Source organism: Phacochoerus africanus, chromosome 4, assembly GCF_016906955.1.
Source record: "Phacochoerus africanus isolate WHEZ1 chromosome 4, ROS_Pafr_v1, whole genome shotgun sequence".
In the NCBI taxonomy this organism is placed as follows: Eukaryota; Metazoa; Chordata; class Mammalia; order Artiodactyla; family Suidae; genus Phacochoerus; species Phacochoerus africanus.
Window position 1 is genome coordinate 127907583 of NC_062547.1, and position 288358 is coordinate 128195940.

Below are 288358 nucleotides of genomic sequence, written 5' to 3' on the forward strand. Positions count from 1 at the left end.
ACGCTACAGCGACAGGGCTGTCGCCAGAGCTGATACGCTGCAGCACAGGGCTGCTGGGTAGCTGCCATAACAGTTGCATGGTGGGGCCAACCAAATGTTAACCTGATCTGTCCATAAATGCCCTGAAAAACCATCCTGACATGAGTCAGGTTGGGGAATGTGCAGCATTCTTGCCCCCAGAAATTTTTGGCAGCAGCATTACAAATTTAAGAATATTTTATTTTAAAATGCACTTCCTAGAATATTAGCGAGTCACCTGTGGCCAAGACTATACCACATAATCTGCTCACCTCAAAACCCCCAGAAATTTCCCCTGACTGTGACAGTTCTGGATTGGAGCTGAATTTTCTGTTAGGCCAAGAGGATAAGAACTCAGAGACAGATTTCATTTTATTTAAGAAAGCCAATTAGCATGGCATCTCTTACACATCTCTTACCTACTAAGATAGAAATCAAACAGGGGAATATCACTGTTGTCTTTATGAGCTCTTTAGGGGAGCAGAATTTGCCACCCTAAAATGCGTCTCTTCAACATATTGATTATTTTTAAGCTGTTTTCGTTTTCTTAGAAAAAGCAGTCATAGGGAAGACTGAAAGGCAAGTAGGAGTTGCCCTTCAGTAAGAAACATTAACATTAGTAAGGGAAATCTCCATTTGTAAGGGTGTCTCCCACTCTGTACTGGGAGGAAGAGGAGGACCAGATCTCTCGAAATTTGTATCAATGGAGAAGGCAATGACTTAAATCTGCATCACAATCACCCTTATTTACTGGGCTTTTCTGGGTAACTTCCCACAACTGACTCTCCTCACCCTTTGTCTTCAGCTGAGGATGGTATTTATGGCACGGGCTTCTGTGCCGTAATAACTCACTGCGGTGAGTTCCTCAGTTTTCCTGGGTCTTTCCCATTGAATGCACGTCATTAAACTTTGATTTTTTTTTTCCTGTTAATCTATCTCATGTCAGTTTAATTCTTAGACTAGCCAGGAGAATCTAATTTTCTAGAAGAAAATTTCTTCCCTCGTAGCTCCCTTGGTCTTGCATTTCTTTAACACTTTCACATTATCAAAATAAAGTAACCGAGTCATGTGGCCGTAGGCAAAAGAACGTACCTAAACTAGACAGGGAAAGACTATGCCTGGGCTGAGATGAACTAAGATAATTTTTAAAACAAGCCTCCAAACAAGTAGTCCCTAGAGAATTGGCAATTCCAGATTAAAATGTCTATCTTTTGGAGTTCCCATTGTGGCACAGTGGAAAAGAATCTGACTAGGATACATGAGGATGCAGGTTCGATCCCTGGCCTCGCTCAATGGGTTAAGGATCCGGCCGTGAACTGCGGTGTAGTTCACAGATGTGGTTTCGATCTGGCATTGCTGTGTTTGTGGTGTAGGCCAGTGGCTACAGTTATGATTCTACCCCTAGCCTGGGAACTTACATATGCCATGGGTGTGACCCTAAAAAATAAAAATAAAATGTGTATCTTTTAAGAGGTGGGAGATTGTGGCCATCTTTGCCTTTCTCCATCAATGGTTTTCAAACTATGCCTTGGCCACCTTAGAAAGGGTGCTGAGGGGTCGAGGGGTCGGGTGGGGACCCAGAGCTTCACTCTCTTCACCCAGGCTTCTAAGTGTTACAGCCCTGCTCTCCTCAGCTGGATTCTGCCTAGGGCATGTGGTTCGTGTGGTTTCATTTGGAGAAAAGTTCTGCTTCTCAATCAGTATTATAAACCACTTTTAGAGACTAATTTTTTTTAATGTTTCTTCCCAACCCTGTTATCTCCAGTGACCCAAAGAATGACAAACCACCTCACTATGTTAGCCGGTAAAGTAGCCATGGCTTTCTTGACCTAAAAGAAGTCATTTCGGCCTAAGTCATTTTGGGATCTAAGAAGGGACCCACTGTGTGCCCTTGAACAGGCCTCAGTAAATTAATGATTTTAAGGGAACAAGGAAATTCAAGAACAAAGAAAAGACAAACAATAAAAATAAAAAGATAGTCCAACCATAAAGCAGAGTTCTAGTTCCTCCTCAAGTGATAGACATCACAATGTGATACAGTCTTTGAGTTCTGCAGGAACGAAGGCCCTCAAGAGCCCTGCCCAGGTGGAGGACAGAATCACGGTGTTGCCCCTCCTGAATTCAGTCAACTAAAGCGTAGACTCTGTCGACTGGTGCCCAAATTCTATGCTGAATTCTATGCTCCAGTCCCTTCAGGAATATGCACATACCCATAGCTTAAAAGTTCCCTAAGTTTGTTATCTGGGGAGATATTTCTTTGGGAAAGGTCCTTGGTGTTTTCCTTATTTGCTGCAAGTAATAAAGCCTTCCTTCTTCCCATCTTTGGCTTGGTTACGTCTACTGACACCCACCAAAAGAGGAACCCAGTTTTCAGGTAACAACTAGACAACCACATCTGAGTCCACCCACATAGGTGTGTCCACATCAAAAGATATTAATACTTTCAGCTAAACTCAGTTCACTTTTACTTGCTTTTATATTTAGATTTGCATTCTAGTTTCACACCCAAATGTCAAAGAGTAATAAGGGTTTCATCTAAAATGAAATACTGTTTGGTTGAAAATCCATAAGATGCTTTGATAGCAGGAAAGGGGAATGTATAATAATTTAGTGGAAATTGAATGTGTTACATACATTACTCGCTCGCATGTACATCAGTTTGGAAAAGAGGAGAATCCCATCTGCCTATAGAACAGAGATTAAAGGGGATAGATTGAAATGTGGTTTTCACTACTCTTATTTAATAAGCAAGAACAAGCCATCGGAAACATCTAAGGCACTTTTTATATTGCACAGAGGTTAAATGCTCTCTGTTTAAGCAACACTGCACTCTGCTTTCATTATGTCAAGCAACAAATTTGTTAATAAAATACAGTCATCTTCATGAAGTCTAGTACTTGTTTATGTTTTGCCAATAATTTCAGCCCCTTCTGCAAGATTTTATCCAAGCACAGGAGGAGAAAAGAGATTGTTCCGTTTATAGAAGCCTGAGCTTCCTGATTATCTCAAAGTAAGAAAGAACAAGTGCAGGGAAAGTAAGCTGCTTAGACGCTAGCACTCACCAAGCCTGAAAGGTTTGCTGGAAATTGGCTGAACCTTCTTGAACATGTCTCAGGTACCATGGGAAGGCATCATCCCCAGCCTGCATAATTCCTCGTCTATCCTCTGACCTGAAAAATGGCTCCATTGATCTCCTCATTTTATAAGCAGATAGGGTAGGGGGGTCCCTGGAGAAAGAGAACCAGGCATGGATTTCTGACATGAGGGAAGCCATTTTGGCCTAAGTCATTTTGTGTTCCAAGCCTGGCCACGATGCTTCCTCTTGAACAGGTCTCAGTAATCAGTAATCTTTGTGTGTGTGTGTGTGTGTGTGTGTGTGTGTGTTATTTCTTAGGCCGTTCCCGCGGCATATGGAGGTTCCAGGCTAGGGGTCCAATCGGAGCTGTAGCCACCGGCCTACGCCAGAGCCACAGCAATGTGGGATTCCGAGCTGCATCTCCAACCTACACCACAGCTCACGGCAACGCTGCATCGTTAACTCACTGAGCAAGGTCAGGGACCGAACCTGCAACCTCATGGTTCCTAGTCGGATTCGTTAACCACTGCGCCACGACGGGAACTCCAGTAATCAGTAATCTTAAGGGAAATGAGGGAATGAAACAACAAAGGAAAAGTAGCCAAGAAGTAAAAGTTCAGTGATAAAGCAGAGTCCTAGTTCCTCCACAATGTGACAGACTCCTTGGGTTCTGCAGGAATGAAGGCCCACACTCAAGCAGAAGACAGAATGTTGATGTTGACCCTCCTGACTACAGTCAACTAAGGCTTAGACTCTGTCCACCTTTGCCCCAATAATGTGCTGAATTCTCTCTCTAGCCCCTTCATGAATATGCATGTATCCTTAGCTTGAGACTTGCCCAATTTTTCTGTTTGGGGCGACATTGCTTTGTAAAAGATTCCTGGTGTTCACCTTACTTGCTGCAAGTAATTATACATCCTTCCTTCTCCTGATCCTTCCTTGGTTGTGTCTTTTGGCTCAATACCCACCAAGAGGTGAACCCAGTTTTCCGGTAACAATTTTTCAAGCTACAAATCTCAGCATGCGTCATATTCCTGTACTCTCTCACCACCTCCATCCAATTAATCACCATGTCCTGTTCCATTTTTTTGCCTAAATGTCTCTCCAATTATTATATCCACTCTACTTCATCCCCAGGGCCACCATGCTCACTGAGGCTTTTGTGGTATATTAAATGGATCATTGGGACAGCTCCTAATTAGTCTTCCATCTCCTCCACTCCTTTCCATTCAGAGTCCAAGTTTACCACACTGTGATCTTCCTAAATCACAAATTGGATCAAGCCTCTGCTCATCATCTTTACCTGGATTCCCACTGCCTTCAGAACAAAGGGCAAAGTCCTTATGACTGCATACAAAGTAGTCTATTGCCTACCTTGCTAATCTTCCAGTTACAATCTACCTATAACTGCCACATGTATGTTCCTTAGGGCCAGCCTGCCTCTTGGCTCCATGGTTATGCCTCAACTTGCACACCTGTGAGCAAGCTCACTTTTCCCTCCCAGGAGAAAAGTCCTTCTCTACTTTGTTCATTGGGCAAAATTTTGTCATTCTTCAAGACTCACTTCAAATGTTACCTCCCCTAAGAAATCCCTTCACATCCTAGTATGTCTCTTTTTAAACACCTGCCCCAACTCACTCTAACTGTTCATTGGTATGTCTCTCTCCCCTCTACTCTATGTTCCCTTCCAGGACTGGGACTATGATGCCATCAGTACACCCTGAAGAGTACTGTGTCTGGCATAAAACAATGACCCCTAAAATGTTGACATATTTATGACTTCATTGTCTACAGAAATTTTCACTGCACTAGGAGCCAAGGGTCCAGGCTTCTATTCTCATTATTGCAACATTCAAATCAACCTCACTGAGGCCCAGAATCTTTAAGAATAAAATAATGGGAATAAGTGGTAAGATAGGCTCTGAGTTTCTTTCAAGCATCAAAATAAAATTCTACAATGCAATGGTCATTTCTTTCTTCAAGAACACCTGACACTGTAAATACCAATCTACTACCACCTGTGGCCTCTAATTTCCTTAAAATGTCAAGTTACTTAGGCCATTTCATGCTAATGAAAATAGAATCCTTAAAAAAAAAATAATGCATGAATGAAGTATTTTTTGTATCTTCTACTTTGGTTAATAAATTTAAATCTTCACATAGCTCCCCTATTTCTAAAGCCATTTCCCCACCCCCCCCATCAAAGTAGACTGATTTAAAGGAGGAGAAGACATTGTTAATTACACACATTCATACATACTCACAGGAACAGAGCAGCAATCACATAGCAATATTGGAATTAATCCAAAGAATTCTTATTTTGACAATAGGAGAGAATTCATTTCAAAAGACTCAAAAATCAATGACATCTTCTTAATTTCACAGTTCCCATTTTACTGATATAAGGAAAACATGTCATTGGCATCACACTCTTAATGCTTAATCCTGTGTAATAGGTGACATAGGAAAGCTAAAAGAGATGCTCCATAGTAGCCACTTTCAAAGTCAAATGGCTAAGGGGAGAGCAGTGTCATAGCAGAGAAATGAATGTTAATCCAGGTAGGAGGAAATATCTCGAAGTGTAATGAAATAATACACATACATGCATCAAATTTTTTTGTGATAGCTTTAAAATGTGCACCCACACATTGCCCACTGGTTGTCATTACCACAAATACCATGGGGAGCTTGACAAGAATAAAGTGGTAGAGGCACTCAAAGCACTTTTTCCCAGGCAGACCAATACATAATTGTAGCCCTGAAAAGAATCATTTTGTAACTTTCTGTCAAGGGAAATACTGCCAAAATTAGCAGAAGGAAAAAAAAAAAAAGAGCATGCATTTGCCTCTGCTGTGACAGCCTTCCTTTCCTCTGATAAAGAGGCTGGCCTTCCTCACGCCACGACCCTGAAGCCTTGACGTGATGTTATCTTCAGTACATCATCCCCAGTGTGCTGGCATCCAGCACAGTTGCTACTGAAGACATCTCCTCTGGGCAACCAGTGAGCAACAGAAAGAAAAGCTATATACTACTGATGGGTTAATTAGCACCCTTTTTTAGTTGTAAAGGAAATAAATGCCACCTTATGCTGGCTTAAAGCCAAAGGACATTTGGTCATTCAAAGCCATCAAAAGACTTCCTGTTCACTGATTAAGTCTGCTTCCCACTCCATCAGCTTCAGTCTCCAGCGGGATCTCCTCCGTCATGGTACCGATGCCCACAAATAGCTCCAGGTTTACATGCTTTCAGCTAAACCACCCACCTACCACATCGATCTCCTATATTAACTCCAGGACAAGGTCCTAGGCAGAACTGTTACTGTTCTAACTTAGATTATTTTAACCTTCACAAACTTGTCACCAGAGCCAGCTCTGGCTGACAGGCTGGGAGTACCTGGGAGCTCCCAGAGCCCAGTGGAAGAGGGTAAATTCCCCCAAAAAAATCAGGTGTGTGGCCAGAGGAAGGAAAGGAAAGCTGAGAAAGCAAAAATAACAAATATTACCTACAAAATAGAGTCACACTTTTCCCCCCTAAGATGTGTACCTCTTTTCTACACAACTAAAAGAAAAAAGAACAATAAACAAATAAATAAATGGAAAGTCAGGAAGTGCATTGTTTTTCTCAACAAATCCAATTTCTCGGGCTCACAGCCTAACCATTCTCATCATCTCACCATAAAGCCTTGTCTTCTACAGCCCCCTAAAATCACCAAGGAAGATGGAAAAAGTCTTAACTTGCACTTGTCATGTCACCTATGTGACCCACAGGCACTACAACCTGAGCTTCTCCAAAGCTAACCTCATTTTTTTTCCTCTAGAACTCATTGCTTCTCCCAAGGTCTCTATTTCAAGGGCTACTCCAGCCATCACCACCCCTCCAGTGACCTCAAAGTCCCCAACCCCACCTACTCCACCATCCCCCACCTTCATGCCACCCACTCCACAGTGATCACCAACCCCTGTCAATTCTTCCTTTCAGATGTGATGCTTCTCAAAGGTGTCCCCTCGCTCTATCTCTGGTCCTACCATCAGGGGCCTCCTCATCTACCATGAACAGTTCCATGGCTGCTCTAAGTGGCTTTTCTGGCCCTGGGCTCCCATCTTCCCTCCTGAGCAGGTGCTTGAAGGATGGCCCCTCAAATTCAGCCTCATAGCTCCCCACTCCTCAACTTGTATGTAGTTCTCCCTCCCCGTCTCCGATGGTTGGCCAGTGGAATCTTATAGGGAAGCCCAATGCATTTATTTCCTGGGGCTGCTCTAACTAATTACCACCAACTTGGTGGCTTGAAACATAACAGATCCTCACAGTCCTGGAAGACAGAATCCAAGATCAAGGGGCTGGCAGGGTTGATTCCTAGTGGAGGATCCACTCCTGGCTTCTGCATGCTGCCCCAAACCTTGCAGTTCCCGCCGTGTGGACACAACCTCATGGAAGACCTCTGCCTTCTCTCCCTATGTTTTCCTTCAGGCTCTGTATGGCTCACATCTCCCTCTCCTTTTTCGTATATAGGCAGTAGTCATTGAACTTCAGGCCCAGCTAATCCAAGACGATGCCCTCTCCAGATTCTTAGTTATATCTGTAAAGCCCCCATTTCCAAATAAGGTCACATTCACAGATACCAGGGGATAAGATTTAGACATGTTTGGGTACACACAATTCAAACCAGTACACCCAACATATGCAATGTTGGTTACAAGATGGAATATCACCCTTTACAAGTCATGATTCGTTGATTTTCATGACTTGGGCCCTATCGCCCTTAGGTCAAGCTCTCCACCCCCACCCTTTTATGACCGACCCCCCCCCCCACCATCACTCTGCACACTGGTGGCCTCTGCTGCCTCCGCTGTCACTGGGGCCCATGCCCTCTTTGTGCTCAGGGCTCCATTCGTGCCCAAAGCTCTTGCCCCGTGGCTTGGCCGGTGTTGGTATCTCCAACTGGGATGCTCTTCCTCCCCTGCTCCTGTAATGCCTGACTATGAATAGAATAAAGCTAAGTCACCAAGGCAGAGGTCTCATGGAGAGTTACAAGTAAAATTTCACACCACAGCTTTATTTGGCTTTCACAGTGTTTAAGCAAAAATTTAACCAACTGCCAACTTTGAAAAATCAGGCAATTTAGATAGAAATCCATATATCCAGCTTCTCCTTGGCAGCACAACCTGCTTTCTGGTGTTGCAGGCTGAGACTGGAGGTGAATGGTAGCAGAGCCTGCCCTCCCTAGTCCTGCACCAGCTCTCCTACTCACTTCCAGGGTTTACTGCTGCCCCTTGATTCATTCCCTGCCTAAAGGCATAGACCCCAAACAGAGTTGCATTTCCCCAGGAAATGTCAGCCAACCCCACGTCCCATTCGTCTGCTTAGGCCCAGCCACTGCCCTGAGGAGGGGGCAACACACACACAAACACACACAACACACACACACAGAGAATCTTTGTCAGCTCAGGTTACAACAAAATACTGAAGACTGGGTGGCTTAAACACAGAAGTTTATTTCTCACAGTTCTGGAGACTGAAAGGTCCAAGATCAAGGTGCCAGCGGATTCAGTTACAGACAAGTGCCCTCTTCCTGGCTCAGAGACAGCTGCCTTCCTGCTGGGTCCTGGAGTGGCAGAGACAGGGCACTCGGCTGTCTTTTCTTCTTATAAGGACACTACGTTCTGACCACCAGCATGATCTCACCTCAACCTAATTATCTCCCAAAGGCCCCAGTCTTCAAATACCTCACATTGGGGGATAGACCTTCAATATATGAATGGAGAGGGGGGCACATTCAGTCTGTAACACACACTCACACACACACACACACATGTGCACAAACTCCCTCACTAGCCAAACTCTCCATTGTCCTCTCTCTGTCTCTCTCTTTCACAATATATTGTCAAGGCCAAATCAGGACACCATTATCCAGGCCTAAATGCCTACCTAACCATAAGCTGTATCATCTTCATGCTTATTTTCAATTTTAAGATTGTTTTAGCCCATACATTTTAACTTAGAATTACTAATATTAACATGGCATTGGTGTTGGAAAAAAATGGTGGGAAGTATCTCAGGCCATACATCCCAAGAAATTATTTTTTATGGACACATTTGAGGTTCAGGGACCCACTGACCCAAGCTTAGTTCATGAGACACATCTGCAGCATCTTACATCCACATGACTTAAATTACCAGTGAACCGTATGACTGAGGGTTTAAAGAGAAAACTGCATTAAAATGAGAACTGGTAACAGCAGCGGGCCAAGCCCAGCTTTCGCTCCAGGATAAGTCACGGAAGCTTCCTTACACTGAGATGACAGAAAGTGTAGACTTGGAATGTTGGAGCTCAGGAAAGTTACTTTATTGCCCATGGCCTTCATGTCTTCAACACTAAAGTGGGAGTGGTGGCACTACGCCCCCATGAGGTTGCCATCAGGGTTAAATAAGTTAGTATATGTGATGCAATTAGGACAAGACCTGGCACCAAGTAATATTAGCTATTTCTATTTCTAGAGGAGGAAATAGAGTCCTAAAGACGGGACTTCAGAGCTCAGATGTTGACCATCCAAAGGTTTGGAGAAAATACACACCTCATCTCAGGGGCAGCTATTGCTAACGTTCAGATACAATGAATGTTCCATGTGGTCTTATCTTCCAGGGATTCAAGAAAAATCAAGACACAGGTTTTTACATGAAATGTCTGATTTTTCCTACTGCCTATTAATTTTGGGTGGTGGGCAGTGCCCATAGCATGTGGAAATTCCCCAGCCAGGGATCAAACCCATCCCACAGCAGCAGCCCGCACTGCTATTGTAACAACACCAATCCTTAACCCATGGCACCACAAGAGAACAGTCCAATCAATTTAACTTTTAAATCATTGCATGGCTCAGTCAGAAGACAGCAGTCGACATCAGTGTACATGTTCTATCCAGAGCAGAAAGGGACATTGCCTGCTGCTAATGTGCCCTTGCATTAATTTTATACATCAGCACATCTCAGGCCTCTCCTTTCAATTCCCCATTTACTGCTTCTATATTGACTCAATTCATCTTCCAATCCACCCATTCTTCACTTTCTCCCTAAATTACAGGAAAAAGATTGAAACCAGCAACCAGCCACCAAGGCAAATTTTAATTGAAAGGGTAAATTGCTGCAATTACTCCTCAGCCTTGCAAACCTGCTCTCTGGAAGCACGAGAGAATTCCAGATCATCTGCAAGACTTCCAGCAAAGCGCAGTGCTGAACCCCATGCTGAAGGAGGCCCACCCCTCCCCACAGCATGCCCAGATCTGTCCTCTGCTTAAAAACATCCAAGTTCAATTTTGCATGACAAGGAATAAACGCTGAAATGCCATCATGGAACTATTTGTTTTTCTTTCCTAGATTCTCCGCTTGCCCTCATGTGTCATATGCCATGTTTCTAAGAACGTCATTCATTTTTCCAGAACTGAGCCTCACACATTCACAGAATCACTTAAACTTCCTGTCCCCACCAAAGTGGCCTTCACAACCAACCCACAAGAGGGAATTGTTGGAAAGCCATCTCAGGCTCAAATTTCACATCAACAAATGCCTAAAGATCAGGAAGGAAGTTAGTGTGATTTACCTATGAGACAACAGTTCCTTTTTAAAACAGTGGTGCCCAGAAAAAAAACTCCAATTCTGATCATTCTATTACTTTCCTGTTGTGCTTCTTTTTGTAAAATGACTGTATTGTGTTTTTGCACCTATATCACACTTTATTAGGCCCTGATGGTGTCATTTAAGTGTATCTTTATTCTTATTCTAGGGCATATGGTTTGCAGTTTTGTAACAATTGAAACAAGTTGGAGTTGGAGTAAAGTAATTTGAGAACAGGCCAGCCTTTGAAGCTTAGAGTTTTAAGGGCTTTGAATTAGGGGCAAAAAATAAAACATTTGTTTTACTTATTTACTGTGGTTAAAGGGACCATTACATTTGCTTGTAAATCAGTCATAATTTGAGAAAGGATGGTTTCTGTAGAGCCTCAGAAAATGGCCCACTTGCCACGGGTATATTCTCCATTTGGGCTCAGTAATAAAACAGTATTCATAAATGAAAGACATTGGATTTTGTTTAGATTTCTTTTTTGAACTTTTTATATAAAACACTTCTGTTCCATTAGGATAATCCTATTTGACTTGCTTCTCTCAGTCAAAGAAAAGGGAAAAGCTATTATGAGAGAGCCAGGAACAAAGGATTTCCCACCCCTGGTCGGGCTTTTGATCCTCACATGGTCATAACAGGCCTCCAGCAGTAGCCAATAACTTCCGGCTTCAAAGGAGGGGAAACAAGCTTAAAATGAATGCACCTCCCAGTGATGCCATGAGTTTTGGGGCCAGCAGACTGCTCTCCTGACCCCTGTGTACAATCGCTTTCTGCCCTCCAGTGATGGATACAATTACCACTGTTTTACCTACAGAGAAACCCCTACTATTATTTTATGGCCACTGAATCCGCCTGCCCGTGTCTAATACAGTCATGGTGTTAAACTCCAGCATCTCACACTACACTTGCCTTGAGATAATCAAAGAACGGGAAGCACTGAATCCCTTTTATTCTTTGTAAAAATACCAGCACAGAAACCAACAGTTTGACAAACAACCCACCACAGCAAGATCTTTATAAATGAGACTTTCTGCTGATGTAGCAAATGCTTTACATAGAAAAAAAGAAGATATAAATTCCATGTTGTCCTAGATCTATGCAAACAAGAAAAAAAAAAAAAACATTTATAATTTTGGAAATGACCTAGCTCAGCAACTCCATCAACGTTCAATTAACCTCAGAAGGCCAGGCCATTACGGCTGCCAGACTACCTCGACAACTCTCCAGGACCCGTTAATTACACCAGAGCTTTTCCATATTTATCTCTTTATTCCCTCCAGCCCATACCCTTGCTCTCTCCTCTGCTTCCTCCTCTTCTTTTCATCCTTCTCCATCAGCCACAACACAGCAGTGATGGTGTGCAGAAGTCATGGCCACCATTGTGATACCACTATTGTGATTAGCAGGAATTAAGAGCTCATCTGGGAGGTGAGACAGAGAGAGAGGCAGGCTTCGCCAACCACAGAAAAAGCAGACTGAGTCCAGGCCATCAACTCGTCACCTTTTTCACATCATCCACACTCTTCTCCTTCATGAGTCCTTTCTGTCCAATTTCCCCACAACGGATGTCTTTGCAGCCCTCTTTCCAAACCTTGGCTCCTACCACTCTCCGGTTAGAGGACAGCTTCTCTATAAATCTACTTTTTACTTAAAAATACCACTCAATTCCTGCTCATGTTCCAAGCATTCAATGGCCAAAAGAGCAGGTCATGAACTTTCCTGCCTTGAATGTATGTAGCACTCACCCTCCAGGGCAAGCGTTTTATTCAGTCAACAGAGTGCCCTTGTGTGCCCACTATATCCGTAACACAACACTAAACCCTGCCTTGCAGGATATTTTTAAAAATGAATAAAATGTACTCTAGCAAGGAAGAAAAGATGACACATGACACAAATATCTGTATGACAATGTAAAATGTGATGAGTGTCATGAAAGATACATAAACTAATTTCATAATTCAAAAGAAAGAGACAGATGACTTCTCTCTGGAGAAATTGCTTCACGGATGTGCGTGTTATGCCAGCCTAGGAGGAATGCCAAGCTCTATCTCATTAGTATTTGGGGCCCTGGAACCATCCTTCTTGCCTTCTACCACTTGTTGCCTGGCACTGTTCACTTATATTTTTGGATGCTCTGTTTCACCACCCTAACTAGATTATGAGCTTGAAATGGACTGAAATCTTGCATGATATTTTATGCAGTTCTCTCAAAACCTCATACGTGGTAGTTAGGCAGTAAATATTTGTTTCCTTACCCAACAAACTCTTACCAGTTTCCAGGTTCTGTGGCGCATGCAGGGAAGTTACCCAAAAAAATGAATATAATCATAAAATCCAGTCTCCACCTAAGCCAAGTGCACAGTCTATGACTTGAGACATTTCCGCACTACAGGGTATGGTACACCAACCTAGAGGCACCCTGAAAGTCAAAAGGATAGCAGCCAACTCTGACAGAGGAACCTGACCAGAGACTGTTTCACTAAGGAGATCGCAACTGAGCTGAGCTCTGTAGGTCAATGGAGAGTGACAAGACAGATGAGGTGAGAAGTGGTATTTCTGACACAAGAAAACATGAGCAAAGACCGGAGACACCAGAGAAATGGGAAATAGAAGGTGGGTTAGGAGAAGTCTTCATTTGCCACACTAATAACTACCCTGGTGCCTCTCAGAGTCACCAACAATGCAGAATTAACTCAACCACTCTTCTTATTTTTTATGCTACACATGATGTTTGTAAAAATGTACTATAAATTGTGAAGCCAAAAAAAATTTCTGTTTTAAGGCTGTGGTTTTCCCTGGCTCTCAGTCTGATAGGATCTCTTAAAAATCTGCATCCCCCTTAAAAAACAATGTAGACAATTAAGCCATCCTAGGATCACTACTTCTTCAGCTTGCTAAGGAGGAATTAATTTTAAGCCTAAAGAAGCACCCAAGCAAGATTCCTTCAGGACAAGCGTGTCAGCTGGCATTGGCATTTGCCAAGAGTAGACAGTCCTGGGGATCGCACCACATATTATGACTAAGTCAAGAAGCTGTTTTGGTAAGAGAGTTATCCAGTGGCCAATTCCCTGTGGCTTCTGGGATTTACCAGGCTTTGCAGCAGGAAGTCAGCAACCCCAACATATGTGAGCTGAGTAGACCCATCCAGATTGGACTCCGTCACCCCTGGCTACCCTTTCCCTAACCTCCACTCCACTGCTATCCTCCCTTGAAAATCAAAAGTAACTTTCTCACCCCAAACCCCTCTGGGGATTCCTGACCTAGGAATTACAAAAATGCATGGTGCCGGATAAGTAGGCCTTTCATTTAAACCCCGCCCATCTCTGTTTCGCTAAATGCATTATTCTGGAGATAAGTGATCCATATTTTGAACATGTTTGCATGGATCTGAACTTACTCCCCACCCCTGCCCACCAAGCTATGTAACATGTTTAAAATGTCAGTAGCCTGGAGATCCTGTGTGGTTTAGCAGGTTAAGGATCTGGCATTGTCACTGCAGCGGGTTGGGTTGCTGCTGTGGTGCATGTTTGATCCATGGTCTGGGGGTTTCCACATGCCCCTGGTGTGGCCAAAAAATTTTTAAAAACAAATAAAATATAATGTCAGTAGGCTGGATTTCAGAAGATGAAGGGGATTTGGTTCTAAAAGTTACTAAGAGAGCTGCTGGTAGGACAATTCCAAAGACAGCTCCTCAGTAGAGATTTCTATGTTCTTACTGGGTGGAAATTGGACACAGGAAAGCATTTAATTGACAAAGTGGGAGACTAAAAATAAATGTGAATTTCATGCTCAGCTAAGAAGCATACAAAACAAATTATGTGGAAGTTCAGCTAAAGAGAAGAATGGAAATTAATTTCATAATTTCAAGAGACTCTTTAAGAGACTTGAGGGTATACTGACAGCACTGAAAGGTGGGAAATAACTGCATTATGGGGCAGGATGATGGCTCCAGGAACTGTGTGGGGTCAGAGTGTACACCATAGATTTCTATGTGTCATTTCCCCAGTAGTCCCACTCTCCAATATCCTACCTAGGAAAGAGATGCTGGTCGCCGGTAGCAATGATCACATTCTCATAAATTCTAAAACAATACCATTTGATTCTGCCCTTCATGATAGGGACTGCCTATTCCTTAGTTATAGATGTTGCCCTTCTCTCCTTTCTCAGTTTTTGTACCAGGACTAAGACGATAAGACAGAATCAATTGACATCCTTCAGGCTATAGTTTCCAACAATTTTTTTTTTTTTTTTTTTATCCAGCAAAATTTAACTCTGACTTACAGCGTATCTCTTCCAAGGCAACCATTGTCATTGAGACCTACAAGAGTTCTCACTTTTCTCACTTCTTTCTTCAGGGAGCAGCCCCTCCACTCTCCCTATTCTACTTCCATGCTCTCTTACACAGCACACCAACCTGCATCTGCTCCTGACAGGGCTGTGCAGGGCATAGCCTCCTTCCCCATTCCAGCTCCCTTCCCCCATTTCACGTCTCCAAGGCATGAGCTCACGTCAGCAGTCCCTGAGCAGACACACGCCACCTGCTCTGCAGGGGTGGACCAAGCAGCAAACAATATATCCCAGGATCTACTTCAAGACGACATTTCTGTCCTGTGGGAGAGTAAACACACTGGGAAAGGGAGATAAAAGGGCTGATGGAGAGAGGTCATATCAACGAGGGGTTCGGGGGGGATGTTTTGGTGGAGTTTCAGCTTTCAACGTATAGCTCTTTCAAAGTTGGAGAATAAATTAAAATTAGAAAATCTTTATTTTTTCCAACAGCACGAGAGTAAAAAGTGGAACCAGCTTTGCCGATATGCCACGTTCAGCCAGTAGAGCGGCTTCTCTATGGCTTTGATCACAAAGAAACTGTACAGCTATGGGGTGGGTGAGACTGTGTTATGCTCAGGGCTGGAGAGCCATCCCTGGGCTGCCCTCATGGGAGTGACCTAGGATCCCACAGTGGAGACAGCAGGGCAGCCCAAAGGTTGTTTTAATTGGGGTTTTCTCCTGGGAACCGCATTGCTGAAGCATAAAGAAGGAACTTTCCTCAGCTCCCATGACACACCATTTTAGGGTGATTGGTTGGAAAAGGGACATCTCAAGCCTTCTCTTTGGGGTCCTTTAGCCCCACTCCCTCTGATTGTAGGTGAGAGGCTCTATCTAGGAAAAGGATCTAAAGACTAAGACAATAACTGGCCATCCATTCAATGCTACCTCCTCCTGTGCCTCAGATCTGTTATTGCTGCCACCACCGACACTGTTGTCTAATCCAGAAAACTCAGGTCATCCTTATCCCGTCCGTCCCTTTGATTATCATCTCCCATTCAATTTATCAAAAATCCCATCAAATACACCCCCTAAATATCTCCTCACTCTGTCCACTTCTCTCTTTACTCACATATCACCCCCTAGCTTAGTCCGTCATCATCTCCAGTCCATTCTCCACAAGCTTAGAGAAATACATTTTGAAATGTTATCCTCCCCCAGGTTAAAACCCATCAATACCACCTCACTGATTGCCCTTAGGATAAACTTCTACCTCCAACCTCATCTCCTTATCCTTTGTACTTCATCCTTCCCCATCTCAGCTTCCCCCTCTCCCGTCCCACACATCCCCGGCCACATGGAGACACATATACACACTGTGATTCAGCCACACTGAATACTCGGGTCTTTCAATGACCACACTCTCACCATTTAACTCACTGCTGTCTATCCCTAGAATATTCTTTTTCCTACTTAATCCTCAGTACGTACCTTACAAGTCAGGTCCTCTGGGAAGATTTCCCTGAACAATTTAGTTTGGGGAGTGTCGTTAATACCCAATGTTTCCTCCCTTCAATGTGCTTATTTATTTAACTATGTGCAGACCCACTCTTGACAGATGTGGGACTGAGACAAAATTACAAATTTTGTCTCCTGGACCGGACTGGTTTGCTTTCTTCTTTCCTCCTATTTGTAGTTCTATCATGACTAAGAGGAGCTACACATACGATTGGACACTGCAGGTCGTACACCCAACTCTATGCACAACTCCTGTCTAAACTACTACCCCCAGCCAATCCATGGGCCTGGCAGAGCTTATGGGGTCACTGTTGTCTGCTCGAGAGAGGTGGCTCTGAAAAGAGGCAAATGCATGCCTGGGAAGCTGTTGCAGTAGGAACACCCATCTTGGACACCCAGAGAAAGGATGGAGGTAGTGTGCTTCAGGTGCAAATTATTTCATTGGCTCCAGGGCTCCTTGCCAATGGCTAGAGCAGGAACCCATATAACACAAAAACTACTGCAGAGGCAGATCACCTGGATCAGGGAGTAGGGGTGCTGCTTGCCTCCCTCCACATGAACTTCAGCTCGAAAAAAAGACAAATCATGCCAGCTTGATGACAACGTGGTTACACAGTCCTCGCCACAGCATGTAGGAGCTGTTCAACAAATCAAGACTAAATAAATTATATCAATCCCAGAGTTTTAGGAGACAAGACTGGGATTGCATGAGGGCTAATAAAAATGCTCAGTTGAGTACAGAGTTACTGATCCCTTATGGCTGAGGCACTGAGAAAAAGTCAAAGACGAACCATTTGTGACCCCTATTCTTAATGGGTTAAAACCTAATAGGTATAACAATATGTATCTATAACTACAGTGGCAGCCAACTGGGTGGGTAACCTCATGGTAAAATATGATTATGGACATTCATTTCTTAAAAGAAAATATTGAAGACAAAAATGCTGATCAACAGAGAGTTAACGTCTCTTCATAGTTACTAGAGAATGTTGGTGTGAGATTTAATTGTGACCATTGGTTGAACCACAAATTTGACTTTCTACACATTTTAGACCCCTTTCATTTTGGTAGCACCTCTTATTTCTTTGCATTTTTACCCGACAAGCAACTGTGGAACATAAATGACTTCTGTCCTGTCCTTTATCCTCAGTATGATGTCCTCCTTAAATAATTCTACCTTCCTGGACAAGGTGGTGTCCTGCGAATGATTCCAGACCAAGCTTCTCCCAGGGAAAGGGTGGGAACTGACAGTGCATTGTGTTCTGCCACAAGGCTCATTACTCTTGCTTGTGCAAAACTTTTAATTGACTTAAACTGCAGAACAGAAAAGATGTGTATTTAGCAAATATTTACAAAAAGCAACTATTTACAAAAAGGTACGTTACAGATATTAGATCAAAACCGTACTTCTCAAAAACTGGTAGTTTTTTTCCTTATCTATTTTTTTCTTTTTTTTTTCTTAGAAGCCTATTTGGCAAATGTGGCCCCTGGCCTTGATGTCTTCTCTAGCTTGTTCCATTTGATTGCAATTGTTTATCTTCATTAGGAAACTCACTTGTAATTGAGTGTATTCACAAGAAAGCTTGGTGGGCAATTCAACACAACATACTGTTGTGTTCATGCTTCAAATCAGAGATTTAATCCTGCTGATTTTGTTCATTTCCAAGTTTTCTTTCTTTGCTTTGGCTCTTGAATAAGTTGCTAGACTTGGATCCTTAGACTAGGAGGTTAAATGGAAGTCCCTCAGCCAAGGTATTATTTGATCAATATCTTATTGCTTTAATGCTCTCCATTTATCTTCCTGCATTTGTATTATAGGTTATATCTTAACAAACTTCAAAGGCCTCCCAAGGTAGATATACTATAACTTATCATATTTCCTGAAAGAGAGGGCCCATTTGCTATGGTTTGGAAATTTTTGCTCTACAGAAACTCAAAGAAAGTATGTTAGGCTCTTTTTGGCATGTACAAAACATACATGCACTCAGGTTACTTTCGCAAGGTCATGGGATTTGTTGCACATGTTAATGAACCAGAGCTCTTTTTATCCTTTCTTCATTGTGGTACAGGCTGCCCTGCCAACCTCTCTCCTCTGCTTTATCCTCCACTTAAGCAGCTAAGCCCATGGCATTCACTGCCTCCAGGGTTGCTGCAGCAAAATGCAAAGAAAATGGAAGCTTGTGACTGGGCTAGATCTCAAAGTTCTAGTATTCCAAACCTCCAAGAATAAATAAGACTCAAAATATATAAGAAGCAAGAGAAATGAGAGCTACCGCCCATCCCCCATGCATGCCTCTTTGGCTTCCCAAGGCTTGGGGAGAGAGTTTTGGTGAGGAGAGAACCAAAGGGAGGGAACACGTGCAGGCTTATGAAGAGGAGGGGCTGGGAGTGACATCACAGTCCTGGGGCTACCTGGCCTGTTCTCCTTGAAAAGGCTGTCACCACTGTCACCAGTGGGTGTTGCGTCAGAGTTACGGCAGCCCCTGGGAACTGGGCCACCTCTGCAGACTGTCTGGTTCCCACCTTAAGCACTGCACCTTTCTGCTCCAAAGAGCTGTGCGGAGTTCCCTCCCCACTGCTCCAGCAAAGGCACTGCCAGTATAGCAGAGAGCACACCCTTGGTGACCCTCTGGGAGGACCAGAGCTCTAGACTTTTCAGATCCAATAACCTAATCCAAGTTCCAATAACTCTGAACACTCAGGAACACTTAAGAACAGGAATCTAGATTGCTGGTGGGGCACCGGGTAGGTGGCATGGAAAGAAATTCCCTGCACCAGTAAATGGATACGCCTGGGCTCAAGCTTGCCCAAGTCCCTCCCTACCCTCAGCCCCGAGCCAGGCAGTGGTAAAACACACCATTAGATAGGAATTCACTGGAAAGCAAGGCAGTCAGGAAATCATCGCAATTCAGTCCAGTCAAGTCTCACAGAGACCAGAGTATCACCCAAGACAAGGGATCAAGCCATCTTGCCCATCTCAGCAGCTGACTTCTACTGTCCCCCACTCCACGGCTCATGGAAGGAGGGGGTGTGCAGCCCTTCTCCCCGTGGCTGGGTCCCTGGTTCCCCTGCTTCTTTTTTTTATTTTATTTTTTTTAATTTTTCCTTAGAGTATAGTTGATTTGCAGTGTGGTACAATTTCTGCTCTACAGCAAAGCGACCCAGTCATATACATATACAGTCACATATACATATGTGTGTGTGTGTGTGTGTGTGTGTGTATATATATATATATATTCCCTTTTTTACAGCTCACCTGCTTCTGATGTTACCAATTAATACTGAGTATTTAGGGTTCAAGCTACTCAAGTGACAGGGCTGATTGGTCACCTTGTGTGAAGGGGCTGGGCTGAGTTCTCAGGCCACATCCCTCTGGAGCTATAGGACAGCTCATGAGTCGGCAGTCATTGGACAGGGCACCAATCACTGGCCAGATCCAGTGACACCAAACACAGAGGAGGGTCCATGAGTATGGCGGTTATTCTGAGACTTCACAGAAAAGGGCAGGGTAACTGGCAGGTGCTTTACATGCCAGGCCAAGAGAGGACATGGGGACTGAAATACTATCTTCATTTTCATTTTCTGAGAACCAAACTCCAGGGGCGAAGTCACCTGGCTGATGCCACATAACACATTAGAGGCTGAGTTGGTATAAGAATCTGGTTCTCTTCATATTGTAGAAGTCAAGATATAGAATATAAATTGAGGGGCATGTACACCACTTTCAAGTTGCCAAAAGTCCACATCTTTTTTTCTATCGTGTCCAAATAAAAAACATCAGAGCAATGACCATGCAACAGACACAGGAGAGAGAGAGAGAGAAGGGAGAGCGAGAGGGATTACTTGCATCTCAATGCAAGGAGATCATGTTGCGGAACAAAGACCAAAGCTCCCGGATTGGGAGTTTCCTAAATCATCTAAAACTCAGTCAGCAGCATGTCTCTCCCACAGGGTAGGAAGGAAAATACAGAGGCTGCCAAAATCATGTGAGTATTTGTGACAGCAGGGGCTGAATGCTGGAGACACTGACTTTGCCGAGCACTTTTTTTTTTTTTTGTCTTTGTTGTTGTTGTTGCTATTTCTTGGGCCGCTCCCGCGGCATATGGAGGTTCCCAGGCTAGGGGTCCAATCGGAGCTGTAGCCACCGGCCGACGCCAGAGCCACAGCAACGCGGGATCCGAGCCGCGTCTGCAACCTCCACCACAGCTCACGGCAACGCCGGATCGTTAACCCACTGAGCAAGGGCAGGGACCGAACCCCCAACCTCATGGTTCCTAGTCGGATTCGTTAACCACTGCGCCACGATGGGAACTCCTCCGAGCACTTCTCACAGCAATATCTCTGCACTGCTGTCCTGAGTTGTCTTTCCTATGCTGGTAAAACACTGCTTACATGTGTACCCAAGGATTGGAATCTGAACAACTTAAGATGTTTTACAGGCATTTCTATGATAGCTTCATATACACATATCCTATACTCTTGTTTTCTATAAAGCTGCATGCTAAAAATAACAAGACTTTGGGGGGGAAATAATGTTGGGGAAATTGAGCAAAAACCTATGGAACTTTGTTACTAAAAACAGAACAAAAAGAATAACAATTCTCATAAATATACCGACAGAGTTAGCTTTCCAATGGCAGTGTGACACCACAGTCAGCTGATCATTTGTTGTCTTAAACCTGAGGTCCCAACTTCATCCTTTCAGATCTAAGTCCTTGAAGGTATGTGCTTCTAAGAGAGATCAGATTCATCAAAACTGAAAATCAAATCCTTTGTTTTAATACAGGGGAAAATATATTTTTAGCCTCTTTATCTGTATTCTTGGCTTCCTCAGCTAACTTAACACATTGGAAAATATAGCCATTCTTGGAGTGACTAAACCAGCTATAACTGGCACTAAAGGAGGTCAGTTCTACAGGACGTTTGAGTTTGTTTTCTTGAAGTCTTCATATACGGCCAAAGCTTTCTCTTTAATTGTGAGGGAATTTGCTTCCAATTACTTCAAAATATTAATGTGCCCCGGAAAAGCCCATGCAAATCAACATGACTTGTGCATTATACTAACTCCACTCCCTATTTACCAATTGTGTTTCAGCCAATTTACATTAAATAAGCAGGTACTGCAAAGGAAGAAGCTGTAGTGATTTATTTGTTCTCTTTCTAGGATAGTGGAAACTATTAGAACAGCACCATTTTCCCCAACAAGTTGGCATTTCTACTATCAGTTGGAAATAGAACCACAAAGTGTAGATAATAAGCAATAGCTGAGAACACATGTAAGAAAGTCCAAGTTATCCCTTGCTTTCTATGAGTTGAGTTTGGCATTACTGAGATGAATAGTCAGCTGAAGCGCATGCCCGATGGCGGTACCAAGAATAAAGCAAGAGAATGGAAAGCATCCTTTGGTGCTTTCCATCAGGGGATGCAGTAGGTCTCTCAAATGAATACTAGAGCTGAAGTCCACCAAAGCTAGCAATGTAAACTTCAGATAAAGTAATAAATTTACCTAGAACTTTCATCTCATAAAAATAAAGAAGTCAAAGAGGAGAGGAGTGGAAGGACATGAGATGGTCTGGGTTCTAAGTAAGGAACTGAGACCAGGACTTTCAAAAAGAATAGTGTTCTCACCAAGAGTTCAGATTTACTTAGCATTGACTCTTTGTTCCTTGTAAAATACTTTCCCTGTGGTACACACAACCCAACAAACACACTTAGATCAGCAACGTGTGGAGAACACTGCCTCAGGTACTATCTCAGCACCAAGGAGAGTTCCAAGTCAATTACAAGATTAGGCCTTTCTTTCTAGACACTTCCTTTTGAGCAACTAAAGGAAGTCTGGTCCCACTGACTTCTTCATCCAATTTTTGGTATATGTGTGCTCCATGTGAAGTCCAGGTACACACTCCAATAAGTTATTTTGTTCCTCTCCCAAATCAGACAGAGACACTCCTACCTCATTTCATCAGAATCCTGTCACAGAATTTGCTCCAGTTCTAGGCCAGGGGACAAATATATAAGGATTAAATTTAGGAAACAGTTCAAGTGGGAATGTCTACCTGAAAGTGGGAGTGATAATCACCCACTAAGCCCTACATGTGACTGCATGTATCCTTGTGTATAAAGTCAGTCCTCTAATCATGAAAGCCATTCTATGAGGACAAAGCCATTACCCCTTTGTCCAAAAATTTTGAAATTCAGATACTATTAAAAATCCAGCTGGTGACTTAATTTTTTTAGTTGAGAACATGAGCAATCGAAATTATAGTACAAGCACACCCATGTTCATCTTCCTTCTTATATTGTATCTGCTGCTATCTATTTCTGCATGAGATTTGACTTTTTTTTTTCCTCCCCCCAAAAGAGGAACCTGAAATAAAATAAGGGCAGAAGAGAAAATGAGCTATGATTTAAGTTGCCTTTTTTTTTCTTCTTTTATTTGAGAAGAAGGATCTGGAACAAGGAATGCTTTTGTGAGGTAAAACAGATGATCCTCTAAGAGGACTGCACAATATGTGAGTATTATTGATTTTTCCTCCTAAGTCATTTCACCGATACAATCTTGAGCTGAGTGACCATCGATAGTAAATGATTTCCAGCCAGACACTCAATCGTCAGATCCTGCTTCTCTCAAAGGTTTAGCACTTCTGATGAAAATACATACATGGATTTTGAAGTACTGGGAGCATGTAATAGAGGATGTAAACTTCAGAGGATTTTTACTTATTATAATAACTTATTATAATTCCCTATGACTGGAATTGGAAAAGGAGCCACACTTCCTGCTATGTTTTTTTCCCAATGTTTTTATTCAAGGCTTGAGAAATTACCTTCATTAGATCTATTGCTTCCTAAGCGTTAAAGCCAAAATAGGACAACATTAAATCACCCAGGATGCAGGTTTTCTGATATCAAAGGACACATAGTAAGACAATGTTTCAAGGCCTTAAGTAGTAGCACTATTACTTTAAAAAAGTCAGTGATGTCATGATGTATGGACAATAGGGTCCAAGGAATTCTCCAGAATTCTATAAAATGCCAAAGTTTAACCACAAAATTCAAGTTTCAACGCAGTTCTTGGGATCCCAGTAACAACAAACAATAGACCTCCAATTTCAATTGATAATTTCCCAACAAAATATAGTCAACATATTTCTTTCTATGTCCCCCTCTCTCCCTCCTTCTCTCTCTCCCTTATTACCTCCATCCTTAGGGCCAACATGATTCTGGATAGGCTTGTGTACGTCCTTGGAAAACCAGCATACCATCTGGCTACTGGCTACATAGGCTACATTCTATCTGTCAGATGAAAAAGGACACTCAAGTCAGATAAAAATGTGGATACTTTAAGAAGACAACCAAAGGTTCTAGTTGGGGGTCTCCCAAAATCTTCTATGAAAAGAGTGGTATGTAAATACTTAATCAAAGCAACAGAAATTTAATGGGGAGGGGGCACAGACTCAACAGGATGCACCTTCAACGTTGTTCTCCCCCCAAAATTCCCAGAGCTAAGCTTTGTGTCACCTGCATAATAGCATCCCCACAGGTTGATGGACTCACAAATTTGGCCAACCAGGTGGCCAGGTTTTATCTTTGTTTACTGAAAGGTGAGTCCAATCACCAAGTAGGTATTCATTAGATGTGCCAATTCCAAACAACTCATCATCTGATATCTAGCTTAACAATTTAAATTACCACTAAACTTCACTGTAATTGCTTCTCTAATTATAATGATGCCGAAAGACTTCTGAAAATTGTCTTGGCTTCTTTAGTACTTGCCATAGCTTTAACCTCCCAAGTCCTACTGTGGGACTCTGCCCCCGCCAAAAAGAAGTCTTGGAGGGGGGAGGAGAAAGTGGAAGCAAAGAAATGGGATGAATTTTCTAAACCCAAGGATTTGTTTTATTTGGGAAGTCCATTTCACTCTTCATCTAAAACACAGAGGAACCAAAACCAGGCTGGCTAATTTACTGTAAAATGGAGTTGGTTTGGGGATTGACAAAGACATTGGACTGGAGTGATGGACATTTAGGGGCCCAACCAGCAGATTACCTCCTGCTCCCACTTGTGCTAATTGTCATGTAATGGTTTAAGTCTCCTCACCAGCCTTGATTGTAGGCTGGGTTCTCACCTTTGAACCAGCATCTCCTCATTTTACTTGTAAACAGTAAATTGGCTTGCAAATTCTTTCACTTTTCTTTGCCCCCTTCCTCTGAAACTGGAATCCACATCAGCAGGAAGTAGACCGGTAAGAGGGAGAGAAGCCAGGGCAGACTTTAGAAGTCACCTCGGAGGGGTACTTCAACAAAGGAAAAGGCTAGAAAACCTGGCACAGGTAAGCAGCCGTCAGTTCCCCCACCTTGGCAGCCAGATTCACAGAGACCCAGCTTCATCTCCTCCCACTCAAAGGCCTATGGTGGAAGGCAGCTATGGCCACTTAGAGAGTTAGTTTCCCAGAGTTTGTGCCAGACATTTCTTTTTAATTGTCTATGGGCCTCGAGAAATAAATGCTACACCGCCGTGGTCCTTTGACTTGCTCTAATACGAATCAGGAGCGGATCTCTCAATCCACTGGGTAACATTCCCGTTTATTCCTTTGTATGTCACTCAGGGCCATTCATCACGCTAGCAGCCGCTCCTTCTCATAGGAGATGTGGGGAAATGACAATGTTTTATGTGAGTAATTAACCTGGTGGCAGATGTGGAGTTTCCAAGACTCCTACCGTGGGCATTTTGACAGGCCTCCGAACACGGATTCTCGTATCGGTTACTAATGATTTTCATATGCTAATACTATGTTACTCATAAACAAGAAACAGCCAGGCCTTAAGTTCTATATAAGTGCTATTATTTGCAAAGGCTTTTCGGAGAGGACTAGTGATGAGGTTTTTATATTCTTAATGCTGCTGTTGAATAAACAGTGTCCAATGAACATACCAGCGGGAAGTACACCATTCCTCAGTTCTCTCTCTCCCTATAATAGTCAACATTTGTAAAGTGCCTAAAATAATTCCGAGTGAAACTTATGTTCAGTGGGGGAAAAGAGGAGGCCTGTGGTGGGATATTTTTCTAGCAATGCGGCTTTTGGTCGTGGAAATTATAACTATGCCAAATAGAGTTACACAAGAAAACGAAACAAAGATACTGGCTTCCTTTAATAATTTGAAAAGATTTCCTAAGCATGCAAAGCTGGTGTATGCACCACACTGAGAAGGCTGGGTGGCTGCTGTGTGGTTTTGTCATTGGATGGCTTGTGTTATTAGTTATTTATTCAGGGGTGACACAGTCTACAGCCTGAGATTTGCTTTATTATTTTTCCCTAGCTTAGGTAAGGTAATAATCCCTGGATAGTCACAGTACCTTCTGTCTGCCTTTCTTCTTGTGACACTTCCTCCTTAAATATGTTTTAGTACAATAAGAAATTGCTATCCATGGTAAATGTGCTTCATCATAATTTTACCTCATGCTGAGTGTGTAAAATGGTCACTGTCATTGACAGGCAGCCCGTAAAACCAACAAAAATGCCTGTGTTGCCACTGGAACTGACTCAAGGTCAAACCCTCAGGGCTGGAAAGGACAAAACACTATCTCCTGGAGAATACAGTCTCTCACTGTCTGGTGTTTTAACACGATCTCATCACGATATAGACTTTGTAACCAAAAGTTATTTTAAAACACACACACATTTTATTCAAACAATTTGTGCAATCATACACTCATAGATTGAGACAAAATGCCAAAAGTGGAGGGGCTAGGATGCATCAAGGAATAAAATGAACGGATTTCAGGCTGTTCAACAGTCTCTCATCAGCCATGCCGTCTTCTTGTTGGGCCAGCATCTACAAACAAGAGTTTCACTTTGTGAAACTTCTCTTCAGCCCAATGTACCACACCAAGAAGAGGGTTTTTTGTTTTGTTTTAGGCAGCTATATTATGTCCCCTGAATAAAATGACCTTTCAGAAATATCATGCAGACCTGTCATTTATTTTGTTTTATTTTTTTTTTTTACTGGCATTGGTCACTCATTGGACCAATCACTTTTTTTTTTTTTTAAGTATAGTTGATTTACAATGTTGTGTTACTTTCAGGCATACAGCAAAGTGATTCTTATGTGTGTGTGTGTGTGTGTGTGTTATTTTTCAGATCTTTTCCTTTATAGGTTATCACAAAATATTGAGTACACTTCCCTGTGCTATACACTGGGTCCTTGTGGGTTATCCATTTTATACATAGTAGTGTGTATGGACCCATCATTTAGATAGATTGCACAGCAATGCCTCAGGCACAATGCACATAGCCATCCCAATATTCCCCAGGGAAATAGCCAGGAGATGGTGTCACTCAGGGGACAGTATTACTTTCTGCAGTCACCTGCAAGACCCTTCCTACTCTCACCTCTACTTCCTTGGTCTTTTATTCCAAGGAAAGAGCACTAACATTTGACGAGCATCTGCGAGTATGTACCAGGTCCAAAGCACGCTCCATCCTTATTTAATGCTCAGGACACCTTTATGAGACAGAGTCATTTTCTCATTTCAGATGAGCCACTGCAAGAATAATCAAATGGTTCCTGGCCCAGAGATTCAAATCCAGTTTTGTCTGGTTCCAAACTCTGTTTTCATTATTTCTTCTCATCTTCCCAACAGCAGCCATGTTCCCTGGAAATTATTCTCAAGACTCTAGTCTGATGAAATTATCCCTCCCTTGGACAAACTCAAATTTCGGCTAACAATTTAGAAGCTTATATTATCAAAGGACAGTTTCACCTTGCAGAATATTTTCTAAAGAATCCATGTAAATAGAAAACTTCATTGGTATCCTCAAAATTTCAAAAGTGCCGCCAACGTGAAGGTTTGAATTTTCTCACTCCTGTTTTAGTAATTCTGTTCTTGAAAAGTCAGATGTCAGAATCATGAGATAAGAAGGTGCCTTCCCTATAAACAGGTGTAAATATTCTGAAAAAATTACTCAGTGTTAGTGATTTAACTGCAAGCATACCTCAAAGACTGAACTATTGCTACATGTGATGCATCTAAAAAGAAATGATATGCCTGATTCATAGTGAATTAGAATTACATTAGACCCTATACACAGTTAATTCATGCCTTTAAAAACTCTTTCCATTTCACCAGGCTCATGTAGGTGCTGTGGGCTTATATATGACCTGAAATCCCCTTCTGTTATCAGTCTACAAAAGGCAGGCATCACTGTTTTTCAATTGTCAGGGCCTTCGGAAAATGTACAATCATGATCCCAAGAGGATGTTTTCAATTCTTTCAATCATTCTCTCCGTGTCAAACTTACATTTCATAATACGCCACTTCCCTAATTCAGCAAATGATGACTTTGCACCTGCAGTGTGTTAGACGGTGATAAACAAGCTGATCAGATGCTTTACCTGCTCTTACAGAGCTTACATTCTAGATTAGGAGTCAGCGCATTTTTTCTGCAAAGGGCAAGATAGTTAGTACTTTAGGCTTGGTGGATCCTAGAGTCTCCATTCCAGCTACTCGGTTTAGCCACTGAAGGAAAACACAGCCACAGGCAATAAGTATGTTAACCAGCAAGGCTGTGTTCCAATAAAAAGTTATTTGCAAAGACAGACGGTGGGCGTCAGACTTGGCCTGCCAGGCATAGTTTACCGATTCCAGTTCTATAAGATGCCATGATGTTAACACTCTTGCTTTATATGTATTGTTCAAGTAAACCTAATATTATTTTTAATTAATACAACATGAAGTTGTAAGAAATAATACAAAGGGGTGGGAGGTAGAGCGAGTGGATGAAAATGATCAAATGTTACAAACTTCCAGTTATAAGATGAATAATCCTTGAAGGATGTAACATTCAGCATGGTGACTATTATTGTAAATTTCAAAGTTGCTCAGAGAATAAACCTTAAAAGATTTTAATACACACACACGTGTGTATGAACTATGTGAGATGATGGATGTGTGAACTAACCTGATTGTGGTAAGCTTTTAGCAATACATAAAGCATCATGCTGCAGACCTTAAACTTGCACGATGCTACGTTAAAAGATAAACTGAGGCATATTAATCTTTTAAAGTTTATTTGATCAAAACGCGATTCCAGTTGGGCAGCAACTAACCGGAAGTGGCTAGGAAGGCTCCACCAGCAGGAACAGGGGAGAGAGACTTCTAAAGAGAAGAGGTGGAAGCTAAGTAAGGAAATTACCACATTGACTACAGGCTACATGGTTGCCTTTCTTGCAAAATCCAAGATGGTTGTGTATGGTCAGTCACCTCCAGGTTTTGATTTCTTTACCTTCGGATATTACAGGCTTGGTTTCGCTTTGCTCACACAGACTACCAAGATATTAGAGCCACCTCAGGCTAATGGCCTCCTTGTTTAATTGATTTAACAGTTTCATGTCACTTATATTCTCAATAAAGCTGGATAAAATTAATTAAAGAAAGAATACAGAGAAATGCCAGGTACCCTTTAATCAATTTCCCCCATGGTAATGCTTTCAAGAACTAGAGTCCAGCATCACCACCACAACACTGGCATTGATACAGCAGAAATAGAGAATATTTCTATCACCGCAAGAATCCATCATGTTGCCCTTTTATAGTCACACCCACTTTCTGCCCCAAGCCTCCTCCTTAGCCCCTGGCAACCACTAAGCTGTTCTCCATTTCTCTAATTTCCTCCCTACCTCTGTCACTTTCAAGGGGAAGAATAAAATTTTCTCCTACTCCTGTTACCACATCTCAGAGAGTCACATCTCATGCAGTAGTTAGATTCCACAGCTAGTCATAAGCTGAAAACTGACCCCATAAAATCAAATGTATCCTTCACAATTCTTAGAAAGGCACCATTTGCAGATACACAGACCAACTCACTCTAAATATGAAAGAGCAGACACACGCTTCGGTGGTATACCAGATGGCTTTCCTAAGTCATTTATTCATATTCAGGATAGCATTTTTTCTGTAGAATTATATTCAGCACCCCAAGAAAATAGGCATGTGGAAACTGAGGTTACCAAGAAAACAACATCTCAGCTTCTGTCTCAAGTGTCTTATACAGCATGTGATTGCCTTCAAATGGTTGCCTACCTTCTCTGTCCCCCAGTATCTCCTTTTTCTTCTTTATTTCAAAGCAGAATTGCCAAGTATTAACTATATTGATTCTTCTGATCATCACTGGGGTTTTTACCATATAATTCACTGCCTTGGTAAAGCTCACCTTAACACAGTAGAAATAGCAATACTGCTGCCTGCTTCTTGCTAGTTCCATACATTGAGTTATACTTTAGCCATCTGGCTTCTTATAACTGCATCTGCTCTTTCAAAATTTAAAACACACTCTTTCCTTTAGTAGACATTAAATAGCTTTGGTTTTGTAATTTTCAGCACACCACACAAAGACTTTGTATCTAAAACTGGATGTTTGTTTTGCCCATTCCGGAGACAAATAAGTCTGATTTGGGGGTTTTGTTTGTTCTAGCTTTCATGCTATAAAGAATGCAACATCTATAGAAGGATCAATTATCTCCAATACTAAAGGCATTGTTGCCTTCTGACTTTCAAAGAATCTAGCCAACGTAAATCAAATCTTTTTGTTTTGTTTTTTTAAGGCAGGCATGACTCAAAGGAAACACGCTCATATGCCCAGTTTTCACCTAGAGGAAAATTTTACAGTCAAGTCACAACCTTCTTAAATGGGGTTATATTGGAAAGCACCAGTACACAAACAGTAGTCACATTAGACGTTCCCTCTCAGAGCAGGATAGGCATTGGCTTTTTTTTTTTTTTTTCCTGAGAAATATTTGCAATACCTAAACTCATTCCACCTTCTCTCAACCATGCACCTTCTAAATAATTTCCTAGTACAAGTGGAGGTTTGTGACAAGAAGAGCAGCATGGGCTGTCTGGAATGTTTCCTCAGATTTCTGCAGGAAGCTTGTGCCCTTCACATCTGTCACACTTAACATGAAAGAGCCTTGATTTAACTCCTGCCCAGCTGCACACCCTTGGACTGCTATAAAATGGAAGCTTATATTCAATGCATGAGCTTGATCCTGAGAGCCTTACACTTCACAGCTTTCCCCAGTGGGAGTCACGCCCTCAGTTCTCAGCCTTTGCTGTGCACCATGGTGGTGCTTCTATTTGGGCACATATTTCACACTGCCTTGAGAAATAATTTCTATATACATGTCCACTTTCCCTACCAGATTTCAAGCTCTCAAGAACAAGAATATTTTTGCTATAGCATCTAGCACAGAGCCTGGCGCATAGTGAGTGTTCAAAAGTATGTGTGAAAATAAAGATCCTGAGAGCCGTGTTTGTTGCTATAAGTTCATGAGGATGCAGATTCAATCTGGTATTGCTGTGGCTGTGGCGTAGGCCAGCAGCTGCAGCTTCAATTCGACCCCGAGCCTGGGAACTTCCATATGCCACAGGTGCAGCTCTAAAAAGAAAAAACAAAAACCAAAAATCACCAGACATGCAAGGACATAAGTGGCTGTAAGTGAATTCCGCAGAAACAAAAGTCCATAGATTGAGGGTCCTGATCACTTCAATATTAAAATACTTCCAAGATAGAGAACATACACATATGTAGGAAATATTTTTTAATAGCTAATTTTTTTTAAGTTGGCAAGCAAAAAGAGATTTTACAAAACTATCAGGAAGATTTGAAAAAGAATCAAAACAATCTTTTAGAAAAAAAATATAAGCATTTAAATATAAGCATTTAAAGAATCAAAACAATCTTTTAAAAATAAAAAATACAAGCATTTAAATTTAAAATTCAATTGAAATATTAGACAGTAGGCTACATGTAGGTGATGAAAAAATCAGAGAAATGGATGATAGATATTTAACAGTTACAGTGTAGCACGGAAAGAATGAAGCCTGGAGAATAAAATGAGAAGGTTAAGAAATCATCTAACTGTATTCTCAGAAGAAAAGAATGAAAAGAATGGAGGAGAGGCAATATTCAAGAAGAGAATAACTAATGACTTTCCGTAACTGATGAAAGGCAAAATTCTTCAGCTATACCTTGCAAAACCTTTATCAAACAGCATAAACAAAAGTGAATACACACTTAGACATATGGTAGCGAAACAGAAAAATGCGATACCAAAATAAAGGATTATAAAGTATATAAAGAAAAGCATATATCACATACTGAGAAACAATGAGGTGACAACAAGATTCTTGACAGCGGTAATGAAAGCTAAAAGATAGTGGAAGAATGTCAACAAAATGCTAAGGGATATAAACATGAAACTGAAACAAAATACTCAGCAAATTATTCTTAAAGAATGAGGATAAAATCAAGATATGTTTAGATAAACAAATACTAACAGAGTTTACTCAGCAGACTTTCACTAGTGTAAGATTTGTTTCCTTTTTTCCTGAGATAAAAAAAGAAACTGCTCAATACAGAAGATTTAAGATGCAAAAACGGGAGGAAAAAAAAAGAGAAAGAAACTGGAAAACATATATATAAATCTTTAAAAATGTGTAAAATAATAATGAAGCTCATGTCTAAAATAATGGACAAAAATAGAAGATAATTTAGAAATAAGTTATCAGGATAACAAGTATTTTTAAGGTCGTGTATTTGTTTGGAAAAGTATTTAGGTAAGAATGACTTTGGACCTTGTTAAGATAAATATAGAGAGAGAAATTGCAAGTGTCTCCCTAAAAAAATAAATATACTCTACATCTTCCAAACAAGTGGAAGGAAAAGCAGGATAAGGAAATAAAAAAATTCAACACTTGGAAAGAGAACAATATAAAAAAGGCAAGATGTAAAAAAACTACAAAGTAATATGATGGATATAAATCCAAATTTATTAGTAATAAAAAGAACTAAGTGAATTAAATTTTTCAGCCAAGGGAAAAAAAAAAAAAAAAAAGGAGTTCCCATCGTGGCTCAGTGGTTAACTAGGAATCTGACTAGGAACCATGAGGTTTCGGGTTCAAACCCTGGCCTTGCTCAGTGGATCAAGGATCCAGCGTTGCCATGAGCTGTGGTGTAGGTCACAGACATGGCTCAGATCCCATGTTGCTGTGGCTCTGGTATAGGCCGGCAGCTATGGCTCGGATTCAACCCCTAGCCTGGGAACCTCCATATGTCGAGAGAGTGGCCCAAGAAAAGGCAAAAAGACCAAAAAAAAAAAAAGTGAACACACAAATATGGCAAATAAGCACCAACAAATTTCCAAATATAACTACTATACGATCAAGTTAGAAATGAATAAATTAGGAATAAGTTAGATTTTTTTTAATCTTTTTTTTTGTCTTTTGTCTTTTTTGTTGTTGTTGTTGTTGCTCTTTCTTGGGCCGCTCCCGCGGCATATGGAGGTTCCCAGGCCAGGGGTTGAATCGGAGCTGTAGCCACCGGCCTACGCCAGAGCCACAACAACGCGGGATCCGAGCCGCGTCTGCAACCTCCACCACAGCTCTCACGGCAACGCCGGATCCTTAACCCACTGAGCAAGGCCAGGGACCGAACCCGCAACCTCATGGTTCCTAGTCGCATTCGTTAACCGCTGCGCCACGACGGGAACTCCAGGAATAAGTTAGATTTTTTTTAAGCCCAAACATAAAATAAGCATCTAAGTAACTCACAGGCTTTAAAAAAATAATAAAAAATTAAAAAAACTATAATAGAAATTTCTATATACATAAAAGCCAATGATAATTTGTGGGAGGCAAACACCAGAAGAAAAACAAAAATGTAAACTTGAAACCTAGAGAAAGATTTGCAATATATATAACCCCAAATGAATTGTTATTTGGAATGTATTACGTAGTTGCTAATTGGCAAGACAAGTACTCAAAATGGAAAAAACAGGCAAAGATACAAACAAGTGTTTTAGAGAATAAGAAACAAGAATAGCAAACATATGAAGAAGTTCAACTTTGTTTTCAGTCAGGAAAGCACTGAAACATGATGTATCATCTTGCCTCCTAGAAAGGTGAAAAATAAAAGACCTAATGCCAAATGCTGGTGAGGATATAGAAAAGAACACTGTAAACCAGCTATAATGGAAAAAATAGAAAGCATTATTTAAAACATCCACTACTCAGCTTATGAAAGTATAAATTAGAACTGCTTTGCAATAAAATTCTGCTTCTTAGGGCTGCACCTGTGGCATGTGGAAGTTCCTGGGCTAGAGCTCAAATTGGAGTTACAGGTACCAGCCTATGCCAAGCCACAGCAACACCAGATCTGAGCTGCATCTGCGACCTGCCACAGCTCATGGCAACACCAGATCCTCGACCCACTGAGCAAGGCCCAGGATAGAACCCGCATCCTCATGGATACTAGTCAGATTCATTTCCACTGCGCCACAATGGGAACTCCCTGTATTATTTTATAATGTTGAACTTACCACCAAAATGTACAGTGCCATCTAGATGCTAGAGAACCCTTTGCATATGTACACACGGAGACATGGACCAGAATCATTCAGAACGGAGGGATGTGGGCAGAAAACAATAAGTTAACCAAATTTATACGAAGGATATGGATAAATTGTGGCTTATCTAAACAGCAGAATTACATGGTTTAGAAAACGAATTAACTGTGACTATAGACAAGGACAGGATGTTTAGAAACATGATGCTGAGTTTTTCAAGAAAGAGGATATGAATATATAAAGTACAAGAAAAATGAAACTAAGTTCAAATAAAATCAAAGCTAAATGTGTGTTGTGGCAAAAGCAAGTAGTACATCTGCCCTAGAAAACCTTACACTCAACCCCCCCCCCCCAGAGCCATAGATTGTGCCTCTGGATTTCAACCAACCACGGGATTTTGCTCTATATTATCATCATAGTTCAGTGAGTCCCAGATGCAGAATTGGGGATGTGGGGGATCAGGACCTCCTGTGGGACCTGAACATCCATGGATGTTCATAACTGCGGAGGGTCCCAGAACCAACCACCTGCAGATACTATATTTTAAAAAAAAGGATTGGGGGTTGGGAGTTGGAGAGCAAAGTGTAGTAACTGCTAATGAGTACTGTGTTTCTTTCAGGGGTGATGAAAATGTTCTAAAATTGATCGTGGTGACTGCACTACTGTGAATATCCTAAAAACTTTAAATTATACACTAAAAGAATGAATGATGTGGTATATGGAACATATCTCAATAAAGCTGTTTAGAGAAAAAAGCAAAAAAAAAAAAAAGTTCAAGAGACTGGTTACCTTTGATAACTGAATGAGGGGCTCAGAGAAAAACAGGTAACTTTTTTTTTCGTTTTCGGCCATCTGCATGGCATGTAGAAATTCCCAGGCCAGGGCTTGGACCAAATCCCAATGCCAAATCCGTAACCCACTGCCCCAGACCAGGGATCAAACCATCACCTCCAAAGAGACAAGCTGGATCATTAATACACTGCACCAGAGCAGGAACTCCAAGACAGGTAAGTTCACAGGCATTTCCTATAGCTTTATTGAAGCTTCTAAATGCGCATGCATGTATGCGTGTGTGTGTGTGTGTGTGTGTGTGTGTGTTTATTTTACATATGTGTCAAATACTACCTGAATAAAAATGCTATGAATAAAACAAAGAAGTCTACATATTACCCCTAGGGAGTCCTTCCTTTGAGTTTTCAGGAATTCATATGAGAAAAGCTGTAAAACTATAGGAGTGACCTACACCAGAATTCTTATACCTAGATTAACTAACTGAATTTGTATGAACAAAGTGAAATAAATTTTAAACACAAAAAGCCTGTGGTATATAAGTTTTAATGAAAAAGTCTAAATACATTTTAAGAGTACAACAGATTACAGGATATTTATATTACTGCTTTGTCCTTGGAAGCATTTTATTTATTTGTCTTTTTTGTCTTTTCAGGGCCACACCCCCAGCATATGGAGGTTCCCAGGCTAGGGGTCAATCAGAGCTGTAGTCACCAGCCTACACCACAGTCACAGCATCGCCAGCCTTGAAAGCATTTTAAATTGAAGCTGGCACATAAAACCTCTCTATATGAATGTTTCCATTGCACTTGAAAGAATAAGTACATGCCTATAACGTTAAAGATTTTTGCAGGTGGCCTTAAGGCACAGAAAACAGGACTATACTAAATCTGGTGAGTGTTTAGCTATACATGCTAGAATCTTTGCTCCTCTCTTTTCTATTTTCACAAAGAATATTAATTATTTCACAGAAAAAAATAAAATTCAATGGTGACAATTATATCTAAATTGGAGTAGATCAAAATTAGTTTTAAGTTATGTCACACTTGGTGTCCTTTGATTTGTACATCCAGAAACAGTAAGAAATGTTTCTTCTAAAGGGTGAAATTCAGAACAGCAATGTACCTGTGGTATAGTTCTTCCAGATAGGTAGGTAGCTAGGTAGGTAGACAGACAGACAGATAGATAGATAGACAGACAGACAGACAGATAGATAGATGGTACATGCATACACACCCTGGTTACATAAACAAAATTATATATTTTTTCCACCTGTCAGTGCAGGAGGAAGAATATATGTACATATGTATGTCTTTGCCCACACAATGATCCTAGGCTTCCAAAATGAAGTAAAACACCTCCTCATCTCCAGCAATAGCAAAGGTCAAGGAATAAAGTCTCTGTGGCAAAGCATGAGGCTCCACTCATTCACTGCTCCTGCCATTCTACATTTGAGAACTTAATGATATCTGATCGCTCTTCTCCAGTAAATCATTAATGGTGTCTCACGTTCACAGAGATAAAATACAAAAGCCATTTTAAGTATCATTTACAAGCATGGTTCCCTTTGATATCTACTAGAACCTGATGAGATAGAAAGGGGAGATTTGGTTATTTCCATTTTATAGATGACACTAAGTCACAGAGTCTTGAATTAATCCACAAGGAATTAATAAAATCTTGAATTAACTCACAGGCATTTTATTAAATCTCTCTGAGCCTTGATTTCCTTATTTGAAAAATGGATATAAGAACAGTACCGATCATGGGATTGTTATGCAAATTGAATGCTAATATATGTGAATGATGCTGTCATGTAATATATGCTATATGTTAGCTATTGCTTTTGGTATGTAGATTCAAGAATCAGTGCTGTTTGCTTGTTTGTTTGTTTGTTTTATAATACCTGGTTCCTATTCCAAGCTGGCAAAAAATGTGACCCACACCTAGTTCTGAATAAGAGAATGTTAGAGCTGGGAGGAATCAGAGTTCCATATGGCCCAATCTTCCATTTTAGAGTCCTGGAACATAGAAAGATCCAAGAACACATGGCTAGGAGAAATCTCTGGTGGTCTAGTGGTTAGGGCACTTTCACTGCCATGGTCCAGGTTCAAACTCTGGTTTGGGAACTAGGATCCCACAACAAGCTACTGCACACTGTGGCCAAAAAAAAAGAACACATGGGTAATTAGCTACAGAACTAGACCTAATAACTAATTCTCCCAATTCCTGATCTTCATTCTTTCCATCCCAACTAGCAGATGAGCCTCAGTGTCTCCAAACCTTTTCCTTAGTGCTTAGATTTGCTCTTATTATTATTTGGTCTTAATATTCTTGTTGCTCTAAAATATATCCCTCCATGGAACCATTGGGTTTCCCTTGATTTAGTTGCCTGGCCTTCTGATAATCTAATCCCTTTGGCTAGTACTGGGTTTAGCAGTCCTGCACACATAAACTACTGTCCGTCTTCACCTGCGTAAATCTCTCCAGTGCACACATTTGTTTGACTACAAGGGTGTCCAGGTACAAAGCTCCACACAACAATGGCTTTTCCCATCCTTGTCAGAATTTTACCTTAAAGACCTATAAATAAGCACAGCCTTTGTAGAACACTGTCTTAGAAAGACTTGGCAACCACATTCTTTTCACATTCATGTATCTTTTATAGGTTTTTTTTGTTTGTTTTTTGGCTGAGCTTGCAACACACAAAAGGTTCCAGGCCAGAGATCAAACCTGCATCACAGCAACAAGCTGAGCCGCAGCAGTGACAATACTGGATCCTTAACCTGCTGAGCCACCAGGAAGTCCCATTCACATATTTTTGAAGTGCTGGGCCAAATATTCTTAAGTTGACTCATATTAATAAATTTCACGATGTCATTTAAGCCCCTTAAGCAAATTCTGTGAGCCCCCAATCTTCATTTCTCTCATTTGTCAAGGTGTCTTACATTTCACCCAAAAAAATTCAGCCCTTTCTTGAGGGCCGTTCTGTCTCCCAGAGTCCCTTATTAAAGTGCAAATGTGGAATTCCCATCGTGGCTCAGCAGAAACAAATCGGACTAGCATCCATGAGGACACAGGTTTGATCCCTGGCCTTGCTCAGTGGGTTAAGGATCCAGCATTGCCACGAGCTGTGGTGTAGGTCGGAGATGTGGCTTGGATCCCGTGTCACCGTGACTGTAGCATAAGCCAGCAGCTACAGCTCCGATTTGACCCCTAGCCGGGGAACCTCCATAAGCCACGGGTGCAGCTCTAAAAAGACAAAAATTAAAATTAAAAAAAATAATAAAGTGCAAATGCCCTTCAGAAAGTGACCACCTCAAGAAAGCAATTTAGCGTGATAAGCCGCGAGCTGGGCTCAAGTCCACAGGAAACTGATTCAAGGTTCAGGGCCCGTTAGTAGAGAGAAGGATGAGGGGAGACAGGTAGGTGGGTGAAGTCCCTGGAAATACAGGGGAGGTATGTATTCACTTGTAGGAGGGTCACTGAGCACACTGCGGGGGAGAAGAGAGATCAAGCAAAACCATACTGCGCCCATGTTACAATATTTTGGAGGAGTAGTCACACAAAGGAGTTAGATTTGCCAAAAGGGGCAACAGAACAAGAAAATTTTTTGACACGGGACCTAGAAACATAGTCAAGTCACCAATTCAGCTGGCGTCAGCATCATGACTGTGAAGCTCTCATCGTAAAAAAAAATCTCAAAGCGGAACAGATTCGATAGTGTCCCATATTAATGCACAGTATTTCTAGAATAATAAATGAGATACCTCTACGAGTTGAGAGAGGGAACCATACGGATGAGAAGGATTCCCCACTGATACTTGATACAGGTCTAAACTCCCTGAAGCCACTTAATGTATATCCTGACAGTCAAGCTGAGAGATGTTTTAATATTTATCTTTCCTAATTACAAGGGTAATACATTTTCATCATGGAAAATGGAGAAGTTAACAATGGCAATATAATGCCACTTCTCATTCATCAGATAGGAAAAAACTGAAAAACCCAATAACACTAAGTAATGGTCAGGATGCAGAGAACGAGACCCTTTTTTATACACTGCTTAGAACCACCACTTTTTTTTTTTTTTGTCTTTTTGCCTTTTCTTGCCGTGGCATATGGAGGTTCCCAGGCTAGGGATCTAATCGGAGCTGAAGCCGCCAGCCTACGCCAGAGCCCCAGCAATGTGGGATCGGAGCTGCGTCTGTGAACCACACCACAGCTCATGGCAACGCCAGATCCTCAACCCACTGAGCAAGGCCAGGGATAGAACCTGCAACCTCATGGTTCCTAGTCAGATTCGTTAACCACCGAGCCATGACGGGAACTCCTACAACCACCACTTTTACACGACCTAGTAAAGCTAAAGATGTACGTGGTCATACTCCATAAACTCTACCACTTGATATTTACCCTATGGAAATGCTCACACTTTTACACCACAAAACATATATAAAGATGTTTGTGGCAGTGCTTTTGGCAACAGTAAAATAGTGAAAACAGTCTCTCTGTTCCTCAATAGGGACAGAGATAAATTGAGAAGTAGTATATGGCAATAAAAATTAATGAACTGTATCTACAAACGGCAACATGGATAAATATCCCCAAAATCTTGTCAAACGTATTTTAAAAATCAAGTTACAAAAAGATATGGATAGTAGGTTATCATCGAGTTAGAATATTAACATGCAAGGTGAAAAATCAACTAGGATGCACATATTTATGATAAAAACATAAGACACACATGAGAATGATACATAGTATATTAAATGGATTTGGTTTGGCTGCTAGGAGCAAGAAATCTAAAATAATGGTGGATTAAATAAATTAAAATGTTTTGCTTTGTTTTGTCAAATTAAAGTCCAGGTAAGCTACTGGGTTGTAATGGCAGCTAGGCAAGCATGACGAAAGCAGGGTATTTCTGTCACACAACTCCACCATCCTTAACACACAGCTTCTGCCTGGCAGCCCAAGAGAGCTCTTAAGAGGAAAACCCAAGTCTGGCTAGCACGATCGAGGAAAGGGAAGGAGTTCAACCCCCAACCCCCTTCCTTTAAGGAACCTTCCAGGAAGTGGTATATATAACCTATGCTTTAAGTCCACTGGCCAGAATTTAGTCATATGGCAATACCTGGAAAATGGAGTGTTTATTCCAGGCAAACATCTATTGAACTCAAAATCAAGAGCTACTTCTGCAAAGGAGGGTGGGGCTGAAGCTGATACGCTACCCATAATGTTGAATTTTTTTGTTTGCTTTCAAGAGAGATTGGCAGCAAATACAGCACACTAACATCTGCTTAATCTTTATGATGGGTACGTAAGTTTCAGTTCTATGATTTTCTTAACTATTCTGATTCTCTGAAATTTTTTTGATTTCAAATGTTTTAAGGGAAACATAGAAAATACAGGAAAACAATAAAGTTGGCCATAGTTACTCCCACACATGGGCATACCCATACATTAAAATACATAGGAAAACATTAAAATACTAGCATTAACATTTTGATATCTGGGCTTTTAGTCTTTCTCCTATATATATTTTTACTCAATTGTGTCTTTTGACTTAAATATAAGATATGACACCATAAAACTCCTAGAAGAAAACATAGTCAAAACTTTCTGATATAAAGGTTTTCTTAGGTCAGCATCCCAAGGCAGTATAAATAAAAGGAAAAATAAACAAATGAAACCTGATTAAACATGCAAGCATTTGTACAGCAAAGGAAACCATACAAGAAATGAAAGACAACCTAAGTTCTGGGAGAAAAAATATTAGCAAATAATGCAACCAAAAAAGGGCTTAACTTCCAAAATGCATAAAGAGCTCATACAACTCAATAATGACAACAAAATAAACAAATAACCCAATCAAAAGGGGAGTAGAAGACCTATGTAGACATTTTTCCAAAGAAGACATACAGATGGTCAATAGGTACATGAAAAGATGCCCAGCATCGCTAATTATTAGAGAAATGTAAATCAAACCTGCAATGAGGTACTACTTCACACTGATCAGAATGGCCATCATTAAAAAGTCTACAAATAATAAATGCTAGAGAGAGTGTGAAGAAAAGAGCATCCTCTTACACCATTGATGGGAATGTCAGTTGGTGTAGCCACTGCAAAAAAACAGTATGGAGGTCCCTCAAAAAACTAAAAATAGAGTTGCCCTATGATCCAGCAATCTCACTTCTGGGCATATAGCCAGACAAAACTATAATCCAAAAATATACATGCATCCCTATTTTTATAGCAGCACTATTTACAATAGCCAAGATATGGAAACAATCTAAATGTCCATCAACAGAGGAAGGGATAAAGAAGATGTAGGGGATGTATGTCTCTCTATATATATATATATATATATATATACACCCACACAGAGACACACATGTATATATATAATGGAATATTACTCTTCCATAAAAAAGAATGAAATAATGCCACTTGCAGCAACATGGATAGACCTAGAGATTATCATACTAATTGAAATCAGAAAGAGAAAGATAAACACCATGTGATATCACTTACATATAGAATATAAAATATGACACAAATGAACTTATGTATGAAATAGAAATAGGTTCACTTGGATAACAGACTCGTGGTTATGGGGGGTGGATAAGGATGGAGGAGGGAGGGATTAGGAGTTTAGGGTTAGCCAATGCCACCTATTATACGTAGAATGAATAAACAACAAGTTTCTACTCTATAGCACAGGGAACTATATTCAATAATCTGTGATAAACCATGATGGAAGATAATATATGGCTGAATCACTTTTCCATATAGCAGAAAATAACACAACATTGTAAACAACTATACTTCAATAAGATAAATTTTTAAAAATTGTCTTTAGTACTTACATATTTTATAACCTTGTTTTTAATTTATTATGCATTTCCTTTATCTTTTAAATTGTTTTCAAGATTTTTATTTTTTCTATTCTAGTTGATTTACAATGTTATGTCAATTTCTGCTGTACATCAAAGTGACAGTCACACTATATATACATGCATATATATATATATATATATATATAGTGTCTTTTTCTTACGTTATCCTCCATCATCTTCCACCACAGGTGACTAGCTATAGTTCCCAGTGTTATACAGCAGGATCTCATTGCTTATCCACTCCAAATGCAATAGTTTCCATCTATTCCCAGTCCATCCCACTCCCTTCCCACTCTCCCTTAGCAACCACAAGTCTGTTCTCCAAGTCTGTGAGTTTCTTTTCTGGGGAAAGATTCATTTTGTGCCATACCTTAGATTCCAGATATGTGATATCATATGGTATTTGTCTTTCTCTTTCTGACTTACTTCACTCAGTATGAGAGTCTCTAGTTCTCCCCACATTGCTGCAAATGGCATTATTTTTTCTTTTTTATGGCTGAGTAATATTCCATTGTATATATATATATTGCATCTTCTTAATCCATTCCTCTGTCTATGGACATTTAGGTTGTTTCCATGTCTTGGCTATTGTGAATAGTGCTGTAATGAACATGGGGGTGCAAGTGTCTTTTTCAATAAAAGTTTTGTCCAGATATATGACCAGGAGCAGGATTTGCTAGGTCATATGGTAGTTCTGTATTTAATTTTCTGAGATGCGTCCATACTGTTTTCCATGGTGGTTGTACCAATTTACATTCCCACTAACAGTGTAGGAGTGTTCCCTTTTATCCACCTCCTCTCCAGCATTTGCTATTTCTTGACTTGTTAATGATGGCCATTATGACTGGTGTGATCTTTTAAATTCTGTTAAAATATAATATTTAATGACTGTACTGTAACCTATCATAAGAATGTACTAATTAAATAAGAAATTTTAGATAAATTATATATTTATATTATGGATATTTTTTTCTTTGTTGGCTGCACCATGACATATGCAGTTGCCAGGCCAGGGATCAGACCCAGGCTACAGTTGTGACCTTCCCTGGTGGTCTAGACGTTAGGATTCAGCACTCCCAAGCTACAGTTGTAACCTAAGCCATAACTGCAGCAATGTCAGATCCTTAACCCAGTGGTCCAGGCTGGGGATTGAACCTGCCTCCAGTGCTCCAAAGATGCTGCCAATCTCATTGCACCACAGAGGGAAATCCCACATTGTGGATTTTAACTGTATATATTTTATCTTCTGTTGCTTTGTCTCTAGATATTATTTATTTGAAGTTAAAAATAATTATTCGTATTCCTCATTCATCTATAGTTACAATTCATTGCAGAGGTAATTTTTTTTTTTCCTAAGAGGCTTTCGTTTCCTAGTGTTCCCATCTAGGTGGTATCTGTCTCACTCAGTCTTTAGACCGATTTCCTGAGCATCAGGTGAAATTGCTTAAGACTAAGCAGTTCTTCCTGCATGTTTTTCTGACTCTCACAGACCTTTCATTGATTTGTATGCATCTCAGAGTTCAATAGCGGCCCACAAGCATGAGAGAGAGGCACCATCAAGGGTCTTTGGCTCCTGGGAATACTGAGAGCCTGTTATGCTCTGCATGCCCATCTCTGCAAGGGATGAGCTTCCGTGTTGGACCAACCTGATCCCACAACATCACCGATGCAGATGAGAGCACCTTTGAAAGCACTATTTTGATACACTTGGTGAATGTGACCCAGGCGCTCATTTTTCTTTAATGCTAAATTCAGTTCTATGAGAAGAATGATTCTTTTATCACTCTCACTTGCTCTCTCAATCACTCTCTCATGCATCTTTAGTTTCTTTCCATTTAAACAATGCATAAAAAATACCTTCCAGAGCCCTGCTCCTGGGTCATATTTGTGATGTATGCCTCCAAATAGAGTCAGAACTTTGTCTAGATACCATCACCATGAACCAGAATTTACTGAAACATTTTCTATTCAATTCCAAAAAATGTCCTTACTACAGATTCTGAAAGAACCTCTTCATGGAAAATCTTTCCAACTACTCCAAAATTGGCAAATTCATTCATCCAACAAATACCGAATAAGAAATATGCTCTATTTATGGTGTTCCAGAAATGCCCCAATTCCAAGTTCTCACTGTGGCACAATGGGGTCAGTGGTGGGTTTCTGTGGTGCTGGGATCCAAGGGCTCTGTTGCTGGCCCAGCCCAGTGGTTAAAAGGACATGGCTTGGATCTGATCGCTGGCCTGGGAACACCATAAGTTGCAGGGTAGATAAACATGAAAAAAAATCAGAAACGTCCAGACTCAGTTGGGGAGGTAGATGTGTAAATAAACTATTAAGACAATGTAACACCTAAAGAAAGTATGTGCAGGAGCTAAGGGAGTATCAACTTTAGTGTGTGTTTGTGTGCGTTATAAAACAAAGACCAGGCCCTTTACTCTGATACCTATGTTATAAATCAGGTCCATGGAGAGAAACACATAGACTCAAGTTCTGCCTAATAGTTTCTACAGGAGCCTCCCTTCTCCTTCTAGTTTCCTTTCCAAATATTCACAACTAGCACTCCATCCTCATCATCACCTTTGCTCTGTAAGGATTCTTACTACATGTCCCTCCAATCCCATGCTCAGGGGACCATCTTCCAGGAAGACTTCTGAGTCCTCTGGGGCCCAAATCTTTGTCTTATCACTACCATACCCCCAGAAAGCACCTCAGTGCCTTCAAAAGGGCTTCTACAAGAAGAGCTACATGGATCATGCCAGAATTATACTCAGCCACATTTTTTTTTCCAAAAATGGACATTGTAAATGAAACCCACAGTAAAGATTCAATAAATATTTGTTAAGAAACATGCAGTCCAATGTTCACTGCAGCACTATTTACAATAGCCAAGACATGGAAGCAACCTAAATGTCCCTTGACAGAGGAATGGATAAAGCTGTGGTACATGGCGTTCCCATTATGGCTCAGTGGTAACAAACCCGACTAGGATCCATGAGGATGCAGGCTTGATCCCTGGCTTCACTCAGTGGGTTAAGTATCTGGCATTGCCATGAGCTGTGGTATAGGTTGCAGACATGGCTCAGATCCTGCATTGCTATGGCTGTGGCCAGCAGCTGTAGCCCCGATTTGACCCCCAGCCTGGGAACTTCCATATGCCATTCATGCTGTCCAAAAAAGCCAAAAGCAAAAAAAACTAAAAATAAAAATAAAAAATAAAAAATAAATTTTAACAAATGTGGTAAATATACACAATGGAATATTACTCGGTCAGGAAAAAAATGAAATAATGCCATTTGCAAGCAACATGGATAGACCTAAAGATCATTATACTAAGTAAGCCAGACAAAGACAAATACCATATGGTATCATTTATATGTGGGGAAGGAAGGAAGGGAAAGAAAGAAAGAGAGAGGGAGAAAGAAAAAGAAAGAAAGAAAGAAAGAAAGAAAGAAAGAAAGAAAGAAAGAAAGAAAGAAAGAAAGAAAGAAAGAAAGAAAGAAAGAGAGAAGAAAGAAAGAAATTGCTAAAATAGAAAGGGACTCACCGACATAGAAACTTTATAGTTACCAAAGGGTTAAAAGAGATGGGAGGTTGGGATTAACATGTACACACTACTATGTTTAAAATAGATAACCAACAAGGACCTACTTAGAGCACAGGGAACTCCACTCAATATTTTATAATAACCTGTAAGGAAAAAAATTCTGAAAAAGAATAGAGATGTAGATATGTAAATCATTGTGCTGTATGCCTGAAGTTAACTGGATATTGTAAACCAACTGTATTTCAATTTAAAACATTTTTAACGTTCATTTTACAAATAGGTCTTTTTGTTTGTTTTTATTTTTCTTTTTAGATCTGTATACTGGATTATTTAAGTGATTACTTTTCAACTGTGATATCCTCCATCCTATGTCTTCTTACTTCTTTCCTATTTAGAGGAGACCTTTTAGTATTTCTTTTAAAATGAGCTTCATATTGCCGTACTCTTTTAGTTTTTGTTTGTTGGAGAAATTCCTTATTTCTCCTTCTATTTTAAATGATGTTCTTACTGGGTAGAATATTCCAGTCTTCAAACTTTTTGCTTTTTATAATTAACTCTTTGTTTTTCTCTTGATGCCTTTAGAATCCTCTCTTTAATTTTTGCCATTTTTATTACAAAATGTCTTGGTGTGGGTCTCTTTGGGTTCAACTTCTTTGGGGCTCTCTGAGGTTCCTGTATCTTGATATCTGTTTCCTTTAGATTTGGAAAGTTCTCACCCATAATTTCTTCAAATATATTTTCAATCCCCTTTTCTTTTTCTTCTCCTTCAGAATGCCTATTATGCATAGATTGGTTTGCTTTATATTATCCCATAGATCTCTTACATTGCTTTCATGTTTTTTTCATTTGATTTTCTGTGCTACTGTCCTGACTGGCTGATTTTCATTACTCTATCTTCCAAGTCACTTATACTTCTCTCTCCATTATTCATTCTGCCCTTCAATGCCTTCAACTCAACTTGTGTCTCTGCAAATGAATTTTCTTGGCTCCTTATATTTTCTAGTTCCTTTCTAAAGTAATCTGCATTTTTGAAAAACTTGTTGAGAAACGAATGAATAAATCAATTATTCTATTTCTAGATTCCCCTTACCAGAGTGCTGAGCACACAGTTCTTGATAGATTGTTGATTGATTTCCTCCTGTGGTATAAAAGCATGAATTTGTCGACAGATTTTCCTAAAACTGGGCATCATTTTTATAATATTTACCTTGATTACTTTTCCTTAGTATGTATTCAGTTAGACATAGAATGTTTGGCTGTGCCTTCTTAGAACTGGTAGTCAGATCCACTTCCCAATTTTGAGATAATAGATGTATAACTTCTTTAAAAAGATGCTCTAGCCCAGCCCAAAGTTCTCAGAAGGCTCATTCAGCCTGGAGTTCAGTCCATCTGAGAAAGGCCAAATGACTCCTCAGTGTGTCACCTGATGTCACATTTCTAGGCACCGGGGTGCAGGACATTACAAGGTTCCCAGAGGATAGGATAATGTTTCCCAAACTGCATCCACAAGGAGGTCTACAATCAAATGTTCTCTTCCTTGCCTTGTGGGCTGAACTGTGTCCATTCAAATTCCTATGATAAAGTTCCAACCCCCAGTATCTGAGTGTGACTGTATCTGGAGATAAGGTCTTTAAACAGATAATTAAGTTAAAAATGAGGTCACTAGAGTGGATCCTAATCCAATATGAATGGATTCTTCTCAAAAGAAGAGATTAGGACAGATGTGTGCACACAGGGGAAGACCACGTGAACACAGGGAAGGAAACCGGCAATCTCCAATCCACAGCGGAGAGAGGCTCAGAGTGAACCGACCCTGCCGACACTTTGATCTTAGCCTTCTACCTTCCAAAACTGTAAGAATAAAAATGTCTGTTGTTTAAACCACCCAGGCTGTGGTACTGTGTTATAGCAGCTCTAGAAAATTAATCCACCTCCCAAGAAAACTCTCCATATGAACTCCACACATTCTGACTCATTATTGATATTATAATGATGAGTGGCTGGAGACTTGCCAACAGAGTTTAAAAATGAGATGACAGTGACCTAGAAATTGACATTTTCTTAATGTCACCCTAATCTGCTTAATTGGCCCCTTCTGGCAGGCAGCATCCCTGGACAGCAACCCTTACTCTCCATCACACCATGTTACCATTTGCATCCTTCACAGCGTATGTTTCCTCCTGGAATTCTCTTGCTTATTGTCTGTCTTCCTAACAAGACTGTAAGTTCCATGAAGGCAGAGAATTCTCACTGAACCCCCAGTACCTAGCACAGTGCCTGCCACAGAGGAATAGATATTTAACGTAATTTTTTATTTTCTGAACCGCCTCAGTGCATACAAGGCCCGCTTGTAACCCATTAACTCCAAAATTGCTTGGTTTGTGTGTGTGTGTGTGTGTGTGTGTGTGTGTGTGTGTGTGTGTGTGTGTGTTTTCAAGTGCTCAGCTCTGGAAAACCTGGCTGAGAAACCTGGATTTGATTTCTGAGACGGAAGCTGAAGGGAAAGCAATGGCTGGGGCCGGTGTGTAGCTGCCTGCCTGATGGCAGCAGTTCATGGTATTTTAAATGAAGGAGGCTGGGTAAGGGGATGAGCAGGATGGGAGACCCATCAGAAAAATGATAAAGCATTCAGAGGAGGGTTAAAAATGAAATATGTGTTATAAATAATAAAACACATCCAACTGTGCATATTAAGATATAATTCGATCTCTGGCTTCCTCTGACATTGATAAACCACTCAAAGCCTCCCTCTCATGGTTTCTGATGCCATGGGTTACTAACCCCTCTCAGTGGAGTTTCTACCTTCTTATTGTTATGTCCAATCTGTTCTATAGTCTTCTGCATGTGCGAAAAACAGGGATGAGAGCCACATGGAATGAAATGGATGAGGCCAGATTTTGCTTAAAATTGTGTTGAGCCAGTTATGAAGACATGAAAATGTATGTGTAAATGGCACATGATGGTGCAGTTGGGGCAGGAATAGTTTCTGTGTTTCAGGTGACATCTAGGCATGCAGTCAAATGTAAGAGAGAAGTGAAGAGCTCAAGATGTCAGAAGCCAAGTGTCCAGGTCATAGAGCTGCAGTTTTGCCCATTCAGTGCTGACTCAGAGCTGCATGCCTTCTGAAAGAAGAAGTGCCTCCCCCGGGGGTGGGGGGCTGGGGTCAGAGTTTGGGCAGTGATGCTCAGGTGTCCAGACAAGCACAGTGGCGACTCTGAATGCCACCAGTTTTCCAAACCTCAGTGTAAAATGGCCCTCACAGCAGAAATAACCCTGAATGATTCCCACTACAGGATTGAGAGAATTCGCTCCAATTCTCTTTTGAAAACTAGTCTTTTTGCTTTTTGCTCCTCTGTCATTAGGGTTTCTGCTCCATCCAAAGCCCGTGCCTGGGATCTAACTTGGGCAGGGTCATCTCCCTAGTCCTAGAGACTAAACATGAGCTCACCTTTCACCTGTTCACTAGATTCCATCTTGGCTCCCAAGTTCCATCTGGCTCCCGCGTACCTAGTTTATTCCCTTGGGGGCAATAGGACATTGGCTAAAGCATCTGTGTGTATCAGTCAGTTCTGCAGCAAAACACTTAGCTAAATCAGAGGAACAGAATCTCAGCTGCCTACAAATAGCACTGGAGCATTGATTTTCTTTGCTCCCTCCTCTCAAGACTCCTCCCCCTACCAGTCACTTTCACTTCAGAATGTTTTCCACCGAAATCAAGATGAAGGATAGTCAGGAGAAGACGGTCGGGAATTAAAGCAGGAAAGGAAGAGGGTGAGCAAAGAACGGAGACAAACAGACACAATCTGGGACACAAGCCCAGACAGGTCAAAACACACATTTCCTATCACTTGCGCCAGCTGGGACTGCTGCCCATCCCACTGTGGCTGCTGACACAAACACACACACACACACACACACATAATGTCAACTCCCTATCAACTGTGGATTCTGAGCAAGAGATTTAATCTATACCACAGACATGATAATAAAACCCAATATATCAAGTTCTTAGGAGAATTAGAGCAGATACTATAACATATTAACCCTTATAAAAATGCTTGGTACATATACTCAGTAATTAAAAGTTATCATCATGATTGTTACTATTGTCATGATTATTTTTAAAAGTTCAGAGATAAATCCTAGATAAAACAGCAACATGGCCAGCAGATGGCTAAGCCAAAACTAGAATTGAGTTCATTGTGTGCCCGCCATACTGCAAAGGGCAAAACCAGACTGTCCCTATCACCCACTCTGAGAGTTTCGGATTGGAATGGCTTGCTCTGGAATCAGCCTCAGAGAGAAAGTTCTACGAAATCTCTAGAGGTGGGTATGGGCCTGCCCAGATGCAAATAATTCCTGATCCAACCCAAAGACATTTTGGAACAAGTAACACTATTTAAAAATGCTTGAAAAAAATATATATCTGTTCCTGGCGCACAAAGCCAGAGATAGAGATTTGAAGGCAAAATAATACTGCTGTGGATGTCAGACCTAAAACTGACACCCCATTGAAGATGGTTTCAAGATTCTTTTTGGCTGCTCATGAAAAGAACCAGCAACAAAAGGAGAGTTTGAATATTCCTCCAGCCTGCGCCCTGATTTGATGTCAAAGCATTTCCAAAATGTACTAATATTTCGCTGCCTTTTAGGGTGCCCTTGTTTTTATTTTAGACAGTATGATTGATCTTTAATCCTCTTAAACCTCTTAAACATCCATTATGCCCTTTAGATTGAAGGCTAAATTCTATGTATTCCAGATTTTCTAGGTTTTTTTGGTCTAGCCAGGAACAGTCTGCAAAGAGGGTCCACACCAGTGCTGCCTGAAACCAGACAAGAGAACCAGGGGCCACAGTGGCCTTTCTGCCCATTCCCCTGATGCTCTCATTCACCGCAGCCAGTAGTGACCCCTGGTCTCTGTATGGTGACATAACAGTCTACAGAGCGCATTCTTGTACATTATTCCGCACCATTCGCTCAACAATCCAATAAAAAAAAAGAAACATTATTAGCCCCATTTTTCAGCCAAAGAAACTGGAAGCGCAGCAAATGGAGGCGATTTTTCTCGACGCCATCAGACAAGTAAGGAAAAGACAGAGCTTCAACTCCATCATTGGCACCCTTTCCACGACACCTCAAATGCAGTTTATGCCTCTCATGCCAAACAGAAGAGACTCTTCCATTTCACCTCTCCCCCCTCCCCCCAGCACCACCCTCGCCATCCCCCCATACACCCTGGCCTCCCAAACTGCTAAAGCTCAGGTAATGAGCCTCAGCAAAGTCACCCGATGCCCGCTGGAGTTCTGACAGCGTTGACAGAGTCCTCGGCGGGCCCTTCTATATTCACGATCAATGGGACTGTGCCCAGGACAAGCCTTGCTGGCGCTGAGCTCATCTCAGCCGTGAACATGCACGCACAGTGTACACATTCGTTTGTATTCCAAGCACAGAGGATGAAATAATTCTGCACCGTGTCCATTTTTGTGCTATTAGGGCATACGGCTGCTTTGCAAGCAAAACAGTAGATCTTTCATTTGCCAGTGACATTCCACAAAGTGCTTATAATTCAGTGTTAGCTTATCAGCCGTCCAATCTCCCACTCTAGGGAATGTGTCAACCATCAAAAGGAGTGGAGGAGGTGTGCTGCATCTTAATGGCTTTCATTTCATCAGACTTACTTTCTTAAGGGCATTTAATCAATGAGGACAAGTAGTAGGCAGATTTTTAAATAAATGTGTCACTTTAGGTTAATCCACAGCACAGTGGAATGTATTTGTTTATGCGACTCCCAAATATGTCTCTCTGTTGCTCAGCAGAATTGGTAATCTGTAAACCAAAACATGTTACAAGTACTTTTAAACTCTCCCCCAAGGAACAGCTCCATTTGACCTGGCAGAATGGGAGATGTCCAGAAGTTTCAGGTACAAGGGCTACTCATATCAGAGCTACTCAGAATGCTTGAGTGAAATGCTGGTTCCATTTTCAACGAAGCTTTCTATTCACTCTTCTTTCCTTGCTTTCATTAACCAGGTGAATAATGTGCTTTAAAAAAAATGTGTTTGGGATGACAAAAGAGGCTGGCAAAAGATGGTAAGCTGGGAAGCAAAAGGACTGCAGGAATTTTAATTTATTCTTGGGGCTATTATTAAATGCAGCAGCGAAGAAAAATTAAAAGTAGACTGGAATGATACTGATGGGACTTGCATCATTTTGCATTGATTATACCAAGATACTGGCTTCTGTTTATTCTGCTTTTTGCATCCTTAATGTGGCCCAGGCAAACAGAGAAGTTGTAATTGCATAAACCCAGGTCCCACATCAAAGAGAAATTGCTTTTGCCATCCGTTATCAACTATCTGAACTGTCAAAATATGATTGTCACATCTGCTGGAAGTGTATCGGCCAAGCTGTGATGTGAATGCAGTTTTGTTATTTTAGATTGATTTTCTTAATGCTGACCATAAGTGTGCCCATGTGGAAGCTCGCCGATCTTTTCAGTCCTTTTAACAAAGCTTGAACTGTGTTGACATTTGTCCCCAGGCAGCAGTGTCCATTCAGAGCAGGACCTCTGCTGAGGCTTTTGTTGGAAACACTTAAATAATCTCTTTCTTCTTTTTCTTTCTTCTTCTCTTTACAGAGGGAGTGTTTACCAAATAAGATCGAGACTGTATGATTCTTTTGACACTGCAGCTAACAAAAGTTATTAATATTCTGTGCACTTCAGAGCAAGAATGTATTTAATGGTTTCAAGAATCATTCGAATCCCAGGCACAGCCTTAACTACAGCTTTTTATAGACAGAAAAGGATATCCAGATCCGTGTGTGTGTGTGTGTGTGTGTGTGTGTGTGTGTGTGTGTGTGTGTGTGTGTGTGACATTGCAGAGGACGCTGGAGGTTGATAAAAACTCACTTTCCCCATTTCCTTACACATGGCCAAGGAGAAGCTGGCTTTCTTGGACTTAGGAAGAGTCATTAAACTGCCAGGGCTTGTGAATGAATTTCAGAAGGAAAGATGATGCTCTTCCTTTCATTTGATTTTACTGAAAATCATGACATTTAAATAGTGACATTCAATCTCTTTGTGAGCCTAGTAAGGGCTCTGTGCATTTTCTGAAAGTTGCCTCTGCTTCCACTGGGCGCCAGAACCTCAGAGTTTCTAAGAGATTCAAGGAGAGGACCCCAGGCTTAAGTGCACCTATAAACATCCATAATAGCCAATTTACCACAGAGTCGAATCAGAATGGATATTCATGTGGCAGCTTGGAGTACAATTCAGCTCTCAATTCTGAGACAAATTAAATTCATCCTTGTGCATCCTTGTAGTAATGTACAATTAGCTTTCAGAAACTGTAATATATTTTCCTATCATATAGGAGCCTTTGGAAATTTCAAGGGTAACCTCGCTAGTCCCCTTAACGGTAATCTTAAGCGTATCTCTCCATAAATCAAACCATTTGGTAAACTGTGTTGTAACCTTTTTAAACGTATCTCCCTGTTAGCTTTAACATCATTATATCCCATTGTGATGAAAATGGACTTTTCTGTATCCAGCGATAATGAAAATAGCTACTTTATGCAGTTTCTGCATGCAATTATCCAGGCTTTTCTCAGACTCTAGAGAAATCTAAGCTAATTGCTTTGGGACTTTCCTACATTTCCATAAATTCTTTGTTAATTTTTCATGAGAAACTGTTATTGCAGTCACCGTTAAAGTTGCCATTGTATTCAATCATGGAAGGAAGTCATTATGGAAATGGGGTGATTTGCTGGCGTCCCCACCAGAAATGGACACCTTTTGATCCCTGTATATTCTCAGGTGAGGTGGGTTTCTCTGCCTTTGTTTAAAACAAGCTTTTCTTCATCTAGGTTTACTCAAACCCAATCTAAAAGTGCTTCTATGTGGTGCACGACCTTGTCTTTATAGGGCACGAATTGAATTGGCTTTATCTAACAGTTGGCTCTGGAATTGCTTTTATACCTACTCATCAACCGCCAAGACAAAGAGCTCTGTTTTAAGTGATTGAGAAGGAACAGAGGAAGCTAAGTTTCCCGGGGAATGCTCTGAAACTACCTCAGATGTTACGTTTGATTTATCGATTGCTTCGAGCTCAGTCTCACGATTTCTATAGCTTCCAGTAAGCACCACCTAAGAGCCTGTCCAACACCCTGAAGAGTTTTCCAGAGATTTTTCAGGCTGATTCTCTCTTTTGAGTTCCCGTGGGTACCAGACATACGTTCTGGCACCACTAAGGGAAGACAATCTTCCGTCTCTTGTTATTAGGCAGGGTTGGATTCAATATAATCAGATCAACTAGGTACTGAAAACCCTAGCAAAATGAGAGCGCTCAAAGCAGATGCAGGGAGCGAGCGAGAAAGAAAAGTGTAGCTTTGGTTAATTTATCCAGAATTAGCAATCAGAAAGTCTACAAAGGTCTTTTAATTTCAAAATACAAGGATTGTGCCTGAGTTTTGCATTCAAAATTTATTTCAGGAGTTCACGTCGTGGCTCAGCGGAAACAAATCCGACCAGGAACCTGGAGGTTGTGGGTTCCCTCCCTGGCCTCACTCAGTGGGTTAAGGATCCGGCGTGGCCATGAGTTGTGGTGTAGGTTGCAGACACGGCTCGGATCCTGTGTTGCCGTAGCTCTGGCGTGTGCTGGCAGCTGTGGCTCCAATTTGACCCCTAGCCTGGGACCCTCCATATGCCACGGGTGCAGCCCTAAAAAGCAAAAAAAAAAAACTTCAAATTACATGCGAGATGTGTTAACAATTCAGTAACCCTTCTCAAGATGTGTATAGTCACTGTAGGTAGGCTCTACTGGATCAAAATGACCTTTAAAAAGTCTCTGTCATGCCATGGGCATTGCCAAATAATAATAATAATAATTTCTTTCAGTGGGTTAAAGATCTGGCATTGAGACTGCTGTGGCTCGGGACACAGCTCTGATGTGTGTTCAAAACCTAGCCCTGGGAATTCCACATCCCATGGACATGGCCAAAAAAGAAAATGTCACTCTAATCTTGTCATTACTTTGGGCATTGGTTTTTATGGGAAGGCAGTGAGCACTGGGGAAGATTACCACTTTCCGCCCACCTTGAGCTCTAGCTCTAGGAGACTGCGGGGTGGCTGACAGGTAAGAAAAAGTCCTCCATTCCCTGCAGGTGATAATCCACTCTTGAACAACATGAGAAAGAATTTGGCTATACTGAGGGCAAACCACCCAGTGCCTAGAACACCCCTTTTATTCAGGCACACGAGTGATGAGTTTAGCCCTAGCCTCCCACACGCAATCTTCCTGAGTGTGACGTGCGCTAACTCCTGGGAGTGGGTGGGCTCTTTGTTATCTAGGCGTCATTCTGGCGGCCCCCGTGGGAACACCGTCCCTCTGCAGACACGCACCGACCAGCAAACGACAAAGTGGATCTTCCCCAAGTACCAAAACGCACTGGAAGTCATTCAAATGGTCTCTTTCAAGGTTAAAAGAATAAACAAATGTCTGTGCAAGTGAGAACTCAACCTGTGGCCTTCCAGAGCTAAAAAGAAAAGTTCTCGCAGCCTGAGGTCTCCCAGAGGTCACCCCAGAGAGTGGGCAAGTCAATAAATAGGTGTAAATTAAATGGAAACTTAAAAAGTAGCAGTATTTAGAAGAGTCTATGTCTGTTTCCACAGTATCTAGACATTCAACATGGTCTTGAGCAGTTACCTTGATGTCTTTGATAAAGACCCTCAGGCCACTGCTGGTGCTGAAGGTGCTATGGCATTTCACGCCTTTCATGCCTTTCCAAATCACAGTCTGTGATTCCGTCCTCTTTCATCTTCCATGTACATTGGCAGGAAAGCATTCCTCCTCGTCATTTTGTAGACTTTTTTTCTAAAAATTATGGCCCTTGATGGTCTAAGTGTTCATCAGCTACACCACGTAGCAAGAAGAGCAGTACGTCGTTTGAAGATATTTCCGCAATGAGCAGATCCAGGCTCTGAAGTCACTCTTCCTCTCATTTTTCTATTTGAAAACTCAAAACTGGCTGAGTTTGGAAGTACCCCAACTCAAATATAAGGGAAGCCAGTTATCAGACAGGAAGGTTTTCTTCTTATCAATGCAATTCAAATGGAGTAGTGACTTGCACGTTAGCATTCCCTCGGGTCATGCTCCGAATGACCTGAATTGAGAAGCATGATTCCACTTTTTCTTTCAACAAGGACACAGAGATGCAGGTCTGCATGAAGACCCTGACAGGCAAGACCATCACCCTTGAGGTCAAGTCCGGTGACGCCATCAAGAAAGTCAAAGCCGGAGTTCCCATCGTGGCGCAGTGGTTAACGAATCCGACTAGGAACCATGAGGTTGCGGGTTCGGTCCCTGCCCTTGCTCAGTGGGTTAGCGATCCGGCGTTGCCGTGAGCTGTGGTGTAGGTTGCAGACACGGCTTGGATCCCGCGTTGCTGTGGCTCTGGCTTAGGCTGGTGGCTACAGCTCCAATTTGACCCCTAGCCTGGGAACCTCCATATGCCGCGGAAGCGGCCCAAGAAATAGCAAATAGACCAAAAAAAAAAAAAGAAAGAAAGAAAGTCAAAGCCAACATCCAAGACAAGGAGGACACCTCACCTGACCAGCAGCATCTGATTTTTGTGGGAAACCAGTGGGAGGATGGCAGAACTCTCAACAACAACATTCAGCAAGAGTCTACCCTGCACTTGGTGCTTTGCCTGCAGACAGCACCACTGACCTCTCTCATCACCTGCTCACCAGGAAGTAAAACGGCAACAAGATGATCAAGAGGGTGCTCGCCTACATCCCCAGCTATTTCCACTGCCTCCTCCTTCCCTTGCAGGGCAGCCTCCAACTGAACCTCAGAGCCCTGGGGCCTCAAAAAGAAGTTTCTTTTTCCTTGAAAAGATGAAGGAGGAGGAGGAAGTGTGGGGGGCGGGGAGTAAGAGAAGGGAAGAGAGAGGGAAGGGGGAGGAAGAAGGGAGGGAAGGAGATAGTGGAGGGGGGAGAGGGAAGGAGAAGCAGCAGCAGCAGCAGCGTAATTCCCATTTCACAGGTAAAGAAACTGAAACTCAGGGAGGTCAAAGAAATTGCCCAAGGTAGCACAGTAAACAACAAGAGTCAGGATCCCAATCTGCCCATCTCTAAAACTTCTTTTATTTCTCCTAAGCTGCCTTCAAGATCAGCTCATCCACACCCTTGACCTTGACCCATCCTGGGAGAACGGCACACACAGCTCTTTGGACTCCCATAATATTCTATATGAGCCTCTTGCATGGTACCAGCTTTTGTTTGTGTCTTGATAGACTGCAAGGAACCTGAAGATGGGGGTCTTGCCCTGTTCATTTTTTCATTCTTAGCACCTACCCCCATTCCTGTCACAGGTACACATTTATTGCAAGATAATACTATTGCCCAATAAACAGATATAAAGATACACAAATGCTCACATAAAGAAATGCAAATTAAAGCAAAAGTGAATTTTTTTTTTTTTTTTAATGACCAGCTTGGTTAATGTGAGAACATTTTCTAACGCTGTGATTTCTAGGATGGGAGAAAAACAAGGACTTTCATATCATGTTGGATGGTATGAAACTTAGCACAATTTTGAACAGCTTTTTGGTGATATCTACCAAAAGGTTAAGGGTACATATCTCTTCTAGATGTCTGACCTTCAGATATACCCACAAAAGGGTACAAACTTAAGTGTGTAAGAATGTGTATCATGGTATTATTTGTAATGGGAAAAAAAAATGAAAACTTTCTTAATGTCCTTAACAGAAAACTTTAAATGGTGTGATACATTCATATGCTAGAATACCATATATCTGAATAGGGGGAGTTCCCATCGTGGCTCAGGGGAAGCAAATCCGACTAGTATCCTTGAGGAGGCAGGTTTCACCCCTGGCCTCACTCAGTGGGTTAAGGATCTGGTGTTGCCGTGAGCTGTGGTGTAGGTTGCAGATGCAGCTCAAATGGATCTGGCATTGCTGTGGCTATGGTGTAGGCCAGCGGCTACAGCTCTGGGTCAAACCCCAGCCTGGGATCTTGTAGGTGGCCCTAAAAACAAAACAAAACAAAACAAAAAAGCAAGACCTTTGTGTACTAAAATGGAAAGATAGCGACGTATGGAAATACCCAAAAAGGTATACAAGAAACTGGATGCAGGGGTTGCCTCTGGGGAGTAAGGGGGACTAAGAAGGAAATTTTTTCTTTCCATATTATATTTATCAATATGCAAATGATTTTACAACAATTTATACTTTTATGATAGTTATGCAAAACTATGTGGAATTCAATAAACAGCATTTTAGAAAGTCTGTAAAGGGTCTGGCAAGGGGGAGAAGGCAGGAAAGGGATAGACTGGGAATTTGGGATGACCAGATGCAAACCATTATCTAAAGAACAGATAAACAACAGGGTCCTACTGTATAGCATAGGGAACAATGTTCAATATCCTGTAATAAGACATAATGAAAAGAATTTTAAAAACATTTAGTAAAAAAAATAATAATAATAATAATAAATAAAGTGTCCAGTTCAGGAAAAGTCTATTCCATCCCTCAGTCATCTGTAACTTTTTAAGAGGCAGTGGGTACCTCACACAGTTTTGTCATCAGATCCACTACTTAAGTGAAGTTAGGAGAATTATACCTAACCTATCAGCTCCTTATTTCATCATCTACAAAGGGAAAATTCCACCTACCTCATAGGACACTGAAGGTATCAATGAATAATAAGCATGAAATACTTAACTTAGCACCTGGCACATAGTAGGCCCCTAATAACTAAAGTAGATTCTCCATCCCTTTTCTCCCACAGACAGCCACCTCAACATTATTACTCTTCTCCCCATGGGAGGAAACTTGGAGACAAAAAGGAAAGAAAATATAACTGTTAATTTTGCTACTTGTAGTACCCTACAGAAAAGATGCAGAGCTCAATGAAGGAGGGCTAAGAAACAGGTTGTAAAGAGCTTCTGGAGGTTCTCAGTGGATTTCAGTGTTTCCGCAATGACAATGGTCCTGTTTGCCTTCCAGCTGAGAAAGTTAAGGGCAGCAAAGCACCTTCAAGTAGGATAACCAACTCTGGTTTTAGCATTGAAGTCCCATATCCCAGAAAACCCCTCAAGACCCTGGCAAACCAGGACAACTGGTCAACCAATAACTTGGCCAACTTGGCCAACCTGCCTAATTTTCCCTATGCTCCTCTCTCCCAAAACGAAGCTTCCCCTGGGCTAATTCCATCCCTTCTCCCCAGGTGCTTCTCCCAGGAGAAGGCAGGCCTGGCCCACTTAGACCCCACCCAGTCAGAGAGTCTTTCCCAGCAAACAAGGCATGCTTCTCTGAAGCCCACCCAGCAGAATGCCTGGAGCCTGATTTGCATGTCAAAGCCCTTTCAGTTTGCCTTGATTTCACTGCCAGGCTGATCCAGGAGCTCTGGGAACACACGGAAAGGTTTGTGTTCCCTGGTGAATGCATGCTATTCTCTTCGCTTTGCAATCTATCACCTCAAATGGTGAGGGTTAGACAAACAGTTCCTTGAACCTGTTAAAGGAAAACCACCCCTGCCCAAACAAGACAGATTTGGATCTTCTCATCCCAGGGATAATGATAAAGAGATTGGACCTTGGCCTGTGAATCCAAATCCAGTGTCTATTCACAGATTGAAAGTGAATTCACTTTTCCTTAAGTGGCCACCAAATTAAATGGAGAAAAGGCTTTGTGGAGGTTGAGGTTTATTTTTCAGCCCCTCACAAGCCTCGCTTTCATGCATTCTGACCGTCCAGGTCAGCGACCAGCAAGTGCCTCGCTCCACAGCTGGGCTCCGGCATTGCTCTTCTGGCTGAATGCAGGCCTGCGCCTTACCCCAATCAAACAGCAGTCAGCATTCAGAACAGACAATCGGCTCTTTGAAAATCCACTGGGAAGCTAGCATTCCTGTGTCTCCAGTGGGGAGAAGGGGGAGCAGGAGGGAAAAGAGGGCAACGTTTCAGCTATTAAAACATCCATCACACAGTCCTCTGCAATAACGGGCACCTCCCAGGAATGCGAAGCAGCCGAAGCAAAGGGTCTAAACAACTCCTGCCTGTTCAGGATCCTGCAGCATCTCTAAACACTCTTTGGCTCCTGCACGCCAAGCCCCACCCCCGCCCCCAGTTGGATGGAAACCAAGTGTCCTGTGCCTCCCCCTTCTAGACTCTCACTCTTTCCCAGTGTTGACTAGGAATGTTCTCTGCCGCCAAGCAACAATGGCGCTTGATTTAAAGATACTGCTTTACGTTAAGCAGACAGTCTGTCATTACTTAGTGGCCACAGGATACTGCGGATGCAGTCCTGTTGTTTTTATTAAAGGGGTTGTCAGGATCTATAATTCACACATCATTAACTGCTTCATTAAGACAGCAGCCTGTGGACCCTAAACTTGCAACAGTTTGAAGGCCATACGAATAAACACTCTCTCCTGGTCTGAGCAAGGGAAAAAGTCCTCTTCCCCGACCTGTGGGAGTGTCTCAAGAAGTGCTGTTTGCTAGGAAGGAAAAAAAAGAAAAGCTTTTTTCCAATTCTGGAGCATAAATGTGTAAAACATATTCACTTAAAACTGATTTAAGTTAAAAGCATTACTTTGCAATCCCACATCATCCATCAAAACTAAGCCATCGCAGGCGGCAGTGTGTAGTTACTTAAGCATTTTCATATGCCAGAGCCTTTTAACTGGAATAAAAAGCAAGACCGTGAAACACACAGAAGGGAAAACATCCAAAAATTCGTACATGGCCCGTGACATTGGTATTCCTCTAACATGGATTTCTCTAAGCATCATTTATATAAACAATGGAGCCAAATCCTGTTTTCTTTCATAACGCATGTTTTCGCAGCAGTAGGCTGCGGATCTTGAAATCCAATAGGGGGGCTCTGGTTTCCCAGAGAAATCATATGGTTGGTCTCTTTCCTCTAAACAAATGTGCCATATGGAACCAGCTGCAGACCAGTCCCAGATCAAACTGCAAAATAGCTGAAGACCTCTTTGGACCGGCCAACCCAGCCAATGTATAGACCAGGGTTTTTCAAACTCGGCCCTGATGCATTTTTTGGATCTTTCCCACATGGTTCTATAAAGTGGGCTTCTTCCTCTGCAGTTTTTATTTGAAAAAAGGATTCTGTGATAAGTTGGCAACAATGTGATGGGATTTCCTGAATGTTTTGTCCTCATCAGAACTTTCTTGTCCTTATTTCCATTTTCCTCAGAGCTCTTCTAAATAACTAGCTAACTAGCTAAGTAAACTCTAAGGCAATAGAGCTAAAACACAGTGGATAAAAACAGAATGTGTTGGGAGTTCCTGTTGTGGCTCAGCAGTAATGAACCCAACTAGTATCCATGAGGAAGCGGGTTTGATCCCTGGCCACGCTCCATGGGTCAGAGAATCCGTGTTGCTCTGGCTGTGGCTAGCAGGTACAGCTCCAACTTGACCCCTAACCTGGAAACTCCCGTATGCCACGCGTGCAGCCCTAAAAAAGACCAAAAAAAAAAAAAACAAAAAAAAAAACAGAATGCATTTATGTATTCTAAATAGCATTTGCGTTTTTACTGAAGTCCTAACCAAAAGGAGTTAAGTACGAACTTCAGGCTCTTCAGCCCCAATACTCAGCAAAATATTTTTGCCATAGGAAAGGGATATAGAAGAGGCCAGTCCAGTGTTTAAAATCATACCAACTTCGCCATTGCTTAAACAGTAATTCTCCCAGTGAGGTGCCCAGGCCAGATACATCAGCATCACTTGGGAATGTGTCAGAAATACAAATTCTGAGGCCCCACCCCAGACCCACTAAATCAGAAATTCTGAGATTGGAGCCCAGTGACCCATGTTTTAACCAGCCCTGGAGGTGATATTCAAGCATGCCCAAGTTTGAGAACCCCTGACCTAGGCTAGTGTTTTTAAGTTGGATATTTTCAAAAGCAGAGCCTGAGATGAAGAGTCTTTTGAGAGTGATATTAAGAACATAATCTGAGGAGTTCCCTTGTGGCGCAGTGGGTTAAGGACCCAGCATTGTCACTACAGCGGCTCAGATGCACAGGAAGTGGGCTCTGGAGCACAAGCCACACAGCAGTTATCACCCCTTTAGGCAAAGGGCTAACCTTTGTTATGTGCTGTCCTTAGTCACCGACTGAGGCCTCCCACCAGCTGAAGGACGTTCTCTGGGGTTAGGAGAAGCTGGTTGTCATTAGCAGCTAACAGTCGCAGTGGCTGGGGGTCGGGGCCAGGGACAGGGGTGGAGGGTCAGGTGGGAGGCGGGGCTGGGTGAGACACTGCAAGTCTACTATGACTACTGCTGTTACCTCCGCCACCACTGATGTGTAAAGGTATAAATCGGCTTCAGACAGAGACAAGCTCCATGGCTTTGACTGTGGATCCAATGAAGAACTCACTGACAGGCGCTCCATACCCAGGACAACATTAAGTATGCAAGTATGAAGCAGGAAAGATATAAAGCTGCAGCCTAACCCTGAACAGCCACCAGAACACTCATCCACCTCAGTCACCCTTGAGTAATATTAATTCCAGAATAAATTTGGTGAGAACACGAAAGCGGCAGCCTCTAGAAAATGTCAGCAAATCACTGGTTCCATACAATGTGGGTTCAGATGCCCCAAAGCTATTCCTCCTTTTGTAAGTAAGTGCACCCTGATTTCCCTAAGGGTACGTGTACCTTCCCTGCTTGGTGCTGGTCTAAGGGAAGCCGCAGAAAACTCTGCCTGACCTGCTAGACAAGTTGTGGGCACGTAGCCCAGTCTGAGCTGACAGATCAGACTGTCATGTGACTGACTGTGGTCCCAGCACATTCTTAGCAGGGACAGAGTCCTGAAGAAACCCTTCATCAGTCCCTACTAGCCTGGCTCCCTGAGGGCCTTCATGAGGGAGATTATCTGTAATTCCCTTAGATCTTTCCAGCTCCGTCTTCTCCCCAAAAATTCTTCTGCTTAAGTAAGTCAAGTGTTGGTTTTTGTCGCTTGCTCCCAAAGAACCCTGACTGATGCTTGTTCTCAAATTCCTTGAGTTTGACAGCCCGTTTTTTAAAATGCTTTGGGTTTTGTTCAGTTATCAAAGCTTGTCCCGGTTTGTCTTCCTGCATAACAAGCCATTCCAAAACTTGATGGTGTAAAAGGAAGCACTTTACTAAGGGCAAGGTCATAGAGTCTGTGGGTCAGGACATAGCAGGGATGGTTTGTCTCTGGTTCAAAATGTCTGGAACTCAGCTCAAAAGACTCAAACACCCAGGGTTGAGGGCTATCACTCAAGAGCTGGAGGCTGGAATCATCTAGAGGTATCTTATGTGTCCGGTGTCTGAACTTGCATGGCTCAGAGGCTTAATTCAATGGGGCTGTCAACTTGAGCACCTACCTATGGTATTTCCTCGCAGCCAGGGCTTCCTCACAGCATGGCGGCAGCAGGGTATTGGAACTTCTCATGCCATGGCTCATGACTCCAGAGCAAATAGTTTAGGCAACAAAACAGAAGCTGAGTGCTATTTATGACTTGGTCTTGGAAGTCACAAAACTTCAATTTTGATGCATTCTATCAACTGTAAATGCATCCCAAGTCTAGGCCAGATTCAAGGGGATAGGCTATAAGATCCCACCCCTCGATGGGACAGAGCCAAAGAATTTGTTAACACAGTTTAAAACAGGCATAAATACATATAGTAAAGAATACAAAGCCCATCGATCTTAAGTGCACAGCTGGATACAGTTTTACACACTCCATCAGAATGTTTCAAAGCACCGTAGAAGTTTGCTTATGTCCCTCTCCACAGTCCCTGGAAGGAGAAATTATTGTTCTGACTCCATGGTCATCAAATAGTTTTGTCTGTTCTTAACTACATTGAATCACATAGTATATTCTTGGCTTTTTTTCTTTCTTTCTTTCTCAATATCATCTCTGTGAAATTCATCCATGTGGTTCTATGTATCTGTAGTTTGTCTGTCTTCACTCCTGTGCACGATTCCTTTACATGGCTATACCACAATTTACGTGCACATTCTCTTGTCAATGGGCATTTGAACTATTTCCAGGTTGGGGCAGTTATGAATAAAGCTGTTATCCCTATATGTTTGAAGACCCATTTTCACTTTGTGTAATAGCTATTAATTTTAAAAGTAAATAATGCTAAAAAGCAACATTATAAACCCAGTCACATTTGTGAAGAAATTTCTATTATTTCTTTTTTCTTTTTGGCCACCCCATGGCATATAAACTTACCAGGCCAAGCATCAGATCTGAGCTGCAATTGCAACCTTCTCTGCAGCTGCAGCAACACCTTGCCAGGCAGGGGATCCAACCTTGGTCCTGGCGCTGTGAAGATGTGGCCAATCCTACCACACCACAGGGGGAACTCCACTACGATTTTGTTTTAATAGCATATATATGTATTTAAAATAATACCTATGTATGTGACAATATACTTTCTACTAATAATACTCATGGTCACGTGGATTTATGGACCCCTTTGCAATAACCTGTGGTACCCACCCTATCCCCAGGGGTATGTGGCACTCAGATCAGGAATAAATGTTATCGAGGATTCGTTTACCTTTGGAATCTTTTAAGTAAGATATGTGCTAAAATTTGGATGCCCCTTCTCATTGCTCCAATGTTACAAGCTATATAATCACACCAGAAAGCAGAGTTTGTAATCACCATTCTCCTGTTACACTTTCTTGCTTCCTACTGAAGCACAAGTTTTTATCCCAGTGGGGCACGTTAAGCTCAGGCTCTTTTCTGCCAAATAGAATCGTACACAGCAAAAATGGCTAGTTCTGTAATTACGATAATGAGATTGACTTTCGTCTTGAATGAAATTTGAATTTAATGCCTTTGAGGTGAAGGAAACCAAATCAGATAAATTAGAATCCATGTTGGAATTATTTTTTCAGAGTGACCTTCCGGCTTTCAGAAATGCTTGTGGAGTTAATCCCACCACATTTCTCTCTGCTCAATCTTCTATGGCAATGAAATTGGACTGAATTGCTGGAGCTGAGGTTGAGTTTTCTGGGTGGTTTGCTCCTTCTTGCTGACATTTTCCCACCCTTCTATGGCTCTTTGCCTTTCAGGCTTTCATCCTTGAATTGGGCTGTTTGGAGGTCACCGGCCCTTCACCCAGAGACCCAAAATAAAGCTCCCGGTCACATTTCGTCAAGTTCTGCTTTGTCACTGTTGGAGTCGCTCTAGTCTAGAAGGGAAATCTAGTTTAGTCTATAAGGAAGACTGTATAGAATGTTTTATGGGATGGCACACACAAAAAAAATGCTAAATAAAATGGATGAGGTTGTATTGTACACTTTGATATTAACCTACAAGTGCCAGGAAGAGCTTAATTGATTGATGATAGGCCCAAGATCCATTTGAATTTTGCTCAGCCCATTCATTTTAGTTTTGCTGACAATCTGAACACCATATTTGTTAGTATAAAGTCAGTCTCTGGGTAAATGGACTGTCAGCAGTGATATTGTACCATGTTTTGAGGTGAAATGCAAAAACTTTTATCGATAATTTTTAAAGTAAAAAAAAAAAAACTTTTGAAGTAAATAAATCTACGTTAAAAAAAATGTAAAGCCCTCCCCTTCGGCTCTATTGGCATGTGTAGATGACTGCTACAGCTACTTCTCTTTAATCATTTTGTGGCTGGTCGATGTTATCACAGTCTCTGGGGGAACTCTAACTCTAAATATTTCTTTTTAAGTCTAGTGATTGCTTGACAGGGTGCAGGGGAAGGCTCTAATCAGAAAAAAAAAAAAAAAAACTCTGGTAACAATAAAATGCAGAGACCTACTTCCCTTTGACTCTCTTATATATAGGTCACAAATGATGATACAGCCTAGCTATAATTCACCAAAATATGCATGCTACAAAATTCCAGGCGGTGCAAAGCTATCATTAACCTTCATTTACCAACAATGACTGTGTTCTCTTCTGCCTGAATCACCTCGAGTCATTCTATTTTATGTTCACGAGTTGGCCTTTCATCTTCCACTGATACATTTCTGTTATGCAAAGTCTGACAAGAGGAGATTACTGAAAGTCTCCTTGTTTTTCTTTTAAAGAGCCTCTTGGATGATAACTGTATTTGTTCATGAGAAAATGAACTCTGAGAACAGTCTAATATTTGCCTCTCTAAGGGCCTCATAAAGAGATTGCACTACTCTCCAAATCCTTACCTGCCCCAACCACCACCATGACAACCACACACACATCATCTTGCTGCTGTCCTCAGTCTTAACCTAGAAATATCATTCCTAGAAGGAAGAGATTTCAGCCTAGTGGCATTAGTCATGCGGCTCTTGGGCTGGGAAGATTAGCCGGGGAGCATGATAATGCCGTCTTCTGATAGAACACTGATTTATTCACGTTAAGGTTGTAAACCAAAGCTTGGACAATTTTTCATAGTGTGGTCATTTAAACTGGATACCCCTAAATATTAACTAGCATCTCTGGGCTTAACTGCTACTGCTTTGATGCTTGTAGCAAAAATTGAGTTATGTTGATTTTGAAGTATTTTTCAAGATGCACAGCAATTGCACAAAGATAACATGATGAGAAAAAGCAAGGAAGTACTCCAGAACTATACATGAGTAAAATGTACCATCTCTGCCTTATAGCAACAAAGTAGAGATTACCTTTGCACATTTCAAAGATGGATAGATCTTGATGCTTCCAAGATTTATTCTTTCGATAGGGCTATTTGTATACTTAATATAACTTTATAGAGACTATAAGACACACATATTAAATAGAAAATAGGAATACCTCTATCATTTTCCTATGTGTTAGTTTTTCCTCCCTAACAAGCAAACTCCTTGGCATCTTGAAGTTTAAATCTTAAAATATCTATTTTATGGCACATAAACTGATGAGCTCAATGTTATATTCAAAATGAGTTCTCTAGAAGTTCTTGATTGGGGTTCTGACACTTCCTTTTTTTTTTTTTTTGTCTTTCTGCCTTTTCTAGGGCTGCTCCCAAGGCATATGGAGGTTCCCAGGCTAGGGGTCTAATCGGAGCTGTTGCTGCTGGCCTACCTCAGAGCCACAGCAACGCAGGGTCTGAGCAGCATCTGCGACTTACACCACAGCTCACAAGGCTGTGGGATCCTTAACCCACTGAGCAAGGCCAGGAATCGAACCCACAACCTCATGGTTCCTAGTCAGATTCGTTAACCACTGTGCCATGACGGGAACTCCTGGTTCTGACACTTCTGAGACCAGATGACACTCAGAACTCTTCCTGCTCCCTTGCCTTCTTTGTCTAGTTATTTTCAAGTTCTTCTTCAAAACTCAGCAGGGAGCTTTTTTGTTGTGGCGGCCGACATATCATCGAGACTAAAGAAGACCTGAAAACTTAGGTGGCCACGTGAGCCAAGGCCACGGCCACATCTGGAAACACAGGAAGCACCCACGAGGCTGGGGTAATGCTGGTGGTCTGCACCAGCCCAGGATCACCTTCAACAACTATCACCCAGAATATTTTGGGAAACTTGGTATGAGGCATTACCACTTAAAGAGCAACTAGAGCTTCTGCCCAACTGTCAACCTTGATAAATTTGTGACAGCGGTCAGTGAGCAGACATGGGTAAGTGCTGCCAAGAGCAAGACTGGAGCTGCTCCTGTCATTGATGTGGTTCAATCCGGCCTCTACAAAGGCTGGGGAAGGGAAAGCTTCCCAAGCAGACCATCCTCAGAAAGGCCAAGTTCTTCGGAAGAGCAGAAGGGAAGGTTAAGGATGTGAGTGGGGCCGGGGGCCTGGTAGCATGAAGTCACATGGTGGGAAACTCATTATGTGTTCCCAAGTGAAAAACAAAACCAAAACAAGTGAACACAAAAACCTCAGCAGGGACAGCCATGTGTAGGATGTGTCCCACAGCATTTTCAACCAATGCATGCAAAGCAATTTTAACAACTTGGGGAAATGTTCATTAAATAACGTTATTCGGGATGGCACAATGGAAAATTATTCCGTGACAAATCTCTTCATTTGCAAACCAGTCTGACTTTCCACCCTGTTGTTACTGCCCCATCAAAACCCAGACAAACAGCTCAGAGCTCTGCTTGCCAAGGGATCGCCACTGATTGGCTCAAGCCTGGAATCTGATTTAAGGGTGTCCATTACATTTTCTCTCCCCCTGGAGTATTTTTTCTACTTCTCTTAAAATTGTTTGTCAAAATGTACATACTTTTTAGTACGCAAATTTACATTCTTTTTAGCGTACAATTCTATAAATTTCGACAAATGCGTAGAGCCGTGGCACTGCCAATGTAATCAGGCTACAGAACATTTTCATTGACCCCACCAACCCTGACAAAATTCTTACACGACCTCTTTTTAATCAAACAACGTCAGCCCTTACTCCTGGCAACCACGGATCCATTCTTGACTCCAGTTATCCCTTCCCCTGCTGCCTGAGTTAGCCTCAGGGGGGTTCTGATCTTTGCCAACAAATGAACTTTGACAGAAACAACCTTATACCCCATGTGATTTTAATCGGGAGTGTGTGTGCGTGTGCACGCACACGCATGAAAGTAATTTTAAACAACACGGCTTGGCTCTGTAGAGAAAATATTTCATTTCATCCTTGAGTCTATGGACGCTCTATTCTTCCTCTCTAGCACCCAGATGTCCCTGGCCGAGAACACATTAGTTACAGTAACTGTCAGATTTAACATTTAATCTGATCTTACACATTCAAGTCCTTCTTTTTTTTTTTTTTGTCTTTTTTGTTGTTGTTGTTGTTGTTGTTGTTGTTGTTGCTATTTCTTGGGCTGCTCCCGCGACATATGGAGGTTCCAGGCTAGGGGTCAAATCGGAGCTGTAGCCACTGGCCTACGCCAGAGCCACAGCAACGCGGGATCCGAGCCGCGTCTGCGACCTACACCACAGCTCACGGCAACGCCGGATCGTTAACCCACTGAGCAAGGGCAGGGACCGAACCCGCAACCTCATGGTTCCTAGTCGGATTCGTTAACCACTGCGCCACGACGGGAACTCCTCAAGTCCTTCTTAAAGGGTTATTAGATAAAATGCTCATCTTTCAAATACCCTCCTACTCCTTCTGTTCTCTGCAAAAGGTAATAGTTGTAAGGATAGGGGGACCTCAGGAGAGAAGAGATGAGTCAGATTCTTCCAGGTCCTTGGCCTTCCTTGCCTCTGGAGCAATGACCTCCCCACCCGGATGCCACTTGCCCCAGGGTCATCATAGCATTTATCCAGAGCAGGCGGAACTAGCCACCATGTCTCTCAAAGCTTAGACAAGCCTGGCAATCTAGCTCGCTCTCTCAGGTCTTTCAAGTCTCACTGAGCACCAGCTTGAGCTCTCCGCCTTACATCTTGTGTGACGGAGACATCCTGCCACCACTGTGGTAACCCCATTGGATGATCTCCACAGTCACTCTAAGCTACTTCTGGGTCCTGCTTGGCAGCATGGGAACCAAGGACAGCTTCAAGGAGATAAGCACCAGGACCCCTCTCTGCCTGAGCAGGCTCTCTGAGCACCATGTTTATGTGGCTTTGGCTTCACGTCTACTTGATCTGTGATAATCAACCTGGCAACCTCCTCCTACACCCCCAACAGACCTCAGAAGGGGAAGGTAGGCTGTCGCTGTCAGCCTCATTTCTCTAAATCATCTCTGGGCACACATCTCATCTCTCCCTTCTCTTTTTCCTTTCCCTAGACAACCTGGGGCTGCCAGAGAGTCATGGTCTGATTGTCAGGCCCTCCCTTAGCAAATTCCTTGTGATCCAGCCCTTCAAATGTGCCCTTTGAGATCCTCAAGGAGACAGACAAGGGACTTAGACACTTTTTCTCAAAGCAATATCCTGGTTTTTCAAGACTACTGACTTGCTGCAAATCCTATTTTTGAAGGTCAAAAGCTGAGTACTATCTCACCATTTCCTGTCTGCTTTCATGGCAGATGGATGGGGATGCCTCAGGCAGAGGAAAACCAAGGTCAAATGCTTAGAAAAACAAAAGAAACCACATCAGACCATTTGAAACTATTATCACCATCACATCCCTCTTTCAGGACACACACACACACACACACACACACACACACTCAGTCTGAACACACTGGCCCTCCTTGTTCCCAATTTAAAGCCCATCTTGACACAGAGTTTCATCTAAAGCCACAAAGGCCTTGAAATGTTATGTCTTTATTGACAGCATCTTGAAAAGGAGGCAAAGGCAGTTCTGATTATATTCCATGACCTATAAGAACGCATCCTGAATGTTTTCTTCATGGACTTATTTCCCACGTGTTGGCATCACTAATGCCCCCCAGGTTCCTTCTTCCTCAGGTTTCAACCATTGGTAGGTTGTCTAAGGGCTTTCTTCTCACTTTGACCCCCCCCCCCCTCACTCTCACTCTCAGACACTCCACTCTGGGTCTCACACTGTTCAGAGCATATGCATCCCAGAGGGTCCTTTCTCATGTAAATCCACACAGCCACCCTTGGCTCCTCTCCATTCTTTCTCCCACCAATACAATTAGCACACTGAGGGCCCCAAGCTAAATGAGGAGTCATCCTTGGGGAGTTGAGGAAGGACAGAAAGTTCACGTTAACAGGTTAAAATATTTACCTAGGTATGCATGCATTGTGTGCACGTGCGTGCACACACACGAACAACTAAACACATATACATAAAGACAGCAAATCAAAATGTTGACTGTGGTCCTGTTTGGATGGTAGGATTATAGCTATTTTTTTCCTTACATTTTTTGGAATTCTCATAAAATTCGATGATGTGCCTTGATTGCTTCTGTTAAAAAAAAAAAAAAAAAAGCTGAGATTTTAAAAACTTGTCTGAAGACTCACTTCCTTTAAGAAACCTGATCTACTAAACTCCTACACCTGAATCCCTAGCAGTTAATGTATTTATTAAACATTCAAGTGCTATTTATCAAGCACTAATTATATGGCAGTTTCTATGTGTCAATACAACGCCCAGAATGTCCAATACACTGAGAGAATATTCGAAACAGTACACCATCATTATGGCCAGGTAGCAACCACACAAATGGGCACAGGCTACAGGGCTGGACTGGGTCTAGAAGCCTCTACTCTGCCTCTAATTGCTGCGGGGAAAAGTTGGGACACCTCTGGGACAAAGGACACTCTGAAGTCATTTGCCAACTAGAACGGGAGTATTTTTACTATTTTATCAAGTATTTTCAGTATTTTAGCACACCTGTTCATATATCATTTAGTTCTACTCTCAAATCTCATATTATTAAAAACAAATATGCACACACATATATGTACATATTATGTATGTCTTCTCACCCTAAATATAAATGCATACCCATTTATTTATATACATCTTCTAACTCTAACTCAGATGGTTCTATTTCTATTCCTGAGAGTGCCTTGCACAAGTGATACACATGATAGATAGTCAATAAATCCATGTTGACCCTCTGAAGCTACTGCCAGCAACTAGCTGGTCCAGACAGTGGTTAGAAAACAGTGTTTCTCAGTGTGTAAGACTCAGCCCACTGGAGATGTGTAACATGAAACAATTCACAAATTCCTCATTAAATAACACTAACTCACAGAAATGATAAAAGTGATTCTACTTGCAATTCTTTCTCAACCCTTCCCACCTAAATTAAGGAAAGAATTTCTTATTTTTGCACTAGAATATCTTTCCCACCTCCCTAAAACTTACACCTTCTTTTTAAGAAAAAGGGACCAGGCTCCAACTTCAGTGCCGAATCCTAACCACTAGACCACCAGGGACCTTTTTAGCCTTGAGAGGCTAAGAACTGTTGTTTTGTCTTCACAGTTTTTGTGTTGTGTCGAACTTCTATTTTTGGCCTGTGATATCCTGTTTCCTTTTCTAACAGATTTCGTTAAATAAAAAGTCAGCTTTTTTCTTAAGACTTAGCAAATTTTGGAAAGATGGATCTCCAAGGGTGGGTATTTCTGCTCTACAAGCCACTCTAGCTAAATTCTTTCATCTCTAAAGCCTGGCGATCCTCTTTGCCGAGAGCTTTGAACACAATCAATGGCTCAAAGGTGGGCCAGTTAGCACAAGTCCTGGGAGAAGATGGGACCTGAAAGGAGATGGCCTGGACACTCAGCCTGCAGAAAAAAAACCACCTGAGTTTCAGGAACACAGTCTCTCCATGAAGCACCTTCATTACCCACGCAAGCCTCCCACACCCATGCCTCACAGCCGGCCTTTCTGCAGCTTTGCCTCACGTCATCACCTTGATTTCTCCCAAGACAAGACCCTCAGTGGAAGAGGCAGGTCATGTGGCTCATTCTAGACCCGACAGCATCCAAAGACTTGGGGGCCTCAATTTTCCTCAACATGACTCAGCATATCCAAGCTCATTATTTCTACTTATCTTTGAGCTATGTAGAAAATGGAGAAGACAACCACAATTTGCTCTTTTTTTTTTTTTTTTGTCTTTTTGCCATTTCTGGGGCTGCTCCTGCAGCATATGGAGGTTCCCAGGCTAGGGGTCTAATCGGAGCTGTAGCCACCGGCCTACACCAGAGCCACAGCAACGTGGGATCCGAGCCGCGTCTGCAACCTACACCACAGCTCACGGCAACGCCAGATCCTTAACCCACTGAGCAAGGCCAGGGATCGAACCTACAACCTCATGGTTCCTAGTCGGATTTGTTAACCACTGAGCCACGATGGGAACTCCCACAATTTGCTCTTAAATGTTAGCAGAAACTAAACTCCTGATCTTAGGGATTCCAGGAAAATTATATGACACACTGTTAGGAATGTACCGAAGAAATAGTTATATTGAAATTCCATTGTTATCAGTTAATATTAATTGCCAAGCACTCGATCAGCTTGGGGCTAAGCAAGTGATCCCAATCTTTCCATTCTTACATGCTAAGGGATAAGATTAAAAAAAAATAATAATAGATTCCTATTTGGGAGAAGCAGGCTCTTGTTTTTGTGATAAACAAAATAGTGCAAAATAGTAAGTCCTGTTCTAATTTGATAAGGATCCAGGAGAGACTGATGGTTGAGGGCAGAATTCCAGGAGATTCCCTCTAAAAAGAATTGTTAGGAGAAAAAAAAAATAGATGGAGAGTGAAAGATGGTTCCAGATGTTAGTAATGACGTCCCCAAGGGAACAGGGTGAGGTCAAGAAGTAAATGAAGAGGATTATGGCAAGACTGCTAGGAACGAAGCCATCCAGGCTGATTGTTGTCAGGTCCACATTAGAGGAGCTAAGACACAGTACCATAAATCATTTAAACAATCACACGAGAAGCTGATTATTTAATATGTTTTTGATTATCTAGTAACTACGTACAGATGTATCAAAATTGGTACAGACTTAATTCTTCAAACCGACCTCTTTACGATAGTGGAAGATGCTAGGTGGTCTCTACGAATAAGGCCCGGAGAATCCACCGGTCAGAATCCTGTCTGGTTTCCCAGAGTCCTGACAGGTAACCCCACTGACATTGGCAAACTAGCCAAAGCACAAGTGGACCAGCTGCTGGACATTTTGCATTTTATATTTTCAATAAAAACGGTGGACTCATGGCTTTTGGAAAATACACTCACATAGCACATGTGAATATGTTAGGAATAAATCAATATCTTATTTATTTAAAATAAGACAATGGAAACCTCTTTTGCTACTAATAAAGCTGCATTGCAATAAATTCTAAATTTCGATCAATTGCGCTCAAGTATCACCCATATTATAAAGCACTAATTAATAGAAATAAATATGACAGAGTTAAATTAGCAGTTGCTTATGACATAACATGTATGCCCCAAAGTCCTAAGTTTTGTACTCTATTTTGAAGTTCCTCTTCAGTAAAAAAAAAAAAAAAAAAAAATTAGAATCACACATGCCAGAGTTTCAAGCTCCAAAAGATCTGATTTAGCAAATACTCCTTAATAAGAGAGCCCTAGATATTCATAAAATTTATGATCAAAGAATTGTGCACTAATATTTATGGCAAGCTGGCAACCAGGCAACACACAAAGGTATCTATGAACACTCGTGGTTATAACCATTCAAGACTAAGTATTGCTCTCTACAGTGTATGTGTAGATATAGACATAGTTAAAGCCACATCCATGTGTTCAGATTGCACAATTGTTGATTTCACGGCCGGAAGTTACCTTGAAGATCACGTTGCCCCCAGAAAACCCAAACCCAAAGAACCTGCGTTCCAACATCCTAGCTAGTGGGTTACATGCTACCTAAATGACTTCCAGCAAAGCTCCGAGCTTTCCTGAAATCCCATAGGAAACAGTACAACTTATTGGAGCCACCTTACCGGGTTTTTCTGAGCAGAAGATGAGGAACAGGGTGTCATGCCCACAGCAGTGCCTGGCAGAGGACAGGCCCAGTAGACATGGCATCCCTCAGCGTCATCAACCACAGCTGCACGACCCTAGGAGGGTTAAATGAGGACTCGACCAACATCAAACAGCTAGTAAGTAGAGAATTAGGGCTTGAATCAGGTTTTCCCACTTTCCACTCAGTGCTATGGCCACTTAACCACAGCTGCCCCTGATGCTTCATCCAGTTTAAGATCACATTTGGAAGAGACTGATTAATTCGGTCACCCCACAGTTCTGCTCAGCTGCATTTCACCTTCTGCAGTGCAGCCACTGGCATCGCGTGTGATGGGAGACGAAATCACACTGGAACGGGGCCTTCCAGCCAGTGAGAGAAATTCCTCTTGTGTTCCATTAGTTTAATTATGACACAGTTAAACAGACCCTGAGAAATTTCAAACCTGGGAACATGTGCCCACAGAGACACCCAGGCCCTGGCAGCGGTTCTTAATCACATTCCTGAGTCAGGTGTCAGGCAGAGCTCAGGCAGCGCTCAGGCACCAGCACACAAGCAAGTTTTGTTTAGAATACCTCAAAAAGCCAGCCAAGTGGCAAATGTGGACATCTGTGCTAGACTGTGGCTGTCCTGTTTGTGCAGTCTAATCTGTCAAGATAACCATTTCCCCATTCTCTTAAACAAACACAGACTTCCTTGTTTAAACACTATAACAGTTCTAACAGAACACACAGCTTTTAATCATTCTGCGTTAAGTACACTGGCAAGAGTCTGAGAAAAGAATCAAAACATCTTAAATGTAAACGGGCTGATTTTGCTGTTTTGCAAATCCCAGGAAACGGGAGAGAGAAACCCGAAATTCCAGATAAAAGGAATATATAGCATCGCAGCAGAAACTAGCGTGCGTTTTAAAATTATCATTGAATTAGAAATGCAATGGGGAACCCAGTTCAGCTTCTAAAGAAGAAGAAAAAAAAAAAGGAAAAGAAAGTGGGTCCATTTTTTTCTTCTTTTGCAAAAAGTTTCAAGTTTAGCAAATTTAAGTTTGTTGCATCAATTGTTTTGTATTATTTATAAAGGCAACCAACAGTCATGCCTGAGCCCAAGCTGTGCTGGGGAAAGCTATTTAAATCAGGGCAAGGTTGCTTCACCACTGAGTTAACTCCCTCTTGAAAGCCCTTTAGTATAAAGCTCTGTCACAGCACGGCGCACATTCTTTTTCATTGATGAGGTGTTCTGGGTCATTTCCTAATATCCAAGAATAGACACGGAAGGCTGGGGGAAAAGACTTTCACGGTGGGACGAGCAGGAATATTGACAGTGCTGAAGTTCAGTTTGCGTTGCTTCAGCCTCACTGCTCTCGATTTCACTTGCAAAATATCCAAATGCACCCTGAAATGTGAAGACGTTAAGACTTCCATAAAACCCTGATATGTTTTCTCCTTATTGTTAAAGAGAAACATGATGGTTAAAAAATCCAAACACTCTCCATTCTTGAGCATGGTGCAAGTACAGCCTTTGAGATCTGACCACCTGGGATTCACATTCTGGTTCAACAACTCAATCATGCGACTAAACAAGCCAATACACCTTTCTAAGCCTTAGTTTCTTTATCCATAAAATGGGGATAAAAACAGCTTACAGAGTAAGCTTGTGGACAATAAAGGAGATATACTTGCAGTGGTAAGTGCTTCATAAATTATCAAATTTTTTTTTTTTTTTTTTTTACAGCTGTGCATACAGCATGTGGAAGTTCCCGGGCTAGGGGTCAAATCTGAGCTATAGCTGCCAGCCTACGCGACAGGAACTCGGGATCCAAGCTGCATCTGTGGCTTACACTGCAGCTTGCAACAATGCTGGATCCTTAACCCACTGAGGCCAAGGATGTAACCCACATCCTCACGGAGACAATGTGGGGTTCTTAACCTGCTGAGCCGAGTGGGAATTCCAACCAGCAATTATTAAGAGTCCACTAACACCTACCATAATTAGAAAATGTTCGTACACAAAATTCAAGTGAATAGAGTTTACATAGTAACATACGGATTATCAGCTTTACAAAAGGAGAAAATAAATTAACATTGAAATACCAAACCAGTTTATGAGAGATAAGGCCCTGAGTGTCAATCACCTGCATAAGTCCTCATGGAAAAAGCAGTCAGAATTTACACAGTTGTCTCAGTCACCCCAACACAGCGGGCTGGCCCACATTCCCAGGACACAGGCAGGACCCTAGTCTGTAGACTGTGGCATGTGGTCTACTCCTTGTAGACCGTGGTCCAACCCATAAAAGGCCGGAGGACACTAGTCGGTTGGGATTGGCTGGCCATTCAAGTCCTCCACTTGAATGAGAAAGTCATTCTGGATGAGAGCAGTAACGGCAAAGACCGGCAGAAGCTGACTGATCATTATTTGACCTTAATGGAAAAATTCAGGAGCTGGAGGCAACAGAGGGCTGCTCCGAGGAGACAAAAAAAAAACTAGGTCACAAAGCTGAAAATTCTCGTTTTCTAGGACCCCTGGCTGTGTGGAAAATGAGATGACTTCTGTTGGGGGTTTTATTTTTCCCTATTTTGAATGCACCCACAGCATATGAATGTTCCTGGGCCACAGATCGAACTGGAGCTGCATCTATGACTTAGGCCACAGCTGCAGCCACACTGGACCCTTAACCCACTGCGCTAGGCTGGGATCAAACCGGCAAAGCCAAAGAGACAAGCCGGATCATTAACACACTAAACCACAGTGGGAACTCCAAAATGAGAATTTTTTTTTTTTTTTTTAACTTTTAGTGCCATACCTGCGGCATGTGAAGCTTCCCAGGCTAGGGGTCAAATCAGAGCTGTAGCTGCCGGCCTACACCACTGCCACAGCAACACCAGATCCAAGCCACATCTGTAAACTACACCACAGCTCAAGGCAATACTGGTTCCTTAACCCACTGATCGAATTCAGGGATCGAAGCTCTGTCCTCACAGATGCCAGTCAGATTTTTTCCGCTGAGCCACAAAGGGAACGCGCAAAATGAGAGTATTTCTTTTTTCGTCTTTTCACGGCCTCACCCTCGGCATATGGAGGTTCCCAGGCTAAGGGTCTAATTGGAGCTGTAGCTGCCGGCCTACACCAGAGCCACAGCAACGTGGGATCCCCGCCACGTCTGCAACCTACACTACAGCTCACGGCAACGCTGGATCCCTAACCCCCTGAGCAATGCCAGGGATCGAACCCTCAACCTCATGGTTCCTAGTCAGATTCGTTAACCACTGAGCCACGACAAGAACTCCAAAATGAGAATACTTCTAATCATTCTTTATTTCCTTATGGATCCTTACAATAAATACCCTACCTGCAGTCACCTGAATATATATTGGTTACTTTTCAACCTGAAAGGGTCTATTTATCTTTGATGATTCAGGAGGACCTTAAGGGTCTCAAAACACTTGAGGGTCAGAATTATTCACATCAGTTACCACAAGAACACAGATGGCTACTACTTCCTCTTGAGACTGATGTCTGGTATTCTGATGGCTGCTCCTAAATAGTGGGTGACACTTGTGAGGGTCTCTTGAGCGCAACGTATATACTTTAACTAAACAAATATTCATTCATGCTCTATGTCATACTAGCTGTCTACTGTATACACGACACACTGCTAAGTATTATGAATAATTAACAAATGAATAAGAAGTTTTCCTCTCCTGAGAAATATTACAACTTAATGAGATGGGCCAAGTTCGCAAGTACTAAGAAGGAGAAAGAATATGATAACTGCTTTCTGAGAGAAGTAAAACTTTTACCACAGTCCAGGTACTATGTCAGGTGATGGATGTATCAGTTAGCTTCAACGTGGTAATCGTTGCACCATGTACATGAATATTGAATCTTCACATGGTGCATGTGAAATAGATGCAAGTTTTGTTTGTCAATTACACATCAATAAACGGGGGGGCTGCAAAAGTATGGGTGAAGAAAATCATTGGCCGGAATAAATTTTTTTTTTTTTTTTTGGGGTTTTTTTGCTATTTCTTGGGCCACTCCTGAGGCATATGGAGGTTCCCAGGCTAGGGGTTGAATCGGAGCCGTAGCCACCGGCCTACGCCAGAGCCACAGCAACGCAGGATCCGAGCCGCGTCTGCAACCTACACCACAGCTCACGGCAACGCCGGATCATTAATCCACTGAGCAAGGGCAGGGATCGAACCCGCAACCTCATGGTTCCTAGTCGGATATCGTTAACAACTGTGCCACGATGGGAACTCCTGGAATAAATTTTGAAAAGCAACAACAAGTTTGACCACGGTCCAGAGTTGAAAGAAATTACAGGCATTTGAGAGAAGTCTGCCCAGGAATTGGGGCCGATAGTGGGAGGGCTTGACTCAAAACATGGTGAAATCCACGTAGAATTTGGGCAGAACAGTGAAGCTGGGGAGAGTTGTGGGGGGGGGGGGCAGGACAGAGCATGAGCAATGACAGTGAAGAGTATTTGGGGACACAACATTGTAAATCAACTCTACCCCGAATAATATTCTCATGTATTTGTTTATTTATTTATTTTTAGGGTCACACCTGCAGCACATGGAAGTTCCCAGGCTAGGGGTCAAATCAGAGCTGCAGCTATTGGTCTACACTACAGCAACTAGGGATCTGAGTCACCTCTGCACCTACACTGCAACTCATGGCAACACTGGATCCCCCACCCACTGAGCAAGGCCGGGGATTGAACCCACATTCAATCCTTGGGGTTACTAGTCAGGCTCGTTACTGCTGAGCCACAACGGGAACTGCCAAGTATTTTTTAAAAAGAGTATGTGCCAAGTTCCCATATGGCTCAGCAGAAACGAATCTGACTAGCCTCTACGAGGACGTGGGTTCAATCCCTGGCCTTGCTCAGTGGATTAAGGATCCAGGATTGCCGTGAGCTGTGGTATAGGTTACAGACGGGGCTCAGATCCAGTGTTGTGGCTGTGGCATAGGCTGGCAGCTACAGCTTCAATTCGACTCCTAGTCTGGGAATCTGCATGTGCTGCGGGTGTGGCCCTAAAAAGATAAATAAATAAACAAACAAATAAAGAGTATTTGGGGAACAGCAAGTATCACTAATAGACTAGACTGAAGAGAACTTGTAGTAAAAGATAAGGATGGAAGGAAGTTTGGGGACAGAGAATGAAGGCCTTGAAATGTCATGATAAAGAACTCAGAATTTATTTTATAAGTATTGGGAGTCTAAAGAGGTTTTTCAGCAGAGAATGATATAATCAGCTGAGTCGGAGTCTGACACATGCTTCTACACTTGAATAACTCTTCTATAAAAATATGACTTTATCAAAATATTTTTATGAATAAAATAGCACACACTTATAAAATGTGAATAAGCAATAGAAACAGAGTAAAGAATAAGAATTTAAATACTGTGACATCAAGGCATAATGTGGTCTCCAATTTGCCTTATCTGTGAAAGATGTCAATTTTCTCTCCTCATAATAGCTTGAAGCTGATGCCTGCAGCCAATACTCTTTTGCTCACAGAGCAGAGAACCAGCTGGTGCTATTTGTCTGGTTCTTTCCTGAGGCTGCAGCATAGAGTAGACAAGAGTGTGAGAAAGACCACCCCCCAAACTGAAATTTCCACCCCAAATTACTACAGCATAAACTGGCACAGTTCCTTTGGAGAGCAATTTGGCATTTGTAGTAAGAGCTACAGAATTCATATCCATTAACCCAGTGTACCCCCTCTGGGTCTCTAGTCTAAGGACATATTTTTTTCTTGTCTTTTTAGGGCCTCACCCGAGGCATATGGAGGTTCCCAGACCAGGGGTCGAATTGGAGCTACAGGTGCCAGCCTGCGCCACAGTCACAGCAACACCGGATCTGAGACTGTCTTTGACTTGCACCACAGCTCATGGCAACAACGGATCCTTAACCCACTGAGTGAGGCCAGGGATAGAACCTACGTCCTCAGGGATACTAGACAGATTCGTTTCTGCTGAGTGACACTGGGAACTCCTAAAGACATTTTACAAAATAAAGAGAAAATGTTTGGAATTGATATGATTATTATAGTGTTACACATATAGGTGAAAGAAAATGAACAGAAACTCAAATTTTAAAAAATATAGGGAAATTCTTAAATGATGGACCATCTCCTCCATGAGCTATTGTACTATTGTACAGCTTCTTTTTTCTTTTTTAAATTTCTGGTTGCATCAGTGGCATATCAGAGTTTCCTGGCCAGGGACTGAATCTGACCCACAGCTGCAGTTTGCAGGATCCTGGTTTTTTGTTTGTTTGTTTGTTTTTTGTCTCTTTGCTATTTCTTTGGGCCGCTCCCGCGGCATATGGAGGTTCCCAGGCTGGGGGTCAAATTGGAGCTGTAGCCACCAGCCTACGCCAGAGCCACAGCAACGCAGGATCCGAGCCGCGTCTGCAACCTACACCACAGCTCACAGCAATGCCAGATCGTTAACCCACTGAGCAAGGGCAGGGACCGAACCCGCAACCTCATGGTTCCTAGTCGGATTCGTTAACCACTGCACCAGGACGGGAACTCCAGGATCCTGTTTTTTAACTCAGTGACTGGACTGGGGATCAAGCCTGTGCCTCCACAGCGACCCCAGCCACTGCGGTCAGATTCTTAACCCACTGTGCCACAGCAGGAACTCGTATACATGGTGAAGACTGAGAACAAGCAATAATGTTTCTATGCTAAGTGTAAAAAAATTAGACCTAATACATACACCCTAATTACAAACTATGTAAAAAAAATTCATAGAAAAGAAATTGAATGAGAATAGATTAAAAAAATGATAAACCAATTTGGATTCGGATAATTTTACTGAAGGAAAAGGGTTCTTCCTCTATTTTGTCTTCCAAAATGCTATTATGTTGTTATTTGTGTGTGTGTGTGTGTGTCTTTTGTCTTTTGAGGGCTGCACCTGTGGCATATGGAGGTTCCCAGGCTAGGGGTTCAATTGGAGCTGGAAGCTGCCAGCCTACACCACAGCCACAGCAAAGCCGGATCCTTATCCCACTGAGCAAGGCCAGGGGTGGAACCCGCGTCCTCATGGATGCTAGTCGGGTTCTCTAACCACTGAGCCACGACAGGAACTCTTATGTTGTTATCATTAACAGAAAGTAAAGGAAAAAGAGATTAGAAACAGACCCACAAGAGGTAGCTAGCAACGTCGTTAAGATAACATGTGAAGAAAGCAGCAAGTGACCCTGAGTGGTTGCTTTCCTGACAGACCCCACAGGGTTCAGGGTGCCATGGTGCAAGTTCTCTGCCAACCCAAGGCTGCCAAAGCCACATAGCAAAGACGGAAAAATGAGTTCCACCAAGATTTCGTCCTCTTTGATTCCAGTATGACGTGCAGTAAGAAGATAAATGGAAGAAGGAGGTATGTGTGACATTTCATTGAGTTGCAGTTCTCATATACAGATCATCAGACAATGCCCTCCACTTCTATGCTCAGATACTTATTATATAGTGTACGGTTTTCTTCTTTTTCCTCCCTTGGGACTAAGAAATAGGAAGTTTAGTAACAGAAGAGCCTGAATAAAATCACTGTTTACCAGCTGATCTTAGCACCATCCATTTAGAAAAAGAGCTATTTCATTCTCCTTTGAAGCAACCTAGTAACAACAAAACTTTTTCTGATCACCACTAGGATTGTGATAAAGACCTTCTTGCGGAGTTCCCGTCGTGGCGCAGTGGTTAACGAATCCGACTAGGAACCATGAGGTTGCGGGTTCGGTCCCTGCCCTTGCTCAGCGGGTTAACGATCCGGCGTTGCCGTGAGCTGTGGTGTAGGTTGCAGACGCGGCTCGGATCCTGCGTTGCTGTGGCTCTGGCGTAGGCCGGTGGCTGCAGCTCCGATTCAACCCCTAGCCTGGGAACCTCCATATGCCTCAGGAGTGGCCCAAGAAATAGCAAAAAGACCAAAAAAAAAAAAAAACAGACCTTCTTGCAAGTCTTGTGTGGCATTACAGAATGTGTATTTAATTGGTAGCTACAAAGAGTCAAAGTTTCATCTCTACATTTCTGAGAATACTCTTCTCTCTAGAATTATTCATAATTCTACAGAATGCACAGCAACGGAAAGAATTAAAAAAAAATTGAGCACCACAATATAAAATGAGGCAAATTAAATTCTTACTGCACAAGGATTTAAATATTATTCAATAATTAATGTGCTGCTTTGATGAAAACAGTTTTAAAGGGAAAGACTGCTTCAAAGGCAATTAGTACTATTAAATAAAACTTTTGCTTTTGGGGAATTTCATTATTTACAAGATATTTTTATCATTTATTTAAATCAGACAACATTTAACTAGGTTGCTGCCTTGTAGGTGGTATGAGACAGAACCCAAGATTTTTCTCCACACTTATTTTTTACATGTAACCTCTTCCCACGGGTAGGTGGCTAGTGCGATCTGGCCCTGGGTGCCGGAGTTATGCACCAACATTTTAACCCTGCTCCTCCTGACTATTGTGAGGAAGAGATACAGAAGGAATGCAGAGTCCTGGCAGTGTTTCACATTTCATTTCAAGAAGAAGGCAAAGGTTAAGAATGAGGAAAATTAAGCAGACAACCGTGTGTGGCTGAAAGAAAGGCTTGCTGTTCTGCAAAGGCGGATTCCCTGACATAAATAAAAGAAAGGCTCATGAATGAGATCGTGTCAAGTTCCTCTGCTTACATAGTGCTGCTGGCCTTCTTTCCTTTCGGAAAAACAAGTCATCCGTGCACCAGAGTTCAGGGCTGCATTGTCAAGGGTTTCCGAAGTCCCCGTGACAGCACAGGGACACAGGTCCAAGGGAAAGGACCCAGCCAGCTTTTCTGGGTCTGGTCTGAGAGCCCTGTAAGAATTCACAGAGTCCCCCCTGCATGTCGATGAAATCCAAACCTCACATTATCTAATGGTCAAGGAACTTGAGCTAAGGGAGTGGGCTTGATCTGGGAAAGGGAGCACTTTTTCAAGAATCTCAAGATGGTGTTTGGCTGGCTTTGGGCTTACGGTAACCTTTTTAAATGTTAAAAGAAAGTGACTCTGGATTTTGGCAGTACCCGGATTCAAAGCGGATGGACTCAGTCAAACCACTTCACAGATGAACTCTAAGTCAGAAAGAGTTGTCTGAATAATGTTTTAATCCACGGATTAATACACTCGATGTCTTTTATGATGTTTTTTTTCTCATAAATTATTTTTGCTCTCCAGGGAGAATATGACTCCAATTCCCAGCACATGCATTCACTCATGGTAGACTGCAAGGCTCAGGATCATAATATTTTATAAATGAACAAGAGTCCTATAATCTGAATCTGAACATTACCCAATTGTTTTATGGGCAAATCAGCCTCTAAGTTACTGAACATTAAACAACATTAAACAATATGTCGCTTTGGAAATTCTATATAAAAATCAGATGTATAGAAATGCCTTCATTTTGATTTTTTTTTTCTAGTTGTGGTTGCATATGTAAATTTTTTTAATCTCTTTGAAAACAAAACAAAACAAAACAAAACTCTGAAAAGATCCCTAGCTGGGTGGCTAATAGCCATCTCTGTCAATGGCAGAAATTATTGGCAGGTGGATAGGGTATACACCCAACAAGATTCCACCACCTCCAAGTAAGGGTTCCCATGAGGTCAGGTATCTCTGCAGACTGTTAGAAGTATTCTTTAGGATTTCAAAACAAAGGCATCTCACTCCAGGTAATCTGATAACACAGTGGATGTTCTGTTAACAGACTCCCAAATAGCAAGTCCCCCAGACTAGCTGATCTTTCCTACCCCTAATTCTTGGCACTGCTCACAGATGGCCAGCCTATCACTAATGGGCTCCTCTGTAGAGAGAACGTCAAAGAACTTCTGTTCTTTCTGTTCTTACCACTTGTACGCTTACCAGCAATGACTCGTGTTTGCTCCTCAGCCAATTGATACAAATTGTCTTTGTTATTTTGATTACATCATGGACTTACAATTTAAAACAAACTAATAAAAGTGGCCAAAGAAAGAGATTTATATTTTCCCCGAGGTGTTTTTTGTTTGTTGGTTTTCATGTCATCAAATTAGGTGTAGGTGAAAAAACTGGAAATGACTACTGGGATAACGAAAATTTAGGAGGGTTTTGTTTTTAGATTTCTTCAAAATCTTCTTTAAATTTCTCTTCCTCTTAAAACACCCACCCCCCCAAAACCAAAGAAACCACGCAGCTGAGATGCTCATGCAAAAAAGATGATGCAGAACATGAATCATTGGCCCAGAAAGTGTTGGATTAATGCATATTTATATGCCATCAGTTAAAAGAAAATGTTTAAGGTATGAGTCCATCATCACTCATGATTCCCTGTTTTAACTGTCGTTCTTAAAAACCCACCAGCTGCCAGTCCCTGATACTTTCAAATAGAAGGAGCTCTACTGTAGTCTATAGAGAATTATATTGCACTGTATAGATTTTTACTATAGTATATAGAGTGCTCTGGAGGAGAGAACCAGGAAGCAGAGACATGATTCAGGAAGTTATTTTAGTCAAAACAAGAAGCAATGAGAACCTAAACTACAGTAACAACGAAACAGTGAGAGGTTTTATAGGAGAGAAATTGCAGTCGAAGTTAACAAATTCCTGAACACGCAGGCAGCGTTAATAAAACTCTAAGTTTTGAGTGCAGATGATAGCAATCACTTGGAAAGACACCGGGGAGTTCAAAAAAGAAGCTGGTGTCATGAGAGGAAAGAGGTTTAGGGTTCTGGTTTATTAAGGTGAAGACCCCCAAAGACATCCAAGTGGAGATACCTGGAGGTCATTAGGAAGTCGTTAGAAATACAAGAGAGGGGTCACAATACAGAGGGGTTTGGGAGTGGTATGTTACAGCGGTAGAGTAGCAGTTAGAGTTCTGAGGGTAAAAGAAAGACGAGAGAGAAAAGAGGTCTGAGGAAAAAAAAAAAAATCTAAGTTTGAAGGCAAAAGGAGAGAGAAGGGCCACAGAAGAGATGGAGAGTTCAGAAAAATAAGAATTACAGTGGGACAGGTCTCAGAATCTAAGGGAGGAGAAAGTTGGGGACATTGCAGGTGCTCAAGGATAAATGCTTCAGAGAAATGTCACCGAGTCTGTCAATCACCAGCTCCACTCAAGGAAGCACTCTCAGCAGAAAGACGGGAGCTTCCACTGAAATTTCTGCACCAGGTTTCAAAACATGAAGGACTGAGTATCTGGTGAGGAAGAAGGGGCAAGGGCCCTAGAAGTGCAAGAAGTTTGCTAGTAAAGAGAAGGGAGAGAGCATCATGCTTTAGGGGGTAAATTGGCTGAGCGGTTGAGATTTTTTGGTGATCACATAAATGTGAGAGGGGAAGGAAGCATTAAAGCAGACAGAGTTGGCAAAATGAACCCCAGGGGAAGGGCCCCAAGGAGGTGGGAAAGAGGAAGGGAGCTAGAGAGCAAGAAAGGGGAAATTTGGCAAAAAGGAAAATGATCTTCTTTCTTCTACCATTTTTTTAAAATACTTGAACAAGTTTTTTTATTTTTGCAGAAGGAGAACAAAACTAACATATTTCTTCCCATGCATGATGCTATTTCTTGTAACATTAGAATGTGAAAAACCAATAGAAAGTCTCCTTTTGTGGGCAGTCAAGAATTTGATTACATGGCTACCATTAAAAAGTCTGCAAATAACAAATACTAGACAGGGTATGGAGCAAAGGGAACACTCCTACACTGTTGATGAGAATGCAAATTGGTGCAGCCACTGTGGAAAACAGTATGGAGGTTCTTCAGAAAACTAAAGATGGAATTACCATATGACCCAGCAATCCCACTCTTAGGCACATATCCAGGCAAAACCATAATGCAAAAAGATACACGCAGCCCCTACATCCATAGCAGCACTATGAAATAACCTAAATGTCCATAGACAGATGAGTAGATAAAGAAGATGTGATAAATATATACAATGGAATACTCCTCAGCCATAAAAAAGAATGAAATAATGGCATTTGCATCAGCATGGATGCAATTAGAGATTATTACACTAAGTGAAGTAAGTCAGAAAGACAAATACTATATGATATCACTTATATGTGGAATCTAAAATATGGCAAAAAATGAACCCATCTATGAAACAGAAACAGATTCAACCGACAAAGAGAACAGACTTGTGGTTGCAAAGGGAGAAGGGGTTGGGGGAGGGATGGAGTGGAAGGTTGGGATTAGCAGATGAAAGCCATTATCTACAGAATAGATAAATAAGGTCCTACTGTATAGCACAGGGAACTATATTCAATATCCTATGATAAACCATACTGGAAAAGAATATTTTTAAAAGAATGTGTATGTGTGTGTGTAGTATAACTGAATCACATTACAGCAAAAATTAACACAACATTGTAAATCAACTATAATTCAGTTTTTAAAAAAAGGAATTTCATTGTAACAAAGTGGGCTCACACGATCTTCCTCTTAACCCATTGTTTCCAGCCCTCCCCTCGCCCCCAAAAGCAAACAAACAAAACATTTCTTCAATGCTTAGATCTATTTACCTTAATTAAGTGAAAATGAACTTTTTTCTTAAAGACAGGAGTAAGGGAAGAGTAAGGTGTGAAGAGCGGAGGAAAACTAAATATTCGCCTTCACTAGATTTTCTCACTTAAATCTTCTACGCAGTGGTCAAAACATCACTGAGTGACTAAGAACATCTAAGGTCATCTGTTAAATGTCATTATTAATTAGAGAGTTGGAGACTGAAATTGATGCAAGACACGCCAGAGGCGTACGTACCAAATGAAATAGATGCTTGGTATATTCAGTGAAAGAGGACTAGCCGCAGAAAGAAACTACAACAAAAATGTCTTTGGTTAATTTTTTTTTTTTTCCAACCTGGAGAAACATCACATGGACAGTCATAGCCATCTGGTTGAACAGAGGAAAGTCTGAATTAACATTTTCTGAATTTGTCTTCATGCTCTCCAGCCATGGCTGGGCAGAACAGACACCTAAGGCCCATGTCAGGGTCTTGGCATAGGTAACAGCACAGTCTTTTTTGGGTATCCACTTTTCTGAATAATTTCTACTACCAATTCTCACAGCATCACCTTGAACCCTCAGCACACAGATTTCTTTATAGCTGTGGTTGGCATTTCTAACTGAAGCCCCATCAAGCTACATGTCTTTGCTTCTCAAAAGCAAAGTCTTAGGTTGAGGGGGATGACATTTCCCAGGTCCCCTTGTCAGAGCGTTCACCCCCTGTCCTTCCCTCCTGTTCACAGCCTCTTAAAAAGGTGCCAGATTTCAACATGAAGCCGGGGGACTGGCTTTTTCTTTTCAGAAACCTTGAGCAGTTAAGGCATGTAGATAATAACACGATAGCAATCAGCCTTTCCTGGGTTATTTCAATCTTTACACTAAAGGATTTCAATTGCATTGAGTAATCATGTAAGTGGAGAGAATCATTGTCTGTTTCCAGGGTACATGAACTTGAGTCCACACTAGTCTTATTAACAGGCAGAAGGTAAATACCTTGTCTGATCTGAAGGTGGAGGGGGAGGGTGGCTCCTAATGCCTTGCTGTCCCAAGATACCCATACCATCAGGTGTTTCAAGTCCCAAATGTCCTATTTCTGGCTGATGAGTCCACTGTCTCTGTCCAAGTTCACCTTTCGGATGAAGATAACGCCAAGAGAGGAGATAATCATTAACACTTTATAAATTGGTGTGTCAAGTGCATCAGCCTGTGCAGAACAATGAAGGACAGAAAGGCAAGGGTGACAAATGGTCTAGAACCCTAGTTGACCAAGGGGGAGGCCAGGCCTGGGAAGAAGCTACAGCAGGTGGAGGAGCCCAAGCGTCCAGCCTGGTCCTTTGGAGCAGTCACAGAAAAACATCTACACAAGACAAGTGGGGGAACACTTTCTTAACTTACAAGGGAGCCCCAAGGCTTGTAGATCGGGCCCATTCCAGAAGAAACACATTTAACAAGATCACCTGGGCCGTAGTCCCCCATCATGATCTGCAGATGAAACTCCAGTCTGGTGACAGCCTACCCCCTGACCCTGCCAGTGGTCTGCTCTCTGGGTCAGTTCAGATAGGATCAAGTTGTAAGATAAAGGGGATCAGAACAGATCCCCCAGGTGGACAGTCAGACCCTATGTTCCTTAAAATCTCTTCTGACATCAAGATTCTGTGAATCCAGAAAAGAAAATCATGGACTTGGAGAATAGACTTGGGGTTGCCAAGGGGGTGGGGGGAGGGAGTGGGGTGGTTAGGGAGCTTGGAGTTAATAGATACAAACTATTGCCTTTGGAATGAATTAGCAACGAGATCCTGCTGTGTAGCACTGGGAACTGTATGTAGTCACTTACGACGGAGCATGATAAAGTGAGAAAATAGGATGTGTACATGTATGTGTAACTGGGTCACCATGCTGTACAGTAGAAAAAAAAAATTATATTGGGGAAATAACTATTAAAAAATAGTAATTTAAAAAAATGGAAAAAAAAAAAGATTCTGTGAGTCTATATAAAACACTGCTGAAAATATGCTGTCCAAAGCTTAGAATTTCAAAGGTTTGGGGTTAGGTGAAGGCTTTCTTGCAATAAATATTTTGACTTTAGAAATAACAGTATTGGAGTTCCCATGGTGGCGCAGTGGTTGATGAATCCGACTAGGAACCATGAGGTTGCGGGTTCGATCCCTGCCCTTGCTCAGTGGGTTAAGGATCCGGCGTTGCCGTGAGCTGTGGTGTAGGTTGCAGACGCATCTCGGATCCTGCGTTGCTGTGGCTCTGGCGTAGGCCGGCAGCTACAGCTCCAATTTGACCCCTAGCCTGGGAACCTCCGTATGCCGCAAGAGCGGCTCAAGAAAGGGCAAAAAGACAAAAAGAAAAGAAAAGAAAAGAAATAACAATATTATCCCAGCTTAATTTTCTATTCATTTCTTGATAGATTTTGAGTACAGGGAAAAATCAGAAAGTTAATCAATCTATTCCATTTAGCAATTGAGGAATCCTCAATTGCACACACCTCTTGATATTACTTTGTGATGGAAAGGGAATGGCAAAGAGAAACAATGTTTTTTGTGCAACTATTATGATTTTGCAATTTATTATCTTGTTTAATTCTCTTTAATATATATCCATGTTGTTTTGTTATCCCCACCTTATAGTTGAGAGAATTGATCCCCCCTGAGGTTAAATAACTTGTCCAAGCACATAGATCAAAGGACACAGATTCACGGTGTAACTGGAGTGTTTCTAATGGCAAACCTCATGATCCTTCTACTATGCCTATGGTCTATCTCACACTTTGAGTTATACACAGATACTTTCTGATTGAGTCCACCAATCATCCATGTTCAATGGAGAAAGTCATGAGTTTTAAAGGTAGCTATAATCCAAGGATATTCTTGATCTGAGTACAACCCTTGCTAGGTAATCTTTTATCAAATAAGGACATTTTTATACCTAATTTATAGAAAGCATTTCAATTGATTGAAATGTGATTAAACCCTGACAGCATTTTAAGTACCAATCTACGGTACTGTGTGTTCTATAAGGTAAAGGAGATTTAAAAGCAAAAATACAATGGGGGTCCTTCAGAAAAGAATGTGATACTCTAAAATATGCCCAGTCTGATTATTCTTGCATGTTCGAATAGGATGCTTAAAAAATATTAACTCTGAAATAGTTACAATTCCTCTTCCCATCACCATCACAGATATCCCCCCTGCCCCGTGTTTAATTTTAATGTTTACAAATGGAATAAATAGATTCCCCTGAAATATTGTGATGGACTTGCTAGCAATTATATGATCGTATGTGGTTTTTAAAAAAAATCATGTTCTCTGATCAGAGCAAACTAAGGAGGCCATGCCTTTCCTTAGAGTCAGAGAAAAATAAAAGTAGATTTTACCCCCACATAATTTGAGATTATTTATAAGAAATCTATAGGAAAAAAATGATCTTCATGAAACTATTTGGTTATTTTCTCCATGAGGTTTGAGTCCCACAAGCATATGCTTTTCCCAGTGTATGACTTTTCCTGCAATAAGAATCAAGCAGAGCTTCCTTCTGAGTTAGGTGAGGGTTAAATGACTCGTCTGCAGGAACTGCTAAGAACAACAAGGCGCCAGCCTTTCTTTAATTCCTGGATCACATCCTGCTCTGGAACCTCAAGACCATCAGTGCCTTGGACTGTGGCTGTGGCAGTGAATGGACCATCCAAATGTATATACCAGTGGTATCTAGCTCTATCTAGCCTTTTATAAATAAGCTCAATCAATATGCCAAATTTTTCATGTAAGAAAGCAATAAAACAGAATCCATCGCCATTACCGCCTCCAAAATTTAAGGAACTGTAGTGCTTTTTATGCCAAGCTACACCACCTATTAGCAAACATATATTATTACTATAACTTAAGTCCACGGACTACATAAACATCCAGACCAGAGGAGGAGGAGAGCTTCATTCTAAGAGCTCTTGATTGTTTTTAGTTATTAATTGACCATTTCTGCAACGATAGGTGCCAGGTGGAATCCCAGAGTTGGGAAAATCATGCCAAACACTTCAAAATTCCTAACACACTTCACAGTAACTACTGCTGTCCTGTGACAATTTTTGACTTAGTATCTTGGGAAATGCTTTTCCATGGACATATATCTGATTTTATAACAGACATCAATAGGGAAATGGGATTTGCCTTGTAGAAACTCACTTTATAGCCAAACTTACCAGCCTGCATCTATTTCCTAACCTGAGAGATGAATTTATTTATGTTTATATCTATCATCTGTCTGCTTACCTCTCGGGGGGCTTCCTTCATGCAGAAGCTGACAGGGGAAAATTGAGGAAAGGAGAACCTGGTTAAGGCAACAAATGTGACAGAACTTGCTGGGGAGAGCGCAAGTGTAACATTTACAAGCACCTCCCAGAAGTGGGAGTGAAGCACTTGGTGGCCTCCCAGCTCCTACCCCTCTCCATCTAAAAAATAAAACTCCCTAATGAAGGAAGTTATTATTCTTATTGTGTAATTCTCAACCCTGTTCTACAGAGGACGCGACAATGTTCTGTGAAGTTATTGGATTTCCACACGATCCCAAAGTTAACAGACGTGGCAGTCATCTTAAGACAAAGATTCTTTCATGCCTTTTAAACCCAAATTCCATCTTTTCTTTTTCTTTCCCTAAACTGTCTTGTTTGCTCAGGCGGACAATACAGTGATCATTTTTCTTCTCTTTCTCGTGGTTCTGTTTTTTCTCTCTTCTTAGGGAATTGCTTTTCTCATGTCTCCAATCCAACTGAACAAAAACAGTTTTGTGAATGCCAAATCTTCAAAATCGAGGTACCTTTTCTATCGCTGTCTCCAAATTTCCTTATTAGCCATAGAGATGCTGGCCAAGCTTTATGTCAGGTCAGAGCGGTCTTTGAGCCAAATTGCAAAATTAAGATGCTGTGCGTGGTGGGGAGCAGAGGGAGAAATAAGGAGGGACCCTCCAGACATCCAGGTGGAACCTTTACGTCGGACTCAGAGCCACACCTCTTCCTGAGGGGCAGAAAGTAGACCCTGAGCAGCAGTCATTCATTTGAGTTTCCGATTATTCACTTTCCTAACTAATCAATAATTGTTATAATTAAAATTGATAGCTGCAAATAACATGACAGAGGGCTGCTGCCAGAATACTGATTGTGTCTTTGGCTTGGAAAGATAGGCAGCAGCGTGGAACACTTATTTTCCAATTTGCTTTTAGCTGTGTGCAAATTGCTTTCGCTGTATCCAGCTGATTTAGACCTTGCCTGGAGGTGCACTAGATTAATTGGGAGCCTCACATTCATTGCTTACAGAATGGACTCTGTAATTGGCGAGATTTGTTAGTGCCAGTTTTAAAACAACTATATAGTTCTGCTTTTAGCTGTCCTCTCCATATTCATTCTGTGGGGGTGGGGGGGGTGGGGGGAGAACAATTAGAACGCATCTGACGATTAAGATGGTGTTTTTACACAAGGACTAAAAGGCATGGATCTAGAGCCGGCATTTTCTACCAGCAAACGTTAGTGTGACTCCAACATTGATTGTTTTCAAAATCTGAAAAAGTACTTGAGCGTCTGAATGAATTTTGGTTTCCATCCTGTTGTGTCTGAACCTTAGATAAGAGAACCCACTTTGCTCAAACTCTGAGCAGATTTTTCCAAAAGTGTCTTTGTTCTCTCTTCCTAACTTCACTGAGCTCAAGAGAACAGGCACTCTTTCTTATTGCCAAGTGGAAGAAACGAGAAACATCCTGAAGTCACAGTTGGGTGCCCTCCAAGTTGTCCTGTTTCTTCTCTCCATTTTTCATCCCAGGATACCACGAGGGGATCCCCAGGAGCTTGTTCAAATATCAGACAAAGCTCAAGGCACAGGGGTGTTATTTTTGACAGGAAGGCACTTTTTTCCTTTTCTTTCTTTCTTTTTTTTCAGGAGCAAGACCGGTAGGCAAGAACAAAAAGACAAACTAGAATACATGGTAGAGAAACAAAGAGTTACTTGACTTCTTAGCTCTTCAAAAAGTATTTCATGTCAGGCTTAAGTAGGCAAAATGGTCCCTTCCGTCCCTTAAAGGACATCTGGTTTATTGCTGTGGACCCCATTCTGTATAGAGGCCAATCCCACACATACTCAGAAACCCTGTGTATCCATGGAGTAGAGATTCAGCCAAGACTCTGTCACCTGGGTAACAAAATGCCAACTCAAGCTGATGGACGTAAACAAACAGAGAGCCGGGGAGGGCGTTTACTGGTTCAGATAAATGAAGTACAGAGGAAGGCTGCTTTGGATCCTACTAGATGCAGGGGCTCGAAAAGCTATCATCGCTCTTGGCCTCCATCCCCTGGCTCACCTTTAGTTCCCATTAGCTGCACTTTCAAGAAAGCCCTCACCCCACGGAGGCCACTGTCAGACTCAGATGAATATCCTGTCTGTTACTGAAAAGAAAAGAGCTTTTTGTCCCAGGAGTTACAGCCAATTCTCAGCCCTAAATGTCACAGGTCCAATGTGGGTCACTTGCTCACTCCTCAGCTCATCACTGTGGCCAAGAGGGCAGAATATGCTGATCAACCTCATCTGAGCCCCGCGCTCCACCTGGCGAGGGAGTCCCCCGAAGGGACATTGGGGGAGAGTGACCACAGGAGGGGAAGGGGATGCCAGGCAGGAACAGCCGATGATCACAACCCTCAGAAACCAGGTGGCTGTCAAGGAGGAGTGTTTTTAGTAATGCTTCTTAAATTCTATTTATGCACGGCTTTGGGGTTTAATTAAAACGGAAGATTTTCTTCCTCTGGAGAACTGTGCACATGACCATGTCAGGCAAAATGTCGCCTGCTATTTTCGGGAGGGTTCAGGCATCCTCAGAGTCTAGCTGATCACACGGAACAAGAACTTCTTTCTGAGCCAACGGATAACTTGCAGGAGTATGTGCATCTCATAGATAAGTACAATTTTAGGTTTGCGTTTCCTTCCAAGTCTATTGTTGCTGTTGTTTCTTTCCAAGCAATTCTGTTTGTGCAGAATTCCCCTTACGCAGCTATTCGTTATCTTTGTTATGGATAAACTCTGAGAATCCGAACTGTGCCAAGTGACTATTTTGTCCAAATGATAGATTGTCAAGGACTAACCTTTCAATCAGATGACTGACATAGTGGCCACAAGAGTGATGGCAGCCCTTCTTTGTTTGGCCCAAGAAAATGAGTGTTCTCAGCTAAGGCTGTGCAGTGAGGCTAATTTAAGGATTCAGCATAAAGACGCAGACTGCCAAAAATAAAATTGTTCTTTCATCGTCCTATTTCATATAGGACTGTATGTGGCTACTCTGGTGGAAAGATTACACATAATCAGACAACTTTTCTCATAGTTATGATCAGAAAGAGAAATTGTTTAAATATTAAATGAGTGCTCAAAACAAAATATTTCATAAAGTTCACCTCAGAACTGCGAATTTAAATATTTAAATTAAAATCATTCTCACAATTACAAAAATAAAGTTAACTAGATATCGGGGAGAAAGAAGACAATTTTACCCTCTCCTCACAAAAAAAAAAAAGGTATCGTTCCAGAACAATCTTCACAGAAAGGGATCTTGCCTGGTGTTTGCAAGACAGGATCTTATAATTTGCCAGGAATGAAAAAGAAAGATGGAGAGAGAAAGAAAGGGAGATGGGAAAGGAGCATAACTTTAGTTCTTGCCTTCAGATTTTGGAAAAGATCTGTGCTTACATGAAAGCACAGATCAAAGAAATAGAAAAAAATCGCCACAATCGTCATGTCCAACTTTTACTGAACATTTTGTCCTTGAAAATGGAACAAATTTCAAGACCAATAACTCTATAACAATGTATCAGCTATGGAAACAAAACAAGTTAATGGTAGGATGAGATAAAGAAATCAGTAGGAGAAAAACATCAGGTATTGAAAAGGACAGGATTACAGATATAAATTTCAAAATACATAATATCAAATTCATACCCATACATAGAGAAATATCTAGAAGGATGTACACCAACCAATGAAAAACATTTATTCTTTAAGAGTTGAGGGGCGGTCTAAAAGAGGAAACTGTTATTTCTTTCATTCTTCTGCTTTGCTTAAATTCATTCTCAAAATACTCATCGGGTTATATATGACTTGTGCAACGAAAAAAAATATATAATAGAAATAAAAATACTTAAAATATGGGAATAAGAATTTCTGGTATAAACATAATGACAGTTTGGCTCAGGAGTTCTCTTTTCTTCCTGAAAAGTATTCTGATCAACGACTATGAAAAAAAATTTTTTTTTTCTCTTGGTAAACTTGAATACCAAGAACACTGCAAACTCTTTACTATTATTCTTAGCTGCCTCAGACAGCTGAGATCAATCAGAGACCCAAAAGAAGCTGTTCTGAAAGCAGCAGAGAGCAGCCCAGGAAGCGTTGAAGAGACCCAGGATGGTAGCAGGTCCTAACAAGCATAAGCACAGATTATCTTTAGAATGAGAGGGATCCACTAAAAGAGAAAGAAGGTGTCTCTCTGGAATGGCTGACACAGAACAGAGCTAAGATCATGCTGTTAGGTCAGAGAAGCCAAGGAAGCCTGACTGCATGGCACAGAGATACTACAGTGAAGCAGGGTCTCTTAGGCAGTAAAGGAAAGCATCTTGAGTGACAAAGCCTAGAATTTCATCTTGCCCTCCTCGCCACTCCTAATAAAACATCCTATTAAAAAAGGTGGTCTGAAAAAAATCAAACCCAATCAGTCATGCATAGCATAACTGGCATAATATTTTTTTTAAATGATTTTTGGAAAGCATCAAAACTTTGCAACAGCTAAAAAAACACTCAGAAAAATATTGCCATAAAACAGATGAATTTATAATCACCAATTTTACTGTGATACTTTAAAAACATAACAGAACAATGCTCTCTATAAAGGAAGATACAAAATAAAAATGCAAGAATGTAGGGCAGAGGAGGGAGGGTAAAACACCTGTTGGCAGAACTTAGGAAAATAATACAAGAAAAAAAAGTTACAGAAATTAATTTTGTTTTAATGGAAGGAGCAAAGGGGAAAATAGAAACTGTAGAAAACCCAAAAAGGAATATTAAGCATACAAATAAGCTAATAAAATCAGATGGAATTAAAGAAAAAAATTTTAATTAGGAAGATGATAATAATTATAAAAGAAAATTAGTCTAAGAGATACCCAAGTCAAAGGATATCCAACATATGCACCTTTGGAATCCTCCAGAAGGGAAAGCAAAACAGAAAGAATTTTTAAATTATCAATAATACAACATACCTGAAATAAAGGAAGACTTGAATTTTCACGTTCAAAAGGCATATATCATGGATCCCAGAAGGCAAAGACAGAAAGGGCCTGAGAACATATTTGAAGAGATAATAGCTAAAAACCTCCCTAACACGGGAAAGGAAAATAGTCATCCACATCCAGGAAGCCCAGAGAGTCCCCAAAGAGGAACACACCAAGACACACCGTGATCAAAATGCCAAAAGCATATCATGTACTAGGAAAAATTAAACTGGAGCAACAAACACTGAGACATACTCTCTTTAAAGCTATGGGAATTTCAAAATGAAAAAAACAAACCTCCAGGTCTTTAAGGATCCAGTCATTTATAAGTTTTGGAAGGGTGGGGAATGTTTTTAGAGAACACGTTTTTAAAAAATAATAGAAACTGGCAGAAGAAGATAGGTAGAAAATAGGTGAGGACAAAACAATGTATTTTAATATTAACAAAACAAGGGGCAGAAGTGAAAACATAAGTAGCTCTACAAAGGTGACAATACTACAGTTGAGGGAGTGAGACCATATGGAGAAAGGAGAGACTGTGAGCTAAATTTATCACTGATAACAGTTAATTGAGATTATTATGGAAAGGTAAACTTTGTACAAGGTAGCCTTTGTATGAAGTCGTCTTTGTATGTGGTAATAATGCCTTTATATAATATTATAGAGTTAGAGAAAATATTTATACACGGAGTTTCCATCATGGCTCAGTGGAAACAAATCTGATTGGTATCCATGAGGGCACAGGTTCGATCCGTGGCCTCGCCCGGTGGGTTAAGGATCCAGCATTGCCGTGAGCTGTAGTGTAAGGTCACAGATGTGGCTCAGCTCTGATGTTGCTGTGGCTGTGGCGTGGGCCAGTGGCTACAGCTCCGATTGGACCCCTAGCCCGGGAACCTCCAAATGCCGTGGGTGCAGCCCTAAAAAGACCAACAAAAATCATATAAAAATACAAAATGTTTGTCAAAAATACAAACCTTCCCAAATATCAAAAGAATTACGATGTGAAAACAAGCAAAGAGAAACATAAAGTAATATGACAGAACAGAAACAAATATATCTTCCATAGGCATAAATAAAAATGAGCTAAAGTTTACTATTAAAAGACAGAGATTTTCATAAATTGGAATTCATAGAGAAACTACGTTCTGCTCTGCATACAAGAGAGACATCTAAAACCAGTGATTCAGAAGGCTCGAAATGGAACTATGTCCAATTGCTTGTGATGGAGCATGATGAAAGATGAGACAGAGAATGTGCACAGATGTATGACTGGGACACTGTGCTGTACAGCAGAAGCTGACAGAACAATGTACCTCAACTATAATAAAATCAAGTTTTGAAAGGTAAGAAAGCTTGAGAGGATAGGCAAGGATTTTCAAGACAAATGCAACATTTTTAAAATGCAAGCTTACCGCTATTGATATAGAAATACGTATGCATATATGAGAAGGAAATATGATTGTTTTACTTTAAGAGCTATCCTAAGCCTGCTTGTAGCTTCTGGATCCATCAGTTACTACCTGTCCTAGATGCTAAACAGGGAAAAAAAAAAAAAAAAAAAAGCATCCTTTCTGTTACTCTGGACATTAAATAACCTTAACTCCTCACTAAACAGCCAAGCCGCTACCTGTCTCCAAGAGTCTAAACTACCTTTTTCAAAATGGCAGCCATAATGCAGATAAGTCCATTGCTTTTTCCTAAATGCCCTTCACAACTGAGTTTCTTGGAATTCCCGTCGTGGCGCAGCAGAAACAAATCTGGCTGGGAACCATGAGGTTGAGGGTTCAATTCCTGGCCTTACTCTGTGGGTTAAAGATCCAGCATTGCCGTGAACTATGGTGTAGGTCGCAGACACAGCTCAGAACTTGCATTGCTATGGCTGTGGTGTAGGCTGGCAGCTGTAGCTCCAATTAGACCCCTAGCCAGGGGACCTCCATATGCTGCAAGTAGAGCCCTAAAAAGCAAAACAAAACAAAACAAAAAAAAACAAAAAACAAAAAAACCCGAAAAACCCTGAGTTTCTTAAAATGATGAAACCATTATTTCAAAACAAGCTAAAACCTCTACTAAAAGAACTTTATAGACTTGGTTACGGTTGACATGTTCTATTTTTAACTCTGAAATATTAAGTACTAAAAGAGGGTACTGAACCTGACATTAATAGAGACATTTATTTGTTTGCTACTCTGTTTGAGCACTTCCTTCATTATGTAAGAGGATGCACATGATGTTATGCTGAAAGAAAATATTATCCACAAATAGCTAAGGAAAAACTTTATCTACGACATTTCCAAGCAGTTAGCATCATTGTCAAAAAGTCTATAAAGATAACTAGCTAATAAACATTCTCTCTTAATGTTTGATATGTATGTGTTATATATATATATATTAAATTAACTAAATAGAGATGCATCAAGGAAAGATAGTGAAGAGACAGTAAGATAAGTGGAGATAACATAGAGACAGAGACAGATAACCACACCATATGTTCTTGGTGAGAGAGAAACAACAGCTTAACGTTTCAAAGTGATTCATGTCCACCATTTAAAAAAAAAAAATCAGAGGTCAAAATTATATTAATTAAAAATAAAGTCCCTACCCCTTCTTGGCCACGTCTTCTCACTCCTGTTCATCACAGGTGATCACTGGGAAAAACGTGAGAAGCTTGCTTTCCAGGTTTTCTATCCAAATGCAAATAACAACTGCACAGATATGCACATACACGTACACACAAACATACAACACACACACGTATATGTACTTGCTTATTTACAGAAGAGATTGTACTCCTACACTCTATACAACGTCCAGCAAATCCATTTAACAACGCGTGCTGTGCCTATCAGAGCATGTGAATACGGAAAGACTCCACCCCTTTCAAGGTACCGTATTGTCGCTCTGCCATTTTCAGACCACACTGATGAATGGTTTCGGGTTGTTTAAAAGGATGCAGTAGACACATTTGTACAGTGTTGTCGTGCAACTGAGTAAGAGTGGCTGTAAGCTAAATTCTCCAAAAGGAATTCACTATGTGCTTGTACATTTTTGACAGAGTGCAAAATACACCCCTAACATATTTCTTCATACTGGTATCTGAAGTGGTATGACTCACACTTTCACCAGTATTTACCCCTTGCTGTACTAATAGTAAAAAAAAAAAAAAAAAAAAAAAAAATCCCTTGTCTCTATAAATGTGCTATATGACTATCTTTTCATATTTCTATTCATCACCATGGTCCATTTCCATCAACTAGTTGTTTATATTTTTTGTGTCCATCTTATCTATGAGTTTGCTGGCTCAATGCTTTTAAAAATAATCTGAGTTGGAGTTCCCATCCTGACTCAGTGGAAAGGAATTTGACTAGCATCCATGAGGTTTCGGGTTCAATCCCTGGCCTCGATCAGTGGGTTAAGGATCCGCCGCTGCCCTGAGCTGTGGTGTAGGTTGCAGACTCCCCGCTGCCCTGAGCTGTGGTGTAGGTTGCAGACGCAGCTTGGATTCAGAGTTGCTGTGGCTCTGGCGTAGGCCAGCAGCCACAGCTCCGATTAGATCCCTAGCCTGGGAACCTCCATTTGTCACAGGTGTAGCCCTAAAAAGACAAAAGACAAAAAAAATAATATACAAGTCTAATAAAAATTGGCCCTCTGCCTAAGGTATATATTACAAATATTTCTCCCAGTTTCTTGTTACTTGACTTTATTTATGATGTTATTCCCCAAATGCAACTTTAAAATTTTTAATGTAGTCAAATTATCAACCTCTCCCTTTATGGCTTCTGAATTTGATACCAGATATAGAAGCATCACTCCCACTCCAAGGGTATAAATAAGTTATCCATATTTTCTTCTAGTACCATGATACTTCCACTAAATGTTTGATCCTTCTGGAATTTTTTTGTTATAAAAAATTACGGTGTATTCCTGGCTATTTTTTTTCTGACGGTCAGCCAGTGTGTCAAGGTAGATTTAAGGCAATAACATAGCACATATGCTGATCAAGCAATGTCTGGCTACAAATAAAGATGAAATTCCTTTTATGTTTTCATGTATTCATGTAATTTTACTTTTCAAAAATATTAATAGCCTACCACAGTAATTTCATAAGTTTTATATGTTTCTACAAGAAACATATTCTGTAATCTAAATATAAACAACATCTAACTGAGCATTCTATGTTACAGGAATGTGAGCAAGGAATAACCTCTAAGTTCTTTTCGGCAGGAGAGACGCCTTAAAAAGTGAAACAAATGATAGACCACAAAAACATTTTTGTTTGTTTTCAGCTGAACCTGCAGCATATGAAAGCTTCCAGGCCAGGGGTCAAAACAGAGCTGCAACTGCTGGCCTACACCAGAGCCACAGCCACAGCAATGCCAGGTCAGAGCCACATCTGCGACCTATGCCACAGCTCGCAGCAACACCAGGTCCTTAACCCACTGAGCGAGGCCAGGGATTCAACCTACACCCTCATAGACCCTATGTCACCAAAACACTTTTAAAGGACTTTTTCATTTAAAATGGACTTTTTAGGGTTATAGACCAGTTGAAACTGCTATCCTCTTTTGCTTTATGAATAAACCCAGCAACGTTTTTATCAAATGGCAAATAGGGTAGTACTCTGCCCCAGCTAACTCAAATCACAGAAATAGTATAATTAAAATGTATAATAGCCTGCTGCCCCAAATCCATTCAAAGAAGCCGGAGGAAATACACAAGGAATAACTGGCATAAGGCATGTCAGGGAGTTAAGTCAAGCTTATGGCAAAGACTGAATGATTAATTAAAAGCAGCAGCGCCTTTCAATCCTAAATGTACTATTTTATTCCCCTCCTACCTTGCAAACTTCTCCCACTCAACTTCCATCTAGAGCTTGGCTGTATCTGTTCTCCAGGACGATTCTTGTCCACTCTGTGCCCAGGACCTCCCTTCATATCCTAGATTGGTTGTCTCATCCTGCAGGTCCTTGTCTCCTTGCCGCCAAAACAAGATTAAAAGAGCGGATAGACTGTACAGGAGAAATTGACAGAACATTGCAAATCAACTATAATAGAAAAAAATTAAAATCTTAAAAATAAATAAAAGAGCTGATAGGCAAACAAGTAAAATTAATATCTAAAAATTAAAATCTTAAAAATAAATAAAAGAGCTGATAGGCAAACAAGTAAAATTAATATCTATTATCCCCCCCATAACCTGATCTCAGCCCTTGCATACTACACTATCTAGAAAGAATCTGCTGGCAGCAGCCTCTATGTTTCCTACCTTCTCCTTTTCTTAAAAATCCTTTGATCATGTGATGAACTTGTAAGCTCATCTCAACAGACAGCTCCTCCATCTCCTTGGGAGTCAAAATCACATCCTTACCATAGCTTATAAAACCCTAAGAATAAGCCCCTCCCCACCCAAACACACACACCATCTCTTGACCTTCGTGGGATGAGCATCTGCTGCGTTGAGAATATTCAGTCTGCTAAACACAAGAAAACAAATGAGGCTGCTGCAATCATTAGATGTGTTAAGCATAGATAATTAAATTATTTACCTGGGAGATATGTTAGACAAAGCAAGTAGAGCATATATGTGTCAACCTAGATAGAAAGGACTGGAAGAACCAAGTAAATAATAAATATTCATGATATGCTAAATATACACAAAGCACAGGAAGCACTGAATATTCATGATATCCTAAACACACAGGAGCACTCCATATCTGTGAGGTCCTACTTAAGCCACTTGTTGGTGACACCTGTGCAGAGCCCCATCCGCCCTCTGTCCTCCATGTGCAAATAAAGCCCCTAGGTGCTCAGCAGGCTAATGCTACAGCTGTTGACCAGGCTCTCCAATAGAGCAAGCTGTGCCAGCTCCCAGCATCCACACCCTCACCTGTGGTCCTTGTAACCACCCCATCAGTGGGGAAGACTGATGAGGCACAGAGAGAAACAGGACCAAGGAACACAGAATTCAGGGCATGGGGCCCTCCCCTTTGCCTGTACGCCAGCCTAAATCTGTCAGTCCGCTCCATTTCCTGCCACTTGCTTCTAATTGCTTTGGTTCAAATTGCTCCAATCAACTATGTAATCCGTGTGTTTTAAACCAAGGAGCTTTCTGTCCCGTGACTATGCAATGGTTTGCTTTGCTGTGTACCTGGAGGCTGCCATTGCAAGGCTGTGACCACACACACCCAATTAACCACGCTGCTTCTCATTTGAGCACTAGTCACATTATTCTCCTGGCTTTTCCTTAAATACGCCAAGCACATTTGTACCTCAGGACCTTTGCACCTGCTCTTCTGCCTGAAACACTAGTCTAGAGACAACCTCATGACGTGGTCCTTCATTTCCTTTAGGCATCTCTTCCCTGAAACTCCTATACAAAACTATGCCATTTTCCAGCAACAACTCTCCAACACCAACTGGGTCCTACAATTCAATTCACATCTGACACTACATGGAGTTAGTGCAGATGCAAGAGGTTAAGGGTTCAGTCCCACAAAACTGCCCCAAATCAGATGCCAACTGCAAACAGGGTCCCCAGACTACCTGCATTTCTGTCCAGTCAACTACAAATGGGGGGGGGGTCTCACAACCCCCCTCCCCCACAAACAGGTTCAAAAATTTGCCGGAATGACTCACAGAACTCAGGAAAGCAGAAGACTTGTGATAACAACTTTATCATAAAGGATCCAGCATAAGGAAAGCCAAATGGAAGAGACACATGGGTGGAGATATGGGGGGACGGGCTGGTCCAGAGCTCCCATTCTCCTCCAGGCAGGCCACCTGCCCAGCACAGCCATGTGTTTACCAACTCAGAAGCTACCCGGACCTCGTGTTCAAGGGCATGATTCATCAAATCACTGGCCCCTGATGACAGACCTCAATCTCCAGTCCTTCCCCTCTAAAGTTCCAACCTTATCACGTGGTTGGTTCCTCGGCTGACCAGCCCCCATCCAGAAGTTAACCTGGGGTGTGCCCAGAGTCACCTTATTAGCATAAATTCAAGTATGGCCAAAAGGGGCTCTTTATAAATAACAAAGACACCCTTATCACTTAGGAAATTTCAAGGGTTTTAGGAGCACTGTGCCAGGAACTAGGACAAAACCAAAAACATGTATTTGTACTATACCGCAAAAAGAGAAATTTCTTCTTCTCCACAGCCTCTCTTTCTTCTCATTGCCCAACCTATTACTTACCTGCACCTGGCATGCTATACATTTGTGTATGTGCATGCGCACACACACACACACACACACACACACACACACACACACACACATATTTTGTGGGGGTGGGGGGCGGGGGGGCACAGGCACAGCATATGGAGGTTCCCAGGCAAGGGGTCAAATTGGAGCTGTAGCCACTGACCTACACCACAGCCACAGCAACGCCAGTTCCGAGCCGGGTCTGCGAGCTACACCACAGCTCACGGCAATGCCAGATCCTTAACCCACTGAGCAAAGCCAGTGATCGAACCTGCGTCCTCATGGACACTAGTCAGATTCGTTTTCACTGAGCCACGACAGGAACTCCTGTGTATGTATATATGATCAATGCACTCCCACTAAACTCCATGAGGGCAGGACCTGATCTTTTTTCTTTACTGTTCTATCTCTAGCATCCAGAACAGCTTTTAGGCTAAAACAGGCACTCGACAAATATTTGTCAAATGAGTGAGTGGGTGTCCTGTCAGGATAGAGTAGACATGCTATCCACTCGGATTCTTTCTTTGAGACTCTAAGAAAGCTGAGGACAGTCCTGGGTTCTATAGGATTTTATCCCACTTCTCCCAAGTCTGGCCAGCCACACTGGGCTATTACAGGGACAGAAATCCATTGCACGTGGCATAGGAATTTGGAGTAGGAACTAAAAAGGCTGAGTCCATTCAATGATGGTGAAAAATGGACGAGTGTGGTCCACAGCCATCCCAAATGACATTCAGTAATGGGTGCAGGGAAGCCCCAAGGAGGGAGAAAGAAGCCTTTCAACGAAAGCAGGAAATGGGACAGTTGCACCAAAAGAAGCAGGGGCAAGACATTATGTAACAGTGGAGAGAGATTTAGGGGTTTTCTAGACACCATCACCATGATCTGTCAATTCCCTTTCTAGCCTTGGGTATTATGAGACAGCTTATATGGCAGCTTTTGATAAACCCTCTGTATAAATAAGCTGGCTTGAAAGGGCTTCTGTTCTTGGCCACAGATATTCCTTGGACACAGGCCGTAGATGGCAGCGGTGCAGGGCTGGCCAGAAGAAGCCAAACCTAGGGGCCAGCTTAGCAATCTGTTCCCACTCCAGACCCCCTTAGCCTCTGCTCCCACGGCAAGGCAAGTCACGGAACCCAAGTTGGGCCACTTCGATCCTCTCTCCTGGGACTCTGAGATTAGAACGGAGCTGCCAGACAGGACTGGCAGCCAGGCAAGCCATGTGTTTGGAGAATCAGAGGAAGCCAGTGTGCGAAAAGAGAAAGAATGAGACAGGAAAAGAAAGGGCAGAGAGAAGAGTCATAATTAGAGAGAGAGAGAGACTCGGTGGCAGGGGGTGAGGGGTAACGGGGTGAGGAGAGAGAAAGGGGGAGGCTGCCCAGGTGCCCGAAGATGTCCCATGTCTCAGCGCCAGCCCCCCGACAACTTTACATCCCTCTGCCCCCGCTCTCATAAGACCTCTCTGCCCTACATTAAATTTGCCTATTTCACTTAAGTTAGGTGGAATAGGTTTCTGTTATTACAGCTTAGAAGTCCTTGACTAAGGCAAAGTGGCATTAGCAAGCAGGGCTTCCCAGGTGAGCCTGCCAAGCATTCCGAGGAAGGTTCCAAGGCCCTTGGAGCCACTTAAATGGAGTAGGACAAGCTTAGAGACACTTGGCCTTCTGGGAGGACGTCACCTTCACATCCAGCACCAGCTTATCAGTTTCCACCACCAGACAACGAAAAGGAAGTCCTTTAGCTGACCTTGGGGATGCTGCTCAGTTACATAGGTGACTTTAGCCCGCCTCCCCCACCAGAGTCAGTCACAGGAACACTCCTGGGCCCCCAAGACTGTCATATCTGGTTTCCAGAAGCTGCACGGCCACAGCGTGTGGCCTCTCAAAATAGCAACCACTACAGTCTGGCCTCTAACAGGCAGGAGGGCTCCTCTGGGCTTTGGGGGCACGTTCTGCCTCTGATTCTGCCACCCACTCACCAGACGATCAACAGAACCCAGGTGAGGGGCAGAAATAAGTCACCCAGGCTCCGCACCTCTGGGCACATGTGCCACTTCCCAGCGGCCCGTGACGGCTGTGGTCAGAGGGCCTCCTGGAGCTTCCTGTTAGGTGCGGCCCAGATGGGGAGACAGCCTGGTCCTTGAACTGCTGTCATAAAATCCATCCTTTACTGTCTGTCTCTGTGTCTTATCACGGAGGGGACTGTGGGGATTTGGGGCCGGCAGACACACGGGCACCTGGGCATTGGTGAAGGCGATCACATCACATTGGAGGGTTTATGAGCTTTGGTCGCTGAGTCCCCAGAGAGAGAGCTCGACTGTGTCTCCCATCATCTCAGTCAGCAAAAGGTCCGTAGGGGACTGCTGTGCTCAGCTCTGCAGAGACGTCTAGCTGTGCCCAGCGGGGAGGACTGTGCCAGGCTGCAGGGCTGTGCGTGCAGCATCTGAGCTTTGAGCCCCGGGGAAAAACTGGGCCCTTAGGAGGCACTCCGAAGAAGCTTCCTAAAGGAATTCTGCCTCCTGTCCTGTTCATCCACTCTCAAAATTTCTTCTTAGTCACTGTCCCGCTAGTGGAGCACTAGCCCATCCCTCACCTCGTCAGGGTGTGCCTCCTCTGAGGTAAGCAGCTTAGCCCATGCACACTGGAGCCCGGGGAGGGTTGGTGGAGGGGCAGGAAGTTGAGGCGATCCCTTTGTCTTCTTGCTTACCAAGCACTTAGCTCTCTGCCAGGGGAAAGGACGGCAGAGGCAGAGGGTCATGCGACTAACAGAGGACTAACCTTGGAATACTGGTGCCCAGCGCGTGCTCTTCCTAATGCTCCAGTGCCCTTACCATCCCGCCAGCTCCATCTCTGTTCCAGGAAGGATGGTCCCGAGCTCCTCTTTTCTCTCCAGAGTGCAGCCTGCTTGCTTGGGGGACAAGATAGCTCCTTTAAAAAAAAAAAAATTTTTTTTTTTTAATTTTTATAGGGTCACATCCATGGCATATAGAGGTTCCTAGGCTAGGGGTCGAATCAGAGCTGAAGCTGCCAGCCTACACCACAGCCACAGCCACGATGGGATCTGAGCCACGTCTGTGACCTACACCACAGTTCACAGCAATGCTGGATCCTTAACCCACGGAGTGAGGCCAGGGATTGAACCTGCATCCTCATGGATAAAAGTTGGGTTCACTACTGCTGAGCCACGACGGGAACTCCAAGGTAGTCCTTCTTCATTCTTACAGGCTCTACTTTCTAGGGAACTTCTGCAGTGGAAAAAGAGCCCATAACTCCATGGATGCTTGTGAGGGGGTGTGTGCATCTGTGTCAGGGGTGGCAGTGGAGAGAAGCTTCCTTCTTCCCACTGGTAGAACCCTACTTGGCAGGTTTCTGAATCCCTTTGGAGCCTTCTGTACGTTGAGGGTAGCCCATGGCCTGAGTACCTCCCTGCCCTAATTCCGCCCAGACACCAGACTCTCTAGGGGAGAATCTTACTACTCAGGGTGCCCCTGAGTTCTGCTGAAGTGCAAACACTGCCTGCCTCCTTTCCCACCCCTGCCTGTGTGTGCGGACCTACACCTCAAGGGAGCAGGAGAGGATGCCAGGAGAATTGACCGAATCCCACTGGCCTCAAGGAAAGCTTCATTCTCAGACAACAAAACCATCACATCCTCCTTCTCCTCGCACAGAACTCTGCTTCTAAGCCATGATCCCCCACCCTCGCCAAGCACGAGCCAGGGGACCCACTCTCACCCTTCATAGCCTGAGGAAGTCCTGACATTCTTGTCTTCTCCATGATGATTGAGGAGTGAGTATTCAATGCGTCCGAGAAAGGCGTCTTCCCCTCCTAAGAGAGATACAGACCGAGTCCCGTCCCCTGAATGTTGACATCTCTGGATGGGGCTCCTGGAACTCTTGTGGCCATGACAAAAGGATGGAGGACAAAGAGCATCCCAGAGAAGCAGAACCAGCAGCACGGAGGGCTGGGCCTGGAGCTCACCCAGCCCTCTTGCCTCATGTTATAGAGGAAAACACATTTCCTTGTGGTTTAAGGAAGTTTGAGCCATGGTTTCGGTTACGTGCAGCTGAAAGCACCCAACTGTACAACTGCCCTGCCAGAGATGCCTTCCCTTGTCACGACTGGGCGAAGAAGCCACAGCAGCTAAGCTGGGGACTGTACTCCCCCTTCCACCTGCTGAGAACCAGCTGAGAAAACCAGCTGCAAAATTCAGGATCTGATCTAGAAGGATGGGGTGGGCGCTTAGACGACCTTTTCGGGGAAGAGGGGAGATGGGCCCACTTTCTGTTTCTAATTTATTCTTTAATGATTGCAAGGAACCCAAGATGCCCTGAGTCCCTGCCACCCTTATTAGGAAGAATTTTTGAATCAAAATCCTGCTCCTAATACATACTGTCTGAAACAAAGGCCTGCTGAGGCCAAGAAAAATCTAGGCCATTTTTGCTTTGTTTTTGTTTTTTTCAGGCTGTACGCATGGCATTTGGAAGTTCCTGGGCCAGAGAATGAAGCTTCGCCACAGCCGTAACCTTCGCCACAGCTGCAGCAACTCTGGATCCTTAACCCACTGTGCCACAGCAGGAGCTCCTAGGCCACCTGTGGGGTTTTTTGTTTTTTTGGTTTTTTTTGTTGTTGTTGTTCCACTGCATTAAAATAAGCAATTCCAAGATGAGGTTACAGAAATCAGCGTATAGCTGAAATGTTTACAGCTTACAAATGTAAATAGGTTTGATGTGTTTCCTTCCCCCACATTAGAGCACGCAAGATCCACCAAAAAGGGACCCAGTTAGAGAAATGAGTTTAAAGTTGTGGTTTGAAGGTCTTCCTTTTCTAATCTCTTCAGAAGTCCTCAGGAACCTTAAGTATAACATCATTTGGAGCTGGTGAAAGGTCTGAATTTGCCATCTTTTCTCGGGGTCCATGGCTTCTTTCCAAATCACAAACCATGAACTTTCCCTGGAACCAGGCACCCAAGCACTCAAGCCCAACTCATATTCTGAGCTTCTCTTTATCAGATGGGCACATTAGAGGAGTAAAGATGGCAAAGGACTACCATGACAAGTCAGGAAAAAGGTAAAACTTGGGGCAAGTTCTGCCAGCGATGTGCAGAACCCTCCAGGCTTCCGGGATCTGGGTCTGGATTGACATTCAGCTCCAAAAAGGCTCCACGGGGGTTTGTCTCAAAGAAAACGAGAGACACAGGCTGTTTTTCCCTTGTTTGTCCCTCTGAAAGTAACACATAACCTTAGCAAAGGGCAAAGCTGGCTAGCTTCTGTTAGTTACGTAGGGAGTTCAGGATCCCTCTTCTGAAGCAGGACGGCATAGTGGCCACGAAGCCAGACCACCCCTTGTACAGCATGTGACCTCAAAGGGCGTCATCACTGTGCCTCACTTTTCTCAGCTCTAAATGGAATAGAAGTTGGGTTATGATGAGCATTAAGTGAATTGTTTTATGTGAAGTGTTTGGGGACAGTGTCTGATACACAGTAAATCCTATATAAACACTAGCTGCTATTATTGCCATATTATTACTACCCAGGCAGCCAGGGAATTGTGCTGGGGTGGGGTGTGGGCAGAACAAAGCCCCACCCCACCCCAAAAGAGGTCCACTTCCTAATCCTTAGAACTTGTGAAGATGGTGGGTTACAAGGTAAAGGGAAGCAAGACTGCAGATGGAATCAAGATTGCTAGTCCACTGACCTTGTAGGGAGGAGATTATCCTGGGTTATCTGAGTGGACCCCATTTAATCAAGGATCCTTATAAGACAGAGGCAGAGTAAGCAGGGCTGTAATGATGAGGTAAAACAACAACAAAAACAAGCAAGAAAACAACAAAAAACTAAAAGGAAGAAACAAAATTTTTTTAAAAACCTCCATAAATCAGTAGAAAGATGAGTCAAAAGATAATTTTGGTTCCCCAACTTTTCTGACTAAAGAAATAACGGTTGCTTTAAAACACTGCAGGTAAATAAAACATCTTCTAAATTTTCTAGTAATCGGAAGCATCGTACCTCAGTCAGTCTCCTGGCTTGGAAATGAGGGGGTTTTGACACCCTTAAAAGATACAAGGTCATGATTCCATCCCTCATGTCTCAGATTCTTGTAGGGATGCCAAATCGGCTTCGTTTTGTGATTCAACTTTGATCCACTTTCAGGAGCTGCATGGAGAGCTGGGCTGTGAAGGTGGTGAGGTCTCACCCACGCAGAGCTAGAGAGCCACAGCCATTACCCATCTCTGCCATGGACGCAGGTCAGATGTTTGGAGCCACCTGCACCTGCTCACAATTCTATGTAAAGTAGGGTGATCACAGATGAGCCAGGGCCATACACCTGACTATAAACCCGATCGAACCATAAACCTGGACTCTGAACTGGCCCACATTCGTGGGCATTGTCAGACTCTTGCGATGGCCTTAGAGAGCTTTATTGCCTCTCAATCTCCACATCTGTCATGTTTCCTTTCCTTTTATTTTCAAACGGTGTCTAAGAAGGAAGGAAGGGAGGGAGGGAGGAATGAAGGAAGATCTTAACTGAAATGTATGGTGCATCTCAGAAGCTCCCCAAATTTATTCCTGGACATGAACTCAACTGCACTCCCGGAAATCTGAGTTCCATCCCTATGGCTACTGAGGATGATTCCTCTTGCCAGGTTTTCTAACCAGAAAGTCTTCACTCGGGGGAAAAAATACTATGTATTTTCAGGAGCTAGTGTGAGGATTTTTAAGAGCATGTATCAAGCCTGTCTTGCTAACTGATGTCCTGCAAGTTGAATTCAGCCCTCAGCCACGGTTCTTAGATTGAATTCAATCTATAGAAACTACAATAAGCATGTTACAATCTAGCTCATCCAACTCTCTTTAAAAAACTAGAAGATCTGGGTCCAACTGTATCCATGTTGGTCAAACGAGCAACCCATTTTTTAAAAAACATTTCTTCCCTATTCTATTTTCATAGGATTACCAGGCACCATGGATGGCTTTTCCACCTTCTAAAACAATAACAAGAAGAAGACTCTGAAGTCCATCTGCAGGACAGTGGCTGGGTACAAGCTCTGAAGTTCATAGGACCAGCCGGTTGTCACATCTTGGGGTGGGGGTGAGTCAGAAGCTGCTACCAGCCTCTGGAGGGGAGAGCTTAGTTCAGCACCTTACAAGGCACAGGGCAGCCCCCTACCACCCCCCATCCCAAAATTTTCCTGTCCAGAATGTCCATAGCGCCGAGGCTGGGAACCCCTGTTTGAGAGTGATTTTGCCAAGATAAATAAGAAGCCACAATGAAGGCACTGCTAATAGTGGGCTTCGCTCTGTTTTCTCTCCTAAAGTTAACTGAAAGCAAACAACATTTATGACTCAAGCCTTTGCAGGAAGCAGCGAGGAAAGGGACGAATGTGGGTAGTGACAAAAACAGTAATAAATGGCTTTGCCTGTCTCGTCTCTTTTTCAGAGTCAGAGAGGGAATAAAATGACCAGTAATTATCATTTAAACTGCTGTTTTATCCTGTATCAATCAGAGCTATTCATTCTGGTTACTCTCAGACCCTTGGGCTGAAACCACACTAAATCAGGGTCACAGCCAGGGTGAATATATAAGACCAGCCTTTTTACTCTGTAAGTGCTCATGACCTGGGCTGAACATCAATGGCAAGTTTCCATGAAAAAGCCATCTGAGATCCCCATCTAGGAACAAACGGTTCTATATGGAGCCTGTTACCTTGTTTTTAATATTCTGTATTCGCTGGGACCACAGCTGTAAACAACTCTTCATTCTCATTTCTCCATGAAGTTAATTTGCACCGTGTCAGCACTGCAGGCTTTTTGCATATGTTCAGGACAGGCTGATAGGAGCAGGGCTGGAATGAATAATGTCGAGTAAAATCAATAAACCCTATTATTAGTCACTAAGGGGACTGATTTTATGTCTATAAAAGTAAAACAATTAGAACCGTATTAATGGCAGATTCATCATAGTAATATAATGGAGCCAAGTATGCTTGTCTTTTGGGAATCTTTAATTTACCATTCAGTCCTGACTATGTACTCAACTGGAGAAATGGCACACATAATATAAACAAGCTCTGGCCTGTGGCAATTCATGCTGTCATCAGCAGAGACAACACTGTAATAGTAAGGGGAAGAAACAAAACTTCAATTCAGTGATTAATGGAAACCAGTCATGAATAATGTTCCAGTAAAAGCCTGGAGGGGGGTGGAGAGCCTATTCAAATCACATTGTGCTTTTGGTCATATAGCTCTGTGTATTTATAAGCTCTCCTGTTCAGCACAGGAGCAGACGTAAGCATGGTCTGATGCCCATATTTATACCCTATCTATTTAGGCCCCTAACTAGGAGTGATGAAAAGCCTGCTATGGAATAAGCATATATCTAATCATTATGCAGTTCAAGCAAGATTGGCTTCCATATGATTTTTAAAAATCCTTATTTAAAAAAAACCACCTATTACTAAAGGCAGGAAAGTCATCAGGAACCCACAATATCCCCCAGCAACCACCAGGAACCTGACCGCACAGCTGGGAAAGATATGAGTTGACCTTAGTTCTGGTCCTGTGTTTAGACACTGGATTGTTCAGTCAGTTCCAGAGCTAGAGCAACACATTGGAAACCAAAAGGCATACACAATACTCTGAACTGAGGAAACACACTTGTTGAACGGGTGTGAGACAGCTCACATCAAGTCTTCAAGGATACAGTTCTTTAAAATGAAAAAAAGTTCATTTAAAAAATGATGAGGAGTTTCTGTTGTGGCTTGGCGGGTTAAGGACCTGACATTGTCTCTGGGAGGATGCAGGTTTGATCCCGGGTCTCACTCAGTGGGTTAAGAATCTGGTGTTGCCATGGCTGTGTCACAGGCCTCAGGTGCAGCTCCAATTCGACTCCTGGCCCAGGGACTCCCATATGCTGCAAGAGCGGCCTTAAAAATAGAAAAGACAAAAAATAGGTGAACTTTTTAAGAATAAACACGACAAAAAAAAAAATGTTCAATGAAATTCAAAAGAAAAGCCACGGTCAGGTGGCTTCCAAAAGGAGAGGAAACATTTTTCATTGCAGGTATCTATTCATTTGTGAAGCAAAGGGCCTCTGGGTAGAAGCAGAGCTAACCAAATTCTACCCAGACGAATTCTGTCAACTTAAAGAACTTCTTGGAAAACCAAAGGGTAGAACTGTCATTAGCAGTTATAGGAAAATCATTAAAACCTCCAGCTGGAGTGAAGCATTAAAATCAACCAGTCCAAACACATGATGAACACTCTTCTTTAGGGCTTTGCAAGCTCTGCTCATCTTGCTGCAGAGCTTTTCCCGCAGGAACACATATGACTGCTTCCTCAGCACCTCCCCTCAGCCCTCTCTTGACAGTTACAAACTCTCACATCCCCCATGACACCCCGAGACTGTATTTTTCTCCAGGGCATTTAGCAACCATTTAACATACGCTGCGTATTACTTGCATATTATATTCTGCTCATCCTACCTCGATAATGCAAACTCCATGAGGACAGGAATGTGTGTCTGCTTTGAAAACAGCTGTGTCTCAGCCCCTTACCAGGGCCTGGGATAAAGCAGGTACTCAGAGATTATTTGTTGGGAAGGAGGGAGGCAAGGGGAAGGGTAAAAAGTAGGAAAGTAGTTAATCCTATACATGTGCCATAACATATGCTAGTAAAACAATCTAATGACAAGTCAAATAAATGGGGAGCTAACAGTTCACACATTTTACCTATTGTCCACATGTTATAAAACTGACATCTGTGGAGGAGTTCCCGTCTTGGCTAATGACTCCGACTAGGAAGCATGAGGTTTCGGGTTCGAGCCCTGGCCTCGCTCAGTGGGTTAAGGATCCGGTGTTGCCGTGAGCTGTGGTGTAGGTTGCAGATACAGCTCGGATCCCGCGTTGCTGTGGCTCTGGAGTAGGCCAGTGGCTACAGCTCCGATTCGACCCCTAGCCTGGGAACCTCCATATGCCGCGGGAAGCGGCCCTAGAAAAGGCAAAAAGACCAAAACAAAAAAAACAAACAACAACAACAGGAAACCTGACATCTGTGGAATATCGTTCCCTATCATAGAAACCTCAATCGACCCACTAGGAGTGATATCATGCCCGTGTTTGGAGTAAATAGCCAATAAAGATAAACATATCCACAGAATTGAGTCCACTGTTTGGTTGGAAAACCTGGGTATCATGTAAGAAAAGTTAATGTCTGTGTACTGTATCTTGCGCCGTGGACATCCACAACATTCGAGAACTTTTCTTTGAAAATTAGTATTGCTATCAGCCAGCTAGAAATAAGAGACAGACAAGAAGCCATGATTAAAAAAAAAAAAACTTTTTAATTCTGATTGCCAAATTATTTAAGGCAGGTATAAAAAAGGAAAGCATTCAATATACATTTTACATAAAATAAACTAGATTACAGCATAAAACAAGTAACCAGGCAATGGCGTTAAAGTCTCGCTCTTCTAAAACTGGATAATTGTAAACATTAAAAAAAAAAAAAAGAAGAAAGAAAAAAGAAAGGACTGCAGGACTATTCAAGTAATAGAACAATCACAGATGTCTCTGGTATGCAGGCTATTGGGTTATTTGCCATTCCAGATTATCAAAAATGACACCTCATTATTCACAGATGCTCATTATTTCCCCATTTTCATCTTTACATTATGTACAACACAGTTTTTGTGGTACCGGCAACCCCATGCCCTCCAAAAGTATTTTTTCCCACAATACACAAGTACAAACAGTGACTACAGGAACATTTTACACTTGAAGCGTCTTAACAGGAGCCACCAAATAGACATCTAAATTGTACCAAAGTGTCATCATCACAGTTAGCCTTTCTGAGGGGCTGGCGGGAAGTATATGAAGGATATGCAAGGTTCAGGCACACGGATACATAACATTATTTATTTACAATTGAAAAGGAAAAGGAAAAGAAAGGAAGCAGCCGTTCGTGGCCAACACTCTTCAACTTGACAAATACATGTGTGATTTCCTTTGCTGAGTGGTTTGCGACTTGGCAGCAGACCCTGTGTGTGCGAGCCTGGTTACTAATACAAAAAGTAAAGAATATCTATATATATATGTATATATACATATATGTATACGTATATATATATAAAACAGAAGTTTAATTACAGCAACATTTGTTACTCTGTGATAAAATCTGTAATTTACAAAAATGAAATGACTGGTTTTTGCCTGCCATTAAGGCATTTCAAATTAACACCATGGAACTGATGTCTGTATAAAGCGCTTCCCCATGTGATCCAGTCACATGACAACGTACACATCCAATCCCGTTATTCTCTGCAAAAGAAAAGAAAACCTTAGCATCAGGGTTCTGTCCACAGTTGACCCCAAAGAGAAGAAAACCAGTTAAGACGGATAGGCTTATCTGAATTCTACTTAATTCATGGAATTCAATGCCATAGAAAGTGAGTGAACCCAAAGGTAGTGATACACATCGTGAAAAATAAATTATTTTCCTTTCTAAGACAACCTGAGAGGTAATTTTAAATATCGCAGAACAGGAGTTCCCGTCGTGGCTCAGCGGTGAACAAACCTGACTGGTATCCATGAGGACAAGGGTTCAATCCCTGGCTTCGCTCAGTGGGTTAAGGATCTGGCATTACTGTGGCTGTGGTGTAGGCGGGCAGCTGTAGCTCCAATTCGACCCCTAGCCTGGGAACCTCCCTATGCCACGGGTGTGGCCCTAAAAAGACCAAAAAAAAAAAAACAAAATCAGAGAACAAACATGACCGTTGGCATTATGAAAATAAATTCCTCCATTTGCAACTTTATTTTTAAGCATCGAAACCCAAGAGAGTCGTGGTGAATTATTATAACAAAAGCGCTGAAGACAGGCTAAGAAATTTTCAACTGTTTAAAAAACAGACTGCTTAATTTCTAATCTGCATTACAGCTACAAAAATGAGGTTCCGGAAGAGAAGCTACAGGTGAAGAAGCACAGAGGCCTAATAAAGACATTCACCACAAGAATGTCAAACCATCAGAAGCTAAGGTTTTGGTCTAAAAATCCTACACTTGCTTCTTCCCCCTGACAAAGATATCTCTATCGAGAAACCTGATCAAAATGTAGAGGACATTTACCTTCTTTGTGCAGGAAACATTCCTGATGCAGATGCCTGTGCAGCTACCTGCTGAGAGGCAACGAGGGCAGCAGAGGTCAAGCCTGATGGGGAAAAAATTCAGGGTTTCTGTGACATTCACAAAGGAAAGAGGAGACACAGGCCTAAGAGTGAAAGGCTGCAGACCCACGAGCAGCGATCTGTCCTTTCTAAACCCACACGTGCAATGTTCCATGCAGTAAGGACAGACTACAAACTGCTTGCGCTAACCAGTACCTATGCCTTCATTGAATACGCTGCCGTTTCCTTAATAGCTATTCAGAGAAAATACCGCATTCGGCCTCACTGGCTCCGCATGGTGCTAAGCGGTTTGCATGCACTCCTGAATAGGAAGCTCAGGAGAAATCACAGGTACCAGGTAACAACAGGAATCCAAAGTCACAGCAAATTACAGAAGCGACACGCTATTTGCTTAGAATACAATACTTTCATAATAACGTCTATCACTTTCACATTTTCCCCGGTGATGGAACACGACGCATGGCCGTCACAAACAGAAATCACTGAATTGAACTTAGAAATGTGAGTCTCAACTTTTACTCTGCAAGAGAAAGGTAGCGGGAGGAGAATGTAATGGTTCCAAATGGCATGAAGCTGCCTGATAGAAAATTCTTTTCAATCCTATTAAAAAAAAAATCCTGGGGGAAAGAAAAAAACCAAAGGACACAAATGCAAACATCGGGAAGATGACTGTATCCTCTATGTCCTCTACGGTCTGTACCACTATTAGATACCAAGCACAAGGGCTGAACAAATTCTCATGAGCCTTTCACATGTGAACAGCACTTCCTACTTTTGGAAGTGCCTTCGCACAAACTGTCGTGTATTCAGACGGCAGAGGCCACTTGGCAAGCACCACCCAACTGTACCCTTCCAAGGTTCCAGCAGGGAAGCCTCAACCCCCCATGTGACTGCATTTAGAGACAGGACCTATAAGGAAGTAATTAAGGTTACATGAGCTCCTAAAGGTGGGCCTTTGATCCAGAAGGAGTCATGTCCTTATTAGAAGAGACATGAGAGTGCCTCTCTCTTTCTACCTCTCCTCCTTCCCCTGCAGGTACAAAGAGGTCACAGGAGCACACGGCAGGACAGCGGCCACCTACAAGCCAGGAGGAGAGGTCCCACCAGAAACCAGCTCTGCTGGCACCCTGATCTATCAGCCTCCAGATAGATATGAGGAGATTTCTGGGGTTTAAAGCCATAAAGACGGCGGTATTTTGTCACAGCAGCCAAAGCTAAGACAGCAAGATCCTAGCAGGTGATCTGCTCATAAAGATGGTGCCACTCCCTCGCCCCTGCCGCGAGGTGACAGAGTGAAGACAAATGCTCAACTAGGAACACCATGAGTTGAAGGTTCATTGTATCCGTGCTATGGCTTTTGAAAAAGGTGTCTCCTCTGGGAGTTCCTATCACGGCTCAGTGGAAATGAATCTGACAAGTATCCATGAGGAAGAGGGTTCGATCCCTGGCCTCGTTCCGTGGGTCCGGGATCTGGCGTCGCTGTGAGCTGTGGTGTGGGTCACAGACGCGGCTCGGATCCCACATTACTATGGCTGTGGCACAGGCTAGCAGCTCTAGTTCTGATTTGACCTCTAGCCTGGGAACTTCCACATGCTGCTGCGGGTGCAGCCGTAAAAAACGAAAAAATAAAAAATAAAGATAAAAATATAAAAAATAAAAAGGTTTCTCCCCTTTATTGAACATGCCCTGGTAGTGAAGGGTTGGAAAGGGCCCTGAATTAGTTATAATGTGTTGAGCCCCATCACGTGACTCCCGTTACTTCCACGGGGAAAAAAAAGAGCAACTTGAAGGCCTGCAGAGATCAGGACAAGTCATTTCAGCAAAGCTTCCCACCATCCCTCCAGTTTTCTGCAATCTCCCAGAAGCGGCTATCTGATCTTCTGAGTGTTACATTCTGTGCCCCAGACACCGGCAGCCAAGTCTGTGAGATAACAGTAAGCCTCGGATAATATCAGCAAGTAAGGATTACGAAGTGGTAGTAGCCATTTCACATCTCAACAGGACACAAAGAAGTGGTGGGAACAGCCTCAGCTGTATCCCAAGGAAATTCCAGGAAAGACGGGTTAAACCCTTCCCCAGAGCTTATGCTAACGCAAAGCTCAACCCTTTCACGTCAAGACACAAAAGGCAGTTTTGGCAACTGTCTTCTGAAGCAGGATGAACAAAGGCACAAGGAGGACGGAGCTGCTGACCTTGGAAAGGGTCATATTGCCCAGGGATGAGTGGGTAACCCATGCCGACGTGGGTGTGGTGGTGGGTGTGCAGGTGCCGCTGGCCGAAGGGGGAGTGGCGGTCCCTTTCCGCTTCCCGCTCAGCTGTAGCCTTTTCCACAGGCTGCAACAGAAGAGAGAGAGATTGCCCCCTTAATCCCATGAATAACAATTTGTAGGAGGGGAGTCAACCACCTCCGTCCCTCAGCAATAGGTGCTGATGATTCAAAAGTAAACACACAGGAGTTCCCAGGTGGCTCCACAGGGTAAGGATCCGCTGTTGTCACTGTTGGGGTGTGGGTTCAATTCCTGGCCTGGGAACTTCTGCACAGCATAGGTGCAGCCAAAAAAAAAAATTAAATATATAGATACTTAAAATTCTCTTTTAATGGAAGAGCATTTCAAAAGACATGCATTAGTTTCAGTTGGAATTAAGCCAACACTAAAGAATCGCTCCTCGCCATGGTAACGCCAATGTTTTCCTCAAACCAGTGAAATAAGAGGATCTCTTCATACTCCCTCATAATTGCAGGTTTAAAACCGACCCAATTTCTTCCCAGAAACAACCTCCAAAGACAAGTCGTTGTTGTAGAGACTTCCTTAAGGTCAAGTCTTCTGATTACTCTTCCACTTTATTTGCATTTTGTGAGGAGAACGTATTTCATTATTGTAAACCTATCTTTATTTTGTTCCATTAAAACATACACTCTAATACTATATGCCAACTGCAAGCATAGGAAACTAGTGCCCAACGCCCCTGGAAGTAGTCCAGAATCTCTCAATCTCTGGACACTCAGGGAAGCTCCAATTCTCCCAAATCATACTTTGGTTAAGGATTGTGTGTTTCCAAGACATTTTTCCCCACTAAAACTTAACCACCCTTTCACTAAAGTGCTTCTTCTTCCTCGGGGGGGAGAAAAAAATCTTTGCTCTAGAAGGAGCACCCTGAGGAAAAGATTTATAAACCATCTTGTCCAATTTCTCGACAGTCTCAGGTAAGACACAGCCAGACACACATCACAAAGCCTGGATTTTAATTTATTCCAAACTTCTCTTTTCCAGGCAAGAACAACCACCTCCTTTGTGTTTTCTTCCCAACAGTTTCTAGAATGAGCAGGTGCCCTTTATGGGGTGGGGGTGGGGGTGGGGGGAGAGAGCCACCTTTCACAGACAGGTCTGAATCACTTCAGCAGAGTTACAGGAATGTATTCATGAGTCAAGGCCAAAGCAGAGCAGACGCAGCCAAGTGACTCACTCTGGTACACAAACACATCAAAAATAGTTCTCACCAAAGGCTGGGTCCTATGAATTTAAATGTCCAGCCAACACACATCTTGCCTGGGTAAGCAAGGGACAGACTTTCCAACAGAAAAGACTGCTTCTCCCCATAGAGGCTTCACTAACATTTTTCCCTTGTGTGTGAAAGCATCTTATTTTTGAACGCATTCTTTTTATATTAGAATAAAACAGCACCCTGAAACCACAGCTGGGTTCCAAAAGCATCTGTATTTCAAGACTGTTCTCTAGCTTGTCCCCTCTTCTCCCCTAAAACAGAGTACTTTTAAATAACAACAAAAGGAGGCTTACAGCAGGAGACTTGCTTCGGTATTGGTTGGCGTGCTGCTGGAGCAAATCCAGTGCTTTCGATTCAGAGGTTGTTTTCGTGTTGATGCTGGGGCTGGTATTGACTTTCTCTGCCTCTTCCCTCCCTGACATCTTCCCATAAACAGGATAATGAAATCCTGGAGAGAGATAGGCCCCTGCAGGTACACAACAAATGCCACATCAAGTTACAGGCAACATCTTTACAAGAAAAAGAAAAAGGAAAAGGAAAAAAAACCATGTAGATTACATAAATTTGGGATAAGAGTCAGAGATCTTCGAATAGGGAATTACATTAAGGATGGGTTACCTCATGGTTAAACTGTATCTAGGTTCTCGGATTTTCTGCTCCTAGTTAATTCGTCCTGATGAGCAGCGGTTATAAACAGAATTGAGCTTCTAGCCATTTCATACGTTTATGTGTCCGCTTAAGTGAAAGCAAGACTAACAGTAATGATTATGACAGTTAAGTGCTCGGAATATTTTCATAGGCAATAAAGTATTTGTCCGTCTAAACGCTACAGCACACCAGCAGAGCCTATGGAAACTATAGCTAAGCGCTCTTGACATTTCATCTAAAAAACAAAAACACTCTTATGAAATCCATTTAATCTTTGGGACTTTTTTTGTTTTTTGTTTTTTTTTTGTCTTTTTAGGGCCACCCCTGCAGCATATGGAGGTTCCCAGGCTAGGGGTTGAATTGGAGCTGTAGCTGCCAGCCTAGGCCACAGCCACAGCGACTAGGGATCCGAGCCACGTCTGCAACCTACACCACAGCTCGCGGCAATGCTGGATCCTCCTTAACTCACTGAGCGAGGCCAGGGATTGAATCTGCATCCTCATGGATGCTCGTCAGATTTGTTTTCGCTGAGCCACGACAAGAACACCTCTTTGGGACCTTTCTAAAGTAGCATGAAAAAAGCTAAGTACAGGTCACTCCTGAAGCATCTAATTCATTTATTCTGAGTTTTAAAATAGGTGGTATTTGAACACAGCCTCATCCATCCAATACAGTGAGTACCTATGCCACATACCAGGGTAGCTGTGCATCAGGACAGGCGAAACAGCCCGGTACGCAGGGTGGCTGGGGTCATACATCTGTGGGTAAGGATATGCGTGCAAGTACTGGATGTATGACTGATGCTGGCTCATGGGCGAAGACACAGCCACTCTCGTTCCCCGAGAGTCCTTCCAGTTCACGGGGGTCTTTCGGTCATCGTTTTTCAGCTTGCTCTCATCCAAGGACTGAGAGTCAGGACGCTTGGCCTCTTTGGGCTCCTCTTTGATGCTCGTTAAGGATACAGGCAGGCTGGGCACACCACTCTCTTTGGTGGGGGTTTTCCTGGGACTGTCCTCTTTTACTTTCTTTTCTCTCTCCAGCTCTTCGGACTTTTGCTGATCCAGGTATTTGGGCTGGTATACATAATGATGCCATGTCCTTGAATCTGGATCCTGAGGGTTTTTGTTTAAAAAAAAAAAAAAAAAAAACCAAGATTTTTTTTGGTTTTAAAATTTCAATTTTTAAGAAAAACCCGCACATCACAGCACAGCCCCATTCCTATTACCTCTAATACTAACTTAACTTTTTTTTTTAATCTGCTCCACACTGCGCCACAAGCTTTAACCCCCTCCTTGCACGAAGTAATACTGTCTGAGGTGAGCATCGTCAATTAATCCCTTTTACGGAAGACGAAACCAAAGCTTTTAAAGTTCCAGCAATAGCTGTCAACGCTGCTGCCCTAGTTTGTGAAACTGGGCTTCAAAACTCAGCTCTGCCAGCATCCAGAGCTGGGCTGTTAATGTCAATTCCTAACATGAAATAACATCCTCAGACGTATTTAATCTAACCTTCATTTTCCTTTCAGGAGCTCATGCAGGGAGGAAAAAAAAAAAAAAAGAATTCTAAAAACTCCAATTCAAGTCAATAACAGTAAATTTGAGTAAGTGTTGGATCAATTGACATCATTTAGAGGGGAAAACTCTTGGTTTCCTAATACACTTTCTTCTTCTACTGCAGCTGAGGCTTGATATTACTGGATCACGTCTCCTCATGTGCTAACATCTTCATCAGAACAAAATGAAAAATTAACAGCACGCACCATGGCTTTGCTACCAGGAAACAGTGACATCCACAACCCCCACTCTCACCCCCAAATTGTATGGTTCTAATGCAGCCCTGGGAAGCCACAGCCTGATTCAGGCATTCCAAGGATCCTTAAATGGCCCCTGTGACTCTCCCATCCCACTGATGATATAAACCCATAGGGGATTCAGGCCTCAGGCCCAACCTCGGAGGAGAAACGAGCATGAAGATAGGACTCAGTTGCTCCGATTTGGCAGGGCCACCTAAGCATGGGAGCAAAGGAGTTGGGGCTGGGCTTGCTGGGAAATACCAGAATGAATGCTTGAGGGACTGCAGGGAGCCAGGATGTCTGAATCGTGACAGAAAGTGCTAGCACACGTGTGGTTTCATGGTGACTGACTTCCAGGTGTGCGCACATTTATCCCCTGGTTGACCACAGGGCTGCAGGACAGCTGCTCGAGGCCCATCCCTGAGACCCCTCACTCAACTCGCGAGTGAGAAGTGCTGAGCCTTGCTTTGGGGCCCTTACCACAGAGCGTAAAACAGAAGTCTAGGCACTCAAGAAACCCCCAAGTTTCACTAAAGAGATGAGTGGGAGATGTGAATTGAAGGCCTCCGTCTCAATGGTCCTGGAAGACGCCAAAATAAATTTGGAAATGCAAAAGAGCACATTATTTGAGTGATCAGACTCAGAATCTCAGAGTGAGGGAGTTCCCGTCATGGCTCAGCAGAAACGAATCTGACTAGCATCCGTGAGGATACAGGTTTGATCCCTGGCCTCACTCAGTGGGTTAAGGATCTGGTGTTGCCGCGAGCTGAGATGTAGGTCGCAGACGCTGCTAGGATCTGGCATGGCTGTGGCTGTGGCGTAGGCTGTCAGCTATGCCTCCAATTTGATCCCTAGCCTGGGAACCTCCATATGCCATGGGTGCAGCCCTAAAAAGACACACACACACACACACACACACACACACACACACACACACACAAAGAATCAGAAGGGAACTCAGCCACGTAGAATTCCTTCACTCTGGAGTTCCCTGGTGGCCTAGTGGGTTAAGGATCTGACATTGTCACTGCAGCAACTCAGGTTCAATCCCTGGCCTGGGAACTTCCACATGCCGAGCGTGTGGCCAAAATAAATTGATTAATTTTTTCTTTTTTTTTTAAAGGGAATTCCCTCACTCTGGACTCAGTAAGAAATTAAGGGACCTTGTCAGATTCAGTTAGTTAATGGCACACAGCACGAGTCTAAAAAGCTCACGGCCAAGGTTCTTTTTACCACACAACATGACAAGGAAAGAGTTGAGAGACGTACATTTCAGAGGTACACAATAACTCTTTTTTTTTTTTTTCCAAGAGAAGAGGAATCAAGCCAAGGAACCCTTGGTTAATTTCCCATGAGGAAATCTAACCAGATCCAGCCCAGCCCTGAACCAGTCTCACACTGCTCTCTCCCTGCGGGGGCCACGCTCCACAATCTTACTTGTTTAAATCTCGAGGTTGGGTCTACACCTGTCTGCTTCATAGAGTCCATGACAGATTTCATTTCTACAGCCTCCTTAATAAGCTGGTGGTTTTCCATCTGCTTAGCTTTGAAGCTGTCGGCCTGAAGCTGCTGCTGGTGATTGGAGAGAAGCTGTGATTTACCTGTCTCCTCAGTTTTATTAGGCACTGACGGCCCTAGTTTAGAATGGGTTTTGTTAGGCTCCGGAGTAGAGGGAGCTTTTGAGATAGTGGCCGATGGCATGTTTTTCTGTTTACTGTCCTCCTTGCCCAGCTCTTTCAAGGGGAGCTCGTTTTTCCTTTCGCAGTCTCCTCTCCCAGTTTGGGCCATTTTCTGCTCTGCCAGCCTCTGGTCCTCATAGTACTTCTCATACTGCTGTCTATAGGCAGGGCTGGTGGCCATCAGGGACTTCTGGTCCATATAGAGCCCATAGGCGTACTGGCCATAGTACAGTGACTGCGCCAGGGCCGGGTGTCTCTGTGTGATCACAGACTGATGCTGAGGCTGTAAAGATGCAGAATTATGGTCCACTTTCTTGGCGTCAAGCTGCTCTGCCTTGTCTTTCTTTTCGGCATCTTCCTCAGACTCCTTCTTGATCTTCATTCCCTGTGTGCCCCCGCCGTTCCCAGCCACAGGAGCGCCAACCTGCCCAGGGTGCATGTAACTTGGAGAATAATAAGGATCGTAGCCATGGTAATAGGGAGAATGGGACTCTTTCATTTGAGATGATTGTGCTGTCGTTGAAGAATGCCCTTTTACACCACCGTCCTTACTAGAAAGGATATCTGATGGGGAACTGGCCTTTGACCTCATGCCCTCGGACCTGCTGTCAGAACCACCGTCATCGGCGGCATCCGATATGTCCGAGTAGGCGGGGCTGCTGGTCTTGGCAGCGGAGCTCTCGGCCCCGTTCTGGGTCAGCACGTGCAGCGGGGCCATGGGCGCCTGCCCGTTCACCAAAGTGCTACACTCCATCCTCGAGGCACTCCCAATGGAAGGGCTGGGAGCATTGTCGGTGAACGTGTAAACCTTATCCGCCTCGGCTTTGATGCTCGCCATCCGACTCTCTTGAGATTCGGAGAGTCCGTTCGCCAGCCCCTCATTCTTGCTGAGATGGTCCTTTAAAAAATGCCCGGATAAATCTTTCCCAGCCCCCTTGGCGTCCTCTAGTTTGCCCAGCTTAGCATCCATTTTCGGGCTGCCCGTCTCCTTCCCTTCTTTGTCCTTCAGCTTTCGCTTCTCCTTTTTCTTTTTGTCTTTGAGCGACACGAGAGCTGGGTTCACGGTGACGGGCTCCCCCATAATCGTGGGCTTTGGCTGAATGGGTTTTAACGGAGGACTCTTTGGTGTGGCCTGAACAACCGTGGTCGTGAGGGAGGGCAGTCCGGGTATGGTCCCCGTGGTGGTACTCGGAAAGGCTGCTGTGGGTATGGCGATCAGCTGTGGCGGGGTGGGGGCCGGGGCGGGGGCGATGGGTCGGGCGGTTTTAAGTTTCGAGAGGTTTTTGTCCATTTTGCAATTGCTGGCTTTCTTGCCCTTTTCTTTCTCTCCCAGGTTTTTCTTGTCAATTAACCCTTCCGCTTCCAGTTTGGGCATTTCGGCAGCCAAACTGCCGTCGGCTGCTGAGCAGCTGTCCAAGGTGGCCGTCATGTTGGAGATGACCGGAAGGTTGCTCAGGTCATTGTTAAGGCCCTTCTTTTTGCCAGAATTCTTCCCGGCCTTCGATCCGATAACGGCACCCGGGCCGTTGCTCAGCAGCTCTCTCTTTCCCTTGGGGGTTCCGGGGGGGTTCCCCGAGCCAGGCGATGCTGGCGTCTTCACCTGCTCATAGGTCGTTAGGCTTGTGCTTGGCTCGCTGCATTCCAGCGCCACGTGGCTCAAGGCCTCCTCGCAGTCTGAGATCTTGTCCTCGCTGTCCGGTTCGAACTCCAGCTTGTTCTCCGGGTCTAAGTGAGCGTGAGCCTGGTGGTACCGCAGGCCATTGATGTGCTTGTACTTTTTGTTACAGTTTGGGTGGGGACAGTCAATTAACACTGGAGAAGAGCAGCCCTGGTCCAAAAAAGTAGTCTCTGGTTTCCCTTGAGGGGTGGTGGGAGTGCTTCGTGAGTTTGTACGGACCCGCTTCCCAGGCTTATTGTCCTCGGAGCTGGAGTTCAAGTCCAGCTCCAACGGAGGCTTGTTTTTCCTTTTGTTGGTGGAGGAGGGGCTGGCTTTGATGTCCTCGGCAGCACAATTCGGGGGTGTCCTTCGCCCGCTGGCGTTGAGGCTGCCCCGCCTCCCTTTCCCGTTGGCCCCGCCTCTGTTCTTGTTCTGCAGGCCTCTGGACTCTGTGAAGCTGGCCTCCGAGCCTGGGGCGACTGCGGCAGACCTTGCTCTCTTCCCTCGACCCCGGCCCCCTCTCATTTCCAGATCGCTGGTCGGTGACTCACAGAACCTAGGGAAGAAAGGAACAGATGTCAAAACGAGCATCCCTGGAATTCCCACTGTGGCTCGGTGGTAACAAATCCAACTAGGATCCATGAGGATGCAGGTTCGATCCCTGGCCTCGATCATTTGGTTAAGGATCTGGCATTGTCATGAGCTGTGGTGTTGGGTGCAGACATGGCTTGGATCCCCACTGTTGCTGTGGCTGGCAGCTGCAGCTCTGATTTGACCCCCTCGCCTGGGAACTTCCATATGCCACATGTTCAGCCCTAAAAAGCAAAAAATAAAAAAATAAAAAGCATCCCCCAAAGGAGTCTGGTGAAATCACAAGGCACACAACACAGTGAAGAGCAGTTGACACCCAGGCAGCTTGAGCACTGGGCCCCGGTAAGGAAAACACACCCTATTCATCCAATGACAGTTTCAACACCTGCAAAAGCACAGACTACCAATGTCTTATGTTCTTCCTCAGAAAACCAAAGAAAACCAGCTTGAGTAGCTAAGCTTCATATCCAGTTCAAATTCTCATGTTGAGAAAAAGAACACAAAGGAGAAAGAGCAGGGGCTGGAAGTAGAGATCCCCCTACAGAAAAGAAACCCAGCACCTGCATTTTACTGTGTTCAATCCTGAACTGTTCATTGCTTTTTTGCCTGCTTTCAATTACAGACAGACTTTTATGTATTATTAATCTCTCTCGATCATTTCCTTGCAAAGAGAGGATGGGGGAGGGAGAGGGAAGAAGAAGAAAGGGAACAGGGGAGGGGAATCAAAGGCCCCCATGCCTACCTGGGAGGGGCCCAGTCGTGCTTGGTGCAGTCCAATAAGGTCCCTACGTAAGTTTTGTTCCTCCACGTGACATTGACCACTAGGACACCTGCAGGAGCGGAGAATGAAGAAGGACCAAGGTTAGCACCACTCGCCCTATTTCCAGTTCATTTATTATTACTATCCTTCTTACCAGCAAAGCTCTGTTCTCATTTGCTTTCAAAAGCTGTGGTTTGCATTCTTCCTCTTTCTGGTTTCAGTGACCTCAAGCAAAAACCCACAGGAAATCGTGCGCGCGCGCGCGTTCACGAGCATACGCGTGTGGTACAAAAGGGTAAGGATGTGTGAGAGTGTAATCAAGATACTGCTGACAGAAGGAAATGGTTTTTGCCATGTCCTGCTGTAAAACAGCAACACTCACCTCTTAATTTTTCTATTATTACACATAATTGCTTTCGTTTGGCAAGCAGCCAACAAAAACTAAGCGCCAGTTACCAGTGCTTAAACCAGAAGGTGACGGAAAGGAATCGGTTTTGTTTCCAACTCAACAATATAAAATAATGGTGATTTTTATTTAGAAATAAAATGATGTGCATGCACAAAAATAGGTCTAGAGGGAGGAAAGCTGGAGGTTGGAGTTCAGCTAGCAGACAATCAGCTGTGATTTCTTGTTTCTAATCCTCCCCTCTCTGGCTTTGTGAGACAAGAATCAGCCTTGGTATGGTATCTGTTTCACTGTTTGGTCTTGTTTCATATTAAGGACTCCTAAAATAGCCCTCTTAAGAAAATAAATGTGCACAATAGGTTTACTCTTGGGGTTATCTTTAGAATCAACTCTAGTAAGCATTTGCCACAGAGGATTAGAAAAAAAAAAAAAAATCTCAAAACCAACACACTTGTTTCCTGCAAGCCATTCTGCTTTTCCCAACTGCTTTGCAGACAGACAATTTAATTTAGCACTGCATCTGTGAATTACCAAACTTAAGTGCACTTAGTATACCAAATGTCACAGGGAAACAAAATATAACATCCTCTTTATTTCTCTAGAGGACAAGTGCCACATTTTTTTTTTAAACTCACTCTTTTAAAGCATACGTTAAAACACCTAGATTTTGAGACATACATATTTAGGGTAATGAAATAAAGTATTTAAGTCTCCCTTTGTTTCTCTAACATGCCCCTCCCCCGCTTCTTTCTTGGAAACACCAAGGGACAATACTCAAAGTCTATTCCTAGCTGATTTACCCACTAGCTCACTGCCATTTTGAATTCTGCAGAAAACCTGTACTGAATTCCTTTATGTTAAAGGATATTCACAAGGTAAGATTCATTTCCTTGGGAACGTTTTTTAACGGCAGGTAAAAACAGTTGAATAGTTGGGAAGTAGTGGAAAAGAAAACATTTCTTTCAAAAGTCCCCCAAAAGAGACTTGAAAATTGTTTCCCATATGGTCTGCGTTATTATGACTTAGGTGACAGCCGAATCTACTCACTGCATCAATGGGGGAGGGGAGGGGCGGGGCGGAGCGGGGTGGGGTGGGGTGGGGGGGTGGGGGGGCAGTTAGCAGGAAGCAAAGTAAGCATTTCCTCAAGTCACAGTTGATTCCATTCTAATTCTTTCAGGGAAAAAAAATTCAAGCCATGGAGTATAAAAATTCATATTGAGATGAGAATCAATTGTAATTAGGCATTTGGTCAAAATGTGCACAAGACAGAACAATTGGAGGAAAGGATTCTTTATGAGCACATCCCTTCAGGAAAAGGGAGGGGGTAGGAGACAAGGCGAAGGGGAAGATGGAGCTGGTTTTCTCATCATCTGCTCTCTGGGGCACTGTGTGTGGTGTCAAAGACCTTTGCAGCTGCTTAAAATTCTTTAGCATGTCAGCTATATTTACAGTGCTGGAATATATCTGTATTGCCAGAAGGTTACTGCATTTTAGTTTTAGATGCAATAGGCTGAATCACAGCATTCCAGAGTCCCTGATGTAGCACAAATGTATAATTAAAACTGCTTGAAAGGAAACATGAAAGAAACAACAAACCCTCCATTCTTACAGTAATAAAATTAAAAACAGGAAAAGTCTGCACAGACACTTAACATTTGTCTGCAGTGAAAGGCTTTTGTTATTGCTTTTCCCCTAAGGGTTTCGCGTTTCCAGCAAACGTTGCCCTCCGATTGGCCGGCGCCTGCTGGGAACGCCGGCGCCTGATTGGCTGGGCTGAGGGCGGCCACCCGGAGCAGCAGGCAGCCGCGGGGGATAAAGGAGCATCGCTAGGGGAAGAGGCGGCGGCTGCAGTGGCCGGCCGGCCGAGAGGTGGGGGCGTGTTTCCCAAGCAGGGGTTCTCTTGGGGACAGAGGGCTGCCCGGCTCGGTAAATCAACGTCCGCTGGTCTTTGTGATGAAAAGCTACTGTCCGTGTGACTGTGCTGGGTTTCCCACCATGAGCCACGCTGCGCAGTTCCACGTTGCACACCAGCCCGCCCACAAACCCTCAGCATCGAATTCCAGGTCTTGGAATAGGACAAAGGGAAACGTGGGGGCTGGCGAGAAGGGCAGGACCCCCACACGCATTTAATCATTCGTTATGTGGGGTTTACCACGTGAAACTGTCAGGTCACATAGGCAAAACATAAGTTGTAACTTCCACGCTGCAGAGCTATTCACCATCGCAGGATAGGATTTCTAGAAGCCACAAGAGCATACCTCTAATCTAAGTACAAGTGATATTATTATAATCACCATCATTGTTATTAGCACTTGGTGGGAATAAAATCCTTAAAAAAAAAAAAAGCCATTTTCAACTTATAATTTTCCTAGTATCCCTTCATATTAACAAAAACAAACAAAAAAACCCAACTCCACTCCCAGGAAGATTTTGAATAGTTTCTCTGATTAAATGTGTGTGCTTGGTCTATTTTTCTGTATATGCATAATCCACATCACAATGTCACCAAATGTTATCTGCCTAGAATTCACATGTGAATATACGCATGCACATGTTTACATGGCCAGGCCAAATCTGCTGTGTTGGAATGACGCTTAAGGAATGCTTCTCATATAAACTACAAAGTGTATTGTTTCTCCATTAGGAAGTCTATGTTGAGACAACATCCTATTGTGTGGGGCCAAGTACAAAGGTAGCAGTTAGCTCTATAAGATATAATCGGCTGATTTTGCGGCAGCCTCAACATCATGAACACTTTCTGATGCATGGCGATATAAAGCACACCATGCTTTTTTAAAGGCATTAATGCCCAACACTAAAGTTAGTCCTTTAAAAGTCTAAATTTGAAGTTCGTAAGTCTAGGCATAGTTATTTTTCTCGCTTATCATATATAAACTAAAAATAAATTACGTTTATTCCAAAAAGATTTACCTATTTCGGAGTTCCCGTAGTGGCTCAGTGGTTAACGAATCCGACTAGAAACCATGAGGTTGTGGGTTCGATCCCTGGCCTTGCTCAGTGGGTTAGGGATCCAGCATTGCTGTGAGCTGTGGTGTAGGTTGCAGATGCGACTCGGATCCTGCGTTGCTGTGGCTCTAGTGCAGGCCAGCGGCTACAGCTCTGATTCAGCCCCTAGCCTGGGAACCTCCATATGCCATGGGAGCGGCCCAAGAAATGGCAAAAAAAAAAAAAAAAGATTTACCTATTCTTTTACTTTTATTTACTTTTTCTTCACATTAATTCTTTCAAACATCTGGCCAATGAGCAAAGTACTGGGGACATTCTATAACAAGTTCTTTTCGTCTTTATCTTCTCAAGTATCCTACCAGATTTATTATCTTCCCTTTCCACCTACAGACTGGGCATAGTCTTTCTCAAAATGCTAATCATGCCTGCCCTGTCACATTTTATATTTGAAAAATATCTGAAGATTAATACCAATAAAGTAAGAATACACCCGAAGAGAGCAGTGAATGATTTGTGTGCTCACTATACAGTTTTCTTCTTTGTATTAAAGCTATGTCTTAGAAACTGATACATAATCTAAGTTGCCACCCCCACAAAGCATAATACCTTCAGGACACTTAATCCACATTCACAGCTTGCTAACTCTTATTTCCTCTTGTCAATACTTAGCAGTTAGGTGTTCCCAAAGAGGTGGTCAGGCCTGTTAAGCATTTACTATGCATCTACAGGGTATGCAACTCAAGGAACCTATTTGGTGCTACAGAATCCACCACGTTTTGCCTGTAACTCCACCCAAACTCTATACTTTTTAAGAGTCTGCAAACTTGTAATAGAAGACAGGCATACCCTGTATTCCAGAAGTGGAAGTACAGTTTGCCCATATTACCCATACCAGGGCATAGGTCCTTTCGTCCATCTCACGAAACGAGACCCAGAGGCTTTCACAGTACCTTCCCTGCCCATCACCCCTGCTCAGAGAGGCTTAGGCGACTAGGCACCTACACCAGTAAACCTAATCCTGGTCCCATCTGACTTTTCCAATGAGGGGCAACTGAAGCAGAGGTAACTAAACATAGACTTGCTTTAGGAATCTGAGCTAGTTAAGAGAGAAAGGAAAGTTAATAATTAAGAGTAGAAACCCGTAGGTCACAAGGGACCAAAGGCTGAGAGGACTACCATGGGTACAAAGATCTAAGAGCTATTAAACAGAGTCAAGGCATTGCTGCAAGGTCCACACACCCTTCTGCTTCCTCCTGATGGGGCTATGGGGGGCTCTCACCAGTACCCAGGACTGCCCTTGTTATTTGCCAGTCATCTGCTTAAAAGGTTGTTCCAGGTTCTGAACGAAAATCTGGCTGAATACCTAGGTCCTGGCTGTGCCTTCTGATACCCTGCAGATAGTTCGTGTAACAGCCTTTCCCCCAATCAAGGACAACAACCATGTCACCTCCAGGTGCCCTCCTTTGTGCCCTCCAGCATAAACAAGTTTCCACCAGCACTCTTTTTATTTTTTTTCTTTGCTTGAAGTACAGTTTATTTACAATGTTGTGTTAATTTTGGCCATACAGCAAAGTGATTCTTGAGATCACACTTTTAATTCTCCTGGAAAATAAACAAACCAAAAAACCCTTCAAGACAGCCGCATCCAAGTCCCCAAGGCAGTTAAAGACCCCTCATGAATGGGGATCAAACAAAGCCCAAGTCTCACATTATGTCTTCCATGACTCCTTTCCAGATACACGCAGCATGCACACCACCAAAAAATGGCCATTCCCTCCCGGGTTCCCCCTGTTCTCCACACATCTTCTCCCCAAGGGCTGTGCCCCAGAGTTCATGGTTTCCCTCTGAGTCCACAGCTAGACGTTTTCTCCGCTTCCCTCCCTGTCACACATGGCTGTGTCCCTCAGTTCTGGGAAAGGCCAGTGAACCGACAGGTGCCTATTCTTCTAATCTCTTCCTCTTTCTGGCTGGTTGGGATGGAGACGTCTGTGATCTAAAGCCCACAAGAAGATGGCAGAGTCGCCTTCACCTGGGACCCCATAACGAGGAGAACCCCATCTAACCAGAAGACCGAATTCAGTCTATTAGGTGAGCAGCAAATACACACTTACTGTTTGACCACTGCTGAGACTGTCTTAAAAGCACATGGTCCCTTTAACACCTTACTCCACTCACACACACACAAGAGGCTGGTCTCTTCCATTGAGATGACACTGCTTGAAAACAGGAGCAGTGTCTGCACCCACAGCACCTGTGAGCACGGCGCCCAGCACCCATGGGAGTTCACTCAACACCCAGGAGCTACTAGATGGTGCCAGAAGAGAATCAAAACTTGCATCCTCCTCATTGCCTTCTATTCACTATTACCCTACTTTTTCAGTAAGCATCATCTCCCACTAGCTTACAGACGACAGAAATTCTCCACGGAGAGATTTCGCTCCAAAGATGTTATAAATATGGTTTATGAATTACTGTTTCTGGTATTTGTGAAGATGTTTCCTCAAGAACTGGGCACATGCCTGATTTCCCAGTGGATCAGCATAACTCTGTTTATATTACAGTTTAAAGACTTCTTTCAGAGTCTTTAAAGTGCCTCATCCCTGGGACAGAAGTCTTTGCCAAGCATTGCAAATGCCGAGTTTGGAATCAGACAGAGGGTTTTTTTTCTCTTTTGCACTTTTATTCAGACTGCCACATCTGGACGGACTTGGTGAGCGCTCATGCGGAAAACAGAAACCTCCCTCTAATAACACCGAGATGGAACCCATTTATGCCACGATGCCTTTTGTCTTTTTTTCTTAAGTTTACACATTTGCCTTTTATATTTTTTTTTCTCACAGAAATATTAGGGACAATAAAAATGCCACCATATGCCGTTTCACGAGTACAGGATGAAGTTCATATATTTAGGAGATCGTATTACTCTGTATTTTTTATACAACATGACTATTGTACCAGGTATGATTTATCACCATTCCTCTGTTCTGAACTCCCTCCTATATTCTCTTGCTGTGGTTTGGTTGTTTCCAGTGCTGGTACTTTTAAAAAAGCGGAGTCCTGTATAAGAACACTTGTTCATTTTTCTGACTTCTAACCTTGAGACAGGTCTTTGTTCAAAGGACAAAACCGAGTTTGCTATTAGTCCTGGGCGGGGGGTGGATTTTAAATTCACACCTGGGTTGCCAATGAAGTTCCTGACAGCCGAAAAGCAGAAGGACTCTCTTATTACCTCTGCTGAGGCTACCCGGAACACCAAGACCAGAAAAGTGTTGTCACTTGACCAGAAGATGCAGTGGGTTTTTTGTTTCTTTTTGCTTGCTTTCTTTCTTTCTTTCTTTCTTTCTTTTTTTTTTTTTAAAGGCGCTCTACTGCTGGGCTGGATGTTTGAAGAGTCACTTCAACCACATCCTGTAATCAAACCATCTGGAACACAGGGCTGCGATTAGTCACCCTGAACACTGGGCTTTATCTGAACAAATAGTGTAGGCAGTGGAGTTGGGAGATAGGGCGGCACTAACAAGGGGAGTGTAATGAAACACTCTCGGCCCTAGTGTGCCGCCACCCCAGTCATAAACCCCAGAGACACACCACGCTGGTGTTAATGCACTGCTTTAGGGAAGCACAGGGAGCTTACAGATTAAAGGACTGAAGGGCTAAAAATTGCTGGTTTGGAGAGAGGTTCTCTGTCAGCGGCTGGAAACTGTTGGCACCACTCTATCTACGTTAATTATAATCTCTCTGATGACAGTTCAGCATTCCGGGTAGGATCTGGTGTTCTTTTTAGGACTTTTAGGAACAGGGTTCGTTTATGGGAGGATAGTTTGCTGGGGGATAATCTGGACACTGAGACATGACTCTTCGGTTCATCTCCAGCCTGTCCATAAATGACAAAAAAAAAGGTCTTAACCCAAATAAATAAATATGCTAAACCAATACCCAAAAGCAATGGGAGAATGCTGTTCTAATCTACAGGGCAAAAGACGGTACTCTTTCTTACTTGACTGTGCTTATCTCTTTCAAAAGAACATCTCCAAAATACAATCTATGGAAATCTTTTTTTTAAAAAAAGGCCTGAAAGGATTTTCCCTCCTAAATATCCTGAATAAGCCCCAAAAGGAGGCAGGGGGGAGTGGTTAAAAACCTGGCTAAAGAAAGCTTGTTTCCCCATGGGCCTTATGGTTTAATACACAAAAGAACACAGAGCTACTTCCATCACTGTCACCTCCCCCTCAGCCTTTGTTCTGAGGCCTGATGAGCTGTATTGATTTGGGAAAATCATTGAGCTTCTTGGAAAACTAGACTCTCGCTTATTCACTGCCATCTATTTCTTTCCCGTGAAGACAGGTGGTCGATATCCAGTTGACTGGGCAGCGCAAAGAAGCTCTCGCTGCTTTTCTTTTCTCGCTTCCCTAGTAACATTATCCTGCCCCGCTTCTAGAAAATACAATGGCCTGTGAAGACGTCTTGCGGGGAAAAAGAGGGAACAGGAATAAGGCTTGTATAAGGCACCTCCAGGAACACAGACATGCTGCCCCACACACGGGCAGGGGAGCCTGCACCACACACGTGGATGGGGACAGTACTGTCACTGACCAAGGATCTGACACAAGGCTCAGCATCCATGAAAAGTGTGATAGCCCAAGATACAACTTAAAAAATAAAAATAAAAAAAGGTCACTAGAACTCAAATAACACTAACGAAAAAGAGGCTTTACTTCTTTTAAATAATCAGTACTGATATTTTAGCAAGGTTCATAGTTCACGGGTATCATTATAGACATTTTGGGGTACAAATAGTATAATGGAAAAAAAAATCACATGGAGATCTTTAGGAAGTAATTTTAAACATGATCAGTAACATAAAACAAATTGCTTTTAAGTTAGGCTAGGTTTTTTTGGGGAGGTTGGGGGGAATATATATATTTATATAAATATATTTCAATAAAATACAGCAGCCCATTCACACCACAGCATGTAGCCATATTGCTTAGGCAGTGTCTCCACTCACTTCTGTGCAGAGTCCCCATCTGGGGACAGACAGCAGGACAAGTTTAAAGTGATACTGTTATTGGGGGGATGGAGGGAGAGAACGAGTCTCCTGAACCTGCCTCAACAAGGGCACGGACACTTAGCCAGGTTGCGTCAAAAGCCACCTCTGTGCACCCAAGAGGATGCTTTTCAGATTGTGATCCATTAAGACTCGGCCCAAACCTAACAGGTAAAAGTTAATGGATGAAGGAGGGGAGGAGGCAGAAAGGGAGGAAGACAGAAGAGACGCAACAGAAAACACAGTCTCAGAAACAGACATTTGGAGCAATTTAAATGCATTAACTGAACAGGAACATGTGCAGAGTACATGTTCGTAGGTACACATTTGTACAAAGAGGTTTCATTTCTTGTCTTTGATGGAATGTTTCAGGAAGGTGTGCCTTGAGGCTTGATAACACGGAGATAGGCAACGGCACCATTCTGGTTTCTGGGGCAAAGTTCTAAATTCGTATTTTCTCCTGCTCCTTCACAGGCACGCATTAGTGTACATGAAATCAGATGCACTTAGATGAATGGTTTCCAGGGCCAGCAGGTTCCTCAGGCCCTCTCTCTCTCTCTCTCTCTTTTTTTTTTTTTTTTTTGTGGCACCATTTCCTCACTAGAGTAGCAGAATGATTTCTCATCCCCTGGCCCCCTTTTCTTTTCTCCCTGGGAAGACGAGGATTCAATGCCAACAGTAACAGAATGGACTCGCCTCCCCCAGTCCAGTCTGACAAGCTTTAATTATTAGCTCGTTAGGAGATCATTTTTTTCCCCTCCCTTTAAATACAAGCATTCAAAAGTTTGAGAAAGTTATTTGATAAGCATTTACTGAAGTTAGCCTGTCAAACGCCATGATAATGACACGGTTGTTGCTTTCTTACCTCCTGATACAACGTTCCTTTAAGAGTGTTATTCTAGAAGACAGCTCTGTACCAGGGGCCCCTGGCAGCCAAGAGACAGCCAAGATCCCCCAGTAGGAGAGGAAAACCACCTCTACACGCTCCCACTTTTAGCCTCGCATGCCACTGAAGATAAGCAACTGAAAGAATGCAGGCCTTTCAAATCATCAGGTCCAGTCGTTTCCTGCACTTAATGTTAACTACAGGATCTTTTCAGCTAACCACGTCTACAGCCAGGATATCTCCACAATGCTGTTTCTTCAACTTGAAAACCAGAGAATAGTAAAACCAGACCAAAAATATCCTGAAGGCACAAAGTCCCCCCTATACCACTGCCCCTAAAAGCAAGTACCCTGGGGGGCAAAGGGGGAAAAAGGCACAGGAAGCCATGAATGTGTCAAGTCATTTAGCAGATACCCGTCTCCCACCCCGACCCCCCTCCCACACCCCACCCATTCCAAGTGAGGCAGAAGTCTGTTTCTTGCCCACTGCTCCCCCTCTGGTGGAAGCAGCGGAGGCAAAGTAACTGTAAGATGAATGAAACTGAGAGATACAAAGGAAATAAAATCTAAGACTGAAAACCCTCACAGACTTGGGGGAGGGGGTAGACTTGCGAAAGAGAAGATGAAGGTATCAGTTCACTCAACACCTCTCCTCATCTGTCTTCCTCACGAACCTCTTGGAGAGCCATCCAGGTGGGAGATGAGCTGTTTAGATTGAGATGCTAGTGCACAGCTTGTCAGAATCTGCGTAACACAACTCTAGATTTCAGGACTGCGTTTTTAAAGTCATTTCCTACCATCCTCAGTCCTTGAGCTACAAGGAGACAGTGGGAAGCAATTGACAATTATACTCACATCAAAAAGCTGCTACTGATGCATGTATCTCCCTGGGACTGAAGAGCCAGGCTTCATATAAATTATGATGCTTTATTTAAAGCCAGAGCGCTTATTTGCTTTTGTGCCAGCTCTGGGCCCCTTTCATCTGCAGCTCTACCGGGCCCAGGAGAGCACACATTCCTACAGCTCTGCTGGCCACCAGCTGTGTCCCTGTAAATCATAAAACCTCTGAACAAGCCATTCTTTACAAAGGCCAACAGCATTTACTGGAAATGATCACTCTGCTATTATTCCACTTGCTGAAATTTAAAATAGCAATTTACAACAGCAGCTGAAAAAGAGGAACTGCCTCTCAACCGTGTGTGCGCATGTGTTTGTGTGTGTCAATAGAAGGCTCTGCATGTGTAGGGCATGAATTTTGTGGGGTTTTTTTTCTTTTCCTGGCCGCACCCGTAGCATGTGGAAATTCCCGGACCAGGGATGGAACCTGTGCCACCGCTGCGACCTGTGTCCTAGCTGCAGCCATTTGGGATGCTTAACCTGCTGCAGCACAAGGGAATGTCCCAAAGGGGTGTAATTTTATGTGTCACCTAAAATTCACCATCTTTGCATATCTAGAAAGGAAACAAGGAATGCAGATCTCAGAGAAAACGAGAATCTGCACTCTCACAATGAAAGGCAATGAGATGGATGAGATTTCTGCCGTTGGGGGGACCCTCCCTCTCACCTGGGGGTGGCCATGCCCAGCAAGCAGCGTGGGAGGTAGTTCGCATCCTCTGCTTAGTGAAGCCACAGAGTTATGGCTCAGGCTCGGAACTTAATTTAAAAAAAAAAAAAAAAAAAAACGGAAGGAATTTAAGTTTAATCAAGCTCAGTCTGCAGTGGAATTTCTTCAAGGACCAGACAAGGGAAGAAAGAATAAGAGTGCCTGGGGATTGAAGAGAACAGCCTAAGCCCCTGAAGAGATGGCTCCGGAGACAGACCCACAGGGCTCAAAGCCTGCTTCTTAGCTGTTTCACCTTGAACTGCACTTTTCTGAGCTTCAGTTTCCCTATCTATTAAGTAGGGAAAATATGACTATCAAAGAAGGTGTCATTTATGGAAGCAGTTAACCTGGGTAGTATCACAAAATAGTCACTCAGCAAATGGACTTTGTCTTCCTCACCTCTTTGCCTCTCTTATGACCTGGGTCCACCAGCCGAAGGAGGCAGGGAGATGCCCAAATACTAAGAATTCCCAGTGCCACAAAACAACCAGCAGCAGGCAAGCCTTCCTTCGTGACTTCTAGGTAAAGCATCCTCAGATACGGGCACCTACACTCATCATTCTATATTCTTGGTGACCGGGCTTATTGTAATGATTCTCTTAGAGTCTCAGGAGCTACAAATTCCAACGTTAAGGACCATTATTACTTCTATACCCACCACCACCAATTTCTTCTTCTTCTTCTTTTTTTTTTCTCTTTTACTCTTTAGGGCCGCACCCACAGCCTATGGAGGTTCCCAGGCTAGGGGACGAATCAGAGCTGCAGCCACTTGCCTACACCACAGCAACACAAGCTCCGAGCCGCATCTGTGGCCTACACCACAGCTCACGGCAACGGCAACACCGGATCCCTAACCCACTGAGCGAGGCCAGGGATTGAACCCACATCCTCATGGGTACTAGTTGGATGGGTTCCTTAGCTGCTGAGCCAAGACAGGAACTCCGCCCACCACCAGTTTCAACCAATGAAAAGGCACCGTCCAAGAGAAAAGCCACTGAGGAATGCAGTTCTCAATCTCTGAGCCCTCCTCTCTGGATGTTGGGGGGTAAGGAACCCTCACGTTTCAGGAACAGCAAAATGCACAGCTGACATTGGTCTCAATGACTGAAAAGCAAAATCCAAGGTCCCCAATACCTGGACAAGAGAAATTAGAAGGCTCTTCTCTTGGCGGGCAGGCAGGGGGTTACTGGCAAACTCATCAGCTGCCCAGACCGGTTTCCCCAACAAGGATCCGAGGCCGCCTTCCCATCCTCCCCCACCCCACATTCCAAAGTTCTTACCTTTCAGGGAAGAAAACAGCCCCACAGAGTTACAAGTATTTCAATAACGTGCTTGGAGACCAGCTCTTTTCTGTAAACAAGCCTAATGAAGCGTGACTAATAGTGCTCGCGGAGCTCGCAGAGCGCAGGGAAAAGGGCCTTTGTTAGCACTTACTGGAGCAAGCCATCATTTTGCTGGAGCAGAACAAAACTTAGCTGGTTATTGATTGACCAGCCTCGGTCAGTGTGGCAGCTTGGCTGTCTATTTCTATCTACCGTGTGTATACACACATGTGTCTATGTGGACGCAGAGATGCTGCCTACACACACTCCCGCATACACAGCCCCCTCAGCGAACTCGGGGTGACATGTCCCGGCAAACCGGCTGAAGGTCTCCAGGGCTCCAACTGAAACCTAACGCCTCTCTGATAATGGGCCTCTCTTCCCATCCTTGATGGGACCTCACATTACTCTCCCTGTTCTCAGTACCACCAGCCCCAATTCCAGAGCCTGTAAACCGACACCCGCGGTGCACGCTTCATTAGTTTCCAAAGTCACTAGGGTTACATCCTAGAGGTGATTTACTTTGGGGTTTAAGACCTTCCAAACAGCTGCTGGTTCCTTGCCCCCATTCACCTATTGATTCCGGAATTCCTGCAATCTAAGCTGCAGGGGATACATGCTAAATAAAAATCCCATGTTGACTGCAATTCTCCAAGTCTGCCTCAAGTGCTACTAATACACTGATGGTAGCAGGAAGCTCTGACGTGGACCCCAACGTCTCTTTTGGACCCACAAGACTTCAAGTCAAAACTTGCCTTCCTTGTGACTCTGAGCACAAATTTCCGTATAAATTATTGACTGCACTTTGGCCTCATCTGAAACATTACCCCGCAGGCTGATAAGTTCTGACCCCAGGTGGCACATCAAGCCTCTCAGAAGAGGCTGCAGCGTCAGTGCTTTGCGCTGGGGACTAAGGCGTGAGAGCCAATCCATCAGGCGCTCTGACAGCTTTTCGGCCTCCGAGCCTTAGGCCCAAGTCAACCTCCAAGACTCTCATTGTTCTCATTATTCTCTTCTTCTCTGGTCTGATGAAGTTAGGGTTAAGTCCAAGGCTTCAGGGAGAGAGAAAGGCTATTGTTAGTAACTCAGTCTTTATTGACTCTGACCTGCAGGGCAGCCAGCTTGAAGTCTTTTCCAGAAAGTAATGCACTGTTAATTGCTGCTCATCATCGGGGGTGTGTTTTATACACCTCTTTTCAACAGAGAGAAGACCTGACTCAACATTTAACATCTTTTCAGGTTGCCTTGTAATCCTCCAAAGAGTGGAAACATACATCTGTGCACGCGCACACACACGTTACACACCCACACCCACACGCAGGACCCAAATCTGATTTGTATCCACCACAGACCCTGAATAGCGAGTTCTAATACCAACTCAAACACCGGCTGTTTGGCGGAACCACGCTAATACTTAGGAGGTGGCATATGGAACATCAAATAAATATTTTTTTCAAGGCAAATATCTGTACAGATTAGTACACGGGAAGAATGGATGGAGAAATGAGGTCGAAACATATTTTCTTCTGGTGTCCTTTGCTTAAAAAAGCTACAGATCTGTTTCAGCTGAAACTGGTAGATTTGTGAGCTGCTAGCAGCAGACCGGATGGCCTCAGGGTGAAGGTACGAAATTCCACTCCAGCTTCCTTTGAGGAATGCAGCCCTCTAAAGAGGCTGCAGAATTACTGGTCCAAAAGAAAAAAATGAGGCAAACCATGCCTTTCTTGCTCAAACAGGCCTCCTGGGGACAGAGGAGAGGAAGGTGGTGGCCAGGTCGGTCCCTCAAGTGCACTGGGTCCCTCAGGCACTCAGACCAAGCCAGCCGCACAGTAAGGCCCCACCCAAACCTGCTCAAATTGTTACCCAACAGCCTAGAGTCTGAATGCTGTCACACTGTTGACAGGGTAGAAATCAAATTTCTACCATACAGAAAAAAAAGCAAAAAAAGGCTATGGCTTGGTGTTTTACTTAGCTTTTGATTTAGAGATTCTGGGTCACAAAATTCTACCACCTTTAGCCACGGGATAGACTATGCTGTTTTATGTAGCATATCACTATATATGAATTAGTACCTAGAAATGCATGCATGTTTTTTCAAGTGAGTCAAGGGAAAGCTCTTTTTTCAGTTCAGTTCTGCTCCATTTGTGTGTTTGATGGTATACTGACCTCAAGATACGTGGATGTAATAACGAGATTTGATGAGCTTTCCCAAAAGGTAAGAGTTAAAGAGATCAAAGTCTCGTGGTGCCTCAGACTACATATTCTGGTGCCATTCGCGTTCAACTCAACTTTAAAATTAAATCAGACTTTTCTAATTCAACCAAGAATGCCTGGTCAAAGCACATTAAACTCACAAATATCACTGGCTACCGTGGCCCACAACAGTACTTTTGGGAAAGTACGCAAAACAAAACTGCGTGGGCAGCCCGTTCTCATATAAGAGGTCTTCCCTGAGTGGTCCTTTGTCTCACGGCCCAGAAATAAGTGACGAAAAGATTCAGAGAAACACCAACTAAAATATTCAAGTAGCTGCTGGATCTAAGGACAGACTACAAATTCTAAGTCTCGAGTTACGATAAAGATGAAAGCTTGTGCAAGGGACCAAATTAGTCGCTAACACGTTGAAGGCTCTGGACACACTGAGCTCCAGATTTGCTCCCGGAATCTTGGTATAGTTGAATTTGAGGTCTCCGCTGAAGCTGCAAAGACGGCAATCCGAAACTAATAAGCACTAATTTTACACAACAGGCAGTTATTAACATGTGTGTTACTGTTATAAATGTAAGAACGTTGACTGAGTGCTTTACTTAGGTGGAGGTCAGCAGGAAAAGTGTTTGTACACAGATTATCTCATTTATTTCTCAACGCCTACATGCCAGCTTTTCTAAATTATTACTATTTTACCGACGAGCACTATTAACAGTATGAAAGTTTAACGGACTGACTCGCCCTCGGTGAAAAAGTCAGATTTGACCCCAGGCAGGCTGACTTTTGACAGCACACTGCTCAAGGCACAGTAGAAGTTTACAGGAACACGACCTCACTGACAACCCAGTGTCATGACGGACCTCCACACGCATGGATGGGGAAGATCAGAGTGACTCAGGTGAGGATCAGTGGTGTGCTGGGAGTCCTGAGACCCCAGGATGGCCTGCATCTCTTCCCAGCTTCATGTCAGGCAGCACATTGAAAAAGCTTGAAATAGAGAACATGGTGAGAACATAGATACTTGATAAACCAGCTAACCCTACACTCCTTCCGCCCCAGCAACTCCCACCCCCAGAGCCGGTGGTTAACTATCCGCCAGCACATCAAGGCTGATGATTCTTGATTTGCTGACCTGTCCTTCCCTCCCACCATGTGCCTGGTCTGAGAAAAGAGTCTGGGAAAAGCGTGGAATCTGGAAACCCTTCTATATGCCAGTTACGTTTACACGGTATAAAACTAATGAAGGATGGGAGGGAGGGAGATGGATGGGGAGTTTGGGGGTAACAGGTGCAAACGCTTACATTTAAAATGGATAAACAGTAAGTTCCTACAGCACAGGGAACTATATCCAATCTCTTGTGATAGACCATAATGGAAAATATATGTGTGTGTGTGTGTGTGTGTGTATGACTGAGTCACTTTGCTGTACAGCAGAAACTGGCACAACATGGTATATCAACTATACCTTCCTTAAAAAAAAAAAAAAAAGTGCCCTTGAAGAAATCAAAAGCAAAACAACTAAGGGATGATTCTAGAACTCACTGTAGACTATAGTTCTAACTTCTTAGAACTTTAGCTCTTGTTTCAAAGGAGTCTAAATCCACACCCCCAGACTTCTGTTTAAGCATTCCCATCTAATCAGGTCATCAAGTCATGCCTATTTTGACAACTAATTCCTGACTCCATCCCCCCCTCCTCTTCGTCCATACCGCTGTCCAGTCAGGCCTTGGTGACCTTTCTACTCTCCCCTTACCTCTCCTCTGTCTCTCACCTCAACATGTCTTTAAATGTCCCTGGCCCCCAACAGGTCACTTCATGCTTTGTGCCTACCTTTTTTTGCCTGGAGAACCCGAACCTGCCTTAATTTTTGGAGCCCAAGTTCAGGTGCCTGAAGGCTAGGACACCCTGAGGCTGCTTGACTGTGGCTGTAGGTATTTCTATCAAAGAACTGACCACGACATTCAGGATGCCTGGTTTGCACCTGTTTCCCTCTCAGACAGATTAAATACAGTCTCTTTCAAAGTGCCTGGCAAAAAAATAGGTACTCGATAAGAGGGTTTTTGTTTTAGGCCAAATGAAATATTGAAATGAATAAAAGCATAAAAGAACCCCTGTATTATAATTACATACACAAATTAAAACATAAAAGTGCAAAGTGTGAAGCTGAGCACGATTCATCACCTGATTCTATTTCCTAAGTGAAGAAGTCCATATTAGTTGATTCTTTCCATTTTTAAAATAGCTCGATGATAATACATATGTAAACAACTTGGCTTTATGTGTGTTCCATTTTTCATTAGAAATTTTTGTGAACTGGAGTTCTAGTTGTGGCACAACAGAAACAAATCCAACTAGTAACCATGAGGTTGCAGGTTCCATCCCTGGCCTCCCTCAGTAGGTTAAAGATCCGGCATTGCCGTGAGCTGTTGTTTAGGTCACAGAATCGGCTTGGATCCTGCGTTGCTGTGGCTTTGGCGTAAGCCAGCAGCTATAGCTCCGATTCAACCCCTAGCCTGGAAACCTCCATATGCCAAGGGTGTGACCCTAAAAAGCAAAAACAGAGAAATTTTTGTGAATTAAGTACTCTTATGAGAAACCAAGTACTAAGTACTGTTAGGAGAAACGAAGAACTAAGTACTCTTAAATCAGGAAACTTCCCCTTTGGGATTTTAAAAGCCATCCACTTTTACTGAACTATTGCAAAAGCCACTGATGAAGTACATTTGTTGTTTACCTGACGCATATGCTCTCAACACAGACCAGAGCCCACCCAGCCCTGGCAGATGCACTGAGTGAACCGTCAGGCACAGCCGATCTCCCTGGAGCTTGCCACTGCTTCTTCTCCCAGACTCTGGGTCCCAAAGAGAGATGTGCCATTGCTTAAATGAATCTTAAGATGTAATAGATGAAGGTAATAAAGAAAACAGAGCTTTTATAAAAGAGACTCAACAGAGCAGAGAGCTCACTCTCCATAATGGGACGTATGCTGGTGCGTCCTCAGTGGCTGCGTGTATCAAAGGGAAATAGACAATGAAGCTTAGGAAGCATGAAATGACAGCCTTCTTTGCCTTTCAGGGAACGTAAATTTTATTTGCGGAATGTAAATCTTCGAGCCATGGTTTTCAATCTGCATGTGTGATCACCAGAAATTGATTTCAAGGAGATAGGCAATTACTTAACTTACTGCTCAGCAATGCAAATCCCAGGTTACACATTCATGATTATTACCAGTGGAAGATGCAGGTGATGTTTTGAGTGATGCTTTCCAGGTGCTGGAACAGGCACCGGTGGGTGGGTGTGTGGCATGCTAACTGGAAGTGGTACACGCATCACTTGTCTCCCACAAGTGGCCCGTGACTTCTAATAGGGACTTTCTTGGTGCCCACTGAAACGCGAGTTGATGATTTTCTTTTCCAGTGTGCTTTTGGAGACCTCATACACTCCCAATATAAATGTCACATCCTTAGGCCACTAGGAGTCTGTTCCTGGCTCCTCATCAAGGAAGGAGATGGAGAGGACACCAACCACTTCCACATTCTTGCCCTGACAATATAGTAAAGGCACTTCCCCCCCCCCCAGAAGATTGGTAACTCATTTTGACTAGTCACTTCATAACTCAAATGATCAAAATCCAGATTGGGTTTGCTGGGTGTGTTGTGATCTGCTCATCAAATGGTGGCATTTAATGTTTAATTCTAGCTAATGAAAGTAGCCTAATTTTATGTGAAGGCGTATTTTTAAATAGAAATCTGGTACATATATGTAAATCGCAGTGCGCAGGCCAAACATTCTGCAAAGTAGAAGAACAAAAACTAAAATGAAACCTCTCAAAATTGCTATTCTAAAATAAAACGGCCCTAACAGCAACACTATAAATGGCAGTAATTGACACAAGAGTAAATATGGTCAAGCTAAGAGCCCAGGGTGTTCTGGGGAGAGGGGATGACAGACATGTCAACTTGCGTTCACTTCATGTAAATTAGCAATTCAATGGAGAGTAAAAAGTAAAACGCCTGACCCCTGAGTGCATGAGGTATTTAGGATGAATCCTTCAAGATAATTTCCTCTTAGGGTGCATTCACAATCCCAGAGAAAAGAAACATAAAAAAAGAAATTTACTGACACGGGTTTGGAGGGATGGGAAGGGGACAATAAATATTTGCACGCGAAGCACCATCATTCCCAGGGCCATGTCTTCCACATCTTGTCCTGTCCTTTCCCTTCCCCATGACCCAGAAGAAAGCTGTGTCTGAAAAGCAGTCAAACTGGCCTCCCGGGAACAGGCATTTGTCACCACAGGTCCCAAGATTCATTCCCTGAACACAATCACCTTCCACTGGCACCCAGTGGCCACTTGGGTTGGAAGGCCTTGTGGTCAAGACACCTGCTAGCCTCACGGGGCTGTCGGAAGGGACACACAACGTTCTCCATAATTCTAAGAGCACCTACAAGGGTGAGCGTCTTCTACGTGGAACCCCTCATTTTAAGAACACGCAGGCCGGCGAAACAAGGGTGCACCTGTCTTTGCCTAGAATAAATATTGCAACACTGGGAATCGCACTTTTGTGCGTCCGTTAATTTAATATGTGCATTTTGTGATGAATGTTTCAGGCCCTGTTCGAAACGTCTTACAAGTATTCACTCATTTAATCCTTCTAACAACCCAATGTGTGGAGGGGAGAGAGCCAGATTCTATTTACTTCCATTGTACAAATGACAGACTGGGGAATAAAGCAGGCAGTAAATTCCAGCCCAAGGTCATGTAGGCAGGAAGCTCTGGAGCTGGGAACTGGAGCCCAGAAGGTCTGGCTCCAGTTGGTGACAATGACCCAGCAGCTCCATGGACACTGGGACAAAGAGGATGAACGTACACACTTGGCCCTTGATTCAGTGGGTGTGTCTCTTGCCCTCATTTGTTTCACCCAATAAGCCTCATCATACCCTGCCCTGAATTCCCATAAAATAAACGAATCCAAAAAATCCTGTCATTGTCAAGCCCCAAAGAATAGTGAAGATCCCTTATTCCAAGCTTGCTCTCTCTCTGGAGAAGGAAGCTGAGACCTAGCAGGGGTGTTAAACAGCTGGTCTCAGGGTGAAGGAGAACAGCGCCCAAACCGTCCTTCTCTCTCAGTCATCCCCTGCATCCACATGGAAGAGCCCGAGGCGAGTGGCCACCAGGACACCCGGGGACAGGTTCTCCACGCACTGCCGCTCCGGTGAGCGAGGGGTCCCTTTGGAGCCCATCACACACCCGAGAGAGTCATCATCTTGTTATAACTCCTAGAAGATGGTATATATAGGGTTTCAAGTATAATTTGTAAAAATAATGAATCGCTGTGCTGTCCACCTGAAACTAATATAATACTGTACACCAACTATACCCTCAGGCTTTTTTTTTTTTTTTTTAATAAATAAATAAATAATCAAGGTTCCAATTTTGGAGGAAATAAAGGGCAGGTTTCTGAGCCTGGGTTCCTGGTGAGACTACAGAGAAATCTCTCTCACTCTTTCGCATACACACACACACACACATCCCCTAGAAGATGGTCTATATGGGGTTTCAAACACAGGCTTATCACACTCTAATGTTTTCCCAAAACCTGCAGGATGATACAAATCCCCTCGAGTGCTTATTAAAAATACCGATCCTTAGCTCCACTCCAAGCATGTGAGGTGATTCTTATCAGAGAAACTAGGCCAACAGACTTTAAAGAAAAATGTACATCATACCAAGTAAGATATACATAAACCATGTTGAGTTTTACCAGGAAAGAAGTGGGGGAAAAGGATTTTGATTAATTACTTTCTGACATTCTGGGGTAAGGAGGTATTACGCTATTCCTTTGGGAAAAAGTCACCAAGGAGCCTGGAATGAGGCTGAGAACTTTTTATCTGCCTGAGCCCTTTGACAGGAGTATTAATACAACAGCTTAACTCGGTTTAAAGCAAGAATTATTTCACCGTCCACACTAATCTCTTCTGGCAAGAGGCAGAATTCTGCTCTGGCTACTCACAAAAGATGATGGAGCCCAGCAATCCTTTCTTCATCGAGGGGAATTTGAGGCTTTTCAAAATATTAATATAATCTCACTTATTAAGATAAAACGATGTGCGAAAGCACTGGAAATTCTCACAGTGGATCAGCTATCTATTTTCCTTTGCTTTTTTTTTTTTTTTTAATGGAAAGGATCTATAATTAGGAGTGTCCGTTTTCACATCCTAGCCTAAAATGTTAACATCTTGATATGCTATATAATCATGTGCTCTTTTACCAGAGGTCAAATAAGCAGACAGGTCACTGTACAGATAAAATAAATTGGAGCTTAGAGGCAACACTGATAGCATTGTGAGAGGCAGGATTCTTCTGCCAGGGAAGTATGCCTGAGGGTAGGTGTGCCTGAGGGCAGCTTCTGACTCCACCTACTCACCCTACCTTAAAATTACAGGTAACCAATACCCTCTTCATCAAGTTGATCAAAGCCCCCCCTCCCGCTTTTTTTTCTTTTTTAGGGCTGCACCTGTGGCATATGGAAGTTCTCAGGCTAGGGGTCAAATTGGAGCTGCAGCCGCAGTCACAGCCACAGCAAAGAGGGATCCAAGCCTCGTCTGTGACCTACACCACAGCTCACAGCAACTTGGGATCCTTAACCCACCGAGTGAGATCAGGGATTGAACCCACATCTGTGTGGATGCTACTTGGGTTCATAATCTGCTAAGCCACAACGGGAACTCCAAGCCCTTTCCTTTTAAAAGGATGAGAGAGAGAGGGAGGGAGGCAGGGAGGGAGGGGAAGAGAAAGTAAGAAAAAAGCAAACAAGCTTGCTTTTTCCATACTGCACTACCACAAAAACCTCTTGTGAGGTCTTCAAAAATAACAATTCAGCAAAAAGTAACAGCAGAGCAACCACTGAGTCAGCCCTTATAAGTCCTTTTCAAAAGCTGCTTTCAGTGAATCAGTTTTCAATGTTGTTTCAGTTCTTCTTCGACAGAAAACTTTCTACCCCCGCCCCTTCTCCTTTGGAAATTTGGTAACCATAGTTTCTGTATCCTGCTGAGACTTGATATGTAGAGCTGTATTCTACCTGCTATTAAGCTGCTGATAGCAGTGTTTCTGTTGCAATTTATGAGCAATGTCAGCTGAAGGCAGAGAGTATTGTACACACTGTATTTTCCCAGCTGGAGATCTCCGTGAATGGAAAGCACAAACATGAATACACATGCACTGTGGGCTGGAGGGAATAAAAAGGCAGGGAAAAAAGTCAGCAGGCTAAAATCAGGTGGGTGGTCCTGATTACAAACCAAGTAGATAATAAAATATTCAAAGGAAGCTCCAACTAAATGGTCAGGAAATAGAGATACACAATAGAAAGCGAAGCCCAGAGAAGTCTTTTTTCGGCCTGTGTATCTCTTGCTCCATTCTTAGACTGGTGATGGGCCAAGGCTCACCTCGCCACCTGGGGTTTTCAATAACTTGCCATAATTGAAAAGGTCGTTTGAAACCACAGAAACAAAACCCATTCCACATTAAGTTTCTAATGATGACACCAGCCCACAGTGACTCCAATGGACCCAACTTCCAACCCTGGTTTCAAAATGCCTCTGCTGACACAATACCTCAAGAGTCAAATTTATCTCTTTGCCCTTAATCAAAAAAATATTTTAGAGGAAAACGGAAATTGGGTTTTATTCTTGTGACTTCGCAACAAACACATGGTATCATCCTTCAGCGCCTTTATAGTGGAGCACGCGGAAAAGACAGCTCAACTCATAAAGGGCAAATCCTAGAGAGAAAGAACACATCAACCAGTGAGTCCAGAAATTACGCAGCAAAACTATTTAAAAAAAAAAAAAATCACAAGACTCTTTCCCTAAATACTCTGAGAAATACAACATAACCTCTTAATAATTAACACCTTGTTAAATAAACTTGATTTAATTCGTCCTCGCCTAAATAATATATGGAATGGGTTGTATCCATGGTTCCCACTAGGTTTATGGGGGGAATGTTTTTATAATAACCATACCATGCTCAGACCCCTAAATATTGTAAGTCAGTTGATCTGGGTTTCAGAACTAGCACTTTAAAAACAAAAACAACAACAAACAAAAAAACACGTGATTCTAATATCCTTCTTTCCATGAAAATAATGAATCTCAGAAGAACGTGAGAAGAATCTCAGACAAACTATGCCCTCAATAGTTCCAAGAGGCTAAACTGCCTGGGAAAACTGTCTCCAGGAGTAAAGGAAACATGCACACAAAAATATGTAACTACAAAAAGCAAAAAGGCTCATTCACTTATTTTCACTGGAATAAAGTGTAAGATTTTTCCCAAGGTAACACTGGAAGCGCTCCTCAACCTAGATGTGCAACTGTCTTCCTAATCAGAATTCAAAGTTTTCGATTCAGACACTCATCTCCTGGTACCAACAATATAAAATAAAAATACCAAGCCTGTTGAATCTATCAAGCCCAGAGCTAAATAAAGCAGGAGAAAAGTAATTACCATTTAAATAGCAACATGAAGTTCTTTGAAAGAACAGGCTTTTGATGTTAGCATCTCAAATGCTAAAAGGCAAAAATCTCAGATCATAACATTGTTCAGAGGAAACCCAGAGAAAACAAATATGTCTCCTAAAAAGTTCTTTCATCAAAAGGAAGTGTGAACCCAACTTGTTTATCATAGGCTTATAGTCAGGACATGGCAACAACAACAAAGTTCTACTAAATTAAGGTGACTAAGAAAAGACAAGGAAGGGGAGGTACAATGGACTGGCTTCTAAACTGGCAGAAAAAAAAAAAAAAATATATATATATATATATAACATGCAGTTAATAAATTTCTGGAGTCCCCAATATCCAATGACAGGGCTGTAACTGTAGTGTCTACTGGTCCCCATACACCCAACGCCACTGTCCGTGCAAGCAGAGTTTGTGCATCTTCAAGTGGATTCTGCACAAAGCTGGATGAATGCTCATCATTATTATACTCTTAACCACATGGGGCGGGATATCTTTCTCCTCCAAATGTCTGCAAATCCCTTACAAATGATTAGAAACACCAGACGGTGTGATGTATTATATATACATCTCCAGCTCTTAATTATGGGGCAACTGACTAACTAACCCGTCAGTAGATTAAACAGGCTGCGCATCATTCAGACACTGGAAAACATTCACATTTATCCTCCAACCACAAGAGGTGGTCTTCAGTGTCTCATTTCTAGAGGCTCACACAATGCTTGGCACATTATCAACTGGGAGCAATTTTACTGAAGGTTCCTGGCTTTTCACCTTTGCTTGTTTGTTTGTTTTTAATATAAAAGTGTATTTGATGACCTCCACAAGACCAAATTACGTAAATGAAACAGAGTGAAACACAAACCAGACAAGAGTCTCACGTTTTAAAAAAAGACTGCAGGGTTGGGGGCTTACACTATCCATAAGATGTTTTCATTGGTTGTGGTCTTCATTTATCCATCATATCTGTACTCATTATAATCAACATCTGACAATCTGCCATAGTCCTGTGATCAAATGTTCATCAATGAAAAGGCTTTTTATCTCACAGACTTAGGCAGTGTGTAGTTGGATTATGTAACCACGGACAGAACGCGACTGTTCAATGAAATTACAAAACTGACACATTTGGTTGCTTATGTATGTTTTCCTAAATCTGAAAGACCTGTATTTTCATCACTCAAATATACGACAGTGAGTACCTACAAAGCAGGTTTCTCTGCTCAGAGGAAAACGGAGTCAATTATAAGAAAATCCACCAACAACTCTAACGTTGGGCTGGGGCTTCCCCTCCATTCCGGGCGCAATTCTGGGCGGAGGGGCTCTTCGTTTTAGCACACATTTCACGTAAATCGTACCTTCAGGCAAAGTTGCACAGACCTCTCCTTGGATCCTGCTGCATTCAAGGAACCACATTTGAGCGCACAAGTTCCTCAACTGCTGGATATTAGCATCACCTGAGGGGTGATTTGTTTTGTTTTGTTTTTTGCTTTTTAGGGCAGCATGCATGGCATATGGAGGTTCCCAGGCTAGGGGTCCAACTGGAGCTACAATTGTTAGCCTACACCACAGTCACAGCAATACAGGATCCGAGCCACATCTGCGGCTTAAACCACAGCTCTCACAGCAACGCCGGATCCTTCACCCACTGAGCAAGGCCAGGGATCGAACCCACAACCTCATGGTTCCTAGTCGGATTTGATTCCGCTGTGCCAAAACGGGAACTCCAAGCGGTGATTTTTAAAATCCCAAGGCCCCACCCAATTTAAATGAGAACCTCTGAGAGTGGACCCCAAGTTACCAGCAAGTCCTAATTTCCCTGAGGTGACGCCGATGGACACACGTTTGTGAATTAATCTCATTTACTGGTTCTCAACTCTGAGCCCTGATCAGTATGACCTGTAGCAAGTTACAAAGAAACTAAGAAACAAAAAACCAAAGCCTAGACTCCACCTTGAACTAAATGAATCAGAGTATTTGGACCTGAGACCTGAGCCATGGCGTTTTCCCAAAGTTCCTAAGATGATTTTAGTGCACAGTCTGGGTTGAGAAAAACGGATCTGGTAGATTCTGAAGTTAATGAAAAGTATTTAAACAACAATTCAATAAGCTTTTATCCAAACACCCTTTCTCTGCCAAGTACATGACTATGTTGGTCCAACGGAATAACAAATTCCAAACAAAACAGTGTCTCCTTCTTGATGGTGCAACAAAGCTGCTCAGATAAATAATACACTAAACAAAAGAACAAGATAATATTACAAAGTATCAGTATGGGTAAAAATTATAGAGCTCTGAATCCCTAACTGTGAGAGGAAAATAAAATAAAAATAAAATGTTCTTTATAAGCGTCCCGTTCTCTTCAGTTAGGTGCACATACCATTTAAAAGCATGCACTCTTGATGGAAACTACTAAAGCTGGCTTGCAGTTTTGAGATAAACAGAGTTGTCTGAAGCTTTCCAACTTGACTGGTCCTTTTATCTTTAAAGACTGGTCTCCTATAGGAAAACTCTAAAACTTTCTCAATCCAAGTGCCCTTCAACAACCTTAAAATGGCTAGTACGCCCCTGGCAGTTTACATAACATCAACAACATATACAACAATAACGCATCTCTTCCACTTAAAAAAAAAAATGCAATTGTATTAACGTTTTTATGCTTACTACATCCACAACCCATTTCACAGATGGGGGGGGGGGGAAGGGCCTAAGGAACGACTTGCTTGAACATCTCTCATCTCAAGGTCCTGTTGTGGCGCAGCGGAAACAAATCCGACTAGGAACCATGAGGTTGCGGGTTTGATCCCTGGCCTTGCTCAGTGGGTTAAGGATCTGGCGTTGCCATGAGCTGTGGTGTAGGTCGAAGATGTGGCTCGGATCTGGCGTTGCTGTGGCCCTGGTGAAGGCTGGCAGCAACAGCTCTGATTCGACCCCTGGCCTGGGAACCTCCATATGCCATGGGTGGGGCCTTCCCCCCCAAAAACAAACAAACAAACAAACAAACAAACAAACAAACCTCATCTCTTCTAGGATACACTCCATGAGACTACAGTCATCCTTTACTCAGAAATAGTCTTCATCTACCTATTAATCAAGGAAAATTCATTTACTCAATCCATTTTTATGGCCCCTTCCGTGTGCTAGGCACACCTGGGTCCCTGGAATACCGCAGTGACCAAGACAGACTTCAGGCCCACAGACCAGGTGGGACAAGACACATAAACCAATCAAGAAGCTACAATTTCAAGGACAAAGCCCTTGAAGAAATATAGGAGTATAAGGGGTTAAGAACTGGAGCTCCCGTCCTGCCCAGTGGTTAATGAATCCTACTAGGAACCATGAGGTTGAGGGTTCGATCCCTGGCCTCGCTCAGTGGGTTAAAGGTCCGGTGTTGCCGTGAGCTGTGGTCTAAGTCGCAGACGTGGCTCGGATCCCACATTGCTATGGCTCTGGCGTAGGCCAGTGGCTACAGCTCTGATTAGACCCCTAGCCTGGGAACCTCCATATGCCACAGGTGCAGCCCTAAAAAGGACAAAAAAGACCAAAAAAAAAAAAAAAAGGTGACAGGAGAAAAGTTAGTTTGGGGGTGCAAGTCAAGGAATGTTATTCTGAGGAGGTAACATCTGAGTCCAAACCAGAAAGACACTGAGAGCTGGCCATGCTGAAGACCTGGGAGAAGAGGGCCTCGGGCAGAAGAGAAGGGTGAAGCAAAGGCACTGAGGCAGGAACACAGGCCAGAGAAGACATAGGGAGTTCTTATTCAATGTGGCTGCACCTAGAAGACATAGTTGAAACATAGAACATATTTACGGAGAAGCTAGCGTGTTCTGAACTTGATATGAAGTTAAAGAGAGGCCATCGAAGCCCCTGAGTGAGTGCCACTAGAGAAACATAACCAGAACACTTAGTGGCAAGTGCAAACAACCTAGGCCCCACAAACTCAGGAGCGAGAGGTGAAGTTAACAGCCGTAAATGAATCATGTATTTCTTGCTGGTTTTCTTTTCCTAACATTTTATCTTTTTGATCTTAAAATTCCATTTGACTCTTCGGGCTGCAGTTTTAACAAACACTGATGAAGTCCATTTTGCAGCCACAAGGACTTTTATTTGCACCACTTTTAAGACTGGAGAAATAAAGCTACTGTTCTTTTATACTGTTGTGCAAATACAGGCCTTTCTTTGAAGTGTGTAATTTTATGACCCATGATATCTGAAATATTTTGTGGCACACCCTCTTAGCAAAACAAACCTTTTTTGAAAATTAGCATACTGTTTAAAGTAGATTGGTTTGTTTAAAAATTGGCTTGGATACTAGGAGACACGTAAAGGAATGCTCATATGGAGAATGTTTGAAATGGCAAAGAACTGGCCATAATCCGGAAGTTCATGGGCACGGGAATGGATAAATAATAATGGGCTATTCAATCAACCTGATACAGCGGTAAAAATGAACTAGAACTTAATGTTGAGTAAAAAAAGTACGTTGAAAAAATATACTGTGTATGATGCCATTTATACGATGTTCAAAAACATGCAAAATGATGTATTATTTAGGACTTCAGAGGGATGCGGTAAGACATGGGCATAAAAAACAAAGTGTTCAGAAAAGTGGTTCCGTAGGAAGAAAGAGCAGCAGAGTGAGATGAAGGAAGGGCCGCCAGGGGGTTTCAAAGGTCCTAGAACTGCAATGTTCTATTTCTTCATCTTGGTGTATGGAAATCTATGCTTGCTTTCATATTGTTCTTTACAACTTACACATAGGTTTAAAATAGTATTTTCCCTATATTTAATGAAAAAAGTTTTTGAAAGTGACTGAGGAAAAAACTCTGATTGATCGTTTTTTGCCCACGTGTGGCTCTGGTGTATTTCACGTTTGCATATAAGTGCCTTGTTGGAAGTCTAAGTTGAACACACTTTCTTCAGTTATTCACAGTGTGTTGATGAACACAGCATGAAGAAAAGGAGACACCTGAAAATGCAAAGCAAAGAGTGGGTGGAAGCAGTTTTCCCTGAAAAGCCGGGACGCCAGGGCTGGCCCTCTCCTGACAACACGGGGCCAGTGTCCTGATGTGCCTGACATGAAGTGCACAGTGTCGGTGAGGCCCACCTCGGTGACAGTCATTTCCAAGGGGGGCCTGCCTGCCACAGGAAAGCAAGGATTAATTTCCCCGAGGCCCGGAGGCAAGAACTTCCAAAAAAGGGAAAAATCAAACTATTACATATCCATGCAAATCAAAATTCACAGACCGGTGGCAGGCAGCCAACCCAACTATTTCAGGTCTGCTCTCCCATCTGCTTGGCCTGTTAACTGTCGGAAAATACAAGCAAATCGCTTCTTCTGCAACTAATTCTCCATAGGGCTCCTAAAAACCAGACTCCATGATGCAACTTTAATAAGACAGAACAGCTTATTATGATCAATAAAGCAGAGCCTTCCCGCAGTTGCAGAGCCCAGAGCGGCTGGGCTGCCTCTTGGCTGGACAGAGAGCATGGATACCATCTCCCCCAGCATCAGAGAAGGCCCCGGGCCAGGAAAGGCTCCCACACCAGGAACCAGCCCTGTCCTGACTCCACTCCACACAGGAACCCAAAGGCCTTCTCTGCCTGCAGATTTTATTAGCCCCAATAACAGGGTAATTAATTTACTACAGGCTCTTAATTCATAAATGGATCAAATAAAGCCCCACATGGCTTTTGGCAGCTAACCCTTACTAAATTATGGTGACTAGAAAAGTTTGTTCGCATGAAGCCCGTAAGTCCAAGGCAGGCCCCTCGGCTTGTAAAGTTCAATTAGAGAGGTCTTAGCTCATTGTGTGCCATCAAGCTTCAAAGAAGGCATTATTCACACGCTTTCCATTGCCAAAAAAGGAAAGCCGGCAAGGAAGTGATTCCTAGAATGCTGATCCGGCCGTTACAAAGAAATTTTAAAATTCCAACTCTAAGTATCCAAACGCCTCCACTTTGGGACAAAATCTCAGTGAAGAGTGAAAGACCAAGATTCATCTAATTAACGACAGTAACCCCCATACTAATGAAAGTTCTGACCACGAGCATACAAACATCCCCACTTACTAGGAGTTTCTTTTTCTGTGGTCCCCTTAGCAGTACCAGCAGTAGATTCCTGTAAAAGGAGTCTACACTGGCCGAGCCCAGGCTTAACTGGAGGCCAGAAAGAACATCTTGGAAGTACCATTCCCACCACAATGGGCTGTGATCTCAGTTCTCTCGCCCTCGTGTCTCCAGCTGATGGGCCAAGCCAGGGTGCAACCTGGCCACATTTGAATGAAGCTGCATTTGCTGACGTCACGTGTTGGCCGCTGGATGCATTTCTTTGGTACACTGTCTACTTCAGGCAGGGTTAATAGCAGCTCTTCCCAGGTGGGGACGGGGCAGGGCGCAAGAACTTTCACTCTGATGCTTCCCTTCCCAGCAGGTACCCGACCAGATGCTAGCTGGCCTTCCCATGGGAGGGTCTGTGGTTGCCCTCAGATATGCAAATGGATTGGCGAATTTTCCCAAGAGCACACCATTAAGTCAGAAAAGTCCCAGGCAACAAGCCCCCCAAGTCTCTCTGCAAAAGAAGAATCTAGTGCTGCCAGTTCTGTAAACATCCAGCTTCTCCTACTGCTGTGCAGGAGACTTAGATAAAGGAGCAGGAAAACAATTCCATGGTGAGCTGCTACCGCCAGGGAGGCCAAGGCTCTAAATCTCCTTGAAGCTGAAAACAAATTAGCAGCTTTGCCTGCATCAAGCCGACCCTCTGAAAGGAGGCTTCTTTTCACTCCAGCATTACAAACTACGCTCTTCGAAGATAATACTTCTCAGGATATAAAAATGCAGCTTGCTGCCTGTCACCTTACTGCCTGGACTGGAAGAACCATGTGAAAGCCACAGAGACCCCTGTGAGAGCCAAGGGGGCTTGAACACCAAGAAAATGGGAACAGAGGGAGAGAGGGCGGTTTTAACGTCAGGGGCTAAGTGGACCTCCTTTCTCTTCATCATGCCGTCCCTCAAACAACCCTTCTTTATCAGCTGCTGCCCACACGCCTGGCACTAAAAACATACACATGACCCTGGAAGACAAAAGAATGCCTCAGAATAAGACATCGATGTGATATTTACAATCAACCTTTTATAGTTTTTATGCTCCACAAGGAAGATAAGTACACTTCATTACACAAAAGCAGCTGAGAGATAAAGCTCCTACCCAGGCTGGGAAGAAAAACCTGAAAATGCAAGTAACCGCGTGTGTGTTGGTTAAGCAAGCAGAGGACTTCCAGATACCCCTGCCCCGAGGGCCTGGTTCTACCCCAGGACATGGCCAGGGGATCCTGCTTTTAATGTGGTGTCTTCAACATATGTGTTCTTTAGAAAAGCAAGTGCTTATGAGACCTGTTTCCACTTCAGCATCTTAGAGGTGAAGATGTTACAGGGTTAGTGAAACCAGGGCAGTGAGAGTGTTCAGTGTTTACAAATAACTGAAGGAAATGTGTGGAACAAACAGATCCCCTAAGCCGTCAACATCTGAGGACACAAAGCCAAACCAGGGAGCTTGCTTTGGCTTTGTCTGGTGAACAACCCTTGTAGCTGAGTCAAGATAAAAAGAACAGAGCTCAAGTTGAAAATGATGATCTGGCCAGGACCCACAAAGGAGGCAGGTAGGGCTGGGGTTAGGGGAAAAGCTGTCCATTCCAAAAGATACTGAATTCCTTTTGTTTAGATAACCAACAGCCAAACAAAAAAAAGTCAGTCTGCTGTTTCATTTATATGCTACTGCTTTAAGTTCCCACACTTAGAGTCCATCTGAAAACTAAGCATAACTAAAGCTACTAAGCATAATTAAAATAATAATAATAGGGCAAGGAAGCCATAATGATAACAAACTAAATGACCTGACTTGACCTTTCTACGGAAATGATGATCAATATGATGGCACATTCCATGGAATGATCTCCGTTTATAAATGAGACAATAAACTATCTCAGTTTCTACCAAGAAAACTCAGTGAAGGAACTTAAGGCTCTTTAAGAGTTTTCTCATCTGTATAATGGAACTAATAGTATAATTACAAAAAAAAAACAAAAAAAAAACAAAGTTTAAAATTTTTATATAATAGAGAGTGAAACCTTCACTCATTTCTCCCTGAAATGGGCACCACAAAAGGCAATAGCCAAGAAATTAGAGAAGGCTTTTCTGGGGAAACTGATCAAAGCAAGAGAAAAGGCAGCTGGGGGACTCCCTAGAGAAATGGTCCACACAGACTTCGCTCTACACCTTCAAAAAGGCCCACCCAAGTATGTGGAACTTCAAACCAGCTTCTTAGAGCATTATTCGGACACCAGCAGCCAAGGGACCTCAGGTATCTCAAACACCAAAGAAAAACGCCAAAACAATCACAAACAAAAAAGGGAACTTAGGGAAATTAGAAACAATGCTAAGAGAAAGGAAAGGGGGTGGGGGAGAAGGGAAGGAAGGAGAGAGGGTACTTAGTATCTTTAGGGAAATGAGCAGAGTCTGCATTCATAAAATTAGAACAGGAGGTTTGGAAGAAAACAATTCTGGTAACAAAAAGAGCTTTCAGAAATGAAAATCCTGTGGGAACAGGGTTTTTTTTTCCCCAATGAAAAAAACTCAATGATAATGTTGAGAAAATCTCCCCCAATCAGAAAACATATTAAAACCTAGTAAGCCAGAGATCTGAAAATGGAAAGAAAAAATCAGAGTAGTAGAAAACTGATACAGGAGAATCAACTTCTAAATACAAGGAGCTCTATCCAGAAAGAACATGGAGACAGATTTTAGATCCTCTTCGTAGAAATACATCTATGAAACTTACAGCCCTACGGGGCCCAAGCCTCCAATGAAAGGACGAAGCTCAACACAACAAATTAAAGAAATATGTCACTGAGAAATGTCAGAATGTGGGGGATAAAAAAAAGATGAAGGCCTGGAAGATGGGGGGAAAAAAAGGTATCACACAGATCTCAGAACAAGATTGGTGTTGGATTGTCAAAGACAGCGCTAGTGGAGGGTGGGGGGGGGGGGGGGGGGCTCAAAGTTACACAGCCCCGGAACCCTCCTGTGGTGGAGCAGGTTAAGGATCTAGTGTGGCTCGGGGGTGCTGCTATGTTGCTGGTTCGATCCCTGCCCCGGGAATTTCCGCATGTGGTGGGCATGGCCAAAAAAACAAAACAAAAAGTTACAGAGCCTTGAGAGAAAATGATTTTAGCCAAATCCTCACTGAGCCATTATATCATTCAAGTGAGACGGTAGAAGGAAAACATGTCCAGACGTCAAGATATCAAAAATTTTACTTCTCATGAACCTCTTCTCTCTCTCTCTCTCTTTTTTTTTTTTTTTTCCGCTGCATCCATGGCACGAGGGAGGTTCCCTGGCCAGGGACAGAACCTGTACCACAGCAGTGACCAGAGTCACGGCAGTAACAGCGCCAGATCCTTAGCCTGGGGGAGCCACCAGGGAACTTTGCCATGAACCCTTTTTGGGGAGGCTACTGGAGGATGTGCTTGACCAAAATGAAGTGATGTAAACAAGACAAAAGAGTACACAGATCCAGGAAACAGGGCATCCAACATAAGAGGGAAATGGAATGAATCTTCAGGATGTACAAGAGAAAACTCTGCCATTCCTCTGTTTATGGCCTGAGCTGTCAGTCCAGATTGGAGCAGATCACAAGACTCGGAGAGACTCCTCCAAAAGATCAAATGTCTAGAAATGCTTGATGTTTTTCCACACACTGAGAAGCAGTTTATAATTCTGGCATGACAGTTTGTGGGGAATCAGTGATAGGGACATAGAACCTTAAGCAAACAAAACTAAAGACAATTCTTACCTCCAGGGAGGAAAGCCGGATGAGGAAAGAAAGGTAATAAGAGTACGAGGCTGAGCTGCGAATGATATATACTCAGCCTTGAAAACCTTAACGATGGATGCTGACCCAACCTGCAAATACTTGTGGGGGAGCAGCCTCTAAGCTGACACCTAAGGACCACTGCTTCTTCCTACCCACATCCTTGTGTGATGCCCTCCCCTGCTTGAGTTTGGGCTGGACTTCCTCACGTCTCATGAATAAAAGGCAGAAGCGAGTGGATGTCATTTCTTTTTTTTTTTCTTTTTTTTTGCTTTTCAGGGCTGCACCCGTGGCATATGGAGGTTCCCAGGCTAGAGGTCTAATCAGAGCTACTACAGTCGCCAGCCTAGACCACATCTACAGCAATGCAGGATCTGAGCCACATCTGTGACCTACACCACAGCTCATGGCAACGCCGGATCCTTAACCCACTTAGCAAAGCCAGGGATCCAACCTCATGGTTCCTAGTCAGATTCGTTTCTGCTGCACCACAATGAGAACTCCTAATGGCTGTCATTTCTAATATTAGGTTATACAATGATGTGAGCCCACCTTGGGCTATCTGACTCCTGGGTCTTGCTGGGGAAGTTGCTGCCATGCTACGGCAGCCCTACAGAGAGGCTCATGGGGCACTGCAGGGAATTAAGGCCCTAAGTTCAAGAGGCCGTGAGGAATTAAAGCCTGCCAACAAGCATATGAGCAGAGAGGTGGGTTCTGCAGCCTCAGTGTGGCCTTCAGTTTACTGCAGCCCCAGTCCCATGCACTGACCACAACCTCATGGGCCAACGAAGGCCAGAGGCACCCAGCTAACAAACTGCTCCCAGAGTCTTGGCCTGCAAAAATTACGAGACAGTAAATGGTCCTTGTCTTAAGGTACTATGTTTTGGAGTCTTTGTTACACAGCAATAGATAACTTGTAACTCGACCAGGAGGATGGGAGGCAGTAAAAGACATCTTTTGTGTTGAGAGGCAGGGGAATAAGATTGGTGAATCATCTTCTATAACAAGAAGCTAATAAAACCTAAAACTGAAAAAAATAAGTGAAGAAATAGCCACATAAATATCCACTTTCAAAAAATAGAGAAAAAATACCAATGAAGAGCTGAAAGCAATTAGTCGCCCTTGGCAAGAAGGAGCTGGGTGAGGGGAAGGTGGAACAAGAAAACTACTGGGTTTGTTCTGGGCCTCGGAGAACACTGTGGCTTTCTAAACTATATACGGGGATAGTTTGATTAAAAGGTAAAAAGATTTTCTCAGGTCAGTCTCCCAAGGCAACAGAAATACAAGCAAAAATGAACAAATGAGATCTAATTAAACTTACAAGCTTTTACACAGCCAAGGAAAGATACGCAAGACAAAAAAGACAACTCAAAGAATGGGAGAGAATCTTTGCAAAGAGACTGACAAGGGATCGATCTCCAAAACATACAAACAACTCAACCAACTCGATAACCAAAAAACAACCCAACCAAAAAACAGGCAGAAGAATCTAAACAGACATTTCTTCAAGGAAGACATACAGATGGCCAACAAGCACATGAAAAGATGCTCAACATCACTAATTATTAGAGAAATGCAGATCCCAAGACAATGAGGTACGACCTCACACCAGTCAGAATGGCCATCATCAGAAGTCTACAGGAGTTCCCGCTGTGGCACAGCAGGTTAAGAATTCAACTGCAGAGGCTCAGGTTCGATCCCTGACCTGGTGCAGTCGGTTAAAGGATCTGACATGGTTACGACTATGGCGTCGGTCACAGCTGCAGCTCAGAATCAATCCCTGGCCTGGGAACTTCCATAGGCCGTGTGTGCATAGCCATTAAAAAAAAATAACATCTATGGACAGTAAATGCTGAAGAGGGTGTAGAGAAAAGGGAACGCTCCTACAGTGCTGGTGGGAAAGTAAACTGGTGCAACTGCCATGGAGAAGCGTATGGAGGTTCCTTAAAAAACTAAATATAAAACTACCTATGGGAGTTCCCGTCGTGGCGCAGTGGTTAACGAATCCGACTAGGAACCATGAGGTTGCGGGTTCGGTCCCTGCCCTTGCTCAGTGGGTTAAGGATCCGGCATTGCCGTGAGCTGTGGTGTAGGTTGCAGACGCGGCTCGGATCCCGCGTTGCTGTGGCTCTGGCGTAGGCCGGTGGCTACAGCTCCGATTCAACCCCTAGCCTGGGAACCTCCATATGCCGCGGGAGCGGCCCAAGAAATAGCAACAACAACAACAACAACAACAAAACAAACAAACAAACAAACAAAAACTACCTATGATCCAGCAATCCCACTTCTGGTCATCTATCCAGAGAAAACCATAATATGAAAAGATACATACACCCAAATGTTCACAGCAGCATTATAGCCAAGACATAGAAGCAACCTTCAAGTCCATCGACAGAGGAATGGATAAAGAAGACGTGGTATACATATGCGATGGAATATTATTCAGCCACAACAAAGGATGACAGGATGCCATGTGCAGCTACATGAATGCAACTAGAGAGTCTCATCCTAAGTGAAATCAGACAGAGAAAGACAAGTACCACACGATATCACTTACATGTGGAATCTAAAATATGATACAAATAAACTTATTTACAAAACAGAAATAGAGTCACAGACATAGAAAACAAACGTATGGTTACTAAAGGGAAAAGGGGGAGGAGTTAAATTAGGAGTTTGGGATTAGCAGATACAAGCTACTACATATAAAAGAGATAAACAAGATAGCACTATATAGCACAGGGGACCATATTCAATACCCTATAATGAACCAGAATAGAAAAGAACATATTTATAAAACGGAATCACTTTGCTGTACATTTGAAACTAACACAACACTGTAAATCAACTATACTTCAATTTTTTTAAAACACGTTAAAAAAAAATTAAACTACGTGTTTGTGTTTACGCTCACGCATCTCACTGATTCTCTCTCATGCAGGGTCACCTGGGCATTTTAGGAAGCCTTAACCAGCTTACAGCAGCACCAGAAGTCCTTTGACCTTGAGCAGGCAAATGACCAGGGGCTCAAAACCTGCTAATGAAACTCTGTGAATTCTGCCTTTTAGGAACCTTATCAGATAACATCTTTGATGTGCTCGTCCTTCCTTGGAGCAATGCAGAGCATAAAATAAATGTCAGCCAACTCAGACCAGACGCCGCTTTATCTGCACGACAGCTAAAAGTTCCATAAATGATTTGAGTAAATAAAGAGTTCCAGGAATAGATTCATTTCTGGAGATCCAGGCCACACCTGCCCATCCAACCAAACCTGCACTCACCCAAAGGATGCGTTAAGGGTGAAGCCATCAAGGCTGCCTGCTTTAATTCCAGCAAGAACACGCTAAGATATTGACAGTGCCTTGCTCCTCAAACTTCAGGTATCTTCAAGAGATGATGTACTCCACCCCCCCCCCATTTCATACATGAACAAAGTGGGACAACAGCCCAGTTCTCTTGACACCTGGTCTAGTGCTACCTTCTAGGGTTCTGGTTTTCCCAGTAGCTGCTTGTCAAGCTTCCCCACAAGTTCAAAGGCTTTTTTTTTTTTTTTTTTGGTCTTTTTAGGGCCACACCCACAACATACGGAGGTTCACAGGCGAGGGGTCGAATAGGAGCTGTAGCTCCTAGCCTACACCACAGCAACATGGGATCCGAGACACATATGTGGCCTACACCATAGCCCCCGGCAACGCCGGATCCTTAACCCACTGATCAAGGCCAGGGATCGAACCTTCGTCCTTAAGGATGCTAGTCAGATTCATTTCCGCTGAGCCATGATAGGAACTCCTCAAAGGCATTTCTGAGCTACAACACACTATTCAGCTTACATAAAATACATTCGCTTTCACAGTGAACGAGAGCTACTTCAGCAAAAGCTCAGGAAGAAACAGGAACACTCTTAAAGAACTTCATTAGTTCGTTATTTACACACACATTTTTATAATAAATGGGGAGAGTGGGAAGTTGGACTTACCGATATTAGTTAGTCACAGAGTTTTCCTTTTCCTTTAAACTTGTCTTCAGGCAAATACAAAATACACTCTAGTTACTGCAAAGTTACAGCAATTGCACCGTTTTAAGCCATTTGCCTAGTAGCTGTCACAAACTGCAACACCAAGAACTCTTGAGGGTTCTGCAACAATACACTTTTTAAAAAATCTGCTAAATGGATAAATAATAGAACCATTTCAGCCAAAAAGATAAAGGAGAAGGCTTTAATAAAAATAATATAGGTGTTTCTTAGGAGTTCCCATCATGGCGCAGCGGAAATGAATCCAACTAGGAACCATGAGGTTGCAGGTTTGATCCTTGGCCTCTCTCAGTGGGTTAAGGATCTGGCGTTGCTGTGAGCTGTGGTGTAGGTCACAGACGTGGCTCAGATCTGGCATTGCTGTGGCTCTGGTGTAGGCCAGCAGCAACAGCTCCGATTGGACACCTAGCCTGGGAACTTTCATGCGCTGTGGGTGCAGCTCTAAAAAGAAAAACAAAAACAAAAAACAAAAACAAAAAATACAGGTGTTTCTTGATTTATGCAATTGTGCCCTTCCAGAAAATCTTACTAAACACAATTATTTTGTATGAAATGTAAAATGCTATTTTTGCTTAGTTACCATGGAGGATTATAAAGGTATATTGCTTCTCACATGCTTTTCTAGCCAGGTACTGTCACTCAAGGTACTTTTTACAATTCAAGTAACAAACAAACAAAAAAGTTCATGTGTAATAGAAGAAAGGCTTTGGCTGCCTCCTTTAAAAACTGACTCTTTGAATGTTTTCATTTGGTTCTAACTGATCATCTTATGCTTACCAAGTGGCCTGGCACACTCCTGCTATCTCGTCACTTTTCATTCACAATCAGAAGGAAATAAACACGGCAAGGACACCAAACCAGGTGAAGCTGCCAGGATTTTTGCAGCAAATGAACACCACAAATTTCGGCTCCCTGACCATTCCCTGACATTCCTCTTTAGACACCAGACTACTCTTTCTACTGTCCAGAACGCGCAAAGGTTTTTTACACAGAGTCAATGTACCCAAGTTCAGGGTGGATGCTCTTGGCAGAGGATCTGCATCCCCCTTGGATGAAAAGTAAAGCCTGACCGCACCAGTCAGGCGTGGTCAGGGTGGGAGTCAAATCTGGGGTGGGGGTGGGGGGAGGCCTATCAATGAGCCAGAACACCCAGACCCCAGGGGACCAGGGTTAGTCAGCCCTGAATGACTCCCCAGAGGAGGAGCCTGGAATGGTCCAGCCCATCTTCTTCTGAAACCTTGGGGTGAGCAAACATGGGCAAGCCTCGTTCCCAAGGCATCACGGAAGTGACGAGACCTCTGTGGCACTTGATTCTCCGTTAGACCCTGCCTCGATTTCTACCCCAGTCATAAATGCCCCGTATTCCATTTTTTTCCATTTGAGAAAACGAGGAAGGTTGTGCCAACCACAGCCTCAAATACTCACGAGTCACACTCAACATATGTCACGCTTTGTTGAAACTGCATACTTGGCAACGTGCTACTGCAGGAAAATGCAAGGCGGGCAGGTATAACTGATGATATTTATTTTAAGAAGGTACTTAATTCAAAAGCTTGTTATAAAATGAAACATGCTGGAGGGCATACACTTCACAGATTCTCACGCAGCTGAGGGTTTGAGGTTAACGGTCTCCTTCGGAATCACTGAAGAGGAACGTGCCATCAATATAATGTTAAGGAGCTCCCTGCATGCTGCTTCTTTGAAAACTGACCTTCTCTTCCCCTAATCCCCTAACTGGGTCATGTGTCCCACGATCAGCTTAGAACTTAACATCTTTTTAGAACTCCCTATGAATGTGATAATGCCTTTCAGTCACCCAACGAGCAGAGGTCTTGGAAGAGACAAGTTCAGCATGGCACTAGAGCCTTTGCCGAGAAGAATGGGCACAGCTCCGCAATTTCCGGTCTGTGGCCTCCTAACTTGTCTGCCATTGAGTGTTCAAAGATTTCTTGAACTCAAAGCGCCACTCACACGCTTGCTTACTGCAAGCACCCTGACTCTAGATGCAATGCACCTAGCCTCAATCATAGTTATTTCTGCTTTTCCTGCCTCTCCCCTCTCAATGCTAGTTTGAACTAGAAATAATGCCCCGTGTGTACACTGGAAAGTGCTGCTAAGAAGCTGTTCTCTGAGAGCACTGGCTGGAACTAGGTGGCTTTTCATTTTCGAGCACGCTCCTGGGTCTTCTCCAAAAGCTGCAGAAAGTGGTGGAACGCATCTTTGCTGGCTCTCTTTAAACAAGTCAGCCTCTGCTGCTACTCAGGCGAAAATGAGACACATCAGATGCTCTCGGTAGTCAGATCTTTCAACTTGACTTCCTTCAAAAGTTGTCTGTCAACGTGGGTATCAAGACAACACTGACATGACAACGTACAAAGCGTGCAGATGTTCGTGCAAGTCCCCAAAGGGCTGGCGGGAAGCAGCTGCCCACTGAGCCAGAAGAACATGTGGCATCGCCTCTGACGCACAGGAAGCGCTCAGCCCTTCTTTCTTTCTTAAGAAAGAGGGAGTCAAAACGAAATTTGCGGCATTTTTGTAAAAATATTTGGTGAATATTAAATTTTTTAAAAAAACATTTCCTTCTATAAGTCGAATTAAGTTCCCACATTTCCGTCAAAACCTCAAAGTGACAAGCAAATGTTTATTTGCCTTTCAGCATATTTTTGAAATAACTGGTTATATTCATAGACACGCACACACATCAACAAACACAGACTTAAAACCAGGCAAGGCTGATCATTTTAGGTACAATCTTGAAATCCAGAAAGGACACAGACTCATTTCACTTTGTCCGGACCACAGATTCTCTATAAGAGTCACAGGTCTAATGATGGGAGTTTTCCACATAAATGAGATGCTAATTACATGGTGTTGGCAGAGCAACGTAAAGTTCCCCGGGCAAAAGTGCTTAATTGTTCAGGCCTGCCAAAAGTGTCATGTGTCATGTAAAGGGAATAGCCACATTTCTTAACACCCAAGGACTGAAATGCTATGAAAGTGTCTCAAAAACGTACGTGAGTCAGCAGGCATCATCACAAAAATGAATATATATATATATATATATATATATATATATATATATACACACACACACACACACATATATATATATAGGGGTGTGGTGATATGTAATTGCACGATTTACTATTTAGTTATAGCAATTATCAAATGAGCAATAAGGGTCTTGCCTACCACACACCACTTCTTATCCACCCCCGTCTTGAGTCTCCTGCCTGCTACACCAGGCTTTGCTAGATACTCTGCAATTGTGCCCCTGAGCCTAATTCTACTCCAACTTTCTTTGCTGAGAATGGCTTTTTGCAGTCTACGCTATTCCTTCTCCCATATTACAGCTCATTTTGCTTTTGCCTGGGAAATATTAGCCCAACTTATTTGAGAACAGAAGGCCTGGGGAAGGGTACATAGGGGAATGCTTTGGTAGATATTACTTTTTAAAACTACAGTTAACAAACCCGACTAGCATCAATGAGGAGGCAGGTTCGATCCCAAGCCTCGCTCAGTGGGCTAAGGATCCGGCATCACTGTGAGCTGTGGTGTAGGTTGCAGATATGGCTCGCATCCCGAGTTGCTGTGGCTCTGGTGTAGGCCGGCGGCTACAGCTCCGATTAGACCCCCTAGTCTGGGAACCTCCATACGCCATGGGTGTGGCCTTAAAAGATGAAAAAATAAAAAAAGTAAAAACTTCCTAGATGGTTCTTCCTCCTGCTGGCATCCCCAGAGGCAGCCAAGGGAAGAGGCTGGGGTAGGGAAGGATGCTAGAAGTGGGGGGCAGGGCAGGGCTGGGGTGTGCCACAGAGCAATCTTCAAAGTGCTAAGATACAGCAAGTGACAAACCATATCTTATCAACAAACTATGCAGCGCAAAGGTTTTTCTGTAAAGATCCTGTCCTTCGTCCGTCCTTATTCTGCAGGAGCAGAACCCAAAAGAAAGACATTTGCAGAGACAGAAACAAGAGTGACTTCGATTCCTCCCCAGTTCACAATGGATGCTTGACAGACTAATTTTCTCCCCTGGGTGTTTGAATTCCTCAGATCTAAAAGTCTCTTTTAACTTCACTCACTTGGGAGGAAAAAAGCTGTAAAATGTCATTCTAGACACAAGCAGGAGTGAACGCTAAAGCTGCCTCCCATCCAGGGCACAGCCCTCCACCAGGCAACGCCCTGGCTGCACACTCTCTCTCAGGGAATATCACTGTACAGACTCACCGGCCTTCTCAGGTTGGGCCATTCTGATCTGTAAGACAAGGACAAAGTCCCACTCCCGTCCTGTCTAGGACAGGACACTGGACATGGGCACTGCAAGCTATGCCCTTGACTTACAACCTCATGCCTTTTGTCATCAAAATGTCAATGAGTCCAAAGTTGGGGAGGGTAACTGAGGGAGACCCTCCACCAGGGTGGTGCCAACTGGTACAACCTTTTGGGAAAGCAGTTCAGCGATTCATGTCCTCAAGGGCATGAAAAATGTCTGTGGCCTTTTATTCAGCAATTTTGCCTCTTGAAAACTGGCGCCAAGCATAATAATTGGAAATTCATAAAACAAAAACTTCATGCACAAAGATACACTACACAGTGCTGATGGTGATCGAAGGAGCTGAAGGCAATGTAAATATTAGAGGAATTTTAATTTTTTGCATCTATTCCACGTAATGTACCAGTGGGAAATGCATATTAGAAAGCACTTTAGTAACATCAGCAAAGCTTATCTTTGAATATTAACATTAAAGGGGAAGGAGTATTCAAAAGTGTACAACCAAATGATCTCCATTACATTTTTTAAATGCATATTTAAAAAGATAAGAAAGAAATCAACAAATTCAAGTGGTCACCTGAACGGTGAGATTACAGATAATTTTTTGTTGTTGTTGTTGTTTTTTTTCCCCCAAACTTCTTCAAATGGTCATGTATTCTTTTTATAATCAAAAATTAAAAGCATATGGAGGATATAAATGATTCAAAGGGAAAAGCACACCAAATATTTGCTTCTCCTTTTTTCGGTGGAGATTAGTCTAACAACAGCAAGGTCCTAAGTTGAAATATAATAGAATATTGTCAGATTCGATAATGACTTTAAAAAAATCCGTGACAAAGTCAATTTCCGAAGCTCTCACTTCCAGATGAGGTGGGCCAAACAATTTAAAGGTAACATATTTCTGAGAAGAAAGCTTCACTCTTCACACTTAAACAGGCATCAAGACCATATTACTTTGTTCCACAAATTTATTCAACATTAGACAAGCATATATGGCGGCACCTAGGCCGTGACAGGGACTAGGGATCCAACAGGGAACACACGCACTAAAAAAGCATCCAGCACAGGGGGGCTGAAAGGGATGGTTTGCACACAGCAACCCAGCTGAAAGCCGATCCAATTACTCTTGCTAGAACCTGAGGTTAGACCTATAAAGAATTTCCTATCATTCCACGCTTAAAAATAAAAACTCCAGGAGTTCCCGTCGTGGCGCAGTGGTTAACGAATCCGACTAGGAACCATGAGGTTGCGGGTTCAGTCCCTGCCCTTGCTCAGTGGGTTGATGATCCGGCGTTGCTGTGAGCTGTGGTGTAGGTCGCAGAAGCGGCTCGGATCCCGTGTTGCTGTGGCTCTGGCGTAGGCCGGCGGCTACAGCTCCGATTCGACCCCTAGCCTGGGAACCTCCATATGCCGCGGGAAGCGGCCCTAGAAGAGGCAAAAAGACAAAAAAAGAAAATAATTAAAAAAAAAAAAAAACTCCATTTATGACACCACATCTTACTCCAGAGCTCTCTCTCCAAAGAGCACTTTGTGAGATGTCCAGGAACTTTGGGGCAGGGATAGAAACCCACAATACCCAGGAGGAGGTGTCAAGAGCAGGGCTGTGAAAGGCCAGACGCTGTCGGTTCAGACTGCGGCACCAGGTGTGCTGCCTGGCACAGGTGAATCCTTTTCTAAGGCTCCTCCATAAGGAGTTTACTTTGGAGTTTGTCCTGAGGACTGAAGGAAATTACTTGGCAAGCTAACCCAGCATGATGTCCTGCGCAGAATAAATGCTCAACAAACAACCCTTTCTCTTGTGCATAAAATATACCTGTTTACACAGAAAAACGACAAAGAATCAGGTAAGGACAAAGATGTAAAAGTCGATGAAATGGCTTCCCGGAGTAAGTGGTAGTGATTGCTAATGAGTATAGGGTTTCTTGGAGGGTAATGAAAAATATTCTAGAATTAACTGTGATGATGGTTACACTACAGTGAATACCCTAAAAAAAACCACTAAGTTGTACACTTTAAATAGGTGGCTGGTATGTTATGCGAATTAGATCTCAGTTCCCATCGTGACTCAGCAGTTAACGAACCCGACTAGCATCCATGAGGATGCGGATTCGATCCCTGGCCTCTCTCAGTGGGTTAAGGATCCGGCGTTGCCGTGAGCTGTGGTGTAGGTCTCAGACGCGGCTCAGACCTGGCATTGCTGTGGCTGTGGTACACGCTGGCAGCTACAGCTCCAATTCGACCCTTAGCCTCGGAACCTCCATATGTAGCAGGTTCGGCCCTAAAAAGACAAAAAGGAAAAAAAAATTTGCTATAATAATTGTATTTGAAAAAAATGAATGGAATATTTTAATCCAAATTCCCAGATGGGCCAAAAGCTATTCCCAGCAACCCATGAGATTATGTGAATTTTGCAATCAGAAAATAACAACTTCAGGAGTTCTTGTTGTGGCTCAGCGGTAACAACCATGATTCATATCCATGAGGATGTGGGTTCAATCCCTGGCCTCGCTCAGTAGGTTAAAGATCTGGGGTTGCCACGAGCTGTGGTGTAGGTCTCGGACTAAGCTTAGATCCCGAGTTGCTGTGGCTGTGGTGTAGGCCAGCAGCTACAGCTTCAATTCAACCCCTAGCCTGGGAACTTCCAAATGCCTCCAGTGTGGCCCCAAAATACAAAAAAGGAAAGAAAGAAAAAGAAAAAAAAAAAAAAAAGAACACCTTCAGTTCCAAGTCATTATAATATTCCACCTCCGGTTTTCTTACCAGCTCCTTTACAGGGAAAAGATACACAAGCACCCAGAACAATACCACACACATAAATTTTTAAGACAACTTCTCACATCTTTTTTTACACACACACACACCCCTCAGTCCTAAGAAAAGTTTAAAATGTTTTGCATTCTCTATTCACATACAAGAATATATTTAGCTTCTGGATCAACCAACCAAAAGAGGAAACCAAATGCCTTTAACACAGTGAGTTTAAAACTCACTGCGTCATTCCTTAACACCTAATGTCACCACCAAAATACATACGCAAATAATGCAAAAGAACAAATGCTTGATCCAGAAACATGAAGCTGAATCCTATGAGTTAACCGCTTATTTTTCACACTGAACAAGAGGTGAAGGGGCTGCCTCTGTTACGGCTTTCCAGCAACACGCAAGCGCTCATCATATCCAGATTGTGGCCACATTTCCTCCCCAGGAAAGCATAAAAGAGGTCCAAGAAAGCATAAAGCAAAAACCAGGAAAAGGGCCCTAAAAGACCTCCCTGCTCCCTTCCTTACTCTCTCCTTTAGTCAACATAATTTGGGCATCTACCGTGTGAAAATCTCTTCTCCATTTTGCCCTTCCGTATTTTTCTCAGAAGCTGGCCACATTAGTTTCAGTAATCTTTTTTTTTTAAAAATGAGGAGTGCCCTTGGTGGCCTAGCAGTTTGGGGATCCGGTGTTGTCACTGCTGTGGCTCGGGATGCTGCCGTGGCTCAGGTTCCATCCCTGGCCCACGTACTTCTGCATGCCACGGGTGCAGCAAAAAAAAAAAAAAAAAAAGAAAGAAAGAAAGAAAAAAAAGAAAAACTTGTGATATGTTTGTAGTCGTTTATAATATATATCACTGAACCAATGTTACCTAATTAAAACATTTTTCGCCATTGCACACAGAATAATCAGAGGCAATGAAGATGGGTATGGTCCAGCAAATACACAGATCTGATTTGCTATCTGGGCTGCCTTCTGCCTGTGAAAATGGGTGGCACTTGTACACTCTGGAAGATGCCTCCTTTGAGCTGCTCCAGCAGCAATGGGGATGCGCATCAAGAAACAATCACACTTTCGCCAGCAACCATCACCACGGAACGGCCTGGTAAGGTGAGTGGGAGCCCATGTACAGAGTGGAAGTAACGAGCAGGTCTTTCAGTCTCTCAAAGCCTCTGAAGAGTTTATGCTAAGGATCCTGGCTGGACCCTTATTGTCATTAGGACGGTGATGAAACAACTACGCTCACCTACAAAACTCGCATCCAGGGGGCTGGTTTACCCACATTTGGCACAGCAGTGATAGGGAGCACGCCCATCAGCCAGGTGAACGTTCCCCACCACTGCACAGTTGTGATCGTCACTGATACAGCAGTAAGGAAATGCACAAGTGAAAGTGGCATCTTACTGCCCTTGTGAGTCAAAGCCGAATTTATACAATCACTGGGAACTATATCAACAAACAGTACTGTTCCACTTATTAAGGTACTGTGCCAACTCTGTGCTCAATTCCCGTAAATACAGAATAAGCTTGGATTAATACTCAATATCTCTTGAATCTAAACTTTAAAAGAAGGTTCTGTTTTCAAAAAGACTGGTCAATACATACTGCTGAATAGGAATAACAGTAGCAGAGTCGGCTCCATCGTCAATTAGGTAGGATCATTTATTTGCTCTTTATTTTATTTATATTTATTTATTTATTTTGCTTTTTAGGGCCACACCCGCAGCATATGGAAATTCCCAGGCTAGGGGTCGAATCAGAGGTACAGCTGCCCACCTACACCATAGCCACAGCAAGGCAGAATCCGAGCCAAGTCTGCAACCGACGTCACAGCTCACGGCAACACCAGATCCTCAATCCTCAACGCCAGATCCACTGAGTGAGGCCAGGGATCGAACCTTCATCCTCACGGATCCTAGTCGGGTTCGTTAACCGCTGAGTCACGTAGGGAACTCCTTAGTAGCTTTTTAATGAACTAGCTTGAAACCCCCTCTGCTGCACATTCTTTATGACTTTGGTGATGCAGAAAAAGTAGAATTTAAGAACATCTCAGGTGCTTTACAAGAGAACCACTTACTCATCTGATTCATTTAAAAATGAATTCCCAAGGTCCCTTTTCTTTCCTCAGAAAACACAGAACATCAGGTGAAGGACCAGACATAAACAAGCATTCCTCCTCTCACACTACGTGTTTTCTCACAAGCTCCCATTTGTATTCCCACCATCGCCTCCGGAAACTCCCAATGTTTTCTGAGCACAAACCTTTATTCACTTCTTTTATCAATTTTCCCTAATACACTGGGCTTATGAATTAGTTCAAAAATAATTCAGCAGACCACACAGAAATGAAGTCATCGTGTCTGGCTTATTGGAGAAACTAGGATAAGTGGTAGCCATTAGCTGTTCATTAAACCCCTCCACACTTGTGTGGAGTTCACATTCAGGGTCAAAGCTGGACCCTCTTTCTCATTAGTTCAGTGATTAAACAGCTATGCTCAGCGGCCTCACTACTTACAGCACCTTAGACGTTATCCTCCCAGCGAGGTAAACAGGGCAGGTGTCTCTGTCCATTTCACACCTGGGAAAACGAGGCAATGATACCACCTGACGTCCTTAAAAGGAAAAAGTCAGGCAGCTTGCAAAGGGCCAGGACATCCCCGCCTTCCCCTGAGAGAGTAGTTCTCATCCTTGTTTGCACATTAGAATCCCCCAGGGAGATCTGAAAATACACCAATGTCAGGTCACAAACTAGACCAAACTGGCAGCCCCGCCAGACCTGGGAAATGCCTGGGAGGGAGTGGTAGGTACCTGGGCATCGGCATAATTTACAAGCTGGAGAGGTGATCTACAGACACAAAGTTGAGCACCACTGATCTATAACCCAAGAGGTTTAAAAGGCCAGCACTGGCAAATACAGATTTTCTTTCTCTCACTTCCCTTTCTTTAGTGGCTCTGCTTGAGGACAGGATGGCGGAGCCCTGGTAAACAACAGTCCGAACAGTAAACAATGGACTCAGCTGAACCAAGTATGTTCTCTGGTAGGGGGAAAGAAGAAGAAGAAGAAACCAGGATTCAGTAAGAATCGAAAGGAAAATACATTCTCAAAAGCTAAAAGGCCAAGTTCAATATACAAGTGTTTATACACATTGCTGTATACACCACAGTTTTTTTTCCCTGCCCTCCCCCAAACCCCCACAAAAAGAGCACATTTTCAAACAAATAACTATACATTAGCATGTGTGTCCCAAATGTCAGGAACGAAATGCTAAGGAAATTCTTTCCAACATCTGGGAGTGATTGTGTACACTACATCACTGCTCCTATGCATTCACCTTAAAGAGGAAAGATCAGAGCAGAATAACTATACATCCAAATGCAGTAATAGTTTTTCTCTCCTATTAAGCATGATCTGAAACCCACTAATTACTTCCAGAGGGAACTTCTTTCTTCACACTTTATTCCTGACTACAATCTGGTTCTCAGGCAACCAGGACGTCATGGACTGGCAGCAACACAAGGGGGAAAGTCTGCGATTAAAAGGACCCTCCTTTTAAAGGAGGGATTGCAAGCAACGAAACAATTAGGTACTTAGTGGGGATTTCATAGTCCAGTTTTGCTCAGCCAATCACCTTCCAGTGAAATCACAAGAACACTCCATATTCCCCCCCAAAGACTATAGACAGGAGCTTTCAAAACCTCTAGGATCTTAACACACGCAGACACACAGACACACACACACTTCACACGTCCGTCAATGCACATCAACTGGATTTGCAAAAAACGCTACCAGTTAGACAAAACCCTCAAAATGAAAATACCAAGGAAGAGATTTTATTCAACTCAATCTGTAGGACATGAATCAAAGGCAAGTGACAGTTTTATACTCACTGGACTTGCAGCTCTTTGTTACTGAGACCTCGTGCTAAAAAACCACCAGGGCTTACTTTCCTTCACTTGTCCCCAAATCCATCTCACTTAGCTCTGCCAAATAACTGGCCCCAAATGTGTTTGTTCCGTTTCTCTCTCTGTCTTTTCCCAAAACAGAAAAATTAACGGTTAAGTGGGTTTAATTTTTAAATCAGTACAAGAGCTTTAAACACACTGTACTGGGGGGAAAAAATGCAAATGGAATGCTCTTGAAAATGGTCACCCACTAAACACACATCTTATGACCCAGGCCTCCACTGAGGCGAGTTCTTAAAATTCTATGGAGGTCAGACGTTTCGTTTATGCAGCAAGAATAACGCTGTTAACAGCTCCATCTCCTTCTTGTCGCCACAGTAAACATCTACACATTCCAAATCCTGGAAAATGTGAGGCAATTCAAAGAAAGCTGAAGCCACAGAGGACTCCACTACTGTGCCTGAAAAGCTTCTAGAGCCATGAGTCTGCGTGTGAATGGAAGGAGGCCATCCACAGAGATGCACGCATCCCAGCAGATCAGGGACGTGGGACTCAGGAAATGGATTCGCAGAGAAGAGGAAGGAACTGGATCCAGAGGCTTTATGTATCTCTACTACCTCACAGCGATGATGAAAGTTCTTTAAGCAAATGGAGTATCACAGTTCCTTATCAGCCCTTGTCTTGCTATAGTTTTTAAACACAGATTTTTTTTCTTTTTTCTTCTGTCTCAATAACCCCATCTTTTACTAGAAGCCAAGGTTAAAAGTCAAAACCCAGCAGGCTTCTAAGTAAAGAGGAAAATAACCCAAGCTTTATAGCTGTTCCAGAAAGCTGGTGGCTAACTTTACATCTACCCCCCGGGGACGTCACATTACAGGAACGTGTCCTATCCCCCACTGGAATACATAAAAATCATGACAAGCCATAAACGGACGGGCGCCGAGTCAGAGCTAGGAAAGGGAAGGCCGTGCTTCACCCTAAGGAGTCGATTATCTGAGTACAAGGAAATCTGACTGTCAAGTTGTTGGAAATGAACCCTTACTCTTTCCAAACCTTTTGGTTCCCGACAATCAGCACTTACACGAATCCACCTTACTAACCTTATTAAGGTCTTGCTGTCTTTTCTAGACGTTTCTCACCACAATGCCAGTCTGAGGCCCTCTTCCACCACTTGTGCTCTAGGGGAAATCTAAAGGAAGGAGCACTGTGCCCAACCCAGAGGGGCAATGACAGAGGAACTGGTCCCCAAGCAGGACCCTTTGCACTGGGGTAGGGGGTGGGGGGGCTGAACAGGCAAGCAAGACGGGAGAGGTTGAATTCCGGCTCCTCTGACACCAATCCCTCCTCCTGTGGTTGTGTAGGACTGTTTTAAATGGCTTTCCAGTTAAGAGTACAAAGTGGGAGTAGCCCCAAAACCCCCCAAAATGTCTAAAATCAAAAGTAAAATTTAACTGTCGGTTCCATTCGAGCAAAGAAGAGCACTCTCCGTATCTACTGCTTTCATTCCCTTCGCATACAAGCCCATCTGTGTTTTTCCTCACCGAGCCTATCTACAGTTCTGTATTTTTTTTTAATTTAATGATAAAATCCATCCTACAAGAAAGGAAGTTTCCCTGTGTTCTTCATATTAGTCAATGGAATATACAGACTTCTAAGGATTGTTCTTACAAGTTCTGTTTTTCTATCTTGAAATGGATTGAGCTGTTTGCTGCCTTCTCACAACCCTGCTTACCCCATCACCTGATTTTCGGTTTTCGTTTTTATTCTCTTGTAGTCCCCAGTTTGCCACTATTCTTCACTATCGTCTCATAACTACTTCTTTCCCAATTACTACCCCAATATATTCCCCCTTTCCCATCCACTCAACCTTTTTACTATATTATTTACCTCCTCCCCTCTGAGCCTCAGCCCTCAATTTCTCCCCTTGATACAGAGGAACCGAAACGATGATTCTGAGTCTCAGATGCTTCTTGCCCTTAACTCCTCCCCTGAAAGACCACGACATTGACAAGGGTCATCTCCTTATCCTTGTCCAATCTAGCTCAGAGAAAATAAGTTTCCCTGTATTCTTCATCTTCCTTCAGTCCCCTGGGGCACCCTGGACCAAGTGTCATCCTCATCTGTTCCACTTTAATCACTCCCCAAGCAGCAATGCAGCCCTCTCCTTGATTACTCTGTAATGTCTGTTGGCCTCTGCCAAGGACACAGCCCATCTGAAACATGCTACCCTTGGTGATCATGCGCTAGGAGATGGGTCCAACCACGGTCTGGATCCACCGTCTGTATGACACATGCCTGATGTGTATTTCCAGTAGCAACAAGAGGTGCACCCTGATCCCTTTTCCCTGGCACCTTCGTGCTCTTGTGACTAACGGGTGGCACTTGCCAGAAGGCCTGCTGAGTTAAGGGGCGGGGAAAGTGCTCCTTCTCTGGCCACAGAAGAGAAGTGAGTGGCTCACCTGGGGCTTAAGCCTTTGCCCTTGGCATCAGCCACAGCCACATCATGGCGATGGCCTTTGCTAGATGCAAGGACCCTGGCTCAATTCAGAAGGTACATATAAGCCTCAACAACACAAAAACAACCACATCAAGACAGATGAGCCAGGAAACCAAGAAGAAAATGACCTTGATCTCTATCTCCTGTCCTCTTTTCCATGACACCTCTTAGGGGAATGGGTAACCCTCACCCTGCTTCTCACAGTCCTTCCAAGTTAGCACTTGAAGCAGAGAACCGCTTTGAGAGACACCGGATCGATCCTGAATGTAAAAGCAGCCGTGAACAAAAAGGGGAAAACGTAGCTCTTATTTCAACAAAAATCAAGAGAGCAGAAAAACTGCTCTTCTTTCCTCTCTGAATACCACAAACCAAATCCCCTGTACAGGTGGACACAGAGACATCATCAGGAAGAGGGCATTGGGGGGAAAAAGATAAAAATAAATGGTATTTACCTTCTTCTGTTTCATGCCACACGATCCCTTCCAAATTCACACTGGTCCCGGGTTCACAGGGCCCAAGACACTCTGGCTCTGTCACTACTCCAACTTCACACGTATTGACACCCACGGAACGAGTCCGAACCAAAAGCTGTTCAACCGGTGCTGCAATATTGGATGAAGATGGGGAAAAGTAGGAGGGCAGAATCTGAGGCGTGAGACTGCTGGAAATCGGTGGCGGTGGTGCTGGCACTGTAAACAGGGGGTCAACCTGAAAGACAGACAGGCTTACTGCAGTGGTGCTGCATGCTCGGAGCTCTTTTCAATGCAATCTGTTTACATCACTTCCAGAATACATCACCATTCCAAATGCCATTTGCAATTATAATATGCTTAGAGTGTTTTAATGGTGCCAAAATACAAAGCAGAATAGAAATAAGCATTTTCGTTTTATCATGACACACAAGGTAAACAATGGAGCTCTAGCTTCCTGCTAGTTACAGGCAATGTCTTTTTAAACTCACCAAGCGACAACCTTTAGCCTCCAGAGATGTGAATGAAGATGCTTTGCAAAATGAAGACTACTTCTTACTTGTCATGAAATCTTATTTTCAAAATTACAGTATTTTTCCAAAGGAGAAACTAATAAATACCCACATATGCATCACTCGACATTTAAGCACAGGAGATGGACTAAAATTGTTTTCAAAGTACTTGATAAACCACAGTGAATTAAATCACTACTAAAATTGATTAACTTACTCTGCCAAATGTATACAATACATAAACTTGATTACACACACGGAAACACCGAAACTAGATATCATTAGCATGTATAAAGCATCAACTTTTTTTTTGTCTTTTCTATGGCCGCACTCACGGCATATGGAGGTTCCCAGGCTAGGGGGTCTCATCAGAGCTGTAGCCACCAGCCTACGCCACAGCCACAGCAACTCGGGACCCAAGCCATGTCTGTGACCTACACGACAGCTTATGGCTATGCCAGATCCTGAACCCACTGAGCAAGGCCAGGGATTGAACCCGCAACCTCATGGGTCCTGGTCGGATTCGTTAACCACTGAGCCACGACGGGAAGTCCCGCGTCAACTTTTAATTACGCATTCTACCGCAAAGTTTAACAATTCATATAAGGGGAGAAATAAATGTGTGTACTCAACACAACGTGAGGTTCTCTAACGCACAAGCCCCTTTAGTGGTGCACCTTGTAAAGATCCCTGATGAGTCTGACCGAGACTCAGCAGCCCCCTCTCCGTCCAAGAAAGAGAAATGACAGCCCAAACAAGATCCCGTGGTGCAACAGTTTCTTTGCACCCAGATTCTGAGGAGAGCAGCAACGGAGTCCTTCACGCAAAAAGTTTAGAGGTCTGGCCATGGTGAAACCAAAGGCTATGCAGGTACTGAAGAGCAAGGATGGCCAAACCCTTCCTTCCTTCCTTCCTTCCTTCCTTCATTCGGCCCATTGTTACAAATGCCACAGAATTTGGCTCTGCTGACAGGTTCTCAAATGTGAAAAAGACAGATGCAGGGCACATATGCTCCAGGATTCCAGATCACCTACGTCCCCAGGCTGCAGAGACGCGACCAACAAATAAGAGATGATACTTGGCGTGTTTTATCAGTTGGGCTAACAAATTCAGAGTGTAAAGAGGATACAGAGAAGGTTGTTCTTGTAAAACGCCATCTTGATCGGTTCATATATTCTTAGTTAATGTTTGTAGGAAATCAACATTTGGCTCCAGACATAATATTATATAGTCTTTGTTCTTTAAAAACACACATACCCCCCACACACACACACGAAAAGAGTATATTTCAAGATAAGTCAGATTAGAAAGGGTGCTCCTAGTTAACCAGCGGAAGCAGTCATCTGTGCGGGCTCCTCGTTCATATGACTGGAGGAGCTATTTCTACCGTTTGCATTTCACTAAAATGATACACTGACGTTCACTTGCCTGGGTGATCCAAGATGCAATGCAACAACCCTGCATCCCACTGCACACTAAAGAAACTTAATTTCCTGCTCTCAAAGCTGCCATAAAACTCCTTTTGCTCCATGCTTTTTATTGTTCTTCACTCTTGATCACAGAGCTCAAGAAAGAAAAGCATTTAACAGCCCCAAACCCCAGATGTGGTGATTTATGCTTTCGTGTAAATGCAGCTTAATGTGGATCAAAGTTCGCACTGATAGTTCCTATTTTTAAAACTGAGCTGACAAATGAAGAACGTTAAGGGGGGAGAGGGGAGGGATGTGGGACTGGACCCTGCAGACCTTCTCAGAGTTAAAAGGTTGTGTCAGATTGAAATCACTTTCTAGAATTAAAAAAAAAAAAAAAATAGACCAAGGAAAATTATAAACCTCTTTTTTTTTTTCCAGGGCCACACCAATGGCATGAAAATTTCCAGGCAAGGGGTTGAAGTGGTGCTGCAGCTGCCAGCTAGAGCCACAGCTACACGACATCCAAGCCTCATGTGCAACCTACACCAGAGTTCAAGGCAACACCGGATCCCTCACCCACTGAGCGAGGCCAGGGATTGAACTCGTATCCTCATGGATACTAGTCAGATTCATTTCCACTGAGCCACAACAGGAACTCCCCAATAACCTCTTAACTTGTATAGTTAGTTCCTCAAGAAATTCTTGGTCGACAACCTACATTAATTCCAAGAGAACAAATATGGCTTCAGTTAGATAAACAAGAAAAGGGAATAAAATAAAAGGGTGAGGAGTCGCAGCAGCAAATCTCTCACTTTGAAGATCAGGACACCCTGGGGCAGCATGTACAACTGAAGTTATAGGCACTGGGCACAGTGACCCCAGGACTCTGCCCCCACCTCCCACACTAACCTCTGAGGACCATCTGCCTCAACAGGAAACCGTATTCTTTGACCTTCTAAGAGTGACGATGAATCCTGTCAGTAGAGAATTTCTAGACTAAATCCCTATTTCAGTATAACTCTCCTTATGAATAGATTTGCACAGATACACACACACACACACACTCCCATACTATTTGGGATATTTATGTCATTCCAAAGATGAAACTTCTAAAGAATCTAGATGCTTGAAGGAAGAGGCCATGGTATCTTGGGCTTGCTAGCAAGTTAACTGTGTCTATTCCCATGAATACAATCCATATGTCATGAAAAGAGTTTAGTTGATAATAACATTTATAGAAGGGATTCTGAAGCCCTATCCACATACATTTTAAAATGAGAAAGCCAGAGTTCCTGTTGTGGCTCACCAGTAAGAAACTTGACTAGTATCCATGAGGATATGGGTTTGATTCCTGGCCTCGCTCAGTGGGTTAAAGGACCTGGCGTTGCCATGAGGTGTACGCCAAGCAGCTACAGCTCCAATTCGACCCCTAGCCTGGGAGCTTCCCTATGCCGAGGGTGCAGCCATAAACTGACCTCCAAAAAAACCCCATTTTTTTTAAACAAAATAAAATGAGAAAACTAAGGTTCAGTGAAGTTTGACTATTAATATGAACTTCAACATAAACAATTCCCCAATGCAATAATAGTCTAAAACTCTTAAACTCGATAGGAAAACTCAATGGGTAACACAGGTTTGGTTTGGTTTTGGTTTTTGGCTATGCCTGTGGCATGTGGAAGTTCCCGGGCCAGAGAATGAACCCAAGACATAGCAGCAACCTGAACTGCTTCAGTGACAACACCAGATCCTTAACTCATGGCACCACAAGGGAACTCGAGTAATGAAGTGGTAAAGATTCAACTCTTTGACGGACACACGTGAATTCCACTGCAGTGGCTTCCTCAATGTAGCTTCAAACTCCCATTCCCCTTAGCTACCAGCATCATCATCACGATCAGCGAGAAAAGAAAAAGGACGTTTTGTTGCCTTGGAATTTCAGGGCTGGGAATGGAGAACAGAGAACATCCATGTGATCTACTGGGGTCCCTCTTCCCCAGAGCTCACCAGCTCACCAACTGGAGGGGAGGTGGTGAATTACAGCCGCTCCCAGAGGTGTTTTATTTGGCAGGTATGCTACTTTTAAAAACATTCTCTCTTTTTTTTTTTTTTTGCCAACACACACACACACACACAAATTTGGGAGATGTCTAAATTTCTACCATCTCTTTTTTTTTTTTTTAATAGAAGTCCCCAACCTAGGGGTCGAATTGGAGCTGCAGCCACTGGGCTACACCACAGCCACAGCAATGCAGGAGCCAAGCTGTTACTGTGGCCTACACCACAGCTCACAGCAATGCTGGATCCTTTAACCCACTGAGTGAGGCCAGGGATCAAACCCGTGTCCTCATGGATACTAGCCAGGTTTGTTACAGCTAAGCCACAACAACTGGCTCAGTGAACTCCCTCCACTATTTCTTAATATAATAGTTGGATAATATGCTATTCCTCATGGCATCAACTAACAAGGGTGAGTCTCCCTCGGCCTGCAGTGACCTGCCCAGGCACAGACAGCTGAACTGCCGTTTCCCTCTTTTATGAGACAACCATTGTTCCAGCCAGAAGGTCATCTAGCTCAGCTTACTCATTCCAGAGAAAGCTGTGGTCCACACTGGTACGAGGGCAATAAGCTATCTCTAGGGTCAGCCCAGGTGAGCATTAAAAAAGTAGCTTCCGGAGTTCCCATTGTGGTGCAGTGGTTAACAAATCCGACTAGGAACCATGAGGTTGCGGGTTCGATCCCTGCCCTTGCTCAGTGGGTTAAGGATGCGGCATTGCCATGAGCTGTGGTGTAGGTTGCAGACTCGGCTCGGATCCTGCGTTGCTGTGGCTCTGGCATAGGCCAGTGGCTACAGCTCCAATTCAACCCCTAGCCTGGGAACCTCCATATGCCGTGGGAAGCGGCCCAAGAAAAGGCAAAAAGACAAAAAAAAAAAGTAGCTTCCTCCAAGTAGGACCTTTACAAAAGGGGTTTGATGTTACACCAGGAGAAAAACGAGGGGTGAAAGGGAAACAGTTCAGAGTGTGGCCATTTCCTTCTGGAAGCAATGCCCCCAACAGGAGAAGTTCTCCCCAAAAAGGTTTTGGTTCTCTAGTGTATCGCACGGGGCCTAAAACAAAGTCACGTGGCACCATATGTAACACAGGATTTTAAAAGCTCTCCAAGAGTTATTTTTGCCTTATATAAAAGGTCACCTCCACTGCACCCTGACTTCTCAGGTCACTCACTGATCATATGCTAAAATATAATTTTTTCACCCAAGGAGGCTCCTTAGGACAGAGAAGAGCAACAGTTCCAACAAGGAAGTCTGGTAAGACAGTAGCATACACTTGAACTTTGTAATGATGGACCTCCGGCGGTGCTGGGTTCAAATCCTGGCTGGCAGTACTTGCTTATAGGGCACCCTGAGCAAATCACCTGGTTACTCTAAGGCTCGGTATCTGGATCTAAGAAATGGGAGTAAAAATAACAATTACCCGCACAGGGACGCAGTGAAGACGCAGTGAGATAATTCATGCCAAGTGAAAGCTCAGCAGAGTGCTTAACTCTGTAAACAATGGCTCTGAACAAGGAAAAAAAAAAAAAAAAAGTCCCTGGTCTGATATTACAGTTCCCTAACCCTGCACACAACCTCACAAAGCTCCTTTTTATATCCTACTATGTTTAACATAAATCTATAATCCTCTCCAAATGCATGGTTAAGTGCGGTTAAAGTGTGTTAAAAGTATAAGAAAAAGGGCTTAACCCTGAGAAGCTCAGCCTGAGGAAATACTGCTCCTTTCATACACTGGCATCTGGCAGCCGTCCACCAGCTTAATCCAACCCCATTTTATAGCGTGTCCTGAAGAGTCCTCCACTTGTACAGAATCTCCTTCCACTCATCTCCAGTTGGACACCCTTTTTTTGTGCTCTGCTCTCCCCCAAAGTCTCCTTTGGTTCACCTAAATTTGATCCCATAGCCACCCAATAAATAATCACTAACACACCGGCTGTGTGCCAGGCACTGGACAGGCTTCTAGCAAAACCAGCAACTGTAGCAGTCATCAGATAATCATACAAACCCACCACAATTACAAGGGTCACTGCAGAACCTCACCCCTGGGTGTGGTGCAGGGACCAGCCTCGGGATTTGGAATCCAGCTTGACCTCTAACACCGTCACCTTAGGTAAATTCCTTGAGTCTCTCTGGGACTCAGTGGACTCATCTGTAAAATGGAAATAATACCTTGCTGCTGAGATGACTACTACCTGAGATCATTCAAAAAATATGAGCCTGGGACTTGGCGGGGAGTTGCATTCAACAGATAAAAGCTACTGCCACTGTCAATATTATTATCGATATTACAAATAGACTCAAGATTTGCACTGAAAAGAAAGCAATAGGTACTTTGCTTTGAAGCCAAATGCTAGGATTTGCTACATGCAAAGATGATTCAAGAGAGACGGTTACGAATACCTTTCTGGAGGGAAGTGCCCTAAAATAGTAATAATCAGATAGTCCAGTATGACTGGGTCACTTTGCTGTACAGCAGAAAACAACCATTGTAAATCAACTATGAAAAAAAATTTTTTATATCGGTAGAGAGGAAGTTCCCCTGTGGCACAGGAGGTTAAGGATCCGGCATTGTCATTGCAGTGGTTTGGGTGGCTGCTGTGTTGCAGGTTCCAAGCCTGCCCTGGGAACTTTCACATGCCATGAGCACAGCCAGGGGGGGAAAAAAAAAAAAAAAAGGTACGGGAGTTCCCATCGTGGCGCAGTGGTTGACGAATCCGACTAGGAACCATGAGGTTGCGGGTTCGGTCCCTGCCCTTGCTCAGTGGGTTAACGATCCGGCGTTGCCGTGAGCTGTGGTGTAGGTTGCAGACGCGGCTCGGATCCCGCGTTGCTGTGGCTCTGGCGCAGGCCGGTGGCTACAGCTCCGATTCGACCCCTAGCCTGGGAATCTCCATATGCCGCGGGAGCGGCCCAAGAAATAGCAACAACAACAACAAAAAAGACAAAAGCCAAACAAAAAATCGGTACGGATTTATTAGTCAAATAATACCGATAACTGGAATAAAAGGGAAGAGAGAAATGACCGGTTTTAGCTTTGTCAAAGCTCTTTTCTCTTATCTTGACAGGACACTGATGTAACCTACTAGATCCCCAAAGAGGAAATCAGGAAAGCAGCCATCTCCAGCGGGGTTAAAAAAAAAAAAAAAAAAGACCCATAAGTCTAACAGCTGGTGGTGGCAGCCTGTCAAACTGAGGAAAGTTAATGTCAAGAACAGACGCGCGGCAGTCTCTCACTGTTATTTTTGCATGATTATTCCCAGGTGTTGGTGCATGCTGAGCAGTAGCCTGACTATTTATCACTCGAGAGGGCCTAAGAGCATGGGAGTGGAGGGTGCAGAGAGGGGAGAGGGAGGCGGGGAGAAAAGGTTATTTACACAGATAGCGGCACTTAGGGTGTGTAATCAGAGGGCTAGGGGAGGAAAAAAAAAAAAAAAATCTGCCAAGAGACTCTGGCAATATTTCTCTGTTCACCTTATTGCAAGAACTCCCTGAGTGCTGATGAGCAAGGGAAGCTCCCAAGCTGGAAGGCTGGCGGTGGCAGCTTTGCATCACTTGAGCACTAACTGTGATGTTTTTTCCAGGACCTGGAAAACTGATGACAAATGAGGAGGGGTCGCCAGGGCAGGGCTGGGGGTGCTCCAGCAGGCACTGTCCAACAAAGGGACAGTCAGGTGGCTCTGCTGCCAGGCAAAGGAGACGCTCTCAGCCAGGAGACAGGCAAGCCTCAGTGAAAGATTCCCTCCCAGGGCTCCTAGAGGCGGGGGAGGGTCCTGAACCCCGCCTGGGAGATTGCCTGGCTTTCTTCCATCTGTTGCCACAAATCGCCATATTCATCTTGCTCTTAACCCCTCAATCCTGGGATTCTCAGGTCACCAACAACCAGAGGGGGAATGGTGTTTTATTTTGCTCAGAGTCAATATTTTTACATTCTATGAGCGCGCTGGGGCATGATTATTTAATGCTCACGTTTTCTCCATATCCTGGCATTTGGCTGTTTTATGAGATTGCCCACAGTCACCTCTTTAATTTAAAAAGCATTAGACAGAGACTGCACTTGGTGTAGGGGAAATCACAGCTCTTTAAAGGTGACCACTGCCCAAGTCCATCGCTTTGCATTTTAACTACCCTTTTCTGCCTGACATCCCTGCTTCATTAGCAAAGCAAGGAAAGCTTAAATAATGGTTTCCTTAAGCACGGACCTCTTCCCAAAAGTCAATCAAGGGTGAACTTCCATCCCTGTCAGACAAAACTGGAACAACTGCATTTCAGTCATTCCTAATTCTGCCTTTCCTCCATGTCTCCGAGACTGTGATCAAGACAATTCGTGCTCCACAGCTTCCGGCCTAACAACAGGGGCAAAGTGCTACTAAGGGCCTGTTGTGCACCCGGCCCCGTATATTTTCTACCTCCCTTGACACTCATAACATCCGCATTTTATAGAAGCAGAAACTGAAGATCTCCAAGGATGGGCAACGTACCCAAGAGTTGGAATTCCAGGCCAAAGCTCTCTGATTTCCAAGTTCATGGGCTTTCTGGTAAAACACAGTAACAACAGCAGCAGCTACCATTTAACACATATGACACAGGAGGGAGTAGACTGTGCGTCCACGCACTCAATCCTCACAAGGTTGTGAAGGAAAGTACTTTACAGATGAGCAACCGGAAACTTAAAAGGTCGCTTAGTGTCACTGGCTGAGCCAGAATCTGCACTCGTATTGATCAAACGGCAAAAGAAACGCTTTTGGATGTAAAGGAGAACACAAGACAGAAGGAAACCTTCCTCTCCTCAGGTAATTTCTGACCCTTTCCTGCATGTTAGAAGGCACACACCTGATCTCTTTTCTTGGCACACAGTTCAGAGTGGTGCATGTCCAAGCAAATACTGCAATCCTTTCAGAAACCTCAACGAAAAACCTCACTGAAACCAAAGCTCAGGTTTTGTTTTGCCCTTGTTCTTGTTTTAATTCATCCGATTCCAAAAGCAATGACTATGTACAATGACTGGGGACCATTTTATTTTTATGTTATTTTATTTACTTTTTTTAGGGCCATACTTGCAGCACATGGAGGTTCCCAGGCTAGGGACTGAATCAGAGCTGCAGCTGCCAGCCTACACCACAGCCACAGCCATACAGGATCCCAGTCTCATCTGTGACCACAGCTCACAGCAACACCGGATCCTTAACCCACTTGAGCAAGGCCAGGGATTGAACCTGCACAACCTCATGGTTACTAGTCAGGTTCATTACCACTTAGCCACAATGGGAACTCCACTTTCACTGCCAGTATTTTCATTTTTCTCATTCCCAGGTATGAAGACCAGAGACAGCCCTAAGTAAAAAGCCAAAGGTTTAGCTGCTCGAGCACTTTTACAAGCTGAGCCACTGAACAGGTAAGACTCAATCAGGGGATGAAACAGCTCTCTGGCCCCAAGGCCCGTGGGGCCAAGACAGCAGCCGGACTCCAGCCATGTGGAAATCACAGAACACCAATCCAGGGTCTCTGTGGCATGGCTTAGGGGTGGCAGCCCAGCTAACTGATAACATTATCACTCCAAAGGGACTCCACGTGTAGTCACAAGGCAGAGGCCAGCCCCATACGTAAAATAGATTTAAACAACAGTGATGGTTTTTAACTTCAATCTCTAGCCATGACAATTTTTCAAAGCAAAAGAGAAGATATTGGGTATGGAAGGATAGAATAGAATTAAACTACTCAAAATTCAACAGCTTAAGCCGTGTTGCCATTTTGAAGCTAAACCATGTTCTCCCCTAGAAGGCCCGCCCTCAGCCTGCAGAACTCCACAGGGAAGTAATGCTGGAGGAAGTAGAGGGGGACAATGGACTCAGGCTTGGGCACTTTCCACCAGATCACACCATGGCCACATACTTGGCCTCATTTGTGTTTTTCAAAAAGACAAGCAAACAAATAAACCTGTCCAATATATTTTTTTAATGGCCACACCTGCAGCACATGGAAGTTCCCAGGCTAGGGGTCCAATTGGAGCTGTCGCCACTGGCCAATGCCACAGCCACAGCAATGCAGGATCCAAGCGGTTACTGCAACCTACACCACAGCTCACAGCAACACTGGATCCTTAACCCAGTGAGCGAGGCCAGGGATCGAACCTGCATCCTCATGGATACTAGTCAGGTTCGTTACCACTGAGCCATGAGAGGAACTCCAAAACCTGTCCAAGTGTTGAGCTACGCATTCTTCATCTGTTTTACAAGTGTTGCTGACATCCCCTGCTGCTCAGAGAGCTGGGCACGCTTTAAATAGTAGTAAATGATCAGTGTCTTCCTATCTGGTTCAAAAGGGTTCTCTTATTTCCTCTAATCCTGCCTATTTCCAAAGACACTTGAAAAACAAAAACAAGCCACAAAGAAAGGAGGCAGTGGGAAAGGTACTCAAAAAGTCTGTCTTCTTGGATTAAGCCTTTTCACAACTCCCCTTCCTTTATACAAAGCCAAACTGCAAAGTTCCACACAAATCCCCTTTCTTCCAATTATATCTAGTCCCTGATCATTAAGGGTGAAACTTTTAAAAAAGGCCAGAGGTAAAACTCTGGATTTTTAACTCTGAATTTTACTTCACATGGGTGCACCTGCATAAGGAAGCAAATCAATTTGAAAAATTCTGATTACTGAGAATCTTAGTAGATTCTGGCCATCAAGGCATTAGCCATCTTTGCAAGACCCCAATTGCTCCCTGAAATTAGAGAAAAGTTGGAAGCCTCTCATCCTCAACTGTCTCTAGCCATAGACATGATTGATTTAAAGAGGGGAGAAAGAAGGGAAGAAAAGCCTGTTGGGGGCAGGGGGGAGATGTGGGGGGGGGGGGGATCACCTTATTCTTAGTCATCTCAACTAACAGTACTTCTCTTCTTTAGGTTAGGGAATCTCATCTGCAATCATCTAAAAGGAGTATTTTCAATGACTGTTTTAGACATTTAAATTATACACATAATACATGCTGGTCAAACCCAGTTAAATAACAAACAAGATGATCACTGTACAACTATAAATGTAATTGAGTAATAAAAAAAAATGCTATATTAAAAAAAAAAAAGAAGAGCCTGAGTCACATCTGATGGGAACTAAGTTGGCACCTTGGAAAGGGTCAAAGCCCCCCTTTCTGTAGCAGAGTGGGCTACCATGACTCTTATTCCTCACCCCACCCAAATGCTCTCTTAAGGAAAGCTGTGAAATGTGAATTTCATATCAAATCGAACAACTAGGGAAGCTCTCCATTGTTCATCACAGAGATGGATGGATACAAAGAGAAAGGAAATCACAAAGCTCCCCCAGCTCTCGCCACACCTGTTTTCAAGGACATCTTAGAAACATGTTCAATTCTATATTCCTTAAACTTTTAATTTTTTTTAAAGTTTATTTTTAAGTACATTCTTATTTCAGCTCAACTAAAAGGTAAGTCTGAGCTTTTTCATCTCATTTTGTAAACTAGGGAAACTGAAGTCCTAAGAGCTAAGTTACCTCTCAGGTTCAAGAGCAAAAGAAGAGGCCATAGGCGGTCCCGTGAGGGCTGCTGTGCCCTCTACGAAGCTCTGTACCATACCTCATACTTTCACAAGTGTCTCTGCGTAGAACTTCCCCCCACAAAAAAAAACCGCTCACAGGCCCAGAATTCTGTTTTCACTCCTGGGAACCAATCAGCCTTTGAAAGTCAATAGGTCATTCTCCAGGGAGACCCACTCTTCCAACAGTTTCTTATGCATCCTTCCAGAAAACTGAATCCATATAAAAACACGCAGGGTGATGGGGAGGGATTGATTTGCAGTTTACAACCTTCTGTGCTCGCATGAATTTTAACATGAACATGTAATACTTTTCATCATTTTTTAAAAACTAATTTTTAATAAAAAGATGCTAAGCCACTCCACTTTAGAATAAAAGGAAACAAACGCTAATGCAGATAGGAGGAAGCACATGATCGAGCTTATTATTTCAACCCCTTGTGCAAAGGCCCTGAAATAAACAAGCCCGAGTGGTCTGGGACCTAGTCCGTGTGACAGGGAGATGGTATACTGTGCCTTCCTCTTTACCAGGGATGCTGATTAAAGGCATCTCACCAGTGGGGAAGCTGTTCCCTCATCTTTTCCAGGGGCCAACATGTGCCAAGCATTGCTGCTGCGGAGAGCAGCAGTGACCACAGAGCAGCGTGTGGCCAGAGCTGGGGTGGTTGGTCAGGCTGGGGCATTGTGAGAGCACCAAGCAGTGGGGCAGGGAGCACGCAAGATGGATCTGAAGGAATCGCCGGAGTGAGCCTGGGGGTAGGTGGGAGATGCTGGCAGAGCTGAGTCATCCTGGACAGCACAAGCAGTGAAGGGGCTTGACTCTTACGGTGTCAGGAAGAAGATGGACCACGAAGGCTGAAGAACCAGACGACTCATAAAGAGCCTAGGTCAGGCTAAAAATGTGGGGGGAAGGAGTTCCCGTCGTGGCGCAGTGGTTAATGAATCCGACTAGGAACCATGAGGTTGCGGGTTCGGTCCCTGCCCTTGCTCAGTGGGTTAACGATCCGGCGTTGCCATGAGCTGTGGTGTAGGTTGCAGACGCGGCTCAGATTCCGCGTTGCTGTGGCTCTGGCGTAGGCCGGTGGCTACAGCTCCGATTGGACCCCTAGCCTGGGAACCTCCATATGCCGCGGGAGCGGCCCAAGAAATGGCAACAACAACAACAAAAAAAAAAATGTGGGGGGCAGTTACTGCAAAGGATTTTAAAGCAAGGGCATGGGAGATGGATGGATCATGTGGTGCAAAAGGAGCTATGAGGAGAAGAGACCTGAGGAGAAGCCGCTACAGCTGCCCATGGGAGAGAGGTGGCAGCCGTGGTAGGGGTCGGGGGAGACTCAAGGACCAGCCCCAGGTTTCTGTTTCGGTCGTGAAGGCCTCGTTCCCTGGGCTGGGGAGGATGGGCACAGGATGGTGGGGTGATGTCTATCACGCAGGGGCACAGAACTGTCTGGAGCTCAAGAGCATTATCTGGGCTAGAGGGGAGTCACTGGCAGAGAAAGTGGTGAAGCCAGCAGTGTAGACGAGATGGCTCAGGAAAAATGTGGAAAGTACAGAGACAAAGGGCTGAATCCTGCAGGCCCCAACATGGATAAGGCAGAAAGAGGGGAGGAGTGGCTGTTGAGGTCACAGCAAAGAAGGGGATAAGTGAGCGACCCAAACCAAAGGGAGAGGCTCTAAAATCACCGTTGGGGGGTCTGGTGGCCCAAAGCACAGAGCAGTCAAGTGGGGAAGACAATGCCCACCCTTGGGAGCTGGCTCAGACCCCTCCCCCGCACCTCCACCTATCAGAAGAGCAGGACTGCTAGCTTTTTAAGGGTGAGCCCTTCATTTCACCCCAGCAGCCACTGGCAGCCCCACAATGTGGCCCCAACACCTCCCTGGAACCTTCTGTTTCAATTTAGGTGAAGAAATCATGAATCAGCAGCGGGGCTGCCGCCACCTCTCTTCCATCGGATGACTTGATCTGTGAGAATCCAGACGGCACCCCTAAATGCTGGCTCCTGCCACCTTTTTGTGTGGCTGGCAGCCAAAAAGATAATGAGGCCCTCGCTTCTGGAAGGTGCATCACAAAACCAGAGAGCATCCCATGCATGCTTCTGCAGACTATCCATCCCCACCTGCTCCTGCCCCTGGGCCGATTGAAGGGTCCAAGGCACCTACCTCTCCTTGAGAATCACAGCCAGACCCTGAGCAGAGATAAACTCATTCGCCTTCCCTTCTGTCATCCTGCTCTGATACCCCTAAAACATGTGCCCTTGTTCCTGTGCCCAGTCCCCAAACCCCAAATCTCTCTCCCAGTGTGGACCCTGTGCCTTTCCAGCCTCTGGGCAATGAGCTTTTACAGAGGAAGAAAGCCAGGAGCCATTTACTCTGGGTGGGGTATCTTTAGCCCACCGTCTAGCTCAAGGGCCCAGTCCACTGCCAGCTTTTGGTACAGCCCACAAGTGAAGCATGTGTTTTTTCCAATCAAATTTTACAATCCATTTAATGAGAGCAACCACTAACTTTGAACCCATATTAAGTGAAACGCTATCACCACCCCGCCCCATAAAGAGGGAATTAGTAGACCTGCATTACAAATTGTACTCCATTACTATCATTAGATTTTAATTTTCATCAATTAAAAAAAATCGGTGGAGATTGTTTCCTCCTCTGTCATACAAGGACCTACATACCGGTCATGATTTTGCACCTGGGCCCACAACGTTGAAGTATTTACTAGGGGCCCTTTTACAGAAAAAGTTTGCAGGTCATTGGTCCTGTTAATGGGAAACGCCTGTCCTTTCAATCGCTAAGTTAGGTTCACTAGTGGACACTAAGGTATGTTACCAGGGAGGGGGAGAAAGGATGGGGTGGGGGACGTGCTGGAAGAGTGCAGGAAGGACGGGAAAATAGGAAGCAGGAAGAAGTAGAGGCTATTGTGAATAGTGCTGCAATGAACCCATCTAAAATATGGCACAAAGGAACCTATCTACAAAACAGCAACGGACTCACAGACACAGAGAACAGACGTGTGGTTGCCAAGGGGGAGGGGGAAGGCAGGGGGATGGACCGGGAGTTTGGGGTTAGTAGATGCAAACATTTCGAATGGATAAGCAATAAGGTCCTACTGTGCAACACAGGGAACCATATCCATTGAGATAAACCATAATGGAAAATAACATAAGAAAGGGAATATATATATGTGTGTGCGTATATATATATACATACATACATACACACACACATATATGACTGGGTCACTCTGCTGTATGACAGAAATTGGCACAACACTGTAAATCAACTACACCTTAATAAAAAATTTTTTCATTATGAAAAAAGTATAGGAATAAGCAGAGATAACTACATGGATTCATTTCTAAATGAGGGAATGAGAGAAAAAAAAAACAAATTTTAATGTACTGCTATGTTTAGCTCTCCCAGTAAAACTGGGACTAATGATCATGACTCTCAGGAGTCATAACCCAGAAAACAGACACAGGAGGCATACTCCTAACTTAAGCAGTCATAATTTTAAAAACTCAATAAATATGTATTATACATCTTTTTATTACTACAGCTTGGCACTAATATAACAATAACCAAGACAACCAAGATCCCTGCCTACAAAGAGCTTATATACAGGTCAAGTCTTTTTGAAATAACAACCGTGTTGATAAATTATTCCTCTTGATTCCAGTAAGAATAGAGGGAATCTTAAGCATCCTGTGTCACCGCAATGAGTTTTTGGGCCACATTTGTAATCTTGAAAGCCAGAGTATTTTATCTCAATTCCCTCCTAGGTGAACGAATGAGATGAAATTACAGGTCTCAAAATGAATCCAGCAAACTCAGAAACGTGGATGCTTTCATCCAGAAGTCCAGCCATGAATGAGACAACTAAGATCATGAGTTCCAGAGCGACTTCTCATAGGACATCGCAGCAGTCAGATCAGCACCTCATGCCAAGAGTCCCACTCCTGCTTCAGAACTAAGAGCATGGGAGTCATAAACACGTCTGTGTCTGATTCTCAGATCATCCGGATGTCTGCAATGTCCTATAATGTCATTCATTATCATAATGTCATTCTGCCAAGCCTCAGTCTCCTCACCTATAAAGTGGGGATCATCGTATATAGTGCTATGATGATGATGTAATGTGACAGACCCATGACGGGAGAGCACCAAGATAAAAGCCCCATTCCATACGGTGCTCAGACAGCATGAGTGGCCCCTGTCGTCTTCCATCTCCGCTATTTCCACCAACCTCAAAGCAATGTTTTCGGGACTCGTTCAGTGTGTCACGTGGCTAGAGCGACACGTTAAAAACCTGCTCCTACGGTCTCTGAAAACCGGAGGGTGCTTTTCCAAATGAAACAACAACTAAAAAATTTCAAAATATCTGGAGATAAATTCCTAGTCAAACATTTACAGTTACTTAGAATCAAGCTTATGATTTGATTTCATTTGGGAAGAACAATGATTTTTCTTTCCTCTTCCATAAACTGGTCCCGGGAGAATCTCAAGCCTAATAAGGAGAGGAGGATCTTCTAGTGTAAGCACCACAACATGGCATTAAGAAGGCTTCCCCAAGCTTTTGTTTGTTTGTTTAGGGCTGCACCCACGGCATATGCAAGTTGCCAGGCGAGGGGTCCAATCCGAGCTTGTAGCTGCCGGCCTACACCACAGCCACAGCAACTTGGGATCCAAGCTGCATCTTCGACCTATACCAAAGCTCACGGCAAGGTCGGATCTTTAACCTACTGAGCGAGGCCAGGGATCAAACCCGTGTCCTCATGGATACTAGTCAGGTTCATGACCGCAGAGCCACAACAGGAACTCCTCCCTTAGCTATTTCAACAGAGGTGCTTCAAGAATCAAATAAACGGTGAAAATGGTCTCAAAAGAAAGCACAAATGAAAAGAGAAAGAAGTATGGTCATCTATGTATATACAGTACCCCAGTCATTAAACCAGTTTAGTTATCCTTTAGTGTCTAGTGAGGGCTAGTGGCGGGGTGGGAGACTGGATCACACTATCTCAGCAGCCGTATTTCCAGAATATTTAATCTTACCATGTGTCTTATTTCAGAACAGATTTTAGATGGCTACAACAAATTACTGAGAATAATTTTTAGGGGCAATTTAACTTAATCTCATACCTATCAAAGCATACCTGCTCTAAATATTGTTCACAGAGACCCAAAAGAGATCAGCTCCAAAATAAACAGAGGCCACCACTGTTTCAGTAGATATGTAACCAAATCAACATGAAATTTTCGTATGAGGATGCCCCAAAACAAAATAAACGATGGAGTAAATGATATTCTATACACGAATATAAAACTATAAGCACCCTGTGGGTGATGGAGCTTGCCATACTTATACTAAAACATGTATTTCTAGTAGGCTATCCCTTCATAGTCAATTCCAGTTAGTTGCTAAACATCTGCAAAGAGAGTGAGCATTAGGCTAAGCTAAATTTAAATCTAGTTGATTTGAATTATGATTTAAGTCATTAGTCAAGAAGAACTGGTGTCTTTTTAAAATTAAAAAATGCACACTTATTTTTGCCACAATGGCAATAAGCTTCATAAAACTCATAGATAATATTCATATGATACTTTTTAAAAATTATTTAAATATGGTATAAAAAACCTTTTAAAAGATACCAATTTTTTTTTAGTATTACCATCCAGCTCTTATATATACACACATATTTTGTATAATCAAAGGCTCAATACCTCTTAATAGTTTTTCATATTTTACAGCTACATTAGAAACCCTAATATAGTTCCCTTACATATCAAAACTAAATGAAGCATCCACTCACATTGCTGAAAGACTATCTCCTCTAAATTAATCATGAAATTTTCCCACAGTGCATTAAAATCTAATAACCATAACCAAGACAACTTACATTTAAATTGTTGTGTTTAATTTTTTTTAAAAGGGCATTTCCTTCCATAACAAATCACTTTAAGATAAGCAGCTTGTTAAGTACCTTTGTTCATCAATGCTCATGCTCATCAAAAGTGAGGGCGCAACTAAAAAACAACTAGAGAAAAGTTTTATGTATGCAAGATACCAAAAAGTATATAAAAAGCACATCTATCAAGCAGTTGTTCTAAACAACAATTTCATTTATTTATTTTTTGTCTTTTTCCAGGGCCACCCCTGCAGCATATGGAGCTTCCCAGGTTAAGGGTCCAATTGGAACTGTAGCCGCCGGCCTACGCCAGAGCCACAGCAACACAGGATCCAAGCTGCGTCTGCCACCTACACCACAGCTCACGGCAACGCTGGATCGTTAACCCACTGAGCAAGGGCAGGGACCGAACCCGCAACCTCATGGTTCCTAGTCGGATTCGTTAACCACTGAGCCACAACAGGAACTCCTAAATAACAATTTTAAATTTCTTTAATAACAACTCTGAAGCACTCTGGTATCTTATGTGACTTCGGTTTTGGTTTGTTTTAGTGGGATAGGGTGGGCGGAATTTGTTTCAGGTAGCGTTGGTATTGTGTATTCTGCATTCTTATATTCTAAAACTCTGGTAATTCTTTAAACCATAATCTTTTAGCAACAAAACCTCTACTCCCAATGTTTGCCGCAAAGTTTTATTCTGAATAAAAATCGTCCAATTTGATAGAATAGTTAACCTCCGACACACCTGAAACCAATATAGAAGGTGTCTTAAAAAGTAATGCGGTTTTTAAAAAGTTTTAAACAGTCCAGTTTTTTTAATCCAGTTCTTAAAATCACAAAATAGTTATAAGTACTCCTTTGAAATCTAATATATGATCTCAAAATTTACGTGAAATAGCAAAAAAAAAAAAAAAACTTTGAGAGGCTCTGAAATAACAGCCCCCAAGGATATGCAAAACGATAGTGGAAATAAGTCTGTGTGTTGTCCCCCCCATTTTATGCATGAGGAAAGTTAGCTCAAGGACATTGGAGTTTATGGCAGAGTAAGAGCCCAAGACTCAGCAGAGCTGCCCAATTTAAGCTCCTTGTGTGTACGCAACATGCAACCTGATTTTATCTCTGCAGAGCCCAGAGTTCTGGGCAGAAAAGAGACGCAGGGGAAGGGGGGGGGGGGGTGGCCAGCAAAGTGTCCCCGTATGGGCAGTGAAAGAGGACAAGAGAAAAGATTTCTGTGGCCCTTACCTCTTCCTCTTGTAAAACTGTCTTGCTTTGGCTTGCCCTGCTATAAGGTAAAGTCATACCATGACACGTGGGCTCAGCACCTACTATGACTGAACAGTTAGAGTGCAATGTCACAGTTCTAGGTGGCTGACCCCAGCCATGTCACAATCTGAGCACAGGCCCACATTCTGAGAACTTCCTCCTGGGCAGCTTCTGCCCTTCTTTCAGAGTATCACCGCTCCAAGCAGCAAGGCCCCACTCCACTCACCTAGGCATGAGGACCAAAGGCAGAAACACCACCTGTGACTCCAACCTGTGCATTCTCGCATCGAGAGCAGGTAATTTCTCTCTGCCTATCATCCTCCGAGTGTCTTGTTAGAGGAACAACAACAACAACAAAATTCTCTTTCACATGTGTTAGAAAGTCTAATATTGTGTCAAACAGAAATGAAAAATAAACCTAATCTAAGCTGTCATAGAATCATGAGATGCCTCTGGCAGTTCTATCAAAGTATGGAGACACGCAGGGACTCTTTGAAGAAATGAAACTGCAGTTTATCAAGTGTGATTTATAAGCAACACTGATGTAGCTGGTAGATAACACTGCTGTCTAATCATTAGTAGTCAGACAACAGCCATGTGAACACATCAATTATGGGCCACTGCCAAGAGCCCTTGAGATCTTGGAGATTAACAGCCAATCCTCTGTTTTACAAGCTCACATCAAAAAGAATATTAATAAGAGGAGGGGCGATGTGAAAGCTTGTCAGAGTAATTCCACCACTAAAACAAGGCATTTTCCCCCCACTCTCCTCTCTGTTGAATTGGCCCAAGGAGGAAGCTGACATCAGCTACAAAGTGCAATGCTGCCAATTTCTTGGGAAATGTTTTTCACTAACATATGGGAACTTGCAAGGGTCTGCAAAACTGCTATTTGGTGAAGAAAGGCAGGCAAGCCTTCTTCATGTCCCTTTTTTAAATGCTGGAATGAAACAAATGGAGGCATGATTGCATTAGTGAATTATTTTGAATTAATACGCATGAGAGAAGTATCCGACCTTGCAATCAGAAATTTTGTAAAACCTCACGCTGTTCTTCCACTTCCCCCAGCCACCAACATTCAATTAACTAAGAGAAACTTCTGGTACTAACCTGCACCTGAATAAGCTTCTTCCAATCAACATGGTTCTCTCCAATGCAGAACAAAAAATAAAAATGTGCAGTCTCTAATTTTAAGTACTGAAATTCCTTCTTTCCAACTATCTCAGGAAGTCAGGTATAAAACCCAATGATATTTCTGCAGTTAGAATTAAGGTGGCTCTCATAACCCCCCCCCCCCACACACACACACAGCCACAGGCACAGCATTAATCTCAGTTCTATCAGTTTTTAATATACACACCAGCAAGGACTGCTATATTTTTGTAAATAATCAGGTTAAACCAAATAGCTGGCAACAAAGGGTCTAGTGGGGTTCCAGCAGGCTCCCTAATATACGAACATAAGCCACACTACAAAACCCATGGCCTGGGTTTCCCCTGCCACCAGGAGATCTGTTTGCATTTTTATTTGAAGAGCACTCTATATTTACAGAGCGCTTTCCTAAAATTTCATTCGCTGCTCATCATTTCAAAATCAGCATGGGGAAAAATCATTAGGGGAGAAAGAAGAAGCATGGGGTCCTGTCGCTTCTCAGTAGTCAAGCTGTTTGGCCCCTAACTAAGTCACTTACTTCCAGGGCTTGCTGACAAGGAACTGTTACATCAAAAGATTCCTTACCTGGGGTTCCAAGACTGCGGAATTTGAGAAACACTGTAATTACAAAAGAAAAGGTTTGTGTTTGCACATAGGGGCACTTCCCCCACCCCACCCCTAGGAGAGTGCATAGATGCTCAATAAAAACATGGCCTAAAAGTGCCCGCTGTGGTGCAGTGGGTTATGGATCTGCCATTGTCTCTGCAGTGGCTTGGGTCGCTGCTCAGGCATGGGTTTGATTCCCAGTCAGGCACTGCCACTGCTATGGCATAGGTCTCAGCTTCGGCTTAGATTTAATCCCTGGCCTGGGAACTTCCACATGCTGCAGGTGCAGCCAAAAATAAAAAAAAAAAAAAACAGAGTAGAGTGGACTAGAGTTGACTTAAGAAGCACAGGCCTACCTATTAGTAAAGTCGAGGGCAAGAGCCATGCTTCTTTTTCATTACAGTGCGTCCTTAATACACACTGGCTCAAGTAAAGGCACTGTAGTCACTCTGAACCCCGGTTTTTTCATCCTTAAAACCAGAGCAATAACATGTTCTCTTCTCTGATGATCTTTGAAGGCTGTCATAAGAACCTACAGGATATGGCTTTAGAAGTATGTAAACATAACTTAAGGTGTTGATGAATTCAACAAGCACTTCTTGAGCAGCTAGATGCTACGCACTGTACAAAGTACTAATGATTACTGGCTGCATTTTTTTTTTTTTCCCCAGAGCCACACCGACATATATGGAAGTTCCCTGGCTAGGGGTCAAATCCGAGCTGCAGCCACTGGCTTACAACACAGCCACCGCAATGCCAGATCTGAGCCACGTCTGTGACCCACACCACAGCTCGAGGCAAAGCCAGATCCTTAACCCAGTGAGGAGGGCCGGGGATCGACCCTGCATCCTCCTGGATCCTAGTCGGGTTCATTACTGCTAAGCCATAGCAGGAACTCCTCGACTGCATTTTTGACATTAGAAAGGAACTAGCCTTCTGAGTAAACAAAATAACTGGAAAACTTACTGGAGGGATGGATGGTGGGGGCAGCGAGGGGGGGTGGGGGGGTGCAGGGAGCTCAGAAGAAAGCTATTCCCAGGCTTTGCTGATATTACATTAGAAGTTCACTCCAAAAGATGTTAGCATTCTCATTTATGTGCATCATCATCGTATCGTTTTTACATCTGATTGTGAGATTTTTTTATTACTCAATGAATTTATTACATTTCTAGTTGTACAATGATCATCACAATCCAGTTTTATAGGATTTCCAACCCACAACCCCAGCACATCCCCCCACCCCATGATTATGAGATTTCTTTCCTCTATCATTTTTCCCGGAAAAGTTCTCTTGTTAACGTCAGAATAGCACCTTAAAAGAGCCTCTAGAAGAACCACAGCCATGCCCTGGCCACCCAACATTGAGAGAGGAGGAAAAGACTTTCGCAATAAACTGAGAGTTTCAGTTCATTAAATGTCTACTGGCAAGTGTATTTTTGGAAAAATATATTTTAATAACATGTTGGGTTTAATGGGCAACTTCAAGGTAAAAAATCAAACCACTGTTCTATTTAACAACAGTTATGACTATGAATGACATGTGATTATAATCAACGATTATACACCAAAGCTGTCAGGATGGGCTGTGCTCCAAGTTTGTAGACAAATTTCACCAAAGATAAAGGGGCCAAATTCATTCCTAAGATCTTATTACACTCCAAACTCCTGAACTGGCTCCCCTCCCCCCCCCCAATCAAATTATATTATTAACTCCACTTAACAATTTTCCCAAGGTCACGCCTAAGCTGTAAGTTATAATAAACACTTCCCTCTCAGTTGAATAATGACTCTTTTTTTAGGAGTAGCCTTCCATTTTAGCCCCAAGGGTTTTGCGGGTGACAAAGAAATCATCAGACAAAAATCTGCCAGCAAACAGGATGCCACTGCAATCTGTTATTCTGACACAGCATAACCCTTCTGGGTAAAGCATCTTTATCTTTATTCTTTAAAATTCAACAGACACGCTCTACCAGATCCAGGCAAAGCAGGTGCGATATAACCGATGACAAACAGATGATGGTGCTTTAAAGAATTAAAAATGCCACATAAATGCAAGATATACCAACTTCCAGATAATCCCCAGCAACGTTTTCATCTGTGATCTCTACAGGGAAGGAAGATACAAGACGTATACCCAGATTGTCCTCTCTCTGCAATGATACTAAGAGCGAAGCCAGTTCAGCAAATAGTTATCAAGCATCTGCTGGAATCAGCATCGTGCTAAGTGCTGAAAGGGAGCAAAGTAAGAAGGCATCAGTGCCCTCCACGGTGTCAGGCTGGCAGGAGAAGCAGGAGAGGTGCAAGTCAAATACACTTGTCTCCAGGGCAAAAACTACAAGTGAGCGGAATTACACCTCATTTTGGAACTAAAAGGACACTCGGAGTCCAAGAAGAAACCATGCCCAAGGTCACAAAAGAGGTCACAGCCAAAGCATCAAGTGGGACCCAGTCTCTCAATCCCCAGTTCAGAGCTTGGCCCCTGGATCACCTCCCAGGCAGGCACCAGAGGAAAGGGCCTGCCACACATAGGCAACGGTCGATATGAAGGCCACACGGGGGCCAGAGTCAGCAGGGCTCATGGGCTAAGCCCTGCTGATCAAGAGGGCCCTTGAGCAAACTGGCAATTTCCTGAAGCCCAGTGGACCTGGAGAGATGACCTCCCCAGATCAGCTCTACGACAGTAATACTAAAACTGCATGCTTTGTGCACTCCCCAAACGTCTCCTCCAGCCTCCGCTGCTGCAATTAACTACATGCGACCGCTAAGGCAAATGGCTAACCAAGCAAAACCGTGGCCCAACTTTACTGCTTAGGCATCATTGTACATGGATGCCTTTGCTCTAGGAGTCTAAGAAACACTAGTGAGGGTATTTACCAGCTCTAAATAGTCCTAAGGCTGGAGCTGCAAATCATTAGTCCTTCTTGCTCTACCTCCCATTTGAGCAAGTACACTAATTAACCACCTGTTAAGACACGTGATGACGCCTTCTTTAGAGCAATAAATAGGAGGGGTGGGAGTTTGGAGGTAGTAGGTGTAAACTATCACATTTCAAATGGATAAACAATAAGGTCTTACTGTATAGCACAGGGAACTATATCCAATCCCCTGGGACAGAGCGTGACGGAAAATAATATTTCAAAAAGAATGTATATATACGTATGACTGAGTCACTCTGCTGTACAGCAGAAATTGGCACAACACTGTAAGTCAATTATACTTTAATAAAAAAAAAAAAAGTAAAGCAACACTGTGGTGATTTTTCTATAAGAGGCCTTAAAACAACAGCAACAACAAAAAATTCTAATAACCATTCCTTTGGGGGGGGGGGAGACATGTCTAAAGGAGCTAGCTGAAGCTTTTATTTAATCACCCAGAGAAGCCCCCCCTAAGTGGGTAGGAAAGCTGGGACTGGGTATTTGGGGAAAGGAAAAAAAAGTAAGTAGTCTTCAGATGACTTAGAAGTACAGCTCCGATTAGGAAACAATGCTTCCAATTCAAGGGTTCAAGGATTTGGATACTAGGTCAAATATTATTTATGTTGTCATTGAACCTCTAAAGTCAGTGAGATGAAAATCATGTTTACCTTTGAGTTGAAAACTATAAAGATTGCCAACTACCATCAAAACAGTACAAGAAAAAATATTTTTAAAAGAATCCTGGAGAATCGTCTTTCTACACTAGTTCAAAACCCAAAAGCCATGAAAGGAATAATAAACTTCACTATACAATTTGAGATATTTATACAGGGGGAAAAAAAAAACTAGAATAAACAGAATCAAAAGACAAATGAAGAGATGAGTGAAAAAACTGCAAGCACATGAAAATCTGTAAAACATGAAAACTAGTTAAGCAATACACACTGAAATACTTTAAAAATCACTAAGAAATGACTAACAACTCACTAGAAAATTAGTCAGAGGTTATAAACTATCATATATAGGCGATACAATGGCCTATAAAAAGGAAAAGGGCCAATTTTTAAAATGGATTACTATCTGATTATCACAGACTAAAGCCAAAAACTTAAACTTCACAGTATTCCACTGCAGAAATACAGGCAACTTGGAATTCCCATCGTGGCTCAGCAGAAATGAATCTGACTAGCAACCACGAGGACACAGGCTCCATCCCTAGCCTCGCTCAGGGGGTTAAGGATCCGGCGTTGCCCTGGTGTAGGTCGAAGATGCAGCTCGGATCTGGCAATGCTGTGGCTGTGGTGTAGGTGGGCAGCTGCAGCTCCGATTCAACCCCTAGCCTGGGAGCCTCCAGACGCCTCAGTGCGGCTATAAAAAGACCAAAAAGAGAGAAAGAGAGGGAGGGAGGGGGGAGGCAGAAAGAAAAGAGAAGAGAAGAAAAGAAAAAAGGAAGGAAGAAAGAAAGAGAAAAGGAAAGGAAAAGAGGGAGACAGGGAGGGAGGAAGGAAGAAAGAAGGAATACAGGCATTTATTCCATGTTCCAGCGTTGATGGGAATGTAACTGACAGAATCAACTCAGGGGCCAATTATGAAATGTGTTCCAAATGACAATAACCGGAGCATTTTCTAACTGAAAAAGACCAGGAAACACCTAAACGCTATTAGCAGAGGATCCGTTAAATAAATTATGGAATCAAAGGTAAAAAGAGGAACATAAGATATCTAAGACATAAGAGTAATGTGAAAAGAGCAAGGTGCAGATCTGTTCCTTTAATATGCTCTGATCTGTATACGGAGAAGATATATAAATATACATGCTTGAACATATGGAGACTATTTCAACAAAGACGTACAAAACTGTTCCAAGTGGTTGACTCTGGGGAGCATGTCTATGGGGAAGTAAAACCTACTTTCCATTATATAATATTTGCATAGAGTTTATCAGGTTATATACTGCTTTTTAAATTTTAAGTCAAATAAAAAGTATTCAATATATGCAACTGGTTTCTCAGGGCCCTAGATCAGTCTCCAAGGCAGAAGGCATGTTAAAGCCCCAGGAGCGCCAAGGAAGTGCAAGGAAAAAAAATTAAGCATTTCTTTTTTGTTGTTGTTGTTGTTGTTGTTGTTGCTATTTCTTGGGCCGCTCCCACGGCATATGGAGGTTCCCAGGCTAGGGGTCGAATCGGAGCTGTAGCCACCGGCCTACGCCAGAGCCACAGCAACGTGGGATCCGAGCCGCGTCTGCAACCTACACCACAGCTCACGGCAACGCCGGATCGCCAACCCACTGAGCAAGGGCAGGGACCGAACCCACAACCTCATGGTTCCTAGTCGGATTCGTTAACCACTGCGCCATGACAGGAACCCCTTGTCTCTTTCTTGTTGTTGTTGTTGTTGTTGTTGTAGCATTTCTATTTATACTCTGACATCATCATTTAAAATATCTGTTATCAGTAATTTTAGCAATGATAGCCTATTTAATACTGTGTGTGTGTGTGTGTGTGTGTGTGTACATCCAGTAAACATTCACGCTGGGGAACCTTAAGTCTCTTTTTAATGCCTTCTGAGGAAAGTACCATTTTGTCTATTCTCTGCTTAAAAAAAAAAAAAAAAAAACTACACAACTTAATATTTACGATCTTGTACCTGACATCATCAGTTCCTAAGATTCATGCAAGACAGCCCCGCTCCATCTCCCTTAATCACTGAGAAACCAGAATGAAATTGGTTAAGACTGGAGGAACAGCTTAGATAGGTCCCCTCACTGAGATCCTTCTGGAACCAAAGTCACAGCCTGGCTGGCCACTGCTCAAAGTCGTACTAGGTTCTTCCTGGATCCCTGGAGCCTGGCCTCACACTCCCTCTTGAACTTCATAGCTCCTTGCCCTTGTCCGCTTTCAGCTCCAGCAAAACATACGGCTCTTCCTCACAGACTATCATGTCCTCACTCAAAGGCAGAGACTTTGCTTGTTGACCACGGTATCTCCAGGATCCAGATTGTGCTTGGCATATAACTGGTGCTTAAAAAGTATTTACTGGAGTTCCCGTCGTGGCACAGTGGTTAACGAATCCGACTAGGAACCATGAGGTTGCGGGTTCGGTCCCTGCCCTTGCTCAATGGGTTGAGGATCCGGCGTTGCCGTGAGCTGTGGTGTAAGTCACAGACGTGGCTTGGATCCCGAGTTGCTGTGGCTCTGGCGGAGGCCGGTGGCTGCAGCTCCGATTCGACCCCTGGCCTGGGAACCTCCATATGCCGTGGGAAGCGGCCCAAGAAAAGGCAAAAAGACAAAAAAAAGTATTTACTGAGTGAAGGGACAAATAAGCGAATGAATGAAAGAAGAAACTGAGACCCCTATGGACTCCTCGCCTTTTCCAGTATTTCTACTGTCAGAACACAAGAAGGTCAAAGCTTCTAAACTCTAGGTGGCAGAGAATAAAAATATGCATATTTAATGGTCGTCTATGCTATCTGTATTAAAAAGAACCCCTTAACACAGCAACAACATACTGCACACGATCAAAATGAAAATTTGCTAATTTGTCCACCACAAAACCTATCAACTCCCCCGACCCACCCACCCACACACACACAGATCTGTTCTTATTTTCTGACTTTGCTCTTATTACAATGGAGGAGCTACCCCAGCTCCAGAGGCTCACAGATGCACCCCGGTCCCAGATCCCCAACCCCAACCCCAGGCCTACTCCAGGGTACCTTATTCCCTCTGAGGAATGATCCGCTTTTCCCTGCCTCCTGTATCATTTCCATCAGCATATCCAAACTGTGTTCTACTTTTAAAAAGAGGACAAATATACATATTCCTTGACCTCATCATGTCCCTTATATAAAAAGGGAACTCACGGTGATCTGTTCTCCTCCATCTTCCACGGGAAATCCAAGTGCTCCTCTCAGACGTTCAGTCCCCCGATCCCTTACCCCCTCCCTCCAGGACCATTTGTGTTAAGATCACCGATAACAGACAGCCTTCCAAAGTCAAGAGTCAGTTCTGAGCCTCACCTTAACCTGACTTCTTGGCATCACTGGACACATTCCATTTTGCTCTTGCTAGAATTTCTTCGCTTGCTTTCCAGAAACACCAGACTGGCTTGGTTTTCTTCCTCCTCAATGGACGCAGTGCTGGCTCCCCCCGTGCTCCATGGCTCAGCTCCGAGCCCCTGGCTTCTCCAACTATACTCTCCAGGTAACCTCTCCCTGTCGCACTGGGTAGAGCAAAAGTGTGTCCCAACTCTTGACTGCGCCTACCCCCAAATCCTTAACTCTCTTCCTCTCACCACTCCACAACCAAATCCTTTCCTCATTACCTGGCACAATGTGGGCACTTCCCACCACCTCCACGACTACTGAAGGAGTCTATCCTCTCTTGCAAGAATGAGTGAAAAAGTCTTGTTGACTCATTTCTCTCTGGAGTCATTTCTCTACACAGCAGTCAAGGGCACGTTTTCAAAAACAAAGCAAATTTTGTCACTTCCTGGCTCAAAATTCCATAAAGGCTTCTCATCGTATTCAAACGAAAAACTAACCTCTTTACCACGGCCTGCAAGGCCTTCCAGGATCCGACCTGCACCTCACTCCCAACCCAGTACAGACATGGTCTGCCCAGGACACAGTCCATGTGTATCATCTGCGTGGATTTAGCAGCGTGTGTGGTTGGCCAAGAGAGCGACTAGGAAGTATGTCCAGACAGTACGAATATCCAGTTAGGAGGACAGGCAGTGATTCCCCACAAGTCAGCATAATTCTTTTTTTTTTTGTCTTTTTGCCTTTTCTGGGGCCGCTCCCTCGGCATATGGAGATTCCCAAGCTAGGGCTCGAACAGAGCTGTAGCTGCCAGCCTACGCCAGAGCCACAGCAATGTGGGATCCAAGCCGCGTCCGCAACCTACACCACAGCTCATAGCAACACCAGATCGTTAACCCACTGAGCAAGGGCAGGGATCGAACCTGCAACCTCATGGCTCCTAGTAGGATTCGTTAGCCACTGCACAATGACGGGAACTCCTACATAATTCTTTCTCTCCCTTCTAAAGTTCATGCTTGCCACAGCTCTCAACCCTCTACCTGGGCTTCAAAACCACACCTCCAGCAGCCCCTGCTTCATATTCATCTCTTGCACATAACTCCTCATGTCAAAGGTCTAAAAGAAAAGTCAAGAGTGGAGGATCCCAACAAGTAGGCAAGACTTCTACTCTGTTTTTTCAACAACTCTTCTCCCCTGTGTCCTAAGACGTGACAGGGTTTCCAACAGAAAAAAAATAGGCAACCAAGGTTTCAGAGGAATTTAAAGGTACCACTGCTTGCACAAACTGTGGGGATCTCTGGTCTGCGGTGATGTGACAGGTACACGGGTGAGTTTATCATCTATTATCTTCCTGACCTGTGTCCTTAGATGTCCAGGAGCCTTAACCCTGGACAGCTGCCCTCACAGATCTTGTTCAGTTATAGACGTTATTTCCACTATTTTCATTTCTCAAATCAAATACATCAGGTATTGCAGAAATGTGCCAAGAAAACACAACTTACATGAAGGTACAAATACATAAAATTTTAGTGACAGAGACAAAGAAAAAATTATGACATTCATACTATCAAGTCTGACATACCCCATGTATCAATGCTCAGGGTCTCATTTGCCTATCACGTCCCTATTTGAACCCTACTCCTTCCATTAGCTATCAAAGTCCCTTACAATATCCACCATGAGATCAGGACAAAGGAAAAAAAAAAAAAAAAAAAGCCATGTTGGACTCTGCTTCGACCTCATTATTTACACCTTGATATCAGATTCAAATGCTGAGAGACATCTATAGAGAGGTTCTCTCCAAAATCAGCTTTACAAAACATTAGCTTTGGGAGCAGAAAAGATGACTGCCCCAAAGCGGTGATAAGGACACCAGGGAAGCTCCCTACCTCTCCTCCTACCAGAAAGTCCCCACATGTGAACTCCATCCTTTAAAAGTCTACTCATAGTAAGACAGTGGCACCATCTTAAAATCACCACTTATTCACTTATTCAATGGATTGCTCATAGGGCAAAGCTCCTTGATAAATGAAGAAAAATAAGGCTCTGAGCAGGTGGGGAGACACCAGAGAGCCAAAGAAAGACTTTTTTTTTTTTTTTTTTGCTTTTTTAGGGCCACACCCTCGTCCTATGGAAGTTCCCAGACTAGGGGATGAATCCGAAGCTACAGTTGCTGGCCCACACCACAGTCACAGCAACGCAGGATCCAAGCTGTGTCTGTGACCTAGACCACAGCTCACGGCAATGCCAGATCCTAACCCACGGAGCGAGGCCTGGGATCGAACCTGCACCCTCATGGATCCTAGTCAGGTTCGTTAACCACTGGGCCATGAAGGGAACTCTCCCAAAGAAAGGTATTTTTAAAAGGAAGGTAGCCAAGGGGATCAAAACAAAGACCAGCTCTGCTTTGGCACGGCTGACCTTGCATTATCTTGCTCTCCCATGTCACCGATGATAACAGGCTCCAAAATCTACACTTCTCCTCAAGAAGTGCCTTCTCTTAGCGGGTGTTACACGTTTTCCATAATCTGAAAATCACCAGCCCCATAGGGCTGGCTTTCTACTTTTCTTCATTACCTTGAAAGACAAACTCAAGCTTGTGTTCCTTAGTTCCTTATGCCGTTTTCTTTCTTTTTTTTTTTTGTCTTTTTTGCCTTTTCTAGGGCCATTCCTGCGGCATATGGAGGTTCCCAGGCTAGGGGTCGAATCGGAGCTGCAGCCACCGGCCTCCGCCAGAGCCACAGCAACTCGGGATCCAAGCCACGTCTGTGACTTACACCACAGCTCACGGCAACACCGGATCCTTAACCCACTGAGCAAGGCCAGGGATCAAACCCACAACCTCATGGTTCCTAGTCGGTTTCGTTACTGCGCCACGAAGGGAACTCCTCCTCATGACATTTTAAAAGGCTGAGGGCTTAATAATCAGATGTTAAAGCACCGGATGTAGGGTAAATGTAACACATATAAATTTAACTGATTTTGGAGTTGCCTTGTGGCACAGCAGGTTAAGGATCTGGCATTGTCACTGCAGCAGCCTAGGTCACTGCTGTGGCATGGGATCGATCCCTGGTCTGGGAACTTCCACATGCCATGGGTAGAGCCAAGAAAAAAAAAGAAAAAGAAAATTTTAACGCATTTTCTGTAAGTTTTCTGAGTATTATACAATGTGTATATATATTTGAGCATGTTTCTAGTGGCTTGCCTTGTGGACCACTATGACATGAACCATAAGTCATTCTACCTGAACCAAGCAGATCTTACCAACAGGCCCACGGACTAACCCTCTCTCCAGCCCCCTCTCACTCTTTATAATTCCAGGTACTTGAAACCAAGTACACTCTAAAGCCCTATTAGCCCACCAACTTCAAAGCCAATTTATCCGTCCAAGGTTTTAAGTCAGAGGTGTCCCAGCTACAGCAGAGCAGGGCACAGTTTCCATCCTTGAAGCTCTTGAAGACCTGCATAGGAAGCAGCCAATAGTAGTAGCTGGAGTAGCTTTAAAAGCATCAGCTCGGATGACTGTGCTCATTCTAGGACAAGAGCTGTTTGGAATAAATGATGCTTTGAAAAGGAGGCTGGTCCCTCCACGGCGATAGTCACCACCTAGCCACCCCTTTCTGCAAGCTCACGCCCTTGTTGAACTTCACAGCTGCTGTGTCAGAAGAACCGGCTGGCCCAGGCCTCGGAGAGCACCAAAGCCAGGGGACATCTGCCAAGGCCTGGGCAAGAGTGGCATTTCCCAAAAACTTGATGAGGTAATGGGCAATGCTCTCCAACCAAGAATAGAGGGTGACAGGAAGGGGGTGTCTTCTTAACACACTTGAGGGGAAACCTATTTTGGGCCCAGAAAGGCCAAATACACAGTAGGAAACCCTTTAAAGAGAACCCACTAAATCTTAAAACATTAAAAATCACTTTTCTTTTTTTTTTTTTGTCTTTTTGCTATTTCTTTGGGCCGCTCCCACGGCATATGGAGATTCCCAGGCTAGAGGTCGAATCAGAACTGTAGCCCCTGGCCCACGCCAGAGCCACAGCAACGCAGGATCCGAGCCGCGTCTGCAACCTACACCACAGCTCACGGCAACACCAGATCCTTAACCCACTGAGCAAGGGCAGGGACCGAACCCGCAACCTCATGGTTCCTAGTCGGATTTGTTAACCACTGCACCACGACGGGAACTCCCCCACTTTTCTTCTTGATCGGAGCTGTTCTGACTGGTATAATAACTTCTTCAAGCTTTTCCTTGACTGTGCATGCAGAAATATATATGCATGTATATGCAGACTGCATATATATATATATATATATATATATATGTATGTATATACATATAGTGTGTGTGTGTTTATAAATGTGTAATCTCCAAATATGCTATATTTAGGGACTTACAGTTACTTCTCATTCTCTTTTGTTGTTTAGTTGTTGTTTCCCGCACTCCCCAAAGGGTACTTTGAAATCGTTCCAGTTTTTACAATTAAACCTAACCATCTGGACTAAAATCTTCACATTCACTAAATTAGTCACAGATTTTGTGGGTAAGCTGAGAAAGTAAATGCTATGCTCAGTGCTAGGATTTAAACCACATCCACCACAGCAAAACACTCTCTCTCCAATAATCTCTCCAATTATGCACGCACATCCAGGCTCAAATAACGTGGAGGCGACTAGACCTCGTCACACAGAATATTTGCACAGTGAGTATTCCTCTTTAGAGCCCAGGGTGAGTTACAAAAGAGGCAGAATGAGCGTCTTCCAAAACCCTGCAGAATTTCTTTTACAGACACAAAGATAAAACGGTACCTGTTTTTCCTCCACCATTTAACTTCCTCCTACTACTGGTGTGTGCTGACAAGCTGCCCACCAAATTTAGAGACGTGAACAGATCTTTATGTGTTGAACACCCGTAAAAATGTGATTTGAATACACTGGGCATCTTCTAGATTTTTTCCAGTACAAAAGTCTACAAATCTCTTCAGATGTCACTGTAAGTGTCAGAAAGGGAAAATTCAATGTGTTCAAGTTTTCAGCTGAAATTCAACAAAGGCAAGTGATTTCGTGTCAGGAGCCATAAAGAGCTGTAGATGGTACAAACCTCCCATCAATCTGAGACTGGACGGGAGGATCTGCGGGAAGTAACTCTGCAGCTGTACCAACTGCGGGTAAATGGAAAACACTGGTTTTTACAAGGAAATAATGTACATGAATTTACAGCAGGCTTACAGATGCCTCTGCTAGCCTTTCAAAGGAGACTTTAACTAAGCCTTTAATATGAGCTCAAATAGAACGTACTCATCTGGGGTAAGCAGGCTTAGAAAAATCATTTTCAAAGCATCTTAGGAAGGTTAACATTTTTTCCTTTCACATTTTACACAGGCAACAAAAAGCGTCCACTTAAAACAGTATACACAGCAAGTTAGGAGGAACCAGACACCCTTGTGTATAAGGCAGAAGCTCTGCACAGATTCCCTGTTCTCTATGAACATGTGAAAAGACTAAACTCACTGAAATGCTATGTTTAAGTGCTTTTTTAAAGAAGGAGTCACACAGCAGAGGCACTAACAATTTGAGAGGGTGGAGATCAGGGGGCCGGCGAGAGAGGGGGGCGCTTTCCTTCCAAGAGGAATTAGAACTGCAAAGAGATTTCAATCTTGCAAAGCAGGAGCTGTGTGTCTTATCTTTGCACTTCTGCTTTACTTTGCAAAGTAAACCTAGGTTGAGCACAGATTAACAGTCAAACTACTCACAAAGAAATCAAATTTAGGTGAGCATTTGCTGGGATTTATCTCTTTGGTAGAAAGAACCTGATTGGGGAGGGGGGCATGAATGTTTAAAAACATATTTACCTAAATTCAGTCTCAGTGACTACAACAGGGCTAAATTTTAAGAGACTTCAAAGCCTGAAGTTTTAAAATTATGTTGGATGTCCACAGAAGTAAAATCCAGTCTCTTTCTTCACTAATATAACAACTGTTAATAGAAAAGCATCCAGAATGAACAGTGGAACATTTTAAAAGGTCACTGGTCTGACAAGGCTGAAGCCATTTAGATCTAATCTTCATACCCTCCCTCCTCTCATGCCTATAATCCTCCTGTTGCTCATTACCCTCCAAAAGAAAGACGTGTAAAATGAAGCTACCAGCCATGATTTAAACTGAAAACCAAGCCATTTCAAGAGGATCATACCAAAATATCGGTACCAGAGCTTTTAGGAGCAAAACAAAACAAGATCATGTTAAGCCAGTAAGTTCAATTTATCAAATATGCATCAAGTAACAAGCAATTTTAATGTTACCGAAGGAATGGGCTTTTTCATGGCCAAACAACATACAAAGACATTACGTAGAAACAATACTTGTAAGTAACCCTTAGGGTGACAGTTTACACACAAAAGAACACTGTGAGATAAAGGGTTACACTCCCAAGAAGATTAATGTAAAAATAGAAAACAGGGAACTGGGGCGTGTTCAAAATGATACTTCTAGAAAACAGCACTTTACTTAGTGAGCTCCTTAAACCCACTGTTCATAAACAGAGGAGAAGAACCACAACCACAGCGGGAACAAATGCCATGATTTTCTGGTCTTCTACTGTTAGAATCTAGCCAAAAAAGAAAGAAAAGGAAGAGAAGAGAAAAAAGGAAAAGAAGAGAAAAGAAAAGAATTAAGAAAAGACAACCTAAAATTCTGGCTGCCAGGCAACAGCTCTTCCCCTCCCAAAACTGCTATACCACTTCACTGCCATGGCTGCAGTTTCCCTCTATTCAGTACCATGGCCACTAACTAATGCAATACTGGGGAATTTCTGCAGAGGGTCTCAATTATGCATTAGGGCCATTCTAACAAAGGCTCCCCACCAACCACCCCATTTCTCACACCACCACCCCACACCCCTTCGTCCCACTTTTTACTGCCTACCTCTTCCACCACCATCACCAGTCCACGTCATTTGAACAAGAAAATTCAGCAACAGCCTGGGTCCCCCTCCTCAGTTGGAAGAACTTTTTTTCAGCTTCCTGAGCAGGCAGCAAAGAAATGACAACCTGCCTGCCCTCCCCCTGCCCCCCTCTCTCTTTACAGCTTAAAAAGTACACTTAGCCATGCAGTTCTCACCATTCAACAATTCCTTCTTCTTTTGTGAGAAACAAGGGTAAAAGCAGCTAAGCATGGTCACAAAAACATAACATGGGGCATTCAATTCCTATACCTCACGGACTCATTCTTCCACCTCCTGGTCCATAGGATTTGGTGACTGAATAACTCTTAATCTGTAAACAAATGGTTGGCTCTACAATTAAACCATTCATTCTTTTTTTAAAAAAACTGCCAACCCAAAGACTTCTAGGTTCTTCCATTATTTAGTGCTCCCAATGGTTAAAAGGCAATAAGCTCATTTGGAGTTTATAAAACTATGCACCATCAACAAAAGCACATAATGTTTCCAAGACTCACGATGGCTTCTATACACACAATGGGGAGCTGTGTGTAGTCTCCCCCAAAACAAAAATGCCCAGCCCCAATTAGGCGCCTTGGGGGCCTTCAAAGGAGTTATGCTAAGTTGCAAATACAGCAAGGTCCACTTGAACTCCAACTGTCTTGCGTGCTTTTCCTCCCAAGGTAGGGGGAAAGCTGGGGCAGACCGACCTCATTAAAGGGTAATTAGTGAACCCCAGGACTTGAGGGGCTAGCACAATCATGCCCATTGTGAGCAGTTCACTATGGGGCCACTCTTTTCTCTCTCTCTTTTTTTAACCCAGGAGGTCTCTAGAAAGGCCCACATTTAAATTTTTATGGATTTCAATCTGGCTATTTTTTCTACTACCAGTCACAGACCAAGAAGCAAGCAAACAATACAAAGAGCGCTTCTACTCCTTTGGTGAGAATTTCAGCATGGCTAAAAGTTTTTAAAGAAAATAAATGAAATCATCTCTATCCTATATGCAATAAATAATTTTAAGTAAGTCTTTAAATCGAGTGAAATAAGTGCCCCACCTCCTAGTTACAGAGACTGAAAACAGCACATAAAAAAGGACATTATAAATCAATCAATATAGGGCTTTTATGATTACACGTGATGATGCTTGCCACGATGCCTGCCATAGGGGGGAAAAAAATCCATAGGAAAAAAATCGATCTATTTACATGTAAAGGTGTTATTTAAAAACTAATACAAAGTAATGTGATCAACATAACCACTTCACCATCAATAAAATTCTTCACACCTCTTTAAAGGCCATTACTACTGTTGATATCAATCTGCCAAGATGCTGAGGATTGAACACCACTATAAAACACATCAGTAAACTTGGCTGTTTACATTCTCTAAGAGTACCACCTCTCTGCAAATACGACACCCAAGACTGCCTCGTACTTAAATTCGCAGTCATGAAAAAATACTTTTTTAAACTTAAAGCTAAATTTGACTTGCTCAGCAACTAAGACGTCAACAACTCTAACATTTACATATAATGAGATGGACCAGTAACTCCGTTAAAAAAAAAAAAAAAAAGTTCCCTCAAAGTAGAACCACCCCCAAAACCCAGAGTCCAGAGAATTCTCCTAACAGTGGGTTATGTAGGAAAGGGGGTACTGGAGTCACAGGAAGCCATCGACTACACCTACTGCAGTCCAGAATTTCCAACAGCTTCCAGAAGGTGTGCTCAGGAGAGTGTGCTCAGGATGGAGACACAAACTTGTCGGGTAACAGTACCCATAATTACATCTTTACCGCTGCCCTTGTTATTCGTTAAGCCAATTAATGACCTGATTTATTTTTTGAGTAGCAAATGAAAGAATTTAAAAGTGCGTCCCAAGTCCTTTGTGTTTTGACCAAATACACTTAAGCTGTATGTGGCAGCGAATTTGAGTCTCTTTGTGTTCCATTAAAACACAGCACCAGGAAGACCCTCTCCATTAAACTTGGGTAAACATCCTTGTTTTATTTTAGAAATACTACGAAATTTATTTGCTTTTTTTGTTTGTCTTTTTGCTATTTCTTTGGGCCGCGTTCCCAGGCTAGGGGTCGAATCGGAGCTGTAGCCACCGGCCTACGCCAGAGCCACAGCAACGCGGGATCCGAGCCGCGTCTGCAACCTACACCACAGCTCAGGGCAACGCCGGATCCTTAACCCACTGAGCAAGGGCAGGGACCGAACCCGCAACCTCATGGCTCCTAGTCGGATTCGCCAACCACTGCACCACGACGGGAACTCTTAAATTTATTTGTATACCTTAAACATACATAATACATTTGGAGAAATCTTGAAAAGATGGAAAAGACTTATTAAGAGATGGGGGGGACACACTGTAGTTGTGTTTTTCTTTAAAAAAAAAAAAAAAAACTGAGGGTATTATAAGGGAGGGGGAGGCAAATCCTGGAAGTCATTCCAAACAGTTGGAAACTCTTCCTCTTAAAGTAAATCCAAAGACTCAAAAAATAAATATTCAAGAGCATTAATTTGTTTCTAGATGTGTGCGTGCAAGTAAAACAGCAGTCATAACGTGGAAATTTCAGTCACATTTTGCAACTAATTGGAAGCAGATTAGAATTCCGCCTCAGGGGAACGTTGTCAAACTAGAAGCCGGAGCAAATGAAGAAAGAGGTGAAGGCGTTGTGAAGAGCTGACAGATTTACAGCGCTCAGGGCTATAAACGGGTCCGGGGAGGGAAGGAGGGCGCGCCCCGGCTGCGCGCGCCCCCGCCTCGGGCCCCCACCATCGGGAGCGCGCCGCCGGGCCACGCCCCCGGGAGCCCAGGGCCCTCCATCTGCTCCCCCGCCGCAAACAATAACCTGGGCCTTCCCAAGAAATCCGTGGTCCTGATAAGATAGAAAACCTGCTGGCTGATAAACCCCCGAGCAGGGAAACGTCAGAGGGAAAGAAGGTTTCTTTCTTTTTTTTCAGGTGGGGGAGGGGAGCGAAAAGGCAAGCAGATTGCGGAGGATAATGCAGCAATGGAGTAATGGAAACAGCTGCTCGCTTTCTACTTCAGTGTCTGGCATCTGCTGCGGCATCATGGGAAAGGCTGGTGAAGGATTTGGGCAAGGAATGTAAATGGAGACAATTGGCCAAATGGAGTTTGATGCGGAAAGGCTCAATTGCTCTGTTCTAAAATCATGTTGTTCCCTTTGGGGAGCAGAAGCCAACAATATTACTGAACTCAAATTCCACCTTCAAAGCAGTTGAAAGGTTTGGGAATGTGAACTGCTTTGCAATCAGTTCAGATGTGAGAGAATATAAAGGGAGAAAGCCTCGTTGTTGGAACAGCCTCCATTTGTCCAAGTGTTCGGCTCATCTTCCACAGATCTTTGTGGAAAAGTTAAATCGAGAGTCCTTTTTTTTTTTTTTTTCCTATGGAATTCATTTACTCTGAGAAAAAAATGTTTCTTAAATCACCACTGCTTACTTCTGAACTGGCTCAAGGGACAATTTCTATTTGTTGTGCCTATTTTCCCCTTGGCTGCAAAGATTTGGTTCTAATTTCATTTCCATCACAAAAGAGCTGGCAAAGAACTAAAAGGCAGAAACACATAACTGAAGTGCTGCTGTGCTAGTCATAAGCCTATAATAAAGCACAGATTTGATAGCATTATCCATGTACTGTGGTGAACCACACACAAATAAACAGTTCTCCATGAAGAATGAAAACCCAAGGCTTCAACCCTTCCAATTCAAACATTATTGTTGCTTTTAACATGAGCCATCCATAAATCAGCCAAGGAGGTGACAGGAAATCCAAAAGTAATCTGGTCTGGCTATGCACACTTTGTTAAAAAAAAAAAAGTTAAAAGAGATGCTTTCCAGCTCATCCTGATGATGTTCTATGTGAAAAATGGGTAAAACTGTAAAACTCAGGCACAGAAACAAATGGTACTTTTATGTCAAGTAAATTCCAACATGTGGTGCGTGTAGCAACCAAAAAAAAAAAAAAAAAAGGACGGCCCTCAAGGATGGGGAAAGCTTGCTAACCTAACAAGGAACAACTTAGAGAGGACCTTTGAACCTTCAGTGACTAATTCGAAAAGACAAAAAGAAGGACCTAAAGCTGCCAGGGAACCAGATGTGCTTTCCTGAGAAACCAAACCAGGAGTTTTCTTTAATCAAAAGGACGAACAGGGACTTCTAGGAGTTTATGAAAGTGTGACCAATTGGAACTTTGTCGTCTGTTGCTAATTGAAGCATATAAAAGAGTCCATTTCTTAAAACATACTACCAACACTTTTTTTTTTTTTAATTCACTGCCACATGACAAAAACCAGAATCAAGTTGACTAGTAGAAGATCAGTGCAACCAAAGACCGAGCTATTATTTCAAACTGTCAGGGGAAAGGCAGTAAAATTGCTACCAGGTCTCCTTAAGTTACCCTTCAATAAAAAGAAGCCATCAGGGAAATAAGAGGAAAAGAAAACACATCAAAACCTTAAAAGTCCCTTTAAGTAAAATTATACGTCTATGGCTCCATGCCATCTGCTCTGTGGTTAACATAATAAGCCAATTCCACAACCTAAATATCTGCTTTCTAAAATCTTTAAGGATAACGTGAAATATAATCAATATATTTTTAAACTCTGAAAACTTCATTCACATGGCATGATTGGAATATGCCTAGATGTCCCTGTGGGCACATTTCTCCTAAGGTGCTAGTTGAGAATGAGGATTCTTAGGAGCTGCAAAAAGCTCAGTAGTTGTGCTAGAAGAGTCACAATGAATAATAAACTGCGCTGGGAGGTGGGGATGAGAAAGAAGAAAGAGTAGCTTTGAAAAACCAGCAGTCGTATTTATTCATTACTTCAAACCCATTTGTTTTAACAGAAACACCCTTCCCCCTTTGAGTTCTCTATTACAACCAAAATACATATTTTTAAAATTCTCATTTAGCTTCATAGGGCTGTACTTCTGGGTGCTAGAGGAGATCCACGCAGTTCAAGAGCCACTGACTTATCAAAATATAATATCTGCTTGGTAATCTCTTTAATTCTTCAGGCAAAACCTCGTCATCTATTTTAATACATTCCCAAAGGTATTTCTAACCAAAATTAAGCAGATATGCAAAACTTAGCTTTAGGAGCAAAGTACCAATCTCCCCTTCTGGATGCCCTTAGAGCACTCAAAATAACATTACAAACAGCCTGATGATCAATCCACTACGAATTGTTTAACAGCCTTTCATTCAGTTGCAAGGGCTTTGTTCCAACTGCCAAAACCTTTCGCTTAAATTAAAAAGAAAGTACAGCCAAGAGCAAGAAGTCACTAAAGAAACTTCAGCCAGGAGAGAGCACTGCACAGACAAAGAGGGGCTAATTACCTTGCAGCAGAGTGGAACAGAAAATCAACTGTGACTTTTTTAAAAGAACAAAGCCCATGCTAACTAAATGCTCCCAATCCACTCCCAACCCAACATCCACACATGCAATTATAACATGTATATACTCACACCTATGAAATAAATAACAGGCACCAAATACCAGTAAGATCCCTGCATGAGCCTGTAAGGATGACTTAAGTCATTCTTGGGACAGAATTTCACTTGTTCACTTTCCCTGTAACCTTAAATGTACAGATGAAGAGGGTATTATTATTATATGACAATAGTCCCAGTGGAGAAGCATTATTTCCACTCTGATGTTGCTAAGGATAGCCCAGAATTCCCTTAGCTTTCATGTTCTACAAGAATACTACCCAAGTAACTTAGGAATAAACTGTTTAGTATTCAAGCAAAACCCTTGATGTTCAGATCACTGGCAAGTTCAGAGCGCTGGCAATCAAAACTATGTTGTGCTACAGTAATTACTATGAAAAACTTCCAGTGCTTAATATTAAAGAATAGAATAACATGATCCTTCCACCTCTTCTACACCTCTAGAGTGTGTTCAACATGGCAATTATCTCCGTTCAAGAAGCAGAGAGTTTAAACTGCATTGAAACTCAATTATACCCATGACTTTTTAAACATACACTTCAAAAGGCAGGTTTCATCACATTCAAATCGCTGCACGAAATCTTTTCCCCAACTTATAAAATATAGATTTTTATCCCTCTCCCGCGAGACCTCTTCCAGCATAAAAGTGATTTCTCTTTAGTTGTTGGACCCCCTTCTTTGTGTATTAAAGTAGAGGGACGACTGAGCTGGGGGCGAAAGACAAAAGAGAGATCCCATCTGATAAAGGAACAGTGGGATGTGTAGCCCTCCCAAACGTCACTGCCACACCGCCTGGCACTGCCACCCTTTTAAAAAAGCCAGATCACACACTTGTTAACAAAAAACACATGACTTGGCTACTTTTAAGAATGCAAAGGAACTAGGAGGAGTAGATTTATGATTTAAGTGCTTGTGGCTAAAATAGCTTTCCAATTATCAAGGGCCTCTTAGGAAGAGCAAGAATGCATTATGTGTTAATGACCACAACCAGGGGTCCCTTCTCCACTCTTTTGTCAGAACCGGGGCAGATCCTCCCCGCAGCTTCACCATTAACATGTCTGTTTCCTGTCAGCCCACTCAGAGATAATGTCATTTATCTCCGAGAGGCACAAGCCCAGTCATTAGCTTCTATAAAAGACCTCAAACAAAGGCCGGGGATAATGTTTTACCCTGGGCTCTTACTAAAACCAGAACCCAGAAGCTTAGCATCTAAAAGTCAAGGGCTCCAAAGTTATCATCCTTCAAAGAATATTTCCCTCATTATCAACAATCTGAGACTCACAGCTCTGAACCAGAGCACGTCTGTGTAGAGCCAACATCAGCCCAGGATGCTACCACCTACAATTAGATTAACCAATAAAGGCTGACCAGAGTTAGCCTGGGAGAGCCTCTGCCTCCCCCCTCCCTTGCCTCCAGGGGGAAAATTGACAGAATAATTCAGGTGCGGACTAAACAGTCAGATCTTTGAAGAACTGACCCCTCATTGGGATTGCCTGCAGGAACCGAATAACCATTATAAAGTGTTCAATGGCTGGGCTTCTGGAAATCTTTTAAATAAAAGTGGAACTGGTTAAAATAAATGTCGGAACATGTGTTTTCACAGTGTTGCTCATATTACTGCAATTTCGAGTTCCTGTGAAGTACCAGGTGAACTTTTTTAAATTAAAAAAAAAAAAAAAACACGCACACACAGTCAAAATTGGAGCAAATCTCAGCCATTCAATCCGTGTTTTTCATGCTGAAAACGAAGAACAGATGGTTCTTTCCATGTAGTTTGAACCTGGTTATTGAACACCTCTGTGGTTAGGGAGATTTCTGCTTAGCACTTTCGGCATACATTTCATTTACTAACTATAAAATGCTGCTTAGGAAAAATAAGTCTTTATAACACTCTAATTAAAACCATCTTGCGGCCAAGCAATTTCACTGGAAGAGCATTCTTAACCTCATTGACATTTGGACGGTCAATCCCTGCCCCCCGCCTCTTTTTTTAACAGACTATCTGCAAAGTTATTAAAAGTTGCTAAACATTATTTTTATCTCAGCACAATCTTGATCAGTTGCATTTTTAAAAAAAACGAAAAAAGAAACACAGCAGATCTCAAATACTCTGCTCAGAACCCAGCGATGTGCCTGGTCACCCAATAGCCAAGCCTCCGCGGGTTCTCACAGAAAACTTCCTTGGGGAACGGGCAGCCCCCTGGGTACCCATCTGAAAAGCCCTGTCCCCCTCCAAGGAAGCCTACAGAAAAGAAAGCAGCTGCATCAATGCTGACTGAGAGCCACCCTTAGTTACCAACATTTTTAACAGCTAAATCCCTTATGTAGCTTTCAAAACAGTTTGCTGTCCAACAACAATGGACTTTGTTTTTTAATTATAGCAAGTGACCTTTCTGCCCTTTTATTTCACAGTAGATAAACTGCACTCTCTAAGCAGAATTTGTCAGGGGCACTGTATTTGGAGGACGGGGGAGAGCATATCATCCACAAAACTCATTAATCAAAATATGTTCTTCAGCTGCTCACACTCACTTAGAAAATGTGCCAGCATTCCCTAGGGAAGTGTAAAAAGGCTTCTACAGGAGAATAAAATAAAATGAATGATATCCTTCATGGACAGGTCCATTTGTAGACACCACATTTAGACTGCTAAGGACCAGCTTAATGAAAGCAGCATGATATTAGAGAAATCATTCTCTTTTCTGAAAGTGTACTGAAAAGTCAGAACCCTAAGACCCAACTCTTAAGATCTCCTGGGCCTTTCGTGTGTATTTGAAGTCTCAGCTATTTTTAAGATTTCTGCCATGCATTTTTCAAATCCACAGCCATCCAAAAAACCCGTACACTGTATTTACCTATTTAGCCCAGCTGAATGCCTGCAACTGATAACCTCAAAACTGTAAGACTGAGGCTAAAGAGGATACATGCAGAAGAGCCTCAAAACAGGCTATTATGCTTCAAAAGAAAGGCGGGGGTAGGCAGGTGGAGAAGCAGGTTTTAACAACCAAAAGCCAACCCGTCAAATCTACTTATTCAGACATGTCACTGGTGGCTTAACCACAAAATGGCTATAGAAATATAGCTCAAACATCTTAGAATTATGGCATGTTTTGATTTTGTTCACGTATTAAGGGAGTGGCGACTTTTACAACATACTTGCGGTTTCCACATAAAGGAGTAGAACACTCATTGATTTAATTAGGTTTCATAAGGTCCAATTTATCATGTTTTACACGACTTTGTGTAGTGAAGAAACAGAATAAACAGACCAAAAATAGACATTTAAGCATGCTGTGAAAATTAACTGGTGACAGCAAGTCTTATGAATCTCCTGTGAACCATCCAACCAGAAGGGAAAAAAAAAAAAAAAAAGCACATGCATACCACATTACACACTAGTCCCCTGGCCTTTGGTTTTCATGTTGGGCCCCTCATGAGCCACATGGGATGGCTGAAAATTAATCATCTTCATTTTTGAAACACTTACTCTTCACAAGCCCAAATAATCAGGCAAGGCTGAAATTACAATATTGTACAAAACGGCAAAAAAAAAAAAAAAAACCTTTCTCAAAGGATGCCTCAGTGAACGATTCTGTCAGGTAAACTTTATCCTACCAAATCTTTCCCTCCTAAATAGGTACCCTCCCATCATCAGGACGTATTTTCTAAATTGAAGGCGATTTTTATACAACCAAGCGTTTGTGGAGTTAGAGTCACTTCCCTGGGTGGCATTTGTATAAGGGAGTGCCATCTCTGTGTGCCAAGGAGGAAAGCCGTCTGAAGAGAAGTTCTTCTGGGGTGGGGTAGGGGTGGGGTGGAAAGCCTGAAGGAACAGTGCTCCAGATCCTGAGCCAACACCCCAGCTTGACAGAGAATGGCCAACACTGCAGGATTGAAGGCCCTCAGAGCCAGCCCTGAAGGATCTCTGTGCCCACAACCAGTAGCCATGGTTGGCAGTGGCGTGAATCTAAATGCACTATGCTTGCTCCCCTCCTCCACTCCAGGCCCATCCAGACTTGTTTGCTCTTCATTAGGTAACTCACATTATCACATTTATACTGCTCTGACTGAAGACGAGTTGCAAGTACATGAATAATTTAATTCTTCCATTTTTCATCCAGTTTCCTCTGCGACTGGAAAGTGAAAAGAACACAAAAACTGGAGAACCGACACCACGCTCTAATCTCAGTTGCCATGACAGCAGCCTTTGAGATACTGAAATGTTCCGATTGCCAGCTAAACAAAATTGTTGAATGTGAACATTTGGCTGGAAGATTAAAAGGCTAAGGGGAATGCAAAAGGGCAGTACCTCCCACATTCCAGGCAGCAGTGAATCCAATCAAATGGCTCTGACTCCTTAACCACAGCCATTGTGAGCACTGGATTAGGGCAATTCATCTAGATAGTTAGAGCAGATTAGAACTGCAATTTGAAGACTATTGGCAACAAAAGTAAATGCCCTACTGTACGAATAAGATTTCACAATGCCTTTTAGAAGAAATTATGTGAAACTACACATTGAAGCATACGAATCGAAACCTGGATTATTTCAGTTCATCCATGTAAAACGCTGTCTGACCATGGGGATATGAATAAAAGAACCAGACGTTCAGAGGCTTTTTGCAATGTCGGCATTATCTACATCTTCGGGTACCTTTCGTCAACTTCAAAGATCATAAAACCAAAACTTCATCCCCATACGCCCATTTAAATCTGAAACCCATGAAAACAAATAAAAAGATGTAAACAGACAACAGGGAGTAATTGTGCACAGAAACATTCACCCCAAGGCATTCGCAATTCTGATCAAGTTAGAAACAGCAAGAATCACCTTCTTTAATAAGCATATATCCAAACAACCATGCCACAAACCACATGGTATGAATTTTGCTTCTGCACGTCACAATCTAGAATTAATCTGAAGATTAATTTTATAGACATAGCACACACTCCACCAGCTCACTTCCAACCTGCTCCATGAACAGAGTGCCTGCAATTCTGGGACAAAACTCAATGCACAATAATTGCCAGACCAGCAAGTCCAAGGCCTCCAGCACTAAATGGCACAACACTGGGGCCAATTTTTCAAAGGCAGTGTGTCTACGTGGACTTTAAGACAATGACAAAGATGGGAGGAAAGATCCAAACTGCCTAAGTCAAGGCTCCCCACTGCTTAAATGCAACACAGATCTCTAGTATCTTTTGGCTACGTTTCCACATTTCAGAATACCAATCAACCAAATCTATTTCACTTTTCTCACCAACCTTTCAGCTCCCAGGTCAAACTAGAAATCCAAGCGGTAACACTCTTTAATAAAGTCTCCAGCTAAGAACTGGGCAAGGGAGCAAAGAATGAGTCCCAGCAGCCACCAAAACCATTCCATTCTTTCCTACACAGTTAGGAAACCAATGAGCCTGGGATGCCAAGGTTTAGTTCAGCACCAAAAACAGGATGATATCCTTTGATAGAACCGTTTCGGAGAACATCATGAAAAAAAATAAATGGGTTGAAGATGGAGTGTAAATCGGAATCCTCGACATACCTCTCCCAGGAGGGAACATGAACCTTGCACCTAAGGACACAGTACCCAGAAATTCTGGGACATGTGAAGGAAAACAGAAGACAGTTCTCCTTCAACAAGAAACAAGGACAAGAGTTAAGTGGGTACAGGAGCAGGTTTTCTATTAAAAGCACACCGCAATTGGCTGACTGGCCAGGAGCCCTCCTGTGGGGGGAAAGGTTCTTTGAACATTCAGGCCCTCCCACCTGGGGACCCAAATGCTAGCACAAGCAGCAGCTGAAGCAAGAGCTAAACACTGCACCAAGTAAGCTCCCCCATCCATCCCCACCGTCCGTAGAAAGGATGCACAGAAATCTCACAAAGAGCCAGAGAGCACGAAGAGGTGTGAGGCACACAGAGGCACTCCCCCCCCAACACCCACACAAATGCACACAAAGAGGAAAGTAGGAGATCTAGGAAGGCGACTTTATCCTACCTTCTCAGTTTTCAGTTTCTTGATTCGCCTGTGGCTCTCCTCCTCCTCCTCTTCCTTCTTTACCAACATAGAGTTTCCCATGAGCCCTGAATCCGGGGCACTTTTGCTAACTTCCCCAGCAGCCGCGACGCTGCCACTCCCAGTGCCCCCGCAGTGGAAGGGGCTCGCGCCACCTCCATTGCTCTTGGCCCCAAAGCCATAGAGGTGCCCCCCGGAGGGGGCCTGGCTGCCACTGCCATTCTGGTGGCCCTGAAGCAGGTCGTGCTTGTCCTTCCTGGATTTCCCCGCATCCTTATCCCGCTTGGCGCCTCGGCTGCTCTGGCTTTTACCTGGCTTCTCCTCTTTGCTTTTCCCACAGGAGGCCGCCCCCGCGGTGGCAGCGGGGGTGCCGGTGCTGGTACTATTGCTGTTCGGGTTGCCGCCGCCGCCGCCGCCGCCGCTCACACTTTGACCCAGCGCTGAATTCATGCCAGTTGCCTCTCCAGGGCGCCCTTGGACTTCCTGCCTCTTGCCAGTGCCGCTGATCTCGGGAATCCCATACAAGGCAGCAGAAGGCAGAGATTTATTAGCATCCTTAGAAGTTTTACTCCTTTTCACTTTTGATTTGCTGGTCTCTTTGTGTGAATTCCCCTGGGGAGCAGAGGGCTGAACAGAAGCAAATTTTAGGCCATCAGCTAAGGCTGCGGTAGCACCGGCCCCACTTGAGGCCAAACCTCCACAATCCTTGGAGTTGCTGCTGCTAGTGGTGGTGGTGGAATTATTCATTTCAAATTTCTGTCTGTCCTTCTCCAAATCAGCGTCCAAATCAATTATTAAATTTCCAACCCCGATTTCCCAATCATCGCCACTGTCATAAGTATCAACCGTATTTGGATCCACACCTTTTCCTGCCGTAGAAATGTTCACTGACATCCTGAAGATGAGCTCTCTAGAATAAAAATCCGATGAACTTTCCTTTGGAGATGAGGGGACATTCGTTTAGCTCCGCTGGGCTTTCTCTTAAAAAAAAAAAAAAAAATCTTCTAATCTTCCTCTTCTTTTTCCTGCCCCAGGAATGTGTCCAGGGATTTTTACACCCTTCAGTCCAGGTCCACCTTTTCCTGTGAAGGGGGGAAAAGTCGAATATTTCTTGTCTGGGTGTTACCAGAATAAAAAACGATTAATATTGGGGAGTCAGTAAGGGGTACAGGGAAGGATGGAGAGTAAAGTGGTTCATGTATTGTCTCCACAGTCCAATATCAGGTTTAAAGGAAAATAACCAAACCCGAAAAACATACCCATGACAGTAAGCATCTCACAGCAGCTAAAAAAGAAAAACCCTTTATGAACAGCACAAGGATAATCACTTTTTTAAAGGCATCAAAATATCTTAAGGATCTGAGTCAAGTCCAGAAAGGTTTAAAAAAGAAAAAGAGAGAGAGAGTTTAGGATTTTTTCTTTCTGGCACATACACATGATAACAACCCCAGAAACACAGCCTGAACACTCAGACAAGAGGAAGGAACACGCTTTAAACATCCTTAAACATGTCCTAGATCTTGCAATTTAAAAGACCAGACCCTGGAAGTTCTCTGAGACTAGTTTCAGAATGATGTTACTAAATTCTCCTCATTTCTAATTTTATTACTTCTTTTTACAAATTGTCTGGGCAATCTGTTTTTGTTCCCAGTAAGGAACAGAAAAAAAAAAAAAAAAAAAACAACCAATACGCCCCCCCCATACCCATACCCCCCTCTCCTATCCTGTCTTTCCCAACAGTTAATACAATTTTATTCTTGAAATATACACACATGTCTTTCAGAGCATTTCTCTATTAAAGAAAAGACAGTGTTAAATAAAAGGCTAAATATCTGCCTTTGGAGAGAAAAAAAATTACATCTCAACAATTCTACCGTATTCCTAGGTCACAGACTTGCTCAGTCTGTTAAATATGGTGCTACTGACTGTACGGGAAACTGATTAAGACATACACTTTAAGTGATCTGCGCCAAGGTGGCCTCAATGACCGCAAATGAGTGTGTGTTTGACAAAGATCAGTTAAAACGGTTTTTAAAGGGATCAGCCCCTTTTTAACAGTTGTCAAGAAAAAATAAATAAATATACATACACACACACACACACACACACAGACATTGCTTACCTTTAATCCTTTATCATTTTTTAATTAGGCCAGCAAATCAAAATGCCTTTCCCACTCCACTCGGCAAACAAGCCTGTGCCTCATTTTACTTAAACACCAAATGATCAAGAAGGAAGGAACCAAATAACACATCTCAGCCAGAATAATCACTCGATAACATTATTCCACCTCCCCATCCCCCTTTTGGCAAACGAATCAGTCCTTTTCTCCTTAAAAAAATGTGTCACTGTACAGCTGGAAGATAATGTTTCACATTCACAACAGAAGCACCAAAAGGGTTTTTTCCTCTTAACAAGCATCGAGAATAATAGTTTTTTAAAAAAGAGAGCGAGCTTAGAGAAAAAAGTTTTCCCAACTTCTCATTCCGCCTTCAGTTCCAGACTTCAGAGTCACCGTGATCAGTAAGTAATGATCCCATGTAGCAAACCTACAGGCGTCCGCTAGTAACAAGACAGAATGTGCTAACATCGGGATAAATTAGTGAAAGGGAAGAAAGAATAAGAAGAAAGGACTGAAAATCTGGGCTGGATTCCGCCTGTTAGTCGGGAAGTGGCATTTTTCCGCCCGTCCTGACAGATTTGATTTCTTGAACTAACTTAAGAGGAAAGGAGGGGGACGCGGGGGGTGGGGAGGGGGGGAGGAGGAAAGGGGGGGGGGACGAGAAGCCCGGCAAGAGGAGAAAAAGAAAGGTGCGAGGGGGAGGGGAGCAGAGGATTCAGGGAGCTGATAAACCAGTTTTAACAGCCTTCGCTCGGGGCGGGGGTCGGCGGGGTGGGGAAAATAACGGCGTTTAAAATTGGTTCAGTCTTCGAAACCTAAAGGATGTGATGTTTTCCTGTTTTATGTTGTTTTAAGAAAAAGGAACCGAGTTCCTAGTATAAGTCCCTGAGGGGGAGAAAAAAAAAAAAATCTGCTGTCGCTCAAGTCAATCAGTCATGTGGTAATTCGATAATTAGAGGGGAAAAAAAAAAAGATTTTTTTAAGGCGACCTTTTTCAGGATAGTTTTTCCCATTTATAGTCGCAGCAAACGGTGCGTCTCCTTTTTATTTATTTTTCTCTCCTCCTCCTCCCTCGCCCACCCCCTTCTGTGTTTAGTCAGATGGCCCCAGAGCTTGGCTTAGTATTTTTAATTAGCTGGCGTTTGGAAGCTAAAAGCAGTAATGAATTGTTGATGGATTGGAAGTGGAGAGTCGCTTTGCTGGAAATGTCGGGGCTGGGAGAGGGGGATGGGCGAGTTAGCAACAACCAACCATCTAAAAGAAGCGATTTTGTTACAGTGCAAGCCTTTCACATCACGTGAGGATCAAGGGCTCAATTGGTTGTCGTGAGAACAAAAATGGTGACAAGCGTATCAAGAAAATACTGATCTGGTCTTTAAAAAAAAAGCTGAAGGTCTCTCCCCTCCCCCTGCACACACTCTCCCCCACCGCCGCCTCCCCCCACCCCCGCCCTTGCAGTGGGAGCAGCTACAAAGTTATGAATGTGAAACATTTCTCGCAGATCTAGGCTCGGAAGTTCGGAAGGAGTGAAATGTAATGAGCACAAGAGCAAAGCAGATGTTTTAAAGAAACACCTTATAAACCTTTCCTCAACTTATCTCCAATTTGTCGGCTTTCCCAAGGGGCCGGGATGGGGACGACCAGGCGAGCGGGGAGGGCACTTCCAAGCTACTTGGATTTTAGGGACCCCCCCCCCACCAATGTCTTAAACAAAGAAAAACATTTTGCTAGCTCCCTAGGCAGGTCCTGTAATAAACACACCATTGTTACTATTTGTGGGTTTGTTTGGGTTGGGTGGGGCTTTTTTTTTTTTTTTTCCTTAATGGTGTTTTTGCTGCTTGCTTTTTTAAGGAGGTGGAAAACGGTAATTATAACCATTACATGTAATGGGTGACTATTCCCTTGTTTAATATTAAATTATTGGGCACTAGATGTGACAAGAGACAGAAATCGGCTTGCTCTGCCCTTGCCCCCATTTTCCTGGCTCGGTTTGGAAGAGGGTCCTGCCCAGCTAGGATAGGAGAGGGTGGGGTGAGGTGCGCTAGAGAATGGACACTGCAGATCAGGATTTGTAACTGTGTCACTTTTATTCTCCTTGGGTTAGAGCCCAAAAGGTAATTTACTCTAAGTTACCCCAAGTGCCCAGTCAAGCTTAATTTGTGTGAAGAAGTTACAAATGCTTCACCCTCCACTGAATAAAAATTCACCCTTTCTTGGGTTGTTGTTCTCAATGCAAAAGCCAAACCCTGTAACTAGTTCCTCATTTCAATGCATAAAACTCGCACATTCCCCTGCATGAAGTCCCCGCTAAGTGCTATATAGAGACACACCACGCAACCGTACTTACGGTCTGTATTGGATCGAGTTGACCTTTTCCTTCTAACTGCATTGAATGTGTTTAGTTGCAGCCGCTTTATTTTGGAAATTATAATCTCTTCAACAAATTTATTATTAAAGAAGATGGACCATCAAATGTCACAGACCGTCCTGTGTATTTTTTATAAAAGCAAAAATTAAAATAAAAAAAAAAGAAAAATCCCCCTGGTGCACACACACAACAAGCTTGTTCTGCAACACTGAAATCAGGACTGAAACACAACACACACACAGGGGGAGTGGAGCAAAAGGAGCTCTCAGCCTCTATACCTGAAAGGGACTTTTCTTTGTTCCCATTGCCCTTTCTCATCCGGCCAATCAGAGAGCAGCTTTTATGAAACTGGGCTCTCTCATTGGCTAGCTGCTTTCTCTTGGCTACTGTAGGGGGTTGAGATATACACACGTATAAAACACACACTGAGAGCGGGTGGGGGTGCGGTGGGGGGTGGTTGTGGAGACAAAGCGTTTTATTTTCCAACCGGATTGGGGTTGAGGAACCTCCTGCAGTAAGATGGGGGAAAAAATGGTGCGCCTGTTTCAATTACTACATCATTCACATAAAATACTTATTTATTAAAACAAATCTCAAACAGGCCGCGAGGAGAGGATGTCGGTAAATACAAGTTTGATTGTGTTATCTTGGGGGAAATAATGTATGTGATCGCTCGGTGGCAGAGGGAAGCCAAATGAGCCACTAGCGCGTAGCGAGCGAAAAGGGAGCCTGGCTGTGTGGAAATAACTGCGAGCGTTTTGCTGGCTTCCCTTCCGTGTTGCAAGGACTCGGCAGCGCGAACTCCCAAGACTGATTTTCTGTATTGAAGCTTCTGGCTTTCAACCCTTCCCCACCACTTTGCCCTTCTTCCTTTTTTTTTTTTTTTTTTTTTTAATCCCTGTGTCTCTCATTTTACTCGCTGATTAAATAAGAAAAATCGATCTGGGGGTGAAGGCGGCGGCGAGGAAACAAGTAACCCTTTTGTTCCCAGTCTTCTGGTCCACAAGCAATGAAGTGTGAACACTGGCAACCATTTAACCACCACTACGTCAAAGGTTCTTCCCTGGAATTAGTAACAAAGCTTTCCACCTGGTCCTAGGCGCTCCAAAAAAATAAAAAATAAAATAAGGTCCCAGCCAACCATATTAACACCTCGGGTCAGACTCATTTTTTTTAAAAAATCGATTTGTGGGAGATAAATACACTAGGAAGATTAACCCCTTAAACAGTCCCCGTACCATTTTTAAACGGAAGGATTGTCAGAGTTCTCCTTCCCCCAAATCTTTAACCCTACCTTGGGGAGAGAGGGGTGTCAGAGTCCACTGAATACTGCACCTGTGCAGTCCACCAAAAACACAAACATATTTTAGAATTTATTATAGGACAAATGCCAACAACCAAGTTAATGGGACTCTGAGGTCACAGGACAAGAAAAGTTAATGTGAAATAACAAGTTCAGCATTGTACTGTAACAGCGAAAATACTTAGGCTAATGTATTTATATATATTAAGCTTTTAAAGTCCCTTTGGTTTTAATTTTTCATTGTTATTTTCCATCACTATTAAGAGCTGTAATATGGAAATTTTAAAATCAAACGGTGCTCTGAATTTAATAAAAAGCAAGTTTTAAAGATCCAACACTACTGGGTTTGTAATTTCCACATGACAACTGCAATTTGTCTTAACTGAGTCAAGTGGACACATAAAGCGACTTAGAACTAGCAGAAGATGGCTTATGATATAAATATCCAATGATGATTTTGTGGGTCAATGAAAATATTTAAGTTACATGTTTTAAGTTATGGCTGTTGACTCATATTTGGACTTTTAGTATATTTAGTTCCACTTTTTAAAATGCCTATTAGTTGTTTCACAACCCAAGATGACCTAGATTTGATGCTGCAAATAGTACTAAGTAGCAGTTTCCATACTTTGCTGAGGTATGTAAACTAGAGGAATGAAATTTATGAGTCTTTAGATCTCCTTAAATAGATTTGTATTCAAATCAAAGATGTACATTAACAAATAAAATGGGGCAGATGAGACATCTGATATCTACTTATACTCCATTTTAACTATGACGTTTGTTTTATATCTTTGAATGTACAGATTTTACAATTTGTGTGTGTCCCATTGATCATAGGACATACACAATGATTTTTAACTTTGCTGCTTTCTTTCACAAGAACGGTTCCTCAAAGAACCAGATTACTCAGGCACTCCCAGTCTCCTTGGAGTATTATCTATATTTCAGCCTTTGGAAGACCATGGCTATATCCCATGTGTGATATCAGCTTGGAAAAAAATCAATGATTAGCTCTTAAAATCACTAGACTTGAAAAGGCATAGAAAATAAGACCTGATGAAGTTCAAAAAGGATAGAAGCATTCCTCCAACACACTCCCTGGGTAAAAGCAAATCACAGGTTCTGCAACAGAGATTTAGTAAAACTAATACTAGTTTAGGCTTCCTAATACTCAAATAATCTGCTCTAACTTCCACACCTAACTCTTAACTCTTAAACCTTTTTCATAAACCCCATAGTGAGTAAAAGATAAAGGCTTCTGCCAAATTCAATCACATATGTAACCCAAACCATTCTGGATAAACTCAAGCACTTTCCTTCCATTCCAACATCTCCACACCCTATTCACAACCCACCCCCACCCCCTGCCCTCCAAGTTCTGCCAAGACACTTGAATCAGCCAGAGTTGTTCTGCTGGCTTTGTGTGTGTTTGTTTTGTTTTGTTTGACAAAGGGGCCAATCAAGAGACACCAGAGGGCTATCAGCTAATTGATGAATGACATTAAGATAATTAACTACCAGCTTAGAAAATCAGAGCTACTCCCCTCAGAAAATTGGGAAGTTCTACCACATTTTAGAGAAGGAAATTTTATCTTCATCGCTTATCTAGACCACAGGAACAGACTAGTCTCTGTACTGATTTCCACATGCATATAAGTGATAATACTAGTACATGATTGTATAACCTGTGCACTTTGTAATTTTACATTTTAGTATGTGTCTCCTCAGAGATGTGGTGGAGGGTTGGAGCTGTCTGGAAAGGAGTCTAGGGGGAATGTCGGGGTGGGAGCGGCAGAAAAATAGATAGTGTAAAGGAGCAGTTCAAGAGTGCTGCCCCATCTCTAAGAACCATCACCACCGGCTCTCCTGCAAGTACTGCTTCCACAAGTCTTAGCATGAGACATTTCCTTCTTTTTAAGAGCAGAGACCTCAATGCCAAGGAGGCCAGGGGCTTCAAGGAGTAACACAGGAAAACGTGGTGGTCTTTCTCTGGTGCCTATTTTCTCCGATTTGTGGTATATCATTAAGGATCAGAAATTATTTCTTGGCTGTTGGAGTTCCCACTGTGGCACCATGGGATTGGCAGCATCTCTGCAGTGCCAGGATGCAAGCGTGATCCCCAGCCTGGCACAGTGGGTGAAAAGATCAGGCGTTGTTGCAGCTGTGGTGTAGGTTACAACTGTGGCTTGGATCCGATCCCTGGCTCTGGAACTCCATATGCCAGGAAGCAGCCAAAAGAAAGAGAAAGAATTTCTTGGATTTTTGTTTATTTGGAAGAGAGTCTATACGTGGGCCTAGCTTTTCTAAATCTATGCCAAGCTTGACATGAGAGAGTTACTCAAGACCAAGGGGGGAAAGTGGCAAGCAAAGTTCTAAAAAACAAAACCAAAAAACCCTACCTGGATATGGACCTATTTTATGAGAAACAGAACTTAATTTAGACCTAATGAGAAGCTTTCTGGCTGCCCAGGAAGATTTTGGAGTCTTATCTGTCTGGGGTTGTTCACGAACAGACCTGCCTCAAAGCTGTGGGCAGGTGACCTGCCCTGGTTTCTAGGGAACATGGGGTTGGTGACTTATTAAGACATCCGTACAAATACTAACCATTTCTTCACTTTACCTAGGGGCCACATCCTAACTGCCTACCCAGGAAAGGTCTTTTAGAGAAAACTTTGCCTTTTCACACATGCTTACTAAATCCAATTCAAGTTTCTGTAGAGTATTTTTAACAATATCTATCTCTAGATAACTGTCTCCAAAAGTGACGAGCAGTGTTTCTCGGTCAAACATCTGACGTTTTTGCCATATCCTGAAATACCACTGGACCAAAATAAAGTGCCAAGAAGCAGATGTCTAATGAAGAGAGAGAACCCAGCACAAACATTTCCAGTCCTTCCCCATGGGGGATGGGGGGAGTGTTTAGGGAAGAAAGACCCAGATGGTGTTCACCCTGCCATGGACGATAGGTCAGGAGAGACTGGTAGACATTCTGAGATACGTTTTGTAAATATAGACATCTATACACACGGCACAACACAGCTGTGTTAACGTTTCAGGTCATTTCTTTGCCCTCTAAGTTCACCTTCAATTTAAACTCCTTAGGGTGTAACAAGGAGACCCTACATCCAAGGGAAGGAGAATAATGTCTCTCTTCAAAAATCTCCATGGAGTTCCCACTGTGGCACAGTGGGTTAAGAATCCCATGGCAGTGGCTGCAGAGGAGGCATGGGGTTCATCCCCGCCCGTCTCAGTGCGTTAAGGAGCCAGAGTTGCTGCAACTGCAGCTGGGATTCAATCCCTGGGCTGGGAACTTCCATATGCCATGAAATAAAAAATTTTTAAAAATCTTTATAATACAATTTCGTTTAAACAAATTGTAATGCTATAAAACAAATTTCCCCTGCTCTGATTCAGGACTACAAGGAATTTTAATAGTGAAGCCATGTAAAGTTAAAGGGGCAGTTTCTCCCTACATATGGAGGCATTTTCCCCTTCCTTCTCACAATCCTCAACTTGAAAAGAATCCAGAAGTATCCAGATCTTGTCCCTTGTATGCCTCACAGTCCCAGGGAACCCAGCAAATACTGCAAAGCAGCACATTCTTCTAAAGGAAAACATTTGTACACTAGTCACATTGAGGGAGCCGTGATGTAGGTCAGTGTTAAGTATCTGAAATCTTACCTCCTCTTGGCCCAGCCCTTACAATGTGGTGTGTGCTACTCTATCTGAACGGGTGCCCGAGCAGGGTCTGCAGATCAGTTAGCAAAGTAAGGCAATTTACATCGCATGTAATGAAACCATTTGTGGAAAAGGATTTTTCTTTTATGCCAGGGTAGACCGGGTGCATAAAGAAGATCAAAACACAAGCTACATTTTTAAAAAACTACTTATTGGAGATTGCTGTTGCTGGTTTTATTACAATATGTATTTTACAGATTTAGGTAATAGCCCTGATTTTTCAAATCGACCTCTGTTTAGACACGTTTCACTTTGGGCTGTTTCTTGTCTGCAAAATTACAGTCATTTGCACGTTATTACAGTGAGTAGGAGACAGATTGTATTTAGCGTTGGGTGGGGGAAGGGTTATTATGGAAAGTGATCTGCTACGGTCAGCACATAATTTCAGCCTGAAGAAAATTGCTTCTGAATGGCTGGTCTGTTAGCCAGCCAAGGAATGGTCACTGGGAGAGACTGAAAAATACTTCTGCTTAATCTGCATTATGGAATTATTCTCACTTCCAGAAAGATGGTTTGTGAAAAAAATAATTGTAAAACCCAATTTAAAACTGTGGAGGTGAAATGTTGTCACCGCTCTATTTGAATCTAAAACAACTACAATAAAATACAAACCACCAAGCAGCGGAGGGCCAAAAGGCAGCAGGATACAGCCGTGTTCTAGTCCATCTCTCTTTTTCTGCTCCTCCTTTGGTTGTTTTCAAAAATCTCTCTGACTTAATGACAGTGGACTGTTATGTATGTGTGAACCTTTGTGAGAGTAACACCAAATACGCTGATAAATGTATATTTCGCTTTCACACATACATGACTCCAAGAAAGAGATTTCCTAATGCAGCTCTTTTGGAGAGCAGTAGAATCCCCTTAACAGTGAGAGTATTTCAAATACTTTTGGTGCTAGAATTTAAGGATGTTCCCACACTTTACAAAGTACACTGTATTTATGCATATTTCACAAAGCTGACAGATTAATAAAGCAAAGATGATGCTTATCAGAAATCACAACCCCTGTCTAATTTATAATTTAGATCAAACCTCTGAGCATCTCCTAGGAAGTCTTCACATACTTGGTTAGAAAAAATTCAGGAGACCTAAGTTTTATTTTAAAGAAAAATGAAAGAGTATGATTATGCGCAGCTCCTTGGCTGCTGAGTATCACTTTTGTTATGAACAACTGTGCCTCTTTTGTTTTCAAAACAAGCTTTCCTAAAGGATGAATCACTACAATCATTTGGAGAATATGCAATAAACAACAGAAAGCCAGAAAGTTGTTTTGCTATTTTCTCAGCAGAGCATTTTCCTCCCATCCTCAGCTCAGCTGAGCCTCCAGTCCACCAGCCAATCATCATTATGGAAATATGGTTCTCAGCCTCCTGATTGGCTGACTCCTGGGCCAGTATTAAGGTTTCCACAGCTCGACTTAAGAGTGCATGCCAGCTTGCTCCGTGGACTTTCTTCCTCCAAAAATATTTTAATCACCGTTTCCGCTTTCCTTTCCCTTTCCCTTCTTTCCTTTCCTTTTCCTTCCTTTTTTCCTCTCTTCTTTCCTTCTGTCTTCTTTTTTTCAAGATTTTAAAATCTCCAGGGGAGAACCTTGTATTTTCTAAAACACCTTTAAAACTTAATGATCATATTGGGGGGGGGGGTCTGCTAAGAATAGAATTTTATGTCGGGGGACATTTCTTTTAACCATATTTTAATGTTTTTGTTTACTTGGATTCTCACTGTGTTTCCTTAGATTTTAGAGGAATTCCCACAAAAGTTAAATGAACAAATTGTTTCAAAAGCTTGTTTTGAAAACAAATTGGTTTAATTTTTGTATCTTACTCTCCCAACTAGAACTTTTTTCTTCGAGATTTTTAAAATTTAAAACATGACACTAAAACACTTTTAATACCGCTAGTTCCTATCGTGGCTCAGTAGAAACGAATCTGACTAGTATCCATAGGACACAGGTTTGATCCCTGGCATCGCTCGGTGGGTTAAGAATCTGGCATTGCCACAAGATGTGGTGTAGGTCACAGATGCAGCTCAGATTTGGCATTGCTGTGGCTGTGGCGTCGGCCAGTGGCTACGGCTCCGATTAGACCCCTAGACTGGAAACATCGAAATGCCTTGGGTGTAGCCCTAAAAAGACAAAACATAAAACACTTTTAATACTGAAAAGTAGTTGTGTCAAGCCATTTTAGGAGCAAAGCAGACAATGTATTTTTCTCCATAATTAAGGTATCTTACCTATAATTTTTTAAATTATTTATAACTTTACATCATTATCTCCTCAAACCCACAAATGTCTTAAGGGTGCACAACTTTTTCAATCTTAAAAGAGGCTATAATTCAAGATAGTAGTAATAATGAGAAATATATGTGCGACCTACCATGTTCCAGAAATTCTTCCTAATTCTTCACGTGTATTGATTCATTCAGTCGCAAAGAGGCCCCATAAGATAGCATCATTGGATAAGGAAACTGAGAAGGAGAAAAGAGAAGGAGCTTTTTCAAGTATTATAGCCAAGTCTTGGTAGAGCCCAGATTCAATTATGTATGAAGGCTCTTCTGAGCCCAGATGCTCAACCACTGCATTGACTGCCACCAAAACATGGCTCCAGACAAGAGTTCCACCCATTGTGTTGAGCACAGAGACATTAGCAGGTGACTGGCAACATCTGCGTCTGAAAGAATAATGAATTTAACTGTATTTCAATCAAAGAAAAGCCATTTTGTCATTCTTCCACCAGAGATCAATACTATGCCAAGCTAAAGACATGGCACCCAACACTCAGAATTTAAAAAAAAAAAAAAAAATTAACTTCTCATTATTACTTAGTTGAAATGTTTTAAACATAAAAAAAAAAAGAAAAATCCCATAATAGGTAGCAGAGTGAGGTTAAAATTGACTTCAGATTTGATCATTTTTGAGATTGGTGATGTATTCTTTGGGATCATATTATTCTTTATGTAATACACGCATATATATATTTGGAAAATTCTATACTGAAAGGGAAAGAAAAAATCTACCAGATCTCAGAGAAGGAAGAGCTGTTCAGAAAGACAATTTATTCCTTGGCTTTAGAACATTTTTGGCATTAACCCAATAGGGTAAAATAGTCTCAAATGACAATTCTATGTATACAAACAAGCAGTGGCAGATTATGCTGGCTTCTCACCATTTGTTTACTTAGGTTTCTGTTTATTTGTTTATTTTAGGTCAAAATCACTTGCTGGGCCATATTTGCTAAAAGTCTGTATGTTCTGTTTATATTTTCAACTTGCACTATTCAAACATTTTGTAACTTTTTTTTGCCATCCCCACAGCTTGCAGAAGTTCCCAAACCGTAGACTAAACCTGTGCCACAGGAGCAAGCCAAGCCACAGTAATCACAATACCAGGTCCCTAACCTGCTGAGCCGCCAGGGAACCCCTGTAACCTATATAAATTATATTTCAGTCAAGAAGGATAAAAATCAATCCCACATAGAAATATACTCAATAGAAATTAAGAAATGAAGATTTAATATTCATTTCAGGTATATACACACTGGAAGAAAGAAAAAATTATCTGGTAATTCAGATTTCTTCAAGGCCAATTTTCTGTCATATTTAAAGAAACAGAATTGTAGAAATGAAACCAACAGTTCAGACACAGAACTAAATTCTTTAAAGCCGTAACATAGAGTAAAAGATACTATATAATATGAGTAGCACTGAACAGAATTACACTAAATGAAGAGAAAAGTGTTTAATCTTTGCACAAAGAAGGAAAGAAGGCTATGACATTGAGAGTAAAAAGAGCATTGAAGAAGATGAAATCATGGTAACAGTTACTATTCTTAACAAATAGGATATAATTGTGTGAAATAATGAGATTATAACACAAGGAGTTACTGATAAAATTGTTATAGCAGAAAATGGATAAATCATTAAATATAATGAGATTTAACTGTGACTGTAAGAGAAATGATATGTAATTAGAAAAAGGAATAGAATATAAAAAGAAAGCAATGTTTCTATCCACTGGTTCCACATTACTAAAAGTCTAGTGATAAAAGAGGAAAGTATCTCTGAGTCCATTACTAAATTATGGACACAATTATCATTAATTATAATAACAATAGTCCTCTCAAATCTAAATTCACATCCTATCAACCTTTCATTTTACTTAACAAATACCTGTACAGCACTTACTCTGTGAAAGGTACAGAGCTAAGCGTTTTACAAATATTAACTTATTTCCTGGGATTGAATTTGTGATATTCATTCAATAAACCTTATATAAGTTCACAGAAGATACAAAAAGGGGTTAAGACATCTTCTCTGCTCTAGAGATGCTTCAAATTTCATTGCTGAGATAAGACACTTGCCAAACTCCAGAAAGGATTTAATTTATGATAATTAAGTATGAAAGTATTTCTTTGGCAATGAAGAGCTAACATGATCTAAGGAATCAGTAAAGGCTCTAGCCAAAGAAATAGGGGAAACTGTTGTCCCCTATTAGGATGGAGATGGAGGGAAGGTCATGCCAAGAAGAAACACAATGAACACAGGGTGTAGAGGCAAAAAAGAAGAGAACTGCAATGGTGGTTCAGCTTAACTAGATCACAGGGACCCTGAAGGGGAGAGACAGTGGTCAGGCTGCTGGTTGAAGTCTTATTGTAGAGAGGGCCATTATGAACCCACACAGCGGTTTGGGGAGGGAACAGTGGAAGCTGACCAGCTCATGCTCTGCTTACTAGGCTATGAGCCCTGGCTCTGTGCTGTGTCAGCCTAAGAAAGGGCAGCCTTTTATAGTGTATAAAAAGATACTCTCAGCCCAACTGGATTGGAGGATGGCCTTTTCCCACTGTGAAGAGGAGTTTGAGTTTATCACAAGGCAAGAATGGCCTCGCTTTAGCAGGCCTATGGAAAACTTTTGAATTTCTTATAACTTACTTTATAGTCATAAATACATTAAGCAAAAAGGTCCAGAAGGAAATAAATGAATTATAACATTCCTGATGCCCCACAGAGTTCTTAGAAATCGTAATGCTCAAAAAAATGTTTGTTGGGAGTTCCCTGGTTGGAACTGAGATCCCACATTAAGCTGCTATATGCCATGGCCAAAAGAAAAAGTCAAGTTAATGAACTTTCATTGAACTTCTATATGTGAAAATAGTATAGCAGAAAGGATTTCTTCCCAAAGGTAGGAGATCATAATAGTTAATGAGCCCCTCAAGGTGTACTGGGATAATATTCAAGCCAACAAGTATATCCAGTGGACAAATGATAACAACATGAAGTAAGCCAATGTTGAACTTAGAAACTCTGAACTTAGCAATAACAGTTTCTGTAAGAATATTCTGGAGTTCCTGTTGTGACGCAGTGGAAGTAAATCCAACTAGTATCCATGAGGATGTGGGTTCGATCCCTGGCCTAGCTTAGTAGGTCAGGGATCTGGGGTTGCTGTAGGCTGTGGTATAGTTCACAGACATGGCTCAGATTTGGCGTTGCTGTGGCTGTGGCACAGGCTGGCATTTACAGCTCCAATCCAAACCTTAGCCTGGGAACTTCCATATGCTGCAGGTGCAGCCCCAAAAAGAAAAAAAAAAAAAAAAAAAGAATATTCTACATCCAAATTAAATAAACTAACCAGAGCAAGGAGACGTCTTGAAAAATGAAAACCCATTGAAAGATAGGTCTTTATGAATGAAAACAAGTTGACGGAAGCAAAAGTTAATGTCAACGAACAGAACACAGGGTCAAAACTGGTCTCCTTAGGGAATACCAACATCTAAATTGGGAGCAGAAAATATAACTGCTTGAATAACGAATAAGTGAGCAGAGAGATTAAAAAGAAAAATAGGAGTTCCCTGGTGGCTCAGTGGGTTAAGGATCTGGCATTGTCACTGCTGTGGCTTGGGACATTACTGTGGTGCAGGTTCAACAGTGGCCCAGGAACTTCTGCATGCCGCAGGTGGAAAAAGAGAAGAAAAGGCAAAAAGCCAACAGGTTAGAGATACCTCTAAGAAGGAAACAGTGATCAATAATTCCAAATGCATCAGGGCAATTCAGGAAGTTTAAGACTGAAAAGCCTCTATTGGTTTTTATTTTGGGGAAAGACTTAGCAATCATAGAAAGGGTAACATAAGCAAAATGACAGCATAAACCCAACAGGTTCAGGACAGACAAAGGGATGCAAATCAAGAGATCAAACGAAGCCTACTCTTTAGAAGCATGCTGTTGAAAGGGAATAGAGAAGCACAGTTTGAATAGAGTCTGGGAGGAGACTTTTTATTGTTAATACGAAGCATCCATTTCAAGCAAAAGGAGTCGGGAGAAAGAGGAGTTGAGTTTTCGAGATTCATCGATGAACACAGATCCTAGCTGAGAAAGGACGACAGGAAAGGAGACCACTCAGGTGTGTCTGCAGCAAGCCCATTCCATCATGAACAAGTATTTCTAGCAGAGGGAGGTGACTGCCCCTCATGCAGCAGGAGCATAAGAACCTTGGTGGAACCCAGATTAGGCTTGGAAGGCAACAGAAGCGAAATAGCTAAGATGAATAGAAACTGAGATAATTAGAATTTGTTATTCAGACACCTAGAGCCCTAAATAATTCAGTATATCAAGTAACTTTCTGGGAAGCTGATGTGTTAAGAGGAAAGAAGGGAAGAGTTTTGCAGCCTGGCTTTAGCATATTCACTTGGCTGATTCCTGCAGCACCAAGCTCCTGCAGTGTATGGTGTCCAGCAACTTCCATAGGCACCTCCATGGCCAGTATCATTGCTAACTGCCTCTTGTGAGATACTTCCCTGGGTCCAGCTTTCTCCAACACTCTAGGGAGCAGATTTTCTGCAAGTTCTGCTGGCAGGGCCCCACAAAGCCTCTTTGCCCTCCAGGGAGCCAAGGCCGTTGTTGTCTTCAAAAGGTTTGGATCTCAGCTCTGGGTGTAAGGGAGCAGAAAACACTTCCTTGGGTGCTTTATTTCAGCACTAGGGATAGTGCCTATACTGTACCGTATTATTTCTGATATTATGTTATATGTCATATCTTTTCTTCTCATATTCTTTAAAGTTCTCCTAACTTCTTCTTCTTCTTCTTCTTCTTTTTTTTTTTTTTTTTCTATTTTAGGGCCACACCTGAGGCATATGAAGGTTCCCAGGCTAGGGGTCAATCGGAGCAGTAGCTGCTGGCCTAGGCCACAGCCACAGCAACTCAGGATCCGAGCTGCTTCTGTGACCTGCACCACAGCTCAGGGCAACACGGGATCCTTAACCCACTGAGTGAGGCCAGGGATGAATGTGCATCCTCATGGATCCTAGTTGGGTTGTAGTTAAACGCTGAGCCACAAAGGGAACTCCTAAAGTTCTCCTAACTTCTTACTAGTCACTCTGTCATTGCTACAATCCGTTGTTATACTTAATAATTATTCATATTAAACTTTCCCTGCTCAAATTACCATTTGGTTTCTTTCCCTGATTAGATGTGGACTGATAGAAAAATAAACTATGAGCCAGAAATATCTTAAAAAAAAAAAAAACCTTTATAACCATTTCTTGGTCAAAAGACAGTTTACTGTAACAGTCACTTTTTTAAAATGATTTTTATTTTTTCCATTACAGCTGGTTTACACTGTTTTGTCAATTGTATTTAATATCTAGAAAATTATGGCTCAATCTAGGAAGCGAAGCTGCACTAATTTGGTTTTGTTTGTTTTTTCCTTTTAAGGCTGCACTTGAGACATATGGAAGTTCCCAGGGTAGGAGCTGAATTAGATCTACAGCTTCTGGCCTACACCACGGCCACAGCAACATGGGATCCAAGCTGTCTGCGACCTGCATCACAGCTCACGGCAACGCCAGATCCCAAATCTACTGAGCGAGGCCAGGGATCGAACACACATCCTCATGGATATTATTATTCGGATTCGTTTCCACTGTGCCACGGTGGGAACTCTACTCATTTTGAAAGGGAAAAAATTGCAATGCTGAGTTGTGGTCAACCAAACACTGGACCCAAACAAAAGTGACCTGAGAAGCTACCTTTAGCCACTGTCGTCATTATCTATATCTATGTAGCAAGCAACCCCCAAAACTTCTTGGCTTAAAATAACTAATTTTATATATTTCATGATTCTGAGAGTCACTAATAAGGGCAGGCCTTGCTGATGATTTTTTCTGTTCTGTGTGGTGTCAACAGAAACTACTTGGTGGTACTTCGCCTGAATGTGGGCGAGTTTCGAGAGTCCAAGACAGCTTTGCTCACGTTCCTGGCACCTTGGTGTGGTGCCTGAAGGACTGAGCTCAGCTGGAACTGTCACTCAAAATACTAACACATGGCCATTCCGACCTGGTAGCCTCAGGATAGACATACTCCCTACATGGCTCCACAGGGCTCCAAGAATGAATGTTCTAGTGAATGAGGTGACAGCTACCTGGCCTTTTGTGATCCAACCTTAGAAGGCACCTAGATCACGTCTCTAGTCACTCACTAACCTATCTGGTTTGTATGGTTCTGAGGAGTTTCCTGGGGACCCAGGACAGTCCTGGGAAACCTAGAACAGTTGGTCACCCTACTACCAAACTGTGTCAGTCCCCGTGGTCACAGGCCTACCCAGATTCAAGGAGAAGAAACAGATTCCACCTCTCTGAAGGTCTATGAAAGAGTGCCAAAGAATTTGAGACTATGTTTTTAAACACCTAGCCCATTCATCTCTCCGAGACTCAATTTCCTTCTTTAAAAGAAATAAGAGATCTGGAGTTCCCATCATGGCACAGCAGAAATGAATCCAGCTAGGAACCATGAGGTTGTGGGTTCGATCCCTGGCCTCGCTCAGTGGGTTAAGGATCCAGCATTGCCGTGAGCTGTGGCGTAAGGTCGCAGATGTGTCTCGGATCTGGTGTTGCTGTAGCCCTGGCATAGGCCGGCAGCAACAGCTCCCATTAGACCCCTAGCCTGGAAACCCATATGCCATATGCTGCGATGCGGCCCTAAAAAGACAAAAGACCAAAAAAAAAAAAAAGTGATATGAAGCTCTCTTTGAATAAAATAATCTATTCGCACAGACAGTGAGTTTGTTATAACCAAACTATGGTCCTTTACGTCTTTTCTGTCTCTTGTTGATAGCATCAAAGTTTAGAGTTGGATCAAGGTTTAGAAGCTGCTTTCTACAGATCTCTTATTTCTTTTATTTATTTATTTATTTATTTATTTATTTTATTTGGCTGGGCCCAAGGCATGCAGAAGTTCCCAGGCCAGGGACTGAACCCAATCCATAGCAGTGACAATGCCAGATCCTTAACTGCTAGACCCCCCAGGAAATTCCCCTCACATCACTTTTTTTTTTCTGATTTATTTATTAAATTTTACAACGTGTGTAGTTGTGGGTCTCTTAAGCATGAATCTTGTTCAGCAAACCCGAAACTGTTTTAATTAGCAGACTCTTATTTGACTTTAGTTGTGAGACTTTTTCTTGATTGCATTCTTTCTTTCTTTATCTCCCTTCTACCTATCTGGAACTCTTAGCAAATACCTGTTACACTTCTGGGTATATCGTCTGGGTTTCTTAACTATTTTCTCATGATTTCCATGTTTGTCTGTATTAGTTTGCTAGGACTGCTGTAGTAAAATATCCTATACAGGATGACTTAAACTACAGAAATTTCTTTTCTCACTATACTGGAGTGATCAAGGCCTCTTTCTTGGCTTGCAGATGGTGGCCTTCTCTCTGTGCCCTCACATGGCCTCTCCTCTGTTGCCATTTATCCCTGGTATGTATTTTTTTTTTTTTGTCTTTTCTAGGGAAACACCCGCGGCATATGGAGGTTCCCAGGCTAGGGGTCTAATCAGAGCTGTAGCCGCCAGCCTACACCACAGCCACAGCAACACAGGATCTGAGCTGTGTCTGCGACCTGCACCACAGCTCATGGCCACACCGGATCCTTAACCCACTGAGTGAGGCCAGGGATTGAACCTGCAACCCCATGGTTCATAGTCGGATTCGTTAACCACTGAGCCACGTCGGGAACACCTCGGTATGCATTTTTTGTGTCCAAATTCCCTCTTGTTATAAGGACACCAGTCAGATGTCATGTTCCACCCTTAAGACCTAATACAACCATAGCTACCTCTTTACAGGCCCTATCTCAAAGCACAGTCACATCGTGAAATACCACAGGTTAGCACTTCACTATATGAATTTGGGAGGAACACAATTCAGCCCATCACACTGTACTTTTGCACTGCATTCTGGTAAAGACTGTGGGCTTGATTTCCCTGCTCATTGTCTGGACCATAGTACATCCATTCTGCTACTTCTACCGAGATGGAGAATTTTTTCTAATTTTTTTTTTTGCTTTTATTAGGGCACCTGTGGCATATGGAAGTTCCCGGGCTAGGGGTCAGTTGAATCGGAGCTGCAGCTGCTGGCCTACATCACAGCCACAGCAACACAGAATCTAAGCCTCATCTGCGACCTGTACCACAGCTCACAGCAACACCAGATCCTTAACCCACTGAGCCAAGACCAGGGATAGAACTCACGTCCTCATGGATACTGGTCAGGTTCGTTACCACTGAGCCACAACAGGAACTCCTATCAAGGATTTTTATTTCAATAATGACACTATTTTATTGAAGTATATTTGATTTATAGAATTATATTAGTTTCAGGTATTCAGCATAGTGATTCAATATTTTTGCAGATTACACTCCATTATAGTTTATTTAAGATAAAGGGTATTGGAGTTCCCATTGTGGCTCAGAGGTAACAAAACTGACTAGTATCCATGAGGATGAGGGTTTTGATTCCTGGCCTCATTCAGTGGATTAATTATCCGGGATTGCTGTGAGCTGTGGTATAGGTTGTAGATGTGGCTTGAATCATGTGTTGCTTTGGCTGTGGCATAGGCTGGTAGTTGCAGCTCCAATTAGACTCCTAGCCTGGGAACTTCCATACGCCGCACATGCAGCCCTAAAGAAAGAAAAAGACAAAAATAAAGGGTATAATTCTCTATGCTCTACAGTATATCTTTGTTGCTTATCTATTTTATATATAATAGTTTGTATCTGTTAATCCTATACCCCTAATATGTCCCTCTCCTTTTCAATAATCATAATTTTTATTTTTGCAATTTTTAATGCTTCTAATTCACATCAGCCTATTCTATGAATGTTCTCCTAAATCTTTTGCATGAATGATTTTTTTTTTTTTTCCTAGTTTACATGCATGATTCTATTATCTGGGACTTTTCCCTCAGGACTTAACTTCTTCTGCTTTCTGCATTTTGAGCCTCTTTTTCAAATGTTTTTCCTTCAGATATTCGGTGCTATCTCCCACCACATGGGAAGGAAAAGTATCTCCTGGCCTCTCTTCTGGGTGGGGCGCTCCTCTTAGCCTTTGTGGGCTCCCTGCCGTACTGCCTCCAGGGCGCACCTGTAGGAACTCCCACTTCGGAGGTCCTCATTCAAAATGCTTTTATTCTGGTAGCCAACACTACATAGAGGGAAGGGACAGCTGTTGAATCCAGCAGACAGTTCCCCTGCTCAGGAGACGTTGTGTTACTTAGGGCTCCTCTCCAACCTGAACTCACCTGCTAGAGGTCTTCACTTCAGTTTCTTATTTTACTTCAAAAGCAATTAGGGTAATAATCTGAAAGTAGAAAACCTTTGTTTCCTGCTGTTCAGGTGATGTGACAAAGGAGCAAGGAGGTGAACCCTACCAGTACAGCTTTTTCAAACGTGGTTCCTCCGGTGCCCCAAGGGTTATACTGAGATCTCTATTGAACTTTATACATTGTTGGGGTTACTGAGATCACCTTTGGTGTAGCTTTCTTCTATTCACTGGTTTTCTATCTTCCAGGAATTTCTCAAAATACATGGTCCTCTCATGGTAACCCATGTTCTTTTGCAGCCCTCTTAAAAAGTGATTTTCAATTATTTCATAGAGTTTAAGTTGTAAGAGAAGTTATATACACAGCATGCTTAGGCCATTATCTTTTTGTGTCGGGGGGGCATACGAAAGTTCCCAGGCTAGGGGTCAAATCAGAGCTGTAGCTGCCAATGCGGGATCCCAGCCAAGTCTGCAACCTGTACCACAGCTCATGGCAACGCTGGATCCTTAACCCACTGAGGGAGGCCAGGGATTGAACCTGAAACCTCATGGTTCCCAGTCGGGTTTGTTTCCGATGCGCCACGACAGGAACTCCTAGGCCACTATCTTGATGTAATCCCTATTGAGTTTTAAATGAAAGAAATAAAAGTAATCATGCTCATCTTAAAAAGCTGAAAAAAAAGGGATAAAATACATATGTGTATAAAGTAAAAAGGCAAAAGCTTCCTGTCACTCTCCTGCTAACCGCACTTTCTTCTCTGATACAAACTTCTCCCAAATGTTTACTAGATACCTTTCCATAACTTTTCCCCATGCATTTACAAGTATGTACATGATACACAGGTGTTTTTCTCGCTAAACCTGAAATTGCACTATTACAACTTTTCTGCAATTGCTTTTTCACTTAAGAGTAAATGATAAACAGGGAGTTCCCATCGTGGTTCAGTGGAACTGAACCTGACTAGTATCCATGAGGATGTAGGTTCAATCCCTGGCCTGGTTCAGTGGATTAAGGATCCAGTGGTCCCATGAGCTGTGGTGTAGGTCTCAAATGCGGTTCGGATTCCGTGTTGCTATTGCTGTGGCTGTGGTGTAGGCTGGCGGCTAAAGCTCCAATTTGACCACTAGCCTGGGAACTTCCATATGCCACAGGTGTGACCCTAAAAACATAAAAAAGCAAAAAAGAAAAATAAAAAGAATAAATGATAAACCTCTTCTCAGGTCAGTACACATGAATGATCTCATTCTTTTATGGCTGCATAATATGTTTAGGATGGAAATACTCTAACTAATTATGCCAGTTCTCCAGCTGAGGGATTTCATGGACTGAATATTTGTGCCCTCCCCCACCCGGATTCATAAGTGGAAATCCTAATGTCCCATGTGATGGCATTTGGAGATGGGATCTTTGGGAGGTGCTTAGGGCAAAAGGGTGGTGCTCTCCTGAATGGGATTAGTGCCCTGACAAATCCCAGAGTGCTAGCTTGCCTCTTCTGCCATGTGAGGTTACACTGCTGAGAAGATGACCATCACTAGGGAACTGCTACACAGAGGAAGTGGGCTCTCACCCCTGATGTCACCTTGATCTTGGTCTACTAGCCTCAGAACTTTGGAATACAAATTTCTCTTGTTCATAAGCCACGCAGGCGCTGGTATTTTGTTGTAGAAATCTGAACAGACTAACAAAGGATATTTAGGTTGTTTCCAAAAGGCTTATGGGTTTTTTTGTTTGTTTTGTTTTGTTTTTGTTTTTGTTTTTGTTTTTTTGTCTTTTTTCAGGGCCACACCCACAGCATATGGAGGTTCCCAGGCCAAGGGTCCAATCGGAGCTATAGCCCCCGGCCTACACCAGAGCCACAGCAACGCTATGGTTTGATTTTAACACTTCAAAGAATTATTAAGGTATTATACAAGACAGGTTATATTTTATATCCCAATGTAAAAGAATCTTAAACCACTATTAAATATGGAAAATGGAGGCTATTTCAGGAAAAGTCATTTAGTTGTCTCTTTTATGCTTAGCATTCAAATTATTAGACGGAAAGAAACTAGGTAACAGTAGCCATGACTGAGCATGAAAGCAAACATCTCATCAAATATTTGCTTTACATGGATCATTTGAAGTTCTATCAACTCTGAGCACATTGCCTTAAATTGCTGAAAATTCAAAAATAGTTGTACTACTGCTCTCCTTATTGTCCTTACTCATCCTCTATCAGTTCACTTCTGTGAGATGTTTTGCCCTAATATTTACTTGAAGCACTCTTTGCATGCCAGGCATCGTGCTAAACCTGCAGCCAGAGTATTTCATTTAACCCATAACCAACCCAGAAAAGTAATTTTGTCAGCTATGTGATCTTGTGTAAGTCATATAACTTTGAGTTTTGGCTTCCTTTTAAATGAAATCAGGACCATATTCTTTCTTTTTTCTTTTTCTTTTTAGGGTCGTACCTGCGGCATATGGAAGTTCCCAGGCAAGGGGTCTAATCAGAGCTGTAGCTGCTGGCCTACACCACAGCCGCAGCAACTTGGGATCCAAACTGCATCTCTGACCTGCACTACAGCTCAAGGCAACATGGGATCCTTAACCCACTGAGCGAGGCAAGGGATCGAACCCACGTCCTCATGGATACTAGTTGGGTTTGTTAACCATGGAGCCAGGACAGAAACTCTGGGACCATACTGTAGTATTAAATAGTTTAACACACATCTATTGAGCCCTTACTATGTGCCAGGCATCTTAAGACCCAGGAGAAGTTATTTGGAGGATTAAATGAAATAAGGAGTGTTAATTCAATTTGGTATAAAACAGGCATTCAAATGGTAACTCCTATTATTGTAGTCAGAAAGATTCAAACCAAGCTTGAATCTGAGCCCAGCTCTGGATGAGTCCAAAACCCCTCCCCTCCTCTTTTTTGTGATTCTCTGCTATCTTCCTAAAACCAACATCATATGACTATACCTATAATCCACTATCCCTTTCACTGGTGTCTATAATGAAAAATCATACCATTCTTCCAAAGTTAAAAAACAAGTCTAAACCCAAAGACTTTTTTTACTTCTGCGACTTGATTATTTCTTTGCACTGTGTACCTACCACACGATCTAGTTTGCCATAGGTTGTCATACATTTTTTCTCTAGTTCCTTCTTAAATACAGCTTGTGCTTCAAGACCTCGAGAGGACAGAGGGTATTTTCTACTTCTTTTACATTCCTTTTACAGGGTTTAAGCTGTCACTGGGCAGGTTGTCAATTGTTTGAGCAGGATACAAATGAAGTCTGATTTTACAAAATTTGCAAATCAAAAGAAATGGAAGGACAACTACTGTGATACCTAAATTCACTGGTGTGAAAGAAGTGAGTGAGGGAAGATTGAAGAAGGGGCAAAATTTGAAGACATCTAGGCTTTCTGAAGATGAAAGAGATTAATATCAATGGCCTTGGTGTTATGGCAATAAAACTGTGAAGGTGAGGGGAAGTCAGCAAGAGTAAACAGCTAACCTAACAGTTCAGTCGGGGCTGTGAACAGAAAGAACTTTACCGTTCAGATGGTAAGAATTTTTCTCTGCCTCCCATAAATAGCAAGGCTACCCATTCTTCACAAGAATCCTAGAGTTTATTATTTTTAGCTGATTAATAGATGATTTCCACACTAAACTCCATTCCAGAGAAGGTAAGAGGACAATAATGCTAGGAATAGCCAGAATTTTTTGTTATCTCTAGCAACAATTCACATCTAAAATTGAAAACTGGAAATACCTATATCAGCTTTTCATATCTTACCTATCTATCTATATATACACACACACATATATATGTATGTGTTTGTGCATGTCTGTAACTACATATACTTTTCTATTTGTATGTAATAATTCCTTGACTAATTCTGCCCAAATAAAGCAATGTGGTTAGTGGGTAGGAGAGATTTCTTACAGCAGCGGAGGATTTGGTGATTTGCACTTGGTAGGAGAGCAAGCTGGCTGTGAGCGGGGGCAGGTGCCACGGAAAGAACCCTGGATTCAAAGTCAGAATCCTGAGTTCTTGTCCTAGATGTCACTAATCAACGGCAGTGCCGAGGGCAAGCCACTTAGATTTTCTGCTGTGCCCTAGTTTTGTTTTGGTTATAAATTGGGACAATAGGCTTGCTCTACTTACCTCATTAGTTTGTAAGGCTCATAGGAGCTAATGTGTATGGATGTACTTTTATAACATAAAGCCATCTGTAAAAACAATGCATTTTCCTTTTTTTTATGTTGACTAGTGAAACTATCAAATAAGCCTGTAGTTGGATATACTCCACTGTGACTGCTAAGGATCATACTCATAGGTAGGATAAATGTGCTAATATTATATACTGAAATTGTGTTTCCTGGATGAATTGATAGAGGAGTCAAATTAGTTCTATACACATGAGCCAAGAGCATGTTAGAAACAGGGCTATAGGGGATGTTGAGGTAAAGACATGACAGGAAATGAGCAATTTAGATTAGTTAGTAATATTTGATAAAATAATACTGAGGTTGAATGTTTTGCTATGGGAGAAATTCTTTGAAAATCTCACCTGGAGTTCCTGTCATGGTGCAGCAGAACCGAATCCAACTAGGGACCATGAGGTTTCGGGTTCGATCCCTGGCCTCGTTCAGTGGGTTAAGGATTCAGTGTTGCTGTGAGCTGTGGTGTAGGATGCATGTAGGATGTAGATGTGGCTCGGATCTGGTGTTGCCGTGGCTGTGGCCAGTAGCAGTAGCTCCAATTAGAACCCTGGCTTAGGAACCTCCATGTGCTTCGGGTGTGGCTCTAAAAAGCGAAAGAAAGAGAGAGAGAGAGAGAGAGAGAGAGAGAGAGAGAGAAAGAAAGAAAGAAAGAGAGAGAGAGAGAGAGAAAGAAAGAAGGAAAGAAAGAAAGAAAGGAAGGAAGGAAGGAAGGTCTAACCTGAACAGTTATGGAAGTAAAGAAAATATTACATAATGAGAATCAAATGTTTTTAGCTAAAAAAAGACCTTATGGAATATTCTACTCCAACTCCCTTAATTTTGCAGCTGAAAATATGAAAACTCAGTTTGCATGTGTTTTTGCCCAAAACCACACATTCAAGATGGTAGCAAGATTATTTTAATATTCTAGTTACTTAGAACCATCTTTGAAGTTTTAAGTCCAAAATGAGAGAATGGTGTATGGTGGTGGTTGGATTAAGAATCTGGGATTCCTCAGAAAACTAAATATATAACTACCATATGACCCAGCAACCCCACTCTTGGGCATATATCTGGACAAAATTTTCCTTGAAAAAGACATATGCACCCATATGTTCATTGTAGTACTATTCACAATAGCCAAGACATGGAAACAACCTAAATGTCCAGAGACAGAGGAGTGGCTCAAGAAGATGTGGTACATATACACAATGGAATACTACTCAGCCACAAAAAAGAACAAAATGATGCCATCTGCAGCAACATGGATGGAACAAGTGACTCTCATACTAAGTGAAGTAAGTCAGAAAGAGAAAGACAAATACCATATGATATCACTTATATTTGGAATCTAATATAAGGCACAAATGAACCTTTCCACAGAAAAGAAACTCACAGATATGGAGAACAGACTTGTGGTTGCCAAGGGGGAGTGGGGAGGGAGTGGGATGGACTGGGAATCTGGGGTTAATAGATGAAAAGTATTGCATTTGCAATGGATAAGCAATGAGATCCTGCTGTATAGCACTGGAAACCATATCTAGTCACTTGTGATGGAGCATGGTGGAGGATCATGTGACAAAAACAATGTATATATTTGTATGTGTGACTAGGTCACTTTGCTGTATAGTGGAAAATTGACAGAACACTGTCACCCAACTATAATGGAAAAAATAAAAATCATTTCTAAAAAAAGATTAAATGATCACAATTCAGAAATGTCTTTCCATAGGAAAAATAAAAAACAAAATGTAAAAAAAGAATCTGGGATTGCAGAGGTGAGCAAGATGGATAATGCTGGTGTTGCCAGGTTAGGAGACGAAAGGAAGGTCATGGACAGCCATGAATAAAGGCAGATGTGTTGAAGGATCCATTCCAATGGAAGAACAGAAGTGGGTCAAACAAATTCTTTTTTTTTTTTTTGTCTTTTTGCTATTTCTTTGGGCCACTCCCGCGGCATATGGAGGTTCCCAGGCTAGAGGTCGAATCGGAGCTGTAGCCACTGGCCTACGCCAGAGCCACAGCAACACGGGATCCCAGCCGCGTCTGCAACCTACACCACAGCTCACGGCAACACCAGATCCTTAACCCACTGAGCAAGGGCAGGGACCAAACCCGCAACCTCATGGTTCCTAGTCGGATTCGTTAACCACTGTGCCACGACGGGAACTCTGTCATGTCACTTCTATACTGGTTAAATATTTACTGAATAACAGCATCAGAACTCTATTCAGTGTTGATAGATCTGTTTAGAAGAAGGTATTTCTGGACATTCGCCATATTACCAACATTCATTCTTTCAACAATTATTGCTTGAGCATCCGTCGTGTGCCAAGCTCTGTTATAGGCACCATAGATACCTGTTACATATACCAAAGTCCCTGCTGTCATGGAGTTTATATTTTAGTGCAACTGAGAAATAAGTAAGTAAACAGATACATAAAAATGGTCATTTTCGACAGTGAGAAATGCTGTGAAGAGAACAGAAGAGGATGCTAGGAGGGATGATGTTGAGAGCAGGAGGAACTTTAACTCTCTTAACTGCCCCCATTCCTTCTTTAAAAATCAGTGAGGATCTCCTTTCCTAAATGGAGAATATTCCTCTGAATGGGGTTTAAAATAAGCACCAAAATACGCTTGCCTTATAGGGAGTATTAACGAGGCACTGCCCATCTAAAAGAGGGCCAGTCCTGAGTTCCTGTTCTGACGCAGGGGAAATGAACCTGACTAGTATCCATGAGGATGCAGGTTCCATCCCTGGCCTTGCTCAGTGGGTTAAGGATCCAGCGTTGCTGTGAGCCCGTAGTGTAGGTCACAGATGCAGCTCAGATCCCCCATCACCGTGGCTGTGATATAGGCCAGAAGCTGCAGCTCCAATTCGACCTCTAGCCTGGGAACGTCCATAGGCTGCACCTGCGGTCCTAAAAAGCAAAAAAAAAAAAAAAATAATAATAATAATAATAATAATAATAATCAAGAAATGAGTTTAAAAAATAAAATAAAATAGGGCCAATCCCAGAACAATCATGTCCTGGTTCTGTGTGACCCAGGGACCTACAGGAGGAGGGCTCACTGGGCATCTTCAACTCCATCCCTGGCCATTTGCTGCAACCTCTTTCAAGGTAAAACAGGAAATAAGTGCTGCCGTCTCACTAGTTCACAAATAAAGGCACAGGACATCATTTCCCTTTGTTTCATCACAGCCATCTACACAACTAGGCTAAGGTAATAATACAAACTGGCATCCAGAAGTTATCAAGAAACTGCCGACACCAGCCGGGTGGTTTTCATCATGTTGCCATTTAATTTTCATAAGCAAAAAGGCTGCAGTTGGGAAATAATGCCTGTTCCTGTTTTATCATGTAAATGCAAATTGTTGCTGAAATTCAAAAGCATTAAGGCTATGGAAATGTGGAGATCTAACCATACGGATCCAAGTGTCGCCATGGTTAATATGGAAAAAGGATGAATGCAAACTTTCGGACTTCATTTGAGATATGCGCAATAAAATTTTGGCTCAAGATACTGTTTCCATGAGAAAAAAAAAAAAGAAATCTTTAAAAAAAAAAATCCACATTTGGGGGGAATGAGATTGGGATGAGGAGAGAGAGGTTGGGAGGTAGAAAGAAGGTAGAACCGTGAAGAGGAATGAGGAAGTCAGCAGAGAGAGAAGCTGGAGAGGAAGAAAAGCCGATTGTTCTAACCTGGACCTTGACCATGTACACACATATGTCTCTTAACAATTAGACGTCTCCGTGTCCGATTTACCTGGCAATTCTGACGGCGCCACAAAAAACAGAACCAGCAACAAAAGTCCACTTTGAAAGACTGGAAAGATTTGGGCCCACATCCCCTGGGCTCAGGGAGGGGAGCGGTCCCCAGGGTTCTTCCTCCGAACCAGCACGAGGAATGTATTTCCTTTTCGTTGGTCCCAAGTCCCTGTGGGATCCAGGCACCATCAAATGCAGATTGACATCTATTTGTAGCACAACTAGGAAAGGCAGTTTCAGTCTGAATTATTTAACACGGCAACATTTTGCACATATAAATCATGTCCAGCTTTATTAGATTAGGCCAATTGAAGAAATATATACACCTGCCTGTCATGTAAAGCCCTTCATCTTGGGGAGTAGGCTCCCCAGGGGACCATCCCAGGAGGTAAATTGAATACTGAGAGGTTTATCTTGCAGGGAAGCCTGAATTGGAAATTGAAATTCCTGCCTGGACATCAAATTGCACATCAAAAATGAGAACCTAGTTCATCTCTCTTGGTTACCAGGGTACTAATCACTCTAGAAACTTAGATTTACATGACTATGGCCATTCTGTGCCCTTTCTGTTGGAGCCGGGCCCTGTCAATGTGATAATGTCCCTCCAGCCCTTTGAGGTCTTCAGATGAAAGGCATTCTATAAACACAAACTGTCACTTGCATACATCAGGCAAGGAGCTTGATATGATTTCTCTCCATCTTTGGGTTTGCCAGAATGGGGCAGGAGACAGCAAATGGTACACAGTGAGATGAAAGGATGGAGATTAATAGGCGACTGCTTTTCAATCAGATAAGGCACAAGGATGCACACTTGATAGGCTTGATTTTGATTATAAGAAAAAAATACACCCAGGGTTGTCCTCATTGTATTCAAAATCTCAGAGCACAATCTCTTTTATACAAACAGGCTGGATGCTGTTACTAATTCAAGTTCAGGAAGAAAAAAAAAAAAAATCACTTAGTGTCACGTAGGAGGCTGCCACTAAGAAAAGGGGATTGGATTCCTTCTCCCCTTCCCCCCTCATTCATTCTTCCTCCTCGTCCCCCCCCCCCCCTTTTAAACCTTGTTAAAGGGAGAAACTATGCATCCGAAAAGAAAAACACGATGAGGAGACACAGTGCCATTACTTTGTAGAACTGAGAGGTGGAGAATGAAAAAGCCATTGGTCTCAGTTTTACTGCCACAATGGCCTTTTATGAGGGGGATTAGATACGCCAGGAACTGGAGCAGCCTTCACTGGTGCCCGACGACAATCTGGAAGAAGGACGATAAAAATCAGTTTGTCGTGAGGTTAAATCGCCAAAGACTTCCTAGATTGGCTTTTCAGATTGTTTTCCCTTTGGAAAGAAGATGAAAAAAAAAAGAAAGAAATATGGGCGAAAAGCTGATTTTTTTTTTTCCCCTCCCTCCCACCCACCCGGCCCCCACCAGTGCAAGATGTAGCATTCAGAAAACATGTTGAGCGGGTTGAAGCATTAAAAAGATCAGTCCTTGGCTGGTGAATGAAAGGCTGTTGTGCGTGTGACTCACATACTAAATGGAAACCTGCCTTCAAAGCCTATTTTACTGCCTAATTATATATACACAAAATGTAGCTGTCTGTTTCAATCAAATCATAGGAAAAGGAATAAAACTCCTCTAAAGATGCAATTTTCATGGTTTGTCATAACCTTAGAAACACTGCTAATGCAAAAGGAGGAAGTACAGCTGCATGGTCCAGATAAGGCTCCAGTAATTGTTTTTCTTTTAATTATTACTTTATAAAGACATTATACCTCCTCCTCCGAAGAAGGAAAATTAGTGTCCTCTGTCTCCTCTTTTTTTCCTCTCCCTGCCCATTTTCACACCAAGCTTGTTGATATGCACTTCAGCTGTGGCTAGAAGCCAGCGTAGCTATGGAAATAATATTTAAGTCACCACCATAACTACAGGCTCTCAGAAGGTTCCAGGGAGCATGCCTTTTCCAAATTTATGTTTTGAATTGAGTAGAGGCTTCCAAGCACAAAATAGAGTGCCAGGGATCAAGATAACACGTTTAGACCCAAACAACTGTGTGTACTTGGCATTCATGGAAATAGTTTCTATTCATAAGAATGATGATATTTCTTTTTTAACATTATGAATTGCATGAGCATTTTCATTTTGGTCATCCTTGCTGAAGGATGATGTAATAAAATACACAAAAGGCTTTTTTTCCCCTCTAACATTTTATATGTACAGATCTTTTTTGTACAATAACCCAAAACTGTAATGTTTAATAAGCCATCACTAATTTACATACATTCATAGATTCAAATCATTAAAATACAATTATATTTTAATGGCTTAATATATATCTAATTGCGGATTAAAACTTTTTAACATTGGAGATGGCATGGAACATACAACTTAGGGTTCTGAGTACCTAATTCAGAAAGCATTGGTAGCTACTAACATTTCTGAGGGAAACATAAAGTTTATCACTGGATGAGTAAATTTTCTTGTAATGTGCATGTTTGACAAAGTCATAATTTTAACTACACCTAGCACTATTCTCCCTAATCTCTTTCCGCCTACCCCCGGTTCTGTCTCCAGCCCTATTATATTTGGAAGCTGCTGTATTAATCTATATAAAATAAACAACTTGATTAAGAATTCTATGATAATTAAGCAAATATGATCATTAAGCTACTCTCACTGACTGCATGAGGAATATGGAGAACATCAGAAACAGGCAAGAAATGAATGAGGCTCTTGCCCTAGAAATCACTGCCTACATTCCAAATTCCAAAATGGAATTTGTGACCTATTAAAAACAAATGTGCACAAATGTTCATAGCAGCACTATTCACAACCGCCCCCGAGTGGAAACAACCCAAATGTCCATTAACAGAAGACTGGGGACACACACACACACACACACACACACACACACACACACACACACACAGGAATACTACTCAGCTATAATAAAGATCAGAATACTGATACATGTTACAATGTATCAAATCTTGAGACCATGTGAAGTGGAAGAAGCCAGATGTGAAAGTCAAAATGCATGACTCCATTTATCTGAAATATTCAGAATAGACACACAAAACCAACTGGGGACTGTAAGGAGTTGAGGGATGGAAAGAATAGGATGTTACTTTTGAGTGGAAAAGGGGTTTTATTTCGAAGGGATGAAAATATTTCAGAACTCGTTAAGAGATGATGGTTGACCAACATTCTGGATGTACTAAATGCCACTGAGTTATGGACTTTAAAATTGTTAATTTTAGGTTTTGTGTATTTCACCTCAATGGGAAAAAAACCACACAAACCTCTGATTGCATTTTTCCTCACTGAACTCATTCCCTCAGTCATGACTCTGAGGAGCATTAATTCACCACCGATTATGTATGGGGCAATGTGGTAGGGCCTGGGGACGTTGAATCAGTCAGGCAAGCATTCTGGAGCTCGCATTCTAGACGGGGAGACAAAGAAAATAAGGCAAACAAACTCAATAATTACAAACAGGGTTATCTGACAGAGAGTGACTATGTCAGTGGCGTGGGGTGTGTTGGCTGCAGCATTAATGAAGACCTTTCCAGGGAGACGGTGTTTGAGGTCAGACGTGAAAAACAAGAAGCCATATACAAGGGAGAAAACTCACGGGAAGAGAGAATAACATATACCAAGGCATGAGTTTGTTATGTTACAGGAACAGAAATGACGCTGATGGGGTAACCAAAGTGAGTTAGCCTAAATGTACAAAGGGAAATCAGAGAGGTGGGCAGGAGCCAGGTCATGAAGGACCTTGGAGGCCATGTTCAGAAACTTGGCTTTTACTCTAATTGTAATGGGAAGATGTTGAAAAGCTTAAGCAGAGAAATGATGCGCATTTCTCAAAAGACCATTGTCACCAATAAATGAAGCATCGATTAGAAAGGGGTCGGTGCAGAAACAAAGAGACCACTGAGCAAGGTGCTGTCATAGTCCAGACACAGGATGATGCCGGCCTGGACTACGGTGCTGACAGAGAAGATGGAGAGAAACAGACAGATGCAAGATCTGTTTTGGAAGTAAAATTGTCAGAACCTGTTCCTAGATTAGGCGGGCAGAAGCTAGATGACAGGGAGGTATCAGGGATGACATGCAAGGTTTACCTTGGGCCATTGGGCAGATGTGGTGCTACTTCTAGAGAGGTGGTTGTATTAACTGTCTTGCCCCTACAACAATCTTGCCATCTTAAAACAACACAAGTTTACTCTCTTATAGTTTTTTAGGTCCGAAGCCCAAAATGAGTCTCAATGGGTTGAAATCCAAGTGTTGGCAGTACTGTGTCCCTTTTTGGAGGGTTAAGGAGAAAATCTGTTTCCTTGCCATTCCCAGCTTTGAAAGATGATCCATCTTTCTTGCCTCCTCTCATCACATTTCGTTTGTCTCTCTGAGCTTTCTTCCAACATCCCATCTCGCTCAGTCCATAGCTGGGAAAGTTTCTCTGCTTTTTCAGATTAGCTTGGGCCCATCGGGCTCATCACGCTGCCATATCTCTACTTTTCTTTTCCACTGGCACCTCTCCTCTCTTCTACTTCGTTCTTCTGCTTTCAAGGACCCTTGTAATTAACAGGGTCCACCCAGGTAATCCAAGATAATCTTCCCAGCTCTGAGTCCTTCATCTTAATTATATCTGCAGAGTTCCTTTTTTCACGTAAGGCAACATATACTAAGGTTCCAGGAATTAGTATGTGGACATCTCCGGGAGGACCATAAGCATTTCTACCACAAGGATAAAATGGATAAAGGACTAAGTTGAAACCGATAAAGATTAACTTTGAGATGACTAAGATACATCCACTGTGGGTGACGGATCTCTATCTGCATATGTGTGCATATATCTCTATTTGCAAATATGTCACATATATGTTAGGAGAGAGGTCTTGGCTAGTAGGTATAAATGTGGAAATTGTGACATCTAAAACACATAAATGTGGAAGCTGTGATATCTAAATGGTATTAGGTGAGATCACCTTAGGAGAGAATGAGATAGAGAAGAAGGGCTAGAACCAGGTCCTGAAGCATTCCAGCATTTAGAATTTGGATGGGAGGGAGGGAAAAATTAGGAGTTTGGGATTAAAATATATACACTACTATACAAAAAACAGAGAAACAGCAAAGACCTACTGTATAACACAGGGAACTCTACTCAGTATTTTTTTAATAACCTATAAGGGAAAAGGACCTGGAAAAAAAAAAAGTAAATCACATTGCTATATACTTGAACCTAACACTACATTGTAAGTCAACTATACTTCAATTAAAAATCCTCCCCCTCCAATTACAGGGTGTCTGAATACAAAGAACCAACCTGTGCCCTGATCCCTAGGGAAAAAAAGAAAGAAAGAAAAAAGAATTTGGACAGAGTAGGGGGAGCCAGCAAAAGACAGTAAGAGGCAATCAGGGAATTAGGAGACAAAACATAAAAGAACACGGTATCTTGGAAACTAAAAGAAAATGAAAAACATTTTAAGAAAGACATTCTTTTTTTCCCCCATGTTTAAAGTTTTATTGAAGTATACCTGACTTACAATGTTGTGATAATTTTTGCTGTACAACAAAGTGACTCAGTTATACATGTACACACATCACTTTCAGATTAAGAAAGACATTTTTAATGTGGTAGAGAGACAGAGTAAGAGTAGGTCAGAGAAACAACCTTTGAATTCAACAATAAGAAAACCACAGGTGAATCTGCTGAAAGATGTTTCCGTGGTGTCAGAATGAACAGGAGGTGAGAACATGCAGGTTATGGGAGTGTGAGGAAGTTTGGCTGTGAATTCGAGGAGGGAAGAGGAGCACCATTTTTGGAGGTATTTATAACATCATGGGAAACTTTCACTTCATTTTGTTTTTTAATGAGATGGGATATACTAGGTTGATGGTTCTCAAAATGTGGTCCCCAGACTAGCAGCATCAGCTTGGAACTTGTTAGAAATGCAAATGCCTGGCTCCCACACCAGACCTGCTGGATGAGAAATTCTGGGGATGAGACGCAGCAGTATGTGTTTTAACAAGCCCTTCAGGTGATTCCAACACAAATTCAGGTCTAAGAACCAATGCTGCAGTGGCAACAGCTACGATGCGATGAAGAAGGAAGACTGATATTATAGAAGAGAGTGCATGCCTGAAGTCTGCAAGAAGACAGGAGGGAAGAGGAGAAATCCTAGTAGACAGATGGAACACCAAGTGCATTAGGGATATTTCCCCCTGGAAACATCCTCTTCTCAAGAGGGAAAGTAAAGAAAATCGACCTGGTGGCAGATAAGGCTACTTGCAGATCAGTCAACAGGATGAAAACAACTAATTTCTTTTTCTTTTTTAAATGGGACTGGTTAAATAGGTAGGTATAAAAAATAATGCTATAAACATTTGATATCTTAGTTTTAGCAAGACATATGACACACTGGCAATGACATACTCAGAAAGGATAGAGAAATGAAAACTGGAGAATAGGAGAGCTGAGCGGATGTGTGGTTGGTTAAACCTAGAGGAAGACTAGTGGTCTAGTAGTGGTGGTCTCCATCCGAAGGCTTCCCTGTCCATCATCTTACCATCTACCTTGCTGAAGACAGAGGATGGATGCTTATTGAATCTGAATTTGGGGCAAGTTTGAGATGAGAGAATGCTAAGATTTGGACTAACAGTTTTTGGAAGAAAACTCTGGGAATTTCAGTAACCTAAGAGTTCCACATGAGCCAAGAAATTCAATCTTTGCATTACCAAAAGTGAAGTAACCAGTGGGGTGGGGGGCGGGGGATGGACTGAGATTTGGGATTAGCACATCATGCACACTGTGGTGTGTGGAATGACTGGCCAACAGGGACCTGCTGTATAGCACAGAGAACTTGACCCAATATTCTTGGATAATCCATGTGGGAAAAGAATCTGAAAGAGAATGGATGTGTGTACATGTATAAATGAATCACTCTGTGGTACAGCAAAAATTATCACAATCAACTATATATCAATAAAACTTTAAAAAATGAAAAAAAAAAGCGAAGTAAGCAGATCTTTCCTTGTCTAACTGTCATTGAATTTCATTGAATATACGAGGGGAAGTGTACAATGCCAGAGAACATGAAGGACTAGAGGACATTGTATCTTGACATGTCTGAGTGCAGTGAAAAGTCTGGAAGTCACGGATAGAGGAAAACTGATCATAAACAAGGAAGTAAGTCAACAAAGCAGATAATTTTAAATAGTGATCATTTCCTAAGCAAATTCAGATCATGCCATTCTACGTAGGCATGATACGGCAGCAAGTTTCCATTGGTGGCCGAGACAAATATCAACCAACACCTCAATGGAGCAAGCAGAGCCCCGCATAATGAGATCTGAACTTGCCTTATCCCACTCTTTTCGTTTCTATGTGCTAGTGATCTAGCAAACAAAGAGTAGAGAATAAGTTTAGTTTTCCCAATAACTACAGTCCATATATTACTGTCTCCATTTTGTACAGAAAGGAGTTTGCACAATGGCTGCAATAATTCCTCCTACTCCCATAGGCAAGCTGTTCCGCCAGGTGATTTCACCTTTCCCTCCAACAAGAGGGAGAGTTTATTTCTCCACTTTTGAATCTGCGCTTGGCCATGAGACTTTCTTTGGTTATTGGGACATGATAAACATGAGCAGAGGTTTGGAAGTGTTTGGATGTGGCTTTACTTTCTTTGGGCTGGGGCTGCAACCCCGAGACCAGTGTGTGAACAAGCCCCAGCTAGCCTGCTGGAATGGTGATGGGGTGGAGAACAGGGGTGCCCTGTTTTTTTTTTTTTTAATTTTTAAAATTTTTTGTCTTTTTGCCTTTTCTAGGGCTGCTCCTACAGCATATGGAAGTTTCCAGCCTAGGAGTCTAATCGGAGCTGTAGCCGCCGGCCTACACCACAGCCACAGCAACGCCGGATCCGAGCCATGTCCGTGACCTACACCACAGCTCACAGCAATGCCAGAACCTTAACCCATGAGCAAGGCCAGGGATTGAACCCACAAACTCATGGTTCCTAGTTGGAATCGTTAACCGCTGAGCCACAACAGAAACTCCTATTTTTTTTTTTTTATTGTTAATTAGTTGATTTATTCCCCAGTTTTACTATTGTAAACAATGCTGACACAAATACTCTTGTACATGTTCCCTTCTGCATGTGAGAAAGAGTTTCTACAGAGCAGAGATTATCAGCTTAGGTGGGATATGGTGCCCTATTTGGACATGTAAATGAGACCATCTTAGACTGGGGAGTTCCATTTGAGCTGCTGTGAGACTTGTCTGAATGGGTAATCCCAGGAGAAACCAGAAGAACTGCCCAGGGCAGCCTAGTCCAAATTATTGCAGATCATACAGTAATAAGCAAAAAAAAAAAAAAAAAAATTTGTGCGTATAGCCTACTAAGTTTTGGACTACTTTGTTACACAGCGCTAAATAAATGTCTGCTAGAGGGAGGTTCAGCGAATTGTTCAGAATCTCACAGAAAGTAAAGCATTGGAGCCGAGATGCCAGCCCAAGTCTGCTAACTGCACTATCTATTCCAGTGCCAGTATGTGCACTAATTTACCCCAAGTGTTCCAGCAGAGCCATCGGCAAATTTGGGCTATATGTGATTGAAGAATGCCTGATGACACACTGGGTAATGATCCAAACTTAGGGAGACAGTTCTCTCAGAGGAACTGGATTATGTGGCAATGTGGTTTGCTTGTTTGATTAATGTGGAGTTCCCACTGTGGCTCAGTGGGTTAAGGACCTGACATTGTCTCTGTGAGAATGTGGATTTGATCTCTGGCCTTGCTAATTGAGTTAAGGATCCAGCGTTGCCACAAGTAGCCATGAGGGTCACAGATGTGGCTCAGATCCAGTGTTGCCACAGCTGTGGTGTAGGCCTGCAGCTGCATTTCCAATTCAACCCCTAGCCCAGAAACGTCCATAGGCTGTGGGTGCAGCCATAAAAATAAAAATAAAATAAAATAAAAAATGAAATAAATAAATAAATAGAGCAATGTCTCAAAGTACTTAACCAAGAACTAGGTTTGCCCTAAATTTGGAAAAAACCTCTGACCCACTTTTTTTTCAGCCTCTAGAAAATGAAATACCTTTTCCAGAAGCCTTTCTCCATCCTTTTAAAGACACCTCCAGGCAGGCACATGAGGTTGAAGCTGAAGAATGGCGCTGGTCCTGCTCTCAGGCTGCTGGGCAGGATTCCTCTGGGGAAGCTAGAATGTAGCAAAGAGGGGAATGATAAGCATATCCTGAAAAATCACAGGTAAATGCGCATTTATTTATTTTGGATAGGGATGAAAATAAGAAGAGGGAACCAGAAGGCAAAAGAGGCTGAGGCGAACTCCATCTTGGCCCTAAGATTTTTGTTAGGCCAATGTCTGATGGAGCCTAGATCCTCTCTGAGAAGCCAAACAGACCATGTGTTCAGTGCAAATATATTGAGGACTCAGGGTGTGCAAAGCACAGCAGGCGTTCAGCCAGACAGCAAGCTGTGTATGTGTGTGCAGGGTGTGTAGTGAACTCAGGCTTGGGCATGGGAAGCTTCAATCCTTAGATGAAACTATCTATCACTCAGCAGGTTTCTGGAGGGTAGCCCATGCCAAAGATATTAGTAAGCCCTGCTAGTGTGAACTAGTTTTTATATCAGCACAAATAAAACCTAACTAGAAATATAAATCTATTACCCTGGGAATCTTAAAGCTATTCAAAACTAAAAATAGGCTTATGATTAGAACATTCTCTGATTTGAAGCCCACAGAACTTTACCATGTGAAGAAAGGGGAAAAGCATGGCCTCTGGGTCAGAACGAACTGAGATGGTATCCTAGCTGCAATACCATGTGATATTGGTGACTCCGGGTCACTGTTAGGATGGTGAGCACCGGATAATGTAATCTCTGCTTAATGCTTAGTACATTTCCTGATTCCTGTGGGTCCAAAATCTGCATCACTTCCTAAGTATGTTCTAAGTTTTTAAAGTTAACCCAATATTTACATTTTTTTTTAAATTTAAACATTTTTATTTTTTGCTTGTTAGGGCTGCACTCGTGGCATGTGGAAGTTCCCAGGCCAGGGGTCCAATTGGAGTTACAGCTGCCAGCCTACACCACAGCCACAGCAACACTGTGGGATCCGAGCCACGTCTGCAACCTACAGCACAGCTCACAGCAATATCAGATCCGTAACCCAGTGAGCAAGGCCAGGGATGGAACCTGCATTCTGATGGGTATCAGTTGGGTTTGTTACTGTTGAGCCACGATGGGAACTCCTATATTTATTATTATTATTATTTGCTTTTTAGGGCCACACCCACAGCATACAGAAGTCCCTAGGCTAGGGGTTGAATCAGAGCTACAGCTCCTGGCCTACACTGCAGCTCATGGCTGGATCGTTAATCCACTGAGCGAGGCCAGGGATCAAACCCATGTCCTCATGGATACTAGTTGGGTTCATTACCACTGAGCCATGATGGGAACTCCTACATATTACTGTTTGAATAGCATAAATTAAATAGTCTTGGTAGAAAAGGAGAGGAATACAGCTGAAGGCAAATCTTTCTGTTACAACACGGGTGAACCTTGAAAATATTATCCTAAGTGTAATAAGACACACAAATAGAAACACTGTATGAGTCCACTTATAGGACATACCTAGAATAGGCAAATCATAGAGACAGGAAGGAGATTAGAGGTTACAGGGGCTGCAGGGAGGAGGGGGAGTTATTGTCTACTGAGTACAGGGTTTCTTCGGGGAATGATGACTCAGACTCTGAAAGCGATAATGGTGATGGTTGTACACTCTTGTGAACATACTCAATGCCAATAAATTAAAAGGATGAAAATGGTAAATTTAGGTTATGTATATCTTACACAATAAAAGCACAAAAATTTTTAAACAAATCTTTGTTAAATACTGAGGTGTATTTAATTCAATTTCTGATGTGTCACTGAGGATATAAAAAACACAAGGCCTCCAAATCTAGGAGGATAGTGTAAAGTCAGCTTGGGAGGCTAACTTTAATTTTTTTTTGGCGTCTTTTAGGGCCACACCTGGGGCATATGGATGTTCTGAGGCTAAGGGTCAAATTGGAGCTACAGCTCCGCAGCCACCTGATCTGAACCGAGTCTGTGACCTACACCACAACTCAGAGCAATGCCGATCCTTAACCCCCTGAGCAAGGCCAGGGATCGCACCCTCATCCTCATGGATACTAGTTGGGGTCATTGCTGCAACACCACGGGAATTCCAGGAGGCTAGTTTGGACTGATAAATACTTTTTAAAAAGATCCATTTTCTTTGTCATCATTTCTTTATCAGGTTGAATGAGAAGTGATAGACTGGAAAGCAGATGGCTCCTTCTCTGAGCTTAGAGGTCAAGCTTTCCAACAGGTTGACTTTATCCATCCTCTCACCAACTCCACTGGGATCCACTTTACCCTAAGCTGGAGAATGCATATGGAAGAAGGTGACCAGTAGATAATCTGAATAAGCACAAAAGTTACGTATTATGTGGGAGGTATTAGTATTGGGGACTACATTTAGATTCTTGTGACTGTGATAAGAAATCCCATTCAATCTGGTTTACGCAACAAAAGGGAAATGTATGGGCTTATGCAAGTGACATAGTCCTGGCCTTGTAAGAGGCTTGACTCGCCATTCCCATGATGTCGCTAAGGACTTGGGTGGGCCCCTCCCCTATCCTGCCCACCGTATCGCTGCTTCTTCCCACTCCACATCATTGAGCTCAGTAACTCCAGGCTTACAGCCCCCAGGGCCAAGACACCTGAACCAATTCCTGATGTTTCACACCATGTTGTCCAGCAGAAAATGGGCTCCTTTTGCTGGCTCTCAGAAAGAGAGGGAACTGCTTTTTACTAGGAGCCCCAGCAGACAGCTCTTCTCATTGGCTCTCGCTGGGTCACATGCCTATCTCTGAACTCATCACTGGACCAGAGAGAATGACGGCCCATTGGCGTAAGCTGGGATTGGAGTTGCGCCAGGGCCACATTGTAGCCTCTCTGTGGTAGAGTTGTACAGCCAAGCCTGCACAGCCCGTCAATAGCAACCTGAGACTTTATCTCACCTTTTTGCCAAGACTATTAATTCCTTGAATGCGAGGACTATGTAACCATCGTACACCTACTCGTAGAGTCTGGGACATTATGGCTGCTCAGTATGTTCTTACTGAATGAATGAATGATTATATGCATAAACAGAAAACTAGTCAGAAGGCATAAACCTCCCCAAAATGGTGTTGCTGAATTCTACATATGGTACTGATTTTTCCAATAACTTCCTGCTACTGGATGTAACCAATTTCTAAGTTTTCTTTTTCTTTCTTTCTGCCTTTCGTTCGTTTGTTCGTTCGTTTTTGCTTTTTGGGTTTTTTGGCTTTTTAGGGCAGCACCCACAGCGTATGGAAGTTCCCAGGCCAGGGGTCAAATTGGAGCTGCAGCTGCTGGCCTACACCACAGCCACAGCAACGGGGGATCCAAGCCACATCTGCGACCTGTACTACAGCTCACTGCAATGCCAGATCCTAATTCATTGAGCGAGGCCAGGGATTGAACCCGCATCCTCATGGATACTAGTCGGATTCGTTTTTGCTGGGCCACAATGGGAACTCCCTAAATTTGTAATATTAATGAAGGTGAGGCCAAGCATAGATGAATACAATGTCAACCTCCTCCTCTATTGGAAGGTAACATTTTTGTATCTCGCATTTGCTTCATCTACATTGTCAGGCAAATTTAGTTCTTGAAATACAAGTCTCCATGAGCAAAAACTAAGCTCTTACCTGGGTCTTCGCTCCTTACTCAGCATGGGAAAGACAGCCACTGACTCTAATGGTTTTTTGTGAGAGCAGCAGACTATAAACACTAACTTTGTGTGTATTTTTACGATTTAATTTCTCCTTTTTATGGGAATATAAAGCGTATTTTTAAAAATAAATAAATCTTTAATGGACGTGTATGATGGTGACATGGGAAGTAAGTAAATCTGTCACACACAATATAAGAGCATATTTAAATATGCATATTATGAACATTTAAAGCTGCGATGGTTCAAAATAATGTTAGCCTCTTATATGAAATATTTCTTTCTAAATATGAGCCCACTAGCATCTTAAACACAGATTGCATTTTATTTATATATATATATGCAAATGGTAGTTAAATATTTTTAATCAAATATTTGTTCTTAAATTTTCTCCTAGACATTATTATTCTGCATGCCAGCTTTACTGTTTCTTTGTTTGTTTACTTATTTTCTTTTTTGGCCACACCCATGGCACATGAGTTCCCAGGCCAGGGATCATATATAAGCTATAGCTGTGACCTATGCCAGAGCTGCAGTTACCCTCATCCTTAACCCACTGCACCATAGTGCGAACTTCCACGTTTACTACTTATTTAGATAGAGAAAAAAGCCTCCAATTTTTTCCCCCTCAAATTGACAACTACCACACAAACAAGAAATATTTTCTCTCCCAGAAACTCGTCCCTGTACTATCTCTTCTCTTTTTCTACCTTCTCCCCTTTGCCATTTTCTTCTTCCATATGACTTCAACAACCAAGTATAAATTCATGGCCCCCAAATCAATATATCCATTCCTGAATGCCATGTAGTAGGTCCAACATCCTAAGAGAAATCCCCATTTTAATATTCCCATGACCTCAGATGCTTTGGTTAATGGCATTACCATCTGCATATTCCACACAGCTAGATCCCTGGACTTCATCTTAGATTCCTTTTTCTCCATGATCTATTCTTGGTTCTCTTCAGGAACTCACCTGAAGACAGTGATTCTAGTTTTTTACAACTAACCCACCATCCCATCTGCCCCCACCTCAAACTGTATGCAGTTTCTAATTTAAGCTGATTCTCTCCATTTTCCCATTTAAAATTCTTCAAAGACTTCTCATTGCTTTTTCTTCTTTTCTTTCTTTCTTTCTGTCTGTCTTTTTTGAGGGCTGCACCCACAACAAGTAGAAGGTCCTGGGCTAGGGGGTCTCATTGGAGCTGCAGCTGCCGGCCTACAACACAGCCACAGCAATGCTAGATCCAGTCTGTATCTGTGACTTATGTGGCAGCTTGTGGCACTGCTGGATACTTAACCCACTGAGCAAGGCCAGGGATTGAACTCTCATCCTCATGGATATTAGTTGGGTTCTTAACCCACTGAGCCCCTCATTGCTTTTATTTTATTTTATTTTTTGTCTTTTGTAGGGCCACATCTGCAGCATATGGAGGTTCCCAGGCTAGGGGTCTAATCAGAGCTGTAGCCACCGGCCTACACCACAGCCACAGCAACGTGGGATCCGAGCTGTGTCTGTGACTTACACCACAGCTCACGGCAACACTGGATCCTTAACCCACTGAGCAAGGCCAGGGATCAAACCCGCAACTCCATGGTTCCTAGTGGATTCATTCACCACTGAGCCACAACCAGAACTCCCCCCCATTGCTTTTAGAATAAAGGACATGTTCAGAGAGTCTGCCATCTGGCTCCAATGTACATATAATCTCATCTTCTGCTGCTCCCTTCAGTTCACCCAAAAAATCCTTCTGCTCTTGTCCCATCAAATCACTGATTAGTCTGGGACACTCACATGTCGATGCCTGCACTGCTTTGCTCTTCTTCTCCCCTGGTAATGTTAACGTCAGTAAAGTCTTTTCCGACTTCCCATCACAGCGAACCATTCCTTTCTCTGTACTCCCACAAAACCCTGTCCGGACTGTGCACATCTGGTACTTATCTCTCTGGGTAGACCTCGTGGTTCTCAGAGGGAGTGAGAAAGGGAGGGCTGTGCCTGGTTCATCTTTGTGTGGATAGTTCCTAGCTGATACATGATACCTTGGCTTGTACAAAAAAAACGTTTGGTGAACGAGTCTTCACTGTGAATGCTTGGAAAGACCTTAAATTTGACCTATAAACTCCCAGAAATAGGGAGAAAGACACCTACACATTCACAGAAGTGGGACTGACTCCTTGCAGGAAAAGCAAGCCCATTGCAAAGTCAAGTTGCAGCAGAGTTAGCCCGTTTTGCCACAGTCCCTTCTCTGTCTTTTAAGAAATGTCTAATTTGAGATCCCTTTCACGTGCTCTCCTTCCAAGGTTTAATGTACGTGATTCATCTTGACTTGCCTTAATACTGCTAGGAATGTGGCAATGACCTCAGCTGAACACTGGCAAAGTGATTAATGTTACATGAACTGAATGAGGTTTTTTTTTTTTAAACTCTAGATTCTGAATAAACACATTCATGCAAGATTCGGTTGCAGACCTTTGCTCGATAGAAAATGTGCGGTGATTTCAAAGAGTAATGTTTCAGATGCAATAAACAACGTTAACGGAAACACGGTTCTTGTTAAAGAAAATGCTGTTTCAGGCTTAAGTCCCAGTGATCATAAAAGATATATGATGCAATAAACAAAATGAACCACAGGCAGACAGGTCCATTTGATGACTAACCACTGATTGAATTTTCCAACACTCCTGGACTTTCTGAGAGATAAACTATTCACAAAAGGTCCATGTTAAATACAAGGCTGTCATTTCTTTTTTATGTTTCTAGTGAGGTCCAAGAACAGTAGAGGATATCCCCTTCTCCTTTCTTTTCTTTTTTTTCCCCCCTATTGGTTGTTTGTGTTTTTGAATTTTTTATGATGTGGGAAGACTGGCAAACAGTTGCTCTGATTGTCAAATGCCTTAAATCAAGAAGAGAAAATGCAATAAAACACAGTTTCCATGGTAACACATTGTAACCTAGTACCTCCGGATTATGAGCCAGCTCACATCTCTGATCACTACTTGTTGACAGGCATAAATTGAGCCTAAAAGCATTAATTTTAGAGATAAAACTGGAATGTGGAGCTATGTTATAATAATGTTTAAACATTTCCAGGGCAGTGGCAGCAAATCAACACTGGTTATGTCACTATTTAAATAATGTTAATAAATTAAGCATAAACACTTAAAAAATCTACTAGCTTTTCTATAAAGATGGAATAACAAATTTGTGTACACTCTTGAGGCTGCAAGTGGAAGCTGACATGTTTTTGGTGGAGTTAAAAAAATTAAATGGGGAGTTCCCGTCGTGGTGCAGTGGTTAACGAATCCGACTAGGAACCATGAGGTTGCGGGTTCGGTTCCTGCCCTTGCTCTGTGGGTTAAGGATCCGGCGTTGCCGTGAGCTGTGGTGTAGGTTGCAGACGCGGCTCGGATCCTGCGTTGCTGTGGCTCTGGCGTAGGCCGGCGGCTACGGCTCTGATTAGACCCCTAGCCTGGGAACCTCCATTTGCAGCGGGAGTCGGCCCAAGAAATAGCAAAAAGACAAAAAAAAAAAATTAAATGGGATGATCGATGGATGTTTTAATTAGAAATGGTTCCAATATGGAACTGATTCTTTAAAACCTTGTTAATAGAGAAGCTCCTAACTCTATCTTAGGACATACATACACAATATTTCTGGATGTTTCTCAGTAGACATAATTTCCTTTTTTTTCTTAATAAGAAGAGACTCAAATAAAATGTGAATTATCACATTAGAATGTTTTTAAACATGCCTTTTTTTAAAACACATTTTATTTCCATGTTCTCATTAGAAACATACATTTCTGCCACACATCTTAAGGTTTCCAAAAAAAAAAAAAAAAAAGATTGATTGTCTTGTGTATATGGCTGCCTCCAGCTGTTTCAGCAGTTACCCATTAACCAATACAATCAACCATCAAAAGGCAATTTTTTCAAGGCTGTTTGTCACACTTCTAAATATATCTTTATGACAAGATGGGATTAAGATGGTGGAGTAGAAGGACTGGAGCTCACCTTCTCTCATAAAAGCAACAAAATTACAACCAATCACTGAACAACCTTCAACCAAATAGACTGGAAACTATCAAAGAAGACATCCTGCTCAAGAAGATAAAGAGGAGGGCACATAAAGATGGTAGGAGGGGCGATTTTTTAGCAGAAACTCTGTAGGCCAGAAGGGAGTGGCATGACATACTTAAAGAGATGAATGGAAAAAAAACTCCAACCAAGATTACTTTATGCAGAAAGGCTCTCATTCAGATTTGAAGGAGAAATTAAAAGTTTTACAGGCAAGCAAAAGCTAAGAGAATTCAGCACCACTAAACCAGCTTTACAATAAATACTAAAGGAACTTCTCTAGGTAGAAAAGAAAAGGCCACAACTAGAAAAAAAAATATTACAAATGACAAGGCTCACTGGTAAAGGCACACATATAGTAAAGTTGAAAATCACCCACACACAAACATGCTACCCAAACCAGAAATCATTAGAAGAGGAGGGTACAAATGCAGGATACTGGAGATGCACTTGCAATTAAGAGACCAACAACTTAAACAATCTCGTGTATATATATGTAGATTACTATAACCAAATTTCGTGGTAACTGCAAACCAAAAATCTACAGTACACATACACACAAATAAGAAATAGCAATCCAAAAACAACACTAGGAGTTCCCGTCGTGGACACAAACAAATTGGAAGTGAGAGGATGGAAGATAATATTCCATGAAAACAGTAAAAAGAAAGCTGAAGTAGCAATACTCGTATCAGACAAAAAAGATCTTAAAGAATATTACAAGAGACAAAAAAGGACATTACATAATGATCAAAGGATCAACCCAAGAAGAAGATATAACAATTGTAAATATATATGCACCCAACATAGGATCACCTCAGTATAGACGACAACTGCTAACAACCTTAAAAGAGAAACTGTTGGAGTTCCCGTCGTGGCGCTGTGGTTAACGAATCCGACTAGGAACCATGAGGTTGCGGGTTCGGTCCCTGCCCTTGCTCAGTGGGTTAATGATCCAGCGTTGCCGTGAGCTGCGGTGTAGGTTGCAGACTCGGCTCAGATCCCGCGTTGCTGTGGCTCTGGCGTAGGCCGGTGGCTACAGCTCCGATTGGACCCCTAGCCTGGGAACCTCCATATGCCATGGGAGCGGCCCAAGAAATAGCAACAACAACAACAACAACAACAAAAAAGACAAAAGACAAAAAAAAGAGAGAGAAACTGTCAATAGCACAATAATAGCGGGGGACTTTACAGCAATGGACAGGTCATCCAGCAGAAAAATCAACAAGGAAACCACAGGCCTTAAATGATGCATTAGACCAGATGGACTTAATAGATATTTATAGAACATTCCATTCCCAAACAGCCGAATACACATTCTTCTCAAGTGCACATGGAACATTCTCTAGGCTAGATCACATTCTGCACCACAAATCAAGCCTCAGTAAATTTAAGAAAATTGAAATCATATCAGGCATCTTTTCTGACCACAAGGCTGTATGACTGGAAATCAACAATAAGAAAAAAAATTGCAAAAAACACAAACGTGGAGACTAAACAACATGCTACTAAACAACCAATGGATCACTGAAGAAATCAAGAGGAAAATTAAAAAATACCTAGAAGCAAATGATAACAAAGACATAACAATCTAAAACCTGCAGGATGCAACAAAAGCAATTCTAAGAAGGAAGTCTGTAGCAATACACGCCTACCTCAGGAAATAAGAAAAAGCTCAAATAAACAACTTTATACCTAAAGCAACTAGAGAAAGAACAGACAAAACCCAAAGTTAGCAGAAGAAATCATAAAGATCAGAGCATAAATCAATGAAATAGAAAAGAAGAAAACCTTACAAAGGTCAATGAACCTAAAAGCTGGTTCTTTGAAAAGATCAAGAAAATTGATAAACCCTTAGTGAGACTCATTATGAAAAAAAGAGAGAGGACTCATATCAATCAAGCTAGACGTGAAAAAGGAGAAGTTACCACAGACGCTGCAGAAATACAAAGGGTCATAAGAGACTACTCCAGCAGCTTTCCCCAACAAAATGAACAATCAAGAAGAAATGGACAAATTATTGGAAAAGTACAATCTTCTAAGACTAACCCAAGATGAAACAGAAAGTATGAATGGACTAATCCAAATGCTGAAACTGAAACTGCTATTAAAAAGCTTCCAACAAGCAAAAGTCCAGGACCAGATGGCATTATAGGTGAGTTCTATAAAAAATTTAGAGAAGAGTTATTATCTATCCTTCTGAAACTATTCCAAAAAATTGCAGATGAAGGAACACTCCCAAACTCATTCTATGAGGCCACCATCACCCTGACAGCAAAACTAGACAAAAATACCACACATACACACAAAAAGAAGAAAATCATAGGCCAGTATCGGCAATGATCATAGGTGTAAAAATCCTCAACAAAATGCTAGCAAAGAGGATCCAGCAATACAATGAAAGGACTGTACACCATGATCGAGTGGGATTTATCCCAGGGATGCAAGATTTTTTAATATGCACAAATCAATCAGTGTGATATATCACATTAACAAACCTAAGAGTAAAAACCATATGATCCTCTCAACAGATGCAGAAAAAGCTTTTGATAAAATCCAACACCCATTTCTGATAAAAACCCTCCAGAAAGTGGGCATAGAGGGAAACTATCTCAACATATTAAAGGCCATATATGACAAACCCACAGCTAACATCATTCTCAAAAGTGAAAAGCTGAAGTAATTCCCACTAAGAACAGGAACAAGGCAAGGATGTCTGCTTTTGCCGCTATTATACAACATAGTTTTGGAAGTCTTAGCTACAGCAATCAGAGAAGAAAAAGAAATAAAATGAATCCAAATTGGAAAGGAAGAAGTAAAATATCACTGTTTGCAGATAACTTGATATTATATCTAGAAAATCCTAAAGACACTATCAGAAAATTGATATCGAGTTCATCAATGAATTTGGTAAAGTTGCTGGATACAAAATTAATACACAGAAGTTGAAGTGACTGCATTCCTATATTCTAACAATGAGAGATCAGAAAGAGCAATTAGGGAAACAATCCCATTTACTATCATAGCAAAAAAAACAAAATAGCCAGGAATAAACCTACCTAAAGAGACAAAGTACCAGTACTCTGAAAACTATAAGATGCTGATGAAAAGAAATCAAAGACACAAACAATGGAAAGATATACCATGCTCCTGGATTGGAAGAGTCAATATTGTCAAAATGACTATACCACCCAAGGCAATCTACAGATTCAGTGCAATCCCTATCAAATTACCAGTGGCATTTTTTACAGAACTAGAACAAAATATTTCACTTTGGAAGCACAAAAGACCCAGAATTGCCAAAGCCATCCTGAGAAAGAAAAATGGAGCTGGAAGAATCAGGCTCCCTGACCTCAGATTTTATTACAAAGCTACAGTTATTAAAACAATATAGTACTGGCACAAAACCAGAAATACAGATCAATGGAATAGGATAGAGAGCTCAGAATTAAACACCCCACGCACCTACTAGTCTATGACAAAGGAGGCAAGAATATACAATGGAAAAAAGACAGTCCCTTCAATCAATGATGCTGGGAAAACCGAACAGCTACATGTGAAAGAATGAAATTCATACACTCCCTAACACTATACACAAAAATAAACTCAAAATGGATTATGGAGTTCCCGTCGTGGCACAGTGGTTAATGAATCCGACTAGGAACCATGAGGTTGCGGGTTCGGTCCCTGCCCTTGCTCAGTGGGTTAATGATCCGGCGTTGCCCTGAGCTGTGGTGTAGGTTGCAGACGCGGCTCGGATCCCACGTTGCTGTGGTTGCTGTGGCTCTGGCGTAGGCCGGCGGCTACAACTCCGATTAGACCCCTAGCCTGGGAACCTCCATATGCCGTGGGAGCGGCCCAAAGAAATAGCAAAAAGACAAAAGAAAAAAAAAAAACAGAAACAACTCAAAATGGATTAAAGACTTAAATATAAAAACAGATGCTATAAAACTCTTAGAGGAAAACAGTGGCCAAACACTCTCTGACATAAACCACAGCAATATCTTCTCAGATCCACCTCCTAGGGTAATGGCAATAAAAACAAAAATAAACAAATGGGATCTAATTAAACTTAAAAGTTTTTGCACAGCAGCGGAAACCCTAAACAAAATGAAAAGTCAACCCACAGAAAGCGAGAAAATATTTGCAAATGAAACAACTGACAAGGTATTAATCTCCAAAATATTAAAAACACCTCCTGCAGCTCAATACTAAAAAAATAAACAACCCCATCAAAAAGTGGGCAGAAGATATATAGACAATTCTCCAAAGACATACAGAGGGCTAAAAAACACATGAAAAGATGTTCAACATCTTTATTAGAGAAGTGCAAATTAAAACTACTATGAGGTACCACCTTACACCAGCCAGAATGGCCATCATCAAAAATTCTACATACAATAAATGCTGGAGAGGGTATGGAGAAAAGGAAACCCTCCTACACTGTTTTGGTAGGAATATAAATTGGTGCAACCACTATCTAAAACTGTACAGAGAGTCCTCAAAACTACAAAGAGAATTACCATTTGACTTAGCAATCCCACTCTTGGGCATCTGTCCAGAGAATACCATGTACATGTAACCCAATATTCAGTGCAGCACTATATATACCAGAGCCAAGACATGGAAGCAACCTAAATGTCTATCAACAGAAGAATGGATAAAGAAAATGTGGTACATATACAATGGAATATTACTCAGCCATAAAAAGGAATGAATAGTCACATTTGAAGCAACATGGATGGACCTAGAAATTATGCTGAGTGAAGTTAGAGAGTGAGACACAAAAGTCATATGCTATCACTTAAATGTGGAATCTAAAAAAAGGGTACAATGAACTTCTTTGCAGAAAAGAAAGTGACTTACAGACTTTGAAAAACTTATGGTTACAAAGGGGAGCAGCTGGGGCAGGGGGGGGATGGGCTGGAGGTCTGGCATGGAAATGTTGAAAAAAAAGAAAAAAAATACCTTTATGACAGTCAAGATAATCTGATATGATATGATTTAATATGATATGTTAATAAAAGGTCTATTTTCTCAACATCTAGGCTTACTGGAAAGTTCACTTTATCTCCTTGGTGACGTTTGAGTTCAACTTCCCTGCTAATATTTTTAGCAAGAGTAGATTCCATTTAGAATGGATAATGAGGTCCTACTATAGAGCACAGGGAACCACATCCAATCTCCTGGGATAGATCATGATGGAAGATAACATAGGAAAAGGAATGTATATGTATGTATGACTGAGTCACTTTGCTGTACAGCAGAAACGAGCAAAACATTGTAAATTAACTATACTTTAATTAAAAGAAGAAAAAAATAAAGTGGGAGTGGGAAAAGTGAAGGAAAGACAGGTAGCTTTTCCTCAAGGCTTGACTCTTACTATATCGAGTCTCAGGTTGTTATAAACGTTTACTGAGATAGACATGCGTAGGGAGCTTAGAAAGGTGTTTGGTGCCTAGTAGACCCTGCATGAAGTCATGAAGTAATCTCATCACCAGCAGCCCCTAGCATCGTCACCATCATCATCACAGTCCCCTGCCACTATACCCCCAGGGCCTAGAACTCTGCTTCACACCTAGGAATCGCCTAGTAAGTGTTTGTTAGAATGAGTAAGCCAATAGGTTCAACTGGGTATTGTTACAAGAGAATTCATTGTGACTGTTTTTGCTCAAATATGGAACAATTGAAGGAAATTTGACTAGATTCCTTTTATTCCATTGCAACTCCCTCTGAGAGATTCAAACACACCTGTGAAGAGAGCTCAAGGAGTTAGGGACGAATCCTATCTCCCAGTGTTGCTAATTTGTGGGATTAACCCCTTGGGAGTACTAACCCTTGGGGCTCTAAACCAACGTAACACAGGCTGGTGTTTAACCTATTGACCCAGGAAAGGCATGGATTTAAGAACCCTCCATACTTTCACGCACTGGGTCAGAAACCATGCTAGAGACTTTGACTACCTCAATTGTTTTGAGGCTTGCTTTGAAAGAATACAACCATTTTAAGAATGAAGAAAGCAATTTCTTTCCACTTTAATTGCTAACCTCCCTGGATTATGTCCTCATGGCACTTAGTTTTTCTAAAAAAAAACTAAGACCTTGACCTATGTATGCCCAGCTCTCAGTACTACTTGGCCTTCCTTTTTTAGCCCTTGTCATTTTCCTTTCACCTTCCCTAATGCACACCCTCAAATGCATCCATCTTTTTAATCTGATCTCTATTTTTTTTAAATCGTAGGCACAGGGAGAACAAAGGCTGCCATATAACAGCCTCCGCTCTCTTTTAACAGCATCCTAACCTAGGAGAAAGGGCTGAAGCCTCATCTGGGTACCTTCAAAGTCATGAGTAAACATTAGTTCCCTAGTTTTATATATATATATAAAATCTTTTTTTTTTTTTGTCCTTTGTCTTTTTTTAGGGCCGCACCTGTGGCATATGGAGGTTCCCAGGCTAAGGGTCTAATCGGAGATGTAGCTGCCAGCCTACACCACAGCCAGAGCAATGCTGGATCCTTAACCCACTGAGTGAGGTCAGGGATCAAACCCGTGTCCTCATGGATGCCAGTGGGGTTTGTTAACCACCGTGCCTCGACAGGAACTCCAGTTCCCTAGTTTAAACGAAAACTTTAAGGAAGGAGTCTCCTAGCTTAGAGCAAGATATTTCCTAGTTTAGAGGAGGAGTGTCCCTCTTTCCTCTTCCTAAAATTAATCCTTCAGCCATATGCTGAGTTGGCTCCTAATTCTCTCCTCCAGGTCCTGGTTCTATCAGTTGCCCCCATCACTCTGTTTTCAGGATCTCTTTTCTTTTTCTCCCTTCCTTTCTTCCTCCCTTCTTTCCTCCCTCCTTTCCTCCTTCCTTTAGTTTTCTTTCTTTTCTCTTTTGTTCTTTCATCTTTTTAGGGCTGTACCTGTGGCACATGGACGTTCCCAGGCTAGGGGTCTAATCGGAGCTGTAGCTGCTGGCTGGCCTACACCATAGCCAGGGCAACACCAGCTCCGAGCCACATCTGTGACCTATACCACAGCTCACAGCAACACCAGATCTTTAACCCACTGAGTGAGGCCAGGGATCGAACCCAAATCCTCATGAATACCAGTCGGGTTTGTTAACCCTGAGCCGCAATGGGAACTCCTGTTTCTCTCTTCTAAATCTTCCTATGATGGTCCTTCTCCTCCAAACCTGGTCTTCTGGCAGTTTCTATTTCAATAAAAACAGCGTCATTCCAAGACAGACAGATGACCAAAAAGCACATGAAAAGATGCTCGAGCTCAGTCATAATCAGAGAAATTCAAATCAAAACTACAAGGAGGTATCACCTCACACAAGTCAGAATGGTCATTATCAAAAAGTCTACAAACCATAAATTCTGGAGAGGGTGAGGAGAAAAGGGAACCCTCCTACAGTGTTGGTGGGAATGTAAATTGGTGCCACTGGTGTGGAAAAGAGTATGGAGATTCCTCAGAAACCAAACATAAAACTACTACAGGATCCAATAATCCCACTCCTGGGCATCTATCCAGAGAAAACCATAATTTGAAACGATACATGCATTCCAGTGTTCGCTGCAGCACTATTTATCATAGCCAAGACATGGAAGCAACTTAAATGTCCATCAATGGAGGAATGGATAAAGAACGATTCATATATATGTTCATATATATAAATATTACTCAGCCATAAAAAGAATGAAATAATGCCATATGCAGTAACACGGATGGACCTAGGGATTATCACACTGAGGTAGACCCTGAAAGACAAATATCATACAGGATCACCTACATGTGGAATCTAACATATGCTACAAATGAACTCATTTATAAAACAGAAACAGACTCTACTTACCGTCACCAGAGGGGAAATATCGGGGAGAGGGATAAATTAAGAGTTTGGATTAACGTCCACAGACTACTATATTTCAAAGAGATCAGCAACAAGCACCTGCTGTATAGCACAGGGAACTCTATTCAATAGTCTGTAATAACCTATGTGGGAAAAGAATCTGAAAAATTCAGATGGATATGTGTATATATCTAACTGATTCACTTTACTGTACACCTGAAACTAATACAACATTGAAAATCAGTTATAGTCCCATAAAAATTTTTTTAAGAAAGAAAAAAAATGAAACGAGACAAAACACTGTCATTCCACTCAGAAATTTAGGGATTGGATCTAAATTTTCCATCACTGCCCCTACTGCCCACATCCAGTCCATCTTTGCCAGTTTCCCCTCCACTGGCTTCTCTGTCTCCTCTGTCATTGCCGTAATTTAGCCCATCAGTGGGATGAGGGCTTGGGGTCCAAAAATGGTGGTACAGCGCCGCTTTGCTTTGTGCCTTATTCTTCATTTAGGATGTGTTCTGAGAGCGCTGGGAAATGAATACATTTAGAATACGGGGGTGCAGGAATGCAAAGGGTTCCTTCATAACTGCATTCTTATTTTTAGGGCTATTGCTATTATATTCTCAGCTTTGGACAAATTGCCCTGGAAAAATGTCCCCTATTCTAGAGCTACATTTTCTTTGTAACAAGTGTTCAGTGAAAGCCAAGGTTCCAATAAAGAAACACTCTTTTCATTATGAGACTGTGACTATTTCATTGTTCCTTTTGCTCTCTGTGGGTGACAAGGCCCAGGATGTCATTCTTTGACCTAGTGGATTTCAATACCAAACAAGGCTTAACTACCATGGGCTGGCACAGGGGAGCAGACATTCATTAGCAGCCAACAAAGAGTTGTGGTGTGTCTGGGTGACCTAGGGCAGAGTAACTTTAAATTTGGCATGCTTCCCCTCACTCTAGAGCCCGCCTTTTCCCCAGGCAAGTACCTGTCCCAGCAGGCAGCAGGCAATATCTGAAAGGAAGCCAGACTTTCCCCACTGAGTGTTTCAGCCCACTGAGTGTTTCAGGCTTCCAAGCTATCTCTGAAAAGTTTTCTAGGTGAGTCAAAGCCAAATCATCTTTTCCCATTGTGCATCACCACATCCCTTTACACCTTTTAGGTAAGAATGTTTGAACATGGCCTCTATATTTTCTGTATCCACAAAATGCTGATCATCATGCTGTTGCTTTCCGTACTTTTCCTGAAAGGACAGAGTTCTATTCTGGAGACATTTGGAAGCTTGCAGCAAAGGAAAACAAGGGTCAGAGTAACTGTCTAGGGTGCAGGCCAGACATTCCTGACCTCAAAATGCATGGTTCTGCTTCTCAGCTCCTAACTTTGGCTTCCTAACTTGTGGCTGTTCTAGGGAATATTGCACTTTATGCACTGAGCATTCTGGGTAAATCCCGCACTTAACCACAGACAGCCCAGGGTGAGACATCACCGCCACTGCTTACGTTTAACCTGTATTTCTATCTACATTCTTATGAAGGCTTTGCTACTGGTAACACACCATTGCTCCAGTCATTAATTTAAACATTTCTGTGAATCAAACATTTCTGTGAATCTTCTTTCTAACTTTCGATTTAGAATTTTTTTTAAAGCATAAGCCCTCTGGGTTGTTATCTCCACAGTACCCGGAAAACAGCTGATGTTTACTGAGTGACAGGTGATTGATTTATGTTTTTCATTATTATTATTATTATTATTATTATTATTATTATTATTAAGGTCGCACTTGCAGCATATGAATGTTCCCAGGCTAGGGCTCAAATTGGAGCTGTAGCTGCCCGCCTACACCACAGCCACAGCGACATGGGATCTGAGTCACATCTGCCACCTACACCATATATCACTGCAATGCCAGATCCTTAGCCCACTGAGAGAGGCCAGGGATCGAACCTGCATCCTGATGAAGCCTAGTTGGGTTGTTACCCCTGAGCCACAGCAGGCACTCCTGAGTGACAGCTGATTTAAACTGCCCTCAATTTATTAACTGACAAGTACATACAAATAGCCAAAACAGAACAGCCAGTCAGCTTCATGATATCACATTCCTTCTTTGAATAACACTTTAAAAAAAACCCCAAACTGTAGAACTCAATTTGCAAATGTCCTAACCCAGCTTTGGGGGAAAAAAAACTGAAAAAAATGGCCCCACCATCACCATGAGAAAAAAAACAATGAGAGGGTTGAAATTCAGATCCATCCAGATGAGGCACGAAAAGGAAGGGCTGCTTTGCTTCCTTGCCCTTGTGCTGACTCCGTTCATCATTAGTAATTCTATCCCTCCCTTATCTGATCATGCTGGGACATATTATCTCAGTAGCAAATGAATACACTATGGAAAAACTCCCTCAATGCAAATGAACAGGAAGGACGTGCAGATACAGAAATTAAAGGAGCTCTTTTCTCCCCCCTCCCACTGCCTGCGGATAGAGAAGTTACAGAGATTCTGAATCAGTTCCACCTCTACTTATTCAAACTTTGTCAAGATAAACCTTTTATCTCATTGTTCTACTGCTATATAGAGGAGATGATTTACACGACAGCAATTACATTGCTATATTTAGTGCTGTGCACTCTGCCCATTTCTGGTAACTTGCGTTTCTATAAAGCACTGAGTGGGGCTTTTCAAAACTTGGAAGGTATGTGTAGGATACTACTTAAAAACATGACAGCAAGAAAGCAGGGCAATTTGGGGAGATTTTGTACACCTCTTAGCTTTAGGGGAAGATCAAAAGAGGAATAATAACTCTAAAGTTCCTTTTAAACAATGTGTGCTATCATAAGGAAGCCTAAGTTTTATTGGCTTGGTCTTCTCCCCACAAGCAAATGATTATTTTCATTTTTAATATACTGTCTGGAGCTACTAGAAGCTTTTTTTTTTTTTTTTTTAAATCTGACATCGATTTATTTTTCTTCATCCCTTAGGTTAAAACAATGAAAAGAAAGAAACTCTTTTGTGGGACCAAACAGTTTATATGAAACTCTGACTTCAGAGAGGCTCAAGTTGCCTTCTTTCATTTGTTTCGTGGTGTTGGTGGGTTTAACCCTTTTTGCCTTGTCCAAACACACGGATCTCCCAGCTGCCACTGCATCATGTCAAAAACCCAACAGCCCTTCCTTCCTCGTTGTCGATTACTGAAGGATTTAAACAAGATAACACTGCCTCGAATTTTGAGTTGACCTGTTTGAGCGTGAGCGTTACCTAGTTTCTTCAAATTTTATTTCAGGAGGAACTCCAGAATGATATCTTGGGAGGTTATAAAACTACTAGATAGAAGGTCTTGTGTGCCCTGACCCCAGGCTGGCTTTCCTCCATCTAAGCTCTTACTTTCCATGGATTCTCACAGTCTTCAGAGCTCCACCACAAAGTTCTCCACATTTCATGTTTTATTTCTTTTGCACATTTCATGTTAGTCGCCGAACTAGGTATCTTCCCAAATTTTTCTTTCAGAACAAAACATAACTCTATCTCCTTTAGTCTGGCACATTTACAATATAGTATTGGGTTTTTACAAATAAAACAGAAAAGTCTTCAACATAGGCATTCACTGGATCATTTTCTTTCTTTTTTTCTTATTGGATTTTTACAAATAGAAGAGTCTTCAATACCGGCATTCAATGGATCATTTTTTTTCTCTTTCTTTTCATTTCTTTTCTTTTCCTTTCTTTTCTTTCTTTTTTCTTTCTTTGTCTGTCTGTCTCTCTTTCTCTCTCTCTCTCTCTTTTTCTTTTGCCTTTTTTAGGTCCCCACATGCAGCATATGGAAGTTCTCAGGCTAGGGGTCAAATCACAGCTGCAGCTGCTGGCCTACACCACAGCCACAGCAACATCGTATCTGAGCCACATCTGTGACCAACGCCACAGCTCAGGGCAACGCTGGAACCTTAACCCACTGAGTGACGCCAGGAATCAAACCCACATTCTCATGGATACTAGGCGGGTTTGTTACCACTGAGCCACAATGGGAACTCCTGAACATTTTCTTTATTTTCAATGTTTGTGTAGGGAGGGAAGTGTGAAGGAGAGGGGGAAAAAAAAAAACCAACAAAGTGTAAAATTGCAGGAACAGTGTATATTTCATGTGTTCTAAGTGAAATACATGCTTTCTGATAAATTCATACAAACTATGACCACATTAGATTTCCAGGGGAGGTCAGAAATCTACAAAGCAGCCTGAGCTTTGGCAATAAAGCGTCTCTTCTATTTTCTTTGCTTTTCAGGGCCACACCCGCAGCATATGGAGGTTCCCAGGCTAGGGGTCCAGTTGAAATGACAGATGCCGGCCTACCCCACAGCCACAGCAACAGCAGACCCTTAATCCACTGAGCGAGGTCAGGGATCGAACCACAACCTCATGGTTCCTAGTCGGATTGGTTTCTGCCACGCCACAAGAGGAACTCCTTTACTTCCACTCTTTACGGACATGAGTTTAAAATGGTGTTTTTATTAACCATGTAGTTCTTTTCGGAGTTATTCATGGCAACCTTCGCAACAGCTGATTCTTCTCCTCCCTATTTCAATTCTTCATCCTATTCTTCATCCTCCATGTTTTTTTATTTCTTGTTGAACTTTTTTTCTTTTTTCTGAACACACCTGGGGCATGTGTAAATTACCCGGCCAGGGATCAAATCAGAGCCACAGCTACCACCTACACTACAGCTATGGCAACACCAGGTCCTTAACCCACTGCACCACAGTGGGAACTCCTCATTAAACTTTTTAAAATGAGTCTTCTCAAAATTCTGAAATAGAATTCAGTTGAGTTGTTTTTATTATTATTATTATTATTAACCACTGCCACACACACAAAACAAACAGTTCACAAAACATTCTCCTTTCTTCTTGAAGGTTTTATGATGCATTATCAGTAACCAGTCTTCTACTACTAAATTTAAATGACCGATTGAGACCAACCGTTCTGAAAATGCTCTTCCCCCACTGATTAAGACCAGGCTGGCAGTATGAGGAATAATATTCATTTAGTCTTCTGAGTTTTCTAGGCATGCTTGGCAACCTAAGCATGTCGGCACTGGGACACCTTGCCAGCTCCAGCTGCCTCTTGTCTGCTGCATTGATGACACCCGTGGCAACCTATTGTTTCCTGTCTCACAAACAGCCAAAGGGCCTGGAGAAGGGTAGGCAGAGAATCTCCCAACACCGTGGGCTTGTCAGGAACCACATCGACTATGGCATCATCACCAGATTTCAGGCCTTTGGCCCCGAACAACAATCAGTCTTCTCCTTCAGCTCAGCAAACTTGCAAGCAATGTGAGCTGTGTGAAAACTGAGCAAAGATGTACATCCAGCACTGAGTTGGCCTGGATGGTTCAGGATAATCACCTAAATCATGAAGCCAGCAGCTTCCACTGGTGGGTCATTTTTACTGTCACTAGCCACACCGCCATGACCAATATCTTTGACAGACATATTCTTGACACTGAGACCCATGACGTCCCCAGGAAGAGCTTTACTCAAAGCTTCATGGTGCATTTCAATAGATTTCACTTCAGTCGACTGGAACAAAGATGACCACTGTGCCAGGATTGAGAACACTAGTTTCTACTTGGCCCACGGGGACTGTGCCAATCCTACCAATTTTCTAGATGTCCTGGAGGGGCAGGTGCAAGGTCTTGTCAGGTGGACAAGTTGGTGGCAGGATGCAACCCCAGGCTTTAAGCCATGTGGTTCCACTGGCACTGCCATCTTTACAGGTGACTTTTCATCCCCGGAACCAAAGCATGTTAGCACTTGACCCCAGCGTGTTGTCACCATTCCAACTGGAAACTGGCCTAAATGCTCCAGTGTTGGGGTTGAGCCAATTTTCTTAATGTAGGTGCTGACTTCCTTTATGATCTCCTTGCATCACTCCTGGCCATGGAGTAGCTCGGTGGGATCCAGTTCACACCCAGTGTGTAAGCATGCTCACGAGTCTGCCCTTTCTTGTAGATCCCAGCTTTAGGTTCACCAACACCAGCAGCACCAATCAGGACAGCATAGTCAGCCTGGGATGCGCCTGAAATCATGTTTTTGAAAAAGTCTCTGTGTCTTGGGATATCCGTGATGGTCACATAATACTTGTCGTCTTGAATTTCCACAGGGAGGTATTGTTACAGCAGGCAGACAGCTAGGTATGAGCAGCGAAGGGGGGCATGGGGCCAGATGGCAGGAAACCACGCACCATGCAAACAGCAGGGTCCATGGGCAGACAAAGAAAAGCAGGAACCTCTAGACCGACAGAAAACCATACATTTTGGGGTGACAAGTGCCCTGGAGGCAGACAAAGAAAGGTGGAAAGGTGCCCTAATCTCCAGCTTCTGAATATAACCTTGTTGCTCATTATGCCCTTACTACAATAAAATCATTATAAACTTAGTTATGCAGATAAGAAGTTCCCATCATGTACTGACGCCATGACACAATCAAAGCTAAATAAGGACAAAAATCCCTCCCTCCTTCGGGAAGGCGGGGCTGGAATGATAGTTAAGAAAGATGAGGAGTTCCCGTCGTGGTGCAGTGGTTAACGAATCCGACTAGGAACCACGAGGTTGCGGGTTCGGTCCCTGCCCTTGCTCAGTGGGTTAACGATCTGGCGTTGCCGTGAGCTGTGGTGTAGGTTGCAGACGCGGCTCGGATCCCGCGTTGCTGTGGCTCTGGCGTAGGCCGGTGGCTACAGCTCCGATTGGACCCCTAGCCTGGGAACCTCCAGGCGGGAGCGGCCCAAGAAATAGCAAAAAGACAAAAAAAAAAAAAAAAAAGAAAGATGACCCCCAAACCTCTCCTTTCCGGTGAATGTTCTGTCCCTGTAAATGTGGATGCCTCTTAAACCTGGCGTGCCAGAGAAATGCAGCTGCTTACTTCTCTGCCTCTCTTTAAGAGGTGTATTTCTCAAATAAATCCTCACTTTTCTTTCTCAATTTCTGTCTTGTTTCTGGATACCTTTTGTGACAAGACAAGCACCTTGCCTTTGGGAACAGTATCAATGGTGTACCAAGCTCACTTTCAGCTTTCAGTTTATCCAAGACCCAGGCCTCCTTGAAAGAGCCCTTCCCCATCTCAATCCTCTTCATGTCTGTTGATGGTTCTTTGACAATCCCATCACCTTTGTAGACCAGCACTGGTAGACTTGTCTGAATTTACATGTCCAAGGACAACCATGTTGATACAAGTCTATTCCTTTTCTATTTTGGCTCTGATTTAGTGGTGGTTTTCATGACCCCTGTGTTTTGGCAGCAAACCCACTGTGAAAAAACTTCTTCCCTCTTTTTATTTAATTACCATTTTTCTCCTGTTGTCTTCATGGGGGCTTCCCTGTTCACATGGGTCCTTAGCCCAGAGTGAACTAAACTCTTAACAGTTTCATGACCCTTAAACCACATCAAGAAAAGTCACAAAAGGCTCCTCAAAGGGTCAGGAAGAAATACTGCATCTATAAATTCTGCACACAGCTGAATTTTTCTAGGTCTCCTTCCATCATAAATTCAACCTTGAAAAGCAGTTGAAGAGGCTAATTGTTTAGGACATTTGTTAGAACCCTCCCTGAAGATTGGAGGTATGATTCTAATTTGGAAGTTTCTTGGGTGATCCCCCATCCACACCCAAGCCCCCAAGGAGATGCTTCCCCAGGTAGCCATCAGGAACCAGAAATCACAATGAAATGCCATATTCCACACGAAGCTATTTCCATGGTAGGAAAAAACTGTGCTACATGGAAAACTACGCATTGTTTGCACACAGCACACCCATTTCCTTATCTGGATTCTAGCCATCATTGTCCTTGAGCTGTTTTCCAACTTGTATGGCATTGGTAACTGATAGACATGCAAATGCTTCCCTGTGTGGTAGAGGTTCAATTGATTCTTCCCCCCTCCACTCCCCCTGGAAAAAAAAAAAAACAGTTTTGTTCCATTTGCATTCTCATTTCAATATTCCTGATCTTTAAATGTGTCTCTTCAGAGTCTCTCGAACCAGTTACAATATCTGTAGGTTCCCTCTTTGATTAATGAATAGAATAAAATCTTGAACATGTACTCATTTTTATATCTGTATGAGGGTCACGATTTTACCTTTCTTTGAAAATTATCTTTTAACACCATTCTCCCCAGTCTTTTCTCATCATTCTTGGCCCACCTCTGATGGTTTTCATGTATAGATGGGTGATTCTGATTTCTGAATTTGCCATCTGATGGGTATAAATAATTTCATAGGCATGAAAGGCCATAATATTTGGAGATGGGGTATCCCAGAAAATCTGGGATGTGTGGTTGCTCAACTATTGTTTCTTCTAGATACTGCTGGAATGGGTCTTAGGTCAATCTAGTCTTTTTCACCAGGAACGAAGCCCATCAAAGCACAGAAAGAAGATTTTTTTTTTTTTCAAGATGGCATAGATTTTGAGTAGTAACAAAATGGAGTTTGAACCCAAGTCTGGCTAATTCCACATTCCAAAGCCTTTGCTGCGACAGTAACTCTTCCTAAAGTGGGGCTGACAATATGTACCTGAGGATTATTGCAAGACTTACATCAAAGGCAGACTCTAAGAAACCCCACACCATACCTCCTTCAGAGCTGGCCCTCAGGGCTTCCCCTCAACGAATCAAATCAAATGAAAAAGCAAATGGCACCAACTCTGGTGTCTGATGGGTCAACCTGTCTCCTTAATTCATGGGCACACTTCACATGTCATTTCTCCCACACTGCTAAAGCACAGAATCAATGCTCCATAAAATGTTGGCTAGAACTGGAGGAGAACTAGCAGACAGGCAAAGGGCCCACAGCTGATTTTCAACAAGTCAGCCTGAACCAGAGAGCTTGCTGGAGCCACCGTGTTGTTTTCATCCTGAGTTGTACTCTGATCTTTCTGTGAACCATAAACTCTAAAAATAATCCAACCAGGTTTGCCCTGAATAATTTATAATCGAGAACAATTATTGTTAACTAAATATCCTGACCTACTTTTTGCTGGAAACTCACGGTACATGCCTATGTACATAGGAGTATTATCATAAACCCTTTTGAGTGAGGGACAGCCTATTTTAGGAAATCAGTAGCTGCACTTCCGTTGGTGGCTGCTTCCTTCCTCAGCAAACCTTTCCAGGTCAGTTTCGAGGTCGGACAAATGCTGCGGGGAGGAATTAGCAGCGGCGCTCTCTAGCATAGATGCCTGGGAGCTCTTTAAACTGCATGCTAACAATAGTTTTATATACTCTGTCTTTCCCTCCCCTCCCCCCAACCCCGCAACCTGTTTCCTTTGCTGCCTGAGCTGTTTGGCCGCGTCTGAACTGCTGCCGCCGGAGCCTTTTCTGGCAGGTTGCCCAGGGAGCAGCTCTCCAGGACTTGCCTGCTTGCGGTATAATGGGCAACATTGAAAGCTGCAAGGCGTTCGGTCGACAAGGTCAGAGTGCCTTTCATTCCTGCAATAATCAACCAGTGTAGCTCTTCCTCAGACCTGGGGAGAGAGAAGATAGAGGTCAAAAGAGCAATTACATTTCACATTGACTCCAGAAAAGGCTTGGATCACGAGACTGAAGGGCAAAAACGGATTCCAGCTCCATTCTGATCCATTCTCTTTCTGGTCATCTTTGTTATTAACGCTGGCCTGGAACCATAACAAGTGTTAGCTGGATGACGTGCAAAACGCATTTTCCGCCTCCAGATGAGATCTTTCTTCTGAGACATTTAGCACTGTCAGCATATTGCAAAAGAATGCAAATGAGCTGCAGGATCTATAACCAGAGACAGTAAGCAAAGGCCATTAATTATGTTTTTAAAAAACGTTAACCCTAGCAGACTGTATAACAAGCAATTGTGCTAATTTCAATCTGTAATCAGTCCCTACATTAGCATAACTTTATTTATTTAGCATTAAGGCAACAATTTAGAGAATATAATTTAGTTGGAAATGTCAGTAATTTTGCAGTGGCAGATTGTTGTTACAAAGTTACCTCTATTTGACCTTACAGCTGCCAGGACTAATTACTTTAATTGCATTAATTGCACTGACCATTCTGGGGTTTAGTGCAGTTGCTGTTACTCTTTAACCAGTGAACAAATCAGGCTGGCTGATTTCTCAGGAAAATGGGCCAGTGTTTTCTTCTAAATCTTTTTTGATTCTTTTCTGCATTTTGAGAGCCCAGATAACTCACAGATTATCAGTGCTCTCACTGAGATCAAGAATTTTGAGGAAAATCCTTGAAAGGAAAAAAAAGAAACAAACCAGGAGCTCCCCATGTGGCTCAGTGGTAATGAACCCATCTAGTATCCATGAGGACGCTGGTTTGATCCCCCGCCTTGCTCAGCGGGTGAGCTTTGGTGTAGGTTTTAGATGTGCTTGGATCTTGAGTTGCTGTCTGTCATGTAGCCCGGTGGCTGTATCTCCAATTTGACCCCTAGCCTGGGAACTTCCATATGTCGCACCTGCAGCCCTAAACAAACAAACAAACAAAAAACCAAACCAAAACAAAGAAAGCAAAACCAAACCAAACCAAACCAACATTTCTTAACTGGACATTACTGCTCATTGCTGACTCGATTAAAGCAGGGTCATTTTACTAACCACCAAGAAGCATTTAAGAGAGAGTTGTGATAGTGTGACAGTAAAAGTCTCTCATTTTACATTTCAGAATGAAGCCCTATCAAAAATTCTGTGCTCTTGGTTTTCATCTTATGGACTGAACACAGTTTTCCCTGAGATGTGACTCAACATAAATTGAAACACACATAGCTGTGACCTTGCTGAAGCCCTATGGGCTTACGAATTTAAAAAGCAGGTACTTGCTCTCAACAAGGAAAATGCCAGAGAGCTACTTACATCTATGAGTTGCAATGAAGAACTCTTAGAAGTTACAATTCTTACACATGAAATTGTGGAGTCTGTAGTTTCTGCAGTAGGTCAGCTGGTTGTGAAGCTGGCTAGTATCCATGAGGATGTGGGATCAATCCCAGGCCTTGCTTAGTGGGTTAAGGATCCAGCATTGCCCTGAGCTGTGGTGTAGCTTATAGATTTGGCTGGGATCCTGCATTGCTGTGGCTGTGCTATAGGCTGACAGGCACAGCTCCAGCTGAACCCCTAGCCTGGGAATGTCCACATGCCTTAGATGCGGCCCTAAAAAGCAATACAAAAAAGAAACTGAAGTCTGAAAGTCAGAAAGACCAGTTGTCATCCAATGTTTCTACCCACTCAAGGCAGGTATCAGCTCCTCCTGGATTCTTCCAATGATCATCTAATCTCTGGCTAAACATAGCAGGTTATATTTTCAGATAACTCAATTATTTTGTTCAACAACTTGGATTCCTAGAAGATTCTATTGAATAATGATACATACCTATCTGTCTTGTAATAAGAACAGGTGACATGTTTGAGTGATGGCTATGTTCCAGGTGCTGTTTTTTTGTTTTTGTTTTTTTTTGGTCTTTTTAGTGCCGGCACCTACGCACAGCAACTCTAGATCCGTGCTCCATCTGTAACCTACACCACAGCCCATGGCAATGCCAGATCCTTAACTCACGGATCAAGGTCATGGATCAAACCCAAGTCCTGATGGGTACTAGTCAGGTTTGTTACCACTGGGCCAAAAGGGGAACTTACTCCAGGCCCTGTTTTAGCCACTTGACATGTATTTATTCATTTAGTCCTCCCTACAGTGCTATGAAAAACATAGTATTGTTGTTGCTGTTAAACATAGGAGGTTATGTAATTCATGGCAGAGTGAGTATTCAAATCCAGATTATTTGGGTTTTGAGCTTCAGAGCTTGGCCCTGAGGCTAGATCGTCTCAGAATTAGATGAAATTCTTCCTCCAGGGCTCCAGAGAATGGACATAACAGCTATGGTCCTAGATCCGTGACCCTGGCTAGTTACATCTCTGGTTCCTCACCTGACAGAGTTTCAGTCTGGCAAGATTTCTCTTTCAAGTGAGGCACCCAGATCTGATTAAAGTTTTTACACTCCCAGGGTGAGCAGTCCTTCTTCAGGCGAAGTTTTACTCATCTGCAAGCTCTCAGCCCATATATTACATCCTTGGGGAAGCTCTCCTTGATTTCTCGCTGCCTTAGGAAGCCTTATTAGAAACTCTTGTGGGACCGTGAAGCCTTCATTATTAGCATTAACACTCTGCAATTCAATAATTAATGACCCAGATATCCCACCTTTAATAGGGAAAGGGAGAGAAGCACTGTCCATTTTTAACAGTTTTACTGTTAAATATCCAATCTCACACAAAAGCACGAGGAAATTCACAAAACTCCCGATTCTGTTACATTTAAGTTGTATTTTCCAATGACATGCTGTCCACAGGATGAGGTACACGAATGGCTCTTCTTTCTTTCTCTTCTTTCTTTCTTTCTTTCTTTCTTTCTTTCTTTCTTTCTTTCTTCTTTCATTTCTTTCTTTCTCTTTCTTTCTTTCTTTCTATTTCTTTCCTTCTTTCTTCTTTCTTTCTTCTTATTCTTTCTTTCTTTATTTCTTTCCTTTCTTTCTTTCTTCCTCCTGCCTTCCTTCCTTCCTTCCTTCCTTCCTTCCTTCCTTCTTCCTTCCTTTCTTCTGCCTTCCTTCCTTCCTCCTTTCTTCCTTTTCCCAATTTATCCCCAGCTCCTCAGCAACTGTCAAGCCGTCATTCTGGACTTTCTGATA

The 288358-nt window shown here is 42.7% G+C and overlaps 1 protein-coding gene and 2 pseudogenes across 5 annotated transcripts; 1 reads left to right on the top strand and 2 right to left on the bottom strand.

The window, feature by feature from the left end:
- The first annotated feature begins 7221 nt into the window (after nucleotides 1–7221).
- LOC125124718 (60S ribosomal protein L27a-like) lies at nucleotides 7222–66920 on the top strand (annotated as a pseudogene).
- A 45858-nt stretch (nucleotides 66921–112778) lies between these two features.
- ZNF608 (zinc finger protein 608) lies at nucleotides 112779–226616 on the bottom strand. Of its 5 annotated transcripts, none has more exons than XM_047778522.1 (10): nucleotides 226328–226573; nucleotides 221841–222940; nucleotides 176013–176268; nucleotides 125251–125338; nucleotides 122019–124473; nucleotides 119484–119901; nucleotides 118435–118607; nucleotides 116830–116971; nucleotides 114579–114660; nucleotides 112779–113774 (listed from the first exon to the last, which is right to left on the bottom strand). In XM_047778522.1, exons 2-10 carry the CDS (start codon nucleotides 222750–222752, stop codon nucleotides 113768–113770), a joined length of 4533 nt encoding a protein of 1510 aa, XP_047634478.1. In that variant the 5' UTR covers nucleotides 222753–222940; nucleotides 226328–226573; the 3' UTR covers nucleotides 112779–113767. The 5 variants fall into 5 exon arrangements, with proteins under 5 accessions (XP_047634478.1, XP_047634476.1, XP_047634480.1 ...); XM_047778520.1 differs by lacking the exon at nucleotides 226328–226573 and adding an exon at nucleotides 223981–224611; XM_047778524.1 differs by lacking the exon at nucleotides 221841–222940 and having other exon boundaries at nucleotides 226328–226616.
- A 53918-nt stretch (nucleotides 226617–280534) lies between these two features.
- LOC125124362 (elongation factor 1-alpha 1-like) lies at nucleotides 280535–282907 on the bottom strand (annotated as a pseudogene).
- Nucleotides 282908–288358: the final 5451 nt, after the last annotated feature.

Bases quoted from the DNA above. Each gene is read 5' to 3' on its own strand.
- ZNF608 (XM_047778522.1), bottom strand. From the start codon at position 222,752: ATGTCAGTGAACATTTCTACGGCAGGAAAAGGTGTGGATCCAAATACG. The intron at 118,608-119,483 runs GTATGTGGCATA...GTGTACCTGCAG, and splicing joins CCTGATGCACAGCTACCCTG to GGGCCTATCTCTCTCCAGGA. The intron at 114,661-116,829 runs GTCAGCAGCTCC...TTTCCCCATCAG, and splicing joins GCAATATGACCCTTTCCAAG to GCTTGACCTCTGCTGCCCTC.